Source organism: Dama dama, chromosome 11 (genome assembly GCF_033118175.1).
Source record: "Dama dama isolate Ldn47 chromosome 11, ASM3311817v1, whole genome shotgun sequence".
Taxonomy (NCBI): Eukaryota; Metazoa; Chordata; class Mammalia; order Artiodactyla; family Cervidae; genus Dama; species Dama dama.
In genome coordinates this window covers 19,976,978-20,244,000 of record NC_083691.1, presented here as the reverse complement: position 1 = coordinate 20,244,000, position 267,023 = coordinate 19,976,978, and the positions used below count along the sequence as shown (strand labels likewise).

At 46.8% G+C, this 267,023-nt stretch overlaps 3 protein-coding genes and 1 pseudogene across 6 annotated transcripts; 3 read left to right on the top strand and 1 right to left on the bottom strand.

The window, feature by feature from the left end:
- The first annotated feature begins 49,205 nt into the window (after positions 1–49,205).
- NTSR2 (neurotensin receptor 2) lies at positions 49,206–56,755 on the top strand. Its single transcript, XM_061156204.1, is given in 5 exon segments — positions 49,206–49,829; positions 52,735–52,984; positions 55,050–55,140; positions 56,351–56,525; positions 56,527–56,755. Coding segments are annotated over 5 exon segments (1,257 nt in total). The 3' UTR covers positions 56,644–56,755.
- A 6,510-nt stretch (positions 56,756–63,265) lies between these two features.
- On the bottom strand, positions 63,266–170,419 carry GREB1 (growth regulating estrogen receptor binding 1). The gene is made up of 34 exons (XM_061154825.1): positions 170,264–170,419; positions 130,529–130,685; positions 125,721–125,840; positions 124,133–124,309; positions 116,511–116,693; positions 114,526–114,669; positions 113,175–113,303; positions 110,216–110,329; positions 109,544–109,687; positions 107,543–107,728; positions 104,185–104,535; positions 103,032–103,160; positions 102,229–102,357; positions 101,411–101,608; positions 100,591–100,771; positions 98,442–98,637; positions 96,316–96,452; positions 94,427–94,766; positions 93,126–93,241; positions 91,636–91,835; positions 89,347–89,436; positions 89,210–89,254; positions 86,547–87,154; positions 83,853–83,955; positions 80,279–80,437; positions 79,171–79,313; positions 75,626–75,787; positions 74,524–74,728; positions 71,868–72,042; positions 70,090–70,308; positions 68,492–68,627; positions 67,125–67,325; positions 66,312–66,450; positions 63,266–64,960 (listed from the first exon to the last, which is right to left on the bottom strand). The coding sequence occupies exons 2-34, from the start codon at positions 130,683–130,685 to the stop codon at positions 64,797–64,799; spliced, it is 5,880 nt and encodes a 1,959-aa protein (XP_061010808.1). The 5' UTR covers positions 170,264–170,419; the 3' UTR covers positions 63,266–64,796.
- A 20,404-nt stretch (positions 170,420–190,823) lies between these two features.
- LOC133065751 (U1 spliceosomal RNA) lies at positions 190,824–190,950 on the top strand (annotated as a pseudogene).
- A 15,471-nt stretch (positions 190,951–206,421) lies between these two features.
- Positions 206,422–226,316, top strand: E2F6 (E2F transcription factor 6). 4 transcript variants are annotated; one of them, XM_061154823.1, is made up of 8 exons: positions 206,422–206,835; positions 211,866–211,993; positions 214,800–214,854; positions 217,967–218,183; positions 220,757–220,913; positions 221,871–221,984; positions 223,358–223,514; positions 224,033–226,316. In XM_061154823.1, the coding sequence occupies exons 3-8, from the start codon at positions 214,848–214,850 to the stop codon at positions 224,080–224,082; spliced, it is 702 nt and encodes a 233-aa protein (XP_061010806.1). In that variant the 5' UTR covers positions 206,422–206,835; positions 211,866–211,993; positions 214,800–214,847; the 3' UTR covers positions 224,083–226,316. The 4 variants fall into 4 exon arrangements, with proteins under 4 accessions (XP_061010806.1, XP_061010805.1, XP_061010804.1 ...); XM_061154822.1 differs by having other exon boundaries at positions 211,866–211,997; XM_061154821.1 differs by lacking the exon at positions 211,866–211,993.
- Positions 226,317–267,023: the final 40,707 nt, after the last annotated feature.

The window sequence follows — 267,023 nt, the reverse complement described above, 5'->3', positions numbered from 1 at the left end:
GGTCAATTTTCCTCTTTCTCCCAGCTTTCTGGTTCCCAGCAGGCCAGGCCACTGCTTACCGGCTGTTGTTAGGACAGGCATGGCGGCCGCCCCACCCCTGTCTCACCCTTCTCTCTCTTTCCTCCTGATCTTGCCCCTCAGCCCCCCTCCTCCCCTCCCATGTTCTCTCCTTGTCCATCGTCCTTTCACCTGCACCCTCTGCAAAGACCCCAGGGAAAGCTCATTGTTGGGTGGCAGGATTGTGACAGCCCCGCTGGGGTTGTGATGTCAGAGAAGACAGGGAAGCCTCAGTAAGCCAACTGATTGGAGCTGGTCAGAGGCCGGCGCTGGTTCAGAACGGACCTGACAGACACTAGGGGTGATAGAAATAGTGATAGAACAACAGGGGTGATTGCAGCAGGACATGACCAAATTCTCCCATGACATCGGATTTTGCTTGGCTGAATTCTATGTTCACAGAAAGCTAACTAGAAGGGACTTTCAATTCATTTTTAATTCACTCCAACTAAGTGAGAAAAAACCATTAAGGGAGGAATTACCTTATCCATTTCTTATAGAGCATGAAAATTTGGTGTTATTTATAAAGTATACTGGGCTTCCCAGGTGGTACTAGTGATAAAGAACCCACCTGCCAAGGCAGGAAGCATAAGAGACACAGGTTTGATCCCTGGATTGGGAAGATCCCCTGGAGGAGGGCAGGCAACCCACTCCAGTATTCTTGCCTGGAGGATCCCATGGACGGGGGAGCCTGGCAGGCTACAGTCCATAGGTTTGCAAAGAGGCAGACATAACTGAAGCGATTTAGCACACACATGTAAAGTATACTAGTAAGAGATTTCCATCATAGAACTTGCTGCAGAAAAAGCATCAATTCTAAAACGTTTAGGCTATATAGGAACCCTTTGAAATGCCTAAATGATAGACAAAAATGATGAGTGATTACAGGATACAACTGTTTACCTATTATCCAACTAAAAACTAGTTTTTAAATGGTGATAAACTAGAAAGTTATTGTACTGTTAGAATAGAATCCTTTAAAATATGACAACACTGTTAGATGAGCATCAGAAGTCTTAGCTCTGGTGTGACCCTGTGAATCCAAGCTTTCAGCTGAATATCAAGGACCAACCACTTTGTGCCCCTGTTGGCTCAGTCTCTGCATCAATACCTCGGATTACAGTGGGGTGGTTTTCTCGTAAGCGGTTTCCCTAGGCATGACCAGAATGTGGTGGTTTAGTCGCTAAGTCGTGTCTGACTCTTGTGACCCCATGGACTATAGCCCTTCAGGTTCCTCTGTCCATGGGATTCTCCAGGCAAGAACACTGGAGTAGGTTGCCATTTCCTTCTCCAGGGGATCTTCCCAACCCAGGATTCGAACCCGGGTCTCCTGCATTGCAGGCAGATTCTTTACCGACTGAGCTACAAGGGAAGCCTACCAGCTTGCCTACCAGCAACGCCTACCAGCAAATGTTAGACATCAGAGAAGGTAAAACTTGAAAATACTGGTTCACAAACCTGGAAATACTGGTTCATAAACCATGGGCCTTCTCATTCTTTAGGGAAATCCACAGTTAGAACCAGAGGTGGTCTTCCAGATGTAACACCCAGCTTACCCCCTCCCACATTGTCTTTGGATGGTGTTTTTAAATCTTGATGGAAAAGTTGCATGTGTAAGACCAACTCTTACAAGGAGGAGAATGCTTCCTTTCATCTCTAGCTCAGAGTAACTTGAGTAGATTGGTGGTTAACCCACTCCAGTGTTCTTGCCTGGAGAACTCCATGGACAGAGGAGCCTGGTGGGCTACAGTCCGTAGGGTCGCAAAGAGTTGGACACGACTGAGTGACTAACACTGTAGAGTCCTAAAAAGCATGTTCTGCTGTCAAAATTCTGGGAAGTAGGTTCTGGTAACTGCATGGGATTTGCACATTGCTCTGTGCACTGGTCACTAGGCAATCCAGCACCTCTGGGTAATCGTGTGTAAATGTACCATGTCGGTCACATATAAGAGAATGCTGTTCAAAGCAGTATATCTAAACTTTGTACAAATCATTTCAACCAGATACAAGGCTCTTCTGTAGTCTCTCCAGATCTTGTCAACCCAGCCTTACCAAACTTTAGAGGCCAAGAAAATATTAACTTGTTTCTTGTGAGTTTCATCTTTAAAGTTTACTCTTGGCTATTGAGACGTGAAGTCAGCATACTCATGGCCATGAGATTCCAGCCTGTGTGCCCCTCTGCGAGCCTCAGGAGAAGAAGACCCCGAAGGTTCGCATTTCCCCCCACTCTGGGTATTGGGCTGCACAGGTAGATGACTGACAGCCCAAAAGAAAGGAAGTCATTTTCCCTGGCTTTCTCTGCAGGTCACACCACACTCACAAAACCACATTTGGTGCCGACCTCCGTGCTTGAGAGATATAAGGGTGGCCCGGAAGGAATGAGCTAGCATGAAAGGCGAGGCCAAACCACTCTCTAAGTATAATGACCAAAGCTGTTTAAATTGCAAAAGAAAACCCAGTGAATGGAATGGGAGATGGAGAAATAGTGACCCAATGAGAGGACAGGATCATATTTGTCTGTAGATTCCAAACCATCTGAAGGATGGAAGTAGGTGGATCTGTGATCATGATAAAAGGGACCCAAGGTGAAAGGTCAGGCCTCTGCGAAGAGGCTCCTCTGAGCCTGGAGCCTGGGGGCTCCCTGCTGGACCCCCACTAGGAGCAGGGCTGTGGAGACAGATCCAGAGTGAACAGCTGGATCTTTTGTGTGACCAGGTTGAAAAATCTGGGCTCAGCTTCATGGTCCCACCAGAACAACCTGCAGAGGAGTGGGAGTCTGTGCAGAGGTGGGCAGTTGGGTTTGGCATGCTTCCACCTGATTCTGTGATGCCTGGATTGAATTAGCTGCTCCACCTCCCTCTGCCCTCCAAAGAGGATGACCTGGTTCTAGCGAAGCTCTCCATTGGGTGAAATGGAGAAGGTCCCTGAGGCTTCCCCCCGAGGAGAGAAGGGACAGCGGCACCTCTGCCTAAAGGGACTCTGAGAGTAAGCAGGTTCTAAAAGCTAATTTTGAGTTTTAGATCTCCCCCTGGTCCAGCCCTCAGGCTCCCCAGAGGGAACATATCCCCACCCCCGCCGCCCCCCCAAGCTCATCACAAAATCTGACCTGGGACTCTGTGGTTTTTTCTCCCAGAACAGCGAGGACGTAAGCCCAGTAAAAATATCTCACATGTCTTTCTGGAAACAGGTGTCTTAGACAAGGTGTGGTTCTGGGGACCCAGAGATCTAGGTCACTGTCTATGTTCTGCCACTTACAGGATCCTGCCTAGGTCACCTCAGTCTCCATGATGGAGAAAGAGAGGAAGTGGGAATAGAGGGCCATCTGCTCTGACCTGTCATTTACATGTCTATGCTGTGACTTCATGGGGACAGACAGCCTCACATCATCACGACTGTCTGATCCCCCAATACACACAGTGCGGTAACTGTCAGTCTGGGGCCCGTGCCCCCATCCGCATTCCAGGGCATCTCCATTCATTTCAGAGGATATTGAGGTAGCTTCAGACGGAATAACTGTGAATTCCCTTTCATTTTAGAATATCACATCTCCCCCCCTCGCACCCCACATTCTCCTCTCCTGTCTCCCTTCCTGGGGGATGTGTTAGCAAAGGCTTGGACATAACTAACCTAAAGAGAGGAAATTCTGAGCCGAGCAGGGCATACTCAAGACAAAGAATAAGTTGGGAGTTTCTTGAATTTCCAGCAGGAGGCAGGGAGTGGGGGCTGGGCAGACCAGGGTTTATCCGGGCCCCAACACTGCTCAGTTTCAATTCTCTCTACCGTTCCCTGCCCTGTAGCATTGAATATACTGCAGTACGGTCTTGCTCTGCTGATGCTCAGCTTAGCTGCGGTGTCTTCAGGAGACCCAGAGACAGCTGGATCAGCCAGAGAGCATCTGGATGGGGAGTGGTTCTCTGACAGGCACCTGCTTCTCCAGCATCAGACATCTGACGGCCTGTCTGGGGCCCGGCTGCTCTGCCTTCACCATTTCTCCATGCAGTCAAGGCTCCAGATGCACAAGTCCTTGTGCTTGTCCTGTTCCCTCCCACCACAGGGCCTTTGCACATGCTGCTGCCTCTACATGGAATCCTCTCCCCCTTCTTCACCGGGTTAACCACTGCTCATTCTTCATCCTTAGTTCAGGCATCACTAACCTACCCAACGATGTCAGTTCTCCCTGTTAGACACTTGCATTGCTCTGCAAATCTTTCATTTAGAGTACTGATCAAGTTTAAATGTTCCATTTGTATGTGCAATGATTGTAAAATCTCTCCCCCAGCAGACAGAATCTATAGGAGGGAAAAGACCATTTCTGTTTTAAGGATCTAGCACCATTTCTGGTTCTTAATCAGTGTTCAATAAATATTTTGGAATGTATGCTTAATTATTACATGGGGTCATAATGCCCGGTTGCAAATATATGTTCATCCTGATGAAAATTTACTAGGCATGCACTGGTGTTAAAGATACCAGTGCCCTTATGAATAAGGCAGGAGAAAAGTCACAAAAGATACACCCATTTATGCAACTAGCCATTTCTGAGTGCTTATCCTGTATCAGGTAGAGTGGGGACGTTAACAATTAAGAGACACCTCTGACCTTGAAGAGCTCACGATCAAGTTGATACATAGTGTGTCCCGCAAGAGAAGACAAGGACACACAATTCAGGACAGGATGCCCATCGGGTGGGAGAAGGAATTGATAAGAGGGAGGATTGGGAATACACGCTATAAAACCTAAGCGTTTACTGAATAGGAAATGATCCTTCTCCGTAAGATTCTAATTAAATACATTATTATTGGATCTGATTGTGCTAGTGCCTGGCACTGATCCATTTTGGCCAAGAGTTATAGAGCAGGGCTGTCATGATTCAGGCTAAGAAACGCAATCGTCTGTAAGATACCTGCAGAGATTTCTAGATAGGAACACAGTGAACGTCATCAGACAAGTTCAGAACAGTTCTAATGATGCTGGACAAGGAAGAAAATCCTGGGTCAAGATGGCAGGTAAACCAGAATGAACACAGGCGTTTATTTTCCCTTTACTTCCAGATGTTGTTGGTCAGTCACTGAGTCGTGTCCCACTCTTTGTGACCCCATGGAGTGCAGCACACCAGCCTCCTCTGGCCTCCACTGTCTCCCAGAGTTTGCTCAAATTCACATCCACTGAGCTTACAATGCTATCTAACCATTTTATCTTCTGCCACCCTCTTCTCCTTTTGCCTTCAATCTTTCCTGGCACCAGAGTCTTTTCCAGTGAGTTATCTCTTTACCTGAGGTGGCCAAAGCGTTGGAGCTTCAGCTTCAGCAACAGACCTTCCAATGAATATGCAGGGTTAACTTCCTTTAGGATGGACTGGTTTGTACTTCCAGATACCTCATCTCTTTAGATTTCAAGGGAACTTCAGAACTTACAATTTCACAACCGTGAAGAGAGGACCATCTCCCGTGGAAAAGACGTTTAATCAAATTTGGAATGTGGAAGCAAAGGGAAGGGTTGAGTAAAGAAATAACACGGAGCAAGTTATAACCTGGAATGCCCGCAAAGGGGCTCCAGCGGAGGGCGGAGCTACCTGCCCATGAGAACCTCAAAGCGGGGCCGGAGCCAGAACCACGTGATCCCTTGGGTAACAGCTCCCTGACTGTTTATTCCAGAGCGAACCCCAGCAATGGGAGCTTCCAGGCAACCTTCCTACTCCATCCATGTTAAAGAAAAACAGTCAACTGCTAGTCACCAGATATTTGAGGAAACTGCAATCTGAAAGAAAAAGAACGACAGACGGGGGAAACCTGACTACAGAAGAAGTAAAAAATAATTAAGGGAACAGAAGAGAAATTAATAGGAAGAAATTCCCAAATTTGAAGCTAGGCGAGGTCGGGGAGGTTATTTCATACATAAAGCGAAAATAGAAGAATGCTGTGAAAGAGGAAAAAAAACAGAGAACAAAAAGGAATCTGTTAAAGGAAATTTTTGATTGCCAAAAATAATCATGAGGAAAATAGAAGGTTAAGTTAATGAAATCTACCAATCATAAGCCAAAAAGTTGGGCTTTTGATAGGCGAGGAGAACTTCACTGGTCTCCAGTCACCACTCTTTTGTTTTCCATTTTCCTTTAATCTGTTGAAATATCTCAGCTGCTGATATTCATTAGCTGGCAAATGTGTTGTCCACCAGGACAATACAGACTCATGCTCCAAGTTCTGAGCAGAATGAATGGGACACAATCCACTGCTGAGGCTTCAGGATACAAAGGGTTAACCGATATCCAGAAGCTTCCGGATAGAAAATAATAAGTCATCCAGGAAGGAACAAAAGTCAGACTGGCATAGAGGTAATATTGGTTTTTAGAAGTCAATGAAACAATGCATTCAAAATTCTGTGAAAAATTAACATCAACCTCAAATTCTCATTCCAACCAAACTATCAAATTTGTGAAGCCAAATTAAAAAAGAAATTCAGACACACAAGGAGGCAAAAACTTCTCTGCTATCCCCCTTTTCTGGGAGATCACATGAAAATGAATTCCGGTTTGCTTATTTCTGAAGAGTAAACTAAGAAAAGAGGAAAATAAGGATCTGGGTTAAGGTAGGTGTAATGAGAGCCTCCCTGGATGACAGCTCTAGTGGAGGACTGAGAGCCAACAGGAAGAGAGGTCTCCTGGAATGAGAGGTTAGCCAAGGGAAAAAGGGCTTCTACACAGAGAGCTTGGAAAAAATCAGGGAACCTGACACAGGTACTAAATGCAAGGAACAAATGAAAAGAATTACACTACAGAATAAATGAAAAGAAAAACATTACAGTGTTTAAGAACAAAGTCTCTGGAGCTATGTGTGGGTCTGAATTCTAACCCTGCCCCTTTTCAGCTGTGTGACCTTGAGTGAGTGGCTCAACCTCTCTGTGCTCATTTTTCTCATCTCTCAACTGGAGATAAAAATAAGACCAACTTATAGAACTGTTGTAAGGAAGTATATGAGTTAATATTTGTAATGCTCTTAGGAAAAAACCTATCACTTTTCCCATATAAGTTTGTCAAATAAATAAGAAATAAGTAAGAAAACCAAAGTGCTATATGAAAATCATGGTCATCCAAATAAAATAGTAAATAAATCCCAGTTAAAACAAGCTAATGGACTTAAAGAAGGTGATAGTTTCCAAGTGACAGACTGAAGTAAAAGCTCATTGGTGTGCCTGTAGTGGGGAGGACAGGCAGGGACTGGGAAGCATATATTTTTCCTGCTAACAAGGAAAAAGGCAAACATAACTTCCAGGAAAAACACACCCCCTGCCTTAGAAAAACTCCATATGTAAAAAAGACAGAGTCTAAACAGGATAGGAATATACATAAATCAAAGAGTATGAGAAAGGAGAATGCATTTACATACGATGATCTGTGAGAATCAGCTATATTCTCCTCTCTCAGTATATAGGATAAGGTGCAAGCAGATAGAGAAGTGGTCGGGGTAGGAACCTGGAACTATGGCTTCAGCTGTGAGCCAGCATTTCCGAGTTGATTTTTTAGAAACTAGGTACATGAAGCACTTTGACAAAATATTTCAAAAATTAATTTAAATCTAACCAAAGTCACTTCCTCCCCACGCAAAACATGCTGTCCACCCTAAAATCCTGTCCTTTGTCAGACCTGAAGACAAGAAAGAAAAACAATAAGCAAAACACAGCTCCAAGAACTGTGCCAGGATCATCTAGAATTCTGGGAATTGTTGCTTTTGTTAGGAACGGTGCAATCAAAGCACAGTTTGGCCAAGAGGGAGGCTTCATGTGACGAATTGTACCATGTTCCCTCGTCCAAGTTAGACAGTTTACGTAGTTTGGGTGGACATTTCATTGCTCAATTCTCCCTCCAGAACTCAGGGCCTATTGCCTTGAATGAACCTTTCTTTGTCAGGGGGAGGATAGACGTGCTTCTGTGTATCTGGGGCAGGAGGAGGTTTCTGCACCCCTTTGCCAGATTCTTCAAACTGAGAGCAGAACCCCTCAGGGAAGCCTGCCCTCAAACATTCCTTGGGTCGGTGAGAATTCATCGCTGGCTTCTCTGTACTAAGCAACCCACATGGACCTCCATCATGGCACATGTCACAAAGTCTTGTCACTGCGTCATTTCTTATGCCTCTATCTCCTCTGCCAGTTGGTGAGCCCTTCAAGCCAAAGACCAACCACAACACACTCGTCACTATACCTTGTGCCTCGCACATTTATCTATACAATAACTAGGAGACAGAGACAAGGGCAAGGACAGAGACTGACAGGCAGAGACAGAGATCTTGAGTCCTACTATCTGCCCCATCGTACTCTCCCTTCATTTTGGGTTTTTCTCATCACTAAGCACTTTTGGCATTTATGAACCTTTTGTCTAAGGATAACAACATACCAAAAAATTACCAAAAGCAGTCATAATAGAGGTTCTGACTGAAAACCCACCTACATGAGCTCACCCACCTCCCCATGCCATACACACTCCTGGGTGATTCTGTCCCCCTTGGAGACTTCGGTGACACTGTTCTGCTGTTGACCCACAGTTCAGTATCTCCAGTCCTGACCTTGCTCTCGACTCCAGACTGTTCATCCAACCACCTCCTGCACACCTCCATTTGGGCAGTCCTCCAAGCACTGTAACTCAACTGAGCTAACGGCCACTTGCTAAAGGGTCTCCCTGCCTCCAGCTCCACCGCATGTCTGCCCTGTAACAGGCTGCAGATCTGACTTAGCACTGTCTGCTTAAGTCTCTTCCATGCTAACCCTTCCTGCATTACCTTTCCTTGTAGGATAAAGGCCAACTCCTTAGAACAGCAAGTGAGCCCCACCCCCCATCATCAACACTGCTTTCCCCTCCTGCACTCTCATCTCCCACTCCTCTCTCACTCTTTCAATTGTATGACCCAGTTCTTACCTCCATGCCTGGCTAACTTAGACCTCTTTCAAGACCATGCATAAGACTCACTTTCTCTTGGAAGCGTTTTTCTGAATTGCTTCTAAACTCTCCACCCAACCCAAGCTGAGTTACAAGCCCATCTTCTCTTCCACGGGCTTCCCTGGTGGCCCATTGATGAAGAATACACCTGCCAATGCTGACGATGCAGGAGATGCAGGTTCGATCCCTGGGTCGGGAAGACCCCCTGGAGGAGGAAATGGCAACCCACTCCAGTATTCTTGCCTGGAGAGTCCCATGGAGAGGGGAAGACTGTTGGGCTATAGTCCATGAGTTGGCAAAGAGTGGGACATGACTGAGCAACTAAGCGAAAACATACACACACACGTCTCTTCTACACGATGCCTGGTGGTTAACAGCGAGCACTCTGTGTTCACAATGGGATGAACTCCCAATATACCAAAGGAAATAAAGCTCAGAGAAGTTAGGGAACTTGCTCAATATCACACGTACTCTAAAGGTGGCAAATGTCACCAAAACTTTGCTCTCCTAATTCAGTTCTCCTGCATAGACAGTTCAGATTTTCTGTAATTTCACCGTTAAAGCAGAAACTTCACACCCCCTGTCCATGGCTTCCTGTCTTATTAGTTCGTGAGCTCTGTGAAGGTCCAGTAGAAGGACTGACAGTGAGGCCCAACTGATGCCTCTCCTTGACCACCTCTCTTGTAACCATGGCCATTACCCAGCACCATGGACTGGGGGCTGGGCCTGGAAACCTGGTGGCCATGGGCTCCAGCCCCTAGGTCTGGAGAATGGGATTTGGCCATGGAAAACGGCAGCCTCAGACCACCTCATGACGGCCAGCCCCCACGGCTACCCACAGGCAGAGCAGTTCACTTACCAGGACATCCTGCCCCTTCTTTCCTCCATAGAGGATGGCTCCCCTCACTCCAAGCTCAACTGCCACTAACTGCCCGCCCCACTCAGGATTCCTGGCCTCTGATTGGGCCCAGTCCCTGCCAATCCACTTGGAAATAGAACCTGTGCTTTTCCCAGCATTTCCAGGGCCAGGACTTTCTCAGGAGCCTTCTTCATTCACTTAACTGGAGTCTCTGGGTTCATATATGAAGACACCCTCTGGCTGGCCCCGCACTGGGCCTCCTGGGTCCTCCGCAAATCCTCCTGGTCCACTCTCCGACCAGAGTCTCTCCCAGACTGAGCTCTTTGAGAGCAAGACCAAGTGTTACTTTTATTCTATATCCCTAAAACTTAGCACAGGCCACAGTAGAGACAAGTGACTATTGAGGCTTTATTACTTCCTCCCTGTGTGTGCATGCTAAGTCGCTTCAGTTGTGTCCAGCTCTTTGTGACCCTAAGGACTGTAGCCTGCCAGGCTCCTCCAGCCATGGGATTCTCCAGGCAAGAATACTGGAGTGGGTTGCCATGCCCTCTTCCAGGGGATCTTCCCAACACAAGGATCGAACCTGCATCTCTTCTGTCTCATGCATTGGCAGGCAGGTTCTTTCACTAATACCACCTGGGAAGCCCACTTCCTTCCACTCTAGGAATTCCAAAAGCCTTTTCTTGAGGCCCCTCCACCTGCAGTGTATTCCCTCAAGTCTCTTCTCCACAGGAGAGAATCTCAGGTTTAAAATCTACTGGGCAGAGCAAGTTGTAGGAAACTACCGAAGCTTAAAGTCTGGTCCAGGGCAACGTGCAGGTGATTTGCAGGTACTGTGAGAAAGGAGCCAGGATGTAGATGGACCACTGCCAGTTATGCTTCAACAAAATACGCCTCCCCCCAAACTACAGAGGCTCAACAAGTCAGACTCATGAGCAGAACGTGGAAGCTGGCGTGGGCATGCAGACAAGGGTGGTGCTGGCCCTCAGGCTGCTGAACATGGGGACAAGGGAGACCCTGAAAGAGCAGAGAGCAAAGGCAGAGCCAAGGCTTGGGGACCAGGCATGGGGCAGTGACCAAACGGACCAATGGGTGCAGGAAGGAGAGGCAGAATCTGCAGGACTCTGAGGGGTTTAGCGACAGCTACAAGGGCTTTTATTAATGTGGTGGACATCTGACCATCTATCAGGGGCAAACAAATAGCCTGAACTTGATATGAACCTTTTCCTGTTAGCACTAGGGAGCCATCAAATGCTTTTTAATCAGGGAGGTGATAAAATCAGATCTATGACAAGCTCCAGGTCCACCTATGTTTCTGCAAATGGCATTACTTCATTCTTTTTAATGGCTGAATAATCTTCTGTTGTACATATGTACCATGTCTTCTTTATCTATTCCTCTGCCAATGGACATTTAGGTTGCTTCCATGTCTTGGCTACTTCAAATAGTGCTGCAGTGAGCATTGGGGTGCATGCATCCTATTGGATCCAGTCTGCTCAATGTTATGTGGCAGCCTGGATGGGAGGAGGGTTTGGGGGAAAATGCATACATGAGAATGTATGGCTGAGTGGCTTTTGTTGTACACCTGAAACTCTCACAGCATTTGTTAATCAGCTATACTCTAATATAAAATAGAAAGTTAAAAACAAAACAAAAATCGGATCTATGCCCGAGAGAAGATGGCTCCCAGGCAGAAGAGATTAGAAACTAGCCAAAATGTTCTGGGCTTCAACTGGGGCTCATCAAATCTTTAGAAAGGGCTACAGAGCAACTCTGAAAGCATTGGGGGAATGGTAGAGTCCTGATTTGGGGACTGCGTGTATCCATAGCAATAAACCAATTGGTCAAAGAGTATTTTCTCTCATCTGGAAATGTTAAAGTATCATTAGGACATTCATAGCAGCTCCACTCACATTAATGTTTGAGGACCAGACATTTCGAATCCATCCAGGGTCTCTCATTATTGGAATCTGGAAAACAAAAACATTAGAAAAAAATTCATGGTGATGTTCTGAAATTACTGGTAGCATTTGCACAACCTCGTGAATGTACTAAAAACTACTGAACTGTATGCTTTAACGTGGTGAATTTTATGGTATGTGGATTATGTCTCAATAAAAAAAGAAACCGAGGACTTCCCTGGTGGTCTCATGGCTAAGACTCCACGCTCCCGGTGGAGGGGGCCCAGGTTCGATCCCTGGTCAGAGAACTAGATCCCACAAGCTGCAACTAAGACCTGGCACAGCCAAATAAATATTTTTTAAAATAAATAAACAAAAACAAAAAAGGAAATTGAATAAGAAGCAGGATGTGGTGAGGTTTTTTTCCCCGTGTGCTCAGTTAGAGGGTGGGGTTTGGTAAGAAAGGACACAAAGTGAGGTCGTAAATCTCTCTCTCTTTTCTTCATCATCTTCATCCTCCCAAAGCACGTGGACCTACTGGGGAAACTTCAGGAGATAAAGCAGCATGGAGAAATGACAGGATGTGGAATCTGAAGACACACTTTCATGGGCTTCTTCTACTATGTCTTGGCTATAGGGCTGCACAGGGCTAGTTCTCTTATCTGTATAATGGACGTAACGATAACTTCAGAATGGACAGGTGCGTTGTCAGGAGCATTAACAGAGTCCATTCAGGCGACGGGGCACCACCTCACACACAGATGAGCTGCTGAGACTGTTGATGCGAAATTATCCAAGCAAGTAGGACCCGCACCGTCTGCTTTTCCCACGGGGGCCCCAGTTAGAGCTCCTAGTCTAAGGGGCATGTCAAGTTTTCATGGGCCTTAAATTATCTGTTAAGTTGTACTTAAAAACACCTGCATTCTGAATTCAGTTGCAGCAGTCCAGAATCAACCACCCTTGAAGGCCCTCACCCCTGTTCCCCTCATCCTGTCATCCCCTGCCCTGTCCCCTACCTACTATTCACCTGAGGCATTTAGCTTTTCCGGCTTGCATTGTTGACAGGCTGATCATGAATGGTGTTGCTTCAACTCCTGGTTTATTGAGTTTCTCTCAGGGGCCAAGTATTTTGCTAGGTAGTGGGAACACAGAGACGAGTAAAACATAAATCCTTTCCTTTGAGTCATTCATGATCCGTGGACTGTGTTAGTCACTCAGTCGTGTCCGACTCTTTGCGACCCCACGAATTGTAGCCCACCAAGGTTCTCTGTCCATTGAATTCTCCAGGCAAGAACACTGGAGTGAATTGCCATTCCCTTCTCCAGAGGAACTTCCCAACCCAGGGATTGAACCCCGGTGTCCTGCCTTGCAGGCAGATTCTTTACCGTTTGAGCTACAGGGAAATCTATGATAGCTACAGAGAAGTCTATCATTCATGATCTAGTGGGGGAGAATGGGCAGGAAGACATGTAGAAAAGGTTTCCATGGCTAGGGCCACCATCAAGACACAGCTGGGGTCAGGTGGGAGCACAGATTGGGGGTGGGGAAGGGAGCCAACAGTTTGCCTGTGGGATATATCAAGGAAGTTCCATGCTGTCCTCAGAAGGTGACATCTGCGCTGCTTCTGAAGGGCGAGTGGGGCTCTCAGAGGAGAGAGGAGGGGGAGAATGCATCCCAAGCAGAGAAGAGGGCGTGTTCAAGGAAACAGAGGCAGCACACACATGTTTGGGGAACAGCCAGGGGCGCTCATGACTGGAGAACATTCCATCATGTGCAAGCAACATGGAGGGGCCTGGGATGGTCTGTGGTCAGGAGACATGGATAGAGTGGGGCTATTTGGAAAAAATTGTTACGCCCCCCCCCCAAACCAAATTTTTTGCAGAAGCCTGAAATATAAGTAGAAGGGGAACTCTATGGTCATTTCAGGGAAGAGGACTGGAGTCCCCAGTCTTGGCTGCAGAACCCTGGCTTCAGAGAATATGGGGTTTGTTTTGATTTTTGTTTTTTTGGCCATACCATACAGCATGTGGGACCTTAGTCCCCTCACTAGGGTTTGAACCTTTGCCCTGTTGCACTGGAAGTGAGGAGTCCTAACCACTGGACCATTAGGGAAGTCCCCAGAGAACACGATTTGAGAACAATCACTGTACACAATGGGGGATACTGAGGGATAGGATGGTCAGACCTGTGTTTTACGGAATCGCTCTGACGGGTGTGTTGGAGGCAGAGAAGCACATTTAAAGGTTTTTTTTCATTTGTTTGTTTGTTTTTTGACTGAGCCACACGGCTTACAGGATCTTAGGTCCCAGCCAGAGACTGAACTCACTCACGTCCTCGGCAGTGGGGTCTTCCCAGGTGGCTCAGTGTTAAAGAATCTGCCTGCCAATGCAGTATACGCAGGAGATGTGAATTCAATCCCTGGGTCAAGAAGACCCATTGGAGGAGGAAACAGCAACTTGTTCCAGTGTTGTTGACAGGATAATCCCATGGACAGAAGAGCCTGGTGGGCTACAGTCCATGGGGTTGCAAAGAATCAGACATGATTGAGCGATCGAGCACGCACGCATGCCCCGGCAGTGAAAGCTTAGAGTCCTAACCACTGGACCACCAGGGAATTTCTGAGGTTTTGGGAGTTTTTTTTGTTTGTTTGTTTTTTAAGATGATTCTAGCAAGAGGTGACCAGGGTGTGAAGGCAGGTGGTGACAGGGTGGGGATTGAAGAGAAAGGGGCGGCTGTGAGTCCTGCCTATGGGAGAGGCTCCCAGACTTGGTGAGAGACTCAGACTGGTCAGGTGAGTGAAGAGGGAGATTCTGTGGATGACAGAAGTTTCTGGCCTGGGTGACCAGGTAGGTGACATTGTCATTAACTAAATGAGGGGAATTGGAAGGATAAATTTGGAGAGGACTACTTGAGTATTCTGGAACATCTGGAATAAAAAGGACAGAGCTTCCTCTAAGAGAGAAATGGGGAAGGAGCCAGATGTGACTTAGTGATTTGACCCAAGTCCAGACCCTGGTTGGGAAAATGGGACAAGGCAATTGGTTTCTTCATCTATAAATTTCTTAATATAGTAACTGTTTCAGTCCTGGTTTCAACTGATCAATGCACTTGAAATGCTTCTTGAAATCCAGCTACCACCTCCACTTCATCTCCTGTGGATTATTATAGCACGTGGCAAAAAACCATACCCCTTGGATTCAGATGTTCTGTGCCATCCGACTCAGATTCCTCAAGGGCACAAACATAGTCACATGTCCACCAGCACCAGTCGGGTACAATAGTTGCACTGATTTTACACTCATGAGGCAGGTTAGGAAGGCTGGGAGCAGTTTAATTCACAGTGCTTGCATTTGACCCCGACTACAAAGGAAGTTTCAAGTTAGATACCAGGTACACATTTTTACTACCATGAGAGCAATGATTCCGATCCCCCAAGAGTCTGGTTTGATTTCAAAGATTAAATATAAATACAAGAACACCAAAAATGGTGAACCCGTGTATTTCAACAATAGTTTCTCTTAAAGTTAAGAAGAAAATTATCTCATTCCACCCCCACAGCTATTTGTTGTCATTCAAAATTCTAACACAAAATTTGAAGCCCAACCTATGGACCCTGGGCACCAAGCAGTTAGCAACCATGGGGGAAGCCAGAAATGAACTTAGGTTTGAACCCCCATTCTCCCACTAAGAACTGTATGGCCTTTAGGGAGGAATTTAACCTCTTAAGCCCCAATCTTCTCATCTGTAAAAAGAAGTGAACAATAAGAGAACAATAAAATAGTTCTGGCACTGATGTAAGAAGGAAAAGAGATAACACTGTATAAAACAGTAATGCACAGATGTTAGCTGCTAATCCTGGATGATGATCATAACATGGGAGACTGGATGTCAGGAGCAGGCAAACGTCTTCTGAACAGCTGGTTTTCTTTCCCCTTATTCACACCATGAAGCGTGTGATTGCTCAGGTCCTTCCTTAGGCACTGGGGGCCAGAGCCACACTTTCATTTCCACACTTCTCCTTGTAAATGAGCCAAACTCTATCACATTCACGTTTGTGTTAGCCTCCTTCTTGGCTCTGTCTTTTTTTTTTTTTTGCCTCTACCTCCATTTCCCTTTTCTTCCTTAATTTAAATGTATGTAACCACCATGGGCTGGCTGTTCATGTCCACCTCACCCTGCTTAACATTCAAATCTGAAGCCCTAATCCCCAATAGGATGTTCTGTGGAGGGAGGGCTTTGGCAGGTAATAAGGTCATAAGGGTGGAGCCCTTGCAATGGAATTAGTGCTCTTAAAAAGAGACAGGAGAGAAATGAGCTCTCTCTGCCCTGTAAGGGTAATTAGGAAGGTTGCCATCTACAAGTCAGGGGCAGGGCTCCCACTGAAGCAAACTCTGCTGGCACCCGAACCTTGGACTTCAGCCTCCAGAACTATGAGACTTAAACTTCTGTTGTTTAAGCCACCCAGTATGTGGTATTTTTGCAGTAACAGCCTGAGCTGATCAAGACAGAAATTCTGTTATGTTTTGAACCATCTTTTGTCCTTTGATATACACAGTAATAGATATGAAAGGACAGGTCGATAGCTAGATAGATATAGAACTTGGGAAAATGGTTTGGAGAATGGACATAGTAAATATAGACAGAATAATAGATAGGAGGTAGACATGTTTCTACTCTTTTCGTTTATGCTGTGTTGATTTGCTGCTCACTTGGCTGGATGGCATCACCAACTCGATGGGCATGAGTTTGAGTAGACTCCAGGGGTTTGTGATGGCCAGGGAGGCCTGGCATGCTGCGATTCATGGGGTTGCAAAGAGTCGGACACGACTGAGCAACTGAACTGAACTGAACTGAACTGACTACATTAATTCATTAATTGTCATGTAGTAGAGAGCACCTGAAATAGAAACCAAAGGGCAGAATTACACTAGGTGATTCTCAAGGGCTCTTTATCTCCCAAATTCTATAAGCTTAAATGCACGTGCCTGCCCATGCCATGCCTCCTGTCTTCCACAGCTCAGCCCCCTCTGTCAGCACAACTCAAAATAAGGGAAGAGGGTAAGGAAGGGTTTCCCCTGTGGTAGGAGATGGGTGAAGAGGAGGACACTATCGGCAGTGCTGGAATGGGACCCCGTCAGCCTCTAACCTGGGTCCCCCGGGTTCCTTAGAAGAGTGTAGAAATGGAAAGAAGATCTGTAGTCAAGAGAACTGGATCTAAGCCCTGGTTATAATACTTAACTAATGCTTCATCCTAGGTAGGTCACTTCATGTCTCAGAAATTCAGTTTCTTCAACTACAACACAAGGTTAGTAACACTTCCTCCATCTTCAAAGCTCTGGAGGGCAGGTCAGGTGCCTCTGAGATTTCATGTCTCTGACCCATTCTCTGAGTTCATGGTATTACACCAGTCCCACATGGATAATCCAGGATAATCTCCCTATTTTAAGGTCAGTGATGAGTAATCTTAATTCCATCTGCAACCTTAATTCTTTTCTGCCATGCAATTAACATATTCACAGTTTCTGGGGATCAGGACATGGACACCTGTAGGGGAGGCGTCACTATTCTGCCTCCTAATGGGACTGCCCCCATTTCCTCTTGCCGCTCTATGGTTCATTCTCCGTGCTATAGCCAAGGGGAGCTTCTTGAAACACAATCTGGTCATTTAATCTCCATGAGTAAAATCATTCAAGTCAATATATAAAATGTATCAAGTGGTAAAGAATCTGCCTGCCAATTCAGGAAACACAGGCAAGAGACTTGGGTTCAATTCCTGGGATGAGAAGATCCCCTGGTGAAGGAAATGGCAACTCACTCCAGTATTCTTGCCCAGGAAAGAAAGAGGAGCCTGGTGGGCTACCATCCATGGGGTTGCAAAAGAGTGGGACACAAATGAGTATATACAATTTTTAAACTCTTTCTTAACATGATGAACGAAGTTTCTACCCATTGGTCCAGTCTCACCTCCCACCTGCACCCTTTGATCTCTGACCCACTCACACTGGGCTTTTCCATCTCTCCTATTCAACAGATTCCATCCAGCCACAGGGCCTGGGCATATGCTGTTTCCTCTGCCCAAGACACATTTCAACTTGTGATCCGCTACGGATCCCCCAGACCACACCAAGTGTCATCTCAGAGAAATGGTTCCTGGCCTCCTTAACAGCAGTTCCATTCTGACTGCACTCCTTGATCGCTCACCCCCTGATGGCACCCTCATCTTTCCTTTCCAGCATTTAGCACGGTTGGCAAAGTTACAAATGTTGGTGTCATTCTCCAGCTCAAGACATCCATCAGGGACAGTGCCTGTGGTCCTCACCACGGCATCCCCTGAAAGGTGGTCAATAGACACGTGTTGAACGCGAGATTAGAAGTGTCACTTTTTCAATATACGGAGGAGTACACTGGCGCTCAGAAGGTCGAGGAACATGGCCAAGGTCACAGCTTGCAAGCAGGGGTCGGTCAACTGGGATCTGACCTGAGAGCTCCAACATCACTCGTTTGCACTGCAGACAACTGATACGGGAGTGGGGCTGCGGATGGTTTGATTTTCATGATCTTAAGGGAAGATGAAGGTGGTGCTGGTCCTGCAACTGCTTGAGACGTAACTTCCAGGATAGAAACCTCCACTGAAAGGAATGATCCCAGCACAGACTCTTATCTTAGCCTCCTTACATAAGAGTGCACAGCCCTCAGAGCTGCCACTGTTTCAGGCCCAGATGTAATCGCAGTGGTGTGCTTAATAGGGGAAGCACATGTGTGTGTGTGTGTGTGTGTGTGTGTGTGTGTGTGTGTGTGTGTGTGTGTGACTGATTACAGATGGCCTCAAATTCTTTGCTGCCATTGACAAGTGAAGTCTAGCAGCCCTCCCCTTGAATCTGAGCGAGACTTCTTACTCATTCCATGTGATAATTTTTGTTATTTTTGTTTGTAATGTTTCGGATTGCAAGGCAATACGTAATATAGTGTATGTAAAATACTCTTTGTCTATTATTTACTACTGGTATTTTGATTTGTACAGTCATAATTTGTTTCAATGATTTCATTTTAACATCCTCAACAGCTGTATATTAATAATATAAGTTCAGATTTAAAGAATGATGGGAAAATGGTGCATGGAACACTTTCGCAAGTATTGGGAGTTTAGTATGTTTTGAAAATAGCAATTTACTAATTCAATGGATACGAATTTGAGCAAAATCCAGGAAATAGTGAAGGACAGGGAAGCCTGGTGTGCTGCAGTCCAAGGGGTTGCAAAGAGTCGGACATGACTTAGCGACTAAATAAGAACAAAATTTAACTTTTGGGGTGTAAGGAAATGGGTTTTATCAAATTCCATTGTGGGCAATGGTAATACTGTCATTATTACCTGGTAATACTGGCACAGAGCATTTACTCCACACCTTATTAACAGTGAGGTGAGTATGTTTAAGAAAAATTTTTAAAAACATCTGAGCAAGCCTGACAGACTTGCTTGCTCAGTGATGTGGAGGACAAGTGACATCCTTCAACTCCCGAGGTCATAAAAAACCTTCCTGCATGCCCTCCATGTTTTGTGATGCTCTTTGTGGGAGATGCCAGCTACGACATAGCAGGCTTGACTACCCTGAGATGTCCCATCCAAGAGGCCCTGTAGGCCCTCCTGGCCAGAGTCCCGACTTGGCCCCACCTTCCAGCCACCCCCACCAAGCCACCAGACACGTGAGAGAAGCCAGCGTGGTCCTTCCAGGCCAGCCTGTCCAGCAGTCAATTTCACTGAGTCATCATGTGAGGAGGCGAAGCATCACCCAGCCAAGTCCTGCCCGCATCCTGACCCACGAAATCACAAGCTACAATGAGACAGTCACTGGATGAAGGCACTACATTGTGAAGCATTTTGCTTTGGAGGGATAAATAGTCAGGACAGAGGATGTGTGTCAGGGGGAGGGGTCTGAGTTGTGTTTCCCTGTTTGTTTATACACAAAACTACATCCTCGCATCATTTTCTGGTGGACAGTGATTGTACTTATTTCTGCAAACATGTCTATGTTCTGCTTGTATCCCTTGGACTGCAAGGAGATCCAACCAGTCCATCCTAAAGGAAATCAGCCCTGAATATTCATTGGAAGGATGAGATGGCTGGATGGCACCACCGACTCAATGGACATGAGTTTGAGTAAACTCCAGGAGTTGGTGATAGAAAGGGAGGCCTGGCATGCTGCAGTCCATGATGTCCAAAGAGTCGGACACAACTGAGTGACTGAACTGAATTGAACCCAGTTTGTGCTTCTGTGTATTTACCTGTGTGTCTTCTTATTTTCTGTGTGTCTGCGTGTGTGTATTTGTGGCAAAATGATGAGGATAACTCTCTTGTGTGGAATCCAGTCCCAGTGCATACATGCCTCCTTGCCTATTTTTGAGAAGGGTCCACACAGACCTATCAACATACACACATGTGTGTCTATACAAGGATAAGGTTTGATGGGGAAGAAGAACATAACTTCTAATTAGCTGGTTCTAATGGGGAATTCATTCAATACAGGTAATTATGGAGCACCCACTATTTGCCATGCACTGTGCCAGGAGCCAGGGATCCAGAGAGAAGCAAGCCTTGGTACAAAGCCTGGGGCAATGCCAGGAGTCTAGGGACCTGGGGAGGATCAGGCCAAGCTGAGAGCCCAGGGCTCTCAGGGCAGTGACTCTGGGCTCCTGGGGCACCTGAAGCCCAGTAAGGTGTTCAATCCAAGCCCATGAGAGGGCAGCTCAGAGCCGAGCCACCCCCACTCCACCCTGCATACACAACAGTCATCCCCAAGGACTTCTCCTGGGTTGGTAGGAAAGTGAAAAGTGAAAGCTGCTTGATCGTGTCCACAAACCCGTGGACTGTAGCCGGCCAGGCTCCTCTGTCTGAGGAATTCTCCAGACAAGAATACTGGAGTGGGCTGCCATTCCCTTCTCCAGGGGATCTTCCCAACCCAGAGACAGAACCTGGGTCTCCTGTGTTGCAGGCAGATACTTTACTGTCTGTGCCACCAGGGAAGCCCATGCAAAAACCAGTTCTGAGGTGGGGCAGATAAATCTGGAAACATCAGATAAAGGGGAGATAAAGATTTATTCCAGCATAGCTTCTCAGCACCCTTACTACCTCATTGAATGCTGTCAGTCTAATAAAGGGAATAGAATATACAGCATTTCCCCAAACTACACAATCTTGAAATCCCTTTTCACTGAGCAGATGATGATATCTGTGTGTTCAGTAACTCATTCAGGGGACATCCTAGGGCAGAAATAACAGGTGTGGTCTCCAACCCCGGGGACCAGTCAACCACATTTCCCATCTCCACTGTCCCCTGGGGAAGGCAAGACAGCAATTCAAATCTGAATGGGGAGACTAGTGGAAGGAGCCACAGGAAGTCTGGGACAGAGGGAGTGAAGTGAAAGTCACTCAGTCATGTCTGACTCTTTGTGACCCCATGGACTGTACAGTCCATGGAACTCTCCAGGCCAGAATACTGGAGTGGATAGCCTTTCCCTTCTCCAGTGGATCTTCCCAACCCAAGGGTCAAACCCAGGTCTCCCACATTGCAGGCAGATTCTTTACCAGCTAAGCCATGAGGGAAGCCTGGAACAGAGGGAGGGAGGATGGTAAAATTGAATGAAAACAGGAGAACTCGTCTGTCTGTGCTATGGCAATGAGGTAAGAGACCGAACCAGGGAGATTATACAAAATAGTTGAGAAACAGTTTTAGTATAGCCACTGCCCAAACCAAAGAGACACCCAACCATCCAGAAGGGACACATCAGCCTTGGATACACTGATTAGCATTTCAAGTAGTTTTTTACAGGGTGACTAAAACAGATTCTAGAATCTAACCAGCTCAGATCCTAGATCCATCACAGACCATCTGTGTGACCTTGATCTAGTCCCTTAACTTTTCTGTGCTTCAACTTTTTCACCTGTAAAATGGGGATAAAACTACATGTTATGATGAGGATTGAATGTAAATGAACTTAAAGCACTTAGCCCCAAAACAGCTTCATAGCAGACATTCAATAAATGTCATATTATTATGATGGTGACCAGTATGTGTAATTTAATGACAGAATTAAGCTCTGGTGAAGCTTCTCACTGGTGCTAAGAGTCCACTGTGCGTGACTCCTCTGCCAGGGGCTGTGAACAAGCTTGAGCGCTGTTGCTGCTGCTGCTAAGTCACTTCAGTCGTGTCTGACTCTGCGCATCCCCATAGATGGCAGCCCAACAGGCTCCTCTGTCCACAGGATTCTTTAGGCAAGAACACTGGAGTGGGTTGCCATTTCCTTCTCCAGAAGAGCGCTGTTGCAGTTCAGAGCAGAGAAACTGGCGAGCACAAGATTAGTCACGTCTGGTCACTAATTATTTCCTACCTGTCCTGCCCTGTCTAGGTATTGAGTTCATCATCAGGACAATTGCAAAGGTGACTAAGCCTTGATCGCTTGAGTGATTCAGAGATCAGAGTGGAACCATAACACACACCTACTGTGTGTACCGTGCTACACCAGGTGCTTCCTACATTCAAATTCTCATCATTCCTCTCTTAAGTGTTGTGGGTATCACCATCCTGGTTTTTATTGGAGAAGCCACGTATCAGAAAGGTCGAGCGATTTTCCCAAGGCCACACAGCCGACAGGCTCTTTCTACCCTAGACCATTCTGTCCGACTGACCCCCTACCTACTCACCCTCCATCTGTTTTGTGCTGCCTGACCCAGCTCCTGCAGGTGCCATCAATCATTTCCACGTCATTTCCCTAGCGCCTTGTTCTTAACAACACACCTCTCAACTTGCCTTGCCTGCCTGTCCCCCACTGGACTGGGAGCTCCCTAAGACCAGCCAACAGCTCACTCTTCTTTCTGTTTAGAGCCCAGTACATGTGGCCACTCGATGGCCATTATGTTGAATGTCTGAATGAGAGAATGAGTGAATGATGTAGCCGCAGGTGTGGTCAGCTGGCACACAGACCATGTTTATATTAATAGCACTTATAGTTTCTCAACACAGTAGAGAGCGATTCCTCAAAGGCTTTGCATTTCACATGTCAATGCTCATGACCCACAGCCATCGGGAAGCAGTGAACTTCAGTTTCTATGTCCATCTTTCTCCTGAACATCCTCCAGCGACTCAGACCCCCTAAGTCACGGAGGTGGTGGAACATGAGGTGACATCCAACCCTGGCAGGGTTTCCCCAAAGAATTGGAAACTGCACAGCCCATGAAGTCAAACTTTGTTCTCCCAAAGCAGAGCACAGATCAGCTTATAACACACTTTATTCTTTTCCACTGCAAATCATGACTTGGCCTCAGCAAGCAAGTGCCCCTTAGAAAGGTTTTACATAGATATACTTTTTGAAAGAGACACAATAATACAGTCCTTCCAGTTCAAATATTTGTCTGAACTAATAAGCTCATCTTTTAAGATACAAGCAGCCTTTAGAGAGAATAAACTTTTACCTACAGTGTCCACAGATTAAATACACTCAGCAAATTCAGTTGCTCTTGTGAGAAAAACAGTTTATGATGGGAGGGTGGGAATGGTGGAGAATAAGGTTGGAAAGAGTGTTTGGGGGAAAAGAATCAGAACCTGATCCACCAGTTCAAAAGTGAGCGGGTTTCTGTGCAGAAACAACCACCAAGGAGGTGAAGCAACTGCTGCCTCCGAAGACATTAGATCCACGTGACTCTGTTCTTGGTGTTCTTGGAAGGGGCGGGCGAGGTGGGAGCCAGTCACAGCAGCACTGATTCCGGGGAGGACTTTTACATAAAGAACCCAGAGAAAGCCTCTTGACCCTGCGTACATCTAGTTCCTTCTATGAAAGCATCTGGTCTCCTGAGACCGCTGGCCCCCTGCCAGGCTGGAGCGTGGGCCGCGGGCAAGAGGAGCCGACAGCAGAAGAATCAGGACAGGGCAGGACACACCGTGCCCCAAGGACTCCAGCTCTGCCCCCAGCCCCTCCCCAGCCCTGTCCCAGAGCACCAGGCGCTGAACTGACCCAGAAGACAGACATCCACATCCCTGTGCATCTGGGACCTGCAGGGGGAGGTGGGCAGGCTTCCCAGGTGGCACTTGTGGTAAAGAACCCGCCTGCCAACGCAGGGTACATTAGAGATGCAGGTTTGATCCCTGGGTCAGGAAGAACCCCTGGAGGAGGGCATGTCAACCCACTCCAGTATTCTTGGCTGGAGAATTCCATAGACAGAGTGGCCAGGCACACTACAGTACACGATGTCGAAAAGAGTAGGACTGAAGCGACTTAGCACACATGCATGTAGGGAGGTGGGCATCGGATGGAAAGATTGTCTGTTTCTCAGGAGAAACTGACAACTTTGTCGTCCAAGCACTGGACACAGTGACGCTCTCTGACCATCGAGCTGCCTACACCCTGGCCAGGACTGCAGGCAAAGCTGGGCGCTTCCAGGCTGGAATGTCACTCAGAGCTGAGAGAAGCATGACAACCCTCCCCCTGGGGGTGGACTGGACCCTGGAGAGGGGCTTTGGGGGAGATGGGCAGGAGGGGTTGTAATTGGGGTGGACACCGGAGGGGCTTGGCACCAAGCTCTGGCAGGTTCCCACAGCGAAGAGGTAAATTAGGTGGGAGAGGTTTTTCAGCCAGCAAGATGGCCAACCAAGAGCTCCTCCATTCAGCCTGCCTGTGATGGTGGCCTTTCCCTGTCCCCGGGCCAAGCCTCGTCACTATCAACAACAAGCAAGAAAGAAACCAGCAGGTCCCCGAGGTTCAGCGAACGCCAGCTTCCCAGGGCTGGGAAAACAGGCCGAATCCCTTGGTCGTGATGTGCAGACTCCTCTGGCTGGCCGTGCTTTCAAGCCAAGGCATTGAGAAGCAGGAGCCAAAGCCTGGTGGGGCCCAGAGTGGCCGGGGGCTCTCCTTCCTGCCCCCCGCCTCAACTCCAGCTTGGCTTCCAGCCCCCAGGAGCTGCTGCTGCCCCAGCCTGGAGGGAGGTCAGAGCCCAGGGTTGCCAAAACACAGGAGCTGGGCGAGGCCTCTGGGATGTGCAGGGGGCTGGCCTCGGGGCACACACGGGGAGCCTGGGGTTTGGGGGGCTGCCTGATTGAATGATGGCTTCACTTTAGAAACAGAGAGGGAATAAACCAGAGCTCCACGGAAGTGGGTGCCTCCTCCTTGGGACCCGAGTGTCCTCTTGTCTTGTCTGTTCAGTGCCCAGCAAAGCCCCTCTCTTCCCTGGATTCCCCTGCCAGCTACTGCCCATTTCCAGTTCCCTTCCCAGCAAATGCCTCTGCTTGTTTTCTTCAGTTTCATTCTGCTTGTTCCTTTCTTAAACTCTTCTAGTCTGATTCCCCCGCCTCCTCCACAATTTCACCAGAACTGTCTTCATCGAGGTCGCCAACAGCATCCAGGTTGCTAAATGCAATGGACATTTCTCAGTCTTTACTTGTGCTTTTCAACCATCAACAATGTTGGACTCCATTTCACTCCCTTGTCCTTGAAACACTTCCTCCTCTAGCCTTCAGGGCACCAAAATCCCTTGGTTGTTCCTCCTGCTCCAGTGTTGGCTCTCGTTTTCTTGCAGGTCTCTCCTCTGCCCTCCAGGGACAAGACCAAGTTCCTCTTTTCGAGCTGACTGACTCCCACGGTGACCTCATCCAGTCTCGTGGCTTCAAATACCTGCAGTGTCCCAAATGTGTATCTCCAACTTCAGTCTCTCTACAGAGTCCAGAATCATATATTCAACTGCCTGCTCGTTATCTCCAAATGTGAAACCTAGCAGCATTCTCCAAGTCAGCACGTGCAGATCTCCAGTGACCCCCATACCGCCCTGCCCGCGGCTTCCCTTGTCTCGGCTAATGGTCACTATGGCCTTTCAGGTGCTTAGGCATTCTTCTCTCCTCTCACATCAACATCTGATTCACCAGGAAATCCCAGTGGCTCTGTCTTCAGGACGTGTCCGGGATCTGATCACTTCTCACCTCCTTCACAGCTCTCCCCTTAGTCCAAACCCCCTTATCTCTCTTCTCCTTCATGACAGTGGCCTCCTATATTGACTTTCTGCTTCTCTGATCTACTCTCCACACTGCAACCCAAGAGGTCAGAAAACATCACTGCTCAGCTCAGACCTTGCAATGGCCCAAATAAAAGCCAAAGTGCTGACAGTGGCCTGGAAAACTCTAAAAGCTCCCTCCTCCACCCCACCCCCACCCTGGCCCTGACTTCACCTCCCGATGCCCCACCTCCCTTGCATTCCATTCCAGCCACGCTGGTCTATTTGCTGGTCCCCAAATGCTCTGTCTTAGGCAACAACAACAGCAAAGATCCTTACTGGTTATTCTCTCCACTGGGAAAACCTTTTCCTGCAAATAAAGTGACCAACTCTCATCTCTTTCAAGTCTTTGCTGAAATATCACCTTCACAACAAGCCACTCTTAACTACAGTCTGCCCTCTCACCTTACGATCTCTGATCCATGGGCTATTTTTCTTTCCATTGCACTTTTAACTCTAACACATTAGATATTTATTATACTTGTTGTTTATAGATTGTCCAGTTGTGAACTCCATGAGAGCAAGACTTCATTTTTTATTTGTTTTGTTTTGGTCAGATTTGTTCACTGATGCATCCCAAGTTACTAGCACAGTTCTTGGCATACAAAAGGCTCTTAATAAATATTCTTGAGCGACTGGAACTAAATGATAAATAGCCTCCTGACTGACTTGGTCCTTGGTTTTAAGATGCTCATTTGATGAGCAGCAAAATCAAACAAGTAAATCATATGATGTCACAGATAATGGGCTGTCATGGCGATATACAGACGCTTAAAAAATGATTGGAGAATGGTACATTGAGCCTTTCAACTATAATAATCCTCTTTTTTTAAAGCAGTAATAGAGATGCAAATGTTCATTATATTATTCTGCATCATGGATGTATGAAAAATTTCATATTTTAAAACATTAACAGATATTCAGCAAGTTAGCACTGACTATCATGTACTCAGTCCTGTGCTAGGTATTAGGCTGGGGAGCAGATGGGGACCAAAAGAACCCTGGCCCTGCCCTCCAAGAGCTTGAAATATACAGTGAGACAACACAGCAGCTTCCAGAAAAAAACACAGGGTGGACAGGACATACGAGGAGGCCAGTTGGGGAGGCATGGGTGGATGAGCGACACCAACAGTCAATGGCACAGAAGTTCAGAGGGTACAGAGATGGCCGGTCAGAGGGGCAGGGGACCCTCACGAAGACAGGGGACTGAACTCAGCTCTGGGGAGCCCAGAGAAGGAGAACTCACAGAGAACAGGTGTTCTCCCACGAGGCCCACGTGCCAATAATAGTGTCAGTTCAGTTCAGTTTAGTCGTGACCCCATGGACTGCAGCACGCCAGGCTTCCCTGTCCATCCCCAACTCCTGGAGTTTACCCAAAGTCATGTCCACTGAGTGGGTGATGCCATCCAACCATCTCATCCTCTGTCATCCCCTTCTCCTCCTGCCTTCAATCTTTCCCAGCATCAGGGTCTTTTCAAATGAGCCAGTTCTTCACGTCATGTGGCCAAAGTATTGGAGTTTCAGCTTTAGCGTCAGTCCTTCCAATGACTGTCCGACCCTAGAAATGTCTGTCAACCTCACCATACCTTCCTCTTTCATTCACAGCGTTCCCTGTTTATAGAACAGGAAACAATCCACAAAGTCTTTTCTGCTTGGAGGAGTCTATCATTCTGTGTGCCCAAACGACCGATTTGCTCAATGCTAGGCATTAGGCAAGGGGAAATTTTTTAAATACATGGACCTTGCCTCAAAGAATTCACAGTCTAATACAGGAGTTGGGCATTAGTTCCCTTAACAACCTTGAGAAGGAGGTACAATAAAGATGAAGAAACTGAGGCTCAGAGAGGTGCCAAGGACAAAGCACAGACCGGGTCTTCCAGATCTCCCATTCCAGGGACAGGTTCCCAGGTAAACGGGAAGCCCCACTCTCTGTGACCTCGCACTCCGATCCACTTCTAAGTCAGCCAGAGGGCTTGCTCTTCTGAAGAAGGCAGGTTATGACCCAGCAGGTCTGGGGTAGAATCTGAGTCTGCACTTTTGATTAGCACCCAGGTGTTACTGATGCTCCCGCTGGTCTGAGGACCAGCGCAGAGCTCGCAACTCAGACAGGCTCACATTTATGTGCCTGGACCACATCTAGATCATTCCAGAATCTCTACATCAATGCTTCCCAAACTGGGAGTACGTCACAGTTACGTGGGCAATTAGTTAATGCCAACAGCTGGATTCCGTAGGGATTGGATCTGGAATTTTATAGTCTTTTTTTTAAAAAACAAGTTGTTCAGGGATTCTGATACACGACATTTGCCAAAGACGACTGCCCCACCTCATCTTCCTGAGACCCCAGGACCACAGTGTCTGGCTTTTCGATGGCTCTGACTCTCTAGCTCCACCTGCTGGGTTCACTTTGTATGCCACAATGACCTCACAGCCTCCTTCAATTTACAACTGGACACAAGCCTGAGGAAGCTTCTGGGGTATTTGAAGCGCATGAGGAAGCTTGCCCCCTGGCCCAAAGAAGATATCTCCCCCACTATGACTGATCTTGATGTCTTAGCTTTCTCAGGCCACATATAATCCCAAGATCTCAGGGCAGGATCTTGTCTCTGTATCATTGTTGTTGTTCAGTTGCTAAGTTGTGTCTGACTCTTTGCAACCCCAAGGACTGCAGCACATCAGGCTTCCCTGTCCTTCACCATCTCCAACAGCTTGCTCAAACTCAGGTCCATTGATTCAGTGATGCCCCTAACCATCTCATCCTCTGTCACCCCCTTCTCCTCCTGCCCTCAATCTCTCTGTATCATGGGGCTTATCAAAGGGTACAGAAGATAGACCTGGTAGTGGCAGGGAAATTTAAACAGAAACTTTGAACTTAGCATTGCTCTTTCTTCTATTTGTATCAAAGGCAAACATCTGGAGAAGAGCATTTTAAATGAGTTTCCTCCTGAGGTTGTCCTCTGGGATACAAAATGGGCAGCACCAGAGCCCTAAATGTCTCAGAGGAAAGGAGAGGTGGGATATGGGAGAAGAAAAGGATGTGGGGGCCCCTGCAGGGCACTGAATGTGTGCTAAGCACTTTACAAACGCTGTGATTCAGGATCTAAACCTGCTCGCTCATCAGAAATGACTGGAAAAGTCACTCACATTCTTTATTCTAGGCCCCACTCTAACCTACTGAATCAAACTCTCTAGTGGGAGCTTCGCAAAGCTCCCAGGTCATTCTGGTAGGTGGGAAGCATGCATTACATCATTTACCCTCTCATAGTAGCCCATTTTACAGATGAGGCCATTCAAGTGCAGAGGTACTTTCTGAAGCCACAAGGTCAGTAAGTGCCAGAGCCAAAGCAAGCAGAAGGAAGTGGGACCCACATTTCCAGTGGCATTTTTTTTTTCTCCAGTGGCATTTTTATAGGAAGTCCTGCTTTTTGTTTAGTTGCTAAGTCATGTCCGACTCTGTGACTCCATGGACTGTAGCCCATCAGGCCCCTCTGTCCAATGGGATTTCCCAGGCAAGAATATTGGAGTGGGTTGTCATTTCCTCCTCCAGGGGATCTTCCCGACCCAGAGATCAAACTCATGTTTCCTGCATTGGCAGGTGGGTTCTTTACCTCTAGTGCCACCTGGGAAGCCAAGACAGATATACTAAGACTCAAAAAGTCCATTGTGTAACTGATAGAAAAGGCCTAGCCATCAGCAGTTATTAAGTAACTCTGAATGCTTTGATCTTAGAAAACAGTAAGAAATATTTAAATCTAGAATAAGACCAGGGGCCATTGTACATTGTACTGGTCAGATAAAACTTTAAGAAGGACACTGACAAAATAGACTCCTTCTGAAGAGTACAAGTGGGTGTCAACAGAAGCAGAAATCACATCTCATCTCACAACAAAGAGTAAATGGAAGAAGTCAAGCACATCTGGAGAACAGATGAAAGAGGGTCATAAACACTGTCTGCATGCCTGGTAAAGAGACATAGACACTAAAAAAGTGTATATAATATAAACAATATATAAAATATTATATATAATATTCATAGCCATTATAAATCATATATTTATTATACTTAAATCTATATATTAATACACAAAAATATTTGATGTTTTTGAACTATGTTCTTGGAGAAGACTCTTGAGAGTCCCTTGGACTGCAAAATCAAACCAGTCAATCCTAAAGGAACTCAATCCTGAATGTTCACTGGAAAGACTGATGCTGAAGCTGAAGCTCCAATACTTTGGCCACCTGATGCAAAGAACTGACTCATTAGAAAAGACCCTAAAACTGGGAAAGATTGAAGGCAGGAGGAGAAGGGGACAACAGAGGATGAGATGGTTGGAGGGCATCACCTACTCGATGGACATGAGTTAGAGCAAGCTCCAGGAGTCGGTGATGGACAGGGAAGTCTGGCACCAAGAGTCAGACATGACTGAGCAACTGAACTGAACTGATATTTGTGTATATTTTTGTATATAATCTTGTGAGGCTGAACCCCACAGCTTGTGAGTCTATATTATTCAGAAACTCTGTGAGTCTGATAACCAGGACTGGGAATGACCACAAGACTCCCACAAGGCTAGCTGTGAGTGTAAGACTACATTACGTGACAGTCAACAAGGTCCCCTCTCATCCAATATTTGAGAATCCCATACATCATGAAGTGTCCTCTCATCCAGAAAATTTCCAAGGGCAGGACCCATAGAGAATATGTCTCTCTTGTTCCCCGCCGCCACCCCTATATCATCCTAGGAAGAGGCACTGGTACCAGGGTCAGTTGGAAAATGACTGTCATTCAAGTGAGATGGTCACTACTGGAGAAGCAAATCTCTAACTCTGAGTTTCAGGGCTGAGCAGAGATGCGCAGCTGAGAGACTGGCTCCTAGGAAAGCCAGAGCTCAGTCCTATGAAAGCTTCCAAAGAAAAATAGGAAGGCGGCATTTCCAGGGGAGAGAGTAGATCTTAGCAGCAGGAGACTAGCACAGAAATAATGATTTCACTGCTGGTTGTGAGACCTCAGCCCAATTAAGTAATGTCTCTCAGCACCTCTGTGTATAAACTGAGGCTAATAATCTACCCACGTGGTTCTTATGATGCTCCAATACTTTGGCCACCTGAGACAAAGAGCTGACTCACTGGAAAAGACCCTGATGCTGGGAAAGATGGCAGGAGGAGAAGGGGGCAACAGAGGATGAGAGATGGTTGGATGGCATCACCGGTTCAACGAACATGGACTTGGGCGAATTCCAGGAGATACTGAAGGACAGGGAGGCCTGGCATGTTGCAGTCCATGAGGGGGTCGCAAAGAGTCAGACATGGCGACTGAACAGCAAGAACAATGGTTGTTTTTTTTTTTTTCAACAATGGTTTTTAAGAAGATTGATGACAAAAAGAAAATGCTTCATCAGGTGCCTAGCATACAGAAAGCACTCAATAAACAACACCAACAATAATAAAACTAGACATTTGTCATTTTTAAAGCACTTTAAATTATTTATCCATAAATTGCAAATAACTGTGTTTGCAAAAATACTCTTCCACAAGGTGGCCGCTCTGAGTGCAGCCTGTAAGACTCACTGTTCTTTCTCTTTCCATCTGGTAACATTTCACCCACTGGGCATTGCTAACTGGATAAAACCCATAAACTTGATCCCATCTTGCTTCACCTTTCACTGTGAAGTGTCCATCAAGGGGCTATTAATAAACACAGTTTCTGTCCATGTCAGATCAGAGGAAGATATTAGCTAGCCCAAGTCCCCATTTCCTTTATCTTGAACTATTTGAAGTTAAAATCACCTCAGATAAAAATAATTCACTCAAGAATTTCAACAAAACTCTCTGATTGTTGGCTGGAAGGCTTTATGTATTGATTCAGTTTTCATTTGCCCTTACTTGTAAGAGAGAGGACATGGTCCCTATCCAGCTGTGCCCTGTCCTGGGTCCCGCTGTCACAGCGCCCTCTAGAGGGCATTTCTGGGTCAGGACACCAGACCCTGAATGACAGCAGTTAGGATACCCAATATTCTTGGGCTGCCCTGGTGGCTCAGACGGTAAAGATTCCACCTGCAATGTGGGAGACCCGGATTCAATCCCTGGGTTGGGAAGATGACCTGAAGGAGGGCATGGCAACCCACTGCAGTACTCTTGCCTGGAGAATCCCATGGACAGAGGAGCCTGGTGGGCTACAGTCCATGGGGTCCTGGTCTAGAATTACATATCCTAACAGCTGATCCAGTGTTTTTCATTAAACATCTATTGCTAAAATGGAGTCAGGAGATAGTGGAAAAGGGAATCAGGTGTAGGTTTTAATACTAGCTCTGATGTAACTTTATTGCCTACGCCATAGCCTTCGACTGTGTGGATCACAATAAACTGTGGAAAATTCTGAAAGAGATAGGAATACCAGACCCCCTGACCTGCCTCTTGAGAAACCTGTATGCAGGTCAGGAAGCAACAGTTACAACTGGACATGGAACAACAGACTGGTTCCAAATAGGAAAAGGAGTACGTCAAGGCTATATATTGTCACCCTGCTTATTTAACTTATATGCAGAGTACATCATGAGAAACACTGGGCTGGAAGAAGCACAAGCTGGAATCAAGATTGCTGGGAGAAATATCAATAACCTCAGATATGCAGATGATATCACCCTTATGGCAGAAAGTGAAGATGAACTAAAAAGCCTCTTGATGAAAGTGAAAGAGGAGAGTGAAAAAGTTGGCTTAAAGTTCAACATTCAGAAAACTAATCATGGCACCCAGTCCCATCACTTCATGGGAAATGGATGGGGAGACAGTGGAAATGGTATCAGACTTTATTTTGTTGGGCTCCAAAAATCACTGCAGATGGTGATTGCAGCAATGAAATTAAAAGATGCTTACTCCTTGGAAGGAAAGTTATGACCAACCTAGATAGCATATTAAAAAGCAGAGACATTACATTGCCAACAAAGGTCCGTCTGGTCAAGGCTATGCTTTTTCCAGTGTCAAGTATGGATGTGAGAATTGGACTGTGAGGAAAGCTGAGTGCCAAAAAATTGATGCTTTTGAACTGTGGTGTTGGAGAAGACTCTTGAGAGTCCCTTGGACTGCAAGGAGATCCAACCAGTCCATCCTAAAGGAGATTAGTCCTGGGTGTTCATTGGAAGGACTGATGCTGAAGCTGAAACTCCAATACTTTGGCCACCTGATGCGAAGAGTTGATTCATTGGAAAAGACTCTGATGCTGGGAGGGATTGGGGGCAGGAGGAGAAGGGGACGACAGAGGATGAGATGGCTGGATGGCATCACCGACACTATGGGCATGAGTTTGAGTAAACTCCGGGAGTTGGTGATGGACAGGGGAGGCCTGGCGTGCTGTGATTCATGGGGTCGCAAAGAGTAGGACACGACTGAGCGACTGAACTGAACTGCTGTAACTACATGAGTGACTCTGGGCAACTGGCTTTCTCTCTCTTAGAGGAGCCTGGCGGGCTACAGTCCATGGGATCACAGAATCGGATGTGACTAAGCACAGCGCAGAAAGTGATGCGCTTTTACAGAGTAAAGGAGGAACACACAGGACCTGATGGACATAACAGGAAGGAAACAGCGTCCCCCAGCCCTGGCCAACAGACAGGCTCAGCCCACCAATCTGAAGTCCGGAGACTGTCACTCCGTTTTGCTCCCAAAAGAATTCCAGTCTGTGGTTCCCAAATGGTCAACTTGGATGGGCCACAGGAGGCTGCCTCCTCCTCCGGGGGGGCGGGGGGGGGGTTCAAGCTGTGTTGCATGGAGCCCTGGGTGACTAGGGAGAAAGAGACGGTGGGGGTCGGGGGTTGGCAGGAGGTGGTGGATGTGGGAGCTTGAGAGGGGAGGGCGTGAAGAGTAGCATTTCACAAGTTGCCCCATTTTTACTTCATTTACAAGGAAGAGTCTGCTGACATTGTCACCGATAGCAAGAGTTCTATATCAGGGATAGCAGGTGCTGCAAATTGTGGTCAGGCCCAGCTCTGGAGCCACAGCCGGCACACAGTGCCCCTCTGGGCAGAGGGAAGAAAGAGCACCCTCTGGATGGACGGCTTTCAGGGAGGAGCCCCTTCTTCCTGACCATCCCAGCACCCTCTGCCCTCGGGCCCAGCAGGGTTGGTGAGCGGGGGGCAGGGTGGCCTGGGTGACCCCTGGGCCAGCACTCTGTGTGGACCGCAAACTTACACAGTAGTCCTGCCACACCCTCACTTCACAAAGGCACCTGATAAGGGTTGATGATAGTGAGCTAAGCTCCTCCGAGTGGGCACTCCTGTGCCTGCAGCTGTGATCAGTAGACAGCCCTATGGGGGAGGGATCATAGCTCCAAAGTGACAGCAGACCTGCTCAAAGCCACACCGAGAGCCTAGAACTGAAACGTCCTTTAAATTCTGTGTTGCTCTCCTACTGAGACAGAGTCTCGCTCTCTTCATTCATCTAAAAGTAAATTCTTCCAAGTTTCAGAGGAATTTGGAATTTGATGCCTTCCCTTGCTGTCCCTGCTGTAAGGGATGCCCATTCTTCAGCCCCTCCCCCCAGACTATAGACCCACCGGCCAGGAATATCACATTTCCATGACATCCTGCTTTCCCATCCATTCTGCTTTAAAAAAAAAAAAAATAAGGTCTTTTTATTCCAAATTTTTGTTTATTATTTGCTTATATTCTTTAACAAATCCAAAAAGGATCTCAAGTAGCTTAGCCAAAAAACTCAAGCAATCAAACTGTTTGCAAATAGATTAAAAGCCATGACATAGAGCAGAATTTAGAATGATGGGAGGAAGTAGACAGAATTACTCCTGACATCCAGGCTCAGATAATCCTGCTCTCTGGGACTCAACAGAGCCCAGGCCCAGGGCAGCCAGGGCAGAGGTGGAAGATGAAAAACAGGCTCTTGTCCGACAGAAGGACTCACATTGATTCATCACTTTAGACAATATTCCAACCATGCAACCTGTGAGGAATGGATTTATAACACTTCACATAGGGCAGACCACAACAGAAGAAGGTGTCCGACCCACCGGAGCCTCGGGGGCAGGCATCTTCTAAATGACTCACATGGGATGGGTGTGACCTTTCCAGTGAGCATATGCACTGCTCACAGCGCCGCGGGGATGGCCATGCACCCCACTCCTGTACCTTTAAACCAGGCCTGCTTACCCACAAAACACACCACACAGTCTTTGTCCAGAAGCCAACATCCGCCAACCTCAGGCATTCCAGAATAACTCACCTGGGCCAGACCCTCTGGCACCACCCTTTCCTACCAGCCTTTCATTTTCCCAGTCTTTCCAGCCTGACATTCTGGTCTTCGCCTCCCATTTCTCACTTGAGCTTAACTACAGAGCCATCTCTAAATTGTTTCTGGGCCCGCCCTATTTTCTGGCTCCTCCCTCTCCAAGGGCTTCCCACCTGTTCAGGGCAGGACTGTGGAGGATCACCCAGTAAGTGCTAGAAGTGGGGTCAGGGACCCTCAGTGTGTAAATGAAGATGAAACCAGGCAAATGCTCGCCATTGAGTGATAAAGACCTGGGGGTGCTTACTTTGTCATTTCATTCATTCTCTGTTCCTTCTAGAAATGCCAAGTACTTGCTATGTGCCAGGGACCAGTCTCAGAACAACTACGACAAAAGTCTGTTCCAAACAGAAGTGGGGGGTTTAGAAGTTCCAAACAGAAGTGGGGGTTTAGGAAGGAAGCATCACTCCCAGCTGGGGTTTCCAGGCAGAGGCTGCACTTGGGCCAGCCCTTGAAGGAAAAGTGGATGGCTGACAGTGGCAATCCCTCCCCCACATTCTCTACTAATCGAGCGTAAACTGTGAATGAAGAAATACGGTTGGATAAGCATAGACACCAGGAGGAAGCTGAAGGGATGAGAAGCTGAGAGAAAGGGAACAAAGGAAATATCTGGAAAGAGAAACAAGGCTAAGTGTATTCCAAATTCAAATGGGAAGAGAAGTTCAAGGTGGTGTCTGAACTTACCTATGTTTCCTGCATGGAAGGAACTGTAACCTTAAGTCTATAGTCATGCCTAGAAAACATGTCCTCTGACAGGTTCAGCCTCCCCTTCTGTAAATTGGGGGGTTGCAGGCTTCCCTGCTGGTTCAGGGGTGAAGAATCCACCTGCAGTGCAGGAGACACAGGTTCCATCTGTCCGGGGGGTTTATAATTTCCCTGGTTCTGTCTCGCTGCAACAAAAATTTGAAGTGACAGACAGACAGACCAGTGTTACAGCTCAGTTTTATTTGGCAAGCAAAGGAACATACATCCTCTCGGTGTGAGGGTGGGCCAACCCAAAAGACACGAAGAGAAGAAAGCCCATGGCGGTTAAGTTTTGGCTCCTCTTTTTATGTTTTTTTTTTCCTCCCCCAGAGTCTGCCTTGTGTAAATTGGGCTAACCAAGAGGGTTGTTTGCTTCACCTGAGGGTCTCACTCCGGTCCTCGGACCTTCCATTGTTCTATTTTCATGGGCTTTTCCCCTTCTTTGTCTTTTAGCCACCACTATTTTGGACTCCTTTTTTTCTGTTCTAACTACCTAACACATCTCTGGTCCAGGAGGATCCCACATGCTGAGAAGCGACTAAGTTCGTGTGTCACAACTGAGCCCGTGCTCCACAAGAGAAGCCACCGCACCACAATTAGAGTATCCCAGCTTGCTGCAACTAGAGAAAAGCCCCAAACAAAGAGCCACCACAGCCATAAATAAATACATTTTTTAAAAATGAGGGATTGCACCAGATCTGGGATTCTTAAACACTGTGATTCAGGGAATGAAATTACATTTCTAGCCTCAACCTCTTCCTTGATTCCATCATTCGCCTCCGGCTCCAAAAGCTTCTCAGGACTGATCTCCTTTAGGATGGACTGATTTGATCTCATTGTTGTCCACGGGACTCTCAAGAGTCTTTTCCAACACCACAATTCAAAAGCAATTCTTCAGCATTCAGCCTTCTTTATGGTCCAACTCTCACATCACATACATGACTACTGGAAAAACCATAGCTTTGGCTAGACAGACCTTTGTTGGCAAAGTAATGGCCTTCAACCTCAGCGGGGCCTGGACACCCACCATGCTTTGGATTCCAGAATATCTGGCTCTAGGTGAGTGATCACACCATTGAGATTATCTGGGTCATGAAGATCTTTTTTGTATAGTTCTTCTGTGTATTCTTGCCACCTCTTCTTAATATTTTCTACTTTGGTTAGGTCCATACCATTTCTGTACTTTATTGTGCCCATCTTTGCATGAAATGTTCCCTTGGAATCTCTAATTTTCTAAAAGGAGATCTTTAATCTTTTCCATCCTATTGTTTTCCTCGATTTCTTTGCTTTGATCACTAAGGAAGGCACAGACTTCCTGGCCCCTGACGCTCGCCCCAGGCTCTACAGAGATGAGAAGGCGGGGGCGGGGCCTCCCCATCCAACCTCCACCAAGGTTCTCTGAGCTTCTCTGATCCTCAGGCTCTTCACCTTTACCACTGGGACTAATAAACCACCTTTGTTAGCTTATCATGAGGGTAAATGGGGTGAGGTTTGAGAGTCTTAGCAGCTGCATGAAGCATATAGTAGAAGAAGCTGTGGAAAAGGACAACTCACTGAAAAATTCAGTGTGAGCTGTAAGATCTGTGAACCATAGGCTGGTGTCACGCTGGTTCTCACTGCTCTGGGGCTGGCCCTGGATCCGTACTGGCTTCTGGAGGTGGAACTCTACCTTTTGGCTGCATCAGGAATGATCCTGACTTGAGAAAGCACATCTGGGCAGGAGGCGGGGGGTGAGCAGAGGGCTTGGTGGGTGTCCAGGCCCTGCTGAGGTTGAAGGCCACTGGCAGGTTTGAGGAATAACAAAGACTCCAGTGTGGCTGGGCTAAGACCACAAGGGGAAGAAGAGGAGTTTGTGTCAGAAAGCAAGGGAGGGGTGGGATCTGACCAGGGATCATCAAGGAATTGGCCTTGACTCTGACTGAGACAGGAAGTCCTGGGGGGCACAGGGGGCAGTGCAGGAGCAGGGGACCAGTTGGGAGGTCGTTGTATTAATCCCACAGAGAGGTGAAGGTGGTTTGGACCAGGGTGGTTGCAATGGAGAGGGCGAGAAGCTTCTGGAGAAGATGACGAAGGATAGGGAAGCCTAGCATGCTGCAGTCCATGATGTCCAAAGAGTCAGACAAAACTGAAGGACTGAAAAACCAACTCAGTTTAATCTATTTAATATTTAATCTATTCCCTTAGCTTTTCTGTTAACACACCAAGGCATGGTGTCTGCAGGGAACAGCATCCTCAGGGAACCGGACCACACAGTTTCTGCCTCCTGCACTAATGTTAGACCCTAATCTTGGTGTGAAACACAGTACTGCCATACAAAGTCCTCCAACCCCCTCTAGCCCTGACCAGAGGAGATGACTAGGACCCTTAAGTGACTGTGAGAAAAGACCTTTGGAAACAAGATGTGGGTGAGGGGATGGCTCCAAAGCCAAATGCAGGTATGACCTTACAGATGTGTACCAGGTAGGGTGATCCCCCATTTCAGAGCAAAAGGGGGTGCTGCAATATTACATCAAGGCAAAAGGTATAAATCCAGCTGACCCAGACATGTAACACAACTGTGTTAGGAGCTCTGAGCAACACCAAGATGGAGACACTCTGGCTCCCCCCGGACCTCACAGCGCAACAGGAGAGAAGAGGTTATATATAAGGAAAACAGAACAGACAGAAAGGGAAGGTGGCAGCAAGAGTCAGACTTTAAAAACACGGTGCAGAATGTAATCCAACAAGAGTTTCCTGCAAGGAGTTTAATCACAAACAAACTTAATGAGGAATTCAGATTTGACCCAGTAATCACTGACGTTGCACCACTGCGTTTCTGTATTCATCCTGTTTCTGTCCCTAGTAAAAGTCCCATCGGCCACTTGGCTGTGATACGGCGGGGTGGTGGTTTTCCTGCAGTTTTTCTGTTTTTCTGTTTGTAGGCACTCTGTAGTGGCAGAGTACCACCTCCAGGGGGAGCTCCAGACCTCCCCCTCGACTTCACAGGAAGCAGGGATCTGGTGGGTGGGCCCAGGGCACTGTGTTTCCCATGAGGGGGACATGAAGGGACTGCTTCCTGGTTTCTTTCTCTGCCCATCTCCCCATCACTCAACCAGGGAGCCAGTAGTTTCAGGCTGATCCCTGGCAGTAGCCTCTTGGGATCCTGCCTGGATCAGGTGGGTAGACAGGTGTCTCAAGTTGGGTGGGCCTCTGGGAAGAGGTGGACCCTGTCCCTGAGTCTGTCCTTACATGCCCCCAGAACTTTCAGGGGTGCTGGCCCTAAGGGTCCCTAAGGAAAGGGGTCTTGGAGGCTATGACCCGGCTTCTGCCCAGGCTTCTGGTCAGCTTTGCCAACGGAGTTTAGTGGCAAACATGTGCTCTGGGAAGTTGGGGCCCAAAGTCCAGCCCCTTGCCAAGTCTCAGGGGCTGGAGACAGCAGGAAGGGTCTGAGGTCCTGATGTTCATTCCCTGGAGACCCAGCTAACATAATGGGCTCAATGCCTCCGAGGAGAGGCACTTGCTGGGCAACACATGGTCGTGGTAGGTGAGGACGGAGCCAAGAGCAGGAAGCTCTTGAGAGGCCTTGCATGCCGAGCCAAAAGGTCTGCACAAAGGCTCACTCTGAATTGTCCATAATAGGGGATGTGGGGCTCTGATTTTGTGCATTATATCTTTACCATACTGAGATCAACGGTCCAGATGCAAATGATTTTCTTTTCACTGGTATTTACAACCCAACTTGTAACAAGCTATTTTTTTTTTCCAGGTTTATTAACGATAGCTCATTTACCAAGCACTTGGTGCCAAAGCTCTGATACTTTGGCCACCTGATGCGAATAGCCAACTCGTTGGAAAAAGACTCTGATGCTGGGAAAGATTGCAGGCAGAAGAAGAAGAGGGTGGCAGAGGATGAGATGGTTGGATGGCATCACCGATTCAATGGACGTGAAACAGGGTGAACTCCAGGAGATGATGAGGGACAGGGAGGCCTGGTGTGCTTCAGTCCATGGGGTTGCAAAGAGTCGGACACAACTTAGCAAGTGAACAACAACGAGCAACCAAGTCCCTGTGATTATTATATTATTAGGTATTGTTAAGTCCCATTTTACAGATAAGAAAACTTAGGCTCCAGTTAATCAAACTTACAAGTGGTAAAACTAAGCTTGAGCCCAGGCCCTGTGTGGCCCTGGATTCACACCGAGTCCCACATATTTGGTCCGTGACTGTTTGCTTTCTCTCACAGATTGGGGGCCTGACCGAGATGAATATCACCACGCACACCCCAACTCAGGAGACATAAAATCCCAAACAGCTTGAAGAACTGAACTTGCAGACTTAGCTTTAGGAGAACACCCTGTTCTTGCAAAGCCCAGCTGTCACTCAGGCTGAACCCTTGGCCTAGAAGTCTCTGCCCGCCACCCCTCCCCCCATGTGTTCTGTTTATTGAAATCCTACCCTCCTCCCAAGCCCTGGCTCCGATGCCAGCTTCACAAAGACGCCTTCCCCAGCCCTGCCAGCAGGAATTCCTCCTGATCTGTGTCCACAGGAACTTGGCAGCTGGCAGACGCACCCACTCACACTCCACCCTGACCTCCTGCGGGTGGGGACCAGGTCTCACCCATCACTGTGCCCCACGGGGCTCGGCACACGCTCAGAGCCTGGACATCAAGTTCACAGCCTCTGGGAAGGGATGTGGCCTGTGTTCAGGGAGCTGTTGCCAACTTAACAGGTGCCTCCCAGGGCTCTTGGCACTGCCAGCTGCCCTTTCCCGGCCCCAGGAATGAAAGTGCCCCACGATGGCTGAGCCATTCTTACCCTCCCCAGAAGCAGCCAGCTCAGCCCGGGCTCCTGGCCATGGCAGCTGTGGTTCCCGCCTCTCCTGCCCTGTTTGGCCAGCTCTCTTGCAGCCTCCTCCTAAGCTTTCCTGCGTGGCAGGCAGTCCATCTGGGCGTCCACCTCGATTTCCTGCTTTGTGTTCCAGTCCAGCTTTGCTGAAGCCTCACTCAGGACCTGGCCCCCTCTGTTCTCCCAGGGCTGCACCCAGCCCCCAACAGTGGAAGGAGGCCAGCGCTCTCCCTGGAGCCCCGTTAGACTCCCGGGATCCCTGCCTGGCAGCCACCCTTCAGCTCAGCAGTTCAGATTCTCCTGGATGTGGGCACCAGCGGGAGCCAAGCCCAAGTTCCTGGGCCCATTTAAACCCTGCACCCAGGGGTGGACAGTCTGCAGGGCCAGCGCAGCAGCTCCAGAGTCCAGCAGACTGTCCCCCGTCACCCTTCACCCTCTCCTGCCACGGACACCTGCCTCCGCCAGGACGACAGTCACAGATGTCACACAGCAAGGGGTCCAGGCCACAGTGGACAGCCAGAGCGCTTTGGGGATTTTAGAATCGAGCAAACAGGGCAGTGAAGGGGTTGAAATGAAAAAAGAACTAGAGACTTTGAAATCCTTTCTGTGGCTTAATTATAATGAGGCTCCAGGAAAACACAGGGCGACCTCAGTTGACAAAGTTCCCAGGCGACCTCCCAAGCGGGTGAAATGATTGGCATTTTATTATCTTATTAATATTTGCACTCCGCTGTAGAATCTAAACCTTTTCTAATACACATAATTTTATAACCAGGAAAAATTGCTAATAATCCAAAGATAAAAGCAGAAAACAGACGTTGTCAGAGCTTCCTCGGATCACAGCATCCGCAGGTGTGGGGAATGACGGCAGGGCTGGGCTACCACCCTGCCTCCATCTCCCCCACCCCCTCCCATCCCCGAGCCACTTGTTGGGCAACATCAAACCTCAGTTTCCCCATTGTCAGATGGGAATGACATTTGACAGCCTGGGGAAACTGCGAGAGAGATGAGCTGTACAAGAGGAATGCCATGATGATAAGACCTGTGTCCCAGGGCTGAGGAGACTTGGTCCCGGAGTGGACGTGGGAGAGCTTTTGAGAGCGCAGTGCTGCCCACCTGGGAGAAGAAGGGGGCACTTCTCAGGGCTGCTCTGTTCAAGAGAGACATTCCAGGAATGGAAAACAAGACACTACCATCTTAATCTCCGAAGAACCACAAAACCATCTGTTAAGCTAGAGTGTGAGTGCCATCGATGTACAGAGCACTGCAGGGGAGTGCTCCCATTCCTGCCCTCCGCCTGCAGAGGGAGGCTCACTGTGCAGCCGCCTCTTCGAGCGTCTGTCTGCTCAGGAAACACCGGCCCAAAGGACCAAGTGGCAAAGGGTGGGAGCAGAATCCAGAGGCCCTTTCTCGGGCTCCCCCTGCCCCCCGCATCTCCGCCTGAGTACCAATAGCAAGGTCCCACATCCCTGCAGGGAAAGGAGCTGCCCTGAGTGTGGACGTGACTGAAGTGACAATGACGGGGCTTCGGGGAACCAGGGGCAGCCAGGAGGCTGTGTCTGCTCCATGCACACCACACACATCACCCTCTCCCCATAGGTGAGATGGACCCCAAGCTCTCTCTGTTTCCAGGGTGTGTGGAACCCTCCAGGACCAGCCCAGCCTCTGCAGCCGGGGGCCAGACCAGGAGTGTCAAAGATGTCCTAGACATTTGGGGCAGGGGAGTGATACACTGGTGGTTTCCCTGGTGGCTTAGTTGTAAAGAATCTGCCTGCAATGCAGGAGACCAGGATTCAATCCCTGGTTTGGGAAGATCCCCTGGAGGAGGAAATGGCAACCCACTCCAGTATTCTTGCCTGGAGCATCCCCATGGACAGAGGAGCCTGGCAGGCTACAGTCCATGGGGTCACAAAGAGTCAGACACAATTTTGCGACTAAACCACTACCATTAACACATTATTTTCACTGTGGCCAAACCCCCAGCCTTTGGAAGAAATAGCCAAGCCCAAATTCTAGTCCAGCCTCCACCTTTGGTCCCCACTTCCACTTGGGGTTATCTGAACACCCTCTACTCTTGATTTTGGGGCTTCACACAAACATAACTACCTTTGAAGAAAGCCTGGACATCTAGGATGAGATCTAGAAAATGCAGACTCTGGCTTTGGAGTGCAATCTCTGGCTTTGGAGTCCAGGGGCACCCGCAGCACACACATCACACCCGCTGACACAACCGTGCTCAAATGCCTGTGTTGATCCCGTAACTTCAACCCTCGGGGCCTCTCCTCCTTGCCCGCATGCAAACACAGAAGACGGCAAGCATTCCCTGCACAGGGCCTGGTGATTAGGAGTCCTCAAATAACTCTCTGTCTTGAGGATTAAAGCAGTCACTATTTCTCTCCATCCAAGGCAAAGAAAAACGCCTTGACTTCTCGAGTCAGTTCTAAACCCTCTTCCATAAATGCAGCCTCCATCCCAGGAGCCTCTGGGGAGCAGCTGGTCCCATCACTTCTTTGGAAGAATGTGGACGCACCAATCCTCTAAGAGACCCACAGGGCCCACCTGCACTCCTCAGCCAGGCGGGGTGGGGGTGGGGGGGTTTGCATGTGGCCATGCCCTGGCCCTTACCCACGACCAAGGTGAGTCCGGGCGGCTCTTTGCCTGTGGGGGCTCCCAGGTGGGGTCACAGGCGTGGTCCTGCTCCTCCATGGCTGGGCTCTGGAGGACTCCACTGGCCTCCCCACCCAACGCCCAGAGAACGGTGTCTGCGGAGGCTAATTTCAGGAGCTGGGAGGCTGGCCCAGCGACACTGAGCCCAGAGTAGGCAGCTTCTCTTTCCACCCAGGAGCCCGGCCAAGTCACAAGGCTCAGGAAAAGAGCAGAGTGTTGAATTGCAAATCCTCTCCCACCTGGGGCTGGCTAACAAAACAACACCAGGACACCTCCGGGGGGCTGAAGGATGCAGAGGTCTCCAGCAGAAGCCAGTTTCTCTGGACTCTGTGAGACTGACACCCAGTCACAGGGCGTGACCTGCTGGGTACTCTTGCCTCACCACTACCTTCCCCAAGGTCACAAACCCACGAGTGCTGCCTCCAGAGGTGATCTGTGGGGAGGAGGTGTTGGGGGGAGGCACCACCTCACATGCTGGGTGCAGGGAACCTTGCAAAAGAGGATGTGTGGGTCCTGTAGTCCATTCACCTTCTCCTCTACCACTGTCGTGTCATGCGAAAGTCTTAGTCGCTCAGTCATGTCTGACTCTTTGAGACCCTCTGGATGGTAGCCCACCAGGCTCCTCTGTCCAAGGGATACTCCAGGCAAGAATACTGGAGTGGGTAGCCATGCCCGCCTCCAGGGGATCTTTCCAACCCAGGGATCAAACCCGGGTCTCCTGCAGTGCAGGCAGATTCTTTACCATCTGAGCCACCAGGGAAGCCCCTGGTTTCCCACAGAAGTGATGAGGAATCCTTTCTCTCCACGCATGGGCACCTTTTGGGGAGTCAGGAAGGCTGGGGTCAGCGGCCCCCTTTCCCCAGGGGGCAGGGGCATCACCTCCATCACACTCAGCAGCGTCTTCATGACGACTCGGTGGACCTGAGTGCTGCTTGCACACCTGGAAGCCAGGGAAGGGAGAAAATAACACTTTCAGGTACACCACCAGGCGGTCACCTGCTCTCCGGTACACATTCTGCACGGGAGCCCTATGAGGTTACGGAAATGAAAGGGGAGCTTGAAGAACTGGTCTTGGGTCACAAAGCGGGAAGTTTCTAAGCAGGGTCGGGTTGACCCAAACACAGTGCTTGAACGTGGTTCTGATCCTGCCAGGAGCTGCGGGTTTGTGCTGATGGAGCTGGGCTCCTCGGGGCAGAATTGTGCAGGCCCGCAGCTGGCTGGGGGGAGGCAGTTTCTGGGAAAGACGGGGATGGGGGCGGAGCACAGGGTGAACTGCAGGCCTGGATGAGAGGCTCCCATCTTGTTTGACAAGGACTGAAGGAGACAACCTCCCTGACCCCTAGCACAGAGGGATCCCCTGGCCCCCAGAATCCCTACAGCCTGTGATGCTAAGACCGCCCACCTCCAAACACCTCTCAGCTCTACTCCGTGGGTGCAGAAGCACCGACCCTGGTCCCTACCTCCTCCCCAGCCTGACCTTCTGCCTTTCCACTCGCTTCACTCCTCTTCCTCCTGCTCTCTGGAAGGGACCCTGACCCGGAATCCATCCAGGGATGTGCTGGGGGTGGCCTGGGCAGATACCAGAAAGATGCCAGGCATGTCCTAACAAACGTGATGAGTTATAACGACCTCCCTTGACAGGTTGGAGGTCAGCGGCTACCCCAGTTCTGCTGCATCTGGTAAGCCACAGGAAGGTTCTGAACTCCAGGCTTCCACATGCCCAGGTCACCACGATCCTGGCCACACACTGCACAGCTGGCCTCCCTCCCCCTGGAGAAGAGCAGAGGGGGCGGAGTGGCCCCCAGCCCACTCCCTGGAATAGCTCCCACAGACTGAAGGTCCCTGAATGTCCTCAACGGAAGGGTGAAAATAACACTTTCAGACACTTCTACTGAGTTGGGTGCCCACTACTCTTACTATTTTTAATTCCTGCTGTCAAGATATTTTGAGAACCTCATGACCAATCAGTGATAAGACTGTGAGTCATTATACCAGGTCATGGGGAGCGCTCAGCTGGCTGTGTGATAGGTGCAGAGAGCTACACGGGAGCTGTGAACACAGCACATGAGTCCTCCTGCAGCCATCCCCAGGGCCAGCCACGTGGAGCCTCAGCGTGAACAAGAGGGGGCGTGCCTGGTCTTCCGGGCTCCGAGCCCAGGCGGGTTTCACACCCCTGCTTGTGGGGAGGTCAGGCTGACGGGTGTCCTGCTGCTATGTCAGGCCGATGACAGCCAGCACTGGCTGGGCTGGTGCGCTTAGAAATAGGGACATGTGTGTTGATGGGGTTCCTGGAAGCAACATATGATGACTGAGCTACACCATCTGAGTCACACAGACCTGGGCTCTGGGGCTGACTCGGTGCCTCGAAGCTGTTCTGACTCAGACCTTTAAGGACCTTTGTTTCCTTATCTGGGAAACACAGGGATAAAAATAGTCTCTCCGTCACAGGGCTGTTGTGGGGGCACTTGAGGCCATGAACAGAGAGTCCTTGACGAACGCCTGGCGTGTATTAGACCCTCAAAAAGCAGTCACGACTACTAATCCTTACAGTCACTCTGAGGTAGGCATGAATAGCTCCATTTTACAGACAAAGAAATGGAAGTTCTATTTTACTTTGGACTCCTGTTGGCCAGACTCTCCAACTTGTCCTCCACTAGAGCTTCTGAGGACTCCTGCACTGCCCCATGGGACCCCAGGCAGGACCACGTTGAAGTCTGCCCTGAAACACTGCCCCCTACATGCCCCGGCCACAAGAATCCACAGGGCACCCCTTTTCCCCAGGATGCCAGGCTCTGGTTTGGGAGTCTCCTGTGAACCACCCCGCCCAGAGCACCTTGTCTGGTCCCATTTCTAAATCTTAGCTCATGCTGTGACCCACTTCCTGGAAGGTCTTTCCAAATGTGTCCACTGACTGGGCCAGGCCACACCTCCTTCCTCCATGGAGCCTTCCCTGATTTCTCCACTCCATGAAGAGGCTTCCATTCTTAGGTCTTTGAGAAAAAGGATGGGAGGTTGGACCTGAGGTGTGAAATGCAGGATATCAATCCCCAAATGGGTCGATGTTCTAATCCCAGAACCTGCAAATATGTTACATCTCTGCCTCCCTCTCTCTCATAACACATACACACACAGTGACTCTGTTGTCCCCTTTTTCTCTGAGTCAGAAAACCCTACGATGACTCAGTTCTGGAGTGATGGAAACAGGGAATTAACTGTCTTTTTCCAAGGTTCAAGTAGCAAGTAAAGTCTCTGGGTCATGTGCTGGCATCAGGCCCAAAGGCGGCCTGGGGACGGAAGCTGTCTGAGTCTGCTCAAGCTGTCAGAACAGCACACCAGAGACTGTGGGGCTTAAACAGCAGAAGTTTACGTTCGCCCGGTCCTGGAGGCTGAAGTCCAAGATTAAGGTGCCAACAGATTTGGTTCCTGGTGTGAGCTCTCTTCCTGGCTTGCAGACTGACCGTCTCCTCCTCACTGTGTCCTCGCATGGCAGAAAGAAAGAGACAGGGAGAGGTGGGGCGCTCTCTGACATCTCCTCTAATGTGTGCACTACTTGCTCAGTCATGTCCCACTCTGCGACCCCATGGACTGTAGCCCGCCAGGCTCCTCTGTCCATGGGATTCTCCAGGCAAGAATACTGGAGTGAGTTGCCATTTCCTTCTCCAGGGTATCTTCCTGACCTAGGGATCAAATCCAGATCTCTTGCTTTATCATCTGAGCCACCAGGGAAGTCTGTACATGGATACTTATCACCTATGATCTCCTTTAATTATCTCCTTACTCCAGATTCAATCGCACTAGGGGTTAAGTCTTCAACCACTGGGGAGGGGAACACAGTTCAGTCCATGGCAGAAGCCCTTTTGATGGGACCCTACATGCAACAGGCAAGCAAAGTTAGGAATCTAGGTACACAAAGCAAACAGAACACCCAGATTCTTAGACCCAGAGACTCCTTGCCTGGCCAGAAAGCCTTGTCAATAATTCACACCAATGCCCAGACAGCCCAGAACAGTGCAACATCCTGCCTCTGGCATCTCTGGACTCATAATCCTTCCCTTCCATAACTGCCACCCCCAGCAGCACCCTCCAGTACTGGGTAGTTCTGAATTATTTGCTGCACAATTGGAAATCGAGAAATTTAGCTTGGCCTGTGACTCAACGGGCTTCCCTGGTAGCTCAACTGGTAAAGAATCCTTCCACAATGCATGAGACCCCAGTTTAATTCCTGGGTCGGGAAGATCCACTGGAGAAGGGACAGGCTACCCACTCCAGTATTCTTGGGATTTCCTGGTGGCTCAGCTGGTTAAGAATCTGCTTGCAATGTGGGACACCTGGGTTCAATCCCTGAGTTGGGAAGATCCCTTGGAGAAGGGAATAGCTACCCACTCCAGTATTCTGGCCTGGAGAATTCCATGGATGGTGTAGTCCATGGGGTCACAAACAGTCTGACACGACTGAGAGACTTTTACTTTGTGACTCAACAGGGAAGCCCAGATTTTTATTCTAACATAGACAGTGGAGGATATCAAGGATCAGAGTCTTCCAATATAGGCTGAAAGCAATCTTAACACAAGTGATGCTTTTATTCAGAAGCAAAATTAAGTTCTTGTAGGTACTGAAGAAGCAAGCGCTAGGCCCAGAGTATCCACACACAGATATGTTCTCAGAGTTTCAGCTTAGAGGCACCAGGTATGGGATTTACAACCAGAGGGCATATCAGTCATTCTCCTCTAGTCCCCTGGGTGAAGATAGAAATCCTGACCCCTCTGCACACATCTGTAGGGAGAGCCCACTGGATGTGTCATTGGTACTGAGTCTTCCTCACTCCCTTATTACCTGCATCTTACCTTCCTGTACACCGCAACTAGAGAGTAGCCCCCGACTCACCACAACCAGAGAAAGCCCTGGTACAATAACAGTGCAGCCAAAAAACTGAAATAAGTGAATTAAGTTCTGGTGTTCTAGATGGGTTTAGGAAAAAGACCTATGGAAGGCTTTAAAACATTTGCAATATTTCTTTTCACTTTCTCACACTGCTCCATGAGCATGATGTCCTCAAAGGATGGAGAAAGCAGATATCAAGATATCATGTGGGGGCATCTGACAGTGACAGAGGACTTCCTTGAGGACATTACTGTGGCACTGAAACAGCCTTTAGCAAGAAGATGAAAGAGCCCTTTCCCAAGAATAACAGCTGCAAAATGTTGCATGCATGCTCATTCGTGTCTGATTCTTTATGACCCCATGTGCACTGTCCACCAGGCTCCTCTACCCATGGCATTTTCCAGGAAAGAATCCTGGAGACGGTTGCCATTTCCTCCTCCAGGGGATCTTCCCAACGCAGGGATTGGACCTGAGTCTTCTGCATTGCAGGTGGATTCTTTACCACTGAGCTACCTGGGAAATGCTGACATGTGGGCAAATTCTTGATCAGTTGTCCTGGGACGGTACACACAGGCAGCAGTAGAGCACATGGTACATGTGGGATGCCTGCTTATGCTACAGGTAAAGAGTTGCACACAGATTCACCCACTCAATCTTCACAGAAAGTCTGCAGTGTGGATTATATTTTAAATGCAGAAATGGCTTGAGAGGACAAAAAATAACTTGCCCAAGGTCACACAGCTAGTAAATGGAGGCATCCGGCCCAACTCACAGTCTCTTGGGTCCCCCCAAAATGAGCCCACCCTCCATCCAGCACGTGTCTCCCCCGCCGGGGAACTGAACTGAGAAACGTAAGCACAACTCACAGGCTTACCCTCGCGGTCCTGCGCCGGCTCCGGGGCACCCTTCGCGGGGCGTGTCCTCCCATTCTGGAGGTTCCCAGAGAGGAGGGGAGGCGCTGGCCAACGGGGCAGCTCGCCCAGTCTCCCGGCAGGGAGAGGGAGGGAGCGCAGTCTCGGGAACGCGATGGAGACTGGCAGCCCGCGGGCCCCGGGACCCAGCCCCGGGCCCGCGCTGAGCCTGGACGCGCGGCTGGGCGTGGACACGGGACTCTGGGCCAAGGTGCTGCTCACCGCGCTCTACTCGCTCATCTTCGCCCTGGGCACTGCGGGCAATGCGCTGTCCGTGCACGTGGTGCTGAAGGCGCGGGCCGGGCCCCCGGGGCGCCTGCGCTGCCACGTGCTCAGCCTGGCGCTCTCCGCCCTGCTGCTGCTGCTGGTCGGCATGCCCATGGAGCTCTACAACTTCGTGTGGTTCCACTACCCCTGGGTCTTCGGAGACCTGGGCTGCCGCGCCTACTATTTCGTGCGCGAGCTGTGCGCCTACGCCACGGTGCTCAGCGTGGCCAGCCTGAGCGCCGAGCGCTGCCTGGCCGTGTGCCAGCCCCTGCGCGCCCGAAGCCTGCTGACACCGCGCAAAACCCGCCGCCTGCTGTCAGCTGTCTGGGCCGCCTCGCTCGGCCTGGCCCTGCCCATGGCCGTCATCATGGGGCAGAAGCACGAGCTGGAGACGGCGGGCGGGGAGCCGGAGCCCGCCTCGCGCGTGTGCACCGTGCTGGTGAGCCGCACCACCCTGCAGGTCTTCGTCCAGGTAAGCCGGAGGAGCGACCCCACCGCCTGTTTTCATCTCTCACGCTAGAGAGCAGTCAGAAAGTTGGGTCTCACTGCCCGATTTAACAAAGATCTGGGCAGAGACTTGGCCAAAGCGAAACACTAAGAGAAGTCCAAACAAGAATGAAATAATGCCATTTTGTGGTGACACGGATGGACCTAGAGATTATCATACTGAGCGAAGGTAAGTCAGAAAGACAAATATTACACGGTATCGTTTATATGTGGAATCTAAAGCATAACATAAATGACTAAATGCAGAACAGAACCAGACCCTCAGACCTAGAAAATAAATTTATGGTTATCAAAGGGGAAAGGGAGGGAGAGACCAGGGATAAATTGGGACTATGGGATTAACAGATAAAAAGTACTATATATAAAATAGGCAAGCAACAAAGATTTGTTGTATAGCACAGGGAATTATATTCAATATCTTGGAATAACCTATATGGAAAATAATCTGAAAAATATATATGTATGTATGTATAACTGAATCGCTTTGCTATATACCTGAAACTAACAGTATTGTAAACCAACTATACTTCAATTAAAAAAATTAAGAGAATTACAGATTCGAACTCCAGATTGACTCTGAAGTCTTCCTAGTCTTGCAGGAGTGGTGAGCAAACATGATTGGGTATAAGAATTACCTGGAGAGCAGGCTTAAAAATGTAGATTTCATGACCCACCCAGTCTTATGCTTTTCTATTATCACCCAAACTAGTGATCTTTAGCCCCATGACAAGAACAACTAGTTTATTGGGTCATTGTACAGCTAGAAAAAGAGGCCTAAACATTCAACGTTAATGAAGGATTTCAAAAGAAATATATATATCAACTGCAGTCTTAACAGGAATATGGAAAACTGTAGAAATAGGAATAAAATTGCAATAGGAAGGCATTCCACTTGCTTTCAAAATTGCAAAGAGTTGAACAGAACTGAGAGGCTTAGCATGCACACACCAGAAGTATAAATACCCTGTCAATATGTTGAGCCCCATCAGATAATCAACCAACCTCATCGTGTATTTTTCAATCATGCCTGGAGCCCTCTCCTCTGCTCCAGCACCTTGCCAATGCTATCCCATCTTTCTGCTCCTCTGGGGGACACCCAATTTGGGGATCCCAGGTCTCCCTCTGTGTTGGTTCACAAGCTTATTTTGATGGAACATATGCTTTTGTAACCTCCTGAGACCTGAGAAAAGGTCCATAGAAGGTAAAAACACTTTTTGAGAATTTACATGTCTGAAAATATTTCATTTTATCCTCTCACAGTGCACCTGGGCAGAACATTACAAGATGGAAACTGTTTTTCCTCACAAATTGTAAAGCATCAGTCTATTATTTTCTAGCTTCCTCATTGCTTTGAGTGAGTCTAAGGCCAGTTGGTGATGGACAGGGAGGCCTGGCATGTTGCAGTCCATGGAGTCGCAAAGAGCCGGACACAACTGAGCAACTGAACTGAACTGAAGGCCATTCTGGTTCTCCTCCTTTGTATGTGCCCTGTTTTACCCCTTTGGGAGGTTTGGAGACCTACCACTTATCTCCAGGTGCTAAATGTCATAAGATGGTGCCATGATGTGGGTTTATTTTCATCCATTGTTCTGAGCACCCACACGCCTTCCAGTCTAGAAGTTCACATCCCTCAATTTTGGGAAAACTTTTTAAAAATATAGTTTTATTGACTTATGGCTGGGCTGCCTCTTCATTGATGCATGAGCTATTCTCTAGTTGTGGCAAGCAGGGGCTCCTCCCTAATAGCTGTATGTGGGCTTCTCATAGTCATGGCTTCTCTCGTTGCAGAGCGACGGCTCTAGGGAGTGTGGCTTCAGTAGCTGCTGCACATGGGCCCAGTAGTTGTGGCTCCTGGACTTAGAGCAGAAGCTCAATAGTTGTGGTGCATGGGCTTAATCGCTCTGTGGCATGTGACATCCTGCCAGATCAAAACCGTGTCTCCTACACTGGCAGGTGGATTCTTATATTTTTAATTAATTTATTTATTTTAATTGGAGGCTAATTACTTTACAATATTGTAGTGGTTTTTTGCCATACATTGACATGAATCAGCCATGAGTGTACATGTGTTCCCCATCCTGAACCTCCCTCCCACCTCCCTCCCCACCCCATCCCTCAGGGTCATCCCAGTGCACCAGCCCTGGGCACCCTTTCTCATGCATTGAACCTGGACTGGCGATCTATTCTACATATGATAATATACATGATTCAATGCTATTCTCTCAAATCATCCCACCCTCGCCTTCTCCCACAGAGTCCAAAACTCTGTTGTTTACATCTGTGTCTCTTTTGCTGTCTCGCATATAGGGTCATCATTATCATCTTTCTAAACTCCATATATATGCGTTAATATACTATATTGATGTTTTTCTTTCTGACTTACTTCACTTTATATAATAGGCTCCAGTTTCTTCCACCTCATTAGAACTGATTCAAATGCATTCTTTTTCATAGCTGAGTAATATTCCATTGTGTATATGTACCACAGCTTTCTTATCCATTCGTCTGGCAGGTGGATTCTTTACCAATAAGCCACTAAGGAAGCCCTGGGAAAACTTTCTTAAATGTGTTTTTTTTCTCCTACATTATAACTTCCTCCACTGTTTTATCTATTTTTCTTTCCAGAATGGCTATTATTTAGATAGTGGGCATCCTAAATGCCCCCTGTTTTCATATCTTTTCTATTTTCACTGCTCTCTCCTTACTTTCTAAGAATTTTCTCAGCATCTGTAAATCTGCCATTTACAGCAGCAGCGCCCCCCAGCCCTGCTCCTGTTGCTGCAGATTCCTGGGCCTTTGGGCACACCTGAGGACCAGCGGTCACCGAGCCTTGGAGCTACTGCCATAACCCTTGGAATCACCTTTTCCAGGTGAATGTGCTGGTGTCCTTCGTGCTCCCTTTGGCATTAACCGCTTTCCTGAACGGAGTCACCGTGAGCCACCTGGCGGCCCTCTGCTCCCAGGTGCCATCCCCTCCCGCCGCAGGCAGTTCTGCCCCCAGCCGCCTGGAGCTAATGAGCAAGGAGAGGAAGACACTGCCCCTGGGGGACCAGGCCACCCTGGTGAGACGCAAGGACTCCCGCCGGATCCGTGGCCTCCGGCGCAGCATCCAAGTTCTCAGTTAAGTTCCTGGTAACCCCGCCCGGAGTGGAAGGGCCAGACCAGGGTGGTCTCCATCAAACCCTGGCCACATGGCCTTGAGCTAGTTCCTGCCTCTGTCTAGGTCTCATTTTTCTCTATGCCCTGGGGAGTTATACAATCACCAACAGGCTTCTGTAAGGTACAGTAGTATAATTAAAAGAAGGAATGGGAATTGTGTACACGAACCGCCCCCGTCGGCTCCAAGGGGTGGCACACAAAGACGAGCAGATGCCTGGCTGCTTTTTAGGGAGTCTGGCTGTTCGGATGGACGTGAGGAGCCAATGTATTTAAGGACCCGCAGGCCAGGCATTGTGGGCACAGGCCAGCTAGGTCTCCAAATCCAGTTCCCCACTAACTATCCACTTTCTCTGATGCGATGTTGATCTATGTGGTTTTTTTTTTTTTTTTTTAAGTATCTGGGCAAACTTGGCTCTGTAAGGGCAACTTTAAAGGCACAGGAAAGCAGAGGTCTCTCCAAGCACCCGTGTGATCCAGGCACACACAAAGGTCCAGAGGACAGAGGAAGGGACAGGGTCTCTGCTGCCATGTGTATGTCACAGTCTTGTGCATAGGAGTGAATACAGGAGCTAAGCGTGTTGTGATGTGCCAGGTAGCAAAAGCAGCACGTGAAGGGCCTGGACTTCTTTCCATAGACAATGGGCCATCACTCAAAGAGCCGGGGTCCAGGAATGATAGGGGGACTTGCTCTTGAGATATACATGCTCGGCAGTCTTGCAGGACAGGCTGTTCAGTGCTTCTCAAACTTCCGTGCACGTAAGAATGCTTGGGGAGAGTTGTCAGACGTGGACCCCTGGGCCCCCATTCAGAAATTCTGATGCGTCTAGTCTGGGTGTGCCTGACGGTCTACATTTCTAACAAACTCCCAGTTGAGGTGGATGTTGCTGGTCCAGGGACTTCGGTGGATTAGAGAATGGGTTTGCCACCCAGGGAAGGAGGAGAAGGAGGGAAGGGAAGGAGGAGAAGTTTAGGTCAACAGGGCCAGTTAGGAGACTGCTGTCACAGTCCAGTGGAGGGAAGATGTGGTCCCCTGGGGGTGGGCACAGTGGAGGTGGGGAGAAAGGGAGAGAGGAGAAATGCTAGGGAGTAACGTTTTAATAGACTGGATCTTGGGGGTATTGGAAAGAGAAGACTCTCTGGCTTAGGACTTGGGTGTCAGATGGACAGTGGTGCCATCAATCAACCAGAAAAAGGGGATACAGGAGGGGAGAGGCTTTGTAAGGCAGGACATTTGAGTTCTACTGTCTATGTAGTTGGGCTTCCCAGGTGGCACTAGTGATAAAGAATCCTGTCAATGCAGGAGACACAGAGGCATGGGTCCAATCCCGGGGTGGGGAAGATCCCCTGGAGGAGGGCATGGCAACCCACTCTAGTGATCTTGCCTGGAGAATCCCATGGACAGAGGAGCCTGGCGGGCCACAGTCCACTGGGTCTCAAAGAGTCGGACATGACTGAAGCGACTTAGCAGGCACACACATCTATGCAGTTAGACAACCAAGGGGGAATATCCAGCCCTGAGTTGGGAGTATGTTCTAGTGGCCAGGAGGTTGTAGATGTTGTAGAAGTTTCTAGAACATGTCAGTGGACCAGTTAGGATTAAAGTGGACATTCACTCAGAGGACAGGTTAACAGCAGGTTTGGGGACAGATCCAGACAAGAGTGGGACTTTCCTAATACCTCAGTTGGTAAAGAATCTGCCTGCAATGCGGGAGACCTGGGTTGGGAAGATCCCCTGGAGAAGAGAAAGGTTGCCCACTCCAGTATTCTGGCCTGGAGAATTCCATGAACTGTATAGTCCATAGTCCATGGGGTCGCAAAGAGTTGGACATGACTGAGCGACTTTCACCTTCACTTTCTTTCCAGACAAGAGTGTGCCAGATAACCTCAAAGTCTCCTGCCAACCCCTAGACTCCAGGAAGAAGCTCTGGGGAAATGCTGTTGTCACCTCAGGCAGCTTCCGCCCCCCAGAGTTGCCTAACTGCTAATGTGTTCGCTGTCTGTCTGTCTCTCCCCACCTGTCCCGCAGGAGCCATTGTGGCCGTGTATGTCGTCTGCTGGATGCCGTACCACATCCGCAGGCTCATGTACTGCTACGTCCCTGACGAACGGTGGACTGCGTGAGTGAGGGGAGGAACCCCAGCTCATGGGGGGCCGTGGCGTGGGGCTAGGATTGCCTGCACTCTCCAGGGGAACCCCCTGGTTGCTGGCCTCTCCAGAACTCTGGTCTTCATTCTAGCTGGCCCTGCCCAGTCTGTTATCCCAAAAGTTTCCAGTTCAGGGTGGGGAACCAAGCATCATCTAGAAAACTCTCTGAACTGCTCAGGCCGTGTGAGCGGCAGTCAAGGCTTCGGGCCTCCTGACTCCAGGATGGAGAGCTGCCTGCAGGTAGGGAGCAGGGCGAAGGGCATGTTCTCACAAGGAGGGAGAGAGGGAGGAGACCTCAGAGCTGGGATCACATGAGCTAACAGAGGCCCCTTAGAGATGAGACTGTGCGCACCCCTTTCATGACACAATGGGAGAAAATCCAAGCTGAGAATCCCTTCTCTTCCTTTTGGAAATCACTGTACCCTGATAGTAAGCGGAAGTCAGACATCTGAGAGGAGAGAGATCTTATGTGGCCTCCAAGGAAATAGCTGTGTCAATAGATGACTCGTTCTCGAGAGATGCAATCTCCCCTACACACAGATACACAAGTACATGCACACATATGCACAAGCGAAGGCACACAGGTGTACCCACACGAGTGCACACATGTGCACACATACACATGCACACACACATAAACACACAAGTGCGCACACATATGCACAGGTGTGCACACACATGCACAAGCTCGGACACACATGTGCACATATACACGAGTGCACAGTTATGCACACACAAACACACACACAAGTGCACGCACATACACCAACATGCACACAGGTACAGCCCTTCCCAAGGTGGCCAGGGGTGGGAATTCTCAGAATGCCTCTCTCCCCTTCATGAAGCCACATCTCCCTGACCTCACGTAGCAGCACGAGGCTCCCCATGTCTCGAGAGCCCAGACCATGGTCCCTGCCCATCAGCAGGTATGCTTTTCACTCTGCAGGTGGCTGGGCCTGGCGGCCGGGAACAGGGACTCCGATGCTGGGTGGAGCGTGGCAGCCAAGGGCAGCTAGTGCTGATGGAACATTTCTTGAATTCACGTTGTGCTTCTTGATCACAGGAAGCAGGCCTTCTTGACCTGGCCCTGTGGAGGGAGGGGGAGACGCTCCCAACAGGAAGGGGAGGACCAGGCGGGCAGGCAGCAGGCCCTCTAACCGGCCTTCCGGGTTTCCCTTCCAGCAAGCTCTACGATTTCTATCACTACTTCTACATGGTGACCAACACGCTCTTCTACATCAGCTCGGCAGTGACCCCTGTCCTGTACAACGCGGTGTCCTCCTCCTTCAGAAAACTCTTCCTGGAGGCCCTCGGCTCCCTGTGTCGAGAGCACCACCCCATGGAGCCATTCCCCCCGGGGACCCCAGAGCCCCGCCCGAGTGGGTACAGCTTCCAGCTCTGGGGCTCCCCCAGGACCCCCAGCCTGGATGAAATTGAATAATGAGCAGAACAACCCTGACTGCCTAGCCCTCTAGTGCTCAGCAATTTCAACACTAATAACTCAAGCCGCGTGATCAGGCGGACCGAAAGGGAACCCAGCTCTGCCGCTGACCAGCACTGTACCTGCAGGCAAGTCACTCACGCCTCTTAGCCTCAGTCTCCTCATCTGTATGCAGGAGCTGAATAATACCCGTCTTTTCCTGCTGTCTGATGACTACATGCTTAGTGCCTAGAGCATAATAAAGAATATATTTTCGCTGCCATTATTTTTGTTGTTACTGTTGTTACTACTATTCTTTTTTTATTTCTGCTCTCCTAGAAGTCCACCAGCGTTTACAGGTTGTGGACTCAGACATCCCATGAATTTTCACAAATGACAAATCAACAGCACCCAGAGCTGACTGCACTGTTAGGTCACACAGGTCGTAGTAAAATCCTCTAGTCTTTCCCAGTAAGGGAGCAGCCATTCACCTTACCAGGGTGTTCTGTGTGCTCCGGAGAGCCTGCGGTCACCAGCTGCCCTCTCTCCTCTCTGGCCTGCATGTCCACCTGCTCTGAAGGACAGCCACAGATGCTCTCCAGCCAGCATGGTGTTCAGAAGAGCTGCATTTCCACTCTTCTCATCCAGGCAGGCTCCCTCCAGTCCTCCACAGCCCCACCCCCTCCCCTGTTTGCACAGGCTTGACACGCCAGCCTTGCTCCTGAAGGCTTGTGAGGCCTGGGCCCACAAAGAAAGGGCGGTTTTCCTGTGAGTGTCTAGAAGCTGCTGAAGCCACAGGCCTGAGAAGGGGCAGGAAGAGAAAACTGGGGCACAGAATAGAAAGACCCAGAAAAGGTTCTTTCTGATGAACTGTATTGATGTTTCTCCGAACTGAGTCCAACTCCTGATCCACCATCACCCACCTGTTTCATGTCAGAACCAGCACCTGTGCACACACACCACATGCACACAATCACACAGGCACACTACACGCACCACATGTGCACACAGACACACCACAAACACACCACGTGCATGCAATCACACAGACACACCACACACACACGAGCACAATCACAGACACACCACGTGCACACAATCACATAGACACACCACGTACATGCATGTGCACAATCACATAGACACACCACACACAGCACATGTACACAATCACACAGATACACCATACACACACAATCACATAGACACACCACATACACATGTGCACAATCACACAGACACACCACATGCACATAATCACAGACACACCACACATGCACCACACACCACATGCACACAGACACACCACACAAACACATGAGCACAATCACAGACACACCACGTGCACACAATCACAGACACACCACAAACACACCACGTGCACACAATCACAGACACACCACACACATGTGTGCACAATCACACAGACACACCACATGCACACAATCACAGACACACCACACATGCACCACACACCAGGTGCACACAATCAGACATACCACACACACACCATGTGCACACACATGCATGCACATGTATTACACCACATACTTCACACACTACACACACGCACACCTGGACGGCACCCTGTTTGAAGTGAGAAGCTGGAATGGGCCAAGGAAGACAGGACGTGCGGTTGGAGGAGGAAGGCCCAGCCTGGGCACACGGCCTGGGGTGCTGTACAAGGACCACTGTGTGACTGGGAGGCGACTATCCCAGCCCCCAGCCCCAGAGGCTGTGAGAAAAGGCCAGAGGCAATGACCACACACTTCATGGGGAGCCTGCACGGAGCCAACCACCCTCCTTGTCGGGGAAGAAGGGCATCCTGGAAAGGAGTCGCCCAGCGCTGGTCTCGGGGACCTCCTGTCAGGAGGCTCTGCAGTCGGGCATAAGGCCGCCCGGGGGATGCACAAGGACATGCTCCAGGTGGGTGGGTGGAGGGGCAGCCCCTCTCTGCCCTGCGTGGCTGGGCTGTGGCTCTGGCTGAGGACCCCTGTTGTTGTTCAGTTGCTCAGTCATGTCTGACTCTTTATGATCCCATGAATTGCAGCACACCAGGCTTCCTTGTCCTTTACCATCTCCTAGAGCTTGCTCAAACTCATGTCCATTGAGTCGGTGATGCCCCTGTTGTTTTTGGTCAGTCACTAAGCCATGTACAACTCTTTGAGATTGCATGGACTGTAGCCCACCAGACTCCTTTGTCCAGGGGTTCTGGCAAGAACACTGGAGTGGGTTTCCTTCTTCAGGCAGGGATTGAACCTGCATCTCCTGCATTGGCAGGCAGTTTCTTTACCACTGAGTCATCTGGGAAGTCCTGTGGTCTGATCTTAAAGGCCCATCTCTGGAGCTCTAGTAAAGAATCCTTGTCTTCAGCTTCTGATGGTCCCCAGCAATCCTTGGAATTCCTTAGCATGTAGATGGACCACTCTAGTCTGTGTCCATGGGGCCATGGCATTCTCCCTGTTTCTCTTTCTCTTCTTATAAGGACACCACTTACAAGTAGATTAGGAGTCTACTTGACTCCAATATGACCTCATTTCAACTAACTACATCAGCAACAACTCTATTTCCAATTAAATTCACATTCTGAAGGACTGAGGGTTCAGTTCAGTTGCTCAGTCGTGTCCAACTCTTTGCGACCCCATGGACTGCAGCATGCGGGCCTCCCTGTCCATTACCAACTCCCAGAGTTTACTCAAACTTATGTCCATTGAGTTCATGATGCCATCCAACCATTTCATCCTCTGTCATCCCCTTCTCCTCCTACCTTCAATCTTTCCCAGCATCAGGGTCTTTCCTAATGAGTCAGCTCTTCACATCATGTGGCCAAAGTATTGGAGTTTCAGCTTCAACATCAGCCCTTCCAATGAATATTCAGGACTGATTTCCTTTAGGATGGACTGGTTGGATCTCCTTGCAGTCCAAGGGACTCTCAAGAGCCTTCTCCAACACCACAGTTCAAAAGTATCAATTCTTTGGTGCTCAGCTTTCTTTACAGTCCAACTCTTACATCCATACACGACTACTGGAAAAACCATAGCCTTGACTAGATGGACCTTTATTGATAATGTAATGTCTCTGCTTTTTAATATGCTATCTAGGTTGGTCATAACTTTTCTTCCAAGGAGTAAGCGTCTTTTAATTTCGTGGCTGCAGTCACCATCTGCAGTGATTTTGGGGCCCAAAAACATAGTCAGCCACTGTTTACACTGTTTCACCATCTATTTGCCATGAAGTGATGGACCGGATGCCATGGTCTTAGTTTTCTGAATGTTGAGCTTTAAGCCAACTTTTTCACTCACCTTAGGACTTTAATATATCATTTGGATGAACACAATTCCACTCAACACCACCTAAAGCCCACTCTTTCTGGCAGGGTGGATTGCCACCCAAGGAAAAACCTTGCATAGAGTAAAGATCCTAAGAGAGAAAAACCAGAGTTCTAGAAGAAAAGGCACAAGGAAACTGGGACAGTCTATTTGGCGAATGACAAGTGCAGTCACAGAATTTCTGTTTCTCCTCTAGACCTAAAGGACTTGAAAATTCTGTACTGGCCTTTCCAACTGTTTTGCTCATTAAAATGCTAATTCCTTTTGAGCTGGAAGTCTTCTTAAACCAGCAGACTAAAAAAGAAACAGCAGCTGTGGACACTGGACTTGCCCTTGGTTTATGGTTTTCCCTGAAATAAGGGCTGTCCGCAGAATCTGAAGCCAGACCTGAGAGGTTTAGCGTAGACATCTTTATTGGAAGTGGTTTCTAAACCTTGATGCTGGGGGTTTCCTGGACTCTGGATGGTACCTATGTGCTGCCTGTGGTACATGGTGAACCCAGAACCACCTTCAACAGGCAACCCAACACCTCTCCTCTCAGTGAGAAAATTCTGGATCAATATTTTGATCTTAGAAGTACAGCATACTTAGAAGCTGTACAGAGTCTTAGAAGCCAACAGCACCTACTAATATACAGTATTGGTGGGAGTAAATGACTCAAAATAAGAAGCAGCTGTGACGTTAGTGAAACTATCCTTACACTTGCAGGGATGAATCTAGATTCATTTCATCACATGAGACCTGTGTGATCTCAGATGAGTCACCTAGCCTTTCTGAGTCCTAGTTTCTTCTGTGTAAAATGATACCAATGATCTACTTCAAGTGTTAATTGTGATGATTAAATGAAATAATGGACAATTAGTCATCTAGTAAAATACCTAACCATAGTATATGGTGAAAAAAGTTTGCTACTCACTGTTGCTGATTTCATAGCTAACATATGGAGCTGTGTGACTTGGCAAAGGAACCAAGGAGTGAACCCAAGTCTCCCAGTTTCAGATTCCATGCCCTCTGCACTGCCACGACCTGTGTTGAGAACACTGACATCCATATAAATGTTACTCTTGGAGCACGATTTCTCCTCCTTTATTGCAAGAGTCTCAGATTGCTGAAAGCATTCAGGAAAAAAGAATCAGTGTTTTTGGTGTGAACTGACTATTGTTATCTGGTTTTGGGGTGACTTATCTGGCCTTGCAGAAGTACAGGATTCCATCTTTCCCAAGGTTCTGGGAGAGTTTTTTTAATTGTGTTCACATACACATAAAAATTAGCACTTTTACAATGTATGCAACCATCAATACTATCTATCCTAGAACATTTTCTGGAATTTTTATTATACAAGAATTCTCTCCTCTTTGAAGGCTAATTACTGTAGACCAACTCTCATTTCTGTGGGTCTTCTTTCTCTAATTCTGAGAGAGATGTACTAGTCTCCCTTTACGATTACACAATTTACCCCTTCTCACATTTCTCAGAGTTCTTCATATTTCATAGTTGGCAATTTTACAAAGTTTGGGGACAGTCTTATTGCCCAGAGTAGAACCTGGAACTTTAACTTAAAACATCCCATTGCCTATTTAATTTTTAAATATGAAGCCCTAGTCTGATTAGCTTTCTTGACACAATCTGAGTCAAGAAAACTAGTTTGATCATTGATAGTTCTAGATGTGTTCTTTATTCCTCAAGTTTTCTTGCTTTTTACCCCCTTCCCCTCCCGAACCCACTCAATTCCTACACTGATTTTTTCAGTGCTGATTTTCCCTTTAATGTTTAAGGTGTTGGCCATCCCGTTTTTTTCCTTTTAGCAGCTACTCTAAATGTTTTTAATACACTTCTACCCTTAGTAAACCAAGAATCTGTGCTCAATTTCACTCATTTTATCAATTCCTCCATCACTGACCACTCCCACACCCAGCTCCCATGTTGGGATCAGCTAAGATAGAAGAGATTCATTCATTCACTCAATGGGCATTTCACGAGCACCCACAATGTGCTGGGCATAATCAAGTCTCTGAGAATAGAGCAGTGAAACTATCTCATACAATTCCTACTTTCAAGGGGAAAGACCAAAAAAAAAAAAAAAAAGAAGAAGAAGCAAAGACAACTAAACAAACTGTGTTCTGTTAGGAGGTACACTCAGTGAGGGATGACAACATTGAGGAGGTGGCTTTTGAGTATTAAGGGCCCAGAGGAAGTGAGGGAGGGGTCTCCAGGCAGATGTGAGGGGGAAGAGCACCCTGGGCAGAGGTGGGCACAAGCCTGGCAGTGGCCCCAGTGGTCCAGGAGGGCCAGGCAGTTGATATACAGTGAATAGAGGAAGAAGTAAAGGGTGAGCAGAGATTGGGAACATTCCTTGTGCTGTCCTCTAGACATTTTTCAGCTCACCTCCCAGCTACCCATTCCACTCTTGAGCTGGTCTATTTCATCTGCCCACTGAGGTTTTAAATTCCAAGATCTGTAATTGCTGGGTTTTTTTTTTTTTTTTTTTGGTCCTGGATACAATATCATCTTTTCCCCTGAATTTAATTACACTTGTTTTATAGGATTGTTTGCTGTACTGGCTCATTATGGAGGTTACCACCTCCTCCCTTATAACATTTCCTTTATTTTTGTTATGAGTTTTACTTGTGAGTTTATTTTTGTACTAGGGAGCTCATGTCTGCTATTAACTGCCTCAAATGACTGTGGGGACAAAAGAATGTCACGGAGAGGAGGCTGCTGCGAGCTTGTCTTATTCACAAAAGCCTGGACCCCGGGCCCCCTGCCTACCTGGGGGTCCACACTCTCTCAGCCTGAGCTTCAACCCATCAGCTGCAAGGAGATCAAACCAGTCAATCCCAAAGGAAATCAACCCTGAACATTCATTGGAGGGACTGATGCTGAAGCTCCAATACTTTGGCCACCTGATGCGAAGAGCCAACTCATTGGAAAAGACCCTGATGCTGGGAAAGATTGAGGGCAGGAGGCAACAGAGGATGAGATGGTTGGATGGCATCACTGACTCAACAGACACGAGTTTGAACAGACTCAGGGAGATAGTGAAGGACAGGGAGGTCTGGCGTGCTGCAGTCCATGGGGCTGCAAAGAGTGGGACATGACTGAGCAGCTGAACAACAAGCACGTCTTAGTATACTCTTACTTTTATGAATTTATTCTTTCCTTTCCCAAACTACCCTTCTTGTCACGCATTGATTTCAAGGAGGTAGTTCTCTCAGACAATGCAATTGATTCCCACCAAAGAAACAATACATGCATTATGAATTTTATTTATAAGGCTGGAACAAACAAGAATGTTATTTTTTTTTTCAACTTTAAATTAACGAATAAAATGGGAAGAGCAGCCCAGAAACTGCCATTTATGAAAGACTCAAGAAGGTAGAACTCAAGAAGGTAAGTTTTTATTCCAAAATAGGAATAATGACATATACAAAGTGATCATTTTTTAGAAACACTGATCTAAATTTTTTATACTCGTGGACTATTTTTTTTTCCTCAGGGAAGAAAAGATTGACATTAACTCTTTGGCATCATCTTTGAACATAATTCCTTCTCGGATTAGTATCCATTAGAGTGCTTATAAACGTCTAAGATGGATGGACAAGAGTGCATTCTGCTGATTCATTTCTGAGGACCTTTCAACTTTTCCTCTGGCTACGGGCCACTCCATAAACAGTGTGGTGGGGCGGGGAGACGGACCCCGGAGTCTGCTCTGCTTCTCAGCAGCTGTGTGATCTTGGGGAGATGCACTGTTTGCATCTCAACTGGCTCATCTTTCAAATGGGAAGAATGATTCCACAGCACAGGCTGCTGGAAAGGGTAAGCGAGACAGTAGCTGTGAAAGCACCTGGCCCCGGGCCCGGCCTCTAGGGGGCACCCTAACATGCTGGTTTAAAAAATATTCTGGCAGGCAAGGCAGAGGATGGGTAGCACAGTACAACCCTGTTACTTTGTCTGTCCCCTTCCTCTCTGGACGGGGACCTAACATTCAGAAGAGAAGACGAGCAATTCAGGGAGCTAAAAATTGAGCTTCAATAAATTAGAGTCAGAAGTCTAGTTCTTATCAACTATTTTCCCTATCACTTTGGTTGTTTTCACTGTTTGTTTCAAGTAAGACGTTTGGCTCTCTTTCCTTTGTAAGGCAAATTTTGCTTCTCAAGGTCAATCTCTGCAATCCTAATTTCCTTCCTGCAACCCCTGTAGTTTTTTTTTTTAAAGTTTCTTTTCACTTTTGCCCTTTCTAAGAGGTAGGGTATTTACCCTATACTATTTTAATAGAATCGTATTTGCTCTGAAGTGAAACTATTTGTTTTACTTTATTAAATTTGATGCCTTTGGGCTAGTTTCTAAAAGAGTCAACTTACACAATTCATAATTAAGTGAACCTACTTCATTTTTCCTTGTGTCCAGCCTTTAGGTTAAAATTGTCTTTTGGACTATTGCTCTGGAGTAGGTTAGAGGGAAACCTACTCAGCCAACATCACATCCATCATCTGAAATGCTGGCATCTCTACAAGCTACTCCAAAAGGGACCCTTCAGAACTAAGAGGAAAGTCAAGTTTGTCCAAGTGTGTCCATGGAAGCATATGGATGACGTGACAGTAGGCAAAACTTTGTTCTTCATAAAATGGACTTTGATACAGGCCAGGGCGGTGGGGTCTGGCCCGGAACCTAGAAGTCTGGGGTTGGAGTTCTTGCTCACCATCCACTCGTCCCCGTTGCTCTCAGTAAGTCTCCGTGCATCTCTGGGACCTACGGTTCCCTGGCACCTACCGTGAAGGTGTGGCCTACAGACACCTCTGGGTCCCATCCCAGTCCAGACACCCCGGGGTTGTAATTCTTCCTTTAGCCTCAGCAGCCTGAGGTTGGGCAGGCTCCACCCTCAGATGTGCCGTCCAGTCAGGAAGAAGAGCGGCCGGTCCTCCTTGGCGTTGGCCGTCTGGAATTCGTCTCGCAGCCGAAACTGCCACTCGTCTTCCAGCTCCAGGCGGACGACTGTCTGGCGGAGCGAGTTGCGGTCCTGACAGATCACACACAAGGTGGCACCTGTGAGGACAATAGCAGAGGTGTGTGAACGGAACAGGGGAGTTTCTGCGCAGGAAAGCTCCCTCGCGGCTGCCGTTTGCCAGAACAAAAGACGATGCTGCTTTTGGAAGGGAAGGACCAGATGTCCAAGCGAGTGCCTATTTCCAGGGGCTGCTTCGCCATCTTAGCCAGACGGTGAGCGTGCGACTTGGCAGGTCTGGCAGATGAGACAACACGGAACCAAGAAATGATGGCAAAGAAGCGAGCAGACGGGGAGAAGGAGACAGACTCTTAAGATCACAAACCAGCATCCTCAGCTCCAGCCCCCGGTGGGAAACACCCTGCCCCATAGCCTAACCCTTCCCTCTTCACCCATCGCAGTCGTCCACCGGCCCAGGCCCCACACATCTCCTGCCTCTTCTCCTGCCTGGCAACGTGAATTCTCCCTCCTCTCGACACCTAGCACACATCAGTAATCATTGGTGTTCATTCCATCTACCCCCCACCTCCATGTCCTATCCTCCTATTAGACAAGATGTTTCCCAGGAGCACAGAATGTTGTGGAAACCTCTATTTCCCCAAAGCTTATGCAACCCCGGTGCTCACTCAACACCTTGCAGAGAGGAAGGTGGGTGTCATGGCCAACCAAGAAAAAAGTGAAGATCAATTAGGGATCCCAGCTGGATTGGAAATAGTGTTTTTAAGTCATACTGAAGTGAACATTTCCCACTCTCAAACACTCCAGCACGAAAACACCTATAGAGGGAGAAAGATTAGAAGAAAAGTAAAGATGCACGCAGCAGCCTAAAACAAAGAACATCCACCAAGAAGAAAACATGTCTAGCGGGTCTGCATGCTTAGGCTAACAGCCTGGCCTGAAAAGCAGCAGAAAAGCTGAAAATATCTTCTGGTCACTGGGAAGAAAGAGGATGTGCCTTATCTCTGTGCAAACAGGTAGAGGGGAGGAGCCACCCTGGGATCCCACCCCAGCTTTCTTGTGCCTCCCTGGAGCGCCGGGGAAGTCACATGCCCTGAGTCTCAGTTTTGTGGTTGTTGTTTAGTCACTCAGTCGTGTCTAACTCTTTGCGACCCCGTGGACTGTAGCCCACCAGGCTCCTCTGTCCATGGGATTCTCCAGGCAAGAATACTGGAATGGGTTGCCATGCTCTCCTCCAAGGGATCTTCCCAACCCAGGGATCAAACCCGTGTCTCCTGCACTGGCAGGCAGATTCTTTATCACTGAGCTGCCAGGGAAGCCTGAGCCTCAGTTTACTCATTGGCAAAAAGGACGAGGACCAGATTCACCTCCACAGAGGTGCCAGTGATGATAGCCATTCAAGTCAAGGTCCACCGCAAGAGCATGAGAAGTTACCTTTCAGAAAATGAAACTTTTTCAAAAAGCTAGCTCCCACAAAAGAGTCACAGAGGTACAGCAGGAGTCCACTGAACACGAAGTCAGAGCAGCTGATGTTTAAAGAGTGGGGCCTGGAGCTCACATAACACACAGAGATCTGGGGGGAAAAGAAAAGCAATCCATGAGAAAACGTCATTTTCCATGAAACACTCCGCAGCACTGTGCTAGAGCTTTGCATCTAACAAACATTAACTGCCAGGTCAAGCTCAGGCTTGGAGGACCAAAAACAATATTCAGTGTCATTTTCAAATCTTATGTTCTCAACATCAACCCTGAGACTTACCCAGATATATCTATTCATTACCTCATTTGAGAATCAGAAATGTTCTGGCATGAGTAGTAAGTTTGATTCCTAACTTTCCATGTCAGGGTGTGTGTGCTAAGTCAGTTTAGCTGTGTCCGACTCTTTTCAATCCCATGGACTGTAGCCCGCCAGGCTCCTCGGTCCATGGGATTCTCTAGGCAAGAATACTGGAGTGGGTTGCCATGCCCTCCTCTAGGGGATCTTCCCGGCCCAGGGATCGAACCTGCGTCTCCTGTGTCTCCTGCATGGGCAGACAGGTTCTTTACCACTGAGTCACCAGGGAAGCCCCTTGATATGGGGGCACACTGTTTCAATTCTTTCAGCCTTTACCTTATCGGCTGTAAAGCGGGGGCCAGGCCGGAGCTGACGCAGTTGGGGGGCTATAATTCCAAGCTCTGGGTTCCAGCTCCTGTGTTGAGGGACTTCTCTGATTGATGGACTCGACAGCGCCCCCCTCAGACGGTTACCTGAGACCCCAGGTTCAGGTAGCAGTCCACGGACAGCACAGGGTGGCCGGGATTCTTCAGGGACAGTGGGAAGAAGCGGTGGCTGTGGTGCTGGAGGAACTTCTCCAGGAGGAGCTGCGCGGGGGCCGCGAGGAACGTGTGCTTGCTGTCGGGGGCGCAGATGTACTGGGCGGGCACAACAGCCATGGGGCTGTCTGACACCTGTGTGGGGACGGGCGGGCGTCAGCCACTCCCAGGGACCCAGTGGGGGCCTTCCCAGCATGGATGGCTGTGTGCAGCTGTGATGTGAGAACACATACATCCATGGTGAAGCTCTCCATTAAGGGAAATCTGGCTTAACTAAAGTGGGACGTGTGAAAACTGACCACGGGATCAGTGATTGTAGACAATGACCACTCCGTGCAGAGACATGGCTGTCTGATCTAGAAAAAAATAAGAGAACCCACGAACCCAATGTTCCCCCAAATCCTGAGATGTCAGCCTCTGGGAAGGGCCAGCCTTCCCCCTGACCTCCAGATCCCCTCTGTCTCCTGTCCAGTCCCACTGGTCTTCCTCTCGATGGTCCGGCCCTCTGAGCCCACAATTTCTTACTCCATCACCAACGTATTTCCCAGGCTGGAGCCAGACAGACCGGGGACATATACATAAGACTACTCAAGTCCTCTGATGGACACTTTTCAGGGGGTGCTCATTACTCCTGAAGTCAAGAATGTTCCCAGGGCAGAAGAGGTTCTGCCTACCTCTCCAGCTCCTCTCTGCCACTCTCTTCCATGGATCAGAGGGACCTTCAAGGCAGGGGTGTGCCAATGACCTATGGGTTCCTGGAGGATACAGATTGCCGAGGACACATCTCCCCCCACCTGGAGGCTGTCTCCAGGGCAGATGGCACACCCATCAGGCTAGCGTGTCAGTCCCATTCAGACAGTATTTAGCAGGCGCTGTCCCAAGGACCCTAAGAAGAGCACGGTACCACATCTGACCCCCAAGGGCTCTGCCCAGCAGAAAAGCCAGACAAGTGAGCAGCAAAGACACTGATGGAGACGTGCTCAAGAAACCACGTGGAGAGAGAGCGTGGGGTTTGGGGGTGGGAGGTGAGGGCAAGGGTGCATGGGAAGGCTGGTGGTGGGCGTGCACCAGGGAGACACACGCGCGCAGGCACCACACACACACATGCACACACACACACACAGAACCAGAGATGAAAAGGGAAACTCAATAGAGTCTTTCCCTTCTCAGGGCTCCCAACTGGCAACTCTCACTGCCCAGCCATCAAGCCCACCCCGCTGACTCAGAGGTGCCCGGGTGGCCTCCCTGCCAGCTTTCCCACCACGGGCAGCAGCTGTCTCCGGGCACACGGCCGCACCCACCTTGGACGTGATGTGGAAGGACCTGTGCCCGCCCACCGCGATCTGCTTCTTCATCACGCTGAAGCGGTTGAACCGGCAGAGCAGGAGGCCGGCGCTGTGCACCCTCAGGTTGAAGTCCACGTCGTCACACATGAACCTGGCAGGAACCAGAGGAGGGGGCGGGTCGGCCTCCAGGCAGCTCACAGTCACGCCCCCACCAGACACCCCCATACCGGGGGCTGGGCAGGTGAGCAGGCTCGTTCCTGCCCCCAAAGACCTTCCCCGGGAGGCACAGGAGGCAAGTCAAGAAGGAAACAAGCTGAGATGCCCCTGCACCAGGAAGGCAGGGTGTTCTCAGGCTTTACTACAGAAGCCCTGTCACATGCGGACCGTGCATGCCACGCCAGGCACCGTGAAGGGGACTTAACAAACGTCACTTCATCCATCCATTAAAAAGAAACCAACTGACCTCCCAGAGTAAATATATTGCTTCCCTAGTGACTCAGATGGTAAAGTGTGTCTGCCTGCAATGTGGGAGACTGGGGTTCGATCCCTGGGTTGGGAAGATCCTCTGGAAAAGGAAATGGCAACCCACTCCGGTACTCTTGCCTGGAACATCCCATGGACAGAGGAGCCTGGCAGGCTACAGTCCATGGGGTCGCAAAGAGTCAGACATGATCATGACTGAACATGGCACCCCATGCCAGGAACCGTGAAGGGGACTTAACAAATGCCACTTCATCTGTGTGTTAAAAAGAAGACAACTGACCTCCCAGAGTAAATATATGAGCCACTGTTACAGCTGAGGAAATCAAGACTCACAGATGGCCAGTCATCTGCCTAAATTTCAAAGCTGACAAACGGCAGAAGCCACATTCCTGGCAGGTCAGTCTGCTCCAAAACAGACACTCCCCTGCAGGCACTCTTGGGGACGTGCCCACTGCCTGGCAGGTAGAGGGCTCGCTAACATTAGCAACTGGATTCTTCTTGAGACATGAGCACTCCTGCAGCTAGATCCAGAGAGAGGGACACAAGGAAATTATCATTTCCTTCAGCACTCAAGCTCCTAGAAAGTAATGTGTTCACAGAAGGAGCCAGAAAAGCAAGAGAAACACCATCTAGAATGGAAGTCATTAAATAAGGTACCATGTGAACTGGTGAAGGAAGCTGAATGGTCTTATGCAAATCTCCCCTAAAATTATGCAACAAAAATACTAAAAAAAAAAAAGAAAAACCCATGAGGACTGAAAGCAAGGGGCCAGGCCAGTGCCATGGGTGGGAAGGCCTTGCAGGGCAAGGAAGGAGCAAGGGCCCTCCAGGAGTAAGGCTTCTCCTTGCAAAGGGCCCTGGGTCCATGGGGCTGAGCTGATGGATGTGGTCAGGTGGGGGACCCTGGGACCGTGGGCTGAGCTGATGGCCATAGTTGGGCACAGGGCCCTGGGGCCATGGGCTGAGCTGATGGCTATGGTCGGGTGAGGGACCCTGGGACCGTGGGGCTGAGCTGATGGACGTGGTCTGGTGGCAGACCCTGGGACTATGGGCTGAGCTGATGGCCACAGTTGGGCACAGGGCCCTGGGACCGTGGGCTGAGCTGACGGCCGTGGTCGGGCGGGGCTCACCGGTTCTGGTTGTACTGCACATTCTGGGTCAAGTCCACGTTCAAGACGATGAAGTCATGCACGTGGCAGCGGGAGAAGGGCTCGCGCACCTCGCGGCTCCCGGTCTTGCTGGACCACTTCCGCATGCCGATCAGGGCATAGTGGGTGATGTTGGGGGACGCCTCGATGTGCTGCATGATGTGCTTCAAGGACACGTTTCTCTCCGACCAGGAAAATTCTCTGCTCAAAGGAGGGAGATGGACATTCCCAGGTCGGCATGCAGACTGGGCCGGCCAGGCCACTGCTTTCCTCTGAACGTGCCAGGCGGGCTGGTATGCCCAGAACACATCACAGCCACCAGGCACTTCGAATTCATTATCACTGATCCTCGCAGCAATCCTGTGACATATAACCATCATCCCCATTTCACAGATGAGGAAGAAGAGGCTCTGGCTGACTTGCCCAGTGTCGCTCAACAGAGCTCGGCTGGAAGGGTGTTGTCTGTCTCCAGAGCCCATTCTCTGCACCATGCCACAGCACCTCCCATTTCTGGTAGCAATTCCAAGGAGGTTGGGGAGAGGGAAGGAGGCCGCATGTAAACACCTCCCACCCCACCCTGATGGCGACTGAGTTTTGGGAAGACAGTGAAGGCCCCCTGACGACCAGGGAGGGCAGCCGAAGGGAGCGACCCCGGGGCTGGTAGCCCAGGCAACAAGAGTTCTGTGTGTGAGAGACCCAGTAAGTGGCTCAACGTCTCTGCATCTCGGCTTCCTTTTCCCCAGCTGAGGGGCTTCTGCTAAGCTCCCTAAGGCCTCAGCCAGCTCTGACACACCAGGACTTGAACATTCTGCTTCAGAACGAAATTCGGAAAAGCTTAGTTCTCTTCCTCATCGCTGTCCTCAGCCAAGCTCTCGCCCTCGGAAGGGTGACAGTGAGAATATTGAAAGCACACCGGCTTGCTGTTGTTATGTCTGTGAGCTCTACCAGACCGAATACATTTGTTTCTAGAAGAACAGTGCAGAGGATGGAAGTTGCTACACTAGTACTTAGGACTCACTAACACAAAAGAAAAGAACTAACCTCACATTGTCTCTCAAAAAAAAAAAAAAGCCAAGCATTCAAGTCATTTCTCAAATAAGCCAAAGATAACGGCTAAGTTGAAATACTTGTGCCAAAAAACCACACAGAGGTATCTTCCCAATGATGCTCAGATGCAGCTTTTCAGATGTGCCTTTTCTACCTCGTGCCGCTCCATCATCCCCCTCCAGGCACACAATTCACGGTTTACCTAATCCTCGTAACAAACCTCTAGGACAAGGGCAAGGGCCCCTTTGAAAAGTGAGGAATCTAAAACCCAGAAAGAGTCGTTTCCCGAACGTCACACAGCAAACAAAAATACAGCTTCATGTCAGGAGGAGGTTGGGGTGGGGAGAAAGTTCTCGAAGGTGTAGGGGAGGGTGCATCGGTGATGGTGATGGTCCATTTCTTCATCAGGGGGTTTGTTAAGTGGGTGTGTTCATACCTGGATACGTATGACACTTTCTTTTTCCAATATATTTTATACTGAATCTATGTTGCGTTATTTTCTGTCTCTACTGTGTCTCAGTAAAATGTTTTCAATTAAAAACTCAAAAGCTTGGCAGGTGAGCCCACCCCAGGCAGGGCTCTGTCCACTGCACACCCCATCTTCTAACAGGAGGTGCCCTCCGGGGTCCTCAAAGGATGGACAAGAATCCCCCACTGGGCAGAGCGCCTGCTCCCTTGTCTCACTGGGGTGCCGTCAGGAAAAGGGCTCTCACCTGCTTCTCTCACCCCCACCGTCGATGTCCACCACGTTCCACATCACGCAGGAGTCATCAGAAATCACAATGAAAGGCCAGATGTCCTGCGGCTTGATTCCCAGCTCCTCCTGACGGTTCCGCTCCAGCTCCAGGTTGTGGTAAGACAGCTCCTTGATCAGGAAGTGGGCGGCGCCTGAAACGAGCAGACAACCCTGACTTGGGTCAGTCCAAGTGCCCACCCCAACCCAGGACAAAGCCCCGGTGAGAACGAGAATTTGATGAAAGTCCACCCAGGCCCCAGCCCTACCTGCTCTTATCTGCAGTCCTTATGCACTCGCTAGAGGCTGTTGACTTGGGAGAGGAAATTCGAGGGCAGAAAACACTCCCCTCCCATTTGTGCACACATCTCTCTATTTATCTTTGCTTTTCTAACAGCCGAGACCATGAATAAACCAATAACCGAGCACTGAAGAAAAGAAGAATCGTCAACAAATCAAAATAGCTTTAAAAGCCAGAAAGCTGAAAGAGAAATGTCTTTCGATTCTATGCAGACAAAAACCGTCTCTCACCATCTGCCTCTACAAGGATGAGGCCACTAGTGGCCACCTTCAACACACCCTGCAAGCAGTTCAGGGTGGAGAATGAGGCACTCTGTGCTCTGGGAAAAACCAGCAGAACAGGCCTTCAGATCGTGGGATATTTTTCAGGAGAAGATTTTATGAGCCCAGTTTCGTGCACTGTCTCCTATCTATAAAAGCACTAAAATCCTTAACGGAGACACCTGCTGTCCGTGACCAGCACCATCCTTCTGGTGACCAGCAGCATCCCTTCACTGATATGTGTGCCTGATGGCAGTTAACCTCCTTCACCAAAATCACATATACACTGACCTCTCCCTCATCTCTTGGGAGCAGTTCCTCGGAGCTATCTGAGAGGCTGTCTCCCAGGCTTTGGTCCTCATTTTGCCCCCAGTAAAACTTTACTTACAATTCTCTCATTGTGCTTTTTTTTAGTCAACACCTAGAAGACTCTCTCAAGTCTCCATTCACAGAAATTTGAGTAGGGCATATCTTAAAGGGTCTATCACCAAAGAATTCAAGTGACAGGTTATCCCAGAAAACCTGCAATTAGTGAAATTAGGGTATAACACTGTGGAAAATTCTGAAAGAGATGGGAATACCAGACCACCTGACCTGCCTCTTGAGAAACCTGTATGCAGGTCAGGAAGCAACAGTTAGAGCTGGACATGGAACAACAGACTGGTTCCAAATAGGAAAAGGAGTACGTCAAGGTTGTATATTGTCACCCTGCTTATTTAACTTCTATGCAGAGTACATCACGAGAAACGCTGGGCTGGAGGAAGCACAAGCTGGAATCAAGATTGCTGGGAGAAATATCAATAACCTCAGATATGCAGATGACACCACCCTTATGGTAGAAAGTGAAGAAGAACTAAAGAGCCTCTTGATGAAAGTGAAAGAGGAGAGTGAAAAAGTTGGCTTAAAGCTCAACATTCAGAAAACTAAGATCATGGCATCCAGTCCTGTCACTTCATGGCAGATAGATGGGGAAACGGTGGAAGCAGTGACAGACTTTATTTTGGGGGGCTCCAAAATCATTGCAGATGGTGACTGCAGCCATGAAATTAAAAGATGCTTACTCCTTAGAAGGAAAGTATGACCAACCTAGACAGCATATTAAAAAGCAGAGACATTACTTTGCCAGCAAAAGTCCATCTAGTCAAAGCTATGGTTTTTCCAGTAGTCATGTATGGATGTGAGAGTTGGACTATAAAGAAAGCTGGGCGCTGAAGAAATGATGCTTTTGAACCATGGTGTTGGAGAAGACTCTTGAGAGTCCCTTGGACTGCAAGGAGATCCAACCAGTCCATCCTAAAGGAGATCAGTCCTGAATATTCATCAGAAGGACTGATGTTGAAGCTGAAACTCCAATACTTTGGCCACCTGATGTGAAGAGCTGACTCATTTGAAAAGACCCTGATGCTGGGAAAGATTAAAGGCGGGAGGAGAAGGGGACAACAGAGGATAAGATGGTTGGATGGCATCAACGACTCAATGGACATGAGCTTGAGTAGATTCCGGGAGTTGGTGATGGACAGGGAGGCCTGGCGTGCTGCAGTCCATATGGTCGCAAAGAGTTGGACACGAATGAGTGACTGAACTGAACTGAACTGATTAAGAATATTCAGGGTCTTCCCCAGTGGCTCAGTGGTAAAGAATCCACCTGCAATGCAGGAGACGCAGGAGGCTCAGGTTCAATCCTTGGGTCAGGCAGATCCCCTGGAGGAGAGCATGGCAACCCACTCCAGTATATACATGCCTGGAAAATCCCACGGATAGAGGAATCTGAGGGCTACAGTCCACGGGGTTGCAAAGAGTGGAACACAACTGAAGCCACTGAGCACGCACACACACAAGAACATTCAGAAGAGCACACACACACAAGCACACACACAGTTTGGTGGTCTTGGTGCAGTGGTGGGACAGCAGTGATTATAGAATGAATGTCATTAATATGCACACACCTGTTGGAGGGGACTAAGGGGAAATAGGTGTTCGGTCTAGAAAAACATTTCTCAGTGGATTTCCTATGAAGTCAACGTGTCTTGAATTTAACTTTGCAACAAATTTGGCAGGAATAAAAAATGGCCTACCGACTCCAGCGCTGTTGAAGATGCTGGGGAGGACCAGCATGATATGGTTGGGCCAGTATTTCTTGTAAATCGCCATCTCGTACTCCTTGACAACCAGCACATGCAGGTGGCTGGCACCGTCCATCGCGTGGTACAGGTTAAAGAGTCCGTGCTCGTGACGGCCAGTTGTGGGAGTGAACGTCGGGCTCTTTATGTATTCGTGGCTCTGGAGAGCATGAGCACAGAGAGTCAAGCGTTTGTCAGCCTGGCCACGAAGACTGCCCGCCCTCCGAGATGGGACTCTGCAGCCTCCTCCATCAGAAGATGTTGCCTGTTTCCACACGCCTTGCTCTGGCTGAGCCTTTGGACTTGCTTTTATGGATGAAATGCAGTAAAGATGGTGGCGTGCCAGTTCTGAACCTGGCCTCCAGAGGCATTCTGTCCTCTCTCAGAACCCCCCACCCCTGGGAGAAGCCCGGGCTAGCCTGCTGGATAAGGAGAGGCCACAGGAGCAGACACGGGCGTCCCACTGAGGCCACCATAGTCCAGCCCCACCGCCAACCTGGTAACTCACTTCAAACACAAGGGATGGCAACCAGGATAACCACCCAGCAGAACCGAGTCCAAACTGCCAGTGCACAGAATACAAAGTGAAATAAATGCTTGTTTGAGAATGGTTTGTAAGGTGAGCAAAACTAACGGGCTTATATCAGTGACCCAAAGCCACGACCCTCACCTATTGGCGCCTAATACACGTTGAGTGCACGTTATTCCCATGTGACTTAAATCCCTCCACTTGGAGCCATACAGCCTAGCTTCTTATTCACTCAGGCTGTGAATCTTCTATATAAACAACTGTGTTTTCTTTCACTCTTTTCTCAACAACCAAGCTAGGTCTTCCATTCCTTCTCGATTTCTCAAAGCACTTGCCATAAAGCTGTGCGCTGAGCTGGTGCTCCTAACCAGTTCTGATGGGAACCATCAAGAAAACGGAGTAGAGTAACTAATAAGGCCTCCGTCACCCTCTAATAAAGGGCCGCACTACCCCTTCACAAAGGTTTTCATTGCTTGATAACAGCCCCTGGGTCTGCAAAGCTGACTCCCACGGCCACAGGGCCAGTACCTTGTCTGTGACGAGGGGCAGTCGCATGCTCTCCAGCTGGCCTCCAGGTTGGCTGAAGACAAAATGGTGCTCCTTGGACTTGGGGATGATGAAGTGGAGCTGGATTTCCTCTCCTAGCATGGAGTAAGAGAAGGCAAAGGCGTGCAGGGTGGACTCATAGAGCTGGGGTGCGAGGGGGAAAGGATAGAGCTTGTCATCAGAGTCCGGCCTGACCTCCCGGAAGAACCCAGGCCTGCTGCGGCCATGACCACACACAGGCCATTGCCACTGCTGCCCCAGCAGATGCCAGTTCATAGCATGGACACCCAGGTCTCGCGAGTGTGTACCCAAGGCCACACCTGATTGGCCAGAGGCTCCCAGCCTGGTGCTGACCCATCAGTACCCAGGGGATGCCTCTGTAGCCTCCCAGCCTTTCTGGACTCTGGATTGGACCCAGAGGCATGCTTGGGCACCAAAGCCTTCATGCTCCAGGTCACATTTTTAATTTCAACAAAGATTATTTTCCCATCACAGCTAATCTGTATAACAGCAGAAGACAATAGATAACTGTATAAACTTGTGCGTATCCGTCTCAGGCACCACATCCAAGACTCAGGAGCCAATGAATATTCCTAGGTCCTCACTCCCATGGTGGACATCCAGAGGTCTTGGGCTCACTCCCATCCCTAAGTCTAGCCTCACCTCCAGTCACTTTGTCTAAAGAGTCCTCCCATTACCCAGTCACCATGCCCACACTGCTCCTGGTGCGATCTGCCAGCCCGGCGAAGCCCAGGCCAGAGGTATGCCTCCTCCAGGCCTCGGCTCTGGCGTCCACAGCAGGGCCTCACCGGCCCCTCTCCCTTCAGCTGCCCCTGCAGAGGCACAGCTAGACTGTCCCACGCCCTCCCGGGAGCCACGGGGACCAGGGCAGGGCTGACACGGGCCAGGACGTGCTGGCTGTGACGTCTGACGGACTGTGGCTCTGCTTTGAGAGCTGAGATGAGGGAGAAACAGAAGCTGACCAGGGGAGGGAGCAAAGAGGGACATAACCGAGGAATTTCCTAAGACCGCCTCCCAGGGGAGCCTTGAGCAATGAGGAGAAAGAACCAAACAGCAGAGGCAGTGACCTGTCAGCAGGGAGTCAGCATGTGCCCCTGTGTCCTCAGGGGCCTGGTTTCACACCCCTGCAAGTGTGGCCCCAGACCCGACCCGCCTACACAGAGGCTGGCCCTGGGGGTTGGAACTCAGACCTGCCATCCTGTCCCTTCTCCTCCAGGCTCCATCCACTCATTCACTGCAGACCCTGAAGCAACCAGGCACTGAATCCTTCGAGTCTCTGCATTCTTTACATTTCAAGATCAAGAAAATGTTTTCACTTGTATTTTTCTCTGCCTTGAAAGAAAAACTTCATCTCCAAGGGAAGAAATGTTAGGAGGGTTTATCTGCAGCAAATAGGATTTCTGATCATTTTTAATCCTTTGAAAAACCACTCATATGTATTTTCTAATTTTGTCTAGAGTACAATTGCATTATTTGAAAAAAATCTGTGCTTAAAGGAGACAGGTGCTACTTCAGTAGCAGCTAAGCTCAAGGCCGGGCAGATTTGGGAAAATTAAAGCTACCATCTTCTGTTTCCCTCTGCAAAGGGGATAGACAGAGGAAGCTGGCGCCCTTGTCACCTTCAGGCCTTTCTGGGGCAGCTACAGACTGGAAGAGCTGGCCTGCACCCCTGGGTGCCGCACAGCTATCTGTTTCCCATCAGCTGCCCTTGACTCCTCTTTCCTTGCCTGCATCTGAAATGAAAAGAAATTCTAAGTGTAAAATCCCACCCTCCCTCTATTTCTAGATAACCAGCCCACAGGCCCCCAAAAACCTCCACAAGGCTGCGCTTAGCCACTCAGTTGTGTCCAACTCTTTGCGACCCCATGGACTGCAGTTCACCAGGCTCCTCTGTCCATGGGGATTCTCCAGGCAAGAATACTGGAGTGGGTTGCCATGTCCTCCTCCAGGAGATCTTCCCAACCCAGAGATCGAACCCAGGTCTCCCACAACTGCAGGCAGATTCTTTTACTGTCTGAGTCACTGGGGAAGCCCAAGAATACTGGAGAGGGTAGCCTTTCCCTTCTCCAGAGGATCTTCCTGACCCAGGAATCGAACCGGGGTCTCCTGAGTTGCAGGCAGATTCTTTACCAGCTGAACTACCAGGGAAGCCCCTCCACGGATTAGTAAGAGACTACTCAAAACTGGTGGATGTTAATTAACTCAACTTATTGTGCCAATCATTTAGCAATATATACATATATCAAACCACTATGTTGTCTACATTAAACTTGCACAATGTTATCGGTCAGTTATATCTCAAAAAACTGGAAAAATTGTTCATTTTCTTATCAAGTGTTCATCAACTGAAAAAAATCAACTTAAAAAATAGAAAAATAAAAAAATAAGAAGAAGGAAATACCCCCTCCCAAGGTAGCTTTGCCCCCATCAGGACTCAGCTAAGAGTTCTCACTGCAAAGGCCCCATCCCTCCCTGCAGCACGAATGACTCTATGATCTGTCTGTGCCCACCCCCCCCAGCCTCCTGTCCTGGGACCAGCCTTCATTCTAAGCTCCATCAACACCCACTAAAGTCACTTCTGATTCCTCTAGACACCCCTCGTCTCCCTGCTATTGCACTTGCCATTTGCTCCTTCCCCCCACTTCTGTCCACCTTGGCTCCTTGGCAAACTCTTACTGATCCTTCAGAACCTTCTCTCCTGCTCCCTGCCCAGTATCATATCTTCATTTATTAAATGGGGATGATGCTATAGCCTTGTGGGGTTTTAATGAGAATTAAAGAAGAAACTCAACAGCATGGTTTCCTAACCAAGTGCCCCTTGAATGGATCACAGGTGTCACTTGAACATAAACTGCTTCAGCCAGAGCCCTGGGAGCAGTCTTATCCATCTACCCAGGGTCCAGGGCAAATATCATTTTCTATCACGTAAAAAATTGGGAAGTACTGGATATAAAAAGTGCCTAGTACATAGCCCGGCGCGTAGTAGATGCTCAGTAAATGCAAATTTCTCTCTTAAACCTCATAATGTCTACATGTCACCCATACCGCTTTCCTGCCAGCTTTAGCCTGCTCCAAAGTTTTGTTTATGTGCACCTGTCCATCCCTCGACTGTGAGCCTCAAGTCTGGGGTTTTCTTCACCTCTGAGTCTGTGTCCAGTACATAACAAGCACTCAGGAAGTGTCTGCTGCACTGAACTAACTAGAAATTGCTAAGATGTAAAGAAAAGTAAGACTTTGATAGCCGGTTAACTCTGCCACTAATACATGTGTTACCCCGGGGGAATCACTGTTCGGGAGCATCAGTAATAATTTCAGAGATGCTTGAAGGCAATGGCGGATTCAGGACGAAAGCGCTTCTTCCAGAACTTTCCACCTCCTGACTCCAGGATGCAAACATAACAAGAAGAAGGAAACCGAGGTGCTAGCCAAGGTGAAACACGTAGCCAAGAGTCGTCGAAGTGCCCGCTGGAGTCTACCTGGGGCGCTACCTGGGGGCTCTGTCCTACCTGGTAGCGGGGGTGGAAGCCCATGTACTGGTGGCACTGCTCACAGTGATGGTAGGTGTTGTACGCTGCGAACTTGGACAGCCTCATCCTCGCCGTCTGGCGTCGCATGTACAGGTCCTCCGGCTTCCGGTGCGTCCCTCTGTCTGCACGAAATCCCAGCGTTAAAGAGCACAGGAGGCCCAACCAATACTCTCTCCTCCCACTTGTTGGCAATGAAACACTCTTAACAGGGCTTCCTGGGATCGCCTCTCACCTGTCCGCCCCAAGCTGACTTCACTGGCCAGAAAGGAGAGTCTCAGCGGGATAAATTAGACGCTACATTCACATGGCATCTCACTCATCCTGCTACAGATGTTTTATAAACCTATTCAAGGATTAGATCTGTGACAATGTAAATCGATCACTGACTTAATATGCAAATGCTGCAAAGCACATGATCACCCCTAGGATTTCAAACGACTTAGCAAAATCAAGATTTTAACACTCAACCTCCATTCGAGAAGGTCTATGTGAAGTGTGAAGGAGGCTTCCGTGAACGGCATCTGCTCTGGGCTCAATGTAGATAAAATGATGGAATCGACAAGGAGACTGGTGTCTTCCTCTCACACTGCATTCACTGAACTTTCCTGGTCAGTGCTTATAATCTTACTGGCCACTCACATCCAACGTTTGTCACCAGTGACTCTGAAACCCGGTAGGGTCATAATACTGTGAAAATTAGTGGTCCTCAAAGAAGGAGCGAGAAGACAAGAGACCAAGGAAAGGCAGGATGGGAAATAGATGCATTTTGTTGTAACAATCCAAATGCATAGAAAAACATACATCTTTTTCTTCGATTAACAAGAATCTTCAGAATATTCCAATCATGAAAAGCCATCAACAGCGTCCTCACATTTTTCCACACTAATGGAGCAGCAAGTCTTCCCTCGTGGGGTCGAAGAGCATTTCCTGTCCAGAGAGGTGGTGACCTCACTGCTCTCACAGGCACCGCCAGTTCACTCATCACCATCAGATATGTTCATCACTAGCAAGATTTAGCTCATCCCTTTAAGAGGCTATTCCCACATACTCTGGAAGAAGGTGGAAGCAAGAGTTTGACAAATCTGACCTTCGCTCTTGACACTTTGATGGTGTGAGCAGATCAGACTGGCGTCCTCATACTTTGGATCGTGAATAATGTAGTCAAAAGGCAACTTCTTGAACAGCTCCAGGTCTGGCCAGGGGTCACTGAGCTGGAGGTAATGCCAATCCGAATCTTCTCTGAGGTCTACAGGATCGGGAGAAACACAGATATGTGACAAAATGGGATGTGAGAAAGATTTATTTCAAACGTGCACAAGGGTGATGGTTGGAGTGGAACTGATGCTGAGTCTACAGGTTACCATGGGATCTCAAACGCCCAGGTACATGTTCCATTTTCAGGATTCTTCTAATTCAGCAAGAAGGTGCATTCAGATCTATCTCTATCCAGAGAAGGGGCCTTATGCTGGGTTTCCCATGGGATGGGCTTGCTCTTCTGACTTCCACTAACTTCCACTCCTCCCAATACACGTAACCCTGTGCTCTGTGCTTTTCCCTGGCCCTGTCCCTCAAATATATCACACTGGTTACCAGTACCAGCAGAAACTGATGCAGTTCTCTCTCGCGCTCTTATATCTAAATGTTACCCAGCCAGTAAGGCCCAACTCCTAACACTACACCTCTAGGAAAACGCTTATAAATGCTCAGATCCACCGGCTTCCCCTTTCTGAATGCCAACACTACTCCTGGATCAATCCATGTTTTCACATTTGCCGTGTATCATTGTACATTATAATCAGTATAGTCTACAGTGCTCATTAAATGCTTGTTGGCAAAAAGGTAAAAAATTCTAGTTGGTCCAACCCCAAATTATGTAATATATTGATTTCATGTATATGATATTTTATACATATGATACTGAAAGTGCTGCACTCAATACATCAGCAAATTTGGAAAACTCAGCAGTGGCCACAGGACTGGAAAAGGTCAGTTTTCATTCCAATCCCAAAGAAAGTCAATGCCAAAGAATGCTCAAACTACCGCAGAATTGCACTCATCTCCCATGCTAGTAAAGTAATGCTCAAAATTCTCCAAGCCAGGCTTTAGCAATACGTGAACTGTGAACTTCCAGATGTTCAAGCTGGTTTTAGAAAAAGCAGAGGAACCAGAGATCAAATTGCCAACATCTGCTGGATCATCGAAAAAGCAAGAGAGTTCCAGAAAAACATCTATTTCTGCTTTATTAACTATGCCAAAACCTTTGACTGTGTGGATCACAATAAACTGTGGAAAATTCTGAAAGAGATGGGAATACCAGACCACCTGACCCACCTCTTGAGAAACCTGTATGCAGGTCAGGAAGCAATAGTTACAACTGGATATGGAACAACAGACTGGTTCCAAATACAAAAAGGAGTCCGTCAAGGCTGTATATTGTCACCCTGCTTATTTAACTTCTATGCAGAGTACATCACGAGAAACGCTGGGCTGGAGGAAGCACAAGCTGGAATCAAGATTGCTGGGAGAAATATCAATAACCTCAGATATGCAGATGACACCACCCTTATGGTAGAAAGTGAAGAAGAACTAAAGAGCCTCTTGATGAAAGTGAAAGAGGAAAGTGAAAAAGTTGGCTTAAAGCTCAACATTCAGAAAACTAAGATCATGGCATCCAGTCCCGTCACTTCATGGCAGATAGATGGGGAAACAGTGGAAACAGTGACAGACTTTATTTTTGGGGGCTCCAAAATCATTACAGATTGCAGCCATGAAATTAAAAGACGCTTACTCCTTGGAAGGAAAGTTACGACCAACCAACCTAGACAGCATATTAAAAAGCAGAGACACTACTTTGCCAACAAAAGTCCATCTAGTCAAGACTATGGTTTTTCCAATAGTCATGTATGGATGTGAGAGCTATAAAGAAAGCTGAGTGCTGAAGAGTTGATGCTTTTGAACTGTGGTGTTGGAGAAGACTCTTGAGAGCCCCTTGGACTGCAAGGAGATGTCCATAAGAAAGAGAAAAAAAAGAAGAGGGAGAGGAATGCTTATTATGTATTTAATAGGTGCTCAGTGCTTCATATGTATAACATCATTTAATCTTCACAACATCCTGTAAAAGGGGAATTATGCACTTTTTGCCAAAGACAAAGCCAAAGCAATATTTGAGAAAATAAGGCTTTGACGTTTAACACACTTCAGTCAAATCCTCTTTATCATTGGTGTACCCAACAAAAGATGAGACAGAAACTCAGCAGACCCACTGACTTTCATCTGCAATACGGTTCCAAATTGTGGGGGAAATGGTGGAAAACTCAGAGTGCAGATGAGTGTAGATACGGTTCCTTTTTCCTTCAAAGGAAAGATCAAGGGCTAGACAGGCTTCCTGGGTTCTAAATTTTCTCCCAGTCAAAACTCAAACACAGTTAAGAGCATGTAAAGAAGTTCTGTGTGTGCAAAGGGCAGGACTTCCTCCTTTGCCAAGGCTGACTACATTGCACGTATATACCCCATCTTTATCCACTCAGCTGCTGGCAGGCGTTTATCCATCAATGGACACCATACAGTTGTTGCTACATCTTGGTTACTGTGAATGATGCTGCAATGAACATAGTCACTATGAGAGGTGACTGTGGTGATTATTCCACAATGTGTATCAAATCATCCAGTTGTGCACCTTGAACACACACAATAGAAGTGCTCTTAGATGCCAGTGCAGCCTCGTGGGGCTCCTTCTCTATAATACAGACTCCTTACACAAATCTTCGTTCCCAACAGCTTCATTCAGTAAACTGTTTCAGGGCCACTGGAGCGGCGCTAGAAGAGGAAGGGGAGGAGGTGCTCTACAATAAGCATGAAACATGTTCAAAGACAGTCTTCCCTTAATCAGGATAAACTCTGCTCTGGGAATGAGGAAAAAAAGCCTAATCCCTACATATCATGTATTCTTCATTTTGCCCCAAGATGCTGACCTATGTGCTCAGCGGTCTGAAAGGGAATTCTCATCTGATGGACAACTCTGCTTTCTAGAGGCAGCGTGCATGCATTCTCAGTTGCTTCAATCATGTCCAACTCTGAGACCCCAAGGACTGTAGCCCACCAGGATCCTCTGTCCATAGGATTCTCCAGGCAAGAATACCAGAGTGGGTTGCCACTTCCTTCTCCAGGGGAGCTTTCCAACCCAGGGATTGAGCCCATGTCTCCAGCACTAGCAGGTGGATTCTTGACTCACTGAGCCACCTGGAAAACTCCCTAGAGGCAGCAACCAAATATGGTTCCAGTTCTGCTACCCCTGAGCTGGCTCCTGAACATGTTACTTAGCAGGAAAATGGATTAACAATATCTGTCTCTCGGTATGGTAGAGGAAGTGAATGTGGTAATTTATGTAAAGTAACTGGCACAGTGGTTGACATTTGAAAGGTATTCAGTAAACAGCAGTTACTTTTAGTATCATAATTTTATCTTCCCCAAGGCCTTCCAGGCTCTACTCTAGGATTGAACAAAATGACTACAAGGGAAAGATAAAAGCCCTCCAAAGTCCTTGGGAGGAGTCAGATCATTAATCTGAGAATTCCATCTTGAAAGTAAAAGACACAAGCAATGTCACTTGAGAAACTGATGAAGATCATTCCAAGCCCCAGGGTCATCAACAGGGAACTCACTGATGTTGATCTCTTCCTCATCGTAAACATCCACTTCCGTCAGCCGAATGAGCATTCTGGACAAAATGCTGAGGAACTGCAGGTAGGCGCCCGTCTTCCCGATCTGCAGGGACAGCGAAGTGGGAGCCGACCATCAGTACGTCCATGCTGAGTGCAGGCGCTGGCTGAGCACCTGACTTGCCTCCCCTCATCCACCAATCTTAACCCTCTCGCCCAATTAAAATGAGGGCTAGGGGGACGCAAAGACCTTGGCGGGAAAATGTGGCCTGAACAAACGTGGCACAGGCAGACAGACGAACTCCCGTGGGCAGGAGACCCACCTGCTTATCAATCATCGCAAATGTCTTTCCAGATTTTAATTGGCCACACTGTTAAGCTGTTAGAAATAGGACTCCATCACAAGCTGAACAAAATGTTGCTTCAGAAAAAAAAACAAAACTGACGTTTTAATAATGCCTTAAAAGTCTTGCTCAATTGCAAATTGTGATCTTATATTAATGGATGTATCTGTAGCGGGACAACAAAATTCATTGTGGGAGATGTGAAAGGTTGGCATCACACCTCTCTCCTCCTAAGTTCAGGATTTCCTTCTCTTCTTGTATTAATAGGTCCCCACCCCCATTAAGCCACCATTAGGCCAGTATACTATTGGTATTAGAGCACTGACGTCACAGCTGGCTACAAGTGGACCTGGGGGCTAGCCTCCTCTCCCGCCCACCTTGGCATCCTAAAAATGTGCTCTCAGCTTAATGCTTAAGTTCTCAGCTTAATACCTGGTTCATAGGAAGGATTCAACAGATGCTGATGAATGGAAATAGCTAACTTACAAAATGAAAATATGAAATACAACAGAGGGGAGCTTTAGAGAAAATATTCGCAATGCATATAATTCACAAAGGATTAAAATTTATACTCTAAAAGAACAAAGCAAAAGGAAAGAAAGTCAAATGGACTAAGGAAAAATAAATAAGAGAAACAAAACCAGAAAGTCATTGTAAAAGAAATACCAGTGACCAATAAAGATATTAAAATACACTCACCCTTACTAATAAAACTATGATATACAAAATAATTTTCCCCTATCAAAAATGCAAAAATTTAAAGACTGATAACATTCAGTAAGATGAGGGTATGGAAAAACCAGGATTCCTTTATAAAAAACATTTTACTTCCCCTTATTAAAAAATTACACAAAGTACTATATGCTTATCTAAAAGTGCAAAAAATACAGATCAATAAAAAAGTAGTCAAGTCACTCAGTCATGTCTGACTCTCTGTGACCTTATGGACTGTAGCCTGCCAGGCTCCTTCGTCCATGGGATTTTTCAGGCAAGAATACTGGAGTAGGTTGCCATTTTCTTCTCCAGGGCAACTTCCCAACCCAGGGATCGAACTCAGGTCTCCCATATGGCAGGCAGACTCTTTACTGCCTGAGCCACCAGGGAAACCCAATAATAAAGTAGAACAGTCACAGATTCCAGCCCCCTCCCCTGACAGCTCTCCTGTCAGGGATTTCTGAAGATATCTTCACACATGCAGACACATGCACACAGTGGTTTTTCTGTGTAATTGATATGACCCTATGTATATATTGTTCTGCAACTCAATCATTAAAATGGAGATATCTTAGAGAACTTTCAGTGTCAGTATATAAAGATCTAGCTCAAATTTTCTGTAGCTGAACTGCATGATACCCCGTGCCCAAGTATATTCAATCAAGCTTGACCAACAGAACTCACGGTGTTTCCAGTTTGTTTTTTAACTACTGAAAATTACATAACACGAAAACGAGCACTTCTATCCATATTTTTGTGGGTCTGTGTTTCTTGGGGTAGGTACCTGACGAAGAAACGGACATGCGAGTGAAAAGGAAACGTGTCTTGAACGGGGACGGTGATGATGACGGGGACAACCACAGTCCTTTCTAGGGGTCGGGTGCCCTACCATCACTCTCTTGTCTAAAGCTCCTGTTCTTGTGACACAGCTATTAGCTTCCTTACTCTCAGATGAGGACCCTGAGGCAAAGAGAGAGCTAGAACTGGCCCAGGGAGGCAGGTGATGTTTTAGTTCGAACCCAGCCCCAGGCAGTTCCCTGCAGGGCCCACCCTTCACCCCGGCTCTGTGTGGCTGAGCCCCCCTCCCAAGACCCCATATGAACCTCATGCATCCCCATCACCATCACAGGCTCACAACCCCTGACATTCACACCTAGGTTCCTGCCATGATGACAGGTGAAACTGTCTTTCATTGTCAGAAAAATACAATGAGCTGTGGATGGAGACAGGCCTTTTGTCTCCCTGTTCTGTTTCACCAAAATCTTGCAGGACAGAAACAGGTATCAGCTTCCATTGTCAGAGTGAGGGGGAACCGCCCTGACTGGCCGTGAGGACCAAATGGAAGAACGTGGGAAAGGCAGAACCATAATCTGAATGAGCAAGAAGGACCCACAGAGAACCCCTCTGGCCCCACATCACTCAAAAGAGGAAACTGGGGTCAGAGGACGCAGGACACCCCGCCGTGGGCAGCAGGTGGGTCCCTCTACCTGTCCCCTTAGAGCTACGAGAGATGCCGCCTGGGGGACAGCAGACGCGAATAAGGGATGCTCTGGGATGCTCTCAGCCCCAAACCAGCCTCTGGGTGTGCACACAAGCCCCCCGATCCCCGCGGAGCCCGAGCGCACGGGGCAGCACCCACCTGGGGTGGCCCGCTGAGCAGGAGCCGGCGCGGGTGGAAGCCGTCCACGCGGCCCTCGGCACGGTTGCCGTAGTCCATGTGGCCGGGCCGGGGCACCGTCCACTGGCGGTAGTAGAGCGACTGCTCCGTGGACGTCATGGTCTTGCTGAGCAGGGGCCGGAAGGAGCTGGCCCACATGACCGAGTGCGACGGCAGGAGCGAGGCGGCCTTGGGCAGGCCACTGCCGTCCGTGGACGTGACCATGTCGTACACCAGCTTGGGCAGGAAGACCACGGGCGGCTGCCGGCAGGACTTGGTCATGGAGCACTGGGAGGCCTGCAGGACGAGCGGGCCGGCGGCGGGCAGCACCGGTGAGGAGGCTGAGCCCGAGGAGGATGCCGATGGGGCTGACACCTGGACGCCCCGCTGGCCGCTCTTGAGGCTGGGATCCGGCTGTGGGGTCAGCCCCGGGCTGTGCCTGCTGATGACCGACGCTGGCCCCCCTGCTGCCCGGAGCCTCTGTTTCTCCCCAGGGGCCCTGGCCTCCTCCGAGGGGCCGCAAGGCAGTGGGGACCGGGCCCGCTCCCCCTGCGAGGGTCCGGCCGAGGACTCCCCGCATGGTGCTGAGCCTGCAGAGAGACGCCCGTCAGTCAGGGCCCGGGATCCCCGCCCCCACTCCAGCTCCTGCTTATGTAGCACTGACTCCTTTTACCTGCAATGATGGGAATTTCCGCCAAGGCAATTCCCCTTCTGGTTAAATATGGACTTTTTGTCCTTCTGACAAAGCCCAGAGGTGCTGCGGAGAGAGAGCCAGCGCCGCTCCCCTGGCCCCACACACTCCTCCAAGCCTCTGCACCCGCAGCCCCATCTGTCCCAGACCCTCACCATCAGCGCTCAGCCCACCTCCTGCTCCAGTGCAGGTGGGTCCTGGAGCTCAGATCTCCCCTCTGCACAGCAGAGCGGTGCTTCCAGTTCAGACCGGTAGCAAAACTCATAGGAATGACAAAGCTCGACTCTTTAGCTTCCAGAAGAATTCAAGGTAGAAAATGCCACACATACAACAGCTACCCAAAGGCAGCATTTCTTTTGCTCTCCCCCACCGGTGGACTATGTTGCAAGCCAAGGTGAGTGTGGGTTCCTGGCACCCAGGAGCGGCACCCTGGTCCATCTTTTATATCACCCTGTGCGTGCTATGTCGTTTCAGTTATATTTGACTCTTTACGATCCTGTGGACTGTAGCCCACCAGGCTCCTCTGTCCATGGGATTCTCCAGGCAAGAATACTGGAGTGGGTGACCATGCCTTCCTCCAGGGTATCTTCCTGACCGAGGGAATGAACCCTTGCATTGGCAGGTAGGTTTTTTACCACGAGTGCCACTATCACCTTGGACCTCCTGAAAGTGGGGGCTTCCCCATCTCTGAAACGTGGAGGTTGTACCCAAGGCCACAGGAAGCATCTCATCGGAGACTCCCTAAGGTCTCAGGGCCCTCTGAGGAATTCTGAGAAAGTCCCCTCACAGGACGGGGAGGCTGGCCGGCAGCCTGGACTTTCTACTCTGCCTGACAACACTGCACAGACCAGCAGGCCCCAGAACCTTCTAGAAAGCTGTCAGCCCAGGATCAGGGAAGAGCAAAGCGCCACACCTCTCTATTCTAATGGCCTGGAGCACCCACTCCTCAGGTCCCCCTGGTGCCCTGGGTCCCTCTGTTGTTTGGGGCAGAAGGATAAGAAGCTATAGCATTTGGCTTTTCTGACTGACTCAAACCTATAAATCAGAACTTCCTCCATCACAGAGTCCAGGCTCCTGTGAGAAGGCCTCTTTTGACTCCTGTGCACATCTGTGAGGGAGACCCTCACCGCCTGACCCACTGTTATCCATGGGCTGGTAAGGAGGTGGAAGAGAAGAAATGAAAGAACACCCCAGGCCGAACCCCATGATGTGCTCTGACCTTTGCAGCCACGCCATGACCCTAAGCTGTCTGTCACCCCAGGACCACTCACTGCACCCAAGCACCACACACACACCTTCACACCCCAGGGCCTTCAAGGCCCAAAGGCCAGCTGCTCTCTGAAACCTGCAGGGACCACCCCTGACTCCTAAATCTGCCCCACTTGGGACAAACTTCTTCCTATACATAAGCATAACATCTCATGGTGTGAATGTGTGTGCAGAAAATACACAGCAGTCCCTATTGCAACACAGCCTGGTCCAGAGGAAACATGAATTCCTTGCGAGCAGGCGTGTATCTAATGGGTCCCTCAGTGCCCCGAGCCAGGTAGAGAGCGGGTTCTCCATAAACGCTTGTGGTGGGAGGACATGTGATCTGTCTCACGCGTGCTGCCCCGGAATGCTCCCTTGAGGCCAAGGCAGCCCCCAGGACCCACATTCCCCACTCTTCTGCCCAAGTGCAGCTGGTCCAGGGGTTAGTGGACACTTGATAAATTTTGCTGCTTCTCCCCCAGTGAAGCCTTCTGTGTCCACTTCTCTTGGCCCTCAGACTTGACAGCAACACTCACCCAGCTCCTTGCCTCGATTCCCCAAACCAACAGCTGCCTGCAGAGCACCGAGGGGTGGCCCTCTGACACCACCTAGCACAGGCCTCCTCCCAGGACAGAAGCCACCACAGCCCAAACCCCTCATAAGCCCAGAATCACCCCCAACCCCAGTCCAGAAAGGCACGTACTCTCTAGAAAGGCCAGTTCTTCACAGACCCCTTCTCTTTCCAGTTCTAGTTGAAAATAAAGAATTTCTTTTCAGTCTCTGAAGTCTCAGAAAACCAAAACGGTCCAACCATGGGATCTTTATCCCCTGGAGACTTACTGGACGCCTTAGAGGAGAGGGATGAAGACGCGGAGTCATGGGAGCGGGATCGTTCTCTCTTCACAGGGCTCCGCTTCTCTGACGTGGAGCCTGTTTCAAAACACACACACTGAAGAGGCCTAGTAATCGTGGTACCATCTGTTTCCCTAGCACTTCAGTTTATAAAGTGCATTCACATATAGCATCTCTCATCCAACCATCCCTCCATCCCTCCATCCACCCATCTATCCATCCATCCCTTCATCTACCCATCCATCCATCCCTTTATCCACCCATCTGTCCATCCATCCATCCTTTCATCCATCCATCCATCCACCCATCCGTCCATCCATCTGTCCATCCATCCATTCCTCCATCCACCTATCCATCCATCCCCCCATCTGTCCACCCATCCATTCATCTATCCATCCACCCATCCATCCATCCATTCCTCCATCCACCCATCCATCCATCCATTCTTCCATCCATCCCTCCATCCAGCCATCTGTCCATCCAACCTTCCATCCATCCATCCATCCTTCTATCCATCCATCCATTCCTCCATCCATCCATCCATCCATCCATTCTTCTGCCCATACATTCCTCCATCCGTTCCTCCATCCATCCACCCACCCATCCATCCATCCATTCACCCACCCACCTGCCTATCCATCCATCACTCCATCCATCCATCCACCCATCCATCCATCCATTCTTCCATCCATCCCTCCATCCAACCTTCCTTCCATCATCCATGAATCCATCCATTCCTCCACCACCCATCCATCCATTCCTCCATCCACCCACCCACCCATTTCTCGATCCATACCTCCATCCACCCATCTATCCATTCCTCCATCCACCCATCCTTCCATCCATCCATCCATCCATCCATCCATTCTTCTGCCCATACATTCCTCCATCCACCCATCCATCCATTCACCCACCCACCTGCCTATCCATCCATCACTCCATCCATCCATCCACCTATCCATCTATCCCTCCATCAGCCCACCCACCCATCCATCCACATCCCCAGGCCCCCTCCTCTGAGGGAGCGCTAAGGAGACAAAGGTGTACGATGCAGGACAGGTCAGTGAGGCACTGGTAGGTCAGTGGGGCTCCTGCCCAGGGGTCTTGGCTACAGGATGGAGTAAGGAGGGCAGGTAGGGCAGACCTGGGACCCAGGAGCCAGGCACCCACCCAGCAGGAGGAAGCAGGAGAGGGGAGACATCCTGAGAGAGGGGACCCTGACCCCAGTCCTGAACGGCCAGCTGGGCGGGGTTTCCAGGTGAAGCATGGGGCAGAGGGAACTCGAGTGGCTGGGAGAGCAACTGTGTGGCCCAGAGGTGACAGAGCAGGGCACAACCATGAGATGAGTGTGGCCAAAGCTCAAGGGGCGCAAAGGGGGAAGGTAGGTCGGGGGATGCCAAGAGTGTGGATTCCCTCCATGGGCAATTTCATGTCAGGGGCCCGCCCACACCTGTGAAAAGCATCTACGGCACCAGAAGGGTCTTTCCTCCCCATTTTACAGATGGGCCATCTGAGGCTAGAAGAGGTGACGTGACCTGTCCAAACGCACACAGCCAGAGATGGGGGCTGGGCGGGGAAGAGGCGTTCTGGTCTGCTGGCTCTCCAGTCTCACTCTCCCCTACACCAGACCCCACAAACGCCCTGCACTTTCACGGCAGCAGCTTTTCATTTTCTTCTCCCTGTCCTGCTGACAGCAGCCAGATGCCTTGCACTGCCCTGATTTATGTGTCCTATTAAAAAACATTGTGTCAAACTCTCATGTCTGCAGATGAAATTGGCCTGTTTCCATAAATCCCAATAATGGACACCTCCAGTGAATTCACATAGAAGGCATAAGCGAGTGAATCTTAAACCAGCCAGTAATTCCACCAGCAATTCAAACAAGGCATGAGCTTAAGCCCTAGGAAATCTCCATTTTTCTTCCTACTTTTAAAGAATTTTAGAGCTTCAAAGAACTTGCTGGGATTCCCATTTTCTCACACCACCAAAAATGAGGGGTGGTGGTGGGTGGTTTAGTGTGGCTAAGTCATGTCTGACTTTTGCAACTCCATAGACTGTAGCCCACCAGGCTTCTCTGCCATGGGATTTTCCAGGCAAGAATACTGGAACAAGTTGCCATTTCCTTCTCCAAAAACAGGGGGAGGGGAAGCAAAATATGAAATCACTGAAGGATTTCCCCTAAAGATGTATCTAGATGGTTCTCATTGGGAGCTGCTGACCAGCAGACAGGCCAAGGACCACCCTGAGTGGGGACAGGGGCAGGAGCGGCTTCCCCACCTTCCGTCACCAGCTCTTCATCCTCGTTGTCTGTGCTGCTCAGCTTCTCCCCATCGCTCTCCAAGGCCTCAGTCCGGGCGCCCTTCTCCAGGGGAGCCTCACTGCTCACGAAGTACGCGGCCAGGCCCAGCTCCTGCTCCAGGGCCGTCCTCACCAAGCAGGAGGAGTTTATGAGCCGCAGGTCACAGTACCTCAGGGACCTGGGAGGAGGCGGAAGAAGGGATCTATCGAGAGCCTTCTACCAGGAGGCATGGCTGCATGCCAGGGACCAGCACCCTGCCTGCCTCAGTAGGCCCCCAGGACTCAGGCCAATGGAATATTGGCTCACAGCGCACCATGAGCCCTGAGCACCGAAGTCCATTTGACTATAAGTCTCTGGGGTCCCCTGCTGGGTATTTAGCCCTGTGCTGCCTGGAGTCAAAGGAACACTTTCTGGTCAGATGAGAACGAGGCTTGAGTTCCAGCCTTCCCTCTTCGTGGCGACAGGACCTTAGACAAAGTGGGCAACTACTCGGGAGGCTCAGATTTTTTTCATCTGAAGGATATGAATGAATATTAATAACCACTTAAGTGTACTGTTACGAGCGATATATGCAGTAAGTAGACACCTGATAATTCCAACAACATTTAAAATGTGTCCAGGACCATGTCTCATGCAAGGGAAAGGATGGCCATCAAGTCACTGCCATATTGGAAACCAGAGTTTGTCTGGGAAAACACTCCAATAAGTCATGAAATACGTGGAGGGGCGGACATATAGGATGGGCGGGGCAGGGCTCAGGGGAACAGCAGAGGGCTTAGAGAGAGGCAGATGGGGACTGCAAACAGGCTCTGTAACTCAGGAAAATGGCCTTCCATTTGCTCACCTAAAAAACAGGGCAGTAATACTAACGTTGCAAGGGGCAAATGCTAGATCAAAAGTCCAGCACAGTGCCTGATACAAAAAGGAATTCAGTAAAGCTCACTCAAGTTTAAGATAAAGGCATTGTCAGTCCGATGGAGCTGAGGACGGGAAGATTTGATCCATGACATAGCAACAACCAAGGTCGAACAGTTTGGAGCCGCTTTTAGCTGGCCCGTGAGTACACAATGCAAAGTGGCCCTTCTATAAGTATGGTATGGCCCAGTGGAAAGAAGCCAGGAAGCTCTGAGTCCACCATCCACCATACTGGCTTAATCTCTGAAAACCTCAGTTTCCTCATCAGCCCCAAGGCCTCCACCCATAGAGCCCAGCAGCAGTCCCCACACCCACCCCCCTGAGCCCAAGGGGTTCCTGTCTGAGAACTGGGAAAAGCTGCCCAGGCCCTGACACCTTTCACTGCCATTTGCTGGAAAACCGTCACCACAAAGATGAAAGCTGCTGATGCCTATGATGTGAGTGCACCACTGAGAGTCGGGCAGGGGAAGCCTGACCTGGTAAAGTCCCCAGGGTTGCCCAGGCGGCTGGCTCCTCACAGACTCCCAGGAGCACAGCCCCCCAATTCACTCACCTTGGTAAGGACTCCCCGTGTGGGTCCATCCCACTGAAGATCAGGATGCAAGGCAGGCCCTCCAACTCCAAGTACGTCTGAGGCCGCCACTCTGCATCCTCTATGTTCTGCCACACCTGCGGATAATTAAAGAGGGAGACGACTGTGGGACGCCACCCTTCGCGACTAGCCCAGCGCTAAGGGAACCCTGACATCCTCCTGCTGATTGAGAGCCCTTGCAACGCCTCGTCTGAGCCTTATCAAATTCATACTGCAAATAAGCACCCCGTCGGCTTCACCACTGGATTCCCAGCCATGTAGAACACTGCCTGGCACTCATCAGCCATTCAAGAAATATCTGCCAATTGACTGCCTTAATCTTTGCTAGAAAGTATACATCCCCAGGCCTTCCTTGGGGGCTCAGATGGTAAAGAATCTGCCTGCAATGCAGGAGATCTGGGTTTGATCTCTGGGTCAGGAAGATCCCCTGCAGTAAGGGAATGATGACCCATTCCAGTATTCTTGCCTGGAGAATTCCATGGACAGAGGAGCCTGGTGGGCTACAGTCTATGGGGTTGCAAACATTGCACACAACTGAGCGACTAACACTTCACTTCGTATCGTATATCCTCACTGTCTAACATTTTGTACCATGCTCTCCCCATTGCGGAGCTGTGCCCTCACAGTTCCTTCCCAATTGTTCAATATTCTTGCCCTAAGCCTTTCGTATCATCTGTCACCTGGAGGTCTAGTGGAGAGCGAGGTCTACGGGCCAGGATCTGTGCTCATTTGGGGGGGCTGAGATGTGTGGGGGTGTCCCTGCCCTCCCCTGAGAGGGAGAAGCCAGAAAACAGGCGGGGAAAACAGAACCTGTGCCAGGCTGGGGGCAGAGGGCAAGGAGGGGGAAGTGAGGCTTCCTGAAAGAAGGAAAGACTCTGAGTTGAATTCTGTGGACCAATAGGTATTAGCTAAACAAAAGAGGAGAGGAAATGAACCCCTGGAAAGAAAGAAAATTGTGCCAGGGCCCAGAACTTTAAAACAGCAAGACAGGGTTTTGGGGAGGGTGCAGTTTTTATAAATAATGTGGTAAAGCTGGACTGAAAGATGCAGGTAGGGATGTGGTTAAGAGAGGAGCCTGGAGGGGTGGCCGGGTGTGCAGAGGCCACACTGGAAGAGACATAAAGTTCATCACCAGTCCACCCCTTCCCCTCTGCTCCCTGCCCCCTGGTCGTCCTGCCCGCCCTCCCAGGTGTCTAACCCGCCCCCTGGTCATCATCTCCACCCACCCGTCCTCCTAGGAGTCTGTCCCTGCCTGTCCCCACCTTGAGCTGCTTGAGGAAGTGCTTTCCTATGGTGATGCCGGAGGCGGGGTTCCCCAGGATGATCTCAAAGTGCTCCTCCAGGGCCAGACGTGCCCGCACGTGGGCTAACCGCTCATAGGCCACGGCCGCCAGTGGGGAGCAGGGCACCCGCAGCAGGACCATGAGCCCGTGGCCGCAGGGGCACTGCTTCGGGGAGTTGATGAGGTTCTGCGTGATCTCCAGCGTCTCCACGGACGTGTAGTTCTTCATCTGCGAGAGGCCGCTGACGGCCATCATGGCGGCCGCATAGTGCTGCACGAGAACAAAGGTCCTGATCACCGCGCTGTGCAGGCGGGGGAACCTGCAAGGAACAGAGAGACCACGCCGTGACCCGGGGCTGTGACTCCAGGAAAGCAAGGCCTTCCAGGGCCAACCGGTAACCAGACATCTGCCGTCCAGGGCAGAGGGCATGCTTGCTGCAGGAGGAGCTGGGGAATTGAACAGAGAAGCAGAGGCAGGACAAAGGTCAGGTCGCACAGCCTCAATGTAACATCCTGGAGGAGAACTTCCCTTGGCAAGGCCACGGGAGCTCAGCTGGCAATCCACCTGGCCTGATGAAACCCATCAGCATCAGAGCTGAATGGGAGGTTCCCAAAGGGAGTGCTGGGGAACACTAATCTCACAAGACACTGGACATGCCTTGCATGCTAGCCCTCTCCCGGAGACTCACAGCACATGTGGCCAATGGAAGGCACTGAGAACTCTCATGGGGAAAAAGAACCTTTTGGTAAATGTAAGGTTTATCAAACACATATGACCATGGAACTCCTTTTGGCATCATAGCTATCAGTGTGCAGCAGCCTAGTTTGGAACACAGTTTAGGAAGTACAGATAACTCATTCCCTTTATCAACCAGTGAGAAAAACAAGCTGCCACGAGGAGAGACAACAGAGCTCAGTTCAACACCCACAGTGAGCAGCAGAGCCATTCATTTTGTTTTATATTGCATGCACGTGTGAAGTCACTTCATTTGCATCTGACTCTTTGGGACCCCATGGACTGTAGCCCACCAGGCTCCTCTGTCCAGGCAAGAATACTGGAGCGGGTTGCCATGTCCTCCTCCAAGGGATCTTCCCGACTCAGGGATTGAACCTGCGTCTCCTGCATTGGCAGGCGGGTTCTTTACTGCTGAGCCACATGGGAAGCCCCAAGTGTTTTTTTATTAGACAGTCTGTAAATCTGGGCCTGCCTTTTCCACATATACACTGTGTGGATGTCAGTCCTTAACCTCCCTAAGCCTCCATTTCTTCATCTGTAAAGTGATAATGTTGACACCCACCTCTGGGGTCTGCCGTGACAGGGTTGAAAAGGTAACACCGATTCCGGGTTCAGACCCAGTTCTGTCACTTTCTAGATGTATGGCCTGAGAAAGTCATGGGGTCTCCCTGAGTCTCAGTTTATTTGCAAATGTGAATAATAATAACAGCTGTCTTGGAGAGGTCGGGAGGACAAAATAAGATAATGAAAGTAAGGCTCTTGGAACAAAATAAGCACATGGTAGATAAACAAAGGAAATAAAGACAAAGCCAACTGATCACCACTCTCTCCCTTTACACCTTTTGGCATCTTACTTCCTCCCATTTTCTTGCCCTCCCTTGAGTCTCAGACACACAGACCCACATTCCAGCATATTCCATTCTCACTCTCAAATTTTCTGGAGCACCAACATGATGTCACCAGCCCAATATGCAAAACGAGGAATAAACTAAGGTCGCTTCAATGGAGTGACTTGAGTCACCCAGGAAGGGAGGCCAGTGACCTGCTCCCCAGACATGCCCTGGCTGCACATTCATTCCTCACCTGGCACTTGACTACTGAGCAGTTTTAGGAACTTCAAGAGAGATGTGTACCTTTTTCCCAGTGCGGTGACCATGGCCTCAAAGGAGCTGTCGTATCTCAGCAATGGGAGGCTGTGTCCTGAGAGTGTGGACTCGATGAACTCAGACAGCCCGAAGTACTTCTTGTTCTCGGGATACAAGTCCACGCCCTAAAACAGAGATGCACCTTGGTCAAGCCAACGACACATTTGTGGGAACCGTGGGTCACGTGGTTGGGGGCACAGGTGACCTGAACAGCATCTTGATCTAAACTGAGCTGACTCTGCAGTGCCCTGAGTGACCTTTTATAAACGTCTTTCCTCTGCAAACCCAGAGCACAGAGCACTCCATGCATAAAGGCCAGTGCCTCCCCATCACTCAAGATTTTTCCATTTAACTGACGCCAGTGCCTTGGCCAAGAAGAAAATCAACCTTGTTTTCTTTTCTTTTTTTTTAAGACACACAACTTTCTTTGTTAAAACTGCTTTTACAACAATTTTAACTGGCTTTAGGAATAGGCAAATAAATTATTTTTGCATTCAGCTGCTATTACATCAGCAGAAAGAAATGCATCTATCTAACCAATTTTACTCACACTGATATAAAATTCCTCACAGACTAACATCAGAGCTTATCAAACTTCAGAGAAGAGGGAAGTTGGGGAAGGATGCTAAAACCACAAAAATGAAAGTGAAAGTCTCTCAGTCACATCCAGCTCTTTGCGACCCCATGGACTATACAGTCCACGAAATTCTCCAGGCCAGAATACTGGAGTGGGCTGCCTTTCCCTTCTCCAGGGGATCTTCCCAACCCAGGGATCGAACCCAGGTCTCCAGCACTGCAGGAGAATTCTTTACCAGCTGAGCCACAAGGTAAGCCCAAGAATACTGGAGTGGGTAGCCAGCCTATCCCTTCTCCAGAGGATCTTCCCAACACAGGAATCAAACTGGGGTCTCCTGCATTATAGGTGGATTCTTTACCATGAACTATACCCTCAGGTAGCACAAGGGTTAAGCGTGAGGACCACGGAGTCAGCCGGACTGGGTCATATCCCAGTCTGGCTCCAGAGCTTTCTAGATGCGTGGCTTTAGGTAAGTGGCTTAACCCATCCCTTCTGCTTCATCTTCCCTATTTGTAAATCAGAAATCAATGTAGCATCTGCGTCTTATCCAAGTTCATGAGATAAAGCACTTTGAACATTGCCTGCCAGGCTCATGGTAAGCACTACATGAAAACACCTGCCGTCACCATGAATGTATATATATGTACAAATTTGGCTGTCAGGTGTTAATTGCAGCATGCAGGATCTTTCTTTGGGGCGCACAGACTCCCCAGTGGTGGCGCTCAGACTTGGTAGTTGCAGCGCGTGGGCTTAGTTGCCCTAGGGCATGTAGGATCTTAGTTCCCCAACCAGGGATCAAACTCTCGTCCCCTGCATTGCAAGGCAGATTCTTAACCACTGGACCACCAGGGAAGTTCCCAACTGCTGTCTCCACCGCTGATTCTGAGTCAGTTGGCTGCAAACCAAGCATCAGCGCCTTTAGAGGTTGCTCGGATGACTCCGAGATGCTTCGAAAAAGTCCAGAACTTGATGTCTACCGCTTGCTTGTATAATGAGGCAGAATCCAAACATCCAGAGTTTTCACATTAGAAGAATGACTGCTATCTTTTATTTTGATGAAAAAATGGCAGATGATAAGCTGAAATAAAACTCACCAGGGTTTGTGGATGTGTGTTCAGTTTGAGAAAGAAGATTTCGAAACTCACTGCTGAAGGAGGCAAGGATAGGAAAAATAGGAACACTTCTAGACAAACTTAGAGTCACCCCGTACGGAGCCCAAGTCCTCACATCCCTAGAAGCCTCGATGTCCAACACCAGGAGAGTGAGAACTTCAGCCACTCAGAGAGCTTCAGTCACCATAGAAACAACAAACCAAGTGCGCTACCCTACGAGCTCTTAGACGGGAAGCCAGGAAATGCACTGCAGGAGGTTTCTAAAGACCAAGAAGGGTTTAACTCTAACCCTGGGTAGAATCAACGAACCAAGGAGTTGGAACCTACTGACCCCCAACTGGGCACATCAGTCCAATCTTTACTGAACAGAACCTCTCCCAGCCCAAGGTCACTGGTGCAGCGGGCCCAGCCGCCCGGGCACTCACGTCACTGTAGGAGGCCGGCCAGTGGATCTCGTTGTAGGGGCTGACGAGGGTGTGCTGCGTTTGCAGCGCATAGGGGAAGGAGGTCACGTGGAGCGTCACGATGTTGGGGGCCTCCTTCACCTCCTTGCAGTTGAGCAATCTGTCCACCAGCCCCACAGACGGGTCACTTTGGGAGTACAGGTTATGAACAGCGCTACTGAGGGAGGAAAAGGGGGAGAAGAAATGGTAAGTGGAACGACCAGCGTTGTCCTGTCACCTGACCAAGATCGAACATTTGGATCAATTGATAATGAGCCCCCCAGTGCTGCCAACAACCGAAGGTTAGAACTCTGCCCTTGACTAGGAAAATGAAATTTTAAAGAAAGATCCCAGTGGGATTTCCAGGCAGTACAGTAGTTACAACTCCTCGCTTTCAAGTCCAAGGGCGTGGGTTTGATCCCTGGTTAGGGAACTAAGGTCTTGCAAGCTATAGGGTGTGGCCAAAAAATAAAAGAAAAAAAATCTGAGTGCACTTCAGGTGCCTGTCAGGGACTCCCCAATCATGACCTATTAAAAGCCTGGCTGGGGGGACAGTGTTTACAGAGGCTCACTTGCACAATACCCGGTCCACCTGCTTCTCTAGCACAGGGACGCTCACCCAGTTGTCAACGAGTCGCCTTTTCTCTCTTGGTCCAACCTGACTGTACACTCATCTCCTTAAGTTCTTTTCTCTAAAGTCCTGTGACCTTGAATTGATCCAAAGAGGACCTAAAATGGTAGATTCTCTACCAAATGTTACAGCATAGGACCAGCAATAGGAAGCACTTTGGACAGAGACAGAGGAGACAGTCACCTCTTAGCCTTCCTCTGTGGGACAGGGGCCCCGAGTGTTGTCTTCTGTAAATTGAGGGGAATGGGAAAAAAAAATCAGTGCCTCACCTCTTGGGTGGCAAGTTGCCACTTGGAAAAACCTAGCCACCAAAGGAAAATGGACAATATAGCTTTTTATATAACTCAGAATGTTCAAATTCGCCCGGTGCTAGATTGGACACCCTTTACCTGGGTGAACTTTAAGGCTCTGGCCAGCCCTGCGCTTCTGTACCCACTGTAAATTAGAGCCTTCCTCCGAGGTCCGACCCATCATCTTCCCTCCCTCCTCATCCAGGTCAGGGGCGGTGTCTAAACATACAACCCCAGTCTCATGGAAACGCCCAGGAACCCTGCCAAACTCCAAGCTTGAGACCATCTGAAATTCATCCAGATTTACGTTCATTTGAGCCGAGTAAGTGCAATCACCCTGGGAAGGGCAGTAGCTGTGACCCACATGATCCAGAGCTATGAGGCTCTGTCTGGAAGGGGTTGGGTAGAGCTCCTCCCATCCGGGTCCCTTTCTGGCACCAGTGCAGTACCCACTGTTCTGCCCCTGCCACCCTTCTCCCCCTAACCCAGCCTGCAATGTTGAGCAAGATGCCCACCTTCTCCACTTTCCATAATGATCCCTTTTAGAGGCCTTTTAGGGCTTCCCTCATAGCTCAGCTGGTAAAGAATCTGTCTGCAATGCAGGAGACCCAGGTTCAATCCCTGGGTCGGGAAGATCCCCTGGAGAAAGAAATGGCATCCCATTCCAGTATTCTTGCCTAGAGAATCCCATAGACAAGAGAAGCCTGGCAGGCTACAGTCAACGGGGTTGCAAACGTCAGACACAACTTAGCAACTAAACCACCACCAGAGGCCACCTGAGATGACCCCTCAGCTAATTTTTGGCCCTACAGTCTGAAACAGTCCCACAGCACCTGCCTACAAATGCCAAGCCCCCAAAATCAGTCATCTTTTTAACACTTAAACACCCACTGTCGCAAATATCCATATGTTGTTGTGCATGCACGCTCAGTCGCTAAGTCATGTCTGACTCTTTGCAACCCCATGGACTGTAGTCCACCAGGTTCCTCTGTCCATGGGATTTCCCAAGCAAAAATACTGGAGTGGATTGCCATTTCCTTCTCCAAGAGATGTTCCCGATCCAGGGATCAAACCCGCATTTCCTGCATCGCCAGGCGGATTCTTTACCACTGTGCCACCCATATGATCTACAGGGAAACCCATATGATCCACACAACTTCATTCAAATAAGGGAAATGCCAGCCCTCCCCTGTGCCACAGCCAGTCTAACCTCACGAGATCCCAGTGGGCGTGGTCGTGGATGAGGACGAAGAGTGTGTGCGGATTCTGAAAGGAGTTTTGCAGGAAGGACTTGAACTTCGTCTGCGCTTCGGCATCAAGCTTCAGAACATACTGCTCCACCCTCTGCCTGGTCACGTGCTCCTTTTCCAAGCCCAGCTCCAGCAAAACCCCTGCAACACAGTGAAAATACATCAGTAGCTCCAATCATGGCTGTGAGGTGTTTGAGTCATCAACAGACCCTTGAGCAGGATCTCCCATGTGGCAGGCTTCAAGCTGGGCCCAGAGGCTACAGGGATGGAGGAGTTATGCATGAGTCAGGAGGCCAGATACCAGAATATAGTTCACTGACTTGAGTGGAACAGTGGGAATATTCTAGTGACACCTTGCCTTTAACAGTTTATAAAATCATGGACAAGTGGCTTCCTCTGGGCAGCAGCTTCATGAGCTATGAACTGGGGGCATTAATACTGCCCCCTCTGCTTCAGAAGCAAAGATGATGTTAGAATCCAAATCTGAATGTAGGTACATCAGAGCTTCCGCACCCAGACAGACATCAGACACGCCCTGAAAGGCCATGCCGTGTGAAGTTGCTTCACTAATGTCTGACTCTTTGTGACCCCACAGACTGTAGTGTGCCAGGCTCCTCTGTCCATGGGATTCTCCAGGCAAGAATACTGGAGTGGGTTGCCATGCCCTTCTCCAGGGGATCTTCCCGACCCAGAGATAGAACCCATGTCTCCTGTGGCTCCTACATTGCAGGTGGCTTCTTTACTGCTGAGCCACCAAGGAAACCCCAAAAGGGCCCATACCTGAATGCCAGACATGGAAGAGGGTCTGCTGGTAAGTCACTTCTGAGGGCGGAATACAAATCAGAAAGTCCACCTTCTCAAAGGATCCCAAGTCCAGATTCTGGGTGCTGGAATCGGCGATTGAACACACGTGGGAGAGGAGCTTCTGGGCCACAGCCAGCTGGAAGGGCCGGATGCGGTGGGGCTCCAGATGGTAACCTGGAACCAGAGCCCCCGTCAGGATGAGGTGCACCGGGAACAGACTGCTACAGCCCTGGGCTCTGCAGGGGACTCAAGCAAGGGCCCCATCCGGCTCACACAGGGATGAGGGGACGGGAAAAGACCAGCATTCACTGAGTGCCTGCTCTGGGCTATGCACCATGCTGGTCATGTCACACCCTATTCCTGATTTAAAAATTAAAAGATGAACAGCACTCGGGGATCTCAGGGGCTGAGACCTACTCCACCTGGAGGGGACAAGGACAGGATCCCAGGGAAGCTGATGCTGAGACTGGACTTCTGAAGAGGCTGCAGGTTCTCAGGAAGAGGAGGAGACCGGAAGAGCCCCTCAGGAACACAGCATGAATAAAACATTCCAACAGTGCATTGATAAACTAGAAATCAACTTCAGAGAAAGGAAAGTGTACAGATGTACATTTCAGGGTAAAATAAGACTGTTCTCATTAAAGACTAAAATGAAAGTTAGGTCTACTTTGATGTTAGGAAAACACCTTGCCCACTGGGTGTGCCTCGAACTGTGCTTTCTTGCAAACCGTGGTGGCCCCAGGACGCTGCCCCACCAGCCCGGAGCTTGACCACCGCTCCCCAGCATCACTCACTTGTGCACACAGGTGCCCCGCTGACATCCAGGGACGCTGACTTGGTGACAGAGGAGGCAGTAAGTGAAGAAGAAACAAGGCCTTGATTTTCCTGATGGAATTTGTCCAGCAAAATGTCAATGTCGCCTTCTGCCCCCAAACAGAGAGAACATCAGAAATGGGTTTTCCATCTCAGGGAAACTCAGCACCAAGGGAACAACCTCTATGTGTTAGGCACTGTCCTAAGCCTGGGGCACCAGAGATAGGGTGGCCCATCCCGTGAAAGAGTCCACGGCCTAGGAAGGCAGATGTCCTCAGGAAAATGACATTATGACCCAGTGGGTTTTAGGGTAGGAGGCCAGAGGTCAGGAGGTAGGGGTCTGAGCCCATCCTGGAGAAAGAGGGGCCAGCAAAGGTTTCTGGGAGGAAATGGGGTGACTCTTGAAGGGCAAGTAGCCAGGAAAAGAAGGGAGATGGGCACTCAAAGCTTGGAACACACGGAATGAGGCACAGAGAATACACTTCTCCAACAGGAGGCTTTAAGCAACTGGAAGGGGGAGGCAGGAGGGTGATGGACAGAGCCCTGGAGGTGGAAAGGACCATGCACGAGGCGCTCGTGTGCCCCCAAAGGACAGACACCACACAGCCAGAGCAGGAATCGGCTAGCCAGAGACCCCGCACCATGGAAGGGCCACCGCACCTGCAAATCCAGGCCAGCCTCGGCAGCTCACGGGGATGGGCTCTGAGACGGCCCTTCCCTCATATCTGTGTATTTCTGCCTCATCAGTGTATGGTGACTTGCACCTGTCCGACTACAAGCGTACCTGGACACAGGGTGCTAAAAAAGGCCCCTAGAGAGTCCACTTTCCCAGTAACCAGCTCATAATTGACTTCTTTCTGGTACTCGGCTGGGGTGAGGAGGCTCTCAGAAAGAATCCGGGCTTGGTATTTTCCTGGAAAACAAACGACAGCTTTAATGGGGCCCTCTGCTTAAAATTAGTGCAGGAGCTCTTCAATGGCAGAGTCTGTGCCTGCATCCGTTTCTCCCTCCATCCTCCAAGCCCAGCACCACACCTGACTAAGAGCAGGGCTTCTTGCTGCTGGTGAAATGAATGAATGGTACACATGCCCCAGAGCCCAGTTTGGAACCTGACTCTCTCCCCCACTTAACCAGCTGTGTAACCCAGGCCGACCCAGCTTCCTCATCTGGAATTCATGGCTGGCAGCTCTATCAACTTCGCAGGACTATCATGAGGACGAAACAGGGCAAGGTTTATGAAATGTGCAGCCCAATGCCTGACGCACCAGAGGCTCCAGTACTGAACGTAAATCAACGTAAAGAATTTATTAAAAAAAAAACACAGAAGGCATTCAGGATGAAGGAATGATAAGAGATAACGAGGACCCGGCAGAGGGACAATGTGAAATCAGCCCCTCATCTGTGATCCTTCACACCTCCCCCTTCCTCCGGGGACATTTCGCATCCCCACCCAGTGTCTGCCTCTCCACCAGCACATGGGCTCCAAAAAAGCAGGACATCTCTCCTGTATCCCCAGCCCCCAGGACAGTGGCTGCACATAGCAGGGCTTCAATAAGTGTTTTTATAGTTAATTAGCTGACAGCCTCATTAACCCACACAACCCAGTAAGGTCATTATTTTTTCTCTCCATTATGTAGTTGAAGATGCTGAGGACTGGAGTCACTGATCACAGGTGTGAAGGGGTTTCTGTGCATCTATACAGACCCCAAACTTGCCCCCAGTCTCTCAGAGGAACCAGAACTGCAGCACCTTTCATTTCAGGAGGAATGGAATTTTCCAGAATCGTGCTATTCAGGGCACACCAGGGGCTTTGAGAGTTAACTGCAGTTACTAACCAGCGCTGATGCAAACCCCAGGCCCCCGAGGGGCCAACAGCCAGGTGGTGGGAGGTTTTCTGGGGGTCACCAGAAGCATGCCAGCGGAGGGCCCAGCCTCACCGGTGACTGCGATGCAGGAGTCAATGGCGGCGCTCCGGCAGGCGCAGATGATCACCACGTAGTTGGTCTTGGCCAGCTTGCCCTCGATCAGCAGCCGGAACATCTCGGAGAGGCCCTCGGCCAGAGAGTAGGTGCACTCGATGATGTGCACGCTGTCGTTGCAGGAGCTGGCAGCCAAGCCGGCCAGCCAGGGCAGCTGCGCGGAGGTCACGGGTGCCACGGCGCCCTGCACGGGTGGGAAGGGCTGGGGCGGCGCCTGCTGGTACTGCCGGATCTCCGTCAGATGCGACTCGCGCCACGAGCGCAGGAAGATCTGCTCCAGGTCCTCCATCAGGGGCACCTGGTCCGCCGCTGGCAACGACAAGGCGGGTGGGAGGGGCTTTAGCACCTGCCCCGCCCACACCGCGGGGCAGTGCTGGGGAGACGCGTGGTACCCCAATGTCCACCTGATACAATCTGAATAATCCACATCCAAAATAGAGGGAGGCTGCAAACGCGGCCCTCATCTCATCTGCCTAAAAGAACCACTATTTTTGAGTGCTTCTCAGCCTTTTTCCCCCCACGTGCTGGAATTTTTTGTTGTTGTGCAGTTGCTCAGTTGTGTCTGACTCTTTGTGACCCCTTGGCCTGCAGTACACCAGGCTTCCCTGTCCTTCACTATCTCCAGGAGCCTGCTCAAACTCATGTCCAATGAGGCAGTGATGCCATCCAACCATCTCATCCTATGTCGACCCCTTTTCCTCCTGCCCTCATCTTTGCCAGCATCAGAGTCTTAAATCACTATGAACTGAACTGAAAGTCATTCAGTCGTGTCTGACTCTCTGCGACCCCATGGACTGTAGCCCGCCAGGCTCCTCTGTCCACGGAATTCTCCAGGCAAGAATACTGGAGTGGGTTGCCATGCCCTTCTCCAGGGGATCTTCCCCACCCAGGGATCGAACCTGGGTCTCCCACTTTGTGGGCACATTCTTTCCCATCTGAGCTACCAGGGAAGCCCTTTTAATCACTACAGTGGGTTTAAATCACTGTTAATGATTGTGGGGAAATCACTTCAGGATGTATCCGCCTCCTTACCATCATGCCAGCATCAAACCACAATCATGATGTTTACAGCTTTCACACACAGCACTGCTACCAGCCGCTTGATGTCCCATGACTTGGAGGCGCCATCACAGACTTAGCAACACTGATCTATCATTGACCCTTGCATTGCTTCTGAGTAAGCACCTTCAAAAATATGTCTGCAGGACACAGCTTTATGTAAAGGACATAACTTCCTGAGCCTAAATGGACCTACAGAGCTAACTGGCAACACATTATCAGACTGGCTGCAGAGGGTCTAAATGTGACAACTTACCATGACATTAACAAACCACAACAACAAGGCTTCTACTGCACCCCTAGTTCTATTGGATACCACCATTTGGGTTCTTATCATCAACTGAATTGAGAAAAACTCCATTTGTTTGATTTTTTTAACTTTGTACTTCTTTGACAACTAGCGAGACTGAGTACTTTCAACATTTTTCCCTATAACTATTTTCTGGTTTACACGTCAGAACTTTACATTTGGGTGAGCCAGTGGAAAGAGAGCCACAGTTTGATTTAGAAAACGTGTCCCCATCCAGCTACACCCAGCACCAGCTGTGGAGCCTTGAGCTATCTTAGGATACAGCTTTCTGATCTGAAAAAATAGGGATCACACCACTTCCTCATGGGGCTGTGCCAAAACTGGATTAGATAAGCTGTTGTATCTCCTGTCTTTTTAAAGTCTTTCCCTGGAGCCCACAGCCCCTTCCAGAACCACCACCACCCATTAAAGCAACCGCAAGAACTGCCCGCACTCACCACGCTTGTCTCCTCGCCTCCATCCCCTCTGACCATTCCAGTGTGGGTTTTGTCCCCACTCTCCTCATATCTCCACCCACCCGGGTTGACAGTGGTTTCCACATGCCCCAACCCAACGGTCAATCATCAGCCAGCCCTCAATTCTCGGCCATTAATGAAATGAAGTCAGATCATATATAAAACTGAAAGTCACTCAGTCGTGTCTGACTCTTTGCGACCCCATGGACTATAGCCCGCCAGGCTATTTGGAATTTCCCAGGGAAAAATACTGGAGTTGGTTGCCATTCCCTTCTCCAGTGGACCTACCCAAACCAAGGATTGAACCCGGGTCTCCTCCACTGCAGGCAGATTCTTTACCCATCTGAGCCACCAGGGAAGCCCAGATCCTATCTGTCCCCTGCCTGAAAGCATTCCAGTGCTGCTTTGGACTGAATTGTGTCCCCCTCCATTCATACATTGAAGTGTTAACCCCCAATGTGACTATATTTAGCGAGAGGGCCTTTATAGAAGTAGCTAAGGTTAAGTGGGTTCTTAAGGGTGGGGTCCTAGGCCAGTAGGATGGGTGTCCCTATAAGAAAAGGAAGCAACTTTGGAGGTCACCCTCTGTCCCCACACACATGCATGAAGGAAGGCCATGGGAGGACACAGCTATCCGCAAGCCAGGAAGAGAGGGCCTCCCCAGAACCCCACCATGGGGCCACTCTGACCTTGGACTTCCAGCCTCCAGAACTATGAGAAGATAAAACCTCTGTGGCTTAAGCACAGTCTGTGGTATTTTGCTACGGCAGCCTGAGCAAATAAACACAAGTTGTTCTCACCGTGTCTGACATACAGACTTTTGACCTTAGCCTGAGGCCCTGTCGGCTCTCTGACAACACCCTCACTCTCAGGTTCTCACTGGGAGGCCTCCATGGCTCCTGCGGACCTGGGGCACCACGCTCCCACCCGCCCCTAGGCCCTTGCCCACCCCCCCGACTCTGCTTCCCTGAGATCTTCACAAGCCTGGCTCCCCTTCATCACTCAGGTCTCGACTCAGAGACACCTTTCCCGATGACCTGAATCAGCCCACAACCACCCACCCCACTCCCACTGCTTCTTTTCCTCTTGTTTACTGTATCTCTCTCCTACAGAATCCTTGAGGGCAGAGCCTTTGTGGTATTCCTGCTGTATCTCTGCACCTAGAATGGCAGGGAAATCACTTTTGAAAAATATATATATATATGGTTGCATCGGGTCTTCGTTGTGACACGTGGGGTCTTAGTTCCCCAACCCACGTCCTCTGCGTTCCAAGGCAGATTCTTAACCACTGGATCACCAGGCAAGTCCCAGGAAGTCGTATTTGAATTCTCACTGCCATCCCAGCCCCTCAGGTGATGACCATTGCAGTGACCTGATGACAGAGGCCGTCTTCAGAAGGGCTCTGAGTGAGGGTCCGTGATCAGGCCATGTGCACGTCCCTCCTTCAGTGATTATTCCACCAGTGGTCCCCACAAAATGGGAGGGGACTCACCCAGCTGGACGAGATAGTAGACGGTCAGCAGGAGCTGCATCTCCTCCGAGATGGGCTGAATGGTGGAGGCCCCGTACTGCTCGTAGGCTCTGGAGATGGACTGCGAGTTCTGGTAGCACGTGTATAGCAGGGGGCTCACGACCACGTCGTTCAGGTTGCCGCAGAGGTAGGGGAAGTTCCCGTGGCCTGGGGGCAGGGGCACAGCATGGCTTGGCAACTGGCCTCAGGCACAGTGCATGGTCCCCACATGTGCACGCGTGCATGCTCAGTCGTATCCGACTCTTGGTGACCCCATGGACCATAGCTCGCCAGGCTCCTCTGTCCATGGGATTCTCCAGGCAAGAATACTGGAAGGGGTTGCCCTGCCCTCCTCCAGGGGATCTTCCCCACCCAGGGATCGAACCTGCATCTCCTGTGCCTCCTGCATTGCAGGCAGATTCTTTACCACTGAGCCAGCAGGGAAGCCTGGGGGTCTCGGCATGAAAGGGAGTGAAAACATGCAGGCCAGCTGCACTTAAGGCAACTCAAGCTCCTTTGTGGGGAAATCTTGAACTCTCAGCCTGTGATGGTTTGTACACCTGCTCTCATAACTGACAGGGGCTGTAGCTTATTCATTTGCTTATTTATGAATTTATGCTTATTATTTATGCTTATTATTATATGCTTATTATTTGCTTATAAATGAGTTTGCTTATTCATTTGAAAGTCTCCATCTTTTTGGCACCAGCGATCAGTTTCATGGAAGGCAGTTTTTCCACAGACCCAGGGTAGGGGTGGGATTATGGTCTGGGGATGATTCAAGAACATTACATTTACTGTGCACTTTATTTTTATTATTATTATATCAGCTCCACCTCCAATCATTGGGCATTAGATCCCGGACATTGAAGACCCCAGATTTAGTCCAATTTCTTATGTTACAGCTGAGTATACTAAGGTCCAGAGAGAATTACTAAAGCTGCTCGGCCATCACCCATGCCTCCCAGCCTCCCAGCCCCCCAGGACTCCTCGATGAGCTGAGTTAGGAAAATAAACCACTGTACAGATCAGAGACTCCAAACATTGACAGAACTTGACAAATGCTTCAGCAAATGGTACAAGATTAATTCTGACGGCAGCCCTCAGAGGCAGGACAGCCCAGGCCAGATCTATTTATTAACTAGGTTACCCCCAGCAAGAAGCTTCACTTCCTCAAGCCTCGGTCTCTGCATGTGTAAAATGAGGTGAAGATATCAAACCCTTGTGTGGTTGCTGAGATGATTAAATGTGGTAAGAGCCTGCAGGGTACCGTGTACTCAGATGGCCTCCGTTTATTCACCAGACACACACTGAGTAGACACCTGCTGTGTGCAGGCACCACGCTCAGCTCCGGGGAAATCTAGACTGGGACACAGTTCACAGCCTCAAGAAAATTGCTTACCAAACCTGAGGGTGCGCTGGGGTCCCCTGAAAGGCTTCCTAAAACACAGACTGCCAGACCCCACCACAGAGCCTCTGATTCCAACTGGGGCCTGGTTCTGATTCTGAGATGGGTGGGCCTGGGAGTTCACATCTTTATTGAGCTCCTGGGTGATGCTGTTTTTGCTGGTCCAGGAACCACAATTTGGGGAGCACTGCTCACAAACCTTCTGGTTTATCAGAGGCAACAGAAAGAATTACTCTTAGGGGAAGGATGTGACATTTGTCATAAAAAAGGCACAAAGATGCTACAGCGGGGCCCAGATAAAAGGGTTAGAACAAACGAACAAGCAAATGGTCATCACGGAACAGGGCCATCTCAAGGAAAACAGTGATGGGCTCTGAAACTTCTGGCATCTGATCAGGGGCCACCCCAGTGATCGGTCTGCTTGGTTGTCTCATTGCCCTGGAAACGGCTTTAGAAGTTTTCCCAGGAGGACAACTTGGAGTGGAGTCAGACTGGGATGATGTGTCATGTTGTCTGTTTCTCATGTATTCCCTGGGCTCCCCAACCTTCCGCCCCCGGTCCATTGCTGTACTTGCCTTTAAAGATCACTGGCTTGGCCTTGCATATCTTCAACAAGTTATCGGGAACGGACACTGGTTCTCCGGAGGCCACAACAGGAAAGGTGACTGAAGCTGGTCCCACCAAGCCGACCTGGGGCATGCAGGTCACACCTGCGCTTTCTAGGGACACGCCGAGAGCGTGAAGAGGATACGTCAGACAGGGCATCCACCTCCGGCAGACCTGACATCAGGCCAGTCAACGCACCTGCTACAACTCGACCTTCTCTGCACCTCCAGGAGCACCCAAGTCTGGGAACCACAGGTTCCTGAGTCAAAAGATCTTAAAGGTCACTGGGTCCCCCTTCCCCACCGAACAACCCAGTTTACTCTTCTTCAATGTCCCTGCCAAGTGACAAGCAAGCCTTTTAGAAAAAAATTCCTCTAAGATCAGGGAACTCAATACTGCCCAGGAATCCTGGGCTTTGTGAAGCAAGTCTAATACATGAGAAAGAGACTCTTTCGTTATACTCAAGTGTGCCTCCCTAGAACTTTCTCACCCATACATATGAAAGCATGTGTGTACACACACACATATGCACACACGAACATGCATGTGCTCATACACACACACTCACACACACACATTCACACACACACACACCCCACCAGTTCCCAAGCCTTGCATCTGGGGCTGGCTCCATCACTTACCATACTTGGCTCTGGTCCCTGCTCCCTGGGGGTAGCCACCATCCGAAGCTGATGGAGATTCTGGAGACCAGCCTTTGTGGCGTTTTTTGGGGGGGCCGGAGTTTGATAAGATACCTAGACAACGTTCAGAGTGTGAATTAGGCTATCACCAAAGACATGCTTCATCAAAATGTTCCCCTGAGCTGGAGAACACTTGTTATTTTTTTTAAAGCACAGCTTTACAATGCATTTTAGCATCTAGTGCATTTTAGCTTCCCTGGTGGCTCACATGGGAAAGAATCTGCTTGTGATGCAAAAGAGCCCGTTTGATCCGGGTTTGGAAGATCCTCTGGAGGAGGACACAGCAACCCACTCCTGTATTCTTGCCCGGAGAATCCCATGGACAGAGGAGCCTGGTGGGCTACAGTCCATGGGGTTGCAAAGACTCGGACATGACTGAGCAACTAACCAACAGTTTAGAGGAAGTATCTAGGCTTAAAGAACTATCCTGTTGACCTCTATAAATGTTTCATTCCAAAGCTGTGTCAGTGTCTAAGCTTTAGCTCTCTGAGCCTTACCTCCTTCATCATTACAATGGGATCATAAAACCTACTCTGAAAGGTGACTTCATCAAGACTAAAGAGAATATACGTAAGGCACAAAATTTGGGGCCAATAAATGGTAGCCACCAAGTCCAGATCCTCCCTTCTCCAGGGGATCTTCCCAATCCAGGGATTGAACCCAGGTCTCTCACACTGCAGGTGGGTTCTTCACCAACTGAGCCACCAGGGAAGCCCAAGAATACTGGAGTGGGTAGCCTGTCCCTTCTCCAGTGGATCTTCCCGACCCAGCAATCGAACCCAGGTCTCCCACACTGCAGGCAGATTCTTTATGTCTGAACTACACGGAAGTCCATCATCGTCTCCACATTCAAGCAAATTAATACTTGTTTCTGCAGACAAGCCCCAGCGGCAGTCAACCCTCCACCACAGTTTCACCACTCGGGGGCAGTACCGATCCACCTGTGCACCTCTCCCCAGCCCAGCCCTGAAAGCTAATTTCAGGCTAAAAAAATCCAGGGGAACAGAAGCTGGTACCCACTGCCACTAATGAGTCATCCTGCCCACGCCAGAACAGCGTGAGCGTGACTCATGCTCTGTTCTTGGATTCTTCAAAATACCAAGAACTGGTTACCACATTTTTGGGGACCAATCTGACACAAAATTTCCCTTACCTTTAGCGCTTTATGTTCAACCATGATGCGTTATATAAAGTCTAAACTTTAAAACACTCTATTTCTGGATGCAACCCTCTCCCAAGGAAATCAGGACCCCAGCATGTCCACACACCTCCCGATGACCAACCCCACCCCCCATCCCCGCCCCAAGCTCCTGGTGATTCTAAACCACAACCAGGGTTGAGAACCACTGGTTTAGAGCAGTGTTTCTCCAAATCTAGCCAGAGACAAAGCTGGACAGAACCAGGAGGAGCTTGTTCCAAGCGTCTGCTCCTGGGCACACCTCAACCTACAGAAGAAGATCTCCAGAAATGATAGGAAACACTTAGCCACAAGCACCCCTGCTTGTGCTTAGACGTGCTGCAGTTTGAGAATTATTGCTTCCGAGTCTCTTAAAAATAACCCAAAGTTATTTTCACCTCTTCTTTAGACCGACTGAAAATGAATGAAACGAAGTGAGTAAAACATTTAAAGACATGAAGTTCTTTGCTTGCAAAGAGCTTTCCCACAGGTGGGCTCCTCTGACCCCCGCAACCTCTGCGGCAGCTTCTGTCACCTTGATGTCATTTAGAACCATATCTTCGTTTCCCCACACATCTGTCCTCAAGAGCGGGGAAGAGCTCCCACACAGAAGGAGATGCCGGCTCCTCTAAAAGCCACGTTAAACTACCAGAGGAGGAAGGGCTATGGGATGGGGCCTCAGTATAAAGGCAGAAGGTCTGCAGGTGTTTTCTTCCTTTGGGGTGCTAACTGCCTCTACACGGACCCTAAGCTCCTTATGCGTGCGTGCTAAGTCACTTCTGTTGTGTCTGACGTTACAGCCCTGTAGCCCGCCAGGCTCCTCTGTCCATGGGGATTCTCCAGGTAAGAATACTGGAGTGGGTTGCCATGCCCTCCTCCAGAGGATCTTCCCCAAAGCTTTCCCAAAACGATGTCACCAGGAGCTGCCCCTGTGGACCAACCATTTCTGGCCATGTGTCCTGGTGCTGGGAAGGGGGACCCTATTTGGCATTTGGAGAGAGACAAGCCTTCAACTGTAGCCCACTCCCTGCAGGCACTGCAACACCCACACCCCAAGCTGAGACTATGCAGAAAGGAACTCTGCACATTTCCTACCTCCCCCGCCCTGCCCCGCCCCCACCCCATCCCGTCCCGTGCGGGGCAGCATTTCCGCTGAGAACCACTGAGCCCCCAGATCCTTGTCACACACTCCGTGTAGCTTCAGAAGCGGTTTCTTGAAACAGACGCCACCCTGCCCAGAGCAGGCCTCAGGCATGGGACTCCGAGGCTCCAGCTGTGCCCTTAATGGTGCAAGCCCCCTGTCTCTACCAGCACCCATTGCATCCTCCAGGCCAGGCTCCACGCAGTAACTGGGCTCCCAGGACACATGACAATGACTGTTCCTGGGAACGTCACCAGCCCGGAGGGCGACAGATCACCACTCATAATGGGCTCCCACTTCGTCCTGGCACACACCCATCACCCAGATTGGGGCAGAAGCCACGTGCCTACCTACCCGCAGCACTGGAGGCTGGACACACTCCCAGAGACTCCCCCAGCACTGGAGGCTGGACACACTCCCAGAGACGCAGGAGGTGTCTGCTGATCCAGCCTGACTCATTCCAACTCCAGGAGGCTCAGGGGCCCTGGCGCGGTGGCTCCCGTGTCCCCCACCCGCCACCGCCTTGGCCCAGAGCAGAGCAAGCACCCCCCACCTCCTCAGAACAGGACAGTCAAGGTTACCTAAGGCCGAGGGGCGTGGCACTGCAGACAGGCGATTCTTCACCAGCGGCTGGTGCTTCGGGGAATCTTTGCCATTGAAAACAGCTGGACCCAGGGCAGCAGTTAGGGCGGAGTGATCGGGGGCTGGTCCTGAGAGCAGAGACAAAGAGGGGAGACCATGGGATGCTCTGGGAGCCCAGCAAGCAGGAAATGGCTCTCCCTCCGTTGAACAAATTAGCTTTCCACTGATGCGGCCCGTCAGGGGTCAGGACTCTTGACAGTGATTCTGTCCACCCCTAGCCTCCCGAGAAAGCAGACACACATGGACATGCACACACGTGCACACACAGGACACACGCTCCCACACATGCTCCACTGAGCACTCCTGGTGAGAGAAGGGCCCGTGGGGGCCCCAGGATTCCAGGAGCACCCCTGCACCTGCTCCACCTCCTCCCACCCTCTCGCTCACCCTCCCGGCTTCAGGATCACGTCAAATATGCTCAGGAAAGCAGTCGGATTTGCCGTCGCCCAGGGTCAGACTACATATAGGATCTGGGGCTCCCCAGGCCTCCGGAGGATTCTGGGGGCAATTGTGGGCTCTGCTCTAAGTCACCGACATGGGCCAGAATGGTGTGGAGGGTACTTCAGAGTCAGGAGGAGCACCAAACATCCCCTATGTCGAGGTGGCGGCTCTGAAGCCAGACGACCCCTGTCTGAGCCCCACGCTGCCTCGAACTCATGGTACAACCTTCCTAAACGTTACACCCCCTCCCTGTGCGTCCACCTTCCCATCTAGAGGGTGGGGGTAATATTAGAGCCACTGTGAGGACGACGGAGTTAACAGAAGGTTGCAAGCAGTAAGTATTTGCTATCACTGTCATCATGTTTAATTTTTATAATCACCCTGAAAATTAGACAGAAAAGATTCTCTCCAAGTGTACAGAGGAAACGGAGAGTCGCAGAGTTAAAATGAGCTGCCCCAAATCTCTCAGCGAGGAGGCGGCAGCGCTGGAAGGGGGACAGGGGGCCTCTGGGGGGAGTGCATTCCCCGCTCAGCCTTTTCGCTGTGGTTGCTGAACCACATGCAGCAGGGGCCCGGGGCCCCTCAGCAGAACCCCCTGGGCAGGAGGACCCCCAACCACCAACCCCCCTGCCAGAGCCCTTGCGAAGGAGGTTGCTGTCTACTTGCCATCAGCTGTCATGCTTATTAGGTGTGTTTTGCATGGTCGAGGCCAAGTTCACGAAGCAGAAATACCTGCTATCAAACCCTACTGCCCGTGATAGCCTAAGCAAGCATTTTCGCACCTCCGTTTTTCAGTTGGGGAAACTAAAACCAACTCCCAACACCTCCAGCGCTGTGCCACCGCCTCACCTGCCTGCGGGGCTCCCAGCGGGGCGCTCGGGGTTGTCCCGGGACCAGGCTCGCCGGGGAAGGGGGCCGGCGGCCCAGAGCTGTCCAGCGGCGGGAACAGAGAGCTGGAGCACGCACCCACGGACGCCTGCCGGCTTCTGAACTCTGCGGGGGAAGAGGCACTCGTGACAGGCAGCTCCTGCTCCTCCCCAACAGCGACCCATGACTTCCGAGGCCAGAACTCGGCCTGCGGGAGAGCCAGGCACCGAGATAAGCGCAAGGGTGCCAACACCTTCCCCATTGATGCTTTGGTGCAGCTGGGGCGGGGGAGGCTGGGGTGGGGGGGCATTCCCCAGGCTCGGTCTCTGGGGAAGCCACTTGAGGGACAGTCCTCTTGCCAGCAGCAGGAGCAGTGGTGACCATTTGGGAAGAAGGGAAAAACACATGATGCAAACAAGAGCTCCAAGTCCAGGGACAAACAGCATTACAGGAAAAACACATGATGCAAATGAAAGCTTCAAGTCCAAGGGACGAACAGCATTAGTCAAAGGTGAAGGAACAGCTGGCTTCCCTGGTGGCCCAGACGGAAAGAATCTGCCTTCAGTGTAGGAGACCCGGGCTCCATCCCTGGGTCTGAACAATCCCCTGGAGGAGGGCATGGCAACCCACTCCAGTATTCTTGCCTGGGGAATTTCACAGACAGAGGAGCCTGACAGACTGCAGTCCCTGGAGTCTCAAAGAGTCGGACACGACTGAGCAACTAACACAACAATAACAAAGGCAGAGCTAATACTTTCCTCCACCCTCTAAAATCACTCTCCGTTGGGAAGATTACCTCCCAGTGAGGTATTGAACCTGAGAGGGGCTTTGTCACAGCAAGTGATCAAGGACTCTTGGCTGGTCCCACAAGGGGAAGAACCACTTCCTCTTCGGGACCTACAAAATGACAGGCATGTATATGGTAGGAGCTCAAGAAATATTTATTGGGGGATGTGGCAACCCAGTCCAGTATTCTTGCCTGGAGAATCCCATGGAGAGAGGAGCCTGGTGGGCTACTGTCCATAGGGTCGCAAAGAGTCGGACATGACTGAGCAAATTTTTGCAAGCAAAAAAAGGGACAGGGTAGAGAGGAGTGATGGGAGGGGACAGGGGATGAATGCCTAGAACCAGCCCCTCCTGAAGCCCCTTTTGTCTACTCACAGAAGCTGGCTGGGATATTATTCCAGGTGACCAGAGAGCACCAACACAGACAAGTGAGGGACAACAGGCTGCCTCTCCTGGGCACCTCGCTGAGAACTCTTCTAGGACACGTCCCTCCACAGTTGGTTGATGGGAGAAGGGGCATCTCAGTGGGGTCTGGAAAATCCAGCCCCTCCCTCTGTCTCCAGAGCTGACTGCAGCCAGGAGGATACAGGGCGACAGAAGAGAAGGATGGAGGGAGGCCCTTCCTAAAGCTGGAGCCCGCTCTCTTCTGCCAGCCCCAGCCCCAGGAAGCTGATCTTTTCTGTTCGTGGTTGACAGGGCTGCGGGGCAGGGAGGCAGGCTCTCTGGACTGAGCTTTCTCTAAGTCGGGGCTTCTCAACTTCAGCACCATTGACAGTGGGCTGCACAATTCTCTGCGGAGGGCTGCCCCGGGCACAGCATCCTTGGCCTCCACCTATGAGATGCCAGGGGCTCCCTGCCGTCACAATGGTTAACAGTGTTTCCAGACATCGCCAAATATCCCTGGGGGAAAGAATCACCCCCGGGTGAGAATCTTGCCCCAGATACTTACAAGAAGACCCCACACCATGTGGCCCTGTGTCAGCGTTCAAAGCGCCCATACAATTAGACTGATACTATAAACTGGACGCCCAGAGGGCGACATCGCATTTTGATTTCATAGGGCTGACCTCTTGCCCACCACGTGCACTGCAGAGCAGTCTCAGCCCAGAGTCGGGCCAACAGGCCCCTGGCTGGCCTGGAGGTGCCCCCTTCACACGGCCCACCCCACAGAGCTTGCTCACCTGAGCCTTTCCAGCAAATGAGAGGCCCTTTGGTCAGAGCCCCCTGGGCGTTGCGGACCAGGTAGTACTTCAAGTGTTTCTGCTTCTTGGGCTGCGTGGTCAGCTTCAGGTTGATGTGATTGGAGAATTCCGTGAAGTAACAGAAGCCCTTCTTGCCACAGCCCACACAATTCCCAGAGAAACCTGGGGGAGCAAACAAACCATGATCATCCCCCCCGACACCCAAGACCCCCTCAAGTGAACCACCGTTCACTACACGTTCACGTCGTGAACCACCAACCAGACAGGTCCAGGAGGCAAAGGTCACTGTCAGCTCACGCGGGTCCAGGGGTCAAGATGACCTTGACACAAACAAAACACCTTAACCAAGGAGATGCTGGGTCATAGAGATGAGCCCAGGCAAGCATGGAAGACGGCACTGGCTTAGGGGCACATTTAAAGCCTGTGCCTCCTATGGAACAGGATAAGAACCATCCCATTCATCTGTCCACACTAACTGAGCACCTGCAATAATGTGGTGTGTCCCCATGGTCTTTGGGCTTCTCAGGTGGTGCTTGTGGTAAAGAAACCACCTGCCAATGCCAGAGACATGAGAGATGCAGGTTCGATCCCTGGGCCAGGAAGATCCCCTGGAGGAGGTCATGACAACCCACTCCAGTGTTCTTACCTGGAAAATCTCATGGATAGAGGAGCTTCATGGACTATAGTCCATAGGGTCACAAAAGAGTCAGACATGACTTAGTGAATAAACAATAAATGTTTATACTGTAGTCCAACACATGAATTGAGGAATTATGTGATGTTTGAGCATCACCAGCAGAAATAAAGTGACTATATTCTGTGTATGTAATATGCACACAAAGTGTTTCTAGTTGGTGGGGACGGAGGTGGAGGGAAGAGCTTTGATTAAAGTATAAGTAAGTACAAGCCTTAAGTACTTGAAATTATGTTTCCCAGGTGGTTCAGGGGTAACAAAACTGCCTGCCAAGGCAGGAGACACAGGTTCAACCCCTGGGTGGAGAAGATCCTCTGGAGAAGGAAATGGCAACCCACTCCATATTCTTGCCTGGAGAATCCTATGGACAGAGAAGCCTGGCGGGCTATAGCCCATAGCATCGCCAAGAGTCGGACACGACTCAAGTGACTTAGCACACACACCCCATGGTCTTCAGCGCCAGCCAATCACAGAATCTCAAAGCAATTAGACCACTGAGACTGCATACACTGAGAGCCCTCTTGAGAGTCCAAAATTCCCTCCAGGAATCAAGGAAGTAGACCCCACGAGTAGCAGAAATCAAGCGCTTCACCACAGGTGGCCAGGATCATGGCGAATGAAATCTGGGCCCAGCAGCTGTGGTGAAGCCTCTCATCTAGAAGTTGACTGCTTGTACCAGTTCCTGCTGCCCAAGGCCAAGGGAGCCTTTCTGGGAGACCACAGAGCGCAGCTCTGAGGCTCTGGGGAGGCTGCCTTCCAAAGGGGATAACAAAACCAGCTCTTATGAACTATTAAAATCCAGAGAACATGCTTAAAAGACTTATACAAACCATGAAGTCCATTTAGACTGGACTCAATAGAACTGTTGGTTAATACAAGAAAAACGTGATGGTTTAGCTTTTGTACCTGGTAGACTGTTCTGCTTTAAGCTCACTGTCTCGCAAAGGCCTTCCCTATGACCTTGCCTTGCTCACTGGTACGTCTGGTTTCTATGCAACCAAGTCCTTTGGCAGGAGAGACCCTGAAGCTGAGACTAATTTGTTTTATCTTATCCTCTAGCTGACAAGTTTACAAAGGGCATCTTGATATAGGCCAGGAGGGCCAAAGGGTTTTGTGCATAAGCTCTGCTTTTAAAAGGGATAGTCCTGAGGCCTCTGGCTACTACTGTCCAAAATAACAGCAGTTAGTAAAGGTTCAAAACATTTCCCCATAGAGAAAGAAGATGTCTATATTACAGAAATATGACGGACTTCATTTTCTCGGGCTCCAAAACTGTCCGCAGAGGCGGACAGTGACTGCAGCTATGAAATTAAAAGACACTTGCTCCTGGAAGAAAAGCTAGACAAACCCAGACACCATATTAAAAAGCAGAGACATCACTTTGCTGACAAAGGTCTGAATAGTCAAAGCTATGGTTTTTCCAGTAGTCATGTACGGATGTGAAAGTTGGACCACAAACAAGGTTGAGAGCTGAAGAATTGATGCTTTCGAATTGTGGTGTTGGAGAAGACTCTTGAGGGCTCCTTGGATTGCAAGGAGATCCAACCAGTCCATCCTAAAGGAAATCAACCCTGAATATTCATTAGAAGGACTGATGCTGAAGCTGAAGCTCCAATCCTTAGGCCACCTGATGCGAAGAGCCAACTCACTGGAAAAGACCCTGATGCTAGGAAAGATTGAAGGTGAAAGCAGAAGGGGGTGTCAGAGATGAGATGGTTAGATAGCATCACCGACTCAATGGTCATGAATCTGAGCAAACTCTGGGAGATAGTGAAGGACAGGGGAGCCTGGCATGGTGTAGTCCATGCAGTCACAAAGAGTCAGACATGACTTAGAACCAAACAACAAATATTACAGAAACCTGGATTTTCTGCTCTATTGTAAGCAAATTTAATATTCCTTAAAAGGCATTTAAAAATAAGGACAAATCTCTTGGTCTAAGAAGGCAGGCACAGGTTAGTTTTTCCTTCCAGACACCTATCCCCTCTGTACTGAATAGATTCAGTTCAGTTCAGTTCAGTCGCTCAGTCGTATCCGACTCTTTGTGACCCCATGGACTGCAGCACGCCAAGCCTCCCTGTCCATCACCAACTCCCAGAGTTTACTCAAACTCAGGTCCATTGAGTCAGTGATGCCATCCAACCATCTCATCCTCTGTCGTCCCCTTCTCCTCCTGCCTTCAATCTTTCCAGGATCAGGGTCTTTTCAAATGAGTCAGGTCTTCGCATCAGGTGGCCAAAGGATTGGAGTTTCAGCTTCAGCATTAGTCCTTCCAATGAACACTCAGGACTGAATCCCTCCTGAATAGATTAAGGTACCAAAAAAAATACCAACATGGTGCTCTAAGTTTACTTGTTGTTAGAGGGACATGAAGGAAACTGACATGCAGAGAAAACCAACAGTGTTCTTGCCATTCACTCTCGCCCAGACGGAGCACCCAGCTTAACTGAGGCAACCACCAGTTGGTCAGGACAGCTAAACCTTCCTTAGGGAAACCTGAGAGCCAGAGGGGCTAAGTGGTTGTCCAGAGTAGATCCAGAGAGTGATGCATTCGATTCTAGTGTGAGAACGTAGTGTGGATGCACAAGCATGCCCTCCAGGGCTGCCCCCAATGCCTACCACCCCCATCTCCTGCTTTATCTCCCATCCCTCCTACTGCTATGCCGGACTTTATATTGCTGACAGTTCTTATAACTTCTTCCTTAGTGTTAGAGTTATTAACATCTGTATTTTCCCCTATAACTATCCCCATCCTTCCACAGGACCAGGAGCATGTATGTCCACAGGGAGGTATGGGTTGTATCTGTGTGCATTAGTTTACGTATACAAACTAGTGCCCAGAACAGGAGAAACAGTCAGTAAATACTGGGGGGGGAAGGAGGAGAAAGGAGACAAAGCAACTAGCAGAGAGAACACTTAGCCTCTCTGCACACGCTTTGATGTGCTTTTGTTTTCTAATGTTTTCATGTTTCTAATGCTTCCTAGTTTATAATCTAATGTTTTTATTTTTTCTTTTGTCTCCAACCTGGGAAGCTTGAGCAGTGCAACTGCCATCCAAGAAGGAGGCCCTGAGAAACCTTCCAAGTTCCCTGGAAGGGATCCTGACCCTGAGGTCAAACAAAAGACAATGAATAAGAAACGGAACTGCAAATCCAAGGATGTGCTCCAAGCACCTTGCCAAGGCCAGCACTGCCATCCCTTCCGAGAAACAGCTAAACAGGTTACAGGCCTTCGTTCCGTGACAGATGCGGGCTGTGGGACCACGGCTCTGTTCCAGAGGCAGGGAGGGAGGGCCACAGACCAGAAGGGGCTCCTCCTTGTGGTTCAGAAATCAAAGTGGAAACCTTGGCCCTCCCAGGGCAGTAAGGACAGGCACACCTCATTCTATCGCACATGCCTCTGTTTCTTCATATCTCAGTGCTAGGTAGTAACACACCCACCTCACTCACTCACTCACTCACTCACTCACTCCATTTTAACTCCAGCAGTCACTGGCACATGAGAAGTAATCAGTACAGTGGCGGCTATTTAGGTTCATTTGCTGCCGCTGTCTTTCTCCAACTGGTAATCCACCCATTTTTCAGGACCCAAGTGCGTCACCGGTGACACCCTCTGAGACACTCTCATCCCAGAAGTCGGTGCATCCTTGGGGATCCCACAGCATCTTAAGCTCTCGGTGGGAGCCTGCTGCCCAGAGATTTCCCAGAAGTTCAATTTCTGTGACTATGCATGTGGATCTCTGAGGGAAGTCTTGGTCGGCCTGTGTCCTCCCACGGCCCTGAGCTTCCAGGAAGGACCAAGTGCCACTTGGCTTTGGGGCCCCAGGCTGAACTTAAAGTCCACCTTCAGTTATTTATTACTATGAATGATAATAAACGCATAATTATTTGCCTACCAGACGAACAAACGGCTCATTTACTCTCATCTCAGAAATGAACATTCCAGCTGTAATAGATGGAAGCTTCCTAGGTGGTGCTAGTGGAAAAGAACCTGCCAGCCAAGGCAGGAGATGTAAGAGACGTGGGTTTGATCCCTGGGTCAGGAAGATTCCCCTGGAGGAGGGCATGGCAACCCACTCCAGTATTCTTGCCTGGAGAATCCCATGGACAAAGGAGCTTGGTAGGCTACGTGCATGGAGTCGCAAAGAGTCGGACGCGACTAAAGCGACTTAGCAAGCACATGCACAGCTGTAATAGATGGTTTCCTCTCCTTCGTCTTAGCCATCAGCTAGTTTCGATGAATTACTATCAGAAACTGGAACACACACCTACCTTTTAGTCTTTTCGCTTTCACAGAACCGAAATCTCTCAGTTGATTCAAAGTCACTAAAACCAGCACTCCTTTCGCTATAAATTATGGGGGGGGGAGGGGGCGAGGGTTTTAAAGCTGTTACTTTCTCCTAAGATACTCCAGAGCCTCCCCTTTATAGGTCACTAAAAAGTGCTGAGCCCCGGCCTCAGAGGGGTGCTGGGCCACCGTGCTCTGTGCAGCCATCAGGGTTAATTACAGGAAACTTAAACAGTGCTAAGTGTGCAAGCTGAGAGTATAAAGTTATTTTAAAAGAAGAAAGCATGGGTTATTACCAGCCGGCCCTTGTTACCCACCTCCGATGGCTTTTTGGCAAGCAATTAACAAAGACCCCACTTCCTCTACGCTCCCCGCCCGAGGGGCTGAAGCTGTTCCCGGGACAGTGGTGAATGAACTGAAAGATTCTTGTCTCTGCATTTTGAGACATAGAGCCTCCTAGATTTACTGCCCTCACAAAATGCCCTTTACAGTCACAAAGGGAAGGAATTCAGGCAAGCTCCCAGCCACGGCCAGATCAAACGCTAACCAAGTCACTAGTCCGTCTTCCCCACTCATTCTGTCCTGAGCGGCCTTGATAAGCAAATTCACTCTGAGATGCAGTGACTCAGATGCAATGAGCTTCCTTGGCGGAGTAAATTTCCTAGATTATTCTTGCTTTCAAAAACTGGTTACAATAAGCACATAGAACTGCCTTAAGAAAAAACCTGCCAAAACCTTTTCTCCCACTGGTCGTTGCCCCAGAGTCGCATCTGTCCCTCCAGTGAGGAGTCATCTGCTAGGTTTCAGAGTGTACACACCATCATGACCCCCCGGCCCTCGTGGCAGGAACCATTTCTTTTTCTTCTCTGGGTCAAGCCTTGCTCTGCCACCTCCATCCTTCAGTCCTTTGCACAGAGACTCACCTTCAGTCCTTTGCACAGAGACTCAGACATAAAATGTCCTCAATAAATATCCACTAAAGTGTGTAGGAGATCCAACAGTCCATCCTAAAGGAAATCAGTCCTGAATATTCATTGGAAGGACTGACGCTGAAGCTGAAACTCCAATACTTGGGCCACCTGATGTGAAGAACTGACTCATTGGAAAAGACCCTGATGCTGGGAAAGATTGAAGGCAGGAGGAGAAGGGGACGACAGAGGATGAGATGGTTGGATGGCATCACCGACTCAAGGGACATGAGTTTGAGCAAACTCTGGGAGTTGGTGATGAATAGGGAGGCCTGGCGTGCTGCAGTCCACGGGGTCGCAAAGAGTCGGACACAACTGAGCAAGTGAACTGAACTGAAAGTGTGTCTACCTACCCAGATTTGGGGGCATATCAAGCATAAAACTGAGGTTTAAATGTTTGTCCACGGGGAAAGCATAGAAGGAGTTGGGGGCCAGCAGGAGAAGTTTAACCTAGAAGTTTTTCCCATAAACTCTCACAGTCAAACTTGCTTCTGCCATGAAGATTATTTCTGAGGCTACATCTCAGCTAGACAGATCAGTACCAGCCCTCCTGCCTGCCCAGCTCTCCTGCCAAGGAGACGCCAGGCCAGGTGAGGGGCCATGTGGAAAGCACTTGCCCACTCTCTGGACGAGGACACGGAGGCCCAGGGTCACACAGCAGCCTGTGGTCAGACACGGGGCTGGAGCCAGCTCACTGAGCTCTCGGTCCAAACCTATTTTGCTCCCCCTCTTTTGCTCCACTTATGGGGGAGTGTGCTGAGCACAGGGTCAGGCATTCACTAAGAGCTCAATAAATGTTTGAACCAACAGGAGACAGGCTTGGTATGGCTTGGCCTCGACTCTGCACTGACATTGGGGATCCCATGGGCCAGCGGTGGTTCCAAAGTTCAAAACTACAGCTTCCTTAGGCTGACCCTGACCCACTGAGGGCCTGTAGGACGCAGTAGTTAAAGGTACCATACGGAGCCAGGAAGACCTGAGTCTGAATCCTGGCCGCATTCCTTTACTCACGAACCCTCAGGCAAGTTCATTAACAGGTCCAAGGCGACCTTGACTGGTGGGAGGCAAAAGGTAAAAAGCAAAGAAGAGAGCGGTAGAGGGTGCCAGGCAGTCACTTGGAACAGGACTGTCCTGGTCAGGGGGACACACGCTCAGCCTTATTCTCCTCCTGCCACGTGTCTGCTGGCCTCTGAGAGCATCTCGGATGGGGTCTGGATTACATTCCCAACACAGGTAGGCACTTAGGAAAGTTCTGATGAACACATTTAGCAAAAAAAGTAGTACTAACTGACAGGCTTTCTACAGGAAAGTTGTCACATTATTTTTACACTATTCATTTTATTTTTTGGCCATGCTACACAGTATCATGTAGTTCCCCAACCAAGGATCAAACTCGCGTCCCCTGCACTGGAAGTGCAGACTCTTAATCCCCGGACCACCAGGGAAAGCTCCAGGTAGTCACATTTTAAAACAAATCTCATTCGTATTCCATTCTACAAAGAAATATGCCACAGAATGAGGACAGAATGAGGTTGTGGGAAGTGCTAATGAAGAGGCCGAAAGGTCTTCATCTTCCAAGGGGACCGGTGGCCCTTCTTGTCCCCACCCATCATGCAGCCTGAGCTGTAAAGTAGAGCCCAGGAGGAACTCACCGAGAAGGGCGTTGTGGCCATTGTCATCTGGCAGGAACCTCTTGTCCACGGCACACACCAGGAGATGGTCGGGCAGGCTGGGGGACTTGGCGCCCACCAGGAGGAAGCCCACGGGGACGTCGATGGGCTCACTGGAGATGGAGACCAGACGCAGGTCCTTCCCAGCCTGGCAGAACCCTAGGAGGGATGGACAGGGCTCACACATCGTCCAGCGAGTGGCCCCATACACCCAGGATCCACGCGGGCAAAGCTGGAAGAGTGGATTTTATCAGCGACCACCCTCACCCCTGGACCGGGCTGACTCTAAAATTAATTCTGAGAACATTATTAGGTATGTTATCCTTACACACGCTTCACTTGCCAGTTACCATGATTCACAACAATAAAGTAACTGGGCAAAATAAAAAAATAAAATGAATAAAAGTAATTCTGAGAGATCAAATTATAACCATCATCATTCATGACACTTAACTACTTGCTGTTTTTATGACTACTGCTGTTACCGTACAATACACATACATGAATATACAAATGAAGGTCAACTGGAGAAATGGGTAGACAAGTGATGGTAAATTAAAATGTGGACGAAAAATTCATAAGGGACTGTGAGTAATTTGATGTCTTTTCCACCCTGCAGTTAACGTGTATGAGGCACAGACCAAGGGCAGGAATTCAGGCTGACGACCCGGTAATGATGGTCTCAGAGAAGTCACATCAGCAGAGGAGGACCCTACGCACTTGAACTTTTTGTATTTTAGAGCATTTAAACGTCTGTGCACGTGGCTAGTCGCTTCAGTCAAGTCTGACTCTTTACGACCCCATGGACTGTAGCCCGCCAGGCTCCTCTGTCCATGGGATTCTCCAGGTGAGAATACTGGAGTGGGTTGCCATGCCCTCCTCCAGGGGACTTCCCAATCCAGGAATCAAACCCTCGTCTCTTTACAGATGCTTTACCACTAGCGCTACTTGGGAAGCCCTTAAACATGCTTCTTCTTTAAAAATTAAGTGTCCAGAAATACTTAAGGAAAAAAGGAAGAAGAGAGAAACAGCTGAGATTTATCTGGATGGACCTTTTCTGGGAATCTCTCTCCCCAAAGGCACAAGTGGCCCCATGCCCTGTGTTTTTCCATCTTTAATGACCAACAGAGATGACATGGGCTGATGTAAACTCTGAGACCCCGAGGCCTTCCCTGCAAACCCGGAAGGTATTTATACCTTAGTAAGATTCTCCTCCAGGGACATCTGCTTTACCATTGTCAAGGCACTGGCTCCTAGTTCTCCCATCTGCTCCTGGGCAAAGCAGGAAGCAGGAAGTAGTACCCACTGTGTGCGGTACCAAGTGGGAGAAGCCTGGAAAGCTTTCATTTGATCATCTTTGGGCAGGTGGCCCTGCCCTTAGTTTGCAGACACAGAAATTGAGGCTCAGAGAAGTTAAATCATTTACTCAAAGCTTCTGAGAGGAGGGCCAGGATGGAGCCAGGTCTGGCTCTCAAGTATGGGGTGGTTCCCCTTCATCCATCATCTTGGGGACATGGGCTCGGCTCACAGCTCAGGGTGCTCTCAGCGCACAGCCCAGCGGGCATCTCACCGTCCGTGGTGCAGCATCCTTCAGGCGGGGGATGCATCTGGTAGGGGTTTGGGGGACAGTTCTGTTCCAGCCCCCCGTCCCCTTCCTCTTCCTCTTCTTCATTGTCCACTTGGCTTCCACCTAGACGTGGAATAGAGAAGTGATGACCAAGGCAGAAGTGAGTACACAGTGAGCCCTAGTTAGTTAGGAATTAACCAGTCCTCAGAGACACTGTCTAAGCCGGGCACTATCACCCTTCTTCACTAGGGGCGAGGGCCGAGGCTCACTCAGACCGGCTGTCTTTCCCAACGTCACAGACTCTGGCTCCAAGCCTGGCCATGTGACTTCAAATACAGGTCCACATCCCCTCCCAGCGCTCACAGCTGGGTATATGTGCATGAGCAACAGGGCTCAGTATGTATACAGTTGCTGACAAGGACCGACTATGAAGTCTGCACACAGCAGGTGCTCCAACAACAGCTGTGTGGGAGGAACCACAGTGTAACCCAGGAACCATTTTACAGATAAGGAAACTGAGGTTCAGAGAGACCCAGTGATTCAACCACCGCCTAAGCAACACAGCCAGCCTGTTCCCAGCTGTATCTGGTGCCCACGCTGCTGTCCTTGTCGTAAACTGCATCACTTGGTTTAGAACCCGAAATACAGTGTAAACAGCCTTTACATTGAAAAAGACAGGAGTCAAACTATATGCTGTTATTTATCCCCAAGGGAACACTAGGTGTACACATTATTAGAAATCTAAACACACCAGAAGTTGTCACATGCACAAAACGAGCCAGCACAGGGCCAGGCCCTCTCAGTGACTTTATGACTATAGGAAACTTTTCTTTTTAAGTGAAATAGCATTTTAGGACTAATGGCAAATGTGGAATGGGCCAGGAGAGCCAGCAATTGGCCAGGGAAACCCCACTTTCCTCGTGCGTGCTCTCCATCTCCGCAGCAGAGGAAGCGGCCTTCCCCACATGGTCAGCTCCTGGGGGGCCGGGGGGCCCTGGGTTATTCAGGAATCTAGGCCCCCAGCAGAATGTCTCACACACAGAGAGGCAGCACTCGGGAAACCACTGAGTTAGCCAAAAAGTTTATTCCTGTTTTTTTCCGTATCACTGTAATTCCCAATCGTTTGGAGTATACACAGAGTGCGCGCCCGCATACACACACACATACACACACACACATCCCTTATTTACCCAGCCTGCTAGAACAAAAGGGTTCCACATCAGTGAATTTTCAAACTTCTTTTAAGAGATGTTTTGGGTAAAAAGTCTTTCTCAAATTGCCTATCTTTAAATGTCATTTAATAAATAGCACCCAGATTTCTTCACACAGTAGGGCTGTTACAAGCATCCTTACACACCTGAGGCCAGGGACAGCTGCTTCTTTCTTTCCTGTGTCTCCTGTCTCTTCCCCTTGTGCCAGCCCCTTTGCTGCCATTTCTTCTACTCTAACCTCCCTTGGCTCTCAACCCGTCCATTCAGTGTGTGACGTGTTTTCCGGTTAATGATGAAATCGTGTGCAGCAGAAAACGGACTAGGAATCTGGGAACTCACAGTTTTAGTCCCTGGATCTGCTACTGTCTGTGTGGCCACAGGAAAGTTACTCAACCTCTCTGTGCGTCAAACCCTGCCTCTTTAAGATAAGGTGGATATAGAAGGTCATCTTGAGCTGTGAGTCTTTGTGGGGAAATACGGCCCTCAGCATTGCACAGAACATTCCAAGGGTGATTTAATCAGTACAGCATGCTGGGAGCATAACCTCAGGGTGTTCACCATTTTAAAGGTGTTAGTCACTCAGCTGTGTCCGAATCTTTGTGACCCCATGGACTGTAGCCCGCCAGGCTCCTCTGTCCATGGGATTCTCCAGGCATGAATACTGGAGTAGGTAGTCATTCCCTTCTCCAGGGGATCTTCCTGACCCAGGGATCAAACCTGGGTCTCCTGCATTGCAGGCAGATTCTTTACCATCTGAGCCACCAGGGAAGCCTTATTTTAAAGGTGCCGGAAGGGACAAGAGGCAGAAGAAACAACATTTCGGGCCAGCCCAGGCCCATGACCTTGGGAACGTCACAGCAGGAAGTAAGCAAGAATTCCTAATGTCTCCCTCCCTCTAGGGCTGGAGGACACAGAGGTGGTGGGGAGACTGTAAAAAGATTACCCAGGAAGAACACAAAGGGGGTTGGAGGGATAAACACTGGAGCCTCTTTCAGGCGCTTCCTTCCTGCCACTAAATGCAGGCGTGGCTGGTTTCAGCAGAAGGTATAGAGTCACCCCGAGACCCCAGGCGCCACCCACGCAGCGCAGTCCCCATGGGGCCTCAAACCACCCTTTAGCCGCCTACAGAGTGGGTGGCTTGGAAGGCTCTGCAAAATCAAGATTAGTATGTGAACCAGGGACTCACCTCCAAGGGCTCAGCAGGGGGAGAGCAAAGAGCCAACAATTAGAGTGAAAAGGGGAGAGAAAACCAGGCTTTCAGAGCTCAGAGGGCATGCACAGGAATGTCTGCATGTTTATTCTGTTCAACCAAAAAGAGCAGGAATGCAGACTCTCAGAAAGAATGAAAGAGGAGGGTCTTAAGCCTCCAAAAGGCAAAGAAAGGGCTCAAAATCCAGTGGCTGCTAAGAAATCCCGCTTAAAGGTCAAAGGTCTACATCAGACATTCCAGGGTCTTTGATGGAATCTGTCAGCCAGCAGCAAGCCCAAGGAGACTTCCTAACCAGGGCCAGACTAAACCAGACTGTTTACCAAGGTCTTCTGGCGGAATGAGGGCTTTAAAATGGCCTTAGACAAAACGAACTGGATTGGGAGCTTAGGATCTTAAAATTCAACCATGGGAATCCAGAGATGTCATGACAGCACTTCACCCCATGGTGTATGAAAGTATTGATGTTTTAGAGTAAATTTTGTTTTCTTTACACGAGAAGAAACTGTATGGCATTCTGAGTGGGTGGGATGACAGGGATTTGCCTATATCTTGTTTAATAAACACTTATCCCAAATTCTAAGGATGTATTTGTTTGGTTTGCTTGGCCTTCCTTTAAAAAAAAATAAAATAACACATAAAAGGTTTCTCCCCTGTTAGGAAGGGTCATACCCCTAATTTGGAGAACAAAGTAACAGGGCCCCTCTGAACTGCCCTTGCAAATAGAGAAAATGTTAACAGATCTGGGGTGTTTGGTATACCAGCGCCCTGGTCATAAAAAGCATCCTCCTTAATGTTACTGTCTGAGGAAGGACAGCAATAAGATAAGAGACCCCGACAGAGAGACAGACAGGCAAACAAGCCCTGTGCACCACGTTCTATGATGCAGAAACCAGGGGCTCAAGCTGAGTGCTCGATTGATAGGGACATTTAGCAAATCAACTAGTCTCCTCCTTTTCGCCAAACCCCCTCCCCACTCCTCCCAGCACTAGAGAAACAAAATCCAGGAGGGTCTCTCTATGCTGCTTGTCAGACAAATGGGAAAATGATAGAGAGGGCCTGCACTGGTTTTCATATCAGAAACGAGAAGGGCTGACCATGAGTACTTATCCTGAGTACTACGGTTCATTTACCATTAGCAGCTAAACTTTTTGATACTGTAAGAAGTTAAATGATCATTTAATACATATTTCATAAGTCTTTCAGCTAGTCGAAAACATGGACTGTAAAAGATGCCCCAGTTATTCCTCAAATGCTCCCCAGTGTCACAGTAAAACTTCCTGGGCCAGAAATCATTGGTACTTTGATGTGAATGCCAAAGAACCCTTGGGTTTCCTGACTCCTGCTTTTGACCACAATCTATTTTCTCTCAGACCCAGAGCCAGTTCCTTTAGGTCCTTAGCTGCTGCTATTTGCAAGATTACTTTTGTAAAAACACTTTAAAGAGTGACACAAGGAAAGCCTCCCTCCTAGAGAGGGATGATCAGATATCATGAGGACCTTAGTGCCTCATTTTCCCTTGGAAAATGCAACCGTCCCCAGCCCACCTTCCTCACACCCACCTTGCACACACAACCATACACACACAGGAACACAGGCACACACCACGACCACCCTAAGACAGGACCTGGTACACTGCGGGCTTCTTTAATGAGTTCATTGTTGTTGTAAACCACAGCCGTCTTTCACATTAAAAGCTAAGCAAGTCTGCAGGTAACTTCAAGTGGAAGACAAGTGACAAAAACAACTTCTTCAGCAATAAATAAGAGGGTGGGGCAACTCTGGACATGAAGATACATGACTATAAAAAATACAAACTAAAAACTGAAAAATACAACCAGTTTATTCTCTGGATAATTAAGTAAACCCCACACTTATCCCCATGCCCGAAGATAATTTATTGCTGGCACATAGTAAACTCACAAGGGTTGATTCTTGGCTTTTAACAGTTTCTAGAGGGCTCTCATAACTGCTTTCACATGGAAAAGTATTTACACTCCTTTGCAAAGATAGGGCCAGTTCCTTTAGGAACAAATCACAGAGGAAAAAATATATATATAACTGAAGGTCAAAAATATGTTAAAATGTCTTACTTATCCAAGTCAGACCATCAAAACTTTTCATGAGTATAAGTAACAACCAATTGATAACAAGTTAACACTGGCCTTTCTTTCTCCTACTAGTCCAATGAATCATCTCATTGCTTGCAACTTTATGGCTGAGACTTAAATTTGAGTTTAAGCCAAGTAAGGATGCACAGGCAACTTTCTGTTTCCTAATAATTCCATTCTGCCATACCCAACAGTTGCTATACCAAGCAAAAGAGGGAAGTTTCAAGTCCCACCTCGAACATTCCTGCACACGGTAGAGAAGGGCACAGATGCATCTCCTACCTTCTAGAGCGGAAAGCTGCTGCTCTGCTTCCAGGTACAACTGGGAGAAGATGGGCCTGGGTACCAGGCTGTTGGAGCGCAGGGAGGCCTCGATGGAGTTGTGCAGGACCTCCTCGAACCGCGTGGTCTTCAGCTGTCCAGCGTACGAGTTGCCCATCTTCAAAAGAGTCGGAGGAGTTTTCTGTTTAAAATGGCATTTCAGTTGCAGTTAAAAAGCCTGCCCCCTGAGCACGAAGCCCACAGGTAGAAGAGATCCAGGCTGCCAGGAGGGGAGGGCCCCGTATCCCCTGCTCAGCCAAGAGGAGGAGCGGGTGGCTTTCAGTGACTGCTCCTGCCGAGCAATTACAGGAAGTTATATAAGTAACAGCTTTCCCTAAATTAGCACGCCGCAGAGTCTGACACCTCTTAGGAGATTTTACTAGAAACTGGCTCTCAGTCGTCCACAGGTTTCACAGCACCACCCACCCCCCAGCTTCTACCTGAGATGTGATCCTGCTTTTGAGAGACCCCAGACAAAAATGACGCTTTCTTCTCCTTGACTTGCAGAATAGCCCTGCGCCACTTTCTGTGTGTGACGGCAGCCGACAAGGCAGCGATCCATGACAACCAGTCCCTGATTTCAGGATTACTGGACCCGGCCTCCACTCACTTTCTCAGGAGGAAGGTTAGCAGATTGCCCATCACCGCCTCCTCTGCTAAAAGGCCAATTAGGAACAGTCTTGCTTTACAGTGTTTTTTACTTTATCGTAGTTTCCATTAGACAAATAATCCAGAATTGCATCTGGAAATCTGGGAATTACAGAAGAGGGTGGAAACCCAGGAGGCAAATCACTGCGTCCATGCCCCAAGATACTCAATGTGATTTTTTTCTGTAGCAGCTTAAGATCTAATTCACTTACTTACCATCCCATTTACCTGCTACACATAAAACAAACAATAAGATCCCACAGTAAAGCATCAGGAATTATACATAACAATACCTTGTAATGAACTATAATGGAAAAGAATATGAAAAAGGACATATATATGTATAACTGAAGCACTTTGCTCTACACGGGAAACTAACACAACACTGTAAATAAATTATACTTCAATTTTTTAAGGGTACAAGTAAATGGTTTTTAGTATATTCACATGTGGTACAAGCATCACACAACTGATGCTAGAACACTGTCGTCACCCCCAAAAGAAACCTCATACCCTTTAGCTGTCACCCCCGAGTCCCCGATCCTCCAGCCTTAGCCAGCCACCAGACGTCTGTAGACACATGTCAATAGAATCATATAGTCTGTGGTCCTTCCTTCCATCAGGCAATGTCTGCACCCTGCCCCTACGTTGAGCACCTATCCATACTCCACTCACTCTGATACCCTGATGTATTCTTTGCAGACTTAATTCCCTAGGAAACAAGAGGGACATGGAAGGCTGTATCCACATGGCTCTATCACTCTATGATACACTTTTTGATTTTCCTCGTCTCATTTGACATAAACATTTCCCCTAGTCCTCTGACAAAGCCTGTTAGAACCATTTTAACGGCTGCATTGCATTCCCTTGAGTGAAGGTGCATATACTCGCTCAGACATTTCTTTGGGATCAGACATACAGTTAAATCTCTATATTTAGTCCTGGCCAAAAATTGGCATTTAAATGTATGTTCCTTTCTAATGCGTCTATTTATTCTCTACTTCATTTAGTTTTTGGTTTAGATCGCCCTGTTTCCTTTTAGTTTAATGTGTTGTACTTTTTACCAAACTTCTTAAAATGACTACTTTATTCTCATCTTTATTTTCTGTATGACTGCTTTGATAGTGAAGATATTTAAGGCTATACGGTTTTTTCTGGGTGCCTTTTATGCTGTGACCCCTAGGTTTAGTGTAAAGAGGTCCCCTTTTCTTTCTTTTTGGATAGTTTATGATCTCCCTTTTGATTCCCTTTTGGATCCAGTAATTATGCAGAAATGTAGGTTTAATTTCTAAACAGTCAAAATTTGAGAGGAAGAAGGATTAGCCTTATATTATGTATTTCTAATTTTCATTGGATAATCACAACCGTGGCCTTTAAAAACTCCTTTTAAAATTTATTAAGGGTTTCTTTTAGACAAGACAGATGCTGGATGGATTTTTACAAATCTGCTATCATATAAGAAAAGATAAACTCTTAAAGGGATGAAAACAGATTATTCAACTTTTCTATGCTCTCATCTACTTCATGTGTCTGTTGATTCTTAAAGTGGTATTTGACTTTAAATTGCACAAGATGGGGAGTTTTCTGGGAGTCCAATGATTAGGACTCTGTGCTTCCACAGCAGGGGACAAGGGTTCGATCCCTGATCAGGGAACTAAGATCCCGCAAGCTGCTTGGTGCAGCAAAAAAATAGCAGAAGATGCCAGCCCCGACGTGACCTCAAGACAGTGGCTTCCTGATTCATTACAGTGAAACACAGCCAGCCACACTAGTTGTGAACCTGGCTTCACATGCCAGGCACCACCTCACAGGTCACTTTGACTTAAGATGTAGGTAAGAGATTCTCTGAGTCCTCATGCTGTTGCCGAGCAACTTCAAGATGGGACCACTGGTGCCCTAAGGAGCTCTGGTTTCCCTCGTGAGGGTAAAATGGGGTGGTGTCCTCAGGCTGATTTTCTGCTTCCGTTCAAAGACAGGTCCAGCCTTCCTTCTTCCAACTAACAGTAAAAGGAAACAATTAAACACTTCCTGCTTGTGGCAATAACTCCTGAGCACAGGTCCCCCCACCCCTCCGCCACACCTCCTAGGTCAGCCCCAGCTTACAGCCTGGGGAAATGAGCTGGTGGGAGGGTTGCTACAGGAATTAGCCCCAACAAAAAGAAAGTGCTCCTGAAAGACTGAGAGCAACGGCCAAGTCACCAAACAGAACAGTCGGAAGAGGCTCCAGGGCTCTGTGTCTGCCTTTTCTGTCGACTGGCTGCATCCTTCAATCCAAGAAAGAGGGATTCCAAGCCACATCTGGGGGCCCATGCTTGCATTTTGATTCAGGGTGGTCCATGGAAAGCTGCCGCCAATTAATAACATCACGAATGGCTCCTGTTTCTATAGATCTTTGTCTGAAGAGCTTAACGCACAGAAAGCAGCTTTAAGACCGGCCCATTTTACGAGGAGGCCCTGCAGAAGCATGCTCGACGGCTGAAAGAAACGCTCAGGGCATCCAGAACCTCTCTTCCTCCCCAAGGTCCTGTGCGCCTGACGCCTGATCGGCACCTTGAGCCCAGAGGACTCCAGGGGTTAAGATAGAGCAATACTTGGTGCAGACAAAGCCATAAAGAGGAAGAAAGAAAACGAACACTGTCTGGCTTCCCGAGTGCCAGGCACCGGGCCTGTTCCCTCGCTCCACACGTGTGAGCGACATTATGAAGTCCAATTTAAAGATGGGGTTCTGAATCTTAGCCTCGGAGATGACAAGCAACCTGCAAGAAGTCTTGTGGAAAGAAAACAGAATTGGGGGTGGAGGGGGAGTGGGGAAGGGAGGGAGATGGGACAGGGGAGGGGAGGAGGAAGGGAGAAACACAAAAGGGACAAAACATGAAAGAGTGCTCACACTCAAAAAAATGGAAATTTCATTTTACAACCCTAAGCACACACCAAAGCTTTAAAGTCTAGAAGCACAGAGGGAGAGAGAAACTGACTCCACTCCCAATCCAATGAGGCATTTGAAAGCCGAAGTAAGTGCTGGTAACTGAGGATGGAGGAGGAGTGAGAACCATCTTACGTCGGGGCCCTTGCTGTTCGTCCCACTGCACCACCGTCGAGTGGTGTGGGAGCTTCCTACCCATCCCAGCAGTGCTCCAGCTCACAGACAAGACCACCCACAGGGGGCAGAGCCTGGAATCAGAAGGCAGAGTAGGCTGAGATGCCAGCCCTGCTGGGGCTCGCTGGCCTGCAAGGAACCCCCAACCATCAGTTGGGGAAGTGAGGAGTCAGGAGAGAGAAAAGCCTCACTCAGGGGCAAACCCCAAAGCCGAACCCCTCTTCAGTGTTTGTGGATCCAGGCCAACACCAGTGACCTCCAGGGCTGGGCTCTGACCGCTACTCCCTGGGCACTGCCTCTGCAATATTCTCCTACTGCAGTGACTCCAGTCTGCAAACCAAGGGGGTTCCTTTCCCCCCACCCCTCCACTGCCTGCCTTCCAAGGCCTCGCCCAGCCCTTCCCAACACTGGTGGGCGATGCTCTTCAACCACAGAATCCGAAGCAGTGCCCGTCACCACGGCCTTCACCTTAATGCACAGAAGCCTGGTGTGAGATGGAGAGAGAGAAAGCAACTCACAGGGCCTCCGTATTCTCATCTGTAAAATGGGCACTCTGAAGAACTAACTGGTCATCGTGGGGCATACCAGAGACAGAAAAGGAAAGTGCCTAGCAGAGCACTTGGTGGTCAGTGCAGGATCATTCACTTCTAGCTAAATGGAACAGGCATTGAAAAGATTAGAATTTCAGATCAGGACTTCCCTGGTAGTCCAGTGGCTAAGACTCCACACTCCCAATGCAAGGAGGCCCGGGATCAACCCCTGGTCCAGGAACAAGATGCCACAGGCCTCAACTAAAGCTCTTGCATGTCACAACTAAGATCAGATGGAGCCAAATAAATTAAAAGCATGTCAGATCATATCATAAATGACAAATAACAAAAAGGACTATAGTCCATAATTTCTACAACATAAGGTGGGGGCGGAGGCCTTAGGGGGAATCGATGAGAACTTGAGTGGTTCAAAGGGGCTGGTACCCAAAATAGGCCAAAAGAAAGAGTAGGGTATTTTTGGCCAAAAATTGAGACCAGCAATTGAGAAAGAAACAGGAGGGGACAAAGGCAAAAAGCTCCACAAATACGGACACGCTCTAGAAAAAGAAAATGAGGGCTTTTGACAAGTAATGAAGATGGAACTGTGGTGGAAAAAAACAAAAGTGAGGGTAAAAATTAGACACTGCTTTGTTGTTATTGTGGTTATTTAGTGGTTCAGTCATGGCCAACTCTTTTGCGACCCATGGACCACAGCCTGTCAGACGCCTCTGTCTACGGGATTCTCCAGGCGAGAATACTGGAGTGGGTTGCCATGTCCTTCTCAGGGGATCTTTCTGACCCAGGGATCGAAGCTGGGTCTCCTGCTTTGGCAGGCGAGTTCTTTACTGCTAAGCCACCAGGGAAGCCCACTTTAGTAGGTGACAACCCTGATGCTTCAGAACGAGGGATTTATAATGATCAAGGTCAGGTTTTAAGCAGGTCAAGTGGACAGAGATGTTTAGAATAAAACTGGAGGGAATACCTGGAGGCAGGAGGCCCGGTGGCGTTAAATTAGGAGTGGCAATTAACATTAACATATTACTATAAATACGCTAGGTAAACAAGGACCTAGAACATAGCACAGCGAGCTATCCTCAATATCTCAAAATAACCTAGAATGGAAAAGAATCTGAAAAAGTATATATATATATATATATATATATATATATATATATATGCGCGCATCACTGAATTACTTTGCTGTACAGCTGAAACTAACATAACCTCGTAGATTTACTATACATCAATAAAAAATAAAAATTAACAAAAAACAGGCTTTGCTTACTTCCTGTCTCGGTTACTTTTTCAGTAATTTTCACAAGATTTCCAACCCTCCACCAGCAATAAGATTCTAACTCACTGAAGGCTGAGATAATGGTTAATATTTTTTAGCAATAAAGTATTTTTTAATTGGGGTATATACATTTTTTAGACATAATGCTATTGCACTTTAATAGACTATAGTATAGAGTAAACAAAGCTTGTATATGCACTAAGAAATAAAAACATTATACACCGAGCAACATGTGGGCCCTGACTTCTCGGGCCAGAGATTGAACCTGTGTCCCCTGCAATAGAAGCACAGAGTCCTCCCCCACTGGACCACCAAGGAAGTCCTACTTTTCATTTTAGTTTATAACGTATAATTTTTTGGACTGAGAGCATGTTTGTTTTTATTAAAAACTGAAGGTTACTTTTAAAAAATAAATAAAATGCAGTCATAAAAACTGATGACGGATGTCCCACAGAATCTAAGTAGAAGAGCAAGTGAAGATCAGGTGAACCACAGACCTCCGGCAAAGGCAAGCCACCCTGCTAAGCATCACTGTAAGCATCAGTGATTTTAATCTTAGCAACAGTCCTATCAGATCATTATTTCTCTCCCTGTCTGTATGCCGACTTTATAGATGAAGGAACTATGGCCCAGGGAGGCTGGGACACCTGTCTAATGACACATAGCTCGTGCCTGATCTGGAATTAAAAGCCCATCTTGAAGAATCTTCCATGAAACGTGATGTTAATAAGTTTAAACTGGCGGAATTGAAAATCTCGGACATCCTCAGCTGAAGGGTTAGAAACCTCTATTACCATTCCCCGCGAGTGGTTTTTTCCAGTGGTGACAAGGCTTTTCCCAGTGTTACAGAAAGCTATGGCATCCTTCCAAACTTCCAGAGGACAGCACTGGAAAGTTGGCCTCACCAGACTAAGCAGACACACATACCCAAAACCAGACATCCTCTTGTGCTAAGCGTTCTTGTCAGTGCTCTGGGAGCCCATAAAACCCTGCAATTACTTACTCATAGGAGACTTCCCAGGTGGCGCTATTGGTAAAGTGAAAGTTGAAAGTGAAGTCGCTCTGTCGTGTCCAACTCTTTGCGACCCCGTGGACTGTAGCCCACCAGGTTCCTCCATCCATGGGATTCTCCAGGCAAGAATACTGGAGTGGGTTGCTGTTTCCTTCACCAGGGGAACTTTCCGATCCAAGGATCGAACCCAGGTCTCCCTCATTGCAGGCAGACGCTTTAACCTAAAGAACCCGCCTAACAGTGTAGGAGATGTACAAGACCGGGGTTCGATATCTGGGTTGGGACGATCCCCCGGAAGAGGAAATGGCTATCCACTCCAGTTTTCTTGTCTGGGAAATCCCATGGACAGAGAAGCCAATCAGGCTACTCTGTCCATGGGGTCGTAAACAGCTGGACATGACTGGAGCAACTTAGCACGCATTCATAGGAGAGTATTCTACCCATATTCCCTGAACCATATGACTGACCTTATAAAGTCCCTATTACAGTACTTACATACACAGTTTACATATACAGTACAGGCTTCCCCAGTGGCTCAGCAGTCAAGAATCCACCTGCAATTCAGGAGACATAGGAGACGTGGGTTTGATCCCTAGGACAGGAAGATCCCTTGGAGAAGGGCATGGCAACCCACTCCAGTATTCTTGCCTGGAGAACCCCATGTTCAGAGGAACCTGGAGGGCTACAGTCCATGGGGTCATAAAGAGTCAGGCGTGACTGAAGCAACTTAGCATGCATGCACACACAGATGCAGAATTACATCCAAGGAGGACAAAAAAGAAAACATAAAAACCCCTGTTCATATCTATTTTCTCTAATCATGATATTACTTGTCAGTATATATTTTATAATATAAATAATATATAGAATATACTGGAGTCCATTATGCAATTTATAAATCAATAGACAGATGTGTGTGTGTGTATATATATATACACGTACATACATATGGGGCTTCCCAGGGGCTGCTAGTGAAAGGACCCACATGCAGAAGACATATGAGACGTGCGTTAGATCCCTGGGTCGGAAAATCCCCTGGGGGAAGGCATGGCAACTCTCTCCAGTATTCTTGCCTGGAGAATCCCATGGACAGAGGAGCCTGGTGGGCTACAGACCATGGGGTTGCAAAGAGTCGGACACGACTGAAGCGACTTAGTACACACATGTATATATACGGGTCAAATTTGAATGAAAGAATAAGAAAACCGATATTTGCTTGGTATCTATTTTGTGCCAGCAGTCATGTGGCCAAAGTACTATTATCTTCATTTTGCATGAAGAGATTGTGTCTGGGATTTAAAAGCATTTATTGTCTTCACATCTTTATCATTTCCTTTAGCAATGCAACAAAAACCTCAAGAGCATTTTATGTAAGAATCAAAATAACAGTCATTAATTATTAGGTTCACTTGGTGCAGACCTTTTTCTTGGTTTATGTTTATCATTTATTTTATCATCACCGTGGCCCTAAAAATGCACATAGCGTGGCTCTCATTTTATATTTTTGGAAACTGACGCAGGATGAGCTGAAAAGAATGTCCAAAATGTCACATTTGAGATAATTTTAGATTTAGAAGGGCCCTAAGCAAGTGAATCGTGGCTTTCAGTGATTTCAGAAAAGGGAGCATTTTTTTCAAGTTCTTTTTGTTTTTTTTTAATGGCATCCACTTGTCCAAACATGCCAAAGCTTTTGGTTAGAAATCCTGGGCTCTTCCTTAGTAGTATTTTACCAAAATGAGGGCTGCCATGACAAGAAAACACAGCCTCAGCAAATGAAAAGCCCCAAACTTAAAAAGACACATTTCTAGCCAAACAAAGAAAATCAAGAGCATTTTAAGAATGCTACCTGAAGCCAGGTCTCCCGGAGGGAGGAGGTTGACCAGGCTCACTGCAGCTTCAGAGGAAGAACAAACAAACCACCAGGCGGCCGGGCTCCAGGGTCTGGACAGTGTCCACTCTCTGACAGTCTGATCAGCCCTTTCCTGGAGATTAAAGCAGGGATTAAACTAGACTCCAGCCCTTTCAAAGAAAAATATGCTCACGCCAGCCTTTCCTTGAAGTGACCTTTCTCTATCTCTTTACTTTTTAAAGAACAGAATTATCAAAAGTTTTGCCCCAGTGGCAGAAAATCCATTTCACTTTAAAAGCTCACCAGAGGGACCTCCCTGGTAGCCCAGTGACTAGGATACTTCGCTCCAAATGCAGGGAGCCTGGGTTCGATCCCTGGTCAGGAGACTAGATCCCACATGCTGACACGAAAGATCCCATGTGCCACAACTAAGACCTGGTGCGGCTAAATAAACAAATACTAAAAAGAAAAAAACAAAACAAGAAAAAAGGCTCACCAGGGTCTTCCCTGGTGGTCCAATGGTTAAGACTTCACCTTCCAATGCCGGGGGTGCAAGTTCAACCCCTGGTCAGGGAGCTAAGATCCCACGTCTCAGGGCCAAGAAAACAAAACAAAACAAAACAGAAGCAATACTGTAACAAATTCAGTAAAGACTTAAAAAGAAGGCTCCACATCAAAAAACCTTTAAAACAGAAAAGAAGCTCACAGCACCGACTGGGGACCCTGAAGAGTGCTGTATCCAGCTTAACTCTGGGTCCACAGTGATTCCACTGTTCTTTTCTGAGCACCATGCCCTTTGCCTTTTATTGGTCAAGTAACGAGGCACCTCTACTTAAACCCAGAGCTCCTATCTGTCAACAACAGTTATTAGTTCCTGGAATGGCTGGATCTCACTTCCTGAGATAACACCCAGCTCTGCCTATCCCTGGCTGCTGCACCCTGGCCACTCCGCTCATAAAAATAAAGCCTGCAGCTCACCCATCAGAGCCAGCCCTTCCCCACCCAGATCTCCAGTTAACATGTGGATGCGCCCTCACCCACATCCTGTTGCTGGGTCCTTCTGTGTGTGGAGACTTGAGCCCAGAGGTGTGCTGGGTGCAAGCTCTTTGGTTCTAAGCCATAGTGTCCACTTAGGTCAAAACCAGCAGGACTCTCAGAGATGGCCCTGCAGACCCGTTTGATTGTAAGATATTAAACCCTTCAGTCAAGTTGGACTTTACCAACTGCAAACAATCTTTCAAACACAAAAGTACTCATAATCTGCCTCGTTGTTGTTTAGTCAGTAAGGCTTTTTTCGCAACACCACGGACTGCAGACCTCCAGGCTCCTCTGTCCATGGGATTTCTCAGGCAAGAATACTGGAGTGGAAGTACTTCTACAAGGGATCTTCCCGACCCAGGGATCAAACCTTTGTCTCTTGTGTCTCCTGCATTGGCAGGCGGATTCTTTACCACCAGGGAAGCCCCATAATCTACCTGCTGAGTAGTAAAAACCATGTACTTCGGAATAAGACCAACAGCAGCTTAATTTATGACTATGCTCCCTGTGAGCTGTGTGGCCTTGGGTAAGTTACCTAACCTCTCTGAACCTCAATTTCCTCATTTGTAAAATGAAGATAGGGACTTCCCTGGTGACCCAGTGGCTAAGACTCCTCACTCCCAATGCAGGGGGTCTGGGTTCAATCCCTGGTCAGGGGACTAGATCCCATGTGTCACAACAAAAGATCCTGTGTGTCACAACTAAGACCGGTGCAGCTAAAGAAAGAAAGAAAGAAAATTCTAAAATAAGCATAATATAAATACAAACTACCTCCCAGAGTGATAAATGAGGACGAAGTGAACTAACATGTCTAGGGTGGTTGGCACATAGTAGATATTAAAAAATTCTAGTTTTCTGTCTTAAATTGGAATTAACTGCCCATAAATCTCCTTTCTAGACACCAACTTAGAACGTCAGAGATCTTGACTTGATTCACTGTCCTCCAGTAGCAACAATCAAACCGGCTTCCTTTAGGGGTACACCAATTGCAATGTACCTTTCCAAGTAGATAGCAATCATTTCCACACGGCTTCTCTCCCTTCCTCTCAAGACGTGAAGCTCCTTGACAACAGGAACTGTTCTAGTCACTTCTTTATTTCCCAGACAATAACTCCTAAGAGGAGGCAGGGGGAGAAGGAGACTATGTGCTCAAGGTTACAGTGAAGACGGCAAAGAGACAGAGCACGGTCCTGTGGGAAAGCGCCGCGTGCAGCCTTGGAAGCCCCTGGGGAGGAACCAGGCAGACACAGAGGAGGTTTCCATTTCAGCCGCTGGGATGTCATCCAGAAAGGGTATTACCTAATGCCTCTCTGACAGCTCAGTTGGTAAAGAATCCGCCTGCAATGCAGGAGATCCCGGTTCAATTCCTGGGTTGGAAGATCCACCGGAGAAGGGAAAGGCTACCCACTCCAGTATTCTCAGGCTTCTCTGGTGGCTCAGCTGGTAAAGAATCTGCCTGAAATGTGGCAGACCTGGGTTTGATCCCTGGGTTGGGAAGATCCTCCGGAGAAGGGAAAGGCTACCCACTCCAGTATTCTGGCCTGGAGAATTCCATGGACTGTATAGTCCACGGGGTCGCAAAGAGTCGGACACGACTGAGCGACTTTCACTTTCACTCCTGCCTCTCTGCCCCAAGTGTTACCTGAACTCACCTGGTTATCTTCTACTCCAAGCAGGGTCAGAGGGGAGCCCTTCCCATGAGCATCCAAGCACACGACGTACACTTCTGTTCTTTCCTCGTGAACACTCTCCTGCCCCGGGGGCCCTGTTTGTGCCTGATCTTCCCTCGGCTGACACCAAGGCCAAGGGTCACGGCTCCCCCTTCTGCCCCCCACCCCCCGGCACTCTCACCGGGCTCCGGGTTTCTCCCTCCACAAAGCCACACAGAGTCTGTTTGCCTTCCCCACCTCCGCGCAAGCTCCAACTGCCGCAGGGGGCAACCACGCTCACTCGCTGCCCAGAGCCCAGAACACTTTCTTGAGAGCAGGTCCACCAAAGGAGCAGCCATCAACTCTGCTCATTACAGACCGCCAGGGAGAGAGACCCACCCTCCATCCAGGGCCACCCCCGGGCTCAAGGAGAAGATGGGGCCAGAGGTCTGGAAGGTCTCAGGCCTGAGGTCAGACAACTGGGTCTGTCCTAAGCCACTGATCAACAACTCCATGTCTGTTCTCTGCTTCCTGCATGAGAAGCAGAGAACCTCCCTCTTAGATTCGTGGTTTGACCTGCAATACTTAAACAGTCTAATTTGGATTCATGGCAGAAACATTTCATTCCCCCTTGGAGCTCAGGGTAAAAGTGAAAGCCACAGAGTCCCTGACCTGCAGAAACTCGCAGGTAGGGAAGGAGAGTGCAGGTAAACAAGGCCGTGTGACCCTTGCCTCAGCAGGGATTTAGGCAAGAGGGCAGCTCTGAAGGAAACGAGATGGGAGGTGAGGTTCTGACTCAGGTCATTCTCAGGGCAACTCCGGGAAGAGCTGAGTCTGGGGATGAGCACAGGTTTGCCAGCCAGAGAGAAGGAAGGGCATTCGGGCAAGAGGTGGGCAACACACGCAGGCGGGACCCAGGGGGGGTGACACCCACATGTGCCTGCTGATGCAGGTCCTTCCGGACGCTGGAGGACGAGTGTAAGAGGGTGACAAGGGCCAGTCTACACCGAGCCCTGAGAACACGGTCAGAGTTAACCCTGCAGAGTCAGTCAAGGACTTTAAGGCGGCCGGAACAGACTGCATGGGAGAGAGATTGCCTAGGCTTCCTAAGGAGGAATGTAGGAGAATATTGCAATATGTTGAGACTCCAGAGGGCATGGCCTGAAAGGTGGCACAGAGGGTAAAGCCTGGTGGCTCTGCCTGCAATGTGGGAGACCCAGGTTCGATCCCTGGAGAAGAAGGAAGATCCCCTGGAGAAGGAAATGGCAACCCACTCCAGTGCTCTTGCCTGGAGAATCCCATGGACGGAGGAGCCTGGTGGGCTACAGTCCATGGGGTCACAAAGAGTCTGACATGACTGAGTCACTTCACTTGACTTCACTTCACTTCAAGAGGGCACAAAGCCTGGCTCACATGGAGGCTGAATGAGAGGTAGACAGGGCTTAGAAAGAGGAGGAGGCCAGAGGTGGTGTCACCATCACCGTGCTGGAGGACAGAGGCCGGGGGATGTCAGAGGGGCTCATGCACCCTCCAGCCATCCCCCGGCTCGCATCTGTTCCCTCACAAGCATCTGCCGAGATACATGCAAAGTGGGTCCGGTACCCACGTGTCTTTGCCCTCTGTCTCCTCTCAGCCTTGCGTGGAGGGGGCACCACAGCAGAGAAGAAAGCGGCTGTGCCCTGGAGTCCAGACTGGAGTTCAAGTCCGCAAGACAGAAAACCCGTCCGTGACCTCCGAGAGGCTGGTCTTCCACTCCCTCTGACATCTGCCTCTGCTCTGAGTCGCGCCCAAAACACACCTGAGGACCTCAGACCCTCCCACGTGGCCCTTTCTGAGAGACGGCCCTCTCCCAGGATCCCTGCTGACCTCAGGGCCTCTCGGAAGGTAACCAACCTGGCTCCACCCAGAGTCAGCCTCCCAGACTCCAGCTCAGATGTGAACTGCCACGGATCCCTGTTCCTTCCTCCTCCCTCATCCCTACAGCGAAAGCTAAGAATCTTTGAGCCAACACACAAGAATGACTTTTCTCTGATGAGCCCTAAGTTTCGGAAAACAAAACCAAAAGCAAAGGGCTCTCAAGACGACATTTCCCACATCCTTGGTGGGCCCTCCGGGAGGAAAGTGGGCGTGACACTGAAGGAGCGTAGGGAGAGTCAGCCCCGTATATATGATATGGCCATAAACGCATTCAGGCTGCAGGATGGCATCCTATAAACTCTTTGAGGTCTTCCTGGCAGGAAACACCATTCTCATGCAGATTTCTGCGATTTTCCGTCGAGGAACTCATAAACTCCACAGGTGTTGTTTAAGGAAGAAAAGCAGGCTGAGGGTTTGACTTCAGTCTAATTTGCTGTTTCTCCTGCCCCACAAAACCACCGCAGCACCATGCCATCCAGACATCTGTCCACACAATGCCAGGTGGCGCTCCCTCTGGGACCTTCCTTACTTGCTCTGGAAAGGAGCCACAAAGCCACAATGTCCCCACCCCCTGGCTGCTGGGAGAACTGAAAAAGCAGAGAAGCACCTTCAGAATAAAGCCAGGGAAGATTTGCAGGGAGGAAGAAATTACAGGAAAAAAAAAACCTCTTTCCAGAGTCCACCAGGCCGGATCCACAGAGTGCGGCTCATTCCCTTAGCAATTATAATCCAACTCCCTGCTGCTTTGGGTCCACTTTCTGCAAAACTAAATAACTCCAATCCCTTCAGATAACATTTCCAACAGAAAAAAAAAAAAAAAAAAATCAGGAAACAAATGCATTAAGTGGATTCACTCAGCTTACTGAAAAGGCAAACACTTTGCCATTTTTCTGCTTGACACAGGCCAGGGCCACCTAATTCATAAGCCAGAAAGCCAGGGCCCACGTCTCCAACCTCCCGCCCCCAAAGCAGGCGCTCCGCTCCTAACATTGAACACACTGTACCTTACAAGAAGCTGGTCACTGCAGGCGGCCAGAAAGCACCCAGCCAGGAGCAGGCTGAGCCCCGTGGAGGGCGAGCGCTTGCCGAGCCCCAGCCTCCTGGGCTGTGCCTTTGATCGTGCAGGGAGCCCTCAATGACCCCAAGAACAGTGCCAAGTATTCGGGCAGCCTGACACCCTGGTTCCCCAGCCCCTGCCCGGGGAGGCAGAGGCGGGCCAAGCCAGCCTACAGGAAGGTTTCAAAGGCACTATCTGCTCCTGGGGCTACAACAACAACCAGGAGGGGAAAAAAAAAAAAAAGAAAGAGGCAGCAGACTTTCCAAGTTGAGCTCCATCTGCCCCAGGCTCCTGCTGGGTCAGATGGCAAATGCCATGGTTTTCCATCTTCTTAGCACTGAAGTGTTTTGCTGGGTCAGAGTGCTCTCCACGCAGGTACATACCAATCTGTTGGTCTAACCACCAGCAGTTAAACCTGGTCTTTTCAAACATGAAAGTTTTGTACTTGGCGTGGAACCACATCTTCTCGCACAGAGAACAAAGGGTCAGGGAAGCGCAGAGACTCTGCCCCCAGGGAACCGGGCCGTGGCCCCTGCGGGACCGCAGGTGCGGCCCCGACCCGGGGAGGCACACGCCCCTCCAAAGAGCCGCCTCCCGCTGGGGACACACAGCAGGAGACACACCCACCCAGAAGTTTCCCCCGAGTCACAGAGGCCCTACTCAGATTTCTCTTCTGAAGTCATTTCTACCCCTCTGGACATCATGGAAAACACGGGCTCTCGTCTGCATCTTCCTACACATTCCTGTTGCAACTGATGCTTTGAAATCAGGGAATCCTCCTCAAATCCTAACTGGAAGGGGGAAGTAGTAGTCATGGGTGCCCCCCTCAGATGTGCCAGATCCCTTTAGCTTTGATTTTTATCTTCTTTCCAGGGTTTTCTATTTGCTAGACAAGGTGACTTGGTCAGGACCCAAGGGGTCCCACATCACCTGCCTTTTGTGACAAAGCCCGAAAGACGAGATTATTCTTGTTGGTGTCTCAGACAGCAACGAGAGTTCTCAGTTGCTTCGAGGCTCAGGACTCAAAACCACCACGGATGGGGTGGAAGGAAGAGCCACGCGTCACAGACCTATTCCTGCAGGCTGAGCCCGGACTTCCGACCAAGGCAGGTGAGAACCCACCTGTCTCCAGGTCTTCACGGACAGGTAGGGCAGCGCCCCCTGGTGGCCCCGATTGGGCGATGCTGCCGGAGTCCTACACATCGCCGCCCCCACCCCCGCGCCCCGCCCCGCCACCCCCTGCAAACCCTGGCCGGGCTTCTCTCTGGGGTGGGGCCTGGGGGAGGAAATCACATCTGAGGACCCCGGGGACTGAAGAGGAAGTGACCCTGCTTGAAGGGCCCACACGGTCCACCGCTCAGAGCGCTGTCTGTCACGGTGTTAAAAACCACAGAAACGTCCAACAGGAAAGGAAGGCTTCATGCAGTCTCCAATAACCGTATGCGAGTGCTTTGGTCTTTTTTTTTTTTTTTTAAACAAGGTAAAGACTATTCTTAGATGTTTAACTATAAATAGATAAAGGAAAAAAACATCTTTCTCAATTTTATGAGCTTTCGAGATAATTTTCATTCTTTAAGGTATATAATTTTAAAAATATAAACACAAAGCTGCCTTGTTCATGATCTAAGGCAACAATCCACACAGAAGTGGCTTTGTGAATGAAGCTTTTAAATGATACAGATACACTCAGGATGCACCATTTGGCAAGGAAAAGATTTTAAATTGTTACAGAGATAGAAATATATATATACACATATATGTCATATAAAGCATATGATATTATAGAAAGAGACTTCTAGGGGGGTGGGGTGGCATATCCCAGGTGGCTCAGTGATAAAGAATCCGCCTGCCAATGCAGGAGATGTAAGAGACTCAGGTTCAATCCGTGGGTTGGGAAGACTCCCCTGGAGGAGGAAATGGCAACCCACTCCAGTATTCTTGCCTGGGAAATCCCATGGACAGTGGAGCCAGATGGGCTACAGTCCACAGGGTCACAAAGAGTCGGACACAACTTGGTAACTAGACAACAAAAGCAACGAATCTAGAGAGAGATACCTTGGGTTTGACCCAGGCTTGGGTTTCAATTCTGACTTAATGGACATTTGTCCTTGAGCAACTTCCCCAACCTTTTGTGTCTTGGTTTCCGCAATCTGAAAGAAGGGATAAAAGTATCCGTTTCTTAGGGGTGTTGTGTGGATTCCATGAATGAATATGCAGAGGGTGCTCCGAACAGTGAAGGGCATATATGAAATACTAACAGTATAGGCCATGAATGGTATAGGCCAATGAATATTCATTGGAAGGACTGATGCTGAAGCTGAAACTCCAATACTTTGGCCACCTGATGCGAAGAACTGACTCAGTGCAAAAGACCCTGATGCTGGGCAAGATTGAAGGCGGGAGAAGGGGATGACAGAGAATGAGATGGTTCAATGGCATCACCGACTCGATGGACATGAGTTTGAGCTAGCTCCAGGAGTTGGTGATGGACAGGGAGGCCTGGCCTGCTGCAGTCCACAGGGTCACAAAGAGTTGGACACGACTGAGCAACTGAACTGAACTGAAGGCCATGATAAGAGTGAAACAATTCAAGGTGTTTTTAATGCTTCTTTAAACTTTTCTATAATTTGCTCATTTTAAACTGACATAAATTATCATCATCACGAGGAGAAAATTAGCAAAGAAGGGATTGCCTTCATCGGGCCTGTATTACATGCCTTTGAACTGACTGTGCTTTCCTGCTGCTGTCAAAATAGGCTTTTGATGTGAAAATAACAGAGGAGCCTGCACCGGAGAGCTCACCCGAGTGTCAGCTCCGATGGGTACGTCTGGTGAGAGCCTTCCTTCCGAATTTACATCCACACATCTATGCTCAGTGTCAGTGTATCTCCTTGCCATAAACCCCTGTCTTCTATTTCATATCAAATACTGTTCACCCCACCTCCCGGCCAAATCCCCTCCACCTTATATGTGACAAGGATGGATAGATTCACCACGTGTGTGTGTGTTTGTAGGTCAGTGGTGTCCAACTCTTTGCGACCCCATGAACTGTAGCCTGCCAGGCTCCTCTGGTCCATGGGATTCTCCAGGCAGGAATACTGGAGTGGGTTGCCATTCCCTTCTCCAGGGGATCTTCCTGACTCAGGGACTGAACCTGGGTCTCCTGCATTGCAGGCAGATGCTTTAACATCTGAGCCACCAGGGAAGACCCTACATTCACCAAACTAGCAGCCGTGTTGGCTTTTTTCTGTGACCACAAATGCTGGAAGTGATGACCTTCAAAAGGCAAAAGGTCTCTACCTGTGCAAAAGAACGTCCTAGAGACCATGGTCACCACCACTAATGAACAAAGAGGCCTGGGCTTTTACAAACCAGTTCCCTGAGAGTTTTTAGATTACTTTCGATACGCTCTACTCGCACCAACTGTGAGGGCCTGGCACTGCCTGGCACTGACTGCTCACAACTCCGGCATTGTGTGCATGGGAGGCCCTTACACCTCGATCATGACATGAACTCCTACGCATCCTTCAAACCCTACCTCAAAAGTCTCTTGTGTTGTGTGATGGACCTGACCTCCCTTAAGAGACCTGAGCGTTTCTGTCTTTATTTAGATTTAACGGAACTCCAGAAGCCAGAATGGAGAGATTTGTGGCTGATACAGGGGAAGTAACAAGAGGAAGCCGGTTGGCCTTACAGAAACCCAGACTCGGGGTTTAGCCGAAAACAGAGGACTTCCTTGAAATGCTGTATACAGAGCACTTGTCTCCTCCATGGGCCACTCGACGGCCATGTGTAGAATTCCAGGACTCAGGTGGTGCACCCCCGGCAAAACATGAAATCAATTAAACTGAACCAACCGAGGAGAACTAGGGCCACTAATACATACACAGCCTAGTATTTAGAGCCCTCAAAATGCTGTCCTGAGCACCCAAAAAATCAACCCGCCAGTCCACAAGCTCCACCTATGGGTGCAAATCTCCCAGCCAACTTTCTCTTTTTTAAACACACGTGAAGATCCAAGGGTGACCTGGCCTCTGAAGCAAGACGAAAGCATGACAAGAACATCCAGGAGAAGAAAGGATACTAAAGCAACCAGAGGAAAAAGAACTGTGATATATAAAGGATTTAAAAAAAACAAAAACCTATAATTATTATCCTCTGAGAGATTTGGAGGAGTGGGCATACTTTGTCACCCAGCCCATTCAGTGAGAGACTCGAAAATCAGAGAGGAAGACGTCTTAGAAGTGACCCCTGGTCCATCCTCTGGTTTAGAGCCAAGGGAGGGTCTTAGTCCTCTGAGGTTACTGTAAAAAAATACCATAGACTGGATGGCTCAGAAAACGAACGTTTCTTTCTTCAGTTCTGGAGGCTGGGAGGTCCAAGACCAAGGTGCCAACAGATTTGGTATCTGGTGAGAGCCCATTTCTTGGCTCATAGATGGACCGGCTTCTCACTGTGTCCTCAGGTGGCAGAAGAGACGGGGGAGCTTTCTGGAGGTCTTTTTAAAGGGCATCCATGCCATTCCTGAAGGTGCCACCTGCATGACCTCATCACCTCCTCAAGGCCCCAACTCCTAATACCATCACATCAAAGATTAGGTTTCAACATGTGCATCTGGGTGGGGAGGACACATGCATTTAGTCTGCGTGGGGACCCCTGGCTACCTAGAGAGCTGAATGGAAAAGCTCCAGGTATGGGAGCCACACACATTTCCACGTCAGTCAGTTCTGCTACACCTCTTGTTTTTAAACCACAGATCTGTGCCAACAGATTAATAAATTACAGAACAACTTGAAAACTTTGTGCATTTTGTGCGCCCTTGGTGTAATTTCCTTGGCAAAAAACACTAAGGTTTATGCAGAAAAAGGGTGCCCCGCTGAAGTGAGCTGCTTAAGGAAGACACCAAACCACACACCTCCAACACCCACCAGCCACCTCCAGTCTCAGTATCTGTGACGAACCACAGCCATCCGTCTCTGGTGTTAGAACTTTCCGTATGATTCCACATCTCTCTCCTTCCTCTCCTTCACAATAACTCATAATCACCAACCCTTCCCATGAGCACTTCTGCACACAAAACTCCATTCATCTTGTACTTCTAAGTCAAGTTCCATATTTATTGCAGCCTTTATGTATTTCTTGACCATTTCTCATATGTAGAATTGTGCTTCCCTTTTTTTTGGCCAAGCAGGGTCTTAATTCCTTGACCAGGGATCAAAGGGGCTTCCCCGGATTCTCAGCGGTAAACAATCCGCCTGCAATGCAGAAGGGACAGGAGATGCAGGTTTGATCCCTGGGTCACAAAGATCCCCTGGAGGAGAGCATGGCAACCCACTCCAGTATTCTTGCTTAGAGAATTCCATGGACAGAGGAGCCTGGCAGGCTACGGTCCATGGGGTTGCAAAGAGCCAGACACAGCTGAGGGGTCAAAAAGAGCTGGCCACAGCTGAGCAACTGAATGTGCACACACACAGAGGGATAGAACCCACACCCCTTGCACTGGAAGTAAGGACTCTTAACCACTGGACCACCAGGGAAGTCCCTTGTGCTTCCCTTTTCTATTAGGCATTTACCTTTTTTTTCAATGTGTCATTGATTAAATTGTTGAGTTCTGTGCCTATAATGCCAACTTTCCCATAACTCCTGCGGTTTTCATTGTGCAACTTTTTATGACTCAGTAATTTTTAGAAACTTGTCGCATTATATCAGAACTGACCATGTGACTGTATTTCTGCATCCAAACCACATTTTCAGGAGTTTTCTGATTCTTGGGGTGGGGCGGGGTGGGGTGGGGCACACAAACAGACATGGCAAGCTGATTCTGTTTTGGAAAATTTGGTCACCATCATCGAAATGCACACCAGTCATGCCAAGCTCTTTCTGGCAACCCCAAATCTTTCATCAACTCCTTGGCCTTTTCCCTGCACTGACTGAGCTGGAATCTCTTCCTAGGACAGAGCCAGCTGTTGGGTTTGTTAATATAAAAGAAATCTGTGTATCATCCGGGTTTCCCCCCCCCACTCTGCCCCCATCAAATACAAAATAAAATTCAAGCATAATTAATGAAGTCTCCATTCCTGGCTTGTGTTTACAGGAAAAGCTGCTATGGAGCCGGTGCCTGGGTTCCCATCCTGCCCCTCACTTATCAGTTGCTGTGTGAGCTTAGGAAGCTCCCGCATCCTCTCTGAGTTCCCTTCCTCCCCCATAAACAGAGATAACAAGGCTTACTTCAAAGGGGTTCTGTGAGTTTTAAGTAAGATAATGTATTTAGCACAGTGACTAACACTTAAGTATTTTTCCCTTTTTTTTCACTATGTCAAGCTGATCTTTTGGCTGGTTACAAACCTATTCCTTCATCCATGTCTTATGTTATTTGCCTACATTGAAATCTCCTCCCTTCCTCCACTGCTACTCAAATTTGGAGCTTAAAAATTGCAAAAAAAAAAAAAAAAGAATGATTGGGTGGTAACAACCTTTTAAGTTTTTGGCTCATACTGGTTAGGTCCCCTCTTCAGCAGTTCCCTTCCATTAACTTGCAGTAATAATTCAATCACTCATTCAACATGCCTAGCTTACAACTACTGGGTATTTGAGTGACTTAACTTTCCAGAAAAGACCCTGATGCTGTGAAAGACTGGGGGCAAGAGGAGAAGGGGGTAGCAGAGGACAAGATGGTTACATAACATCACTGACTCAACGGACAAGAGCTTGAGCAAACTTGGGGAGATAGTGAAGGACAGAGAAGCCTGGTGTGCTGCAGTCCATGGGGTTGGAAAGAGTCAAACACGACTTAATGACTGAAAAACAACAATCTTCCAGAGCCTGTTTTTCTCAGCAACATGAGGATAATAGCACCTATATCATAAGATTGTGGGAGGGCTTCAGTGACACCAAGAGACCAACACGTTTTGTACTGTCTAGCACATAGTCGGTGCTCAAAAATGGTAGCTTTCACTGGTATGGCCATGATGAAACTTCTCTCCTCCTACAAACCCAAATAAGCTGGAGCAAATGTTCTACTGGCGATGAAACAATGAGTCTGATTATGAGTGCATATGACTGAAAAGGCAGCAAGCTAGCTTAAGTATGATTCATCATTGTCTGCCACAGTAATTAGAAGTATTTTGGTTGGTTCTAGGTCAGAATGACCCAGTTACTACACTTTTTTTTTTCATTGCTAAAGTTTGTGGTGAACCTTAAAACAAAAACTAAAGGCTTAGGGAAAGATAATTCCTTTGTGGCTTTTGCTCAGAGGCAGGACATTATCAGCTCTGCCTTTCAGAAGCAAGATCCTTGCCAAGAAGCTGTTAACGCTCCTTCTTTCATTTTACTAGACACAAGAATAATATTCATGGATGCTCCAGACTGGAGCTCCTGGAAACCTATTCTGCCCATCTGTTTCCCAAGCTCCTAGCACAAAATAACAACCACGAGAGTGTTTATTGATGAGGTATAGGCGATAAACAGTAGTCACGAACAGATATGAGAGTTGGACCATAAAAAAAGCTGAGTGTTGAAGAATTGATGCTTTCAAATTGTGATGCTCTTGAGAGTCCCTTGGAAGCAAGGAGATCACACCTGTCAATCCTAAAGGAAATCAACCCTGACTATTCATTGAGGGGAGGGCTGTTGTTGAAGTTGAAGCTCCAATACTTTGGCCACCCAATGCAATACTTTGGCCACCTGATGCAAAGAGCCGATGCCTTAGAAAAGACCCTGATGCTGGGAAAGATGGAAAGCAAAAGGATAAGGGGATGGCAGAAGATGAGATGATTAGACAGCATCACTGACTCAATGGGCATGAATTTGAGCAAATTGCGGGAGCTAGTGGAGGACAGAGGAGGCTGGTGTGCTGCAGTCCATGAGGTCTCAAAGACTTAGCGACTGAACACCAACAACGAGGCAAGGGAAAAAAATTGAGAATTAATCACCCCAAATATCTCTCCAGCAATCAGTGAACATTTCCACTTTATTCTGGCTAACACAGACTCATTAGCAAGATAGTTTCTTACATATTTAGTATGCCACATTTCAATGACAAAAAGCATGAAGTCATGACAGAATGCAGAGAAAGTATATTGCATCCTTAGACTCTACTGTAGTTGCAAGCTTTTAAATGCATAGAAAAAAGACTGGAAGGAAATACACTGAAATGATAACACTGGATGTTTGGGGAAATGAAATTATGGGCAAATTTTTTTCTTCCTAATTTTCTGTATTTCCTAAATTTTTTACAAACACATAAACAACTTTGGTGTGGAGACAGATTACACTCATAAAATTCCATCAAGTTGGAGGTCCACCTGGAGACAGCACAGTATGGAAAAGATGAGAGGACCTGAGGGCTGGAATCGCCCTGACCCAACTGCCACCCTGCAGCAGGCCAGTCATCTGACCTCTGCAAAATGAACAGTCCAAGCTACATCATCTCTTTAGCAGCCCACAGCTCCTGCGCAACAGATACTTGTATATTTCAAGTGACAGCACTCACAGGATAAACTGGAAACCCTCCTAGGGCTGAATGGGGAATGCACATCCCCAGAGCTGTCCTCCAGTTCCAGGCCTGAGTCACTGTCGGAAGCTGGGAGGGAGCCAGGGCACCCGCCCCCTTAACAGCAGCCCACCACCTGTGTTCTCTTTCTTCTTGGAACCAGACTGACTTCAGAGCCCAATAGAGTTCTGGGCTGGGCTGGGCTGGGCTGGGCTAGATGGACTTGCACACAGCATCTCTGACCCAAAGGAGACCCAGGATGGCCTTCCCTCCACAAAAGTCAAACTCCCCATCCTTCTAGGCTAACCTCAGGGCCCACCACTTCTAGGAAGCTGTCACACATTGTTGCAACCTTTCCTCTTACTCCTTCCTGTTTTTGAATTGTGCTTATTAAATTTGTGCAAATAGGGACTTCCCAGGTGGTCCAGTGGCTGAGAATCTGCCTTCCACTGCAGAGGATGGGGGTTCAATCCATGGTCAGGGAACTAAGATCCCATATGCCATAGGGCAACTAAGCCCGCAAGTGGCAACTACTGAGCCCTTGAGTTCTAGAGCCCATGGTCCACAACAAGAGAAGCCTAAAAAGCTTGTACACCACAACTAGAGAAAGCTCAAGTGCCAAAATGAGCAGCCTGAGTGCTGAAACAAAGACCCAGTGCAGATACAAAAAGATATTTGTAAATATTTGTGTGATAAAGACTCCAGTTCAGTTCAGTTGAGTCACTCAGTCATGTCCAACTCTTTGCGACCCCATGGACTGCAGCATGCCAGGCCTCCCTGTCCATTGCCAACTCCCGGAGTTTACTCAAACTCATGTCCATTGAGTCGATGATGCCATCCAACTATCTCATCCTCTGTCGTCCCCTTCTCCCGCCTTCAATCTTTCCGAGCACTAGCATATCACGAGTCTTTATCAAGGGATTATAATCCCTTGACTCTACAGTGGAAGTGACAAATAGATTCAAGGGACTATAATCCCTTGATAAAGACTCATGATACAACAAATATCCACATGCTCACTTCCAGTGTAAGAACAAGAACATTTCATACTGTTTGGTATCCCCCAACTCATGTGCTCTCATCCATCAACACCCCCAGGTATCTGGTACCCTAAATTTTATGTTTATCACTCGCTTGCTTTTCTTTATAACTTTAACAAAATTCTTAGTTTAACTTAATGTTAACCTAAAATTTAACACAGATTTAACTTAGCTTTTTTTTTTTTTTGGTTATCCTATTTGGTAAAGGTCAACATCAGTGTACCTATACGTCACCTGGGATCTTGTTAACATGCAGATTCTATTTCAGTTGGTCTGCCTTAAAGGCTGAAATCTGACATTTCTTGGCATTTGACAAGCTTGCTGTTGTTCAGTCACTAAGTTATGTCCAGCTCTTTGTGACCCCATAGGCCACAGCACACTAAGCTTCCTTGTCCTTCACTATCTTCCAGAGTTTGCTCAAATTCATGTCCATTGAGCCGGTGATGCCATCCAAGCACCTCATCCTCTGTCATCCCCTTCCCCTCCTACCTTCAATCTTTCCCAGCATCAGGGTCTTTTCCAATGAGTGGGCTCTTCGCATCAGGTGGCCAAAGTATTGGAGCTTCAGCTTCAGCATCAGTCCTTCCAATGAATATTCAGGGTTGATTTCCTTTAGGATTAACTGGTTGATCTCCTTGATGTTCAAGGGACTCTCAAGAGTCTTCTCCAGCACCACAGTTCAAAAGCATGAAGCATCTGACAAGCTAATTTAACTTGCTTCAATCTAAGCAACATATTGTCTAGTTTTATATTTTTTAAACTCTTTATGAGTGGACTCACACTGTATATTTTTTTCTATAACATGTTTTTTTTTTTGTATAATTCACCCATGATGTTGCCTGGATCTGCGAGTTGCTTTCACAGCTGTATAGTACTTCATTGTGTAAATACACCACTGTTTATTTTTCTACTCCATAGCTGATGACTACTTGAGCTACTGCTATGAATAGTTTTTGTTTGCTTGTGTGTTGTTACAAATAACACAAGTATAAACATTATCATACATATCTCCTGTTATAATCATAGGTCTCAAGGCTGCCACACAACTCCAGGGGGCGCTATCCACACTGTAGGCTACTTGAATAGCATCCCCTAGAACAAAAATGTTGTGCCAACTTGAGTGAGTAAGTCTGGTTGTTTCCCATCCTTACCTACCCTTGATACTGTCAGATTTCAATTTCTGCTAGCGGGTATCTCATTGTGATTTTAATTTGCAGTTTTCTCTTTGCTTGTGAAGTTGAGAATGTTTTCATATATTTATTCATTATCCGTTTCTCTCTTGTTCCTTCCTAAATTCCTAAACTATTCCTTTGGTTTATCTTACCAAACCAAAAAGAAATTTCTGTAGATATTACTATTTCACCTTTATTTTGTAGTTTTAGTTCCTGTCCTACAGTCTATTCTGGTTTCTCTATTGACTATTTTATAGGGTCTTTTACTGAGCAACTAACTAACACTGTCACTTTCACTTCCCCTGGTGTGGGTAAGGGAACTCTTCCATCTTCACAGGTTTAATATAGATTTGGCAATTTCATTATTTTTAGAGTTTCTTCCCTTTATTTTCAAATGAATCCTGGAAAAATGGGAATTTTCAAAGTCATTGTGCAAAATAAACATATAAAGTAGGAGAAAGTGTTAGTCCATCACTCATATCTGACTCTGCAACCCCATGGACTGTAGCCCACCAAGCTCCTCTGCCCACGGAATTTTCCAGGCAAGAATACAAGAGTGGGTTGCCATGCCCTTCTCCAGAGGATCTTCCTGACCCAGAAATTGAACCTGTGTCTCCTGCATTGGCAGGCAGATTCTTTATCACTGAGCACCTGGGAAAGCCCAATCACTGAATCTAATTACTTTAAATCTAAAAAAAGCTATCTAGTCATTCTTTTAGAATAAATATCTATAGCTAGCAAAGAAAACAGTGAAATTTGACAAACATATATCATTTTCATATGAGTACTGGTGTTGAATATTTCTCCTAGAAAATACAGACTTAGTTCCACATACTCCTGGCAGACAGCACTGCTTGGCAAAGGGTTTTATAAAATAGTCTACAGTCACACAAGTTTTACAGCTAAAGGGGCTTAGAACTGTCACCCAGTCCAACCATTTGCCTTATAATAAGAAATTGTTATATTATTTTAAAAACAAAGACTAGAACATTTAATCCAAACAAATAATTCTCCTACTTTCACATAGTGTGTTTGCACCTTATAAATGCTTGCCTTTTATGGGTGGATTTGAAAGAGATTTCGGCCACTCATTAACTTTGATGTAAATGTGAACTTGGAGCAGTGGTAGGTCCCAGCCTTGAAAAGTCGTCATACTTCTGTTCTACTGGAATAGTGACCCCTGGATTGTTGTGATCTGCTTCTCAGACACAGTTGCAAGTCCGTGAATTCAGGGCCTTTTCCTAGCGTGGACAGCTGGCAACAGGCGTATCCAGCCCCATGTCCATTGCATTGTTTCCCTGAGCAAGTTTTTTACTGGGTGGAGGTTGATTTTACAGCCTGAGAAAGACGGATTCTGAGATCTTGTGAGTTTCGCTCTACTCAACAGCTGTTTTCGTGTCAATGCAGAAAGGAGATAGATAAGCCTTCCCAAAAGTTAAAGGAAAGGGAAACTAAGGGATTTGGAGAATGCTTATCAGCAGAACAAACAAGGTGGCAGACTCTGTTCAACTACTGATAGACTTGGGAAATGGTGACATATCCTGCCTTCTTTCACAACATTCCCCACACCAACAATTCACGCTACAGTGTGTTGTCCCACTAGATCATGAACTCTGTGAGGGAAAAGACCACATCTGTTTTGTTGATTACAGACTCTCCAGAGTCCAGCCCACGCCTGGCTGTCTCCACTAGTACTGCCTAATTGAATGAACAAGTGCAATCTTGCTATTTAGAGAGCTGACCAGCAAAAAAGACAGGTCAAGAGACATGCTGTACACCCAGCCCACCAGGTGCCCAAGTTTACTCTTGGATCAAGTTTCACCATGAGACATTTTCAGCCCCATTAACTTAGTTCCTCATGGAATCATCTACCCAGAGTTACTCCGTGATATTGCAACACTGGCATTTTTTCAACACCATCATGGAAAAGAGCCATATGGAACTGGCTTTGGCATTTACTAACAAATTAGGTCCACTGTGTCACAATATCATTTATATGAGGTCCCAGAATAGAAACTGATTTAAGAATTTAATGGGGGGCAGGAAGTAACAGGAGGGAAGACCTTTGTCCTGAAGAATTGGCATGTTTCTTCTTTTCTTTTAATATACCTACTAGCATTTATCATTTTCCCATTTTGTGCTAATAACTAGATAAACAGTGACAAATAGGTTAAAAAAAAAAAAAACAGCAATGACTAATTTTACAAAAAACGAAAGCTAGCAGGAAAAAGATAATAACTAACAGTAATATTAATACATACCTAGCTCAGCCATCAAACTGTTTACCTGGCCATATTCATGCATTAATTGAGTCCAGCTATCAAACATTATAAATAACTGTACTGGGATGGTAGAGGGCAGAACATGTGTATCTGTATGGGAACAATGGGGCAAATGTGAAACTTCCAAATTGGGAAGTTAATAAATACTACCTAAAATTCAACAATTAACCAGTAGCAACAAATGTCCTTTAGAAATGGCAGGGGAATTACTAAAAGAATCCATTAAAGGATTGACAGTTACTGCCTTCCAAGGATAAGATAAGAGAGGAAAAAGTGGGCAGCTATAGAGAATAAGACTGCCATTAGTATTCAATGTATATGATTTTATTTAATCTCCACTAAAATTCTTACCTTACTAATGAGAAAACTAAGGCTTTTAGACATTAACCAAGATCGCACAGCTGCTAGGTAAAGCTCAGATTTTAGTGCAGGCTCACTGAAATCCAAACCGTCAAATCTTCCCACTACATTAGGGTCTGTCTCTTATTCTCTTACATTAAAGGAACTTGTGACATAAAGGAAGAAAGCACTGAGTCACGTGGGCTCATAAAATGGTATATGATATAAAGAAAGAAAAAAAAGTGGCAAAGGTGAGGAAGAGTGAAGGACAAATGCTTAAAACGATTGATAAATCTAAAGTTACACAAGTAATTAATCCACATGAACTCCAGGCCTCAATGGATCTTTTTTTCACTAGAACAAAAACTAAGTTGGCATTTATAAAAGTGAGTCTCTGATAAAACCCTGCCAAGTCTGACCCCTCCAGGTGACTGGGTACCACATCCTATGGGGCTGGTCTCTGCCTTGACGGGCAGTCCTGGCCTGAGGAGGGGTCACTACACCCCCAAGCAGATGCTTCCCCTCATCACTAGAGGCAGCATTTCTGTGTGAACACAGCCTCCCATGTCTTTGCTACACAGCCATGTCTGACTCTTTGTGATCCCATGGACTGTAGCCGGCCAGGCTCCTTTGTCCATAGGATTTTTCAGGGAAGAATACTGGAGTAGGTTGCCATTTCCTCCTGGGAATCCTCCTGACCCAGGGATCGAACCCACATCTCCTGTGTCTCCTGCATTGCAGGTGGATTCTTTACCCTCTGAATCATCAGGGACGCTACCTCTTCCTGTGTCTTGGCCAAAAGCCTAAAGAAAGAGGCCCAAGTAAATCTACAGGACATGCCATTATGGAAGGAAACGGGCACAAGAAAGAGAATGTGACCAAGACATCTTTTAAAAGGCCACATGAAACGTGTAAATTGACACGGTCATGTCAGTGTGAGCTCAACCAAGCGCTTCACATACCCATCACCATATTAGGTTGCCCGTTACAGAAACCCAGCCACAGTGGCTCAGCCCAAGAGCGGCTCATTCTTCCCATGTAACTAGGAAACCTGTAGGCAGCTAGTCCAGAGCCAGTGCGGCTTTTTGACAACGGCATTCCCTGGTGGCTCAGATGGTAAAGAATCTATCTGCAATGCAGGAGACCCCGGTTCGACTCCTGGGTTGGGAATATCCCCTGAAGAAGAGAATGACTACCCATTCCAGTATTCTTGTCTGGAGAAGTCTACGGACAGAGGAACCTGGCAAGCTACACACAGTCCATGGGGTTGCCAAGAGTCGGACATGACTGAGCGGCTAACACTTTTACTTGTTTCTTTCACTTCAAGACCAAGGCTCCTTCTGCCGTGGAAGGCAGCCTATGAAGTTCACAGTCCAGCCTGGAAGAAGGAAGAAAAGCAAAGTATAAGGAGCAGGACTTCTTCAGCAGGAAAACAGTTTTCCCAGAAGTCCCAACCAGTAGATTTCTGCTTATAAAACACTGGCCAGAACCTGGTCTTTAGGGCCACCTAGTCTCCAACAGCAGCGAAGGCAATGGCACCCCACTCCAGTACTCTTGCCTAGAAAACCCCATGGATGGAGGAGCCTGGTAGGCTGCAGTCCATGGGGTCGCTAAGAGTTAGACACGACTGAGTGACTTCACTTTCACTTTTCACTTTCATGCATTGGAGAAGGAAATGGCAACCCACTCCAGTGTTCTTGCCTGAAGAATCCCAGGGACGGGGGAGCCTGGTGGGCTGCCGTCTATGGGGTCGCACAGAGTCGGACACGACAGAAGCGACTTAGCAGCAGCAGCAGCAGTTTCCAACAGAACCTAGAAAACTGGGTTTTTAGCCAGGCACTTTGCTATTGTGAACAAAACCATTAATCAGGTTCCATTAATCAGGTTCCATTAATCAGGAATAAACAAAGTGATGGACAGAGCGGTCTGCCACGGCCTCACTGAGCCCAGTGTTGGTTCAGCCAGTAACAAGAAGACGGGCGCTGTGTTTTGGAAAGCACGGAATGAGAAGTAATGATAAGACCAAAACAGAGCAAGGAGAAATCTGTCCCAGACAATGAGGTCATGCTGACCTTCTGGGGAGACGTGGATGTTCAGACAGGACACGGTACTGCAAGGCAAATGCAAAAATATCCAAGTGCTATTTTACAAGGCTGCCAAGGTGGCTATTTTAGGTATTGATTATCCACCTGATAAGGCTGGCATGCGAACTGCCCCCGAGGGATCCTTCTAGCCGGGCATCTGATATCATTTCATTTCATCCTCACAAAGTTCCTATGAGACCAGCAGGAGGGGAGACGTGAGGGCCAGAGAGATGAGGTCTTGCCCAAGGACACACAACCAGTAAGAGGCAGAGATGGGATCCGAATGCAGATGGATCATGCTCTCAAGCCTACAGCCGCTCCATCTCTCCTCTGGTCCAGTTTAACCTGTGGATAGTGGACATGGACCTGAGGAGCTGGGCGAGATGCTGCCTCTGTCCTCTGTCTGGTCCCACCAGACATCTGGATGCCTAGCCAGACAGAGCTTTCAGATCCCCTCTGAGTCTAAAGCAAGCTGTCTCCATAGGTTTCAGCCTTTGTGAAATGAAGAACACCAGCGGAAGGGCAAGCCAGATAGATGACCCAAGTTAATCAGTGCCCTGGCAACTTTCCAATTGCAGATAAACCTCATTGTGGCCGACGCCTTAACCCTGAACTTCTGAGACTCTCAGCTGACAGCCTGGGACACCCCTGAATAGCCCCAGAGAGACCAGAAACCTCTTCCTACTGAGAAGAAAAGGAAAACACCATCAAATACCTGGACAATCAAATTGACCTTTAAATGAGCGTGACTGTCTCCTGAATTTATTTTGAAGTGCTCATTTTCAACTCTCAATGATGGTCAAGTCATAAACTCCCACCCTGACTGGACTCTCCTGTTCCTGATGACCTTGACAGGAGACGCCTATCTGGAAAGAGGCCACCAGCTTCCAGGGCAGGTCATCCACCCCCCTGTTTGCAGGAGATAAAAGAGTACTACTGCCAGTAATTGAATATGCATGCACCATTTTGTTAGAGTCCCCGGTTCCTTTTTCTCCTTCGCTCTTAGAAGAAAAAGCACTAAATCACTTTCTCTAATAAAATGCCCACAGACAAGGAAAATAAAAACAACCACTCCGAGGAGAGCTCTCTGGGTCCTGTGAAGTTCTCAGCAGCTTTTAATTACTCCTCAGTGTTTTGCTACCAGTTGTTAAATGTAACAGAAACAAGAACTACATTAACACATTAAAACAAGAGGACCTAGGTCTGCAAAGAGTGAGACATATAACAGCAGATGAGTGTGGGGGAAGGTCCCTTTGAACAAAGACTACTATCAGGGCAGGAAGCCAGCTTATCCTGGGCAATAATAAAATACCAAGCACTTTAGTCTTCAATAGCTGAGTGGGGAAGGTGGTTTTTGGGGGGTTTTTTGGCTATCATTAGCACCTTTTTTTTTTTTTTTTAACAGATAGAGAAGCGGAGCCTGGCCACAGCAGGATCACATGGGAAATAATAGTAGAATCAAGGGTGTAACTGGCTGTGTTTTGGCACCCCTGCTCCATGGTCATCAGTTTAAAAAAACATCCACAAAATGGGAATGTCCGGGGATGATCACTTATAATAGCAAATTTTCCAAATGTCTAAAGGTTTTCAATAAAATACTATTTTATAGATATTTTGTAAGGGAGCCATAACCTTTTGCTCCCTTCCAAAAGGAGAAGCAAGCGGAAATATATTGGCAAACACAATAAGGCCATGCTGGAAAAGTCACTCACCCGATGAACAGCATCAGTCATAACTTAAGCCAGGAAAAAAAAAGAAATGTGAATGCACAGATTTTTGTTAACCAGATAGTTTCTTTGAGAACAGATGAGTGAACGTGCTGCAGTTCTTTGCATGGTCTTGGTAAAGGGCTCCCTGCAGTTCCAAAGCACACGTTGCCTCGATGATGCCTATGACAGTAGCCCGGGACCCCCAGGAGGATGGAGCAGAAGAGGGACCACCTGAGGCAAGTGTCACAGTGGGGATTATTCTACAGTCGAGCAGGCGAAACTCAGGAATGTTCGGGGCCCTCCAAGAGGAGGCCTGCCGCTAAAACCCGGGGTTGGTCAGAGCCCCATGTCGAGCCCAGTTCCCCGGGAAAACTGCCAGAAGGAAGCGCCAGTGAACAAGGGCAGGAAAAGGGCCAAGTGACTGTGGTGGACAGAACCGGATCCTGGAGCAAAGTGGGAAGCTGCGGCCACAGGAGCCCGTGAGGCTGGGGAGACAACAGCGCCGTGCCCAGAGCCACATGCATCCTCTCCGCAGGCGAGTGGCGGGGTGGGGCCCACATGTCGGCCCACCGCCCACAGCGAGCGAAGAGCTCCGCTGACCAGCTCACTCTTCATTCAGGCGAACTCTCCCAATGACACCAGCATCACTCCTGAAAACTTGGCTCTCAGCAACACAGGCATTTGATCATATCCTCTCAGTTCGATCAATAGAGACGGTCAATTCAGGACTGCAGAGCTAACACAAAATGCAGGCTGAAGCCAAGCATCTCCTGTCAGTGAATGGGGCATTCAATTACCATGTTTCCAACCCCCTTTATGCTGCCCAGATGCAATCTGGGGAAGTCCTTAGGTCCAGCTGGGGAGGCAGAGGGAAGTCCCATAAATCTAAAGTAATACATGTAATTAAAATGCCCAAGGTTTTTCCAGGGACAAACTTCTCAGCAGGATAAAGCGAACCACAGATCAAGTACAAGGTGACTGACCACTCTGGGAGAAACAGAAGCCCCCCCACCCTCAACCCCGTGCATTCACCCCTGTTGTCCACCTCCTCCCTTGTCCCCCAGGAATACCCTTCTTCCATGTCACTACCTGTCAAAGTCTTAAGCGCCTTTCAAGCCAAGAAAGTAACTGTAATGGAATGAATTGTGTCTCTAAAACCCATAACTCCCAGCACCGCAGGATGTGACCTTATTTGGAAAGAGGGTATTGTGGATGTAATTAGTTAAAATGAGGTCATCCTGGAGGAGGTGAGGCCACTAGTTTAATCTGATTGGTGTCCTTCCTTATAAAAGGGGAACATGGACACAGACATGCACACACTGAGAACACCGCATCGAGAGTGGAGCTCTGCTATCACCAGTTAAGGAATCACCAGAAGCTAGAGGTGGGGCTAGAGGAGCAGACCCTCCCCCGGCACTCCAGAGGGAGGTCGGCCGCCACCCTGAAACTGGCTTCCAGATACACCACGTTTCTGTGTTATAAGCCACTCTCGTGGTTCGTGGTGCCATGATGGCAGCCCAAGGAAGCTGGTACAGTGACTGACTTAGTCCACTCGGGCTCCTAGAACAAAAGACCAGTCAGTGACTTTAAAACAACAAATTTACTTCTCTCAGTTCCAGAGGCTGGAAGTTCAAGATCACGGTGCCAACAGGGTAGGGTTCTGATGAGAACCCTCTTCCGGCTGTCTGTCTTCTCACTGGGTCCTCATACAGCAGAAGGGGGCAAGGGAGCTCTCTGGGGTCTCCTTTATAAGAGTAAGGATCCCCTTCACTTTGCCAACAAAGATCCATCTGGTCAAAGCCGTGGTTTTTCTGGTAGTAATGTACAAATGTGAGAGCGGGACCATAAAGAAAGCTGAGTGCCGAAGAGTTGATGATTTTGAACTGGGGTGTTGAAGAAGACTCTTGAGAGTCCCTTGGACCGCAGGGAGATCAAACCAGTCAATCCTAAAGGAAATCAACCCCGAATATTCATTGAAAGGACTGATGCTGAAGCTGAAGCTCCAATACTTTGGCCACCTGATGTGAAGAACTGACTTACTGGAAAAGACCCTGATCCTGGGAAAGATTGAAGGCAAAAGGAGAAGGGGGTGGCAGAGGATGAGATGGTCCGATAGAATAACTGACTTGACAGACATGAATTTGAGCAAACTCCAGAAGATAGGGAAGGACAGGGAAGCCTGGCGTGCTGCAGTCCGTGGGGATTACAAAGAGTCAGAAACGACTAAGCAACTGAACAACAACAACAATCCTCTCCATGAAAGCTCCACCCTCATGACCAAATCATCTCCCAAAGTTCCCACCAAATACCATCACACTGGGGGTTAGGCTTCAGCATATGAATTTTAGGGAACACAGAAATTCAGTCCATAGCAATGGCTTAAGCCTTATCATCACCAAGAGACTTTTCAGATTCCACTGACCAAGCTCCCCAAGGAAGGGGGTCTCCTGCCCCACCTGTGTTATAGGATCCCCATTTCAAATAACAGCCTCTGCCTCCACTGCAGCGTGGGGAGGAGGAACTTGCATGGAATGACTCAGAAGGAGCCACTGGGCCAAATCTCTCTCTTGTAAGTCTGAACCCGAGAGACGCAGAGGGTGAGCAGACCGGGAAGCAGGAGGCACATGTGGTCTGCAGCTAAGTCACAATATCCTCGATGCCACCGATGAGATGCCCCGTCCCCCAGGGTCTAGCCAGGGGCAGAGCAGCCAGGTGGAATCAGCCAGGCTTCTTGGCTCATGCCTTATCCACACAGGCCAACCAGCCTTGGCAGAAATGAAGGTGCAACCCTTCTCTCTGTCTACCTGGTCCTTCCTCCATGGCAGCTGGAACACAGGTAAAGAGAAGAGGGTCTTATCAGCCCCTGAGTCCCAGTGGGAAAGCACAGCAGGGCTGGAAACCGTGAGTGACATGACTGGACTCGGGTTCTGGAAGCTGGGGGTGCAGTGATGCATATGTGAACCCTCATGGAGACCCGTCCAGAGAAAATAAACTGCACCAGAGCAGTCATGGGGAGAGAGAGGACAGCCCCTCCCCAAACCACAGAGGATGGCAGGGAAGTCTACATCACTGACCACTGGGGGCTGGAGGCAAGGAAAGATGCCCACGTTCCGGGTGGACGGAATCAGTGCATTCACGAGAAGCCAGGACAAGGAGACAAGGAGGAGTTCACTGTAGATGGCACGCATTCGGGCCACCAGCAGGCAGGGAGACCCAAGTCTGAAGACAGGCAGCACTGATCCTGCTATTGCCATGAAAGCTACCAAGCCCTGCAGAACAGGTAAGCCCGTTCTTCCACTTAAAACACCCTGATTATGGATTTGCCAGAACAGTTTGAAAATACTAGGCCACTGATTCTGACGAGGCTTTTTTGGGGCTGGGTTCTGATGCGTGCCTGAAGCATGTGTCCTGCAAGGCTGACTCAGCATCCCTAAGCATCTCCATGTGGCATCTCCACCACAAAGCCTGGAGAAGGTGAGCGGATTCACTCTGCCCCTCAGGAGTCTGAAGTGTCTCCCAAAGAGCTACTGGGATGGATGAATCAAGAAGGTCAGAGGGTTTCGCCTCTGCTCTCAGACAAATGTGCAGTCACCTCCTGTTCCCAGAGGAGGGGCTGATGAATGATGGCTCTGCCCAGAGAACATCTGCTCTGTCCTTTTAGGCAGCATTCCTCTCGGGGAGACACAGGAGGGGACGGTGATAGGGCCACCTTGAAGCCACCAGGTCAGCACCCCCAGCCCTGCCCTCCACATACAGCTCCTGTGGAGAGCCTCACGTCTCAAAGGGCTTCCAGCAGAGGAAGCAGCCAGATGGTGCCAGGGAAAGCCTCAGAGGGGCTGAGATACCAGGGAGATGGAATGGAGGAGGGGTTGCCTCGCTCATATCTAACTTATTTAAGATAAAAAAAGAAAAGCAACTTACTATCTTCTTGGAAAATCCGAGACTTGGAGACAATGAAGTCTTCACTCAGTCATTTTTTTTTTCTACTTGCAATGTTTTCTTCTCATTATCCTTAGATTCTGAGCTCTTTGAGAGCATGGTCTGTATCTGATTCAATCTCTGTCACCTCAGTGTTAGCCATAATACCAGGCACATCGTACTCTTCAGAGAGTACCTAATGAGTGAGTGGATCAGCAGATGTGTGGATGGGTCAGTAAATAGAGTAATACATAAGTGGATGGGTGCATGGATGGGTAGGTGGGTGGGTGAATGGATGGATGAGTGGATAATGGATAGAAAGATGGATGAGTGGATAAGTGAGTGGTGAGTAGGTGGCTGGCTGGATGAACAGGATGGGTGGATGGATGAGCAGGTAGATAGATGGGTGAATGGATGGATGGATTGGTACACTGATGGGATAATGAGCAAATGGCTGGCTGGATGGATGGATAGATGTGGATAGGGAGATGGCTGCCTGGGTAGATGAATGGATTCAACAAGTAGCTCTGAAGTACCCACCCTGTGCCAGGCACTGGAAGTATTGAGATGATTGGCACCTGCTCCCAACTTCAAAGGAACTCACAATCCAACAGGGCAAGATGTCATATTGCTAAATCAATACCTGATAAGAGCTATAACAAAGGGAAGGAGCAATGGTCTCAGCATAGAGATTGGCTGTACAGAGTGAGTCCCAAAAGATACACAAGTGTCTCTTGGTCACTATTCAGCACAGGATTCCCCCAAACTTCATGGGCATTCCTTTGGCCCAAGTGAAATTTCCAAAGAGTTAGTTCCAGTTCTTTCCCTCTACTGATCCCCCTGCAATCAATCAATACTCCTCCCTCTTTTCTTGACAAGCATTTCTGTGGGCCAACCCCCTCCCAGAAAAAGCAGTTAAACAGCACACACATCTGAAGACACAGCACTGACATTTGATAACAGAAACTATGACCACGGTATGTTAGCAAAGAGGTGGACGCCCGCTGGACAGGTGCAGATTTGGAGTCGGTCTCCAGCTGTTGAATTACAGGCTCAACAATGCAGGAGATAACTTGGGAAGATAAGTTTCTCTAATTCTGTGGCTTCCCCAGTATGAAATAGGTAGCATGGTAATACCTACACAATAGGATTGATTAAAGGATTACAGGAGGACTGTGGTAAACAAGCCTAGCCCAATAGGCAGCACATACACATTAGACCCTCCGCGTCAACTGCTTATCATCTATGTCCTGGGCTTTAGAGACGCTATTCATTTCCCATTGTCTTTGGTTGTACAGATTCAACCCTACACCTCTGGCCCAGGTGCTCAGTCAAAAATATTCCTTCTTCCATCCATCCCCACCCTTTCTACACTGATCTGTGAATGTCTGCGTGCACAGTTGTTTCAGTCGTGTCCAGTCATATGGACTGTAGCCCACCAGGCTCCTCTGTCCATGGGATTCTCCAGGCAAGAATACTGGAGTGGGTTACCATGCCCTCCTCCAGGGGATCTTCCCGACCGAGGGATCAAACCCATGTCTCTTATGCCTCCTGCATTGCAGGTGGGTTCTTTACTGCTGGGCCACCAGGGAAGCCCCCACACTGATCCACCTGATCCTTAAGAGAGTTATTCTCACTCCTTTTCTGTTGGTTTCCTCACTCTAGTCTATGAATGCCCAAGGGCAGAAACCAGAACTCGTTCAGCTCTTCCGCTCCTGAGCCCAGTTCAGTACCTGGCACAGACTAGTCCTCAGAAAATACTGGCTGAATGAAACCACAAATTGCGCTGCTGTAACCAGTCCTGCTACAGCCCATGTGAGTGCAGAGGGACACGCCAGGCCAAACACCCACTAACATGTCACACTCAGTACCAAGAAAAGCCAGGCCTGGAAAAATGTTTCATAAATACTGGTTTATTTCACAAAAACTAAGTAAGTGTGAAGTATTACAAAGAAGCCACTGTTCCTATTTTTTTAAAGCAAGACAGAGAACCCTGAATGAATTGGGATGCTTGGGAAATAGGATGCGCCTATTAATTTAGGTTTCTGGTAAATCTGAACAAAACTCCAATCCAGGGCTGCAGAAGTTCAGAAAAGGAGAAAATTCTACCCAATAAGGAGATCAAGGAAGGCTTCCTGAAGGAAGTGGGCTTTGACAGGTGACTAAGAGATTTCCTAGGAGCTCAGGTCTCTGCTCAGAGTCCAATTTATGGTAGAGATCTTAAATGTTGCTTCTGGAAAAATTCATTTCAATAGCTGAGGTACTTCAAACTTCCTTCCCTGAGAAGCTGTTCAGTCACTAAGTTGTGTCCAACTCTTTGCAACCCCATGGACTGCAGCAAGCCAGGTTCTCCAGTCCTTCACTATCTCCTGGAGTTTGCTCAAATTCACGTCCATTGAGTCGGTGATGCCATCCAACCATCTCATCCTCTGTCATCTCCTTCTCCTTTTACCTTCAGTCTTTCCCAGAATCAGGGTCTTTTCCAATGAGTCAGCTCTTCACAACAGGTGGCCAAAGTATTGGAACTTAGCTTCAGCATCAGTCCTTTTAATGACTATTCGGGACTGATTTCCTTTAGGACTGACTGATTGGATCTCCTTGCAGTCCAGGGGACTCTCAAGAGTCTTCTCTAACACCACGTTTTGAAAGCATCAATTCTTTGGTGCTCAGCCTTCTGAGCACTGACTATACGGATCTTTGTCGGCAAAGTGATGTCTCTGCTTTTTAATACACTGTCTAGCTTTCCTTCCAAGAAGCAAGTGTCTTTTAATTTCATGGCTACAGTCACTGTCCACAGTGATTTTGGAGCCAATGAAAATAAAAGCTGGAAGGTGTCCCTGAGAAGCCCATCCTTTCAATTTGGGACTGAAATCCCTCAAGGGTGACATAGAGGCCCTTACTCTTCCCACACTGGGACCAAGTTAAAGACCCACCACTCTGTCAGGGAGATGAGCTATGGGTCTCTTACCAACCCGCAGGATGGGTGAAAAGACATCCATCCTTGGGAAATCAAAGAGACAAGATATACCTGAAACTAACAACATTGTAAATCAACTGTGTTTCAATATTAAAAAAAAAAAAAAACACCTTAATCCCATATATAAAGTTGCAAGTTGCAATCATGTAACTTAGCAAACTTTTAGGATCTAAATCAAACAAAACTGACATAAGTATATACATTTTTAAAGATTTGGTGAATCTGCAGAGCTTTCTGGAACCCAAACCTGTCCACTTACACGTCTTGTTTGTGAACAACAAACAGGAAAACAATCAGGTCCAATTAAACCTATTATTTTTAAACTTCTCTTTTTAGCTCAAGAACAGAGATGCTCTGACTTCATCAAAAAGTCTGTTCCCAGGCAGATGGGTGAGGAAAGAATCACAGTCCCTGGGTGCCTTTACCCAAGCAGCTCCAGCAACTGAAGGAGGGTCATTTTGACCCAATTATCTTTGGGTATAAATCTTACATCGTATTCACTCAAGTGAAACATAAAACTAGCTTAAACTGCGCAAAATGTCTCCGAGTTGTTGGGAAGAGGCATTTCTTTCATTCTGTTCTCAAGAGGACCCTTCAGGTCCAGTATCAGGTCACTGATCACAGGGGGAAAGGAGCTCCATGTGGATACTCACGGCTGATGGGATGGACAATCCCAACCCAGGTTATCAACTCTCACCTCACTGTGCCTTCCATCACAACAAGGGGCTCTTCTACAATCCTCAGCCCTCGGCTCAAAACTAATTTCGTTCTAAAGCCTTGGGATACAAGCAAATCTCCCACACCCTGGCGTCGCCAAGAAAATCCTGGCAGACGGTGCACTGGGACGACCCAGAGGGAAGGGATGGGGAGGGAGGTGGAAGGGGGGTTTGAGACGGGGACACATGTACCCCGTGGCTGATTCATGTCAATGTATGGCAAAAAACCACCACAATATTGTAAAGGAATTAGCCTCCAATTAAAATAAATAAACTAATTTTTTAAAAAATAAATAAAAGTTCTCAGAAGCTCTCAAGATAGTAAGACTTAAGCCTGTAAACACTTTTTTTAAAAGGTATCTTGAGGGAAAAAATATTTTAGGCTATTTGTTATTTGCATGCATTTTTCTTAATAGCTTGTACTCATTTCTAAACATGTAGAAAATACAGAAAAATACAGCATAAACACCAAATATAAATCACCTATTATCCTGCCAGAAATAACTATTATTATTTTAATATATTTCTACTGTCTTTATTACTTGCAAATGTGCATGTATGTGTTTGCATTAACATGTATGTGTGTATATTTGATTTCTTTGCAAACTCAGTATCATATTACACATTGCATTTTTAATCTGGAGTTTTCCAATAGCTATCATATAAGATCATCTTTTGTGCAATTAAAGGTGTCCATAAATTAAAAAAAAGAAAAAAGAAAATCGTGGCAGAGTCCCATCTGTTTAATGCAGGACAAATACCCAGGGTTTAGCACATAGTAAGCACTCAATATAAAGTTATTGAGTGAATTAATTTTACTCACAGGAAGAGCTGCTTATTTTATTTTTTAAAAAAATTTCCACTTAATGGGACTTACCTGGCAGTCCAGTGGTTAAGATTCTGTGCTTCCACTGAAGGGGGTGTGGGTTCAATCCCTGGTCAGGAAGCTAAGATCCCACATGCTGCACTTAAAAAGCAATTTTCCACTTCAGCCCCATAAGAATGACCATTTCTGTCTTCCAATTCTACTTAATTGAAGGATGGTTCTAAGAAACAAGTTCTTCCACAGGAGTCCACGGGGAGGAAAGGGGAGAGAGTATGACTGAAAGGCCAGACTGTTATTTGTCATCGTGGTTACCAAGCAAGGCGTGGCCAGCCACCCAAAGGAGAAAAAAAAAAGTAGGGAGAACAAACATAAAGAACAGAACAGTTTAATTCTGATCCATAGGAATGTAGCATTTGTGTGCCTCCCAAAACTGTAAAAAATGAAAATAAAAGAATTTAAAGACAGAGTTGCTAGTGGTACCGGAAGCAACGGAATGGTGAGTATGCTGAAAGCACTAAATCTTTCACTTGAAAAAGGTCCACTTTATGCTACATAAATTTCACTTCAGTTTAGGGGGAGAAAAAGCTTCTGTCTGGCACTGCTTTCAGGTGTAACTCCAGTGCCTGTGCCATGGAAATTCCACCAGCTGCACGCTCAAGATCCCCAGTGAGGGAGAGCGAGTGGTGAGATTGAAGCAAGACTGCTTTTCTAGGAACACAGATGCCAAAGCGAGGGGCGGGGAGAAAAGTCTCCTGGATGTCTGCGGAGGTCTTCATTAGGTGTATTATCTCACTGAACCCCCACAACAACCATAAGAGACAGGACTTTTGTGATTATCCCAGCTTAGAGCTAAGGATGCTGACCCAGGAGACTTAGTGCATCTGTGAGGCGTGTGTTTTAGGCAGAAGGGGGCTGTTTAATTAGGAATGGGTTCTGTTCCCAAGCAGGGCTTCCTTGGCGGCTCAGGTGGTAAAGAACCCACCTGCAACGTAGGAGACCTGGGTTCGAATCCCGGGTTGGGAAGATGCCAAACCTATCAAATCACCAGTCTACTGATTACACAGAAACAAAGGTACAAACTAAACATCAGCCCAGTGATGCAACCAGAAAAATCCAAAAAAGTAGAGAAATGCAGGAGGCCAAAGACCTCTTGGTGGTTTCAATAAAGAAATGGCAGAGAGAGAAAAACTGTTATCAATCAGAAGACATGGACCTCATCTGGATCCTCATTCCAACAAACAAATCAACTGCAAAACATGTCAATGAAACTTTAGGGTAAACGGAACACTAACTGGACATTTGGGATAAAATGGAATTACTGTTCATTTTTTTTTTTTAATTTCGGTAAGACAATGGTTTCTTGAAAAGAGAATACCTTTTGAGATAAACACAAAAATGTTTTTGCATGAAACAGTTCATCTGGAATTTGTTTTGAAATAATCCATCAGGGAAAAGAAAACTACTGGGGGAATAGACAAAACAAAATTATCCAGGTGTTGCTAATTTTTTAAGATGGGAGGTACATAGAGTGATCCCTTGGTGTTCACAGGGGTTTAGTTCCAGGACTCCCAGCAGATACCAAAATCCACAGACACTCAAGTCCCTTTTAGAAAATGGCATAGTATTTACACATAACCTACACACATCCTCCTGAGTATTTTCAATCACCTCTAGAGAATTTATAATCCTGATACAATGTAAATAGTTATCACAGCAGCAAACTCAAGCTTTGCATTTAGGAACTTTCTGGAATTTTTTTTTCCCAAATATTTTCAATCCACTGCTGGTTGTATCCTAGGATCTGGAACCCATGGATACAAAGGTCAGGCTGTATGTGTTCACGATCAGTCATGCCTGACTCTTTGCAGCCCCATGGACTATAGCCCACCAGGCTCCCCTGTCCATGGAATTTTCCAGGCAAGAATACTGGAGTGGGTTACCATTTCTTACTCAAGGGCATCTTTCTGACCCAGGGATCAAACCTGCGTCTCCTGCAGTGGCAGGCAGATTCTTTACCACGGAGTCACCTGACTATATGTACCAATCTTGTTTCTTTTGTGTATGCTTAAATTTTTCTATAATAAAAGACTGAAAAGGCAAAAAAGCTGATTTGGCTCTGGAACTTTTGGACTGGTAATTCTGGCAAATCAAAGATAAAGAGAAAAAGTTTGGATTCACCTTTCAGGCAGAGTCTCTGGGTGCAGAAGACAACTTTAAAGGGCATTTTGGGTGGGCAATGTTTGGGCAAAGGTTAGTGGAGGGTCTAACCCCACACACGATGATATGAAATGGTGTAGGTCTTGAAGAAAAATGGTCTTCCATGCGTTGAAACCAAATCTCTATAGTTTATGTTGGCTTTGAAAAGATGTTTTGTTTTCTTCCATTCTAAATAGGGGTTTAATCTACACTGTCCTGGAAAATGACTGTTTGTTCCCAGAAGGATTCTGTGTTCTCAGTCAGGCACGTAAAAGTGGGAGGGGCCATGCAAAAATGTCAGGAAGAAAAACAAGCCTTCCCCAGGCAAGGTGAAGGACAGAAGGGAGATGATGCCCAGAAAGCTCATTCTGTGGAAGCGTCTGTGGGGGTCCTGGTGTTTGTTGGAAAATAAAGACTCTGGGAAACATTCCCTTGCAGGGAGTGGGGAGGGGGGGCAGGGGAGGCAAGCCAACCCTGGCTATAAAGGGTGGGGCTGTCCATCCCAAAGGAAACAGGAATTGCAACTTCCAAGAATCTCTGGAAAAGCAGACACTAGGGTGGAAAGTTGACTTGGAGAGCAGGCCTGGGACACGGGGCTGGGGACAGCCTGGAGGAGACTGCCCCTGTTCCTTCTCTCTCTCCCCCTCCACCCACCCGCACCCCCACACCCCTCCTTTACTGGCAAAGAGGACAAGCCTCCACAGCGGGAGAAATGGCCTAGAAACTCTAAGAAGCCTCTGGAAACATGTCTCAGACATGGTTTTGTGTTTTCCAGGCTACAGTGCCCTCCTGAGAAAATGTCTTCAGTTCATTGTTGGAAAGCAATACAGTCCTTGTTCAGATGAGTTAATGAAAAGAATTAAAGGGCCAGAATCCCCACTTGGAATAATTCCAGAAAGGAGATAATAAAAGACTCTCCCACCCACTCCAAGGCCAGTGTGATGACAGCACCAAGTCGAGCTCCATGGTCTTAGGACTCCAGCCTCGAGTGGGGACAGCGAAAGGACAGGTTTGGTTGGACGTGTGGCTCATCCTGGCCCTCAAAGGGCAGAAGGGACTTTGAGAAGCACTGGGCCAGTGCCTGGATGGAGTCTGGGAGCTTCATGCCTGGGGACTCCTGGAGCAGAAATAATGATATCCATTTCACAGATCTGCAAGTTCTAGGCAACTTCTTTAGTATAGTAAAACATGATTGGTATGCTCACTGTCATAATTTCTTGTTATTAAATATAAGGCACCTGATCTAGCGCCTAGAACAGAGTAGACCATCACTTTTGCTACCATTACTATGGTTTTGTTGTTACTATGGACTCAGCATGAGGAAATGTCAATGTCTGCTATATCACCACTCAGCAAAGCTGGTATATATATTTTAATTTCTTGATTAAATGAGTTATTAATTATCGTGCAATTTTGTATCAAAATCAGTATATCTGATTCATGCAAGACATATAAAGTGACATAAATACTTTGCATTTAAACAATGGCTGAGGGGATAAATTGGGAATTTGGGATTAACAGATACACACTACGTATAGTTGCAAAGAGTTGGACACGACTGAGCAACTAAACTGAACTAAACTGAACTGATCATATTCCATATCTGCACGTTCACTCCCCTCTCCTATGAACCAAGTCGTGAGCCCCAGGCCACATTCTTTCCTCCCCAGCACAGGTCACAACATTTAAGCATAAGAAACTTTTCATAAATGAACGAATGAGAGAGAGGGAGGACCATGCGATTATTTCTGTCTACTTAGGGGAAGGCCTGGTGTTGGAGAAGACTCTTGAGAATCCCTTGGACTACAAGGAGATCCAACCAGTCCATCCTAAAGGAGATCAGTCCTGAGTGTTCATTGGAAGGACTGATGTTGAAGCCAAAACCCCAATACTTTGGCCACCTGATGCAAAGAGCTGACTCATTTGAAAAGACCCTGATGCTGGGAAAGCTTGAAGGTGGGAGGAGAAGGGGTCAACAGATGATAAGATGGTTGGATGGCATCACCGACACAATGGACATGAGTTTGAGTAAACTCCGGAAGTTGGTGATGGACAGGGAGGCCTGGCGTGCTGCAGTCCATGGGGTCTCAAAGAGTCGGACACGACTGAATGACTGAACTGAACTGAACTGAACTGAACTGAGGGGAAGGTCACCACCAGTTCCGATCTAATTGCAAAGGCATCTATCTGGTCTAATGGATAAATAGTAAATACACCATCCAACGCCCTCATGGCCTCCATCTGCCACAGTAGGTTTCTCATAACCTAATTAACAAAATACCACGGATCTGGGGAAGATGTGCAGAATGGCCTACCATCGATCATGGGAAGAGAAGCGTAGATTCACAGGCTGGAGGAGCTGTCATCACTGGCCTTACTGATGTGAAAGTGTGTCTGGTGTCCCTTAGGCCCTTAATACAGGCTCAGTCCCCAGAGAAACTGTCTGCATGCAGCCTAGCGGGTTCCCTCCCTGGCTCTTCGGCATGTTAACCGCCCGCTTATACAGCCAGCTCGCTCTCACCCTACCCTCTTAGACCTGGGCAGTAGTTTCCTTTTGCTCCGTGGTTAAGTTTTCTCATCTTTAATAAACCCCCAAAAGTCGGCTGTGCAGTCTCCCACCTGCCCAGTAGGCTGCACACCAGACATCCACTCCCCCTGATATCGCAGGCACGCGCCGCATGGCTAAGCCCTTCCCTCACACTGCTTCCTGGGTCAGAACAAACCTTCCCCACACCATTCCTCCCCCAAAACCCCCTTGCCAGCCCTGCAGTGACCACCAAGTCATCTTCAGATCAAGTTCCAGTCTAGGTCAGGCTTCTTTGGTCTCTGCTCTCTGGAGCTCTCTTCCTAACTGAGTGCCTCCTTCCCCATTCATTCAGGGGCTGTGTGATAAAGTCTGTCTCCCCCACTTGGCTGAACAGACTTATGCACAGGAGCCGGGCTTGGGGGTGGGGGTTGGCTTCACCAGTCTTTCCCTGGTGCCTGACACACGACAGGTGCTCAATAAATAAATACCGTAGCAATAAGCAAACACAGCAGTTTCAATGCCAGTCTGTCACTGCATTGCAGAACTGCAAATGCTCTGTCTCTCTGCCCCCTGCACCCCCCTGAAAGCTTGCCAACACTAAACACTATTATTTCCCCCAATATAACAGTTATGGTAAAGAATCCACCAGCAATGTAGAAGACCTGGGTTCAATCCCTGGGTCAGGAAGGTCCCTGAAGGAAATGGCGACCCAGTCCAGTGTTCTTGCATGTGGAAATCCCAGGGACAGAGAAGCCTGGTGGGCTACAATCCCTGGGGTCGAAAAAACTCAAGACACAACTTAGCAACTAAAACAACAACCAAGCAGCATACTTTACTACGGCTTTCCTTTCAATGTCTGTTTACAAATAAGTTGAATCACTTTCATCATGTGTTATAATGAATTGATCTGTTATTATCGAATTTCCTCAAGGACAAAATCAATATTCTGGTCCTGTGTCTATTATTGATCGTGATTTTGATGTACGTGTGCCTTTCTCTAAACTCATCATATGTAATACAGAGACTTGGAAATGTTCTTGTGCTATATCACTGCAAAAAGACTATTATATCAAAATTAAAAGTTAGAAGGAAATACTGTCATTCTGCTGAAATAGATCAACATCTAAAGGTAATTTTAAGATGAGAAGTGGCAGCTGCTGCTACACGAACCTTTTCTGGCTGATGGGACTTATTTTTTTCCTACCACATCAGGAATTACTGGGGTTTGGAAGCAGTCCCTTTTTTATTCTTTTTTCTCCACAGAAGTTCCTCAGAGAATTTCTGAGGAAACCAATAAAAGAGTAAATGATATCTTCCAGTCAATCCTAAAGGAAATCAGTCCTGAATACCCACTGGAAAGACTGATGCTGAAGCCCAAACTCCCCAGTACTTTGGCCCCCTGATGCGAACAGCTGACTCATTGGAAAAGACCCTGATGCTGGGAAAGATTGAAGGTGGGAGGAGAAGGGGACGACAGAGGATGAGATGGTTGGATGGCATCACTGATCCAAAGGATGTGAGTTTGAGCAAACTCCGGGAGATAGTGGAGGACAGGGAAGCCTGGCATGCTGCAGTCCATGGGGTTGCAAAGAGTCAGACACAGCTTAGCGACCTAACAACAGCAACGTTAAAACTACCAGAGTGTCTAAGCTGGGGAGGTCATCTCTGACCTAAGGCATGCATGAAACCTCTATGGAAGCTGGGGGCTGAGATGAGACGCCCACAACCACGTGGTCTCTTCATCCTCTGGAGCTCTCTCGTGTCAGTCAGCACCGCTGCCCCTTCTTCCCCAGCTCTGTCTGTGAAGCCTGCACCCCACCCTGGAAGCTGGACAACCCAGTGGCACCAACATAGCCTTGAGGCTGCATAGACTTCAGCTTGAATCCCAGTAGACCCTTTCCAGCAGCATGACTCTGTCCGTGAAGATTTCTCAGCCTCTGTTCCTGAACTGTGAAATGGAGGCAATAAAATTTAACCTCTGTGGGCTCATTAAAATCATCCAATTTTACATCCTTCAACCCCCTATGAGCCTTCATTATACAAAGTGCTACAGATGAAACGATGCATCATGCAGATTGAGGCCCAGATGAAGAACCTGATAAAATGTTTGTGGCCAGTAAATATTTTCACCCTATTTGGCATCATTGCCTTTATTCAGATAAACTAATAAAGGAACATACAGATGAACTGAGCAAGGTGCTAAGTTGCCCTGGTTGTATAAACTTGAGAGAAAAATCAGTCTCCAATTAAAAAAAAAAAATCAGTTCTGCCCAAACATAAATAAAAAGGGAACCCTAACAGTTTGATTCCTGAAAACAAGAAAAAGCACACCTGACAGGAAGCAGGTACTTCACAGGTGTTTGTGGCTGGACACAACTCAAAATGATCTTTTCCTTTAGTAAAAGTACAGTATAATATAGGAATCTAAAAGCACCTTCCCTTAGGAATGAACTGGGTTACAGCAACTTAGGAAACCTGTCTATAATACTTCACATCCCATTCTGGAAAGAATCCCATTGTGGAAATAAGACTTCCCCCTCTCAGTCACATACTCTTGCCTCTCATATCTCAACTACGATGGCAATTTACTCAAAAGAGCTTAGGACTGAAGTGAATAAACTGCAGAGTCTCAGGGCACACCGCTGAATTAATGGGGCTGAACGAGTTCATTGGCCAGGAGGCTGCAGCGCTCCACTGGGATCCCGCGGGTGCCCGAGTGATAGAGCCTGGGTTCCTGCCTTCAAAAGCTGGTCAATTCACACAGGGAAGGCGCAGGCAAATAGGCATGACAAGCAGGGTGGTCAGGACAAAGACAGAGCCTGGCACAGCGCGTGGCTCAAGATGGGACTGCGAACTTGAGCCCTGCATCTCGGCCAAGTCACATCACGGATGATAACGTGGAGTAAACCGGTATCTCATGATCTGTTAACATTTCTTACAACTCAGGCTAACACTGAAATCAAACTAGCTTGCCAGGGCTCTCTACCCTTTCTCTCAGTGTTTCTTAGCCAAAAGTTGGCCTAGAAAAATAGGTTGGCGACCGACCTACTGGGCCCCTCATCACCCTTCCCCCGCAGAGGTGCCCACGTGCTCAGAAGTCTGACCAGGATCCATTCCCTGCTCTAAAGATGTCAAGTACCCATTATTTGCTCAGTAAAACTGAGTCAGTCTCAGTGGTTCCCTTATTTCAAGCTACTAGAACCATTTTAACCAACATAGTAACAATCTATTACCTCAATCATACTTTTAGGAAGTTCCCATGAGTGAAAGCAGGTAATTTTATACACGATGTTTTAGTCTCTACAATAAGCACTGTTTGCTAAGCAGAAAAGGGAACAATACCAATTTGATTTTTTTTTTTAAGCAACAGTTCTGAAGTGTAAAGAAATTATGTAAAAGTGATATGTGACCAAACACTCTGCAGATACAAATTTTGTGCCGTTGAATGTTTACAGCAATGACATGGTTGCCAAACCCTAACCACACTTACAGGGAAATTGTACTCACAGGATGATAGCATCTTTTATTAAATTCCTATTGTACATAAACATGAAAAAGACAAGAGGAACTTTCCAAAACATGAACAATGTCTGTGTCTAGGTAGAGAAACTATCGTTTTTAGGTTTTGTATTTTTCTGTTTAAAAAGTTTCCAGCAATTAACACCAATAACACTTGAAATCTGAATAAACTGTATAATCTTTCAATCGGGTGAGTAAATAAATAAATTTTTCTCAGGACAAAACAGAGTGGGGGGTGGTGCATACATGGCTAATGCAAATACTATTGATCCGCTCTTGCCTGGAATTAATGGTGGGATTGAAGCCATGGGCTCTGCCCTGCAGGACTCCCTGTGGGAAGGCCCCTTCCAGAGTCAGGGCAGATGACAGGGCCAGATAACAGTGTTTAGCCACGTCTTTGATGTCCTCAGCCAGGATCCTGGACAGCTGAGCAGGGGAAACAAAAGAATGCTCTGGCAGCACTGGCCCCACCGGCCTTGGGGTCTCCCACCCTTCGGAGTGGCTGTGTTTCCCAGGGCTGACCTCTGCTCCCCCACACATGGGCCTCATCAGCAGTGTGACCTGCAGCATCAGAACCTCTCTCCACATTCAACCCAAGAGAAGACACTTTCTTTTTTTCTTTCCTTTTTTTTTTTTCTCCCCAAACCAGCTTTGTGTCTTGATGGTCCAGCTGGTGAAAGAAACAAGCTAAAAACAAACAAGCAAACATAAAAAACAAAAAACTTTCTTCCAAAATTAAGAATTTGGGGTTTACATACCTCAGGGTTCGGAGATCACAGATACATTTTGTTGAACTGTGCTTTCTACTCTTTCTCCAATGAAGACGTGTGTACTATGAAAACATTTAAAAATAATCACAGTTTTTTTCAATGTAAGCCCACACAAGATTGCTCTGGAATTCTGCATGTTCTGGACACGAGTTTTGAAACAGCTGCTGGAGGTCACACATCATGGGGATTGGGTGGGGGAGACCTCACAGGAGCGGACAGCTGAGATCACCGGAGCTCAGGCAGGGCTGCGACTGACGGAAGAGATGAAGTGGGAACCTAACCCGGTCATGCCCAAGCCTTCCAGAAGGTCAACTCCACCCGCAGGTCAGCCTGCCCCAGCCTGACCCAGAACACCCAGTGTCACCACCCCTGCCTGGAAGAGGAAGCTGCCCAGCTGCACGCCAGCAAAAAAAACTTCAGAGGAACTCAGTCTCCCACCCAGAGTTCCCCAGCCTCTTATTCCCCCCAACTGCCATCAAGTCCTGACTCTCAGGGTCCCTAAGCTGCACCCTCCTTATAGATCTCCTGACTGTAATTAGCGACAGGAGCATCTCAAATTTATTGTACAAACCGTAGGCACTTACGTGGCCCAATATATTTGCCTTGATAGTAAAAAGCACCAATTCTGAAAAGAAATTAATGCAAAAGCAATTCAATGGAAGACAGCCTTTTCAACGAGTGGCACTGGAATAATTAGATATCAGAGGCAAAGAAGTGAATCTTAACCTAAACTTTAACTTCTATACCAAAATCAGCTCAGACTGGATCACAGACCTACACATAAAACAAATAGGGAAAAAAACTTATAAAACTTTTAAAAAACTTATAGGGAAAAACTTACAGGGAAAAAAAAGCAAGAAAACAGTTTAAAATCTTCATGATCCAGGTCTAGGCAAAAAGTTTTTATATTTGATACTAAAAGCACAATCCTTAAAATGATAAGTTGATATACTGGACTTCATCAAAATTTAAAAGTTTTTGTTCTGCAAAAGATCCTGTTGAGAAAATTAAAAGATAAGCTACAGAAGAGAAGAAAGTATTTGCAAACCACATATCCAACAAAAGACTAGCACCTGTCACATTTTTTAACTCCCTAACTGAACAGTTTTAAAAATCCAGTTAGGAAATGGGCAAAAGACATAAACAGCCATTTTGCCAAGGAGGATAAATAGAAAGCATGTAAGTCATGAAAACATGTTCAGCATCATTAGCCAATAGGTAAATACAAATTAAATCCATAATAAGATATCACTACACAACCATCAGATGTCTAAAATAAAAAGTGACAATACCAAGTGTTGCCAAGGGTACAGAGAAACTAGATATTTACACATTGCTGGTGGGAAATTGTATATCTATTCTAGAAAACTGTTTTGCAGTTTCTTATAAAATTAAACCTGTAACTAGCATAAGAACTAGTCATTGCACTCTTGGATATTTGTCCCACAGAAATCAAAACTTATGTTTACACAAAACCTTGTGGACAAATGTCAATGCAAGCTTTACTCATAATAGCCCCAAACCAGAAACAATTTGGATATTCTTTAACAGGTTAATGGTTACACTGTGGTAAGTCCAGAGCTTGGAGTACAACTCACTAATAAAAAGGAATAAATTACCTTTTCACATTTATTTTATTCAAGTATATTTAATTAACAGTGTTAATTTCTGCGGTACAGCAAGGTGACTTAGTTATACAGATATACATTCTTTTTCATTTCTTTTCCATTATGGTTTATGGAAGCTACAGAAATCATAATGCCTAATTCTCTAGCAAAACCAACAAAAATCTTAGTAAAAGAAAAGGCCAATAAAATTATATGAGGAAAAAAAAAAAAGAAAAGGCCAAATAAAGATTTTTTTTGGACCCCCACAAAAGCCTATGAAAAAACGCAAGTTCTCAGAAAGAAACAAGGGAGATGCTAGAAAGGAAAAAGGCAGAATGTTTATCCTGAAATATGGCTGTTCCTCTGACCAGCCCTGGGGCCAAGAAAGGGGCGCTGAATGATAGACAAATGAAAAGTCCAAGTAGAAATTAACTTGAAACAGATGATGGTCTGAACAGATGACAGAATGAACAAAACATTTCTCTTCTTTTGGTGCTAAGATCTGGCTTCACAGTTGTATAGCTTTGTGGTCAGATAGATGTGTATCAAATCTCGGTACAGCATCTTACCTCTATATAACCTGGATCAAGTTCCTGAACCAAGTTTCTGGACTTGGTTTTCCCACGTATAAAATGAGAATGACAATACTACACCTCATGGGCACTATCAGTCCAACCCTGAACCCGGCCAGAAGAGCCACATAAAACTCTTGTGAAACTCTTACAATGTGGTAATACACCCAAACTCAATGGAGCACAGAAGGAGGGTGACTAACTCTGCTGGACCCTGTTTCTGTTTTCTTAATGTCTTTGAGCAACTAAAAGGTATTTAATTTTTAATTTTACGAGATGTGCCAGAATTAGCTACTCGAATCAGTTCCCAGGGTCATTCTTTGGGCTTTCATTTTTTTGTTTCTAATCCCTGACACACAGGATCACCTTTGGGTGTCAAACTGCAAAAGAAATGCAACAGGATGGCCATCTGTAGAATCACTTTCAGAGTGAATGTGGGTGAAAAGAAATGCACAGAAAAGCACACAGATCAGCCCTCACCACCTAGGAGATTGAGTTTGAGGATCTGGTCCCACTTTTTCAACTGGCCAGTTTTGTAGTAGCTTCTCAATCTAAAACATAGAAACGATAGATTCTACAGAGCAAAGAAGTCCTAGTAAATTGAAGGCCCAGATGGGTCTCCTGATATGTTACTCCTAAATAGAGTCACATTCAAGTCTAACAGAAAACAAGAATGTCAAGTGGGAAGCAGAGGCACAGAATCATTTCTCAGGCCAGAAGCAGAGACCATGAATCAGAAACCTTTGTAAAGGATGGTCTGTATGTGTGCCTTCAACATTAAAATAAACCAGTACCTTTAAGAAATGTATGAATGATGGTGGGAAATCTTATTAGTGCGGCAGGGAATTCATCAGATGGTTCCAACCCAGGAGTGCTTGCTTTCTGAAGCAAGCAATTTTTGTGTGCTGTTTCCAGTCCAAAACTACCTACCAAGCCACAAACATCTACAGCTAAGTACCCTGCCCTGGGCTGCACAAGGGTATACACACTCAGTCTGTGCCAGGCACAAAAAAAAATCACTGACAACAATAGAGTCACCTCTATGTGTTCCGGCCCTACCTGCTACAGAATAAGAGTCCCACTCCTCCTCTAAGCCCTCCAAACCAGTGCTGGGAGACCCTGTGTGCAATTGCAAACCAACCCTAAAGCTGCAGATTCCAAAATTAAGCCTGCTCACCTGAGGGGGCAATCTTTGGAGTGTGCCCTAGACTGAAGACTTGCATCCCCCTAAAATTCATATATGAAAGCCCTGCCTCTCAGTGTGGCTGAATTTGAAGAAAGAGTCTAAAAGGAGGTAATTAAGGTGAAGTGAGGTCATAAGGGTGGGGCCCTGATCAATAGGGTTAGTGTCCTTATTAGAAAAGACAGCAGAGGACCCTCTTTCCACCCTCGAAGAGGAGGGGATGAATGACCATGTGAGAACACAGCAAGAAGTTGGCCACCTGCAAGCCAGGCAGAAAGCTTTCACCAGAAACCAAATCAAGCAGAATTTTGATCTTGAGTTTCTAGCCACCAGCATTGTGAGAAATAAATTTCTGCTGTTTAAGCTACTCAGTTTATGGCATTTTGTTATGACAGCCCAAGCTATTACAGGGCAGTGCAAGAAGGAAATACTGGATCTTTTCTATTATGTACCTCTTACTTTAAAAATCATAAGTACTTAAAGCCTTGGTAATGCATTGACCCTGGCACCCACCAGCCCCAATGTATGTGTCACATACAGCAGGAAATGCATCATGAAGAAAGAATGGGCATCCCACACCTCTCTGCCTAGTCTCCATGGATTGCAACATATTATAGCTTATATGTGGCCACCTTGTGATCTTAAGTAACAGCATCTTTAGCATATCTTCTATGAAAATGAAAATCACAGCACAGAGGTCCACTGCCAGTCTTACCGCTAAAATGTAAGTTCCATGAGGGCAGGAATCACCTCTTTTGTTCTCTACTGTATCTTCAGCACTTAGACCAGTACTTGGCACAAAATATCTACTTGATAAATATTTATATATTAAATGTTGTTGTGATTTAGTTACTAAGTCATCTCCTACTCTTTTGTGACCCCATGGACTGCAGCCCATCAGGCTCCTCTGTCCATGGGATTTCCCAGGCAAGAATACTGGAGTGGGTTGCCATTTCCTTCTCTAGGAGATCTTCCCAACCCAGGGATCAAACTCATGTTTCCTGCATTGGCAGGTGGGTTCTTTATCACTGAGCCACCAGGAAAGCCTATGTATTAAATAATTGATAGGATTTTGTTGCTGAAACACCTGTTACCTTTACAGACAACCAATGCCAACAGATTTAAAAATTTTGGAACCAACTTTCTAACCTTGTTTTTAATTTTTACAAATGAAGACATCAATGAGTTTTTAATTTATTTTGCTAAAATACAAAATTTCAAAATGTACCAATTAGTTCATATCCAGGAACAGATATTTAGGTAATTTCCTTAAAGTATTTTTTACCTGGTAGATGCCCAAGGATTGTAGTGGCTATAATGATTATTATTTAATATTATTCAGCTAATTCTTGTGCCTGAAAGCACTGGAATGCAAGGTAGTTATGAACCAGTGAAATACTCTTATGTGCATGAGCTCCTTGTTTTACTCTGCTCTTGTGTTGCCCTCCATACATCTCATCTCTCCAGAAGATATTGCTAAGGACGTAATAAATACTTTCATTTGACAGATTTGAAACTAACTGACCTTTTGGCTCAAATTCTCCTCCTACACTGTAGTCAAGACCTCAAAATAGAACCCTTAATAGTTCTCCAATTGTTGCTACCAGTATCAGGCTTGGCTCTGTGCAGAGTTCTGTAAGTTCCCTAAAGAACAAAGCTCACTCATTCCTCAAATATTTACTGAGCACATACTGTGGGCCAGCCATTGTGCTGGGTGCTGGAGCAGGACGGTGAGCAAGGCAGACTTGGTACTTCACAGCACTTACCATGTGCCACGGGGGGAGCTAAGACATCAATCGAAGAAATATGGAATTGCAAATCTGGTGTGTCCCACGAAGTGGTTTTCGACCTTTTCTTATTTTTTGAAATGAAAATTGCCTACATATACCTCAGTTCAGAAAGATTTTATCTGATAATTTCCTTTGCAAATCTTTTTGAGTCAAGAACTATGACTATCAATCAGAGTTCCTGATCAACAAAAGATCTCACAGTCACCCCACGGTTAAGATCACTCTGAACAAACAGGAGAAACTGACATAAGAATGAGTTATCAAACTCAGTGATGGGTAAATGCACAATTTCCAGCAGGTTTTTGCTTCTGTGTGTGTGTGAGGGGGGTGGGTGAAGATTTGTTTCTGGTTTTTAGAGCTTATATAATAGATCTCTTGGCTACCTTCATAGATCCGTGGTTCTCAAGCATGGCTGTTCATCAGAATCACCTGGGAGGCTTGCTAAACCTCAGATTGTTGGCCAATCTCCCCCTTCCCAGAGCTTCTGAGTAGCGCTGAGTGTGGAGCCTGAGAATCTGCACTTTGTACACATTCTTTGGTGATGCCAGAGTTGCTGGTCCAGCAACTACAATCTGAGAACTGAGGTATGAAATGCTGTAATGTCTTGGATTTACTTCAAGGTAATTCAGGAGGGTTGCAGTGTGGGAAGGGAGGAGACAGAAAAAACAAAATTGACAAAGTGTTCACAATTGTAGAACTGCGTGAGATCACACAGAAGTTCATTAGACAACCTTTCTACTTTCATAGACATTTGAAGTTCCACAACAAAAAGGTAACAGGAGTCAGTTGGATCAAGATTTGTCATTGCACATTTTTAAAAGGACTTGGCTTCTCATTAAGTGAAGTGAAGTGAAGTCGCTTAGTCGTGTCCGACTCTTTGTGATCCGGTGAACTGTAGCCCACCAGGCTCCTCCGTCCATAGGATTCTCCAGGCAAGAATACTGGAGTGGATTGCCATTTCATTACTCCCCCAAAAAAGGCGATTTTGAACATCTGTGACATGCCAGGCCTTGGCTGGCCACTAGAGGGAGTCAAACAAAATGAAGACACAAATTGCTGTCCTCAAGTTCATAATTTGGTGGGGTAAAGAAAATGCAAATCATTGTGTTACAGAGACAAATAAATGGCATAAAAGATAAATAAGAGGGAGTAAGAGATTGAAAAGACTAAGACAAAACTGCATCCTTTCCCACTATATATCCTTGAAGTTAAACTTTTTTGCCATCTTCTAAGGATCTAACAGAGCACATGCACAGTGCGCGCGCGCGCGCGCGCACACACACACACACACACACACACACACACACACACACACACACAGGCGGTCAAGTTTCAGAAATATATATTACCATCAATCAATTATGTTTTATCAAGATGGAAAGAATATCAAAAGCACAAATAAAAGGAAAAGCCCAAGAGTCTGCTAAATAATATATAATTTATCCACACAAAAGAATACAAAATTGTGATTTTAAATGACAATATCAATGAAATAATAAATATATTCATAACAAAAAGTTAAAGTGTTAGTCAGTCACTCAGTTGTGTCCAACTCTTTGTGACCCCATGGACTATAGCCACCAGGTTCCTCTGTCCATGGAATTCTCCAGGCAAGAATATTGGAGTGGGTTGCCATTTCCTTCTCCAGGGGATCTTCCTGATCCAGGGACTGAACTCAGGTCTTCTGCATTGCAGACAGACACTTTACCAACTAAGCCATATTCATAATAATGACAAAATGGCATGGATTACACTTATTATTTCATTTATGTTATTTTAAATTACAATTTTGTATTCTCTTATGTGGATATATATATATATATACATAATCTTGGCCAATGTTCAGAAGCATAGAGAACTTAATTTTAAGACCAGAAAAAACACACCAAAGAATTAGCAGTAATTATATCTGGATCGTAGATTTCAGACTTCCTTCTTTTTTTTAAACTCTTCTGCAGGTTTTTCAATTTTATGTCACAAATATAACTTCTACAATGGTCTTCCTCATTCTATTGTTTTTTAAAGGGTAATTAGCTAAAGTACTATAATTTAGCTGTATACTCAGAAACTGAACCTAAAAGACAAGTCTGCCCATTAAGCACAGTACAAAGTGCAAAGATTAACTGGAGTCTTTTGAAGGGTTTGGAAGTCCTTGGACCCTCTGGAATGTCCAGGCCAGGGTTCTATGCACTACCCTCAGCCAGCCCTAATAGTCAGTTACCCCCACAAAAGCCTTAGAGGCTTCCTAGGGAAAACAGAACAGAACCACTGAAGCATGCTGGACAGGGAAATGTGGATTATTAAAAGCAAGCTCCCTTTCCCCGCTTAAAGCATGAAGCATCCATACCACAGTCTTTGTTTAAATATCCTGGTCCCATTCAATCGTGAGGACTATGCTTGGTCATGGAGCAGGGTGCGGGGAGCCTGCCTCTCTCTTTAAATTATAGTTTGTCTTCTTTTCATTCTGAATTTTCTCAACACTAATTAGCTCTACTTTGAGATTGCCTCTGAACATTCTGGAATTGCCAACTAATTCAAATTTTGAATCCACAAACTAGACACAAATTTCTTAAAATGGGGGTTTCTAATGTCAATTAAAACGGTAGTAGTAAACTGAACATCTATAATACCATAAAAGTTCAGCCAATTGCTTACTAAATGAATGCGTAATCAACTTCATACTAAGCACAGAAATCTTTAGACAGACTCTAGATTATAAACACTCCTATTAAAAATAACAAGGCAAAAATACAGATATTAAAGTGTAGCTTCAAATTACCCACCCAGTAAAAGATTATAGGCATTGGTGCAAGTAGCTCTTTTCATTAGCTAAAAACATCTTAAACCACAGATAAGCCATTTGTTAAGCAGTAACAAAAAAAGGCTAAGAAGGAATTTCAATTTCAACCTGAACTTACTTCTTACCCTTTAAAGAATACTTCTTCCAAAAAACACTAATTCTAAAAGCTACGTGTACCCAGTGTTCATAGCAGCATATTTACAACAGCCAAGACATGGAAGCAACCTAAGTGTCTGTCAATAGATGAACAGATACAGAAGATGTAGAGTATTACTCAGCCATAAAAAGAATGAAATATTGCCATTGGCAGTGACATGGAAGGACTTAGAGAGTATTACGCTAGTGAAATAAGTCAAAGACAAATACAGTATAACATCACTTATATGTGAACTCTACAAAATACAACAAACTAGTGAATATAACAAACAAGAAGCAGCTTCACAGATACTGAGAACAAACTAGTGGTTACCAGTGGGAAAGAATGATGAGGAACGGGTGAAGTGTAGGGAATGAAGAGGCACAAACTCTTAGGTATAAAAAAAGCCACAAGGATATATTGTGCAATACAGGTAACATACCCAATACTTTATAATGACTATACATGGAGTATAACCTTTAAAATTATGAATCACTATATTGTACACCTGAAATTTACATAATATTGTACGTCAACTACACTTCCATTAAAAAAAAACTTGTTCTAGAATGAACAGCAGCCCACCTCATCCACTGCTGTGGGGGATGGAGAATGTCACAGACCACAAATACAAACTTTAAGTCAACCAGATTTCGGTATGAAAAGTCTCCTAGAGACAGCTAATCACCTGTGTTTCATTTAATTGTCTCACATTTTTAATTCGGTTTTCATTTCCTAGAAATAAACTTTTCTGAGCAAACCCAAAACAGTGCTCTAGAAGCAGTGCTCTAAATTGGATATAAGGAATTCAAATCTGCCCAGAGATTTAAGACATTCTAAGTCAGGGGTAGGAGTCTAACTGGCCTTTAAAACTTCCAATAACGTTTTCCTACAAAATGTTGCAAACCAGGTGAAGTTAAAACAACTGGTTTATGTCAGATGAAGGTCAGAACCCTCCCAGACCTCTACCCTTCCCCCAGATCTAACACAGCAGTATTAAAATGCTCTCAGTAGGAATAAAAGTTTTTAACAAATCAAATTTGCACATGGTTTAAAAGAGATACTAAAGAAATCTTCCAAGTCCTGAGTAACACTTACCTCTATAAGCAAAGTTTATTAAACAAAGCTTCAGTACACAAATTAAGTAGTTCCTCTTTTTTGCTGGCCTTCAAGACCAGGGATCAAAAGAGGCTTTGACAGCAAAATGGCCCAACATCCTTCTCCATGAATGACCATCGCCTCCACCCCGCCTGGCGCCCTGGTGGCCACACACACACGCACACGCACACGCACACACACCTTCTTGGACTTCAGGGAAGCAGCCTTTGTTCCCAAGACCCCAAAGCGCTCCCCACTTCTCAACCAGGCTTTTCAAGGATCGGAGCCCCTCCAGGAGGGTTCCAGGGCGGTTTTGGAAAGAAGCCCCATTTTCTGCCGCGTCCCAAGTGCTGGGAAGTTAGAGCCGCCACCTCCGGCTCCAGCTTCTCCAAACACAGAGGCGTGGACACGTATGCATGCACGTGTGCACACCCTCAAAATAGTGATCAGCACCATCAGTGTCATTTTTATCAGCTCTCACCTACAGAGCGCGGACCCTGTGCCGCGCGCTCAGCGCGCGCTCCAAATCCATACAACTCTAACCCTGGCCGATCCCTCTCACACACACACTCACACACGCGCACGCACCCACATCCCCACGCGCCCTCGGGGCTGAACCCCGACACTTCCGCAGCCTCCCGGCAATCGGGGCAGGAAAAGTGCCCGGGTCCACCCTCCCGTACCCCCGCCGGCTCTTCCCCCGGGCGCTGGGCGGCGAGCGGTTCCCCCGCTCGCCCCGGTGCCGGCGCGCGGCAGCTCTTACCGCGGCCCTTTGTCCTCGCGCCGCCGCGGCCCCGCTCCGGTGCGCCCGCCGCCGTCGGAGGGCTGGCCCAGCCGCCCGCGCGCTCACTCCCCAGCTCCCGGGCTCGGCCGGCCGGGGGGCGCGCGGCAAAGCCCGGATCTGCGGAGCGCGGCCAGCGCCAGGGACTGACCCCTGACCCCCCGCCGCCCCCGGAGTCCGCTTCTCCAGGTCTTCCGGCCGACCGCGGAGGAGGGCCGGCGGTGGGCTCGGCCGCCCCCGGGACCCCGCTGGGGAAGGGTAGCGGCGAGGGCGGTGCCGTGGATGGAGCGGGGAGGTGTCCGGCGAGGGGAGGAGGTTCGAGGGCCGGAGCCGAGCTCGGCCCCCGACCGCCGATCCGGGTCCTCGCCCCGCCGAGGACGCGGCGCCCCCAGCCCGGGCCGGGTCCCCTCGCCCTGCCCCTGCGCCCTCGTCACCGAAGTCCGACCTTCCCACCTGCCGGGCCCGGCAGCGGACGAGGGGGCGCCGCCGGCTTTCTTCTCCGATCTCCCCCGGGGAGTCCTCCGGCAGCTTCCCCGTTCCGCCCCCAGCACACCGCCCACCGTCCCGCGGGGCCACACTGGGAGCCCCTTCGGCCCCCGGAGGCTGAGTTGGGACGAGAGCCTGGACAGACGTTGGGAGAACACAGGTCGTTTTGTCGCTTGGGACCCAGGCGCCCAGTGGCGAGGCGACCAGGCAAGTCTGGGAGGCGGCAGGAGCGGAGCCCAGGCTTCCCAAAGGCTCCCCACCAAGGACCCCGGCCCCCCCGGACTGAGCCCGGCGGAGGGCCTCGTCGGTCGGGCGCCCGCGGTACCGGCTTCCCGCGCCCTTCTTTCTGCCAACGGCTCGAAGCATGGCATGGAGGACTAGGGTTCCCAACCGCCAGCGGCCCACCAGGGAGCCTGTCTGAGGCCAGCAGAAGAGAAGGCTTCTGGAATGCCAGGCACTTGCGGGTGGAACCTTCCCTGGCCCCAGGGTCGGGTAGAATGAATGAAATGAAGGAAGGAAGCCACGAACCTCCAAGAAATCTTTGCAGACCTCTCGGGGAGGCTGGTGCTGAGGTTGCCCGAGGGATGAGCACAGGGGTAAAGCTCCAGATTTCTTTTATCTTTCGAAGCCAAAAGAGGGGCCCCTGTGATTTCAGAAACCTGCGTGCCTGGCACAGAGGTAGAGTCAAAGACCAGCTCTGAAACCTCAGGGGCGCTCATCCCTATGACTCCCACTGTGGCCTTGGGCCAGTCTGATGCTGTCCTTGAGGATGGGGAACACAGTCACAGTTCACTGAACTGAATCATTACATGAGGGAATGAGGGTCTGGCCGGCAGCCAGTGCCAGCACTCAACAGGTTCTGGGTAAAAATACTGCCTTAATCTCTGTAGATTTCCTGTCCTCTGGTTGATGGTACCATCACTTTTCTCATTATGACATATTTCAGAGGCACACTAGAGAGAGTAAGTTCGTCAGCCCCTCCGTGTGTGCCCAAGAACCAGCTAATCCTAACCTCTTGCCATACTTAATTCAGATTTTCTCCTAAGAAATAAATATCACAATACAGTTAAAGCCTCTGGACAGCCCTCCGTGATCCCAGTTCTCTCCCGAATTAACACCCCCAGCATTCCTTTAAAACATCTTATCATACTTACCTGGCAGGGGAGATACCATGATCATGAAGGTGGTTTTCCCAGGGCGAGGCTTATCCATTGCACTCCGGATGTGCTGACCCCTGCGATTTCCCCAAATGAGAACATTACAGCATACTAACACATATATATGGGATTTAGAAAGATGGTAATGATACCCTATATGCAAAACAGAAAGATACCTTATATGCAAAAACAGAAAAACACAGATGTACAGAACAGACTTTTGGACTCTGTGGGAGAAGGCAAGGGTGGGATGTTTCGAGAGAACAGCATCGAAACACGTATATTATCTAGGGTGAAACAGATCACCAGCCCAGGTTGGATGCATGGGACAAGTGCTCGGGCCTGGTGCACTGGGAAGACCCAGAGGGAACGGGTAGAGAGGGAGGTGGGAGGGGGGATCAGGATGGGGAATACATGTAAATCCATGGCTGATTCATGTCAATGTATGACAAAACCCACTACAATATTGTAAAGTAATTAGCCTCCAACTAATAAAAATAAATTAAAAAAATTTTTTAAATCAATGTTTTCATACCATTACTACATATGCACGTGTTCATGTTACTACATATACATGTGTTCAAATAGAACATGTTTACCAGTTTTACAGCTTTCTGTGTGTTATGTTCTGCATTTCGTCATGTAACCCAGTCGGTTTGTTTTATGCTGTTTCACTCAATGTTATGCTTAAGAGCCATCTCATCATACAAATGTTGTTGTTCAGTCACTAAGATATATCCAACTCTTTGCAGCCCTGTGCACTCTAGCCCACCAGGTGCTTCTGTCCATGGGATTTCCCAGGCCAGAATACTGGAGTGGGTTGCCATGCCCTCCTCCAGGGGATTTTCCCCACCCAGGGATCACACCCACAACTTCTACTTGACAGGCAGATTCTTGACCCCTGCACCACCTAGGAAGCCTGTCATACATATAACCCTAGGCTATTCATTTTAACTACTGAATAGCGTTCCATTGCATGAATGGCTTGGCTTGTATAGACATTTTTCTGTTGATCAATGTTTAAGTTGATCAGTTTTTCATGATTAGAAATAAGATTGCTGTGGGACTTCCCTGGCAGTTCAGTGGTTAAGATTCCACGCTTCTACTGCAGGGTGCCCCAGGTTCAATCCCTGGTTGAGAAACTAAGATGCCATTTACCACATGACCACACACACACACACACACACACACACACACACACACACACAAAGAAACGAAAAGAAACAACTGCAATGAACATTCTCGACTGCATTTGTGTTTCTAGGGAATGCACTGTTTTTCAACCACTGCAATAAAAACATGTGTAGAATAACTATGTTAATCTTAACTGATATGCTGAGTCTATGGTGTAGATTACTTAGTGCAATTGCTAAACGAAATAATCACTACACTTACTTTTTTTCTCTTGCATTTTGACAGCTTAAATTTTATCAAACAAATAAAATTCTACAGGACAAGGTCAGGAAACCTTTTATTGAAGGATTAAAGGAAATATTTTAGGCTTTAGGCCAGCCAGGAGGCAAAATTCACACTATTTGATTATATAAGTACTTATATAACCATTTAAAGTATAATCTTTTAAAAATGTGAAGATCATTCTTACCTCATGGGTCATAAAAAAAAGACACCCTCCCCCCCAAAAAAAAACCTAGATAGCAGAACAGATTTGGCCCATGGGCATAGTTTGTCTGCCTAACCACCATTATGTGAAAGTCATTCAAAAAAATGCATTCCTTTCCTTGAAAACCAACATTAAAAAGGAAGTCAGTTTTAAAGAATTTTTTGGATGTGGACTGTTTTTAAAGTCCCCACTGAATTAGTTACAATATTGTCTCTGTTGTTTGTTTTCTGGTTTTGTGGCCATGAGACATGTAGGAGGCCAGCTCCATAACCAGAGATCAAACCCACACCCCCTGCACTGGAAGGCAGATTTCCAACCACAGGACTGCCAGAGAATTCCCCAGGAAGTCACTTTTAATAAAGACAAAAATATGATTTGATTCACCAAAAGAATGGAAGTGAATATGAGATTCCTACTAGGGAAAAATTCTTAGGAAGATGTCCCATGCCTCAGCTGATTGATATAATGACTTTGAGGAAACCACTGAATCCTATTTCTTAAATCTATAATAAACTCTAGAAATGGAAAGACTCCTATCAATGAAGAATTAGACAAGAAATGACACTCAATGAATGTGGGGTTTTTTTTTTGCTATGTATTTTTTTCCTGCTTGATGAGTCATCTCTCTGCTCCTAGTTCATTGATTTAAATATGAGCACAAATACAAATAGTTAGCTTTTTCTTCCTGAAATGAACCTGACCTACTTATTTTTATCTTTACTGAACTTGAACTAAAACTTGGAATTTCAAGATATTTTCAAGATATTTTCTTACATGAGGGGACTCAACCTAGTTTAAAATGTTGTTGACAAAAACAGGACCAAACTAAAAAAACTGTGGTGGCCAACCTCAGACTTACAAAGGCACTGTCAATCTCTGAGCTCATTTAGTAAGCCGGGTTCACGGAGGCCATGGGGTCAGGAAGGCAATTAGACATGGCTTCTGGGCATATTTTTTCTTTCACCAGCATTATCCTGAAGAATCACACACACATTCTTCTCTCCCTCTTACATACACATTCTCACACACATGTCCCCTTTACATGTTTTGCATGTGCTGCATGTATTCCTTACAAACATATCTGCTTCCTTAAATGCATGTAGTGTACACGCTTCAAATATGCACATGGCTCTTCTTCACATACATACGTGTCTCACATGTGTTTCTTTCCACCAACACTAAAGATTTCTCTTTCTTCCTCTCTCTCTTCTCTCTCTTACACACACACTTGTCACACAAACATTTCTCCCCTCAGCACATACATTCTCCTTACTCCCATATCTGTTTCTTGCAAATCCAACTCTTCTCTACCTTTTTCTAACATACACATATTTTCACACGACTACACCCAGACCCAAATGCATCCTCTCACAGGTTTTCATAGATATGTATATTTGCTTATCTCAGTTCTGTTCAGTTCAGTTGTGTCCGACTCTTTGCGACCCCATGGACTGCAGCACACCAGGCCCCCCTATCCATCACCATCTCCCGGAGCATACTCAAACTCACGTCCATTGAGTCGGTGATGCCATCCAACCATCTCATCACACATACAAATATATTCACCATCTCCTTCATTTCCTGCCTAAGCACAGGTTCCTCTCTTCACCTCCATCACAGCAGCGCAGTCAAAATACCACAGAGTAAGAGTTGGCTGGAGCCTTTAGCAGCTCCCATTTGTGTGTGTCAAGCAGTACAGAGTCACTTGTTAGCTTACCGCTTGTTTCCATATGAAAGGGTTTCTGCATGTCTTTCTGTACATCAAGTTTATTTGATAAAAATCTGTAAAGTATAACTCAGTTTACATTGTTAGCACTCTCTGTGGAGCAAATACTTCTCCAGCCTATTAAATGCTTAAACTCAGCTCACTTAAATTCTCCCAAAATGTGAGGTGGGGGGGCGCATATTGGTTTGCTTGAGCTGCCGTAACAAAATACTACAAGCTGAGAGGCTTAAACGACAGAAATATATGGTCCACAGCTCTGGAGGCTGGGAGCCCAAAATCCAGGTGTCAGTGGGCTTGGTTCTTTCTGAGGGTGGTATGAGAAGGATCTGTTCCAGGCCTTTCTCTTTGACTCCCATGGCTGTCTTCTCTCTAGGTATGTCAGTGTCCAAAATGTCCTTTCTCAAAAGGACACCAATCATATTGGCTTAGGGCCCACCTTAGCGACCTTATTTTAGCGACCTCAGTTAAAACCTTCTCTCCAAATAAGGTCACATTTTAAAGTGCTGGGGTTTAGGACTTCAGTATATGAATTTGGAAGGAGGCAGGAATGGGTAATGCAATTCAGCCCCTAACACTAGGATTTGACTCGTTTCTATATGTGGTTCACACCAGAGATGCTGAACTTCACCTGGACCAACGATGCATCTGAGACCTAAATGTGGCACTTGCTCATTAGAAACTTCAGACTCCAACTGCATTCCACACTGTCCACCTCCATTTTACCAGGAACATTATTGTTGTTCAGTCTCCCAGTCATGTCCAGTTCTTTGGGACCCCATGAACTGAAGCACGCCAGGCTACCCTGTCCATCACCAACTCCCAGAGCTTGCTCAAACTCATGTCCATCGAGTCGGTGATGCCATCCAATCATCGCATTCTCTGTTGTCCCCTTCTTCTCCTGCCTTCAATTTTTCCCAGCATCAGGGTCTTTTCCAATGAGTCAGTTCTTCGCATCAGATGGCCAAAGTATTGAAGTTTCAGCTTCAACATCAGTCCTTCCAATGAATATTCAGGACTAATTTCCTTTAGGATTGACTGGTTGGATCTCTTTGCAGTCCAAAGGACTCTCAAGAGTCTTCTCAAACACCATAGTTCAAAAGCATCAATTCTTTGGCTCTCGGCTTTCTTTATAGTCCAACATTCACATCCATACATGACTACTGGGAAAACCATGGCTTTGACTAGACAGACCTTTGTTGGCAAAGTAATGTTCCTGCTATTTAATATTCTGTCTAGGTTGGTCATAGCTTTTCTTCCAAGGACCAAGTGTCTTTTAATTTCATGACTGCAGTCACCATCTCTAATGAATTTGGAGCCCCAAGAAAATAGTCTGTCACTGTTTCTACCGTTTCCCCATCTATTTGCCATGAAGTGATGGGACTGGATGCTGTAATCTTTGTTTCTGTATGTTGAGTTTTAAGCCAGCTTTTTCACTCTCTTCTTTCACCTTCATCAGGAGACTCTTTAGTTCTTCTTCGCTTTCTGCCATTAGGGTGATGTCATCTGCATATCTGAGGTTATTGATATTTCTCCTGGCAATCTTGATTCCAACTTGTGCTTCATCCAGCCCAGCATTTCTCATGAGGTACTCTGCATATAAGTTAAATAAGCAGGGTGACAATATACAGCCTTGACGTACTCATTTCCCAATTTGGAACCAGTCTGTTTTTCCATGAGTGGTTCTAACTGTTGCTTCTTGACCTGCATACAGATATCTCAGGAGGCAGGTCAGGTGGTCTGGTATTCCCACCTCTTTCAGAATTTTCCACAGTTTGTTGTGATCCACACAGTCAGAGGCTTTGGCGTAGTCAATAAAGCAGAAGTAGATGTTTTTCTGGAACTCTCTTGCTTTTTCAATGATCCACCAGATGTTGGCAATTTGATCTCTGGTTCCTCTGCCTTTTCTAAATCCAGCTTGAACATCCGGAAGTTCACGGTTCACATACTGTTGAAGCCTGGCTTGGAGAATTTTGAGCATTACTTTGCTAGCATGTGAGGCGGACATCAGTTCAGTTTAGTTCAGTCGCTCAGTTGTGTCCGACTCTTTGCGACCCCACGAATCGCAGCAGCCAGGCCTCCCTGTCCATCACCAACTCCCGGAGTTTACTCAAACTCATGCCCATCGAGTCGGTGATGCCATCCAGCCATCTCATCCTCTGTCGTCCCCTTCTCCTCCTGCCCCCAATCCCTCCCAGCATCAGGGTCTTTTCCAATGAGTCAACTCTTCACATGAGGTGGCCAAAGTATTGGAGTTTCAGCTTCAGCATCAGTCCTTCCAATGAACACCCAGGACTGATCTCCTTTAGGATGGACTGGTTGCAGTCCAAGGGACTCTCAAGAGTCTTCTCCAACACCACAGTTCAAAAGCATCAATTTTTCGGTGCTCAGCTTTCTTCACAGTCCAACTCTCACATCCATACATGACCACTGGAAAAACCATAGCCTTGACTAGACGGACCTTTGTTGGCAAAGTAATGTCTCTGCTTTTTAATATGCTATCTAGGTTGGTCATAACTTTCCTTCCAAGGAGTAAGCATCTTTTAATTTCATGGCTGCAGTCACCATCTGCAGTGATTTTGGAGCCCAAAAAAATAAAGTCTGACACTGTTTCCACTGTCTCCCCATCTATTTCCCATGAGGTGATGGGACCAGATGCCATGATCTTAGTTTTCTGAATGTTAAGCTTTAAGCCAACTTTTTTACTCTCCTCTTTCACTTTCATCAAGAGGCTTTTTAGTTCCTCTTCACTCTCTGCCTTAAGGGTGGTGTCATAAGGGACGGAGGTTCGTGACATTGTACAGGAGAGAGGGATCAAGACCATCCCCATGGAAAAGAAATGCAAAAAGGCAAAATGGCTGTCTGAGGAGGCCTTACAAATAGCTGTGAAAAGAAGAGAAGCAAAAAGCAAAGGAGAAAAGGAAAGATATTCCCATTTGAATGCAGAGTTCCAAAGAATAGCCAGGAGAGATAAGAAGGCCTTCCTCAGAGATCAATGCAAAGAAATAGAGGAAAACAACAGAATGGGAAAGACTAGATATCTCTTCAAGAAAATTAGAGATATCAAGGGAAAATTTCAGGCAAAGATGGGTTCGATAAAGGACAGAAATGGTATGGACCTAACAGAAGTGCGGACATAGACCACCCCAAATTCAGAGACCCTACTCACTGCGCTCCCTAAGGTGAAAGTGCTCCACCTGGTGGAATGTTAAGGCACTACATGTCAGCAACGGGTAGCCCTGCTTGTAACGGGGCGGCTAGCACCTCATTGTCCGGTATCAAATGTTAGATAAACAAGGGAAAAGAATCAGGGGGGCAGAACAAATTTGGTGTAACTGGTGTATTTCATAGAGATAGTGCGTTGGAGGTGAACGTTTGAGTCCAACACATTTAACAGTAACACACCAGCAAACAAACTAAATTGAATTTGTATAGAAAAATTCAGGTGGAATAAAATGTAGTAGTTCAACTTTCATGGGGACCCTCTGGCTGCAACATAGCACACACTAGCAATGTAACACTGGCCCTTCATAACCAGAAAGGATTAAATTATATAAAAGTTTGATGGAGAAGATCCTTTGTCTGATAATATGTATGGAAATAAATCACCTGCCAATTGTGCAACAAGATTTAAGGACCCCCTGCATAATCCCAAATGGCATTTACACAACAAAATTATGTAAGACTGAATAAATGCAAAGAATGTCAACAACACCATAGCCATCACATTTAACCTGGGCTTCCCTGGTGGCTCAGATGGTAAAGAATCCACCTGCAGTGCAAGAAACCTGCGTTCAGTCCCTGAGTGGGGAAGATCCCCTGGAGGAGGGCAGGGCTACCCACTCCAGTATTCTTGCCTGGAGAATCCCATGGACAGAGGAGCCTGGCTGGCTACAGTCCATGAGGTTGCAAGGAGGTGGACACAACTGAGCGACTAAACACACACATCCTCTATCTCTCCAAAAAAGTCCTCTTTGGAGTTCATTCCTCCAGGAATGTAATAGTGTAACCATGGGATTCTCCAGGCAAGAATGCTGGAGTGGGTAGCCATTCCCTCCTCCAGGGGATCTTCCCGACCCATGGATCGAACCGGGTCTCCTGCATAGCAGATCTGTAAAGGCAGATTCTTTACCATCAAAACCACCAGGGAAGCCCCTATAACAGACATATGTATAGCAGACCTGGATTATTGGGATGTGTCCCCAAATTCATGTATATCTCACCAACATGTGAGCCTTTTAGTCAAAATGACTGGAAAAAACTTTGAGAGCATCAGCAAAGAAACATTAGTGTTCTAGCAGTTGATAGCCTCTTGATGTAGTTTCTTACTATCCTGAAGAATAATGATGCTTTTGTTGAAGTAATGTATTAAGACAGAGGAAGCAATGCTGCTTCTTAAAGGCCAAGTGAAAATTGATTTGTCATATTTTTCCACCTTAGCTCTTGCTAAAGGGGAGGTAAATTGATTCAGCTTCTCTGAAGGGTAATTTGACTATCTATCAAAATCACCTCTGGCCTCACGGTTCACTGTTAGCTATTTATCTTTTAGATTATTCCCACCTATGTGAAAGGAAGGCTGAATGAGATTGTTCTGTATTTGGTGTTGTTTATGGTTGGAACGTATTGGAAATAACCCAAATGTTTAGACTCGGAGAAAGGCTTGGGTGATTTATAGCACATAGACACATATAATACTCTGTAGACATTAAAAAAAGAAAAAAGAGTAAGGAAAACTTTCATTGGGCTGTTAGGGAACAGTCTGCAAGATATTTTGGTAGGTTCAAAAAAATCAAGAAATAGTATGATTTACCAGTGTGCAAACAAGAGTAAGGGAAGAAACATAGATGTCTGTTTATGCATAAAATATCTCTGCAAGAATCCATACAAAACCAGAGCAATAGCCTCAAAGAGAGGACTTTACTCCTGAGAGACAGGCGTGGAAGGGACATTCTTGTTTATTCTTTAGTACCTTTTGAATTTTGAGTCATACAAATGAAACTCTTCAAAAAATTAAGTTTTTTCTGCTTAATTTTCATCAAGTAAAGTTTCTCAAAGGTCTAATGATGTTTTTGAACTGTTGGTATCGTAAGTCTGAAGCCAATGTGGTTATTCTCTAAATTTTGGCAGCTTTCTTTTCTGTTAGGGGAAGGTATTGTAATTTATTTTTTTCATTATAAAAATTATGTGTAACTACCTAACAAAACAAAAAGTTTCAAGTTTACTGATTGTATTTCTCCTTCCAACACAATTAATACAAATGGATTTTACCATAGCACAATTCATAACACAATTAATAAAATGAATATTCTTTTCCCCAAATGAAACTAATGTAAACCTACAGTACTCAAGACCTACCAAGAATACAAGTATCATTCATCATAAAATTTGATAGAAGGAAAAAGTTGCTAAACTCATCAACAATCTGATAATGCCAAATTAAAAGAAAATCCATTGTAGGGTATGCTTCGAAGATTTAAGACAAAATACTACCTCTATATTTTGGGTTGTCATATTTTGCTTTAGAACTTACATTTCAACGTCAACATGGCAAAGATAACATTTTTTCCAAATGCTATTTACGTAATATACCTACTGGTGGTGAAAGATTACTAAGGGCATCAGTCCACATTGTAGGCCCATCAGACAACACATGGGGATGAGGTTGGGGTGCTAGCAGCATCTAGGGGTTCAGGGAACGCTTTCTGGGGGAAGAAGGTATAAAATAAGGAAGAAGCACTTGCTAGGGGAAGCCTCAAAGGGATAATGATCTTGCAAAGAAAACAATATGTGAGAAGATTCAGCAGCGAGGGAAGGCTTTTGAAGAATTGAAGGAAGATTAGTGTGACTGCACCAGAGAAAACAATGCATAGAATGGCTCTGATAAGGTGGTGGGGACCCCTGAGTCCCCACAACCCAACCCTGGCCTCCCTCCAAAAGTGTGATGCTGGAGACAGCCAGGCAGGCAAATGACCAGTGCCCAGGGGAAAATATTAACCAGGAGCATAATACAGACAAAGTACACGGACTGATTTTAAGCAGAGGAGTGATGATATCAGATCCGCACTTTAGAAAGAATTCCCCTGCCATGTGAGGTCAACAGCCACCCCCTAAAAGGCAGCTGCTTAATTTGACAGTGATAGTATAGAGTGCCTTGTAGATGGAAGGACAGGGGGATGAATTAGGAAGCAGTTAAAATAGTTCTGGAACAATGACAGTGAGGGCAGTGGTGGGGCAGTGGGAGTCAGGAGGAGGGAAGAGCTGAAACCCTTTGGGGGGCTGGAACTGACAAGCCTGCATGCCCACCCTCCCTCCCCTTTGTGGCTTCCTCATTGGAGTTCACCCAGGCGTAGAGCTATAGCTCATCTTTCCCACAGCTCTTTTTTTGACAGGCTTTCATGGGGATTTGCCCTTGTGGGTGTATTTAACTGCAGGCTTACTTTTTTGTTTCCTTTTCTGAAGCAGGAGGCAAATACTGTTGCTAAGTGGAGAGACTGAATCCATGTGTCTGGACCAATGAAAGCTTTCGTGGGCCAGCAACTTCTAGGGAGCTCTCAGGAAGGCTTGTCAAGTTCTGAACAAAACCTCAGAACAAAGAGTCAGCGCCCGGCTCTTTGTTCCATTTGATGTCATCTGAGAACCATTTTTAGTCTCTGGAGCAGGGAGCTTTGAGACTTGGTTAGAGACAGCCCCTGTGAAATTAGGAAGTTTGCACTACCATTGAAGATGGATTCAACGCAGCAGGAACTGGACGTCCTTCATCTCTAATACAGCAGAACGGAGGTTTGCCCTCAGTTTACAAATACAGACACTGAGTATCCTGCAGGTTAAGATGCTTGCCAGTGAGTCTGATGAGGGCTGCAGGACTCACTCCAGCCCAGGACTGTCTGTGCCTCCTTCCATCCCACCTCTCCCCTCTCAGCATCCTTCCATCTCTAGAACAATCCTCTCCCGCTTCGTGTTTGTCCTGATACCGTATCACCTCCCTAAAAAATGTACTGATCTGGAAAGTAGAAGACCAGAAACCATCTTTTTTTTATGGTTATTATTGAATAAAAGATTCTTAAAATTCTAGAGTGCTTTGGAGTTTTCAGAATTTCATGCACATGATTTCATGTCATCCCATAATAATGCTTTCCCCCCCCCCCCACCCTTTAAGTTCCCCATCCCCCTTCCCTCTCTCCACTGGTAATCACTAGTTTGCTCTCTATATCTGTGAATCTGCTTCTTCTTTTTCATCACTAGTTTGTCATATTTTTTTTAGATTTTATGTATAACTGACATCGTACAGTATTTGTCTTTGTCTAATTTATTTAACTTAGCTTAATACCCTGTGAAGCCATCCATGTTACTGCAAATGGCAAGATTTTGTCCTTTTTATGGCTGAGTAATATTCCAGTGTGTGTGTGTGTGTGTGTGTGTGTGTGTGTGTGTGTACACTACATCTTCTTTATCCATTCATCTATTGATGGACCCTTAGGTTGCCTCCACATCTTGGCAATTGTAAACAGTGCTCCTATGAACACTGGGAGGCTGGTACCTTTGAGAGTCAATGTTTTCATTCTTTCTGGTTATATCTAGGAGTGAAATTGCTGGGTCACATGGTAGTTCTATTCTTAGTTTTTTAAAAAACTTCCATATTGCTTCCCACAGTGCCCACACCAATTTATATTCCCACCAACAGTGTACGAGGGTTCTCATTTCTCCACATTCTCACCAACATTTCTAACTTGTGTTCTTTTTTGATGGTAACCATTCTGACAGATGTGAGGTTATATCTTATTATGGCTTTGATTTTTTCCCTGATGATTAGTATGTTAAGCATCTTTTCATGTGCCTATTGGTCATCTGCATTTCCTCTTTGGAAAAATGTCTGCTTGGTTCTTCTGCCCATTTTTTAATCATAGACACCATTATTTTTATCTTTGGCAAGTCACTTAGCCTCTCTGGTACTGGTTCTCTCCCCTGTGAGATGAGAAATTTTCACTAAATCATCCCCAAAAACTTTTTTCTGTGCTTAAGTTTCTATGACACAGAAAACTAATGGGGAATGGTCCTTGCTCCCACCATATCTCCTTGGCCATGTTTTATATACCCTCCTCTTTCTACAATTCTCATATGAGGCTATGTCCATCAGAGACACTGTGGGGTAGCCACAGACTGCAGAGGTAATATAATCTCTGGTGGAATCCCAAATCTTATGTTTCTCAAGCCATTCTACTCTACTGTTCATCATCCATCCATCCTTTTATGCATATATATACTGAGAATATTGGGGGCTTCACTGGTGGCTCAGAGGTTAAAGCGTCTGCCTGGAATGAGGGATGCCTGGGTTCGATCCCTGAGTTGGGAAGATCCCCTAGAGAAGGAAATGGCAACCCACTTCAGTACTCTTGCCTGGAGAATCCCAAGGAGGGAGGATCCTGGTAGGCTACAGTCCATGGGGTCACAGAGAGTCAGACACGACTGAGCAACTTCACTTCACTTCACGTTGAGTAAAACCAAGTTACAGGTATTGCAAGTATCTGGAGGGCAGTGTCACAGCCCTGACCCTCCACAGCTATGCTCACGTTCTGCCTTCAGCCTGAAATGCAGTGCTGGCCACCCCCACCCTGACCCACCCACCTTCACTCCCTGACCCAGCCTGTGGCCATAGAAAATCCAGTCACCCTTCAAGAATCTTCCCAAGGATCCATACTAAATCAATCAGTTATGAAGTCAAATCCTGCCTCTGTCACTGCCTAACTAGGACTTCAGGTAATATTTACAAATCTTGCTAATCTTTATTTTCCTAATCTGCAAATTGGGCAGAAAAATACATATCTTTCAGTTTTGATATAAGATTTACATAAGGAAATGTGTACAGAACATTTAGGAGAATGCTAAACAGACAGCAAATGCTGGATTGTGTCTCTTTTTAATTAAAAACAGCCATTTCTCTTCTCCAGAGCTTGCCTTCTCAGAGACTGCGGTTGGTAAAGGTGTCACTTAATTACTCTGGGAAATTCTCCATTTTGCAATAAAACCAACTCTTCTAGCAACTTCCTCTAGGTTATCCTTCATTTAAAGTCATTCATCTAGCAAACACTTATGGGGCACTTACTATTTGCCAGTGTCACACTTCATTTTTTGGGCTCCAAAATCACTGCAGATGGTGATTGCAGCCATGAAATTAAAAGACGCTTACTCCTTGGAAGGAAAGACCAACCTAGAAAGCATATTAAAAAGCAGAGACATTACTTTGCCAACAAAGGTCCGTCTAGTCAAGGCTATGGTTTTTCCAGTGGTCATGTATGGATGTGAGAGTTGGACTGTGAAGAAAGCTGAGCACCGAAAAATTGATGCTTTTGAACTGTGGTGTTGGAGAAGACTCTTGAGAGTCCCTTGGACTGCAAGGAGATCCAACCAGTCCATCCTAAAGGAGATCAGTCCTGGGTATTCATTGGAAGTACTGATGCTGAAGCTGAAACTCCAATACTTTGGCCACCTCATGCAAAGAGTTGACTCATTGGAAAAGACCCTGATGTTGGGAGGGATTGGGGGCAGGAGGAGAAGGGGATGACAGAGGATGAGATGGCTGGATGGCATCACCAACTCGATGGGCATGAGTTTGAGTAAACTCTGGGAGTTGGTGATGGACTGGGGGGCCTGGCGTGCTGTGATTCATGGGGTCGCAAAGAGTCGGACATGACTGAGCGACTGAACTGACTGACTGACTATTTGCCAGGAACTGTGCTAGATGCTGGAGATACAAAGATTAAAGAATATCTCTGCTCTCAAGAAATTTTTTAAGTCTGTTGGGAAACCACCTTTCTCTGGAAGCCTTGCTGCCCCACCTTAGGCTGCCTTTGGCTCAGATGGTAAAGAATCTGACTGCCAATGCAGGAGACTCAGGTTTGATCCCTGGGTCGGGAAGATCCTCTGCAGAAGGAAATGGCAACCCACTCCAGTATTCTTGCCTAGAGAATCCCATGGACAGAGGAGCCTGGTGGGCTACAGTCCAAGGCACTGCCAAAGAGTCAGACACAACTTGGCCACTACACAACAACAACAAATGCCTTTTTGTATCAAATCCTAGCTATTCCCAGTTCTAAGTAGGCTACATTCATTAGTTCATTTAATCCCCACAACAATCTTAGGAAGTAAGTAGTCTTTAATCCCATTCAACAAATAAGGAAAATGAGGCAGGGACTGATTAAACAGCTTGTTTCAGGTTTTATAGGGCGTCCTTGGTGGCTCAGAGGGTAAAGCGTCTGCCTGCAATACGGGAAACTCGGGTTCGATTCCTGGGTGGGGAAGATCCCCTGGAGAAGGAAATAGCAACCCACTCCAGTACCCTTGCCTGGAAAATCCCGAGGACGGAAAAGCCTGGTAGGCTACAGTCCATGGGGTCGAAAAGAGTCAGACACGACTGAGCAACTTAACTTTTTTTTCACTTTCTTCAGATCTTATATACGTCTAAGCATGGGGAGCCAGGATCAGAAAAACACATCGTCTGGCTCCAGCTTTATTATTTATTTACATAGGCATTTAAACTCCACCTTTTATTACCTGCTTCCTGGATTTGTGGCACATGTAAGTTTTCTTATTGAAACACTTTCTTTTCTTTTTGTAATGGAAGTTGAGTTAATTTACATGCATGTGTGCTAAGTCACTTCAGTCATCTCTGACTCTTTATGACCCTATGGACTGTAGCCTACCAGGCTTCTTTGACTATGGGATTCTCCAAGCAAGAATACTGGAGTGGATTGCATGCCCTCCTCCAGGGGATCTCCCTGACCCAGGGATTAAACCTGAGCCTCCTGCCTCCTCAGGGGGGGTTCTTTATCACTAGTGCCACCTGGGAAGCAATGTTGTATTAATTACTGCTAAAGAGCAAAGTGGCTCCAGTTTTCAGTTCAGTTGCTCAGTCCTGTCCACTCTTTGCAACCCCATGGACTGCAGCACGCCAGGCTGTCCATCACCAACTCCCAGAGTTTACTCAAACTCATGTCCATTGAGTCGGTGATGCCATCCAACTATCTCATCCTCTGTCTTCCCCTTCTCCTCCTGCCTTCAATCTTTCCCAGCATCAGGGTCTTTTCCAATGAGTCAGTTCTTCGCATCAGATGGCCAAAGTACTGAAGTTTCAGCTTCAGCATCAGTCCTTCCAATGAATATTCGGGATTGATTTCCTTTCGGATGGACCGGTTGGATCTCTCTGTAGTCCAAGAGTCTCAAGAGTCTTCTCCAACACTACAGTTTGCTGCTGCTGCTAAGTCGCTTCAGTCGTGTCCGACTCTGTGCGACCCCATAGATGGCAGCCCACCAGGTTCCCCCGTCCCCGGGATTCTCCAGGCAAGAACACTGGAGTTAGTTGCCATTTCCTTCCCCAATGCATGAAAAGTGAAAGTGAAGTCCCTCAGTCCTGTCCGACTCTTAGCGACCCCATGGACTGCTGCCTACCAGGCTCCTCCGTCCATGGGATTTTCCAGGCAAGAGCACTGGAGTGGGGTGCCATTGCCTTCTCCACACTACAGTTTAAAAGCATCAATCCTTCGGCGCTCAGCTTTCTTTATAGTCCAACTCTCACATCCATGCATGACTACTGGAAAAACCATAGCTTTGACTAGACGGGCCTTTGTTGGCAAATGCAGTCCAAGGGACTCTCAAGAGTCTTCTATAACACCACAGTTCAAAAGCATCAATTCTTCCAGCTTTAAACATTTCCTTTATCTCTCTCCTCCACTAGAATTGGAGATTGTGCCAAATTCAAAGGAGCAACTCCTGTGCCCACCACGATCTCCGACACCATAGGGAATCACTTATTTCTCAAATTTTCATTTGGAAGGAACAAAGGGGAAGAAGGGGGAAAAAAAAAAGACGCACAGCAGTAAATAATTCCTCGTACGGTTCGGTGACCAACACCGACGAATAAGCATCAGCAGTGGGCACGTGCCTGAGATGTAAATTAACTCCCTGCGCGCTGAGAACGTTCAGTTATTAGTGTGGTTAAGAGTCAAGAACTCCGAGGGGCACAAGCGAGCTGTCCCAGCGGCCTGAGTCCCTCCCGCCCCGACCCCTCCGTCTCGACCTCCCACGCCGCGTCTTCCTCTCGCGGTGCCGTCCTCTCCGCGGACTCCGCCCTCCGGGATTTCCCGGGCTCCCCCTCGTCCGGGCCGCCCGGTTGGGGGCCGCGCGCGGCGCGTGGGGAGTGCTCGGGCTGCGGCGGCGGCGGCGGCGGCGCGCATGCGCACTGGGGGCGGCGGCGCACTGCGCATGCGGGAAAATGGCGGGACTGGCGTCCTGAGGTGCGCGGGTCACGGTGCTCTCTAGCCCGCCCGCGTCCCACCTCCCGGGGTCGCGTCTGGTCCGCCAGCCGGTCTAGTTAGGCGGCGCCTCTGAGCCGGCCAGGGGCTCGGTTCGTGCTTGACGACGCCCCCTTCTCCCCTCCCGCCCCCCTACCCCCCGGGACCCGGCGTGTTGTGTGTGGGGGGGGCGTCGCCCGAGCGGCGCGGGAGAAGGCGGGAGAGCTCTCGGGGGTGCGAGGCGAGGAGCGACTGGCCAGGCAGCATGAGTCAGCAGCGGCCGGCGCGGAAGCTGCCCAGCCTGCTCGTGGACCCGGCGGAGGAGACTGTGCGCCGCCGCTGCCGCGACCCCATCAACGTGGAGGGCCTGCTGGTAAGCCCCCCCCGGGGTGGGGGCGGGGAACGGCGTGCGTGTGGGGGGTCCCCGGCCCCCGGGGTTCTCGCAGTGCTGTCACGTCCTCTGAACCAGAGCCCTCGTCGTCCACTGAAACGCTTTACCTTATCCTTTCCATGTGCTCCAAAAGAACGTTGTCAGCCTCCTCGATCTTTCCTTCGGGCCACAGAGCAGTGTTGGAGAAAATTGCACAGCTTTGCCTGACACTGGCATGCTCGCCCATTTTTATCTCAGTGGGTCTCTGCACACTCTCTTTTTCGTGTTCTCTGCAGCGTCCTCTCCCATACTCCTTCTTAGCTGCAGCCACTTAAAACTGTGTCCACACCTCACACCCCACAGCTCCACCCATTCATCACGTTTTTGTCGTCTTACATCTTCTTTGACAGTGAAAACGCGAGGGAGATTAAGACTCCCTGTGAAACGTTTAATTCTTCTGTTGCTCTGGACTGCATGCAGTGTATTCTCCTTGATTATCAGGACTTTTCCATGGAAGAAACCCGTCAGTTCCCATTTCTCCCCGCATTCTTCACCTCTCTGCTGGTTTCTTCCCGTTACTAGTAAATAAATATTTCCTGAAGTCAAATTATCCAGACACCAGGAGGACTCAGTGCTCCAAAATAGTTGATGAGCGCCATCTCATTTAATTCTGCACAGCGGTCCTAAGGGATTATTCTTGTTTGACAGTTGCCAGGATAGACTTGGAGATGTTAAGTGGTTTTTCTATGGTTAGTAAGTAGAAAAGCCTGGGTTGAACCTCCCAGTGTCTGACTCCGGATGGTAAATTCTCAATTACTTGAAAGTGAAGTGAAAAGTTGCTCATGTGACCCCATGGACTATACAGACCACGAAATTCTCCAAGTCAGAATACTGGAGTGGGTAACCTTTCCCTTCTCCAGGGGATCTTCGCAAACCAGGGATCGAACCCAGGTCTCCCGCATTGCAGGCAGATTCTTTACCAGCTGAGCCACAAGGGAAACCCAAGAATACTGGAGTGGGTAACCTATCCCTTCTCCATTGGATCTTCCCCACCCAACCATGTCCTAAATCCATTTCCATTTTGAGAGATCCCTCCTTTAATCGCTTATGTCTTTCCGCCTACTATATCACTTCCCCTTCACAGCCAAACTCTTTGAAAAAGTTGTTTGCACTCTGGGTCATCTTGCTCACATCTCATTACCACCTTGACCTGCTGCTGGGGGACCTCAGCCCTAAGCACAACTCTAGGACTGTCCTAACCAAGGTTGCCAGCAACCTTGTCAGGTCCAGCACATGTGGCTTTAACACGATGGACCACTCACTCTGTTGGAAACTCACCATTGACGTCCCCTTGGACACATGCTCTCAGCACTCCATCTGCCTCTCTGGTCTCTCGTGTTCTCTTTTGTAAACTCTTCCTTTTCCCATCCCTTTCATGTTGGTGTTATTCGGCTCTTCAGCCTTCTGCACAGTTTCTTCATATGGGGTGTCAGTCAGCACTCTTGTGACTTCTATTACAGTTTGTACGGGTGGTCTTATTCTTTTCAGTTCAACTCAGTCGTGTCTGACTCTCTGCCACCTGTGGACTCCTTCTTAATGTCATCAGACTCCTGGATTTATCTTTGCTGAACTGCTTATGGTTGCTGAATTTCCCAGCACACCAGGCTTCTCTGTCCATCACCAACTACTGGAGCTTGCTCAAACTCATGTCCATCAAGTCGGTGATGCTGTCCACCAATCTCATCCTCTGTCGTCCCCTTCTCCTCCTGCCTTCAGTCTATCCCAGCACCAGGATCTTTTCCACTGAGTCAGTTCTTTGCATCAGGTGGCCAAAGTATTGGCGCTTCAGCTTCATCTTCAGCGTTTCCAATGGATATTCAGGACTGATTTTCTCTAGGATTGATTGGTTGGATCTCCTTGCAGTCCAAGGGACTCTCAAGAGTCTTCTCCAACACCACAGTTCAAATGCATCAATTCTTCGGCGCTCAGCTTTCATTATGGTCCAGCTCTCACAATCATACATGACTACTGGAAAAACCACACCTTTGACTAGATGGGCCTTTGTCGGCAAAGTCTCTGCTTTTTAATATGCCGTCTAGGTTTGTCATAGCCTTTCTTCTTATTATTTTAGAATTTGATAAAAGCTCTGAACTCTTACTCTGGAAAAAACACTTTATTTTGCATTTATTATCAGAAGATACACGTATCCCTTGAAATTTCAGATAGTCGCACTCTTGGTAGGGCTTCTCTGATGGCTCAGTGGTGAAGAATTTGCCTGCTAGTGCAGGAGACATGGATTCATTTCCCTGGGTAGGGAAGATTCCCTGGAGAAGAAAATTGCAACCTACTCCAGTATTCTTGCCTGGGAAATCCCATGGGCAGAGGAGTCTGTCGGGCTACAATCCATGGGGTCACAAAAGAGTGGACATAATTTAGTAACTAAACAACAACAATCCACTCTGGTAGTTTTGGTTACCATGTCATGACTCCCAAATCTGTAAATTGGGCTCAGAGCTTTCCAGTTGTCTACTACACACCTCTATCTAGATTTCAAACTCATAACCTGAAGTGGAATTGATTGTCTTGCTTAAGCGACAACTCTCGATCTCACACCCTCCATATTGCCTGAGTTGGTATCCTGCACATCATCTTTACCTTTTCCAAATGGACCCCCTCCATCCTGTCTAATAGAAATTAGTCACCAGTACTTGCCACTTCTAGCTGTCATCTACCTTTTGGATTGCTATCTTCTCAACTAGTTTTCCTGCTCATCTTGCCCCTGATTTTTCTATATATTCTCCATATAGTAACTAACCGTGATGGTCTTTTTAAAGTGTATTTCTGATCATGTCATTTGGCTTAAAAGAATCTTATCATGGTTCCTAGCTGCTCTCATCATAGAGGAGAAACTTCTTAATGTCATCAGACTCCTGGGTTTATCTTTGCTGAACTGCTTATGGTTGCTGAATTTTCCATATGTCTATATTCTTCTGGACTTCTGTATATCTGTACTTCCCCCTTTAAAAAACTTTTTTCTTTAGAGCACACTTTCCCTTGTTACCTCCTGTGGTTCCCATTACAAGTCATTTGTGGGCAGCCTTGCTGACCCAGCCTCTGGGCTGGGCTGGGCACTCCTGTGAGCTTCCTGCGTACCCCTTCCTCAGCATGGGGGCACTTCAGGCCCGGGCAGCCGCTCTGGCCTTTCATTGGTATATCCCCTGCGTATCTTGGGGCTTCTTGCAAAAACAAAAAAACTATTTTGGTAAATAGCTGTTAAGTGAATGAAGTAGGCACCCTCCAAATGTTTGAATGTATGAATGTTTATTTTCCTGGCTGTGAAATGGTGATTTCAACACCTCTCTCAGCATTTTTTAGAAAAATTGGATAATGATTAGAAGTATTTAGTAGACTGTGTATTATTAAATGCTATGCAAAAAAAATAGTTTTGTGTACCAGCTGAGTGTTTGATGTTTCCCCCAGGGGTAAATGGCTTAAAAACTGGGATTTTATGAAGGCAGAACATGATTAGAGATAGGATTTACTCTGCACATTGAAAAATAAGGAAAACTTGCCAAGTGTGACTAGAAAGCAGACCCCTGGAAAAAGGTATGTGCCTGCAGAGCTCTTAAAGCTCCCCCAAACAGGCTGTTTCAGGACAAGCGAGCATCTCTGTATAGAGACATTTTTAACCAATTTAGAAGCAGTGTTTAAGATTTTAGCCCCTAAAACTCACCTTTTACTTCTTTCTCTTTTGAGATCTTAAATTGCAAAGTGTAGGTTATGAGATGTGGGAACTTGGAGCATCAGTGAAATGACTTGGAATGTGCTGACCTGCCTACCAGGAGCTGCTGGTTCCTAGAGAGCTGTGTGCGCTGAGCGCAGCCGCCATAGTTTCAGCATGGAGACAGACTAATAGACCCGAACAAGTGAGGAGAGCAGTTTGAGTGTTTGAACCACAAGCTTTTTTAGGAAGTCTTGAGGTTTGGCTGCTACCAGGCTCTCTTTTGGGTTCCCCTGCTGGCTCAGCAGTAAGGAATCTTCTGCCAATGCAGGAGATACAGGAGATGCGGGTTGGACCCCTGGGTCGGGAAGATTTCCTAGAGGAGGAAATGGCAACCCACTCCAGTATTCTTGCCTGGGAAATCCTATGGACAGGCGCACAGGCTACAGTCTGGGGGTCACAGAGAGTCAGGCGCTACTGAGCAGAGCAGGCTGTCTGTGGGCAGGTCTTCAGGGAGATGCCTGAGCGTGGCCTCTCAGGGAGGCTTCCTTGAAGGAACAGAAATGTTGGCAGTGCCCCCAGGGGTGGGCTGTCTGCACTAGAAGCAGCAGCATTTAGTGCCATAGAAGTTTGAGGATGTTCTGAGGACTGCCATCCCCGAGACACCAAGAAGGTAAAAGATGTGTCCTCTGCAGGAGCCACTTTGAAAAGGTTCCCATTGGCCGAATCTGGGATAATTTGAGCCTTAAGATACCAGATTTTATACTCAGAATAAGATAGGAGTTCAGGCTTCTTCGGTGTAGCTCGTTAAGTACAGCCTCAAATATAGTTCCTCCAGATCTTTAGGCCTGTGAGACAAGGAAAAGCTCCTCACCTGTTTGTCGAATGTGGTTCACCAGAGTTAGCATAGCTGGAAAGGCCAATCAGGATTGTCAGACTGAATCTCCCCAGATGATAAATTTGTATTAGAAAACAGAACATGAGGCCTCCTAATCTCAGTGATCCTTACAGATGGGGCATCTAAGAGGGCATCTTTTCCCGGTGTCCCTGGGTCTGTAAATACACGTTGTTGTTTATTAGTTGACGTCATCCGTGACAAGATCCTATTTCACTCTTCCATTCATTAGTTTAACAAATGTTTGCCAAGTGCCTGAATGTGCCAAGAACTGTTCTGGTTCAAACAGGACAACAACAATAATAGTCTCTTATTCATTCTTCGGATTTTTACAGTTTACAGAATTGGTCATTTGATCTTCACAATAGCTTGGAAAGTGGGCTCTAATTAAAGGTTTGTCCCTACACTGTGTTACAGATGAGGGAAGAGTCTCCCTGCACCTGAGAAGTCCTGGTGGTCCTGAAACCCATCTTAAGCCAAGAACTATTGAGTATAAATAAGATGAATGTGTCATTGCTGTTAACTCATTGCAAATCTCCCGAATTGTAGGTCTGTAGGATTTATACCATTTTTACTTGGGAGGTCAGCCCCTGAGAGGCCATGATGCTATCGTGCGTCTTCCAAAAGAAAGAGAGAGGGTTTTTTTGTTCGGTGGGTGGTGGGGAATCAAAACCAATGGATGTTTCCCCACAGATCCCAATATAGCCCATACGTAGTTTATAGCAAAGAATGTGGGGGAAAGAAAATCATACATTCTCATGTTACTAATTGAGGTACCACCATCCCTGTGCCAAGCCATGAATAGCAGCCTTCTAGATAAGGAGACCAGAGGGAGGGGTCTGGAGCAGGGAAGGCTCCCTTGGAGCACATGCGAAGAGCAGATGGGGAGATAGCACGAGTGGGGGCCTGGGCCCTCCCGCTCTGAACCAAGAACAAGTCTTGTCTGCAGCACGACCCCTGGGGCTGCTGCTCTGTTAATCCCGTCCATGTGCGTTCTCAGGGTTGATTGTGACGCTACAGTGATTGAAGTAGTGTAGCAACTTAGGGTGTTTGTTGATGGGTGTTTCAGGTCCCTGTGATAAGGATGGATTTTTTTTTTTCTTTTAAGAAATTTTGCATCAGTAGTTCAACTCTGTCTCATAGTCTTTTAGCAGAAGGGTTGAATGTAAAAATAGCAGTGACAGTTGGTCACCCTGGTCTGAAGTTTGGCTTCAATAGGACTGCCCTTCAACGTGTCCCTGGTGGCTCAGAGGGTAAATAGTCTGCCTGCAGTGTGGGAGACCAAGGTTTGATCCCTGGGTTGGGAAGATCCCCTGGAGAAGGAAATGGCAACCCACTTCAGTATTCTTGCCTGGAGAATCACCATGGACAGAGGAGCCTGGTGGGCTACATAGGGTCGCAAAGAGTTGGACACGACTGAGCAGCTTCACTTTCTTTCAGCCTGTCCCTGTTGTCGGCACTGCCTGAGAGCCAGCCAAGCAGAGTCCCTGCCCCAGGACAGGCTCTCCCCACTCTGGTTTTGCACCCAGCAGGTGTACCTGCAGGTGTTTAAATTCCAACGACTAAATTCATTTTACAGTGGAATTCTGCTTCAGGGGCGTTATTCTGTATCGAGTTAGCTTCCTGACAGATGCCATCATCTTGTCGTGAATGATAAGGGAACCATCGTGCCAAGGCTTGTATAGTAACACCAGCAGGGAGAGAGCTGCTTAGCTGCTCACCTCGCCTTCAGGCTTCCCCGTTCCTCAGTCTTTTTTGGCGTATTGCCACCGTACTTAGATCTCTGAACCGTGAGCCCAAGGATGTCATGTCTTGTTCAGAAATCTGTGGCGTTTCTGCACTGGTTACAGCCTAAAGGCCAAACTCCAGGGCATGACTTTGACAGTCCTGTGTGTCAAGCATGGTGCTGGCAGGCCCTTCCAGCCTCAGTGACAAGTCGATTTCACACTGGCCAGCCAGGTGGCCTCGCAAAAGGTGCCAGGTAGTTTGTATTTCCATACCTTTATTCATGTCACTTCCTGCACCAAGAATTATTTATCTTCTCTCTCCAACCTCCCACAGGTTGCTGCAAAATCTGGCTTGTCTTCCAAGGCTTGGCTGGGGGGTCCCTCTCCTGAGAATTGCTGGCTACACCCCAGAGTTCTGGTGACTCTTCTCTTAGAGCTCCTCATGAATACCCCAATCTTGCTGCGGCCCCATTGAGGGCAGTTTTTTCAGTTAAACAGAAGCTAAACCCGCCCACAGCCTGTCTGGAGACACATGACATCATTATACTTTGTTCTGAGCAAAAGGCTAATATGGGTTTCTCTTCATTAGCTTCATGGTTAGGATTTATATATGTTTTGCAAAAAACAATTTTTAAGTGTACTGCAGATGTTACGACAAGTTTATGTAAGCCTTCATAGCCTTTAAGTAGATAGTAAAATGATGAGCATTGCCACTGGAGCTACTGTTATACTAATTTCCTGGTTGCCTCAGGGATTTACAAGAAGTGTTTTATTAATCTAATACCGAAGTTTCCAGTTACATTGCATGCATTATTTTCCATGATTAGAAATGCTGTTTTTACATTATTGTGGGACTGCTTGGCTGCTTTTGAAAATGAAAGTTTGTGAGCTCATTTCTCTGGAGGCATTTAACACTGAGTTAGCAAAGGGTGAGCATTTGTTAGTTTGGGTGTAGATCTCTCCCTCACCTTCCAGAGTCAGAGACAGATCCTGATCAGAGACAAAGTCCTGATCACCTCTGAATTCCCCTTTATCCCCAGTACCTGAGACAGTCGGTAAATTAATGTCCATGTAGTAATAACTTCCAATATTCGTTCTCTACTGCCACCCCCCTTCCTTTCTCCCCCAACCCCACCTCTTTAACTACTGCTTCTGTAGCTATGGGCTTCCCTGGTGGCTCAGTTGGTAAAGAATCCGCCTGCAACGAGGGGGACCTGGGTTTGATCCCTGGGTTGCTAACATCCCCTGGAGAAGGGAAAGGCTACCCACTCCAGTATTCTGGCCTGGAGAATTCCATGGACTGTATAGTCCATGGAGTCACAGAGAGTTGGACATAACTGAGCGACTTTCACTTCCACTTTCTGTACCTATAGAGGCCTGTGCAGTTTCAGAAATGCAAGTGTGTAAACTCTGTCAGATGTGATGACAGTTCGCATAAATGTAGTTTAGGAGGACTGGTTTCCTCACACCATAATTATTTCCCAGGGTGAAAAAAAGGACAAACCTTTATATTATCCAGTAAAATGCTGTTCATTTGCATTGTGGTTGTTTTTTTTTTTTTTTTGCTATTCATTTGCTTGTAATTAAATTACTAAGTTAAATTTCTGTATCTTCTCTTTTCCAGCCATCAAAAATAAGGATTAATTTAGAAGATAATGTACAATATGTGTCCATGAGAAGTAAGTTGATTCCTGAATAGGTTTTAGGTTTTGCCATTTGACCTTCTTATGATTTCAGTAACTTATTTTAAAGGTACCTGAGTTGATGAGTAACTTAAATAAAGTGTACTATTTGTAGACTGAAATGTCAAGCTTGGAATTTCAGCAAAAACTCCTGAGGTTGTGGGCTGTCAATGTGCACAAATGCCAATTTATTCTTCATTGCTTTGGAAATGTCTTTTTTTTTCCCTAAATGGTCCGTGTTTAGGGATATTTCCCAGAGTTCTGTGAAAGCAGTTGTTGTCATTAGTGGAATTGCAGGCGGTTTGGCAACAAACATGAGGACAGTCTTTGCCCTCTTGGTTTCCTGTGGTTCCTTGTGCTCTTTCCATCTACTCCTATCCTAATCTCGGGGGATATACGATGCCTAGACATCCAGTATGAATCTTAATGGTAGCCTTCATTTCTCCTCAGCAACCCCCACAGTCCCACCCATATCTGGCCCCTAGTTTTCCTCTGGAAGCATTTCCTTCGTCTGCCCCATGCCATGACTTACACTCATGTCTCACGTGTATTGAGCTCATGCAGTGCCTGGCCTGTATTCAGCTCTTTACATGGATTATCACAGCAACCCTTTAAAGTAAAGGTATGGATTATTATTCCTATTTGATAGACAAGTAAACGGAGGCCCAGAGGGATTAAGTAACTTGTCCAATCAGAATTCATCCCCCTGCTCAGACTTGAGCATGCAGTCTTATGCCTGGGTCAGGTTCTGCTTCCTGCGCAGGCCACCCTGGCACAGCTGCCCACACCAGTCGTCTCTGCCAGGCCCTCCCTGCTGCCCATGGGGTCTCTCTTCACACAGAAACACGATGGTGATTTCAGCCAAACAGATGGATTGATTGAATCTGCAGATAGGATTCAAATTATATAGTAAATTATACATAGGTTAACTCTTGTCTTGGTCAAGAGTCAGATGTAAATGTTTTTAAAGTCAGAATTTCTCATTTGTAATCTTGCAAGATTTTACAGAATAATGACTATCTTCTACTTTTTTGAAAAAAATTTCCTATTTAATCCTGTTTAATCTTTAAGTATAGGAGTGGTCTCCACATAGAAGACATTTACATGATAAAATATGTCCTTTTGTTTCTTGGAGTAACCACCAGTGGTCTTTAAGTTGAATATAATATCATAGAGGTTCAGGAGAAGAGCATTTCTGATTGAAGATAGGATGACTGTTTCCTTTGAAGCATTCTGTGCTGTGCTGTGAAGTAGGAAAAAAAATGTAATCACATACTCCACACCAGGAGGACAGCTAAATTATTTGTAGAATTTATTTCCTCTGCACACTAAACGATAAGAACTATTCAGTTCAGTTCAGTCGCTCAGTCGTGTCCGACTCTTTGCGACCCCATGAATCCCAGCACACCAGGCCTCCCTGTCCATCACCAACTCCCGGAGTTTACTCAGACTTGTGTCCGTCGAGTCAGTGATGCCATCCAACCATCTCATCCTCTGTCGTCCCCTTCTCCTCCTGCCCCCAATCCCTCCCAACATCAGGGTCTTTTCCAATGAGTCAGCTCTTCGCATGGGGTGGCCAAAGTATTGGAGTTTCAGCTTCAGCATCAGTCCTTCCAATGAACACCCAGGACTGATCTCCTTTAGGATGGACTGGTTGGATCTCCTTGCAGTCCAAGGGACTCTCAAGAGTCTTCTCCAACACCACAGTTCAAAAGCATCAATTTTTCGGCACTCAGCTTTCTTCACAGTCCAACTCTCACATCCATACATGACCACTGGAAAAACCATAGCCTTGACTAGACGGACCTTTGTTGGCAAAGTAATGTCTCTGCTTTTTAATATGCTATCTAGGTTGGTCATAACTTTCCTTCCAAGGAGTAAGCGTCTTTTAACTTCATGGCTGCAATCACCATCTGCAGTGATTTTGGAGCCCCCAAAAATAAAAGTCTGACACTGTTTCCACTGTTTGCCCATCTATTTCCCATGTATCAAACAGGGAAAGATGGAAAGAATGATAATCTTCAGTTTTGGCAAGGGCAAGAGAGGAGGCCCTTATAAACTTTGTAAAACTGATAGAACCCACATCCTAAATAGCATGTTTGGCAGCGTTTAAAAATAAACTTTTACTCAACAATTCCACATCTTGAAACTTATCTAAAGGAAACAAAGACGCATGCAAAAATTTAGCTTCTAGGAGATTCATTGAAGTATTGTGCAAAATAGTAAAATTAGAGATAATCTGAATTTCCCGCATTGGGCTGAGTTGAGCAAATATTCCATGCAGTTAAATATGCAGCCATAAAGAATAAAGTTGAAATAAATTTGTTGACACATCAGGATGTTCATAATACTGAATTGAGAAGCAGTGTGTCAAAAAGCGGTGTGTTTCTGTTCTCGCTTTTTAAAACTGTATATATTTACATATTGACGTGGGCATGTGAAAGTGTGTGTGTAGTGTCGGGGTATCCGGAAAACCGTAGCAATGAGTAAATGAGGGAATTAAAGAGATTTTTCCCTATTCATTTGCTTATCTGTTAATATAGGGTAATGAATATTTTGAAAAATAGTCATGCCACTTTCCCTCAAGGTATATCCTAACCATGCTAATTAGAAGACTGATTTGAGCCTTTTCCAGATTTCATCAGGTTGGTTTACACTATGACACGTATAGGGACATTTTAAACCTTTTTTTTTAAAGCTAGATCTCTAACTTTGCTTCATAAAGAATTTCATGACTTGAGGACCAAACGAGAAATTTGATTCTAAACATTATTTCTAATCCTGTCCCTGAGAGTGGTATGGATATAGATGCAGGCTCACCATTTATGTCTGATACGATGCCATTCAGATTCACATACTCAGGGGGAACTGGTTGCATATTTCAAATATTCCTTTAAGTCTAAAGCCTTTGTTTACCTGGAATAGGCTAATAAGTTTTCATCCATTTTGAGAAGTCGATTTTGTAAAAATTAGCTATGATTTGGTCAGTGGGTAGAATATCTGTAGGTGTCTGTGGTTATTGATCAAGAAGAAATAAATGGTCTTTTTAATGAATTGAGAAAGAAATGCTATTTAAAATTTTACAAATTGTGTTTGTTTTGTATCCCAGAAGCACTAAAAGTGAAGAGACCTCGTTTTGATGTATCACTGGTTTATTTAACTCGAAAATTTATGGATCTTGTCAGATCTGCTCCTGGGGGCATTCTTGACTTAAACAAGGTTGCAACGAAACTGGGAGTACGAAAACGAAGAGTGTATGACATCACCAACGTCTTAGATGGAATCAACCTGGTTGAAAAGAAGTCTAAGAACCATATTCGGTGGATGTGAGTTGTTTTCAAACTTTTCATGTTTTTTTTTCTTCTCAATAAGTGACAATACTGTGCTTAAAACAAACTAGGTACTATCAATGGTTTGTTTTCTTTTTTCCTACTTGGTACCAACTAAAAGCCGTATAATATCATCCCAATATTATGGAAAAGCTGAGTGGAGTCATGATTAGTTTTAGGAATTTCACTTTTCAAGATAAGTGGGCATCTGATTGTGTAGGAATTTTTAAAAAAAAATGTTGCCTCAGTTCCAGTTGATCATTGATACCAGGGGGAATCAGTTACGGTGGTGGTGGTAAAACAGTGGTTCTTGCTCTGGAGCGTAGTGAACATGGAGAGGCCTCCTCCCAAGGGGCTGTAGTTCAGTTCTGGGAGAACACAGATGCCTGCCTTCTTAACAGCGACCCCCGGGTTATGGTGCCGGTCAGGCTTGGAAGCAATTCCCTGAATGTTAAAAAAAAAAATTCAGGAGGCTGCGTATTTCAGAGTTAATTGGTAAATACTTAGCATATGGTTAGGAAGGATTTCAGGAAAAGAAGACCTTATAGTATAAATGTAGATATTACATATAGATAAGCATGGGGGACACACACACACACAAAGGAAGGGAGCGGTTATACTTAACAACACACAAGTATTTTGAATCAGTAAGAAACAGTTCCAGCATATAAGTACCTCGATAACCTTGCAGGCAAAAGAAAAATCTACCAGCAAAGATCATTAAATGATTCTCAGTAGTTAACTTCGCTATTAGAGGAAAGGGGTTCATAAAGGAGGTTATTTTTTTAGTAGTACAGAAATTCAAATTGAATTTTAATTTGAACATGTTTGCAGAGTTGGACACAACTGACACCACTTAGCAGCAGCAGCAGCAGCTGAATAATAGCTAACATTTTAGGGGCTAATGTCAGATTGTGTTCTAAGTCACTAATTAGAATCAGATTTGAGAACTGGCGAGCAAAAGGTAAAGTTGTAACAGCCTCTCCCCTCTTAATTTTCTATAAAGATCGAAGAAAAGAATGAATATTGGTAGTTGCTCAAGTCACATCATATTGGGGCAGACCGTAATAAAGAAAATAAATCTTTGAAAAATCATTATTTTCAGGTAGAACCAGATTAAATATGCACTGTAGAGAAAACTAAAGACTCAGAATTTTAGCAGATGAACTGTTGTTTGGCCAGTATGTGCTGTTTTTCATGTGTAAAAACTAAAGGGTTCAGTTCAGTCGCTCAGTCGTGTCCGACTCTGTGCGACCCCATGAACCGCAGCATGCCAGGCCTCCCTGTCCATCACCAATTCCTGGAGTCCACCCAAACCCATGTCCATTGAGTCAGTGATGCCATCCAACCATCTCATCCTCTTTCGTCCCCTTCTCCTCCTGCCCCCAATCCCTCCCAGCATCAGGGCCTTTTCAAATGAGTCAGCTTTTCACATCAGGTGGCCAAAGTATTTGAGTTTCAGCTTCAGCATCAGTCCTTCCAATGAACACCCAGGACTGATCTCCTTTAGGATGGACTGGTTGGATCTCCTTGCAATCCAAGGGACTCTTAAGAATCTTCTCCAACACCACAGTTCAAAAGCATCAATTCTTCTGTGCTCAGCTTTCTTTATAATCCAACTCTCACACCCATGCATGACTACTGGAAAAACCATAGCCTTGACTAGATGGACCTTTGTTGGCAAGGTAATGTCTCTGCTTTTTAATATACTGTCTAGGTTGGTCATAACTTTCCTTCCAAGGAATGAGCGTCTTTTAATTTCATGGCTGTAGTCACCATCTGCAGTGATTTTGGAGCCCAGAAAAATAAAGTTAGCCACTGTTTCCACTGTTTCCCTATCTATTTGCCATGAAGTGATGGGACCGGATGCCATGATCTTAGTTTTCTCAGTGTTGAGCTTTAAGCCAACTTTTTCTCTTTCCTCTTTCACTTTCATCAAGAGGTTCTTTAGTTCTTCACTTTCTGCCATAAGACTGTTACTTGTCAAAAGGACTTCTCCCATGGCTCAGTGGGTAAAGAATCCACCTGCAGTGCAGAAGACACAGGAGAAGCTGGTTCGATCTCTGAGTCAGGAAGATCCCCTGGAAGAGGAAATAGCAATCCACTCCAGTATCTTTGCCTGGAAAATCCCACGGACAGAGGAGGCTGGCAGGCCACAGTCCAAAAGGGTCGCAAGAGAGTCAGACATGAATGAGCACAAACACAAATGGACAAGAACTTGTCAAAAGTCATACTGTGGAAAGCAGAGCTGGGCTGAAACTAGGTGCTACTGACTCAGTTCACTGCTCACTGAACTTTAGTAAGCTTTCCGTAGAACTTCTGATTTCCAGAGGGTTGTGATGTTGGTTTTGTTTTTAAAGTTTCTTTGTCAGGGAATAGAAATAGGGACAAAACCCAAAGAGAAGTAATGGTTGTCTAGAATAACAGGAGAGCAGGAGTGGAGTTTGTTACCTATTGTCTGTTCTTGTGGGAGACACCAGGTGTAAACTTCTGGAGACATTCCAGTAACCTAACTTGTATTAATTTGTAATCTCCCAGATGTTGTTGATGGGGATCTTTTTCTTTTAAAGAGGCTCTGATCTTAGCAATTTTGGAGCAGTGCCCCAACAGAAGAAGCTGCAGGAGGAGCTGTCTGACTTATCAACAATGGAAGATGCCCTGGATGAGTTAATCAAGGATTGTGCTCAGCAATTGTTTGAGTTGACAGATGACAAAGAAAATGAAAGATATCCTTTAATCTGTACCTTTAAAAAAAAAATTCTCCCAAAGCAATTACCTTAAATAGTAGGCTCAGCTTGGTAATTTAATTAATATATTTAAGATACAAAATGAGACCTTTAGAAGTGAATGAACTGCCATAGAAATGATACTGAAACTGCCTTTCCAGTCCACCAAGCCTGACACAGTTGGATGGTCATGCTCTTCAAGACAGTGTCTCTGGGACCAGAGGGGAGATTGTCTTTGATTCTGATCGCCTCCCAAGTCTCCTAGACAGTTTTGCTGCCGTGTTCCCCATGCAGCACCTTTCTGAGGTGTCACTGATACTGAGCTAGTTCACGTTTCAAATTTACTTTAAATTCTACTGCAGTCAAAAACTCCTGTTTCCACAATACAGTTATTAGAAGGAAAGTAAATGCTGTTACTGGACTCAGTCAAAAAGGTCTGTGGAGTTTAAAAAAAAGATGCTGGTGAAACCCTTTAAATCAGGTAAGTGGTAAAATTTCAAGCAACACAATAAAAGAAGATGAGAAAAATTCAGGTAGCAAGATTGAAAATAGTTGGGGATGAGAGCAGTCCCATGAGTAGTTGATAGTCCTGAAAAACTGGTTTTCTAAGTTGTTTCTACTACTAACAGATTCTTTCTCCCTTACATTTTAGGAGATTCTCATCAAAACACTTATTTTTCTCCAGAGATTCTCATAAGATGTAGCAATGATAGGGAGAAGTGCAGGGAGGTTTGAATACCTTCATGTGTTGTCTTTGTTTTAAAACACCCAGACTTTATTACTATATTTTGTCCAGAAAGTGTTATCACTGTCATAGTAGAATAAAAGAATTCTTTTGAGTTATATTGTAAAACACTTGGTAAAATCCTAAGGATCGTTGATGAAATAGTAAGAATTACATATGAAATAATTTTTTAATCTCCATCCTCTGCTTAGAGACCCTTAACTGATTTTTACACTAGCATATGTGACGTATCAAGACATTCATAGCATCCAAGCCTTCCATGAACAGATTGTAATCGCAGTTAAAGCACCGGCAGAAACCAGATTGGATGTTCCAGCTCCCAGGAAGGTAGGTAGCCCTGCTTTTGTGTCTGTGTGTGTGTGTGCACGTCCTTAGTTGCTCAAGTCATGTCCGACTCTTTGCCACTTAGTGGACTTTAGCCCGCCAAGCTCATCTGTCCATGGGGATTCTCCAAGCAAGAATTCTCCACCCCCCTGTTCTTAAGAACGTTTAAAGGGAAACAGGGGCTTCCTTGGTGGCTCAGCAGTAAAGAATCTGCCTACAATGCAGGAGATGCGGGTTCAATCCCTGTGTTGGGAAGATCCCCTGGAGAAGAAAATGGGAACCCACTCCAGTGTTCTTGCCTGGAAAATCCCATGGACGGAGGAGCCTGGTGGACTGCAGTCCATGAGTCACAAAGAATTGGACACAACTGTATGACTAAACAACAACAAAGGGAGGCAAGCCAGCTACTTGGACTGTGCGTTGTTGCAGTCCCAGTAACCTGATAACTAGTGTGTGCATGTTAGCTGCATACCTGATCCACAGCTCAAGGCACTCACCCATTTTAATGTGTTTAATGTGTTTTGAGTAACACAACAAACTCAGTAGTCATGATTATTATCCTCTACAGATGAGAAATCTAAAGCACAAAAAGATAAACCTTCTTACCATCATACAGTAAGGAAGAAAAACAGAATTCAAACCCAGACAGTTTGGCTTCAGAGTCTATTCTTAGCCATTGTACTATCATGGCCTCTTAGAGGAATCACCAAGAATTGGCCTCAGTGTTAAGATCCAGTGTCAAACAGGGCTCTGGGGAATTAACTCACTAACCAAACTCATAAAAGACTCACAAATAAAGGAGGACACTAAATTAAACATTTAAAATGAAAAATAAAATTAATGTGTAAATGGAAATACTGTCAGCTGCTTGCAGGAAAGTTTGTATTGAAAGATACTTGTCGATAGATGCGTGGTCAGGGTGGACTCAACCAAGGAGTGAGACCATTCTTAGGACAGATGGAGTGCTGATGGCCTGATAGACCTGTCAGCACTGAAGTTGTGTCCTCTTCATTGCAATAGGGGACTTCACCTCCCTCAGTGAGGTGACTCTCACCCACCTTCCCCTTTTATCCCCAGAAGACCACAGTCCATGTGAGACCCTAGCTGTTACTGGACAGTGTATTACAGTTAAGGAACACCTTTTGTTTATTCCAGTCACACTCAAATTGTGACTTCGAGGTGATGCTTCCTAATGAGTGCTTCCTGTGGTTCAGGCTAAGCAAATACATGATATTCTCAAATATATGACAGCAAAGAAACTACCTGGATGAGAATTTGCGGAAGTGTCCCTTGAAACTTCTATAGTTCTAGAAAGTAAAAACATGTAATTCATGAATCCTCTCATTCATCTTAATGCTTTCTGTGTCTTGTGCTAGGATTCTATCACAGTACATATCAGGAGCACCAAAGGACCCATTGATGTTTATTTATGTGAAGTGGAGCAGGGTTCCCACTCAAGTAATAAAACGTCAGACAGTGTAGGGACCTCTTCATCCAAAAGCAAGCCTTCGGAGCACCCTCAACCTGAGAAAGGTAAACACGCCGATTTTGTGATTAGGAAAATTTAAGATTCTAATGATTTTTTAAATGTATATAGTTTAACAAATGAATATTATGGATATGAATATTTATGAATAATATTCATAAAATGAATATTATGGCCTTACAGATATCTTTACTCTTCCTAGCTACAAAAACATGAGTTAAAAATTACAGGGTAATTCTTACTATAGTTGCTTACTGTTTCTAACAACCCTGTTGTTAAATCCCGTGTAATTTTGATATCTGTGAAAAGTTAGAATTGTAGTTGGTTTTGGAGTGTGGTCTCTGTAGAGGAGGCTGATCCTCTGACCCAGGTCCTCAGGCTCATGCTTGAGTCCTGGTTTATTATTCTTGTGAGACTGGAAACATTAGCCTTATGCCACTCATGTAAGAATATGGTTCTTTACTGAGGTCTTCCTATTTTGTCTTAAAAATTTGAATGTTCTCTTAGCTGCCTGCCTTTGAGACCTTCATTTAGGAAGATTTCTCCCGTGTTTGTTATCTTTCAGAAGAAAATCCTCCACATCAAAGTGAGGAAGTGCTTGAAGTGAGCAACTGATGGTGTTTTGACGGTCCATGCATGGAGTCTCTTGGACTCCTGTGTGGATGAAGATCCTCAGAGCAATAACTCGTCCCTGCCGTTTTCTCATTCTTGGTAGCTGCAAGAAGGCCAGGAGTGCCTCCAAGCACTTTGCTCCTTAGATTCCTGGATAATGGTGGTTTCTGCATTTGAAAACAGCTCTTTTTATAATTATTCACTGTTTTTTTGCCAGTGAAGCAGTCATCTTGCCTACAGAAATTACTGAATCACACGACTGTCACTGAAACAGACAGGCAGGCGGGGTGGACAGCTCCTCGTGGACTCTGCCCTTTGCCATGCGGATCGAGTGTTGTTGTCACAAAAGAAGTTGCCTTACATGGGTTCATGTCTGCATGGATGGGTGTGTGCACACACCTGATGTGATGTCTTTGTACATATTTGTATAATGTCTAGATCACTTTTGAAATACGTCTAAGTGAGACTGTTCACCCTTGTACAGCCAAAATGTAAATATGGAAAGTAACAGACATATTCTCTAATTTCTGTGGTATCTATAACTTATTAGAATCCTCCGAATGAGGGTTAGAGGAGAGTTTTTTCCCTAACTTCTACATGTAGAAGTACCATAAAGATGTGTGCAGTTAAAGTTTGTGGATTTAATGCAAGTATTTCAGTATGGTTTCCCAGTGCTAAAATTGGACTTCAGGCTCCCTACAGAGTCATTGTGTCCAAGCAGACTGCTGACGTGCCCCAAGCTTTGGGGACAAGTGCAGAAATGCCATCAGCTCATGACTGAATTCCTTGCAAGACATGAATTCAGTCATGGTGACAGTTGAAAACTATTTTAACCTTTTTTGCAAGATTTTGTAATATGTTTCTGTACGCAGCCTTGCTTTTCAACCAGAGGGGTTTATTTACAATGAGTCAGTGGTCCCCTGCCCTCTCTCCAGCTCTAGTCCCATGTTCCTGAGCACCTCGCTCTTTCTACCTCATCGGGTAAGTCATTACCACTCTGTGCCTCAGTTTACTCAGTAGTTTACCATTAGACTGTGAGCTCCTTGGGGGACTTTGTCTTAATCATTGTTAAGCCCAACGCCTTGCGCCACTCCTGGCAGTTGAAAAGCGCTCGATAAATGTTTGAACAAATTAGGTGAGTGAGTGAGTGAGTGAATGGTATAATTAGACTGATAATGCTTGGCTCATACCATTCAAAATTCTTATATCATTCAGATTCATATTTTAAACTTCTCTCACTTTGAAAGAAAGAATTGAAGTGACGTGAGATTAGGACCATGTAGAAAAAAGAGTTAGCTTAGGAATAAAAAATCAACATGCTGGAAAATCATGTCAAGTATGTAGGATTCGCACACCTCCGAGCTCCAGTGGCTTTTGTAGTCCTGTCCCTCAGCTGAACACCAGCCTCCTCCCTCCTCACAGTCCTTACCAGCTGCCTCTGCAGGCCTTGGCCACGAGGCAGAAGTTGTGTGTGCAGGTCAAGTGCTCCGCGGAGGATTCCAGGCTCTGCATTGTAGATTTGGCAGCTGTCAGTTACGTGTGATGGCTAAACATGAGTGGGTGAGGCCACCTAATGAGAGGGTACCAGCAGGAGAAGAGGAAAGGCCCGTTAGCATTTATTTTAAGGGGCAGTACCCACTCCAGTTTCTTGCCTGGAGATTTCCATGGGGTCGCTGAATCGGACGCGACTGAGCAACTTAACACTTTCACTTTCACCAAAGAAAAAGCCTTTCCCAAGAGAGAAAAAAGGAGGAGGGGAAAAATGGCTGAAGAAGGTGGTACCCCCAAAACCCACAAAGGAAGCATGGCCACAGGTGATAGCATTTTTCTAAGCAGTTCCTTACTTGTGAAATGTGACAAAGTGTTCTACTTTGCAAATCATTCTGAGAGTAATGTGAGATTGTGTAAACGAAAGCCCTCTGTAAACTGTAGACATGTTACATAAATGACTTTTTCGTCACTCCAGCTTCTGGTGTTTCGTCTCTTCTTTTCACAACTGTTAAAGTGAGCATCGTTGAACCGGGCCTCCAGGCTCTTCCTCCCAGCTCTGTCCTCAACAGCACTGCCCATCTCTGTGCAGGCATACCTCATTTTATGCTTTGCGATACTGTGATTTTTAAAAACTGAAGGTTTGGCCCCCCTGTGTCCAGCAAGTCCGTGAGCACTTTTCCTAAAAGCATTTGCTCATTTCATGTCTGTGTGTCACATTGTGGTAATTCTTGCAGTATGTCAGGTTTTTTTTTCATTTTGTTACATCTGTTATTAAAAAAAAAACGTTTGATAGATGAATTGCTTCTTATTGATGAAACAACATGATTTCTGGAGTTGGGCTCTAATCTGGGTGAAGATGCTGTGAAAATTGAAGTGACAACAAGGGATTGAGAATATAAACGTAGTTGATAAAGCAGCAGCAGGGTTTGAGAAGTTCAATGGCAATTTTGAAAGACACTACTGTGGGTAAAATTTTAGCAAACATTGTTGCCTGCTACAGAGAAGTCATCTATGAAAGTCAGAGTCAACTTCCATTGTTGTCTGATTTTTAGGAAATTGCACAACCTTTGTCCACCAATGTAAAGCTATGTCTCCAATCAGCATTAATAATGATAGAGCCACTGCGACCTCCATCTCTCAGACCTTCGTGTCTATCAGTTAATTCTGAATGTGGAAGGGGAGGGGGGATGTTACTTGTTGGGAAAGGAACCCATGTTAGGATTAAATTGAGCTGCAGGTAGCAGGACACAACCCCCAAATTATAATGGCATAAAAGATGCAGCTTCACCTGTTACTTCAGATGGTCAGGGTTGGTGTGGCCTCCAGGGGCACAAGGACCAGGGCTCTTTTCAGGTAGTTCTTCCTTCAGGCTTGGCTTCCAATCCCAAGGTCGCTTCAGAACCCAGAAGAGCCCTGGGCATGTGTCTGTAAACTAGCCAGCAAGCAGGGCGAAAAGAGAGAAGGGTACACCTCTCCTTGAGGACACTTCTACACCTCACATCAGGTTACACCGGACGTAGCCCCTTACATTTAGAAATGGGAATCTTCATTGGTGGAGTGGCAGCCCCATGTCCAGCTAACACAAGAGTTCTATTGCTGTTCAAGAAAGAAGAATAGATACACGGTGTGGTTAGACATGACAATCTGATTCTCCCATCTGGGCAGGAAGACAACCTCCCAGTAAGACCACGTGAGAAGTTCTATCCAGTTAGCTGTGAGGAGGCAGTGATGTGAAAAGACCACACATCATTCTGCAGTAGCTCTTCCTGCCCCAGCAATCGAAAAAGCCATACGTTGTAGGTGATGCAGCTCTAAGATCCTGGGGTCGCCGTCAGCCTGGATCCCTGAGACTGCATGGAATTGCCCTGACAGTCTGCCTGCAGCATGAAATGTGTCAAATCATTTTAATTTGTTTGGAGCTATTAATAATTTATTACTGTGACATAATCAAGCCTATCCTAACTAGTATGTTTCGGGACAACTAGCGGTCTCTGCTGTGGGGTTTCCCTGGTGGCTCAGTGGGTAAAGAATCTGCCTGCAACGCAGGAGACGAGGGTTCAATCCCTGGGTCGGGAAGATTCCTCTGGAGGAGGAAATGACCACCCACTCCAGTATTCTTGCCTGGAAAATTCCATGGACTGAGGAGTCTAGCAGGCTAAGCATACACAGCAGTCTCTGCTACAAGTTAGTGAGTGAAAGACTCAAAACAGCCTCACACCAAAGCAGTGTTGTACCTTTGGCAAACCCCCAATTGCTGTGGGTTGCTTCTGAGCAGTAAAATTTAACTGTCAAATCTGTTTGTTGGCTATTAGCATCATGGGAGTCGAACACGAATTTGTGTAATGATTGCCACCTAGTGGAGGATTAACAATTGTCAGATCTCTTGTTTCCAATTAAGCAGATGCTGCTTGAGAATGAATAGCATTGACTTTAAATTTTCAGACCCATTCTTGTTGATACAGTGAATTCATGCTAAATTTTACATATTAAGATTTAAATGAAATAATTTAGGAAGAAAGAAGTTACAACTGTCAAGGAATCAGCATTATATTCTAGAATGTGCCCATTTCTCTGTTCTCGCCATAATCTAGTCTGCAGACATCTTGTCTTCACACCTCTCAGAACATCAGGTTGGTCCATGGCATTGAATCTATTGAACAGAAAGTAACAAATGCCTTAGATGTTTCAGTAAGATTTATGTGTTCCAAAGATGGTACAACATGCACTTAATACCGAGAATCCTATCAGGCAGGGTCCAGTGGAAAAACCAGTAGGTATTGCTTCAGAGGGAGTTAATACAAGGAGGCTGAAGTAGCAAAAAGGGACCTCGAGGTAGCAAATAGTTTAGGAAGCAGGTGTAGTGCCTGGGATGAAGTAGCATTCCCATAACGCGGGAGCCACAGGAGAGGTCTTCACATCTCTGGAGGAGATGCCACACCAGTGCTCTGGTGAAGGAGACACCCAGCTAGTGGTTGGTGCTCAAGTCTGATCAGCGCATACACTATTAACGGGGCTATAGCCACTAGTGCTGGCCCTTCCATGGCCGGTGCCGGAGCAACCAACTTGGATGCTGACAGGAGCTAGAAAAAGGGAAGTCTTTTCTCTTGCTGCCATCCATTCTCCCACCACTGCCTCCTTCTCAGCACCCAGCCAGCCCTCAGGGAAGGAAGGGCCACGGGGTCTGCAGGGCCCAGCCCCAGGGGGACAGAACAGCATAGAAGGGTGCGCTTGGATCTGGAGAGGAAACTTCCTACCATAATGGCCCCAAGGTATGGCAGCCCCAGCCCTGCCCTTGGCCAGCTATGGCATAAGAGAAACCACCCTGTTAATCTCACCTGGAGGCTAACTGTAAAATTCCATCAAACCGTTGACCCTTGAGTAAGATGAATCCAGTTACATGTGGATTTTTTTTCAACAAATACTGCAGGATCGCATGATCCCAGGTTGGTTGAACCCACAGATGTGGAACTCACAGGGGAAACACAAACAGGAGAACAGACTATAAAATTTATGTGGGGCTTCCCTGGTGGCTCAGTGGCAAAGAAACTGCCTGCCAATTCAGGAGACCTGCCAATCAGTTGGATCCCTGATCCAGGAAGATCCCACATGCCTCGGAGCAACTAAGCCCATTGTTGTTCAGTTGCTAAGTTGTGCCTGACTCTGCAGCCCCATAGACTGCAGCACGCCAGGCTTCCCTGTCCATCACCATCTCCCGGAGCTTGCTCAAGCTCATGTCCATTGAGTCAGTGATGCCATCCTATCATCTCATCCTCTGTCGTCCCCTTTTCCTCCTGCCTTCAATCTTTCCCAGCATCAGGGTCTTTTCCAGTGAGTCAGCTCTTTGCATCAGGTGGCCAAAGGATTGGAGCTTCAGCTTCAGCAGCAGTCCTTCCAGTGAATATTCAGGGTTGATTTCCTTTAGGATGGACTGGTTTGATTTCTTTGCTGTCCAAGGGACTCTCAAGAGTCTTTTCCACTAAGCCCATATCCCACAACTCTGAGCCTGTGTTCTAGAGCCTGGGAGCCACAACTACTGAGCCCGTGTGCTGCAACTCCTGAAGCCCGTGAGTCCTAGAGCCCTTCTCTGCAACAGGAGAAGTCACTGCAATGAGAAGCCCAAGCACCACAACTAGAGAGTAGCCTCCACTCTCCACAACTAAAGAAAGGCCCGCACTGCGGTGAAGACCCAGCACAGCCAAAAAGAAAAAGTGATTTTCAACTGCACAGGGTGGGAGCCCCTAAAGCCCCACACTGTCCAAGGGGTTGCTCTAGTTCTCATTGCCTATGATTCTAAATTGATTCCCAAGTCTAAGATGATCTCAGTGACCCCCCCAGTCCAAGCAGATGGCTGTGATAGGGGTAGTTTCTGGGAGATCTGCATTCTGATGGTGTGTGTGGTAAGAAGGTTTGAACTTGTATAAATACAAGCCAGTCCCACCGGGAGCTGTCATCTCCCTCCTTCATCTCCACTCTCCTTTACTGAGATAAGGACAAGGATTGGCCGCAATGATTCATGGCTCGTCTGCAAGGTTACCTTACATTCTCTGTTGTTGGTGCAGGAACTGTGGGGAAGGTGGGTAAATACCTAGTTCTCTTCTATTTATAGCCTGAAACTCTGCTGAGAGGAGGTAAAACCTTACAGTCATTTTAAAACCCGGGAGTGGTATCTACAAAGGTGGCCACTTCAGCTGTTTACACTGCCCTGAAGTGTGGGGCCAAGAATGCAGCCCACGGGTCTGTGCGCTGAGCGTGTTCCAACAAAGAGCCACTCCGCTCATGAATGGAGCAGCCATGCGGTTGGGCTGGAAAGCACGGCCTAGCATTTTTGCAGGGTTTCAGTCCTGAAGCATAGGTGCTGCGTAGGCGGTAAGAAAAGCAAACCATCCACTCCACATTAGACTGGCAACTGATCTTCTTTGCTTATTTTTCTCGAATTTACTCTAGGTGTTCCCAAAGGCAGCTGTTGTAACGGAAAATTAAAGAACAAGCATGAAATGGATGGGGTCGGGGGAACTATTTTCAGGTTTAGCCGGAGTTCGATGAGGCTTCTTATGTTTAAGTGTCTTTTGTTGCGTGTAATCAATTTATTTATGAAGAGAGAATTTCAAATCCCAGAGTGTAAGTTTTACTCATCTTTTTGTCCTGCTTTATTCCTACAGGGTCAATCGGCCTCTTTTTGATCACGGCTTCTTTCTTTCTATTTTAACAACTTAAATTCTTTAAATTGCTCAAATGTTAAGAAGGAGATACACATGCCACAAAAAGCTCTCTTAAAAATACACTCTTATCTACTCATCTAATTGCTTCATAGTTTTGACTGCTCCTTTTTTATAATTTTTTAAATTTATTTTTAATTGAAAGATACCTGCTTTACAATATTGTGTTGGTTTCTGCCATACATCAACGTGAATCAGCCATGTGTATATATATGCCCCCTCCTTCTAGAACCTCCCTCCCACCTCGCACCCCATCCCACCCTCTAGGTTGTCACAGAGCACCAGTTTGAGCTCCCTGATCACCATTTCTTTACACTAAAAAGTGAATGAATCTTCTGAAATATGCACCGATGGCATTCTTAATTTAAATGGGGTTCCATCAATACTGGGGCTTCCTTGGTGGCTCAGAAAGTTAAGGATCTGCCTGTAATGCAGGAGACGTGGGTTCAATCCCTGGGTCAGGAATATCCCCCTGAAGAAGGGGAATGGCACCCCACTCAAGTATTCTTGCCTGGAAAATCCCATGGGCAGAGAAGCCTAGTAGGCTACAGTCCATGGGGTCACAAAGAGTCAGACACGACTGAGCGACTAACACACTTCCATCAGTATTGGGAGCGGGGAGAAACAAAAAGCAGATGACATTACCAATGTGTTACGTGATCCTCAGCTCATTCAAGACAAATCTAAGAATCATAATGGATATGAGTTGTAGTCAACCTTTTCATTATTTTTGAGCTTTGATCACAGAGGAATTGTGTTGCTATTAAAAGCTAAATATGACAATAATGGGAAATTATGACATATTAAGAAATAAATGGATGTTCCATAAAGGTGAACTGCAGGCAGGGATCTATAAAAGACTGAACATTTCAGAGTCCTCCTGAGACCAGCTCTGTTACAGGCATTTGAAAGATAAAAACCAACAGAACTTGGTCCCTGTCTTTACCCACAGCACTGGGAGAGAGCTGCAAACAAGTGACCACCACCCGGGAAACAGAGGAAGGGATGAGAATTAAACAGGTGAGAATGGAGTGGCTGACTTGAAGGACAGCTGGGGGTCCCCAGACAGAGCAAGGGAAGAAACATTCCAGATGAGGCAACAATATGTGCAAAGGCAGAGAGGGGTCCAAGGACAGCAAGGATGACGTTCAACCTTCAGTGCACACACAGACGCTTCCCGGACAACACGTACCTCACTCCCCTGCAATACACTCTTCCACGGGTTTCATTTTTTTTGAAGACTTCATCATGCTCAAGCTACAGGTTGAAAAGCATTGTGATAGAGCCTCCATGACACTCTAGTCCCTGGAGAATAAAGGGCTGCTGTTCCTTACCAGTTAGCGGTGAGGTCAGACTAGGATTTGAGAAAGACAATAGCACAGTAATCCTAGCGAGAGCCCCTTAGAGTCAGGAAGACTGGAATCTGTTTCCATTCCGCAGACGTGTGTTGCACATTGTGCAAGTGCTAGATACGTGCAAACAGGCAAGGTCCCCACCTTCTAAAAGAGGGACAGAGGGGGCTTGAATCCAGGATCTTCCACTTCACGGCAGAGGCCTCTAAGTCCTTTATTTAACCTCTCTGAGCTCAGGGTGATTACTCATTAAAATGGTTCGCCTGAGGTGGGAAACATGGCACCTAGCTTAGAATAAGGGTTCAGTAAATATCAGGTTGTTAGTTCTAAAAGGTCTTGTAGGTCTTCATAGAAACATTCAACTTCAGCTTCTTCAGCATTACTGGTCGGGGCATAGACTTGGATCCCCGTGATATTGAATGGTTTGCCTCAGAAACAAACAGAGATCGTTCTGTTGTTTTTGAGATTGCATCCAAGTACTGCATTTCAGACTCTTTTGTTGACTATGATGGCTACTCCATTTCTTCTAAGGGATTCTTGCCCACAGTAGTATATATAATGGTCTAATGTGAAAATGTGAAGAGCTGACTCATTTGAAAAGACCCTGATGCTGGGAAAGATTGAAGGCAGGAGGAGAAGGGGACGACAGAGGATGAGATGGTTGGATGGCATCACCGACTCAATGGACATGAGTTTGGGTAGGCTCTGGGAGTTGGCAATGGACAGGGAGGCCTGGCGTGCTGCAGTCCACGGGGTTGCAAAGAGTTAGACATGACTGAGCGACTGAACTGAACTGAAGTGAAATATCAGGTTTCTCCCTGCTGGTGTGAAGGGGCTTGAGGAGAGAAGTGAAGCCTGGCAAGGAAACAAGATTTTTTTTGTAGTGTATTTTATTGAAGTACAGTTTATTTACAATGTTGTGTTAAATTCTGATGTACAGCAGAGTGATTCAGCTATACATATATTTTCTTTTCATATTCTCTTCCATGAATTCCATGGGATTCAATATCCCAGGATATTGAATATAGTTTCCTTCACTCTACAATAGGACCTTGGTGTTTATCTATTCTAAATATAATAGCTTGCATCTGCTTATTCCTGCCCCCCCAACCCACCCCTCCCCCTTGGCAACAACAAAGCTGTGCTTTATGTCTGCATATCTGTTTGTTTCATGGATAAGTTCATTTGTGCCATAGTTTAGATTCCACATAGAAGTTGATCTCATATGGTATTTGTCTTTGCCTGTCTGACTTACTTCACTTAATAAAATGGTCCATCCATGTTGCTGCAAAAGGTATTGTTTAATTCTTTTCAATGACTGAGTAGTATTCAATTGTATATATGTACCATATCTTCTTTATCCATTCATCTGTCAATGGACATTTAGATTGAAACAAGATTACTTTCATTTTCTTCTTCAGCCATTCTAGAAAATGTATAGGTTATATTGAAGTGATGGACTAGGGTGTTTTGCTTTTAATAACTTTGATTAAATTTCCAGAGAAAGTGAAATTCACTCAGTTGTGTCTGACTCTTTGTGACCCCATAGACTGTAGCCTGCCAGGCTACTCTGTCTGTGGAATTCTCCAGGCAAGAATACTGGAGTGGGTAGCCATTCCCTTCTCAAAAGTGGCTTGGCATTACATTGGAACACACATGTTTGTTTAGCCTGGGTTCACAGTTTGGTCCTAGTAGTCAAAGGGACCTGGATTGGAAAGATGAAAAGATGTATCCAAGAAGGACAATAACAAATGTGTAGGGTTGTTGTATGAGGATTAAATGAGTTAGTGCTTCTACATTACTTTTGAAGCATTTGTAATGTACAGAACTGGCACATAGTAAATACTCTGTAAGTATTTGATAAATTGAAAAATCTAATAGAAATGAGGTGAATCTGAATTCTGCTTTGAGACGGTAACTGAACAGATATTTAGGCTTGAATCCATATCAGTCCACCAGAGGGGCTCCTTGCATGGTAGGGGGCACATTGCTGTTTTCAGAGGACCCTTGTCTGATCCATCTGCTGGCATAGTGGTGAATGGAGGAATCCAGAGCATTCCAGCCTTCCCAGATCAGATTATTGTTGCAACAAACGCTCCAGCCACAGCCAAATGAGTTCTAACTTCCAGAGAAATAGATGGGGATGCACAGATTTTTATCTTCCATTAAGAAAGGGAGACCCTAGAGAAGGAAATGGCAACCCACTCCAGTATTCTTGCCTGGAAAATCCCACAGACAGAGGAGCCTGGCGGGCTGCAGTCCATGGGGTGGCAAAGAGTCAAACACAATTTAGCGACTGAGCACAAGAAAGTGAGAAGTTACAACACTTTCACTATTCATTTCCTAAGATAGTCACAATAGTCAAATCCTGTTGTCTTCAGGATTTAGTGTCCAATGATCCTAGCTGTCCTTGCCTATGTATCAATTCTGTTAAGAGGTGGAGATGTTGGAGCCGGGTGAGGGAAATTCACATAGCCGGCTGTGACTATGTCGTCCCCGAGGGCATGTCTTTCCTCTGTGTGCTGAGCGAGCCTCCTTGCAGTCCTGGCAGCAAGAAGCAGCAGTTACACAGTGTGGAGGCTTCTGATTATGCCCAGGGCTTTCTCAGTCCTGTTTACGGTTTACCCACGTGGCCCTCCTGGCCGGCCATCCTCCAGAGCAGGGACAGCCAAGGAGGAGGGTGCACTGGTTCAGCTGTCTTGGTCCACAAGGCCTGGCCTCCCAGACTTTGAAGTCTTCAGTGGACCGTCCTCAGAAATCTCCAAGGAATTTTGTGCTCCTTTAGGGAAGGAGAACCATTCAGAACAGACCTCTGTCAAGGTGAGCTGAATGCAGATGTTCTTGGGTCCAAATGGGAAGCCCATGAGAGGCAGGACAAGTGAGGGCCTGAGAGGGCCATTCTTCATCTCACTGTAGCTGACTCGTGAAACACAGCGGAGGTGCAGACCTGGAGGGCCACGGTGTCCCGGGGAGGTCGGATCTGCAAGCCCGGGGCGCAGAGCAGCAGGGGTGGGGGGCAGGGTGAGGTTTCATATCCAAGGGCCTCAAGGTTGCTCTGGCCTCTTGATAATGGCACAAAGCCAGCCTTTCCGTAAAGCTGTTTCCATGCCCTGGAATGGAGAATAAGATGGAAAATGTGGGCGGGAGGGGTCAAATTTCGTGAAGAAAATGATGAAAGGAAACTTCCCATTAAGAAGAGATGGTACAACTCTGGGCTCTGAGTAATCTTCAAGAGGAAAACATCCCTTTCCCAATAATGTAAGGAGAAGTCATGCTGCAAGTTTTAAAAATAATTACAAGGAAATGAACACCTGACACCAAAACACATGATTACTTACCCTAGTGATCATGTTCAGGCTGTTATTATTAGGCTAATAATTACTTGTGAATACACAGGAGTGAAAGCAGTATGAATTACACTGATTCAGTTTCTTCCTTTTATTTTTTTTTTAGATGTAATGATTTTTTCATGTATTTGTCTGTCAGAAAGATACATAATGTTCATGAGAATAAAATCCTAAATAGAGTGAACTGTACCAAACTTTTCCCATCACTCCTCATCAGTCATTTTATGCCCCCTTGCTTAAAGAGAGGACACTGAAAGATGATCTCCCCCGGTCAGCAGGTGCCCAATATGCTATTGGATGGAGATCAGTGGAGTAATAACTTCAGAAAGAGTGAAGGGATGGAGCCAAAGCAAAAACAACAACCAGTTGTGGATGTGACTGGTGATAGAAGCAAGGTCCGATGCTATAAAGAGCAATATTGCATAGGAACCTGGAATGTTAGGTCCATGAATCGAGGCAAATTGGAAGTGGTCAAACAGGAGATGGCAAGAGTGAACGTCGACATTCTAAGAATCAGCAAACTAAAATTGACTGGAATAGGTGAATGTAACTCAGATGACCATTATATCTACTACTGTGGGCAAGAATCCCTTAGAAGAAATGGAGTAGCCATCATAGTCAACAAAAGAGTCCGAAATGCAGTACTTGGATGCAATCTCAAAAACGACAGAATGATCTCTGTTCGTTTCCAAGGCAAACCATTCAATATCACGGTAATCCAAGCCTATGCCCCAACCAGTAACGCTGAAGAAGCTGAAGTTGAATGGTTCTATGAAGACCTACAAGACCTTCTAGAATTAACACCCAAAAAAGATGTCCTTTTCATTATAGGGGACTGGAATGCCTGTTACCTGGATTAACAGGCAAATTTGGCCTTGGAGTACAGAATGAAGCAGGTCAAAGGCTAACAGAGTTTTGCCAAGAGAACGCACTGGTCACAGCAAATACCCTCTTCCAACAACACAAGAGAAGACTCTACACATGGACATCACCAAATGGCCAACACTGAAATCAGATTGATTATATTCTTTGCAGCCAAAGATGGAGACGCTCTATACAGTCAGCAAAAACAAGACCAGGAGCTGACTGTGGCTTAGATCATGAACTCCTTATTGCCAAATTCAGACTTAAATTGATGAAAGTGGGGGAAACCACTAGACCCTTCAGGTATGACCTAAATCAAATCCCTTATGATTATACAATGGAAGTGAGAAATAGATTTAAGGGACTAGATCTGATAGACAGGGTGCCTGATGAACTATGGACGGAGGTTCGTGACATTGTTCAGGAGACAGAGATCAAGACCATCCCCAAGAAAAAGAAATGCAAAAAAGCAAAATAGCTGTCTGAGGAGGCCTTACAAATAGCTGTGAGAGGAAGAGAAGTGAAAAGCAAAGGACAAAAGGAAAGATATACCCATTTGAATGCAGAGTTCCAAAGAATAGCAAGGAGAGATAAGAAAGCCTTCATCAGCGATCAATGCAAAGAAATAGAGGGAAACAATAGAATGGGAAAGACTAGAGATCTCTTCAAGAAAATTAGAGATACCAAGGGAACAATTCATGCAAAGATGGACTCAATAAAGGACAGAAATGTTATGGACCTGACAGAAGCAGAAGATATTAAGAAGAGATGGCAAGAATACACAGAAGAACTATACAAAAAAGATCTTCATGACACAGATAATCACGATGGTGTGATCATTCCTAGAGCCAGACATCCTGGAATGTGAAGTCAAGTGGGCCTTAGGAAGCATCACTACAAATAAAGTTAGTGGAGATGATGGAATTCCAGTTGAGTTAATTCAAATCCTGAAAGATGATGCTGTGAAAGTGCTGCACTCAATACGTCAGCAAATTTGGAAAACTCAGCAGTGGCTACAACTGGAAAAGCCAGTTTTCATTCCAATCCCAAAGAAAGGCAATGCCAAAGAATACTCAAACTACCACACAATTGCACTCATCTCACACGCTAGTAAAGTAATGCTCAAAATTCTCCAAGCCAGGCTTCAGCAATACGTGAACCGTGAACTTCCAGATGTTCAAGCTGGTTTTAGAAAAGGCAGAGGAACCAGAGATCAAATTGCCAACATCCGCTGGATCATAGAAAAAGCAAGAGTTCCAGAAAAACATCTATTTCTGCTTTATTGACTATGCCAAAGCCTTTGACTGTGTGGATCACAGTAAACTGTGGAAAATTCTGAAAGAGATGGGAATACCAGACCACCTGATGTGCTTCTTGAGAAACCTGTATGCAAGTCAGGAAGCAACAGTTAGAACTGTACATGGAACAACGGACTGGTTCCAAATAGGAAAATAAGTACTCAAGGCTGTATATTGTCATCCTGCTTATTTAACTTCTATGCAGAGTACATCATGAGAAATGCTGGGCTGGATGAATCACAAGCTGGAATCAAGATTGCTGGGAGAAATATCAATAACCTCAGATATGCAGATGACAACACCCTATGGCAGAAAGTGAAGAAGAACTAAAGAGCCTCTTAATGAAAGTGAAAGAGGAGAGAGAAAAAGTTGTCTTAAAGCTCAACATTCAGAAAACTAAGATCATGGCATCCGGTCCCAGCACTTCATGGCAAATAGATGGGGAGACAGTGGAAACAGTGGCTGACTTTGTCTTTCTGAGCTCCAAAATCACTGCAGATGTTAACTGCAACCATGAAATTAAAAGATGCTTACTCCCTGGAAGGAAAGTTATGACCAATCTAGATGGCATATTATAAAGCAGAGACATTACTTTGCCAACAAAGGTCCGTCTAGTCAAGGCTATGGTTTTTGCAGTAGTCATATATGGATGTGAGAGTTGGACTACAAAGAAAGCTGAGCACCAAAGAATTGATGCTTTTGAACTGTGGTGTTGGACAAGACTCTTGAGAGTCCCTTGGACTGCAAGGAGATCCAACCAGTCCATCCTAAAGGAGATCAGTCCTGGGTGTTCATCGGAGGGACTGATGTTGAAGCTGAAACTCCAATACTTTGGCCACGTGATGTGAAGAGCTGGCTCATTTGAAAAGACCCTGATATTGGGAAAGATTGGAGGCAGGAGGAGAAGGGGATGACAGGATGAGATGAGAGGTTAAGATGAGGATGAGCTGGAAGAAATAAAGAGCTTCTTGATGAAAGGTTCTGGATGGCATCACCGACTCAATGGACATGAGTTTGGGTAAACTCCGGGAGTTGGTGATGGACAGGGAGGCCTGGCGTGCTGCAGTTCATGGGGTCGCAAAGAGTCGGACATGACTGAGGGACTGAACTGAACTGAACTGAACTGCCTTAAGGAATGACCCTTCAATCATTCTATAAAACTGAAACTGTTGTTTACAAAAATGCTTCTCCCGTGCAAGTACTAGCCAGGCCAGACCCTGCTTAGCGTCCAAGATCAGATGAAATCAGCCGTGTTCAGGGTGCTATGGCCATAGAGCAAAAATACTTCTTATTACTCAATGACAATGACCTTAGGAAGGGTAATCAATCAACCATCTCTAAGACACAGAACAGGAAGTGGAAGGTATTGTCCAAAGTACTGATTGTCTCTGTTCGTATCGGAAAAGCAATCTGGTCTTGATTGGTCTAACGTGTCCATATATCACATTAAGATGAAAGCAGTTAATCACCATTTTGGTTCTTTGGTTTCAGCAGACCTCATGTTTCTCACACAGTTATGAATTTCAGCAACAAAAGCTCAATCTCCAATTCATACAGGACCAAAAAAATTTTTGTATACAGTAGGAGCTGTCTTTTATCTTGGTTTGAACCTTACTCTTTGAAACTTCGCCAGCCAACACAGTAGCCATTGGCCACAAGGGGATATTTAACTTTAAATGGTAATTCGTTTAAAATCAAATAAAGGGGAATCAATTTCTGAGTCACACTGGCCACATTTCAAGGGCTTACTGGTCACGTGTGGCTGGTATCTCACACATTTGGTAGCACAGGGAGAGATCATTTCTGTTGCACAGAAAGTTCTAGTAAACAACTCTGAAGTAAACTTTTATTAACCTCCAAATAAAAGGGGGGTGGTTAATAGACTGTAACTAAGCTTAAACAATTATATTTTGATATTTAAAATGTTTAATCAAGAAATGTTTCATTGTCAAAGACTAGTTATAGTGGTTCTAATAAAAGGTAAAGCTATTAAAGCAGTTAAGCTGATTTATCTCATGGCCTAGTTATCAATAAGGCATATTCAGCATTAATTTTAGGGTATCCACAAATGTGGGATGCATGTAAATGAAATATAAACTCAACACCTAGCTTGCCTGAAGCATGATTGATTAGCAGCTGTGACGCATCAGGGTTTTGAATACCAAGGTCAGGTAAATCCAGTCCAGCACAGGTGGCATGACCATTTCACTAAACTCACATTGCTTTTTAAATCTCTACTCATTTTTCCTCAAAAAAAAGAGAGAAAAAGAAATTATATGTATTATGAGCTGGAAAGAATATATATTAAAGTTCTGAGAAATGGAACGTTGCCTCTTCCTGTGAGTATAACAAACCTGGTCAATACTTTCTCTTATCTATAATGATATGTTTTATCTTTTCCCAGAATGCATCACAGTCCACACAAAAGCACCAAGGGGGCCAATTAGTGTTTAGGTGAGGAGAAACAGAAGTACCACAGCTTGTAGACTGTGTGGCCTCTTAAATGAGGACACTTATCTGACACTTTGACCGAAGGTCATATAAAGGGATTCAACATGATTGTTTTAAAAATACATTTTACGCAAATGTTATTGCTTTATTCTAAGAGCAACATATGGTTGTAGCAAAAAGTTTGGAAAATGCAGTTAAAAAATCATCCACATTTCCTCTTAGTTTTATTTCTATCCATCTATCTTTACGCATGAAGTCGAAACATTTGAAATAAAATTTTCAATCAGAATAATGAACTTTCAAACTCAAAAAGTTCAAAATAGAAAAAAAAAAGTATCACTTCAATTAAATACTCTTACGAGAGAATGTTTAAACATTTCATTAAGAGACATTTTTTTGAACAAGGTCACCAACATTTTAATTGACATCAGTATCTCGTTCTTCCAACATAAGCTGTTTCAGACAATCACCATTATGTGGGGCAATCTAACCTAAGATGATGTAAAATTCCATGTTAATACAGTTTAGAGTTTAATAACTTTAGCCCTAGGGAAAAAATGAGAAGACATTGTGGGCCTAAGTGTGAGAATATGGGATCAGTAGTTGACTGGAAAGAGGTATTCTAAGGAATGTTGAAAACTTTCTGTGGTGACAGAAATGTTCTCTATGTTGGGACTTCCCCAGTGGTCCAGTGATTAAAACTCTGCCTTCCAATGGAGAGAGCGAGGGTTCTATCCCTGGTCGGGAAACTAAGGGCCTACAAGCTGCTGGATGTGGCCAAAAATTTTTTTTTTTTTAAGAAGAACAGTGGGTGTGTCATGGGGGGGGGTGAAGAACATCCACTCTTTGATCTACAAAAATATTCTCTATGCTATATTGTTTAGTGGTGACAGTGTATACAATTGCTAAAACCCATTGAAACAGCACATTTAAGATCTGTTTATCTGTTGTTGTTAATAAAAACAAATTTTTAAAGATTCTTAACCTTTCCACTATTTATGGTTTATTCCAACGAAAATGAAATACTTGGGTTATATACTTAACGATACGTGTACAGGTTCTATATGTGGAATATTACAAAATGCTGATGTGAAAAATCAAAGACCTAAATAAATAAACCTTCAAATGCTCTTCCTAAATGGCAGGCTTTGCACCTGGATTCTACCCAAGCCCAAGCTGGGAATCCAGGCAGCTGAGTCAGCCACAGACCACACGGCAGGAGAGAAACCACCCTGGGAAACAGGCTCATGGTGACTTTCACAGAGTTTGGAATCCATACGTGAAATTGATTTTTCATTTTGTAAGGTATCTTTACATTTGTCTGTTTATTTTAAAAAATATTTATTTATGGCTGCACTGGGTCTCCATTGCTGTGCACAGGCTTTCTCTAGCTGTGGCAGATAGAGGCTACTCTTCACTGTGGTGCATGGGCGTCTCATCGCAGTGGCTTCTCTTGTTGCAAAGCATGGGCTCTAGAGTGTGGGCTCAGTAATTGGTACACTCAGTAAATGGTACACTGGCTTAGTTGCCCCGTGGCGTGTGCAACCTTCCCAAAGCCGGGACTAAACCCCCATATCCTGAGGTGATTCCTAACCACTTGACCACCAAGAAGTCCACATTTGTCTGTTTCTTAAACAGCTCTGGTTGACTTAAATGTTAGGATAGTTAAAATGTTAATGTTAGGATAGTTAAAATGTTAATGTTAGGATAGTTAAAATGTTAATGTTAGGATAGTTAAAAATGTACTCATACTGGTCAAAATGGCCATCAACAAAAAATCGACAAATAAATACAGGAGAGGGTGTGGAGAAAAGGGAACCCTCCTACACTCTTGGTGGAGATGTAAATTGGTACCACACAATGGAGAACACTACGGAGGTTCCTTAAAAAACTAAAAATAGAGCTACCACGTGATTAGCAGTCTCACTCTTGGGCATAAATCTGGAGAAGACCATAATTAGAAAAGATACATGCACCCCAATGTGCATTGCAGCACTATTTCAATAATCTGACATAAAAGCAACCTAAATATCCATCGACAGATGAATGAATAAAGAAAATGTGGTACCTATAAACAATGGAATATTACTCAGCTCCAAAAAAGAATGAAATAGTGCCATATACATCCACAAGGACGGACCTAGAGATTGCTATACTGAATGAAGTAAGACGGAGAAAGACAAATATCACACGATACCACTTACATGTGAAATATTTAAAAATGGTACAAACCAACCTATTTATCAAACAGAAATAGAATCACAGATGTGAAAACAAACTTAAGGTTACCAAGGGAGAAAGAGGTGGGAGGGATAAACTGGGGAATTGAGATTGACTATATACACTACTATGTATAAAATAGATAGCTAGTAAAGACCTGCCTATAGCACAGGGAACTCTCCTCAGTACTCTGTAATGACCTATAAGGGGATGGACTCCAAAAAAGAGTGAATATATGTACATATTTAACTGATTCACTCGGCTGTACAGCAGAAACACAACACTGTAAATTAACTACACTCCAATAAAAATTAATTTTAAAATGTATTCATGGTGAAAAATATCAGACTTAGAAGAAAGATAGAAATCTTGCTAGTTAGAAGCCTTTAAAAATTTGTTTCCACTTAACATATGGTGACTTAGTCAATCATGTAATCTGGTGAAGAGAGAAGAGAACGTGACACTCACTTGCTATTTATAACAAGGCAATATATTGCTTAGTACTTGTCAGCTTTTTAAGGAGCTGAACATCATGTCCAGTACTTTGCAAAATTCTTTCAGATCCTCTACTGACAGCTTCAGTAGAAACATCACCGTAAGCCTACTTGGTTGCAATGAGACAGGTTCTCATTTTGTATTTCGCCTTGGAAATATATTTACAATCCTGGCAAAGAATCATTCTTCTCCATCGCACTGCAGGACTTAATTTGGTAAAAAAGGAAAATTGGATTGTAGGTAAATGTTGTATGTCGTTTGGGCAGTGAATTGTAGCAATTTCAGCTATACCTCGGTCTGTTGTGCTCTTATGAATCATTTTACATTTTTGCAACTGTTATAATTATTATCCATGTATAATAATAACTACATTTACTGAGTGCTTGCCATGTTCCAGTCACTGGAAGCAGAGACATAAATAGTTGAATCCTCACATTATCTTGTCAGATAGGTATCATCTCCCTCATTTTAGAGATGAGAGAGAAAGGGCTCGAGAGGGTTAAGTGAATGCCTGCCCAGAGCCACACAACTAGATATTATGAGAACCAGGAATTGGACCTGAGACAGTGTGATTCACAGTCCCAGGCTTCCTTTAGAGAGAGAGTGATCTCCTTGCTGGGCTATGTGTTTTGAGGTTCTAGAATTCTTTTGGTTCATGCTATAGGCATGAGAAACTGTCTCAAGTTTTGGACGAGCTTTAGAAGTTGGAGCAAATATTAACTATCAAACCATACTAGTATTTGGTTCCTTTTGTTCTATCACTGATCAAAGCTCTCTTCCCTTGACCAGTATATATGAGTATGAATATGTATGGTGTAGTGACACCAGGTGAAAAGAAGCAATCTGACTAAAACAGTAGGCTGTTGTAACATTGGTAGTGTAATTCACTAATAAGGCTGTCTTAGCGGGGCAGTAAATCCTTGGAACTGTAGTTGGAAGTCTCTGTTATATTGTATATATACATACATTTTGTATGTATACATAGAAAATATTGTATATATACATACAATGATCTAAAGAGTTACTACAGAATACATATACATAAAAATACATATACATATACACACATGTATAATAAGATGTATAAAAATAGTCTAGATTTCTGAAATCAAGATCTAGTTACCCCAGAATACATATACATTAAAAATATATATATATGTATATATACACATACTTATGCATGTATGTATATGTATATATATTTTTATGTATATGTATTCTGGGGTAACTAGATCTTGATTCAGAAATCTAGAATATTTATTTTTATATGTATTTTTATATATATAAAATGATCTAAACAATACTATACATAAAATATATATACACACATGTTTATATATTCTGGGATAGTTGTTTAGATCATTTTATATATATATATAATGAGTGTCTAAATGTATATGTATATACATGTATATGTATTCTGCGGTAACTATTTAGATCTTGATTTCAGAAATCTAGAATATTTATTTTTATATTCAATTAGAGAATTTTATTTGAACTATTTTAAACAGACTCACCTGAAATAATCTGTCACAGAAAATTTAGAAAGCTATTAATACTTTGAAATATGATCTTTTTACTTATTAACACTTCACATTGTATTAACTTTCCATCTCATAAAAATATGCAATATAAGTTTTTTTAAATGAGTTAAAGAAACTGGGGCAAAGGATAAATAAGGGTAGAAAAACTGAAATGAAACCAGGGGAGAGGTTAGTATACAGAATATCTGCTGTAAAGTGTGTGTCATTCATGGCATCTTATTTTAAAAATAAAACAGTACAGCTCACTTTCCTAAAAATGTGGCTCCTTGGTCAAGAATCTCCATCTATTTTTTTTTTCAGCAGTGGAACGTCTTGTCCTTTTTTATACTCTGTTCTTTCTACCCTGCCTTAGGAAATATTCCACTTGATTTTTGTTCTTTTTTTTTTTTTTTTTGGTAGTAGGCAAATTTCCACATCAGTTGAGACAATGAAAAATCATTGGACCTTTTTTAAAAAGTGATCACAAGGAGCATTTGAGGATTCATTTGTCAAGTTAGTTGGAACCTCTTATGTGGGCAAGTTCATGTTTCCAATTTGGGACTCAGAGCAAGCCATCAGCTGTGTAGAATTCTCAGATCTGCTTGACGTCAGCCCTGAGACCGTGGTATCTTTAGCAGCTCACCATGTAGGATGACGCCAGCTGGATGAGCCATCCCCATGGAAAACAGCTCACTTGGCATATGTTTATGGGCCATAGTTTGGCAGCGGTATCAAAACCTTTCTTCTAGACATCACTCTGACCAGTACACATAGTGGACAGATCTGAAAGAGAGGATTTAAAAATTTCCAATTCTCCCTTTCCCTATTAACACCATGACTTGCAAAGTGAAAGCATTGATAGCATTCTTTACATCAATATTTTAAGTAGATGAGTTGAAAATGATAAAGTGAAATGTAAATACCTCTATATAGAACTGCAAAATGTTTTAGATGAAATGTGAAGTGTGCATTATTCTCACTTTGTGCCATGGTAAATATGAAAAGAAATAATGAATTCTCCCACGTGTCCTCTCTTGTATTTGCAGTGGTATGCCGCATGTCCAGTTGTTTCAGTCATGTCTGGCTCTTTGTCACCCCATGGACTGTAGCCCACCAGGCTCCTCTGTCCATGGGATTCTCCAGGCAAGAATACTGGAGGGGGTTGCCATGCCCTCCTCCAAAGGATCGTCCCAACCCAGGGATAGAACCTGTGTCTCCTGTATTGCAGGTGGATGATTTACCATTGAGCCACCAGAGATGCCCCAACCAGAAAATAAACCCTTTTTCCTCCCGCAATGTCCCTCTAGTGCCCACTTCTGACAAAGAGTAATATTGTGCCAGCTGACAATATTTAAAGGGCCCAGACGGGTTTTCACAGAGCAGGCAAAAAGGATGATTTTGAAGTTCACTCTCTGAACAAAATTGCTAGCTTTGCTAGATCTGTGAGTAGTCTCAAAGAGCCCTCATCTGTTATACCAGAAGCACCCAAGAGGCTTGCTACAGTGCAGATTCCTGGGCTCCAAATGGAACTGACAAACTGAATTAGGATGGAGGATGGGAGACAGGAATCTGTGTTTTAAACTTCTATCCCAGATAGCCTTGTGTACACTAAAGTTTAGGATCCAGGAGCTCATTGAGGATGGAGATATTTTGATTCACTGATGTTTCCTTGGCCCTAAGCTCAGTATCCATCCCTAGTAAGTGTTGCTTTAGATAGCTTGGTTCCTGGGTGGGTTGGTTGGTTGGTTGGTTGGTTGAATGGTTGCAAGAGTCGACTCAAACTCAGCCAGGTGTAATTGGCCATAAGCCATACCCCCAGCCATACTTTAATGATATTTGGTATAAGTATGTCCCTTCAGTATTGGTGAAACCCAAAGGTGGCAAATTCTCACTAGAATGGTAGGTGATTTTTTTCCAAAGATGTCTGCAACAATAACTTCCGTCATACAGGTTCTCCAACAAGGTGACCTTGCCAGCCCTCCATCCAGAGGCAGGCTCTTTGTTTCCTGCCCTTGAATCTAAGCAGGCTTCTGACTTGCCTGTAACCAATGGAAAGTGAAACTGTTGATGTAAGTCTTCCAAGGCTAATTTAAAAAGGCAATGCAGCTACTTCTTGTTCTCCGGAACTCTCGTTTTTGAAGCCGAGTCTGCACATAAGAAGTTTCCACACTGTGAGGAAGCCCAAGTCACATGGAAAGGCCACATGTGGACTCTCCAATCAACAGCCCCAGCTGACATCCCACCCACCCAACAGCCAGATGGACCACCAGACATGTCAGCATCCAGCCCACAGCTGCTGAGTCACTTTCCCAGGCATCATGAGGCTCCAGAGCCATCCCACTGCCTTGTTGGAATGTCTGACCCCAGAATCCATAAAAGTAATCATTTTAATTTTGGGGGGTGGGTGGGGGGATCATTTGTTACATAGCAGTAGTAACTGCAACAAACTGTAAAGCTCTTCTGGATCCCTGCCAATCTTATCTTACAACTCACATGCACTGAAATATGTGAACTTATATATAAGTCTTCCCTCTAATAGTACTGTTTTAGTGATCTTCTTTCCCTTCTGCTGAGTATCATTATGGAAAAGAAAGCCCAAAATTTCTAAACTTGCTATATTGCCTAATGGTTTTGTTTGAAGTGCTTAAAAAAAAAATCTATTTCAGAATTGTATCACAGGTCTTGTTACTTTATCATTGTAAAGAAAACTTAATAAGGCAACATGATAGAGTAAAACAAGGTCATTTTAAATTACATTCTGATCTAAAACAGGAAAGCACTAATTGTGCCATAGTAGTATCAGGAATTGGGTCAAGCAATGTTTATCGAGCCTCTCAGTTTGGAAAGTCGAATGAAATCATGGTAAGAGGAGAGAATTAGGGATCCACAGAGCTTGAGTTCAAAAATAAGTTCATCCCTCTATTGACTTTGCCGTCTTGAACACATTACTTAACCTCTCTGACCTTGAGTTTCGTCATCTCTAAAGCAAGATTAGATAATAACCTTCCTGGCCCACAGGACTGTTTTGCTGCTCAAGTGAGGGGATAAGAGACGTGATGGCACTTGGTGAAGCTGTGAGACAAAATACAAACCAGTAAAGTTTCTTTCCACTAAGGACTCCTTCAGAGAAAGGAGACAAAAATTAAACTGCAATTTTATCTAGGCACTGTAGGACAGTAGGGAGGAAAGGAAAGCAAAAAACCAAACCAGATGTCTTCTTGACCTTCTCTTTCTTGAACTGCAGTGCTCCTAGCAGACCCAGGTGTCCATAGCTATGGGTCCTCATGATAAGGGGCCCGGGGCTCTGACATCAGGGCTACCTCACTGCCCTTCCCCCCAAATCCTCTTTACACCGGATGTTCCACTGCTTGACTCTGAGAAGTTCACCCTCTGGGGCTGAAATATTTCCTTCCCCCACTTCAGAAACAAGCAGCAGCTACGGTTGCAAAGACACGTCTCCAATTCTGATTCCTAAGATAAGCTGCCAGTCTCCTGTGAGGCTTAGGCCTCTTGCTGGTGTTATGTCCCAACATCAGCAGCCTCACCCAAGTTGCTGTTCCCTGAATTCAAAGTTAATGTTTCAAGTTTACACCAACCCCACCACTTTACAAATGAGAAAACCGGGGCCCAAGAGAGGAGGAGCTGGCTCCCAGCCCAGTGTCACGACATCTTGCAGAACGGAGCTCCTCGTTCCAGAAATAGTTTCTTCCGGGTGTTCCTGCATCGAACGCGTGTTCCAGACTCGCAACTCCAGCTGCCAGCCTGACATCTCCAGATGGATAACTAAGAAGTTTCTTCAACTTAACTTGTCCAAGCAAAACTCCTGATTCTGCCCACCCTCTCCAGCGTGTGCTTCCCCTGGTCTATCAAGCTCAGCTGATTGTCCAGATGCCCAGATCAAAAACCTAGGAGTCATCTTGCTCTCTGTTCCCACAGCCAGCTCACTAGCAAGTCCTAAGGCTTTATCCTCAAAATACATCCAGAATATATCCATTTCTTCCTACTGAGATGACTACCTGTGAGCCTCCATCACCTCTTATTATTAAGCTTTCTGACTAGATTCTCTGCCTCCTTGAGTGTTTCTCCTTAAGAAATGTGTTCTCCTTGAGCATTTCCTCCACACAGTAGACAGTGTGAAATTTTCAAACCATAAATCAGATTGAATCACTCCCCTACTCTCAGAGCTCCAAAATCTTCTCATTTCATAAAAATTCCACTCCATACTCTAACTTGTTGTTTAGTCACTTTCATGTCCTACTCTTTGTGACCCAATGGACTGCAGTATGTCAGGCTCTCCTGTCCTCCACTATCTCCCAGAGTTTGCACAGATTCATGTCCACTGAGTCAGTGATGCTATCTGTCTCATCCTCTGCTGCCTGCTTCTTCTTTTGCCCTCAATCTTTCCCAGCATCAGGGTCTTTTCCAATGAGTCAGCTCTTCTCATCAGGTGGCCAAAGAATTGGAGCTTCCTCATCAGCCCTTCCGGTGAATATTCAGTGTTGATTTCCTTTAGGATTGACTGGTTTGGTCTTGCAGTCCAAGGGACTCTCAAGAGTCTTCTCCAGCACCACAATTTGAAGGTATCAATCCTATAACATCCGACAGAATGGATCTTGCCTACATCCCAACTTCTTGGACCTCATCTCCCATTACTGTCCCCTTAACTCTCTCTATTCTGGGCCTTCCTGCTGTTCCTGGCACACACTGAGCTCATTCCGGTCCCAGGGCATTTGCCTTTGTTGTTTATGCCCCTGAAAGGCTCTCCACCCACATCTTGGGTGAGATTGTTGTCTTACTTTATCTGGGTTCTGAATGAACAGACCTTGACTACTCTCTAAGAAAGAGTAACCACCTACCCCATAACTCCAACCCTGTAACCTGCTTTACTTTTTTAAATAGCACTCAACCCACTCCAGTACTCTTGCCTGGAAAATCCCATGAACAGAGAAGCCTGGTAGGCTACAGTTCATGGGGTCACAAAGAGTCGGACACGACTAAGCGACTTCACTTCTTCTTCTTCATCTTCACATGAAATTATATTATACAGTTCTTCATGTTCTTGTTTATTGTGTGTCTTCTACACTGGTGCTTAAGTTCCATCAGGCCAAGATTAGTCTGTCTTGGTCCTCACTTTATCCAGGTGCCTAAAACAAGATCTGCCACGTATCAGTCACATGTAAGAATGCCTATTATAGTATTTATTGAATGGATCAGCAAACTAGCATATACAATTTGAAACACTCCAAAGCTTCTTCAGAAAAAATAGCGTGTGAACTTATTACACCATGAGTACATGTTTGATTTCTTAGCCCAAGGATCACACAGAGGCAATTTTATTTGTGATGAATCTCCCACAGGGTCATGATGCTTACAAAGAAAAGAGATAAGAGAATATTTAGAAATGCATTTTGTGCAAGCAACTCCCTATGTGGGCCCTGGAATTCCTGTTTGTGACCTTGTTCTCCTGTGGCGGATTCATGTTCTTACAGACTCAAACCCAGGTGCTTTTCTAGGATGTGCAGTTCCCAGCAGAAGGATGGTCAGATCCAGCCACTTGAAGCGTTCCATCTGTGAAATATGAGTAAATCTCTCCAGAATCCATTTTCACAGCAGACCTCCAGGAACTGCCTGGCAGGAAAGACTTAGACCTGCAGGGGGAGCTGATGGCATACGTCCATTCCAGAAAGCCTTGGAAAACTGGGGTTCAGAAAACTGAATTATCCCTTCAAGTGGGATGATGAAAGAGGCCATAGAATTTTATAAATATTCAAGATGTTCTCTTACTCCTGCCAGAGTCTGAGAGACTGAAAGATTCTTTAGACTTAAAATGCCAAGTGGTCCAATTGGGTTCATAAAACCCACGCAATGTAAGATTTATCTGGACTCTGGGACCACTTCCTCTTTGCACGTAGACTGGGACATCCTTTTCCACTTTGTCCACCAACATGGCTAAGGTGATGGTTCCAAATGATGGGTAAGAATTCCCAATAAACACACTTCTTAAGATTCTGCCTGGAAAAGCACAAAGCCAGCTGTCCTCATCATACAGAAACAGTGTGGGTTTACTGAGAGAATCCCAGAAGTTTGCTTCATGCACCAGGAGAACAAAACAATGTGACCTTCCATGTCAGCGATCTAAAATTACTAAACAAAATGGAAATGATTCTATTAATAGTTTATTTATGACAGTATCACTAGGTCAGAATTAAGTCTCAAATGTTGCTTCTGGTTTCACAACGGCAACCTCACTTTCACTAAACTAGTCTTTTTGTGGATTTTTTAAACATTTATTTTTAATTGAAGGATAATTGCAGCACTATTTTGTGTGTGTGTGGATTTTAAAGCCTCCACTTGCTCTCAGACTACAACCTGTCAGGGCAACCCCTGAAAATGAAAACAAGTCTTATCCCCCCTCCTCCCCTGCCTCCCAACAAGGACCATTATGGTCTGAAAGAAAAAGGGTGCAGTTCCTCTTGGTCTGGAGCTCTGTGTTAGGTCTGGGAAGGGTGTCCTCACTCCTCCACGTGCAGGGGCTGGAGGAGGGTTTTGCTAGACAGCCATGGATCATTCCGTCTTCCAAAGGCAGGTCTTTGAATCTTTACTGTATGGCTTCATTCTCTTTCATTTTCTGTGCAATTTTGTGAATTCCTGGACTTCTCGCTCAAAGTCTTAAAACCAAAAATGTAGTCCATAAAAAATGAACTTTAAAGATGGTTTCTCCCTCAGGACTTCCCTGATGGGTCAGTGGTAAAGAATCTGCCTGCCATTGCAGGGGACATGGGTTCAAACTCTCATCTGGGAAGATCCCATATGCTGTGGGGCATCTAAGCCCCGCACCACAACTACCGAAGCCCACTCACCTAGGGCCGTGCTCTGCAACAAGAGAAGCCACTTCAGTGAGAAGCCTGTGCACCCCAACTAGAGGGCAGCTTCCCTTCAATGCAACTAGAGAAAGCCCAAATGCAGCAGGGAAGACCCAGTGCAGCCATAACTATATAAATAAATAAAATTTAAACAGGATTATTTATCCCTCCTTCTCTATCCATTGATGACACCATATCTGATGTGTTTGAATCCTGGCAAGCTACAAACTAAGGACATATGTAAATTGTAATGACTCTGTGTCCCCACCTGCCCAAACCAGAAAATCCAAACTCCTTCCCTCACTCCCCTCTTCAAGTTCCATATTTACCTAATATTTTCTTACATGATTAACTGCTCTGAAAGATGTGCTGACAGCTAACATTAAACATTAAAAGACAATCCTTGGGGCATCTCCAGGCCATGGTCCTCCCTGATGGTCTGATGGCCATCACCTGCCCAAAAGAAGGTTGAGTTCTGCCCAGAATGTTTGTGCTTACCCCATCTTCCCCACAGTTGAATTCTTCACACTGCTGCCATCACGCATTGCTGAATCTTAAATTTGGATCTCTAATTCTCATCTAAATTTGTCTTCATAATCTTACACTGCACAGCAGCCTGGAGACAAAAAAGTTATTTATATGCCAAACACTGCCTCTCATGTCCCAATCCATTAAAATGCAATTGAAATCACCAAATCTCTCAGCATGTATCTTAGATGCTTCTAAGTTAAGCAAGGTTAATGTAGTCAGTTCTTAACTAAAAAGTGATTTTTCCTCAGGCTCCAGAACAAGCATTCATCAAAAGCTCCTGGCTGATTTCCAAGAAAATTGATTTAATTCCAGTAATAGGTCATTCAATTAAGGACTGAAACTGGGAGTTTAACCAAATAGGAAATGCCAACCTAAAATCCCAATATGCTGGTCAATTCCAAAGATGCTCCTGAGACCAAGGTCACAAGTTCAGGTCTGAAGAGCGCACGTCATCTGGATGCTATGCATGCCCGCCAACAGCAGAAGGAAATTCACAAGAATTTTCAGAGTTGGGATATGCTTAAATAAAAATGCTATCTGTCCACCGAAAAGGAAAGTTATATGAAATCAACTGTACACACACACACACACAAAAAAAAAAACAAAAAGAAAAAAGAAAAAGAAATCAACTGTACAGATAAATGTATGCTGTGCTGTGCTTAGTCACTCAGTCGTGTCTAACTCTTGGCGACCCCAAGGACTGTAGCCCACCAGGCTCCTCTGTCCATGGGGATTCTCCAGGCAAGAATACTGGAGTGGGTTGCCATGCCCTCCATTAATTTTTCTAGGTGGCATTAGTGGTAAAGAACCCACCTGCCAATGCAGGAGACATAAGAGACACAGGGTGGGGAAGATCGCCTGGAGGAAGAAATGGCAACCCACTCCAGAATTCCTGCCTGCAGAATCCCACGGACAGAGAAGCCTAGCAGGATACAGACCTTAGGGCTGTAAAGAGTCGGACATGATTGAAGCAACTTGGCATGCATGCATCCATTAATTTTTCTTAAACTTTAGACATCAGCAAGTAGTGGTTCTTTAATCCCCAGAAAGCTGTTATTCAATCAACAGTACATTTTACAACCTCCAACATCTTAGAATGGAGGAAACTTACCAGCCCCCTCCCAACTGCATTCCCTGGTCCATTGAATCAGTTCTCTTCCTCCTTAGTTTCTTTTCCTTTCCCTGACAGACGAGCAGAGAAACGCAGGTGTTTGCGCTGAAGACCACAACCAAAGCCCCACTCATCTCTGCAGCCAGGGGCTTCCTGTCTCCCTCTTTCATGCCCACTGCCTGGTCTTGGGCCCCCATGCCCATAGCAACCCAACAAGCTCCAACCTTAACTATTTACATACGGGGCCATCCCTTAAGGGTTTCCCTGATGGCTCAGCTAGTAAAGAATTTGCCTGCAATCTGGGAGACACAGCAGATGCGGATTCAATCCCTGGGTTAGGAAGATCCTCTGGAGGAAATGGTAGCCCACTGTGGGCTGAAAAATCCCATGCATAGAGGAGCCTGGGGGTCGCAAATAGTTGGACATGTCTGAGTGACTAAGCTCATAGCCCCTTAAGAATTCATTTGCAGAAAGGGATCTACAGCTAAATTTTTCAGAAACCAGCAGACTAATTTGTCTCTCATGCCATTTTCATTCGAATGTTTTCAGACTTGCTAACTGTATCCTGCTTTTAATTTGAATTGAAAGAAAACAATTTTTTTTTTTTTCCTTTATTTCACATGAAGGGACTGAATAGGGGAGCCAGTAGAAGACTTAGGTAGGAATAGAATGCTTCCAGCTCCTTTCCAGTGGAAAGTTACATCCGAATCCCAGGGGAAAGCTCAGCTCAGATGTGTGTGTCAAGTCGCTCAGTCAAGTCCGACTCTTTGAGACCATGTGGACTGTAGCCAGCCAGGCTCCTCCGTCCATGGGATTCTCTAGACAAAAATACTGGAGTGGGTTGCCATTTTTGCCTCCAGGTGATCTTCCAACCCAGGATCAAACCCATGTCTCTTATGTCTCCTGTATTGACAGGCAGATTCTTTACCACTGGCAAAACCATCGACTCAGATATAGGTATCAATATTAAAAAACAAAAAAAACCCCACAACTCTCCAAGTGATTCTAGTGTGAATCCAGGCTGAGAACCACTGATTTAGGGGAAAAAATTAGACTCTGAATCTAGGGTCTCAGAGACCTATAGTCTAAGTCTCTGTCATTCACTTGAGCAAAGCTCTTGCTTCTTTGGGCCCAAGTTTCTTTTTTTTTTTTTTAAGAAATTTAGAAATTTATTAAGAATTTAGAAAGAATTTCTTGGAATTTAGAAAGATGGTAACGATGACCCTATATGCGAGACAGCAAAAGAGACACAGATGTAAAGAACAGACTTTTGGACTCTGTGGGAGAAGGCGAGGGTGGGATGATTTGAGAGAATAGCATTGAAACATGTGTATTATCATATGTGAAATAGATTGCCAGTCCAAGTTCGATGCATGAGACAGGGCACTCAGGGCTGGTGCAATGGGATGACCCTGAGGGATGGGATGGGGAGGGAGGAGGGAGGGGGGCTCAGGATGGGGGACACATGGACACCCAGGGCTGATTCATGTCAATGTATGGCAAAACCCATCACAATATTGTAAAGTAATTAGCCTCCAATTAAAATAAATTAATTAATTAAAAAATTTTTTAAATGAAATTAAAAGAAATTTTTTTATGTTGGTTTTTTTTAAGTCTTTACTGAATTTGTTACAATATTGCCTCTGTTTCCTGTTTTGGCGTTTCAGCTGCAGGCATGTGGGATCTTTCTTCCCCCAGGAGGGATCAAACCCACATCCCCTGCATTGGAAGGCAACATCTCAACCCCTGGACCACTTGGAAGTTCCTGGACCCAGTTTTCATATCTGCAAAATAAAGGTCGTGGACTGGAGAATCACTCAGTCCTTGCAGATGTGACACTCAATCTAATGGCAAGTTTCTGTCATTGTGTACATGGCTATTTCATTTTAATGCTTATTAGAATCACACTTCGGACTAAAACCACCAAAGTAAATCACAACCATAAAAGGGACCTCTTACTTCCAAGTGAACCAACCCTTCCCAGAATGCATTCTTCTCCCCAGCATTGCAGCTTTGATGCTGTAGTCCCATCTCCTTGAATTCCTCCTCCCTAAAGGCATCCATGGCATTCCATTCACTAGAAGGCACAACCCAAATTTTAAGTAAGGGATCAGAGGAACTCCAACCAGAGGTGAGGGAGGAAAAATGTAAAGGAACGGAGGCATTATCGTAGAGGAGAATCTCTTTGGGGTAAATGGAGGTGGAACACAAGCGAGGGGCTAGAGTCCTAACATCTCCCAGATGTTCAGCAGCAGATAAAACAGGCCGGTAGGGAGGAGAGGGAGTTTGGGCTATGAATGTCATACACTTAGTATTTTGGGCTCCTCTTGTGGCTCATCTGGTAAAGAATCTGCCAGCTATGCAGGAGACCTGGGTTCAATCCCTAGGTTGGAAAAATCCCCTGGAGAAGGGAGAGGCTACTCACTCCAGTATTCTGGCCTGGAGAATTCCACGGACTATACAGCCCATGGGATGGCAAAGAGTCGGACACAAGTGAGCAACTTTCACCTTTTCACTTTAGTATTTTGAATCTGTAGAGCTTGAAGCACCAAAGTTTATATTACTGCATCTTTACTGGTGGGATCTTAGAGACCTCTGAGATTCTTTGAGATCTTTCACTCATGCTAAAGGCAAACTCTATGATGCTTTTTGAAGATGTCTGATGACAATGGAAAATTAGATGTGCACTCTTGGCAGGAGAGGCGCTATCAGGTTGATGGAATCTCCTCTTAGTCTTTGACTTGCTTGTCAATTCCTTCATCCATGACACATTCATTCTTCATTTATTCATCCCCCTTTCCTCTCAGTTTCCAAAACTCTGTATTTGGCACTGCTTTTTGGCATTTTTTTTCTACCTTGTATTTTGTCTCCAGAGGATGTTAGGTAAATGAATAAAATAAGAAAACATGAGAGGGAATTCCCTAGTGGTCCAGTGGCTAGGACTCCATATTCCCAATGTAGGGGGCCTGGGTTTAATCCTTGGTCAGGGAACTAGATCCCACATGCTTCAACTAAGAGTTCACATGCCACAACTAAAGATCTTGCATGCCACAACTAAGACCCAAATAAATAAATAAAAATTAAAAAGAAAATAAAGTATGAGAGACACGACTTGTGACAAGTGCCCTCAGTAGGAAGAAATCAGCAGCAAGGACATGATCGGCCCACCTTCCAGATTCAAACAGAGAACATAAATAAATTGGATTATGTCCCCCAAAGGGCTTCCCAGATGACACTAATGGTAAAGAACCCGCTTGCCAATGCAGGAGATGTAAGAGACCCAGGTTCAATCCCTGGGTCGGGAAGATCCCCTGGAGGAGAGCGTGGCAACCCACTCCAGTATTCTTCCCTGGAGAATCTCATGGACAGAGAAGCCTGGTGGGCTACAGTCCATGGAGTCTCAAAGAGTCGGACATGGCTGAAGCAACTTAGCATGCATCCATGCATGTCCCCCAAAAGGTCTCCCTATTCACCTGCCCCTGCAACAGTCAGGCCACTGCTCAGCCCAGAAACAAAATGTCCCCAAAGCATCAATCTCCTGATGACTTACTCCTTTCCTTTTCAACACTATGACATTAAAAGCACTTGAAAGTAAAAATCATCAATTCAGAGGTGGAGTTCAAGGTTTCAAATACACTGTACAGCGAATTTCCTTTCTTCTCCCTTAATTTGGCCATCAGGATAGCTGAGAGTCAGGGTAATTCATTAGAGTTTCATGCTGTCCCTTATTTTTGTTCTGCTGAATCAAGAAAGCAGTGTGAGAATAGTTAATAATGTAAGTTTGTAGTCAGCATGTCTTTACATCCTGGCATAGCACCCTCCTCTCTGAGCAAGTCTCCTTGCTTTTTTTGAGCTCAATCTATATGGCAGGGGGGTGAGGGGGTGTGTGTTATGAAGCCTCCCTGCCATGTCCTTCCTTCTGTTATTTCCCTCCCCTGAAGAACTCTGTCCTGTCAGATGCCAGGGAGAGTACCTCTACTTGAAGAGGAGGCTTTTAGTGTAGTATTTCTTTTTCTTTTTTTTTACTCCAGGCCATGCTACTTGGCAGATGCCTGAAGAAGGGAATGGCTACCCACTCGAGTATTCTTACCCAGAGAATTCCATGGACAGAGGAGCCTGGAGGGCTACAGTCCACAGGGTCACAAAGAGTTGGACACGACTGAGCAACTAACACTTTCACTTTCTTTTTCACGCCCCTCGGCTTGTGGGATCTTAGTTCCCCAACCAGGGATTGAACCCAGAGCCTCAGCAGTGAAAGCGCCGAGTCCTAACTGCTGGACCACCAGGGAATTCCCTACGGCAGTACTTCTTATATTGAAAGTTCTCAATAAATGAACTGTTCAAATTTTTAAGGTGGGCACAGTTGAGGAGCTATCAGGATTGAGGGCCCAGCAATACCCACAAAGGCCCCAGCGCTGCCAACGGGAAAGCGGGAGGAGATGGTTTAACTGGTGTAAGTTGCCTGTGGGTTTTGGTCAGTGGAGTGGGTTAAATAGTGTCTTCCCTCAAAATTCAAGCTGTCTGGACCCTCAGAATGTGATCTTATCTGAAAACAGAGTCTTTGCAGACATAATTAGTTAGGTATCTCACAATGAAATTATCCTAGATTTAAGAAAGAAAGAAAGTGAAGTCAGTCATGTCTGACTCTTTGCGACCTCATGGACTGTAGCCTACCAGGCTCCTCTGTCCATGGGATCTTTCCAGGCAAGAGAACTGGAGTGGGGTGCCATTCCCTTCTCCAGAGGGTTATTCCTGACCCAGGGATCGAACCCAGGTCTCCCGCATTGTAGGCAAATGCTTTACCATCTGAGCCACCAGGGAAGTCCTAGATTTAGGAAGGACACTAAATCCAATGACTGGTGTCCTATGAGAGAGAAGAGAGGACACAGAGAGGTGGAGGGCAGGAAGCCACGCGGAGACAGAGGCAGAGGTTAGTGTTGTGCTGGTACAGGAAAGCCTGGAGGCACACAAAGAAGGAAGAGGCAAGAAAGCATCCTCCCCTAGAACCTCCGGAGGGAGTATGACCCTGTTGACACCTGGATTTAGCACTTCCAGAGTGTGTGAGAATTAAAATTTTTATTGTTTTAAGCCACCCAGTTTGTGGTATTTTGCTTGACAGCCCTAGGAAACAAGTACAGTCAGTCTCCGCTTCTTCACTGGAGCATTCTGGCTTTGTCTTACATTTGCTGTAATATTGGACCCGTGATCATCTAAACAGCAGATGCTAATGCGTTATATGAACGCCTGGTACCTAAGAAGGGATTTGAGGAAGCAGGGGACAACCTCCCACGTGAAAGTCGCTCAGTCGTGTCCGACTCTTTGTGACCCCATGGACTACACAGCCCATGGAATTCTCCAGGCCAGAATACTGCCTTTCCCTTCTCCTGGGGATCTTCCCAATCCAGGGATCGAATCCAGGTCTCCCACATTGCAGGTGGATTCTTTACCAGCTGAGCACAAGGGAAACCTCCCACGACACCCACACAAACACTGCCTACAGAATTAGGAGCAAACTTCTTACCTGTCCTTCACTATTTGCATGATCCAACACAAAGCAATAATCTTTCCAGGGTTGGTTCGGTAGGAATATGGCTCATCCCACATCCAGCTGCCTTGAACTGTTAAGCTACCATAAACGTATCCTTGTCCTTTCCCCTATCACCGATCCAAATCCTACACATCCTTAAGTTTGAGGTTATTAGCCACCTCCTCCAGGAAGCACATCTTATTTCATCCTGTATTGGTAAGGATGATTTTGATAGGAAGTTCACAAGACCCAAGTCAAACTGCTGTCAGAAAGAAGAGGAATTTATTGTCTCCTGTGACCAAAACATCCAAAATAAAAATGGTGTTAAATAAGGGATATTATGATGATTCAAGAACTTGTTTCTCTCCCTTCACTCAACATCTGCCTTCAACCTCATCTGAAGGCTGACTCACCTGATAGGTACAAAACAGCTTTCAGCCGTTTTGGAAGGAAGAAGCACCAGCGGGGGCTTCTTCCTCCCTAGTCAACAAAAAGATGCACCATTTCTAGCCGAAAGCTTGAGCTTCACTCTGATTGGTCCTCCTTAGAGCACATCATTACCCCGAGCCAATCACTGTGCCAAGGAAAATGGAGTGTGCTGATTGGCGAAGCTCCTCCTGCGTTGGACAGCTGAAACAGGGAGCGAGCATTTACTTGCCTCGAGCCACGTGTCTCCCGAAAGAGCAGGAAGAGTGGGTGCTGGGAGATGTTCCAGTACCCATTCCGTTCCAGTACCCCTCTTCTGAGTGCCTAATAGATTCGTCAATAGTTCTGTTAAGGCACTAATCGTCCTTTTCACATATTTTATTCCACTCTCTGTTCCCCCTAGAAATCTCCTTGGGACCAGGGACTGTGTCTTCCTCACCTATTTAGGTCTCAAGTTTGCCCATTCGCACGGTTGGTGCCCAGTAAAGTTTTGTTGAAGTGAATTACATTTTGAAAAAGAAAAAATTTTCAGAGTTGTTTTCATACTTTCAGATTCCCAAAGGATCCTGTTACGTTGTTTTCCGCACATTGATTAATCCCTTTTTCAGTAAGCAAGTCTAATGGCAGCCACGTTAAAAGCTCTCACGTGCTGTAACCTGATACATTTAGAACACTTTAGTCATTTTAAAAACTGAAGTCGGATGTCCACTGCATTTTTTGTGTGTGAATATGTGGAATAGTTATAAATAGGCATGGAAAAACATCAGGGTTGTGTGGAATCAGTTGTTGGGGGGGAAGCCCTGGGTTCGGACCCCCAAATATAGCCTGCTGACAATTTGCCACACACATTTTTTTTTTTCACTTAGTTCATCACTTTGAATATTCTGAGCAACCATCCTGAATATTTGTTCAACAGTACATTTTTTCCCACTTTGTCTTTTGGCCAAATGTGTGGCTTTTTCTTTAAACAAGGATGAGAATCTCAGGCTCAGATAAATATATACCCTGGCACTTGGCTATAATACAGCTCTCTATAGGGGATTCTGTCTTGTGTCCATGGGATTGGTTTAAACCTGGAAGTCTCCAGAAGGCCTCCGCCTCATACTCCTGCCCCCATAGTTTCTCCTGAAGAGAGGTCTCAGGGAGTGGACCACAGTGTTTTCTGTTAAATAGAACCAGACAGAAAAGGATTGCTCTTAAGGAGTCTCTTGACAGAAATGAACTCCAGGGTGCCTTCCTTTCTGAGTTGTCTGGTGACTGCCTCAGAATGTCACCTATGCTTCTCTTTCTCTCTTCCTCTCCAAAGCCCACCCAGCTTTCCAAGGCCAGCCTCACTGCTGGATTACAGCTAATGGTCATGTCTGACTATAGTCAATTGAGACATTTCCATAGTAAGGTTGGCCCGTGTCCAAAAGTTTCACTGGACCGCAGAGTTTGAGATCCAGAAACACTTTCCCATGGGTTGTTGTCTAGTCCCTTCCGACTCCTTGCGATCCCATGGACTGTAGCCTGCTAAGTTCCTCTGTCCCACCAGGCTCTTCTGTCCATGGGATTATCCAGGCAAGAATACTGGAGTGGGTTGCCATTTCCTTCTCCAGGGCATCTTCCAGACCCAGGGATCAAACCCAGGTCTCCTGCATTGGCAGGTGAGTTCTTTTCCACTGAGCCACCTGGGAAGCCCCAAGGGGCCCGTGTAATTAATGAGGGTTTAGATTCCTAGGCTAGACCATAGAAACCCATGGAACCCAGATATGCCAGTGATATCATGCATGAAACTTTGGGGTCAGCTTTGCAGAGGAAACAGACGGCTGATTCACCGTTGTTTTTTTCTGTAGCTTCAGGGATACTGACTTCTGATTTCAAACAACGTGGGGCAGAGATCTCTGGATCACATGGAGGCCACTGATTAACCTTGCTAATCCTAGTGTCCCTCCCTTGTCAGCCTGGTGGAGGGGGTGGGCTGGAAAGACAGGACAGTGGAAAGACTTGATGGATGAAGAGGCTGGACAGGGGCAGCAGGAGAAGCCCTCCTGTTATGAAAACCAGCCTCATGCCCAGTAGGGCACTCCTAGCCTGCCTGGTCATGCATCCTCAGTAGCTATTTTCTTTCTGCCAGGAGCATGGAGCGGCCTGAGTCCACACCAGCTACCACTGAGTCAGACCCCACCTGCTCTCTGCTCCCTGGAGAGGGACCCTGGTGCTCACGTGGCTTCAGCCACGGCCCTGGGCTCTGTTCTCAGCAGACACAGCCTAGAGGCTGCAAGGGCCGGGCGGGGTCTGCTGGGGGGAGAGAGCTCCGAGGGGCTGCAGCGCAGCCTTGGGCCCTCTGTGGACATTTGTCAACATGCGGTGGCAACAGCTCTGTGAATTGTGTGTCTCTGGTCACAGAGTCTCATCTTTCAGCAGCACAGAACTTTGCAACAAAGGACACCAGCCTTGCCAGAGACTGAAGACTCAGTCATTGCTCCCGTGCTGGAGGGGAGAGAGAGGGATCAGCAGAGTTCTCTGGGGGGGAACAATGTTACTATTATTGTTATGGTGGCACTAGTGGTAAAGAACCCACCTGCCAGTGCAGAAGACCTAAGAGATGTGGGCTCAATCCCCAGGTCGGAAAGATCCCCTGGAGGAGGAAATGGCAACGCACTCCGGTATTCTTGCCTGGAGAATCCCATGGACAGAGGAGCCTGGTGGTCTACAGCCCATGGGGTCACAAAGAGTCGGACACAACTGAAGCGACTTAGCATGCACCTTACCTTTACTAAATCTAGTAATAGAGTTACTATCATATTTTTCCCCAGAGTATTTTCACCTATATTGACTAATTTAATTCTTTCAATATCCATCTGAAGTAGGAGCTGGCTATTATACTCCCATTTAACAGATGAAGAAACCGAGGCTCAGAAAGGATTGCAGACTCCATAGGATAACACAGGAGATCAGACATATTTCTTAGACTAAAAGGGATGGTATTGTAGGGATAATAGTAATAGCTATATCATCTTGGCTCCCAGCAGGAAACAGATGGCATGCTTCAAAGAGGTGATTCACGGGAGTGTAATAAAGGGACTGTTTACAAAGGTATAAGCAGAGTCATCGAAACCAGGATGGACAAATGAAGATCTTGGGCCCGCAAGAGCAGGAAAGCCCCTGCCACCCATGGGCCTGGAGGGACAGAGGGAGGCATTACCAGATCTCAGTGAGAGCTGTGCCTGCAGGAGCATCGCCAAGCCTGAGAAATGAATACCCCATCGCTCTGTCCTCTTACCCACTCCCATTCCCTGTGGGTGTCTCCCATGGGCCAACCCAACTGGAAGCCAGAGAGCAACTACACCCAAGAACGCAGTACATGAGTTCAGCTTCCCATAACTGACAGCCGGTGTCCACGTGCTTGTGTGGGTACAGACGCAGCGCTGTCTCCTGGGAGAGAAGGGGGCAGGCAGTGGACAGAGGCCAGGAGCAACTTCTGCCACACAACGCATTCTACTTGAAACTCCGAGGAGTCTGAGAATTCTAAATTTGAACCTGGCCTTGCAGGTTATCATGGGTCTTCTCTGGTGGCTCAGATAGTAAAGAATCTGCCTGCAATGCAGGAGACCTGTGTTTGATCACGGTTTCAGGAAAATCCCCTGGAGCAGGAAATGGCAACCCAATTCCAGTATTCTTGCCCGGGGTAAATCCCACGGACATAGGAGCCTGGAGGGCTACTGTCCACAGGGTCTCAAGAGTTGGATGCAACTGAGCGACTAACTTTTGAAGGTTATCAAGGTAGGAGGATGGAAGACGAGCCACTCTGTTGGCTTAGTTGATAATTTTCAAGCATTTATTTTAAACATAAGAATGTGGACTTGTCCTGGGCTGCAGAAATGTGAAGAGTGGGCCGAGAGACACATTTTGTTTGAGTTCGTGGATATATGAACATGTCTCAAAAACACGTCCTTTCTGGGGAAGAGTGGCTCCCAGGCATCCTCTGAAGGTCTGCTGTGTGAATCCCACCAGGACAGGGTTGCAGGGCTAAGAGCTGTACTGTGGAATGAACACATGCTGGCTGCAAGAATGTGGGCCTGCGGTGAAGCAACAAGTCGGAATAAGTTCAAGGGAAGCTCTTCCAATCGTGAATAGGTAAGATGGCAAGCGGAGAATTTTCTCCTCATTGACGTTTACTCAAAACTGTCAATAATAAAAAACAAACTTGGATCAGCTGTGCTATGGAACCGACTGATTCAATTTTATCATCTCTCTGTAGAAAATGTTGTTATAAAATACAAAGAAGCGATCAAAGTGTATGCAGCCCAAAAAACTAGGAATAAGTAGTATCGAAGCAGATAAGTTAATTAATAAAATATGTTATTGTTCTGGATTTTGTGATGTTTGTAGTATTGGTTTTTTTTTAATTGTCATTTGTTGCAACTTCTTTCTCCTAAGTAAACATTTCCTTTCACATTCAGTTTGGTGTTTGTAAATTTGCATTCTTCTTAAAAAGGCCTCTCCCAGCTGAATCAGCTGCAGGCCCCACAAACCTGGACCCACTCCTGAATGAACATTAAGATTATGAGCCTGCGTTTTATTTCATCCCATCTGTAGGGTGGGCAGAATTGCCTGTTTTACAGCAAAGAAGACGCAAGGCCAAGGACAAAGTTGCTTACTCATTCTGCTTCTGAAGGCCTTTCTCTCTGGATTCTGGGATCTTCAGTCTCCTTGGCTCTGCCTGTTTGTTGATTTCTCCGACTGTTTCTACCACCCAATTTCCATGGGGAGAGGCAGAGGGAGACTAAATTGGAAGACAAGACCTCTCGGAATCACTCTCTGCTTGGAGGGCTCTGCACGTCCCTGCGACCGAGGGCGGGGAGCTGGGTGCGGCAGGAACTGGACCAAACAAACAGCTTGAGCGGAGGACGAAACCCCCCAGACCAGGGCCCCAGGACCTCAGTTAACTGCTGGTGTGGCTTAACCCTGACATCGCAGAGGCACGGAGGAGGCTGATGGAGAATCGCCTGTCCATGCTTCCTCATTTCCTGAAACCGCCCGGCCCTGCACAGAGGGGTCCTTGCCGAGTACAGCCGGGCCTGCCTCGGGAGCAGGCTGCTCACTAAAACACCTGATTTGTCATTCATCTCTGGCTATGGGCCTCTGGGCACTCTTTTGGACAATCGAGGTTGTTGAGAGTTACAAAAGCATTGCCTCTTAGAGCAGAAAGAAACTACAAGGCACAGATTGTGGTGACTCTCGGTTCCAGTCTGATGGAATGGAGAGTCAATGAGGAAAATAGACTGGCTTTTACCAAAAGCTATTTATTTTTACTTTTTTAGCCCTGCAGCTCTCAGGTTCTTAGTTCCCTGACTGGAGATTGAACCCGTACTCCCTGCTCTGGAAGGGCTGGGTTCTAAATACTGAACCGCCAAGGAATTCCTCCCAAAGCTAAGTATATCCAAGTGAAGCACTGTCTTTTAGCTTAGATTGAGTCCTTTTTCCTTTCTTTCCTTCTACTTCATTTGTTGTTAAAATCTGTATGAAATGATGTTGATTGTGATAATATTTGCTAGCATTTCTTGAGTGTTGCCATTGTGCTGGGTTTTGTGGTAAAAGCTCCATGCAGTTTATCTCATTTATCACCACAAGGACCTTAAGGGATAGATGCTATTATATTTTTTATTCCATACATATTTTTATATAACTTTAAATCAATTTTTGCCATTTAAAATATTAAATAAAGCATTTCAAAGTATTTTTCCATCCTTTATTTTTCATTGTCCTTGATTTCCTGTGACCAAATTTCTATCTCTTGAGGTCGAGTTGATTTACAATGTTGTGTAAATTTCTGCTGTACAACAAAGTGATTCAGTTATAAAATATCCATTCTTTTTTTAATATTCTTTCCCATTATGATTTATCATAGGGTATTGAATATAGTTCTCTGTGCTATACAGTCGGACCCAGTTGCTTATCCGTTCTATATATAAAAGCTTATATTTGCTAACCCCAACCTCCTACTCCATCCCTCTCCCAACCCCCTCCTCCTTGGCAACCACAAGTGTGTTCTCTATGTCCGTGAGTCAGTTTCTATTTCGTAGGCAGGTTCTGTTGTGTCATATTTTAGATTCCACATATAAGTGGCATCATATGGTATTTGTCTTTCTCTATTTGACTTACTTAGTATGATAATCTCTAGGTCCATCCATGTTGCTGCAAATGGCATTATTTCATTCCTTTTTATGGCCGAGTAGTATTCCATTGTACACATATACCACATTTTCTTTATCCATTCATCTGTCAGTGGACATTTAGGCTGTTTCCATGTCTTGGTATTGTAAATAGTGCTGCTATGAACAGAGGCAAGGGGCTGGTGGTGCATGTATCTTTTTGAATTAGAGTTTTGTCTGTATGTATGCCCAGGAGTGGGATTGCTGGGTCATATGGTAATCCCCTTTTTAGTTTTCTGAGGAACCTCCGTACTGTTCTCCATAAAGCTGCACCAACTTACATTCCCACCAACAGTGTAGGAGAGTTCCCTTCTCTCCACATCCTTTCCATCATTTATTATTTGATGAGTTTTTAATGATGGACATTCTGACCCATGTGAGGTCACCCTCATTGTAGCTTTGATTTGCATTTCTCTAATAATTAGTAGTATTGGGCAGATAGGTGCTATTATTAATCCAATTATACCCCCAAAGAAACTGAGACGTGGAGATCAAGTCGGCACATGTCCAGCATGAGGCTGTCCTGGGGTTGGGACCTGAGCTTGGTGCTCTGGTTTCATTGCACACACTTCATCATCACACCATCTTTCCTCTGGAGATGAAACAGAGTTTTTAAATGTTCATGAATCCACCTGCAATGCAACAGACCCAGGAGATATACATTCAATCCCTAGGTCTGGAATATCCCCAGGTCAGGAAGATCCCCTAGAGGAGGGCATGGCAACCCACTCTAATATTCTTGCCTGGAGAATCCGAACTCGCCCATACACTTTATTTGACAGGTATGAGGGAAACACAGTTGAGTTACCCAATGTCACCCAGCAGACTGGAAGCAAAATTAGACAAAGAGAAGACCTGGCTGGATAGGTTTTCAACATTTGTGAGACACGAAAAATTGGGAATTTCCTTTGAACTGGATGATGGCTGACTAAAGGCAAGGCAGCCTCTAGAAATAAAATCAGAAGACTATTCTTGTAACCTGTACTCCCCAGGGACATCCTGGCTTTGACACTGTATCTCTGTGCAGCTCCAAGAATGCTTCCACATTCCTCAATTCCCAGCTCAGGTTCCTACTGACGCAGCCTTGCAGGCAACAAAGAAGTGTCTGGAGGCATGCTGTCCCCGCTCCCTTGTTGGGCACCTCCTCCCACTCTAGGAGCAGCTGTCTCCATGGTGAAGGTGGGAGAAAGAGAGAGCTTAGATGGTTTCCCTGGCAACAGCAAGGGAGAGCTCGTTTCCTTGGTGATGATGAAGGTGAGGCAGTCAGGCTCAGAGTATCCATCCCCTCCCTAGCTCCCACCCTACACGGGTCACACCCCGGGCTTCCTGGATTAGGGCCTTGCAGGGCAATCATGACAATCTGATAAATGGTAGATTGTCCAGGTCGGGATCTGGGTCCTGGCAGACTTGGTTGGGGACCACAGATTATTTCATCCTCTAAGCTCTCAGTGGCCACATCTGTAATATGGGGCTAATAATAGGACCAGCTTCTTAGGGTTGCAAGGAAATAAACAGAAGTGCCAGTAAAACTTAACCATAATTTTTACATAGCAACTAATGATTGCCACACTCTAATAGCCATAATTATTACAATGCAGAGAGGGAGGCAAGTTAGATTTAACGAGGGCATTTTAAAGTTGAGGAGGCTGGAGCTCAGGGAGGGAGAGGGACTCTGCCTGAGTGCCAATGTGGTTAAGAATCAGTACTAGAGTGAAGAGACTGTTCTTTGGCCTCCAAATCCAATGTCATTTCCACTCCCCACCCCATCATGTACAGGGGACACATTGACCCCTAGCTTGGCCTGCCCCCCTCCCCTGCCTCAGTCAGAGACCCTGAAATCAAAGTATCCAGGCCCTCTTCCTTCCCTGTGTCCCTCATGGTTTGCACCATAGGTCTGCACCAAGTCAACACAAGCATCTGGATGATTGTCAAAGCAATTAATAAGCACAAAACAGGAATAGTAAATTAATTTAGTGAAGTCTTCCCATCCCATAAATTACTGGGAATCAGTCTAGACTAAAGTCTGGACTGC

Coding starts and splice junctions, on each gene's coding strand:
- E2F6 (XM_061154821.1), top strand. CDS start 206,728: ATGAGTCAGCAGCGGCCGGCGCGGAAGCTGCCCAGCCTGCTCGTGGAC. Junction 218,184..220,756: donor AAGAACCATATTCGGTGGAT/GTGAGTTGTTTT, acceptor TTTCTTTTAAAG/AGGCTCTGATCTTAGCAATT. Junction 220,914..221,870: donor ATGACAAAGAAAATGAAAGA/TATCCTTTAATC, acceptor CTGATTTTTACA/CTAGCATATGTGACGTATCA.
- GREB1 (XM_061154825.1), bottom strand. CDS start 130,685: ATGGGCAACTCGTACGCTGGACAGCTGAAGACCACGCGGTTCGAGGAG. Junction 102,358..103,031: donor TTTTAGCACCCTGTGTCCAG/GTACGCTTGTAG, acceptor GTTTGGGGGCAG/AAGGCGACATTGACATTTTG. Junction 67,326..68,491: donor CCTTCCACATCACGTCCAAG/GTGGGTGCGGCC, acceptor GTCCCCACACAG/GTGTCAGACAGCCCCATGGC.